The 288,358-nt window shown below is 41.6% G+C and overlaps 8 protein-coding genes across 33 annotated transcripts; 3 read left to right on the plus strand and 5 right to left on the minus strand.

Annotated features, from left to right (window-relative positions):
- Positions 1-2,772: 2,772 nt before the first annotated feature.
- LOC121896678 (transcription factor Maf) lies at positions 2,773-56,578 on the plus strand. 10 transcript variants are annotated; one of them, XR_006096074.1, is made up of 6 exons: positions 2,777-2,816; positions 8,357-8,738; positions 8,824-8,884; positions 9,681-9,745; positions 21,296-21,363; positions 56,496-56,517. XR_006096074.1 is itself a non-coding variant. In XM_042410596.1 (3 exons), the coding sequence occupies exons 1-2, from the start codon at positions 13,250-13,252 to the stop codon at positions 21,321-21,323; spliced, it is 1,005 nt and encodes a 334-aa protein (XP_042266530.1). In that variant the 5' UTR covers positions 10,667-13,249; the 3' UTR covers positions 21,324-21,363; positions 56,496-56,578. The 10 variants fall into 10 exon arrangements, 5 of the variants coding, with proteins under 5 accessions (XP_042266530.1, XP_042266531.1, XP_042266529.1 ...); XR_006096073.1 differs by lacking the exon at positions 56,496-56,517 and adding an exon at positions 37,341-37,363; XR_006096072.1 differs by lacking the exon at positions 56,496-56,517 and adding an exon at positions 22,313-23,217.
- Positions 56,579-57,694: 1,116 nt separating this feature from the next.
- Positions 57,695-195,651, minus strand: wwox (WW domain containing oxidoreductase). Of its 6 annotated transcripts, none has more exons than XM_042410589.1 (9): positions 195,398-195,648; positions 194,025-194,089; positions 193,526-193,583; positions 193,227-193,396; positions 184,640-184,746; positions 158,483-158,571; positions 153,733-153,918; positions 150,050-150,314; positions 57,695-57,927 (listed from the first exon to the last, which is right to left on the minus strand). In XM_042410589.1, exons 1-9 carry the CDS (start codon positions 195,502-195,504, stop codon positions 57,736-57,738), a joined length of 1,239 nt encoding a protein of 412 aa, XP_042266523.1. In that variant the 5' UTR covers positions 195,505-195,648; the 3' UTR covers positions 57,695-57,735. The 6 variants fall into 6 exon arrangements, with proteins under 6 accessions (XP_042266523.1, XP_042266524.1, XP_042266526.1 ...); XM_042410590.1 differs by lacking the exon at positions 57,695-57,927 and adding an exon at positions 68,629-69,750 and having other exon boundaries at positions 195,398-195,651; XM_042410592.1 differs by lacking the exon at positions 57,695-57,927 and adding an exon at positions 90,953-91,192.
- A 4,632-nt stretch (positions 195,652-200,283) lies between these two features.
- Positions 200,284-220,372, plus strand: nfat5a (nuclear factor of activated T cells 5a). Of its 2 annotated transcripts, XM_042411297.1 has the most exons (13): positions 200,284-200,402; positions 200,516-200,622; positions 209,782-209,910; positions 212,356-212,995; positions 213,139-213,322; positions 214,155-214,345; positions 214,451-214,623; positions 214,908-215,042; positions 215,172-215,224; positions 215,371-215,503; positions 215,938-216,122; positions 216,211-218,380; positions 218,554-220,372. In XM_042411297.1, the coding sequence occupies exons 2-13, from the start codon at positions 200,550-200,552 to the stop codon at positions 218,958-218,960; spliced, it is 4,473 nt and encodes a 1,490-aa protein (XP_042267231.1). In that variant the 5' UTR covers positions 200,284-200,402; positions 200,516-200,549; the 3' UTR covers positions 218,961-220,372. The 2 variants fall into 2 exon arrangements, with proteins under 2 accessions (XP_042267231.1, XP_042267232.1); XM_042411298.1 differs by lacking the exons at positions 200,284-200,402; positions 200,516-200,622 and adding an exon at positions 211,745-211,807 and having other exon boundaries at positions 209,831-209,910.
- Positions 220,373-221,801: 1,429 nt separating this feature from the next.
- nudt7 (nudix (nucleoside diphosphate linked moiety X)-type motif 7) lies at positions 221,802-224,766 on the minus strand. Its single transcript, XM_042411299.1, is given in 4 exon segments — positions 221,802-223,724; positions 223,727-223,790; positions 223,896-224,054; positions 224,141-224,766. Coding segments are annotated over 4 exon segments (657 nt in total). The 5' UTR covers positions 224,297-224,766; the 3' UTR covers positions 221,802-223,446.
- Positions 224,767-225,381: 615 nt separating this feature from the next.
- Positions 225,382-233,143, minus strand: hprt1l (hypoxanthine phosphoribosyltransferase 1, like). 2 transcript variants are annotated; one of them, XM_042411920.1, is made up of 9 exons: positions 232,610-233,143; positions 232,144-232,250; positions 230,981-231,164; positions 230,649-230,714; positions 230,533-230,550; positions 230,105-230,187; positions 227,481-227,527; positions 226,846-226,922; positions 225,382-225,986 (listed from the first exon to the last, which is right to left on the minus strand). In XM_042411920.1, exons 1-9 carry the CDS (start codon positions 232,625-232,627, stop codon positions 225,939-225,941), a joined length of 648 nt encoding a protein of 215 aa, XP_042267854.1. In that variant the 5' UTR covers positions 232,628-233,143; the 3' UTR covers positions 225,382-225,938. The 2 variants fall into 2 exon arrangements, with proteins under 2 accessions (XP_042267854.1, XP_042267853.1); XM_042411919.1 differs by lacking the exon at positions 232,610-233,143 and adding an exon at positions 232,389-232,483.
- Positions 233,144-234,468: 1,325 nt separating this feature from the next.
- Positions 234,469-240,520, minus strand: psmd7 (proteasome 26S subunit, non-ATPase 7). The gene is made up of 8 exons (XM_042411917.1): positions 240,343-240,520; positions 239,819-239,910; positions 238,893-238,985; positions 238,693-238,790; positions 238,496-238,576; positions 237,741-237,832; positions 237,322-237,520; positions 234,469-235,079 (listed from the first exon to the last, which is right to left on the minus strand). Exons 1-8 carry the CDS (start codon positions 240,414-240,416, stop codon positions 234,822-234,824), a joined length of 987 nt encoding a protein of 328 aa, XP_042267851.1. The 5' UTR covers positions 240,417-240,520; the 3' UTR covers positions 234,469-234,821.
- On the plus strand, positions 240,483-241,587 carry LOC121897430 (dynein light chain roadblock-type 2). 2 transcript variants are annotated; one of them, XM_042411922.1, is made up of 4 exons: positions 240,483-240,573; positions 240,819-240,894; positions 240,994-241,161; positions 241,287-241,587. In XM_042411922.1, the coding sequence occupies exons 1-4, from the start codon at positions 240,571-240,573 to the stop codon at positions 241,328-241,330; spliced, it is 291 nt and encodes a 96-aa protein (XP_042267856.1). In that variant the 5' UTR covers positions 240,483-240,570; the 3' UTR covers positions 241,331-241,587. The 2 variants fall into 2 exon arrangements, with proteins under 2 accessions (XP_042267856.1, XP_042267855.1); XM_042411921.1 differs by having other exon boundaries at positions 240,493-240,588.
- A 1,798-nt stretch (positions 241,588-243,385) lies between these two features.
- LOC121897851 (genetic suppressor element 1-like) lies at positions 243,386-266,491 on the minus strand. Of its 9 annotated transcripts, none has more exons than XM_042412608.1 (18): positions 266,419-266,479; positions 264,594-264,686; positions 263,526-264,204; positions 256,995-257,174; positions 255,154-255,353; positions 252,906-253,072; positions 252,567-252,770; positions 251,427-251,582; positions 250,244-250,545; positions 249,264-249,576; positions 248,543-249,150; positions 248,319-248,431; positions 247,940-248,219; positions 247,034-247,147; positions 246,544-246,924; positions 246,048-246,353; positions 245,319-245,422; positions 243,386-245,171 (listed from the first exon to the last, which is right to left on the minus strand). In XM_042412608.1, exons 4-18 carry the CDS (start codon positions 257,170-257,172, stop codon positions 245,046-245,048), a joined length of 3,552 nt encoding a protein of 1,183 aa, XP_042268542.1. In that variant the 5' UTR covers positions 257,173-257,174; positions 263,526-264,204; positions 264,594-264,686; positions 266,419-266,479; the 3' UTR covers positions 243,386-245,045. The 9 variants fall into 9 exon arrangements, with proteins under 9 accessions (XP_042268542.1, XP_042268541.1, XP_042268540.1 ...); XM_042412607.1 differs by lacking the exon at positions 266,419-266,479 and adding an exon at positions 265,331-265,618; XM_042412606.1 differs by lacking the exon at positions 266,419-266,479 and adding an exon at positions 265,312-265,618.
- Between the last annotated feature and the right edge of the window lie 21,867 nt (positions 266,492-288,358).

A 288,358-nucleotide genomic window follows, 5' to 3' on the forward strand; every position in this document is an offset into this window, starting at 1 on the left:
CCTGGCCAGCTGTGATTTTCAGGAGTTTTCCTTTCTACAATTAACCTGCCATCTCCCTTCCCCCCAAACCCTTTCCTTGCCCTCTTGTGCTCTACAAACCCCCCTCCTCCTTTTCCATCCTTTCCTCCCTTTCACTTGGCGGAGCTACAGCGGTTTCTCCAAGGCTCACCAGGCACAGTGCTTTAGCCCTGTGTAATCCTGCCAACCCTATTTCATTAGCCACGCGGACTAAAGAGCTTAACGACACAGCCCCATCGCAGTAGAGTGAGGGAGAGAGAGAGAGAGAGAGAGAGAGAAAACACACAAATTCCTCAGAATACATGGCCGCTCAGCCAGTATTTACGCTTTCTCTGTCTCCACACGCCTTGCCATATACCTCTCCCTCTGCCTCTCCATCTCCATCTTGCAAAGGAGCCCAGAATGGATTAGAGATGGCATCAATGGGATGAGACGTATTACCAGTCGATTTGGAGAGAGCGTGGAATTGTTCTTCTGAGTGGAAAACTTTGGATTTGGCCAATGTGCAGATGCCAAATGCAGCTGATTTGGAGATGAAGTTGTGTAGAGGAGTGACTCGTCTCTCTCTCTCTCTCTCTCTCTCTCTCTCTCTCTCTCTCTCTCTCTCTCTCTCTTCCCTGTCTCGTTTCATCCAAAACTACTGCTTGTGTTTAATCGCTAAAGTCATTGAGGACTGTTTTGTGGTCCGTCTGTATTGTCTTGGAGAAACATGTCGGGTTTAAGAGGCTGTAAAGTAGCTTTGTACTGATCTGGGGAGAAAGGAGGATAAACAAGCAGATTGGGAGAAACCTGATCAGTGTTAATGGTGATGGTTTAGGCTTTCGTCTTTCACTGATGCCTTCTGCCTGACAGCCAAAAACACCATTCTACTGATTAGACAGTGCTGCTGAAAAAGAAAGACGGGAGCTAGAGACTAAACATACCTGTACTTTCCATTCCTCTTCTACAGCCTAATGTAAAAAAAAAAGTCACACTCTACCTCTGTGCTGACAGATTCTGCATAAACTTTATAGCACATAAGCAGTCACAATTCACAATACACAAAATCACAAAACCCCATTTCTACCTCCAAGTCTTGGGTAGATTGTGCCAAAATGGCAGAGACTGAACCAGAAATTGTTGATGATTTGCATAGTATTAGCAGACGAGTGGTGGGAGTGACAGAGGGCCTCGGCTGAGGGGCCTGAGGATGTAGGGGGGCCTGGCCGGGGTCTGCACAGGTTGTCAGCTAAGGGCACAGGGTGTGGGGGAAAGGGGCAGAGGCTGCTGCCATATTTCTTCATGAGGGCGACAGTGACAGAGGAGCAACAAAATGAATGGCCTGTCAAAAGAAATGAGAACGAATAGTTCCTGTGTTCCATGGAAAGAGGACCCTTCAAGCATCAAGGGGCGGTTTGTTTGGAGGCAGAAACCAGGACCAAGACCGCAACTAGCATGACTGCTAACTACTGTGAACCCTGGTTCTCTGTAGAGGATAGCAGAATGTTAAAGTCTAGATGAAATGACAAATGCCCTTTTAACTCTTTTAGATCACATCCCCCAGTCACATTGTGCACCTGTTTAACAATATATGCCAATAATAATAATAATAATGATAATAATACAAATAAATCAATGTCTCTGTATTGTTCTATTAAAAAGCTACACCTTTAACATTATTATTAACAACAATTATCTTGTAATTTCAGCATAACGTAAGTTCAACCTGAGCTGAGATCAACCAGAATACGTGGAAACACTTGTGTTGGTGCAAAGGGCCTTTAAAATAAAATACATCACTTATCTATATTCTGCCAGGGTTTTCTTTAAAGAGTCAGTTCATGGAAATTAAATACAGTATATTGCAAAAACACTGCAGGCAGCTAGCCTTTGTTTTTATTTGTCCAGGTTTTAAGATATCCATCTCCAAGATTTCCTCCTTCACCCAAATATAACATAGGTGAAGGGAATTTTGTTTTTGATATTCCAAGGATTGAAAAATCGAATTCAACAGCAACATATCTCCGGAAACAATGTCCTCTTTACTCCACAGACCTTGATGTGAACTGTTTTCATATTCATTGGAACATTTTTCCTGTGAAAACCAAAAATATGTGCATGGTTTGATACCACTAGTGGTAAGTGAGAAAATATGTATTTTGAAATGTGAGTGACCTAAGCCTTTGAATTTAAAAAAGATCTTTTAGTGTTTACTGTACATCAGCTGCTTAGTAAAAAAAAAAAAAGTCCTTTTAAAGGAAAATTATTTCAACCTGATGTATTTCCAAGCGGGTAGCTCCCGTCCTGAAAAGTGAAGCCAATGCGGAAGTGCTTTAAACCTGCATTCTCTCTAATGACCATCAGGGGGCGACTCCACTGGCTGCAAAAAGAAGTCCGATTGTATGGAAGTCTATGAGAAAATGACCCTACTTCTCACTTGATTTATTACCTCAGTAAACGGTTTCCCATTGAGTTTATGGTCTCAATCGCTAGTTTCAAGTCTTCTCCAATACATCATGATGTTTATTTTGTAAATTATGATCCTATTTAGAGTAAAATAGATGATAAAGCAGCGTAAGCTTTAGGGCGTGGCTACGTTGTGATTGACAAGTCGCTACCACGGCGACAACCGGGCAACAACGTTGATTACGTAACGTAACCATGGCGTAACCCCAGAGTATGGGCGTAACTGCTACTATCTCACAGTGTGTTTTCAGTTCATGAAAGTTAATTGTAACATTTTGGTTGCCAAAAAAAGTCTTGTTCAGTGTTTGGTTGTGATACAAAACCCCCAGGGAGTCGGATGTTCAGTTTCTCCGGTAAGCACATTTTGTTTTAATGGTTTTAGGCCTGTTTTTCGCTAGCTGAAATTAGCATTAGCATTAGAATTATCACTGTTAACCATAGATTGTAAATGCACCGTGCTAACCAAGTTAGCAGCTAGCGCTATGGTCAGTGCCACCCTCTCATCCAAATATGGTCACTTCTGGCTCCAAAAATCAAACATGGTGACAGTCAAATCCAAGATGGCGATGGTTAAATCGCTAAACTCGAGGCTTCAAAACAGCAATTCACAAACCAAACCGTCACAGTGACTGAGTCCATTTTTTTTTTTACAGTCTATGTGTATTTCCCATAAATGTGGCCATTGTGGCTCTATGTGTCATGCTAATTTTGCTCTCTCCAGCTCCGTTACAGACAATTATTGCACACAACCATGGACATCGGGGCAAGCTACTGGGCCTCCTATGTCTTTCCAAATAAACATTTACATGAATCGCTTCAAAAGTTTGTTTCTGAGTCTGAATGAAAGTAATTACAGAAACTAGTTGCCTGTAGCAGCCATTATGGCTAACTACATAGAGATCTACATCTCTACATGCATACATAGAGATCTACATTTCTGTGTAAACTAATCACCCTGCATATTCATTCGCACAGGCCAGTTTGTTTACCTTTATGAGGCTGACTTTCAGTGCACTTAGACTGTGAGGAAACTAATAAAACTAAGTGCAATGATGGATTATCCTGTGGACAATTATGAGGACAATCATGAGTCATTTCACTTTGACTGGCCAACCGTATTTATTCGAGCCAAAGTACAGAGAGGAGATAAAACAAATGGAAGAAGAAAAATGAAGAATGGAGGCTGAAAAGCAAAAGGACAATGTACAGTAACGGTTACCTCAGAGAAGCTTGTGGTGTTCCTGCAGTCAGTGCTCTACTCTTCTGAGGAGTGAGGAGTAAAACTTTTTCTGCGGAGTCAGACCTGTTGCTGTCAGACTCGGCAAATCTAGAACTGTCCACGGATGAGAGTAATCCCAGCTGTGTGACCACTACAAATGGATTTACAGCATTTATCAACATTGTCATCCTGGAGATTGTTTCACCTCCACAAAATCAACTATTTGAAAAGAGCAAAGCCAGCTGGATCAAATGTTCAGCTCCACACAGTAAGAAAAATGTGATTACAACAAGTGGTGGGTGAGAAATTACAGTATGTAAATCCAGCGGTGGTCCATGTGAACTGCACGGTGTGTATCATGTCATTTTATCCTTGCAGCTTGGAAACTTGCAGGCATGAACCATTTTATTTCATCTCCTAACTTACTTCTATAGCAGGAACTGACGCTGAGCTATCCACATCCTCAGAAGTAAACGCACCGGCATGCGCGGATGAATATGCAGGGTGGTTCAATTAGCTGGCAAGCTGCCACAGATATAGATCTCTGTACAGTTAGCCATAATGGCTGCTACTGGTGGCTAGTTTCTGTGTTTACTTTCATTCAGACTCAGAAACAAACTTTTGAGGCGATTCATGTAAAAATCATACTCACTTGGAAAGATGTTGGAGGCTCAGCAGCTTGCCCCAATGTTCGTTGTTATGCGCGATAAACATTTTTTTGTGATAATAATGGAGCTGGAGAGAGCAAAATTAGCATGACACATAGAGCCACAATGGCCACATTTATGGGAAATACATCAGGTTGAAATAAACCGGAATTTTCCTTTAATATGACAGGGAACATCATTGTATGAATGCTCCATTTTCTCTCTGTCTCTCTCTCTCTTCATTCTGTGTCTGTCTTTTGCGATACTGCGGCGTCTCTCCACTCTGTTCTGTCTTTAATTTCCCCCTTGTGTCTGCCCCTCTCCACTTCTTTTTCTGCCTCATCATTAGTTGCTGTCCCATGTTGAGGGGAGAGTAATCTGAACTACGTGTCCCAGGGGCCCATTCCTTTACTTCCTGCTGTAGGAATAAGCGGCCTATTGATTAGTTATCAGCCCGTAATTGGGCTGCGATCTCCCTCGCCCTCAGATATCCCCCAGATATATGACACTCCTGACAGCCTGAGAGGTGGGTGAGGAGGCGGGGGTTGAGCAGTGGCGGCGGGGGGGGGGGGTGTTCCTCCTGCCTGCCTGCCAACACTTTACTCAACAAAATGTCTTCCTGACCACATAGATGCCAACTGCTGCCCACATCTCTCTTCCTGCAAAGGGATTTTCAACATCTTGCCAGGGAAAGATTATTCAATCTTTCAAAGTATACAGCCAGTGAGAGGTCCAGCAGGATTTTATGCTCTGTGTTAACTATGAGCACCCATTTTTGCCATTTTCTCATAGGAATAAATTCTGAAATTGTAATCAGAGTTTTAAAATGAAAATGGTGCGGCTTACCGAGAAAGAAACTTATATAAGCTTGGAGTAAGTACACCATTCGCATATGGATAATTGCCTGTGAGGGATTTCAATACAAATTGAGGCTCAGGAAGCGGATAAGCAACAGGAAGGGTGTCTCTGCTCCTGTGTAAGCATCCAAATCTACTGTGAGTGCGCAAAGAACCATGACTAACTCTTACTAAGTCTGTTTGTGCGTTTTTAGGAAAAGCTTAAAGATACTTTCCTCTCTTCTTCATCTCGCTCCCACTTGCTGTCATAACCTCCTTTTTTCCCCAAAAATTATATGTCTCTCTCAGGATCTCTGTTTTTTAGTCAGACTTAGAAATGCATATATCACTCTCCAAATGCTCCAACACTTTGCACCCGTTGCCACAAGGTGTTAATTGTGTGCGTTTGTGAACTTGATCAAAGGGTGCAGAGTGGAGATGAAGAGGAGACCCGCTGGGTTCTCCAGACAGACACAACATGTCAAACCCTCCATTTAGCAGCCAGATTAACGCTTATCCCAACCCTCCCCCTGCTCCCTCGCTCCTCCCTTCTCTCCCTCAAAACCACATTTGATAAACATCTCATTTCCACACTCAATATTGCCATAATCAAAAGTCCACCCATTACAGGAAGCCTGTTCATCATCTCGCTTCACTCATCCCTCAGTCCAGTAACGATTAACCTCTTTTCCCTCTATTCTTCTCCCTCACTCTCCCTCAGAGATGTGAGTATCCCAGTGGAAGTGCATTTGTCTCCTGGCATTAATCTAGCGGAGATATAAAGGATTGTTGTATGAGGCCGTGGTGTCCTGTGGGCTGTATTGTCTCTGCATCTTCCTCTCTGACAGAGTGCAGAATAACGCAGAGAGATGTGACTTTAGTTTGCCTGCTCTCTCACACACTCCTCTGCTTACTAAGAGCTATAGGCAAATGATTCTTCTTTTTCCGAGGAACAGATGAGGGGATTATCACAGGGAGGTTAAAATTAATATTTACATTCATCTGCAATAATCTTAAATCACACTGCACACAGGGGTGTTTACATTCTCATCTTTCCCTTGGATGAATCTTTAAAGGGATCAACAATGAGAGCATGTGTGGAAAGACTTCAGAGGAGGTTCAGGGTAGGAAAGGCAACTTGGGTCATGTGGAGTGTTGTATCAGTGATGTGTACTGTGGAAAAACATAGAGAGACTGTGCAGCCTGTACTCATCTTTGTTGTTCTTTCTGTATGTAATTTTTGTACGACATTATGTAGTATTTTAGTATTTTTTGCTGAGTTAAGGTTTTATGGATTCATTTTTTCTTTCTTTTTTTGTGGCTATACTGTTTGACTGAAACTCTTACCCTAATATGTTATTTTTTTTAATTTAACTATAGTTATCATAGTTACCATATCATTTAAATAAATCTTTTCATATCTTTTTGACATTTTTCTCCCTTTGCATTCTGTCTCTCTTCACCATGAATAAACAGTATGTACATGTAAAAAATTGCACTGCACATTTCTGTTAGTTCAGCCTCAACCAAACTATTTTCCCTGTTGTTCATCTTAAATTCATCTGTCTACTATTTATGTCTATTTTTTATTAATTGATTAATAGTTTAGTTAATAAAAATGTTGGAAAATAAAGAAAAACACAAAGGGATTTCGTCCAACCAACCAAAGATTTACAGTGATACAAATAAGAGGAAAGTAGAAAGCAAATCCTTGCATTCGAGAAGCTGGAACCAGCAAATGTTTGGCACTTTAACCTGATAAATGACCTAAACAAGTAATTGATTATCCAAATTGATGTTGATTAATTTTCTGTCTGTTGACCAATTAGATAATCAGTTAATTGTTTCAGTTTAATTTAACTCTTTCCTGTTGTTTCGGCTGCACTTACTAAACAAACGTTGTATAAGATATCATATATCAACATGAAATTGAGAGCTTCTGAGTCACTGAATCAGAGAGGGTGTTTCAGTACTGGTGAGTAAATCTCTTGACTCAGAAAGAGTTTATTCAGAGAGACCTGCCTGTATATGTATGTGTGTGTGATTTTATTTTATTGTTGGATGATGATATGGAGGAGTTGAAGAAGGAGAAAGAAGACTCCTTGCACCTCCTCTCTGTATGACGGTGCAGCTCGACTCTGACTAATGGGGAAACTCCATATGTATATAAGTCACATTAATAACAGCACAGAGTGGAAACTGTGGACATTAATAACAGTGTACAGTTGCAGAGAGCATATAGTACATATACTGGCCACATCATTAACAACACACAACCTCCAACTGCAACATGAATCATCATAACAGTGTGTAGAATCACACATGCAAACACTGTGTTTGTATTATAAACCTAAGGGCAGCATGTGGTTAGGGTTTGAACCCCAGCTGTCCCAGGGCTTTTCTGTGTGCAGTTTGCATGTTCTCCCCATGTTTGCGTGGGTTTTCACCAGGTGCTCTGGCTTCCTCCCACCATCAAAGATGTTAGGAGTTAATACTCCTGTCAGTACCCCTGACCAAGGCACCGGCAAAAGAACTGGAGTTGGTCCCTGGGCGCTGCATTGCGGCTGCCCACTGCTCCTAGTGTGTGTGTGTGTGTGTGTATAGGATGGGTCAAATGCAGAGGATCAATTTCCCCGTGGGGATCAATAAAGTACTTCTTCTTCTTCTTCTTCTTCTGAAAATAGGAGATCAGAGCCATGAGCCAAGAAAAGCTAAAATTCAACACAATACATCTCCACACCCTTAGGGAAAGCTTTAGAAGCTTTGGGAGAAATATCTGTGTACTTTGTAGAGTTTCTGTTGTTTTGGGAGGAGTGTTGACTTCTTACCTGCTTCTCCACATGCTGTGTGATGCACGTTGGGGATAGCTAATGAGGCTAATAATGTAGCAGTCTGTGTCTAATGACAGAAGATGAGCTCAGGCTCCATACTATTTAAGCTTAATTGTTGCGTGTTTGTGTGTGTTATCTGTAAACATGATTACATTAGTAAACCTGGAATGTTGAATCCACTATGAAGAAAATCTGTAACATGGAAATGAAAATCATAAATTTTTACAGATTTCACTGATGTGTGAACGGCCCACATCCCTTCATCGTGTTACCTGTTTACGCTGGACATCATATTTTGTAAACTACAAATCGGCATGCAGGTTTTTTAAAAGTATAATAGCAGTGCATCCCATGTTACAGGGAGACAGAGAGCAGACTGCTCAGACGACGCCTGTGATGTCCACCTGCTGTGAGAGACAATAACCAGATGTGAAGAGGAGAGTTTGACACATGCAAGTCTGCTCATTGTGGCCAATTACCAGGTTGAAGCATCCTTCTGGCAGGCACTGAGCCAGAGAGAGACAGTGTGTCACAGCCTGGGTTTCTAATCAAGTGCATTCAGTCATTTGAATCAGAATCTTACACTGCTGCGGTGTTCTACTCTGCATAATGTTTCCATTTTTAGGCTTTAGGCATGTGATTAGCTGTGGCGATTTGGACTTGGACGTTTCTGCCACTGTAGAGTTTAACCAGTAAAACTAGATCATAGAAAAAAACATTCCCTCATACAGACATATTATTGGTAAGCCTATGTCCTCTTCCACAATCTGTGTATGTGTGTGTGTGTTTCTCCTCCATTAACCATGATTTTTCTCTACGTTTTCCAGCTTGTCAAGTCCACACATAAACAGACTGTTGTGACTCAGAGTCTCTTCGCTTCCTGAGCAGGTAAATGAATCGAAAAGGTTGTAAAAAGTCTGATTAATGCAGAGCTGGGGGAACAGGACAATGAGATAGAAAGAAAGAGAATGACTGGGCCTGTTCTCTCAAATATGGCACTTTGTTTCCATGATGTGGAAGCTTATTATCTTAATATGCATTATTTTATTCCCCCCTGTAAAACAGTGGCAGAGGAAAGCACTGCACAGTTCTTCAAGCTACTCCTTCTAATAGCCTCTTACAGCTTCTCATTCTATTACAAAAGATACAACAGTTAGTTAAGACCCCACGAAACATTTCATTTTCTGTCCTGCTAATTAAATGTGCCTCAGATGAGCCCACTGAGCCCACTCTTCTGGTTGTCCCCCCATTTGGAGTGCCACCAGAGTTTAATATATGGCATTAAACAGGGATTGAGAATGAATATGAAGCCAACCTCCCATTGGGAATGTAATGAATGATTATAAGGCGTAATCTTGGTAATGCAGAAATCCTTTAGTTTAGTTTCTGTCATTTTATTGAAGTTACTGTCTGTTAAATATGGTAATTTCTGTGGCTATTTTTGGCACACTTAAGATTTGAATTGTGTGAGTGGGGTTATAAAATGCATATCTTGCAGATGCATAAAGCAAGGTTTAATGAATTTTTTTTCTCAAGCCTTTCCACCCACCATTTCTTTTTTTTTTCTTTTTTTTTTTGACAAAACGTGATGATATTTCATACAGCATTAGGATCATATCGTTGTGTTTATGCTGCCATATTTGTCTTAAATTCACTGTTTTTCTGCATGTTCTTGATTTTACAGACCTCACAAGTAGCTCTTGCTTCTACAGATAGATACGGCTGAAGAAAAACATTTCTACAATAAAGGTGGGTAACAGGCAAACAACACACACGTCTGCTGTGAGTGTGTAACTTCAGGGAACCCCGGAGGCAAACAAATGGTTAACATGCTGAAAATAAAAGTGAGGTCTATTGCGATATAGCACATAAGTCATACTGTAATGAGGATGTTTTTAATAGATGTAACAATTAGTAAAGTCACAGTACCAGTAAATCATGGGGAGGTCTGCGAGCACTGGTTATTCGTTACCCAAGATGCATCAGTGTTCTCCTGGGGTGAACTCTGAAAGGTCAGACTGTGTCTCATTAACACGCACTGTAGCTGGGCTTCTCATGTAAGGGCCAGGCTATTAACACAAAGCTGGGTTGTACACATGAGGCCGGAGCATTAGCAGGGTTACAGAAGACTTAACCTGGTTCAAAAAGTTTCATGTTTTCATTCTCAGACCATTTGCTCTGGTTTCTGGTTTCAAAAACTGAGATGATATCAGTTTTATACCATTTTTACATGTAAAGGTATTATTAGTAAGTAAGTAATATTAGTTTTGGTACTGTACGTCACTCTTACAGTAGATATACGTTCCCTCAATTTTTAGTAAAAGGAAGCTTGTTATTGTGGAACTTCAAAGGTTGATTAATCTACACTTTCATCCAAATTTGATGTAGCCTATCTGTAAAAAAGATTTCTGAGTGGACCTGATGGTGGTAGGTCTCCATACAGGTGTGTAGTTTTTATTTTAATGTACTTAGGTATTTATTTATCATCAACACGTTCCACTGCTCTAACACTGTGTGAGTGAGCCTCCTCCTGCAGTCTAAGCTTATTTTTATGATATATGCCTTAATGCAATCCCTGTATAGTGTGTGTGTGTGTGTGTGTGTGTGTGTGTGTGTGTGTGTGTGTGTGTGTGTGTGTGTGTGTGTGTGTGTGTGTGTGAAGGGGGGGGAATCATCCCCAATATAATAAAGACAGTAGTAAACTTCATGGCAGTGAGCTGCCTACATGAAACTCCAAAGGGAGACAGGATGAGTTGCATACATGACTATTAGCCCTCAGTAACACAGCTGATGCATTGGCTCTGGACTCTGCTTGTTAACCCTTGAGACTCCCAGGCTGATAAATCCTGGTTTAAGAGATCTGGCAAAACCAGAGCTCACGCAGCAGCTAGTGTCCACTGCTGCGTCAACTATGGACACATGTATGACTTTTAATTGCTCTTTGTCACAGTTTGTCTGTTGGTGGCTTGTGTGTGACTATACATGTTGAAAATCAAAGTAAAATTAACCATGGTTTATGTCAAACTAAATCAAAGTGTGAAGCCATTTTATATATATATCATAAGGGGGTGATAAATTGTTATTATTATTATTATAGTGTAGGAGACAACATAATGCTATGAAGACCTACAAATAAAAAGCAATACTTCTTTACATATGAGAAATATGTATTTCTGTTACTCTCAAGTTCTCCTGTATCTTGCCATATTGAATTTACACTACAACAGCAACAGCGTATAGTATAGTAGCATCAGATGGGACACCTCGTCTGTTTAATATTTATTCAAAAGCATCAGAGGGGCCTCTGTTGTGTGTTCTAATGAATAAAACACGATGTTTATCCTTCCTGTTTAACGTTAAGTCCCCATGAACAGTCACAGGGACCAAGAGAATATTTACTTGTGTTAGGACACCAGGGAGTTGGATTATCTGCTGGCGGCTTTGTAGTTTTCTGAAGCTTCCCCCGTGTGACATGTTCCAGTGAGAGTGCTCTTATTTACTCTCCAGTCCTCTGTGTATAGCCCTCCTTATTGTTTGTTCCTATGTGCCACCACTCCTGAGGACTGTGCTCCAGGAGAGAGAGAGAGATGGAGAGAGGGAGAGAGAGACTGTACTGTGATCATTACATGGGATTGAGACTGTAGACTCCAGAAGAACACAGATGGAGGTGTTGTCATCATTAGAAAAAGGATTTTATGTTGACAGGCATTTACATGTATCAAGGGACATGTGTGCAAGAAAATGGGTTTACATTTTTCTCCTTCAATAATAATGACGTGTGTATAGTTTAAATATTTTTTTCTTTGTTAAATTTAGTTTTGTTTTTCGTTTTCAAACCACAAATCTTCCCTTTTTTCACCAGGAGTCATGGAAGTGAATAACTTGTTCACTAATCTTCACATCCAGCAGTAAGATGAACAGAGAGCTGATGATTCATAGAGAAAAGTGACAAAACATTAATTATCCACTTCAAGCTGAAAAACATTCGTAAGAATATCGGACACATATAAACGCTACAACAGCCTTCATGAGGTATTTCTTTATACCGAAAGGTGGCGACATTGGGTTTCCAAAAGATGTCATTCAACCAGACCTGTGCCATGCTCTTTCCAAACATTTCCACCTTTCTATCACAGCGATCTGCTGTATTTATGCACAGCTGTTTTTGCGATTATTTTAATGACATATAGAGCATTTGTCTCTCAGTGCCAATCACTTAAAGGCATTCTGATGCATTCTAATAATGTTTGGGATGAAACGGATGTTGTGTTGTCTGAGAATAGTTTTTTTTTTTTTAAGATCGATTTCTTAGTTAATTAGCAAGTTGCCTACAATTAATGAAAAACGTTTGTGTAAAGTTCGCCAATAAACACACACATTAAGGGCAGGATTAATCGACAGAAAAGCGCTGAAAAAAACAATATTGTTGATAAATCTGACTCCAGGATTCAATTCAATTTATATATTTGGTGATTGTTTTGCCGAAAAAAACATTAAAAACTGTTCAAATTGAATCGACTGGTAAATCTAAAAAAGAAACGCATGCATATTTACCACCTGACATCTTCTGTTAATGCTCGGAATCTGTTTTATTTTGCTTTCTTCTTTCTTTTCAATGCAAAATGGAAAAAAGGATGAATATTGAGTCTCATGTGTCAATCTTCTGATGGGCTCGGACAGTTCAGAAAACTTTGGTTTCTATACTATTATGCTAATTACGTCCCCGGGCTGCGCTGCTCATTGGCTGAGTCTCGGTCAATTTCATATTTCAGTCCTGACGTCAGGACGCCTATAAAACTAAGCAATGCTTTTTAACTCGTAGGCTGACTGATCCCTTAGAAAAAAAAATCTATCAATCCTTGGGTGGAGTTTTTTTTCCCGTTCTCCACAAGGCAACTATTTGCCCGGGACACGTACGTGAACCTCCTCAATTTGGCGCACTAATCCTAAAAGGAGCCATGAAGTGTTAAATGGTAGAAACAGAGAGAGCGGCGCTCAGACACCCGCACGCTGGGAGAGAGGGAGGAAACAGCGCTGCTCCAATGCGTCTGTGCAACACAGACTGAAGAAAAAAAAAACTTATCGACTCACAAAACCAAATCCTGCGCTGCGCAATTAGTGCGAGAAAATCCACTTTTTCCTCCGGTTTTGAAGAAAATAAATAAAGAAATCAAGCTGGCTCAGTGCGTGTCTCAGCAGCCCACTTTGACAGGTGCTCCTCACCCCCTTTGGAGGACTGTCAACAGCAAGAGGATGGCATCAGAGCTGGCAATGAGCAACTCCGACCTGCCCACCAGTCCCCTGGCCATGGAATATGTTAATGACTTCGATCTGATGAAGTTTGAAGTGAAAAAGGAGCCGGTGGAGCCCGATCGCAGCATCAGCCAGTGCAGCCGCCTGGTCGCCGGGGGATCCCTATCTTCCACCCCGATGAGCACGCCTTGCAGCTCGGTTCCCCCCTCTCCAAGCTTCTCGGCGCCCAGTCCGGGATCAGGGAGCGAACAGAAGGCGCACTTGGAGGATTTCTACTGGATGACCGGGTACCAACAGCAGTTGAACCCCGAGGCTCTGGGCTTTAGCCCGGAGGACGCCGTAGAGGCGCTGATCAGCAGCAGTCACCAGCTCCAGACCTTCGATGGCTATGCCAGGGGGCAGCAGTTCGGCGGCGCAGCCGGGGCAGGAGGCGCCATGGCCGGGGAGGAGATGGGATCAGCGGCCGCCGTGGTGTCCGCGGTTATCGCTGCAGCTGCAGCTCAAAACGGGACTCCCCACCACCATCACCACCACCACCACCACCACCACGCAGGAGCACACCACCCGTCCTCCGGGTCTCAGTCCGGCGGCGGCGCGGGTGGAAACCACCAGCACCTGCGCTTGGAAGATCGGTTCTCGGACGAGCAGCTGGTGACCATGTCGGTGCGGGAATTGAACCGGCAGCTCCGGGGGGTCAGCAAGGAAGAGGTGATTCGTCTGAAACAGAAGAGGAGGACGCTAAAGAACAGAGGCTATGCCCAGTCCTGCCGGTACAAGCGGGTCCAGCAGCGGCACGTCCTGGAGGGAGAGAAGACGCAACTCATTCAGCAGGTGGACCACCTCAAGCAGGAGATCTCCCGGCTGGCCAGGGAGAGGGACGTCTACAAGGAGAAATACGAAAAGCTGATCAGCACCGGCTTCAGAGAAAACGGAGGATCCAGCAGCGACAACAACCCTTCATCCCCGGAGTTTTTCATGTGAGTCTCGGCGCTGAAAAGTTTTAGTAACCGACCCTCACAAAGAAACAGAAAAAAACTTTTAATTTGCGCGCAGTTAAAAAATAGGTTGTGCGTGCTTGTGTTGAAGTTGTTTTGTTAAACCTGCGTTATAGTTAAGGACAAAAACAGTTTTCCAATTTTCTGTATTTCTAAAGTATTTTCTTTCAGGATGAGGATCTTTATGTTTTTATCCCTTTTAGGATTCATAAATAGACCTGATTAGAGGACTCTGAATAGGAGCTCGGTCTCCAATAATATTCTAAAGGAATCTTGTCCAATTCGTGATGTTTTTCTTTAGGTACACTGCATAAAATTACTTATCATCTTGCTTCATAGATCCGCTCTCATCCTGCGTCCAACCTGGTCCCTTTACCCAAATTTTTTTTGTGACGTTAAACTATCCTCAGGCACAGCAGCTTTAACTTGGATGTGAATTTATTTTTGTTTTGTTTTTGGTTTTTTTTGTTTTTAAGTAAATTTATTTTTGATATGAATTATCCCATTTTTCATATCATCCATCCTATTTGTCCTGTGAAAAACATCCAAACTCTGTTACACCAGAAGTTTGGTGAAAATTGATGTCAAACAGACTGTAACAGTTATGGGAAGCCATGCATGCTGGTCATGTACGGATTGTGTTTTTACTCCTTTTTTTTTCTTTTTCTTCTTTTTTGTGAACTTGTGTATAATGACTGTATTATACCATGACTGTATTGTTCAGCCTCATCACCTTTTTTTTGGGGGGGGGGAGGTTTATTTGTAAAAAAGTGAGAAACAAGTACATTCATCCGTCATTTTGCTTTCATGAACATTCACCGCGAACATGGACCCTTCAACACTTTATAGGCTTATTTTGGAGCCCCGTGAGGAAAATGACATTGTGAAATAAAGCAACTTTGTACTCACTATTGACAGACAGCATACCACCAAGGGGAACAAATATCATTTTTCCTGACGAATGCACAGACTAAATAGATTATTGCGATCAACAAGTGGGGTTGAAGATAAAAAATGCTTTGAACAGAACAGAAGCAGATTATCATCCCAGCATGCATGTCCAGAAATAAATGAGAAAAAGGCAACTTTGTCACTCTAAATTGTTGCAACAAATGATCTATTCTTTCAGCAGTTCATTGTTCATGTATTTTCCTTTCATTTAAGGAGCTTAATTAACTTTACCCAGATTCTTATGGGTCTTATTCGGTAGGCTAAATAAACTGTGAACTGTTTGGAAATGGAAATTTAATGTTCTCCCGGTGTTGTAGAATAAGTAAGTAAAGCATCATGCAGCCATACATCTTTTGTGATGCCCTGGATTTCTATACAGTAAAATGTATTGTCTGGACAGTACAGTTAACTGTCAGACATCGTGTTCACTCTTAAAATGCAATTTAATAAATATACCATTCATCAATAAACCTTCATGAATGGAAACAAATATTTTTCTCCTGAAAATGTTCTTTTTTTGGTTCTCTTTTAGTTTTGCACGTTGTTGTTGTCACACCACAAAACTCTCAGTCTTATGCTCTCCCGGTCGAATCTGAAATGTAAACAGAGGAAGGAAATGTCAGGAACAAATGTCACTGTAATTGTCATAAACATCTGGTTTGGATCGTAGCGCGATGCAGATGTTGCGCACGAGGCGCGTAATTATAACAGCTTCAATATTAAGTCCAGCTCTGATATCAGTGTGTGTTGATGTAATTTTATGTTTTGACTCAATCAGCGTTTTTCATGTTTTTTTTTAAATTCTGGAGAATAGACGGCGTATTATTTCGAAGTATTATTTTTTTCTTTTCATACCTTTTCCCTCTCAAGATATAAAAGTGGCGGCCTTCACCTGTTGCGTAATAAAAGGCAGAAAAACTCTCACATTTCTCTTAACATTGTGAAGAAAATCAAACCACAATGCTCAATAATTCTAATGATTTTTTCCCTTTCTGCCGTAAGGCCTAAGGATTGTGCTGCAGGTGTCCTAGAAACGGCCGAGTCAATGATTGATTTTAGAGTAAACTTGCACTTTTTACTCGGTAGCTGTCCACTTGTTGAATTTTGTCTGTGGAAAGTTTCGTTTAAAATAGACCAAAGATAAAGGTCTTTGTGACAAAAATGATCAAATTGTTTGTCTCGACAAAATGCGGCAAATATATGATGAAATCTGAATATGTCTAAATTTGAATAAATGAATTTTTAACTTTCTACAACAAATTTTACAACGTCTGAAAATGATCTTTATGCAATCAAACACTTAATAATAACAATAGAATGATATCTTATATCGCATAATTTCTGATTAGTGTAAATGATACTTGCAGTATTATATAGCCTGACAACATTTTCGCTATGGTTATTACGCGCGAGGTATATTGGTAATCCTCCACTTTCGCTTCAGTATAAAGATCAGTTATTTGACTGCTGACGTAAAAGTGCTGATAGGACTAAAGAAAAGCCACAGGAGGCACTCCAAGTGATTCGGATTTGTAGCGACTGACAGGTCCAGCAGCCTGCAGTCTGACATGCCTCTGCTCTGGACTGATTCTGGCCTGCAGAGTGTTTTCTCCTCCTGAAACAAGCCTGATTAACTCAGTGCATCCTAAAGAACTGTATGGTTGAGATAAAAGCTACACGGGGTCTGGGGCTGGGCTGCCATACAAGGTCACTGCCATCACAATGCATGGTGCTGGAAATCTGTGTGTGTGTGTGTGTGTGTGTGTGTGTTAGTGGGATATTATCTGTTCCCACTGCAGGACCTTTGACAGTCTGAGTGCTTGCATGTGCAAGATGAGGAGCTGTTTTGTTCAAATGTGTGTGTACCTTGTGGAAACTTTAAAATGCATCACATCGGTGACCCGTTTGAATGCAAGACCTGAAGACAAAGACTGTACAGACTCTCTGGTAGCTATGTGTCTCACCTGTATAACAGTGTCACACACACACACACACACACACACACACAGTCACCTGGCCCCTATTGGCTCCTGTGAAAGCCCAGAGTGAGGGACAAGATGGGAGAGCATGATCGTCTCATGCCTGGAGGAATGATTTTCTCTGTGATTAAAAGTGAGTGAGAGACAGAGACAGAGCAAGGAAGAGAGAGAGAGAGAGAGAGAGAGAGAGAGAGAGAGAGAGAGAGAGAGAGAGAGATGCTGGCTGCCTTCCTGCTCCTTTCAGATGATAAACGATCAGAGATGTGTCCTAGCTGAGAGGAGAGGGCCTTTTAGTGAGCATGTGTCCACTAATTTATGGCCCTCCTATCTGATTAGGTCAATATAGTGTGCTATTTAATTACATTTGTGTTATAACCTAGAACTGGAGATGCTATACTTCTTTCGTGGCACCTCTTTCTTCTGTGAGGCAGATAGGATTAGTTGAGTTTTCTCAGGAGTCTCAGGATTTTGCTCGGGACGGTCTTACCTGGAATCAACAGTGTTGTGAGGTCTGCTTTGCGTCATGGTTCATGTGGTTTTTTTGACCTGGTGTTCGGTACGTAAGCCTGAGAAAGTGGAATATTTGCGGATCATTGTAGGGGCGTGCATGGAAATTACACCTTGTGCTTGCGTGTATGTGTGTGTTTTGACTTCTAGATACACCAAGGGGCAGGAGGATTTAGTAGCACTGATGCACTTCCTGTGTTGAAGGAGGACAAGGGGCACAGGAAACAACATTTCAGCACTTCCTCCTCGTTTCTCAGCACTCTATCAGATTCACTACTTCACTCTCTCTCTCTCTGTGTCTCTTTGTATAGTATGAAGAAGTGCGTGCACATTAAAACACACACACATACACACACAGACCACATTATTAATCTTATCAATATGAACTGTAATTCTATTCTCCAGCCCAGTATATTGACTCCTGCACTGTGATCATTTGCAGTCTGTCCAATGATTAGGTTATTAAAGATAATGTAGTTGTCTGCTGTCACAATATTGGACTCTCTCTTTCAGGTCAACTATGGGAAATCACTTTGAAATTTATCAGTATTGACATTTGAATCATCATCATGTACCTCGCTTTAATGCCTCAGAATTAATAGGACAAAGGATGTGCGCACTGTTTAGTGTCTATTTGTGTGAGTGCTCAATAACCATCCAGCATTGTCTTTTATTTGACCTTGTGGTGGAAAAGGTGTATATACTTTAACTATTAAATCTATAGGAATGACATTGTCATGCTTGTACTGTAGCTTTTTATGTCAATCAAAAGGAAATCTTAATAAATATAAGTAAAAACAAATTATTAATATAATCTCACTCAGTGTAGACAGTTTATTTTTTTCTTTACAAATAAAGTAATTCATTTAAGAGCAATTGAACCAAAGTTTAAGTCGCTCCAAAAGTTCCTCTATTTGGATTTGGATCTGTTAAGCAGTAAAATATAGAGAATCTATGATGTAATCAATCTAAGTTATCCCCTATCGCTGAAAAAAAATGTTTTATAGTACAAAAATATTTTGTTACAATAAGTGTCATCTCATTTCGCGACACAACATTTCTCATTTTGTACGTGTTCATTCTCTTTATTCCCTGTAAACGCTACCTCTCCCCATGAAAAAAAAAAAAACAGACCCCGAAGGGTTAAAAACATATTCACATTCAAAAGAGGAAACAATTTCAATCTCTTCCACTCAGTCCACATCTGCATCACTCCACGCGATAAACATTTACATTTAAAGTGATTTAAATCAGCTGCATTTATGTTCCTCTGTGGTCCGTCCATCATCTAGACCTGCAATGCCAGAGCTCCTCTCCCTCCCCCCCCCCCACCCCTCTCTCTCTCTCTTTCTGTCTTGCAGTGTCCTGAGTTATGTGTCATTTATTTGAAACCCTAATAATTTAACTTGTCCCCTCCTGTCGCGGCCGTGCATGTGGTAAGAATGCAGCAGCTGTAAAGAAGGTTTGTGCTGCTGCCTCTGCATGTATCTTATTGGCTTTACATGGTGATTTTTCCAGCAAATAGTACGCGTGGGGAGAGTGGAGATAATGTGATTGTCTGAATCCAATCCTATAGTCTTGTGTTGAATTGAGATTACTGTAAACGCTCAGCTGTAAAAGAATGTGCACATACTGTAGGCGCATGAAATGGGACTCATGTTTTGTGTATGTTGCACTAGAATTCAGACACTAGATTTTTTTTTATTTGCTTGCATAAGAAGCTCTCCCCAGAATGCACCACTAAAGGGCATAGATGAAAGCTAATTATGCTTTAATTATAAGTGATCACAATATTCTGACTCACGGATAAACATAGCTGAGGCTGTGTTGATGTTTTCAACTGTGTTTTCCACAGTGAGTTGAGTTGCAGGGCACAGAGTCAGTGGAGTGGTGTGTTTTGGACCGCAGCGAATCTGGTGTGTGTGGGGGGTGGGGGATGGGGGGGGTGGGGGGGGGGTGTTTGAGTGCATTATGCGAATGTTTGTCTATGTGTGCGTGTTCAAGCCTGCGCGTGCACGAGTTTGTGTTATGCAGGGTGCTGGAGCCAAGCCCGACCCCTGTGTGTTTTACCTGCATCTCAATGAAGCAAGAGAGGTGATTTACCCTTCTGCTGCAGTCAGACTCTCTCTCTCTCTCTCTCTCTCTCTCTCTCTCTCTCTTTCTGTCTCTCAGCCAGTCAAACAGACATTGATCTCTTTGCCTGGCAAGGTGACCCACAGTGTTGTTCAGCTCTTCCAAAGTCTCCCCTCTCCCTTTCATTTGTACCTGGGAAAGGCCTTGACCCCACACACTGCTGCCATGTAGCAGCACTCTGCACGTGGACCTCACTTCCACTGTATCAGTTCATGTGTGGGCGCGTTCCGTTTGAGTTTGCAAGAATTCACACAGAGTGGACACGTGTGTGCAAGTATGCATGTGTGTGCGCATTGAGCTTGGGTGTGTGCATGTCTACATGTGTGTGTGATTGTATTTATTCATATCTATTGGGTTGAAACTGTAACATAGTTATATCTGGGAGTCTGGTTTCTCCATGTCAGTGTTTCAGAGTGTTTTTTTTGGGTGATGGCAGCGTTCTCTCTGCTGTAGGTCTGTCACTGGGAGCTCCTATGTAGCTGAATGGGTCAGAGTCCATTTGGCCCCAGTGTGAATCGGATTACAGGGAAATGAATGGCGCTCATTGTTGCTTAAAGATGGATTGAGGGGCATTAATATAGGCCTACTTTGTCGCTCCTTCGCCTCATTTCTCTCTACCGAAGCACAGCGAAAAAGATTTTCGGGAAGATTCGTCACTGGGCTTTTAAACCCATGTTTTCTTTATCTGCACACTCGTATCAGACATGTGTGCAAATAATGCTAACATGCGTGCATATGTCATGTTCACACACAACGCCTCGCTCTCAGACATGCAAATGAACGTTAACTTCATGAACTTACTGACTTCAATGCTTGATTTAGTCATTTTTAAATCATATATTTAACCTTTCTTTTTATTCAGTGGTTTGAAATATTGAACTTCATGTAGGATTTTCAGTTTTATAAGATGGTTTATGGTACTTTTGATCAAGTTGTCTTGTTGACTAATTTCGACGCTTTTGCTATGTATTGATTTTGATTAAAATCAATGTTTCTGTTTTTAAAAATAAGGAGCATTTATTTTATGTATGACAAAAAATTACACCCCCATTAAAATCATTACATATTTGATAGATTTAAAAATGTGATTGAGTTGAATTGATTTGATTTGATTAAATATTTGATTGATTTTTAGCTTTGTTGTGTTGTTTGTTTGTTTGTTTTGGTGCCGCCTATCTGCTTATATATGATTATTCTGAATTGTGTATCTCTTTGTTAATCTAAATTGTTTAATAATAATTTCAAACCGCATGATAATATAATATGAATTCAACTTGTGGGCCAATACCTATAATGTCTAAAATTCATCACTCAATATCTATAAAATAAGTAAACTTTTTGCCTGCAGTAGTACAGAATTCTGTTTAAATTCAAGGCCAGTTATGGAACAAAACTAATCCATGTTATATTGACAATGTCTCTCATGTTGTTTGGAACAGAGTGTGTTTTTTATAATTCATCCCTTTTTCTTCTCTTTGTAGGACATCAAGAAAATTCCTCCATCTGTGATAGAGAGCTGTCACCTCTTCGTCCCGCCGCCGAGTCTGAGGTAACCTGCTCTTCACTCCCCATGCCAAGATTTATGATTCAAGTACATTTTCACTATTTGACTGAATGAAATCAAAATATAATATTAAATGTATGTCATGAAAAGGTTCAGCGTTGCACAAGTCTGATGTGTCGAATTTCGTGACACAGTTGTTTGCTACATGTTTATCAAGTTACAGCACAGAATGTTTACAATGAGCTTTTACTGATAATAACTTTAGTAACATATCCATTATAAGTACTTGTTTTAGTTATGTTATATAGATTTAAAATACATTTATACATAACAGGACTCAACATCAGTTTGTGCTTAATTTTGATTCAGGTTTATACTCCTTTGTATTTAGAAACAAAGAGTGGGGATGCAGAGAAGAACGTTTTGAATATATAATAAGACATCATACACAATATAAATGATAAACAAATTTGGTGTAAAATTTCTTTCCTCTGCAATCTTTGTTTATGTTTATAATGACTGTTATCAGTCAGGAAGAAATATAGATACTAACTCCAAAAAAGACATTTTCTATTTTCAAAAAATTCAAACAGGACATTTTAATATTTTCACTATAAAAATGATGAATGTTTGTGCAGTGTGTCAGACATGAAGTAAGATTTTTGTATCTTATTTCTGAACAAATCACAATCACAAACCACATGTTTATATTAATTCATTTTCATCAGGAAGCACTCATTTATGACAGCAGACACCTGCTCTATGACAACCGCACTCCTTCCTCTCTCCATGTGTTGTGTGCCATGGTGTGCATCTCTCTGATTTGGGGCTTTGACAGTGCTTTTTGATTGAAAGGAGGGTGACATGCGCAGTGCTCATGGGATGAGCCCAAAACCTTTCACCTCTGTCCCGACCCTCTGACCTCTTTCACCCACTCTGCTCTCTCTGCGGAGACAAACACTGTACATTTATTTTATTTCTGGCTGACACGCAGATGGGAAGATGTGGGGATTTCAGAGGACGGCAAAGGATGATAGACTGAGAGAAGGAAAGCAAGGACTAGTTTTTTGTCGCCAGTCGGAAAATGGAGGGAGAGAGACGAGGAGCTGAAGACGACTAGAAGTGGAGAATCGAGGGAAAGTTAGGGGAGGAGTCGAGGCACTGAGCGAAGGAAGGCACCTGGATTTGAATGCAGACACGCACACGAGAGTGAGAGGACAGGAGGAGGCGAGGGAAGGGAGGAATGGATGGAAGGAGGGCTCCTGGCCATGGATGCAGACAGACAGGCAGGGTAACCAGAGGCAGGCGGTGACCTTCTCTGCTGCTGGAGGATCGAAGGCTTTATTTAAAGGCCTGGTCAATGCTGGGTGCTGCTGAGGTATCAGCCTCGCAGCCAGGCGACTCATCACCACTGTAATACAACTCTCTAACCCTAACCCCCCTCCCACACACACACACACACACACACACACACACATATACACACACACACACACACACAGGACAGGACAGTCTCCGGACACCTCAGGTTTTACACTGTATAGTCGAGAGGCTGGACAGAGGAAACTACAGCATCAGCATCAGCTAATTTTACTGTGAAGCAGACAGAATACTCTACTTTCTTCATGTGCTCAGCATTGTGAAGCACATGCTTGTTTTGCCTTTGATATGCAAAACTCCATCACTGTCCATTTTTTTGCTATTGATTATTTATAAATAGACAGCATAATGCATGTCTTTATATGAGGTATTGACATAGTGAGGATGGAAGTGGTGAAGGAGTTAAAAAAAGGGACAGACTGCAGGCTGCTAAGGTAGGACACCTGCATCTTGTGTGTGTGTGTGTGTGTGTGTGTGTGTGTGTGTGTGTGTGTGTGTGTGTGTGTGTGTGTGTGTGTGTGTGTGTGTGTGTGTGTGTGTGTGTGCAGGAGCCTGCGAACGTGTGCTCGCATGTGTGTGTGGCTGCAGCGTTAGGACACCTGCATGCTTCAGCACTTTCTGGCTGTCAGGAGCTCTGAGGTCACAGGCAGGGGAGTGGAGAGGGCACATTAGAGGAAGCTTCAGAGCCCCCACCCACCCACCACACCTCCATGATCCCCACCCCCACGCCATACCTCCCACCCACCCCCCCACCCCCCACCCACCTCCGTTATCCCCCCGTCATCCCTCCTCCCGCTCCTACCCGTCTTCCCCTCACATGGTGACGGGGTGAGTCGGCCACTTGGGGGGGAGGGGGCGCAGGTAGGCAAGGTGCCTCTGTGGCTGACAGCAGGCAGGTCAGGTTTTTGTAGACACGGCAGGAGGAGGAAGGACACATGCGCACATGCACGCAGACATATCAAGGTGTGTGTTTGCATGTAAAATGGGGGAAGAGAGAAATTATGTATTTAAGTGGTTGTGTGGACATAAGGAAAAAAACAGGGGAAAAATATAAATATGAAATAGACAGAAGACAGATATCGTTGTATATCATGACATCTGCTTAAACTTGTTAATTTTCATCACATTGGACTACACGGCAATGGGAATCTAAATGCAACACTTTCAGCTTCTTAGAAAACATTCTGCAGCAAATATGTGTGTCATAATTCCTGATTTTAAAGCCACAACATGATTCCACATGATAAACAATCAATTTTGATGTAATGCCCACACAGAATTTCAACATTAAATTGTCATTTATAAGACACTGCAGCTGTGTTTGCTCCATCCACAGTTTGACACACTTCACTATCCTTCTTCTGCCTGGGATATATATAACTACTAGCTGCTGCGAGACCCGTTACAGAGTTACCGTCTTGACAGTGACATAGACATCATCCCTCTATCCAGAAAATCCAAATGACAGGGAGGATATGAACAGGATGTATGCTCATTATTAGGCCCGGTCTGAAGAGAGAGGAAGCAAGTCGGGTTATGTGTTAGAGATAACAAAAACGGTTGTAAAGACACACAAACTGAACACAGAACAACTGTGTTTAGGTTTGTATAGTTTTTAAAAATTGTATTATGTGTTTTTACTTTCCTCTAAATCACAGAGTAGCTGATACTAAGCTGCACCCCTCGAGCCAGACCTCTAAACATCAACCCGCTTCTCTTTTCAACTTATGTTAATATACAATCTTCTCTCCCATGTTTCAGTTGTTTGCCTGGATTGTGTTGTTTTATTCAAACATAATTAGTTGTAAAGCTGTTGCCACTGTGTGTGTGTGTGTGTGTGTGTGTGTGTGTGTGTGCGTGTGTCTGTGTGTGTGTGTCTGTGTGTGAGCCTCACAGCGACTGTTGTCCTCAGGATGCGACTGTGTGTTCACAGCGTGATTGAGAGAGGAACTTGTGATCAGCCGGAGGTTAGTGTGATAAAATGTATTCCCCTGAATCACCGCAGCCAGCAGCCCAGGGCCTTCCTCTAGCCCGCAGCCTCTTTCTCCTTATACACACTAACACACACACACACACACAAACACACACGCCCCTTCCTCGCTCCCCTCGCCATCACCATCCTCTCCTCTCTCTTCCCTGTGGTGACTGCCCAGCGCTAGCTGCTTAGCGTTGCACCCAGTGTCTAATTGAATTCCAACACTCCAGCGTTAGCTCCTGATGCTATAGAGATGTTAACACGGCACAATACCAACAGTCCTCAGGACGTGTTTCAACACCCTGCTCCTAAAGAGAAAATTAGTGCTAAGCTCACTCTGGCAACACATGATTTATTCAAAGCTCCAAACTATGTCTTCTGTATCCCCTAAAGGATCCTCTTTTATAGCCATCAGCAAATCAGCACTTCATATACACACATGCAGCACATGCAGAATATGTATTGTGGCGACACCATCGGTAGGCAGAAAGTGTGTGTGTGTCTCCTCTTGCTTCTCATACTTCTACTTGAGTGTATCTATTGTCCCTTATATAAATGTGTCTGCTGGTCTCTCTGCATCCATATCGCTAGCGATGTCGTCCATCCCGTCTTCCTGACACGCTCACTTTTATTCCCTGGCTCTCAAACACTAGCTCTGAGCTTTAATGGCACATATTTTCTGGGCCCGGTTGAAACGGGATGCATCTTCTCCTTGTTAGCTTGATAAATAACCAGGCTGCTGGGAAAGTGCTGAATTTTAGCTTTCAGCCTCTATTTTCTGCTGGATGACATTAATTTTAAGTGCTGAGAAGGAGCTAACTAATACAGACAAATAAATAAGGAGGAGGAAAGGACAGTACAGAGGTGCTGGAGTCACTCTGCTGTTACCTGTTTATACACACATTCATATAAGCAATATGCAAACCTGCAAAAATATACAATACACACGAGCAGCACAAAAGCAGGCACACACACTTAAACACACGTAGTTGCACACACACACACACACACACTTTGTGCTTCTGTTCAAACTGTGAAATCATCTTCTAGTATTAGTACACCTCCTGCACAGGCCAAATTGTATGACAAATTAGTTAGATGGACAATCTCTCAGGTAAAAAGTAAGATTGACTCCGTGCTTCACTATCTACTGTCTGTCTGATCCGTCCCACCTCTCAGTCCCTCTCATTCTGTCTTTCTGAATTCTGGTTTCCATCAGAAATTTGTGTGGCTTTCATGAGGTGGCACATCACATTTCACAACACTATGAGTGAAATATACTGTATTTATGTGAGAATTTATAGACAACAAAACCATATCAGGTTTAAATAGCTCATTAGTGGAGTGCAATTTAAATATTTAAGCCTAAGATTAATAGTGGAAATACTGTTGCAGAAAAGATGAGTAAAAAGCCATTTTCTAGCTAAAACACTTAAATAAAGCTTTAATTATATTATTTTTTGCATTTCTGTTTGTGTGTGCTGCATTTGTGCTTAAGTGCTATAATTGCTGATCTGTGTGCAGCTATAGTCTGAGCAGGTTCATCTCTACATTTTCATTTGTTTCATGTGCTAACAACTAGAAATGGGTTTTTCATAAAAACTGCATTGGTTGCGCTGTTTTTGTAGATAAGCCCTGACTCTAGGCCTGATCAGCTTTCCTTTCGTTGTTTTTTGTTAAATGTTACTTTTTTTTTACTGTTTACAGAAATCTACAAAAAACAGGTTAATTTTACATTTAGAAATTTGTCACATGACAGCTGCAAAAAGACAGCAATGAATATTTTTTTAATAAAAAATAAACAAAGAGCACAGGGAGGGACATGTTGACAGAACACGTACAGCACTGCTGATGATGTGAACGAAATTTATCAGAACATGGCAAATTATACTTGTTATCAATGTCAAGTCACAGCACATGCAAACATTAGAGTTTTAGTTTATTTTCTCTCTCTTTTATCATCTAACATGTATTCTGTAATGTGCACTAACATGTTTTGTTGGGTTTTTTTTGCACAAATCCATGTTAGATACAGACAAACAACTCTGTTGTATATAACACAACACAATGAAGTGGCTCGGGCTGAGACACCTCATACATTATTTTAACAATGTATAGTGCAGTGAATAAAAAGGTCAGTGGTTGAGAACTGGCTCCATGTAACAATAAGATGCATGAACTGAGCACTGCAGGCCCTTCAGTCAGCGTCCTGCCGCTGAGCACAGTGAGGAGGAAACACATGAGAGCTAGAGTGATAGAGTCGACTGTAGGCTGTGTGTGCTGTGTGTGTATACGTGTGTGTGTGTGTGTGTGGGTGTGGGTGTGTGCGCGTTTTGGTGTTTATGGTGTACTGTTGTGAAACACCTTATAACAATAGATTTACTTGGTCTATCATTATTGATTGTACATTTTTCCCTTTTGCCCTTTGCCTCACTTTGATAAATGTCTTTTATTATGACAACGTTTTGCTTTTAAAGCACATTGTGAGCTGATATTTTGTTTTTAAAGCAATGCTTTTATTAGACCAATTCTATTTTTGTCAGTATCCAAACACACACTCTCGCTCTGCAGATGCGATGCAAGCAATGCGTGTTTCCGTTTGCAACGCAGGGTTTAATTTTCAGGGTGTATTTATCACACGCTGTCATGTTGCGGTCACATGACCACATGAACCACTGCCAGCAATTAAGGCTGATAAATCACTCATTTACAGGAAGAGGAGGAGGGATGGAGTCAGGCAAAGAGGAAACGAGAGAGTGATAAGAGAGAGAGAGAGGAATATTGAATAGCCTGTACTCCTTCACAGATATTTTATTCTTTCTTTCTTTTTTTATTTTTTTTAAACCATGATGTTGAATGTTATTGTGTTTGGGCAGTGTAGTATGAACTGTTGCCAGTGAGGCTCATTGACTCGTACAGGCAGACAAAGAGACAGATGGTAGTCGTTTGTGTGGTTTACTGTGATTGTGACCTGACTGCACTGCTTTATTTACTGTTAGAGGTGTGTATGTGTGTGTGTGTTCATGTGTGCAGCCGCGTGCACGCCAGCACAAGCAAATGCATTTGTGTCATGACAGAGAAAGAGAGAGACGCAACTAGATGCAGAGACCATACATACACAGCCGTCAGCTCACTCTCGGGTTCCTGCTGATGGATTTCCTCTCAGCATAAACAGGAGAGTAAATACACTGATGGCTCTGCATGCAGCAATTCCAGATACCAAACAATACCGGAATTTAACTACAGTATCCTTTATTTTTGTCAGAACATTTGGTGTGTAGGTAACTTCTATTTAATTGTTACAAAGCACAATTCAAATTCAGTCAGCCTTTTGTCTCGTCTTTTTGACCTGCTGGCAGAGAAATGAAGACGTAACATATACTGTAACTGTAGGCTTTAGCTGCTGATCAGACACAAGTCTTAGAGAGGTCCTGGGATGTGAAGCGGGTCTAACCTGTGCAGCGCCGGTATAAGTTACATCAGAATGTGTGTTTCAGCAGCCCAGGTCAGTGCTCTGCAGAGACTCAGCCTGCCCACTAACCTGAAAAGGCTGATTAAAGATTCATGACAGAAAAGAGAAGAAAAAAAAAAACAACAGAGCACTCTTAATGGGGCTGGATGAAGACGAGGGGCAAAGAAGAAGAGGGGAGTGGGGAGGAGACGTTTTGTTTTTCCGACAGACTAAACTCTCAGTCACTAAAGACAGCGGTCACTAACCGGCTCTTACAATAGGACCATTGAGAGGAGTTGAGTCAGTCAGGTTTCCTGCAGCAGCGAACATGATAACAAAGATCAAGAATCAGCTGAGTGCCTTCGAGGGGGCGTTTGTCGTTTAACAAGTTATTATATTTTCAAATTAATTGCCGATTTCTACTGTGCAGAAGGAGGTCTTACGCTGATGTTTATGTGTGTTAATGCTACAGTATAATCAACAGAGACAGGACCTTGCTGTCTGCGGTCTTACCAGTAGAATGATTATGAAAGCCGCTGCCTGCTACTCGAGCAGCTATTCTGGGGAGAGAAATAAATTGTGTACACATTAACTGCACTAGAATACAAAGTCAACACTGTGAGTCTGTGTATTTGCACTTGTGTGGTATGTGAAGTATTGCCAAAGACTGTCAAGCATGTGAGAATCTTTCATTTTTGCAGTGGAGAGGACAGACAGTGTGAGTTTTTTTTTACATTCTCTCTGATCTTTGCTGCCTACTTGCTTTCTAGTAACATCAGTAATGTGAGCTTTCTAAAATGTTAGAAAAGGGCTGTGTATGGGTTTTAGTCATATTTAATGTGCTTGTTTTTGTTGTCCATCATGTTACCTTTTGGACAGTATAACGGACAGTATAAAGCTTGTGCAGTGAATTCTTTTGATTTACTCCCTGCAGAAGTTAACACCACCATCCTCCAAATCTCTGGTTGCATCAAGTTTTTTTTTTCCCCCTAATACACAAATGTGAAGTAAGAAGGGTGCTGCCTCCCTCCCTTCTCTCTCTCTCTCTCTCTCTCTTTCTCATCTGCCCTGGTTCAAGGTTGACACACATATGGACAGAAAGGGGCGAGAGAGGGAGGAGACATGAGGGAAAGGAGCAAACAGGGGAGAGGGGCGTGTGTGAACATGACATCCTGCTTACACAAACTGAGGTTGAGGAGGGCTGCAACTACACCCTGTCTCTCTCTCTCTCTTTTTTTTTCTCATTTTAAAACACACACATACAGCATAAAAATGGTAGTGAACTCATTACCTGCTCACAAGAAGTAGCCATTTCCACAAGAGGCATAAGGCGTCGGATTGTAAAACTGCATGTTTTTGAATTATGATAATTGTCACAAAATGCAAACTGCCTTCTGCTCAGAGTAATAAATCAAAGGAGTTTATCATACAGAGGGATGCTTGCGTACATCGTCAATAATCTGTGTTTATTGTCACACAAGGGTGTGAATACTGAATTTGGTCACAGGCCTCAGGGCCATCACCTATTACTCATAGAACAAGTACATTAAGTAAACCAGATCAAACACAACATCATAAAGTGCAAAACATCACACAGCAGGTGCAGTAAATGTTAACATGTCCAAAAAGGGCAGCAGTCTCTATTTAAATCTCTGCATCAGCTCTTTAGTGTGAAAAAGATGCCATGAAATCAGTGCTTATTCTACATATTTATAATAATTGCTCAATCAAGAATAGTTTATCTAAATGATTAAATGAAGTATACACCCATATTTCAATGAGGTAATAGGAAGAATATTTTTAAACGTATTTCTGGGACTTGGTTTGTTTTGGAGGTGATAAAAGGTGCATCACATTGTTCTATACAGCATATTTAATGCAGCTTTATCTCGAGTGAATTTAAGGGCCTGTGAAAAGTGGAATGTTATTAGCGTCAGACCACCTGGGGTGAACATCTGCAGCCTCAGACTGCAGACCCAACATACATCACTGTTTCTCATCTCACTATTTACTGTCACACACACACACACACACACACACACACACACATATGGCTCCTCTGCATCCATCTTTTGCATATCTCTTGTCTTATTGACATGTGTGCAGTTGTACGTTGCTGCAGGGGGAGAGCTGGTTATTAAAGATGCCACAAGGTCATAGGTCAAGTACAGGTTCCACTCCTCTGGTCAGCCAGAGGTCAAAGGTCAGCAGGTTAGTGTCGGAGGCCAGGATGATCACAGCTGATTGGTTTATCATGGTGCAGCCCACCAGTAAGCCACTGGCGACTCAAAAAAAAAATCAAAGCTTAGGATGTCTTGTGTAGCTTTGAATGATTTTTCTACATTATTCTGCTGAGTTGTTTCATGAAACCTTTTTATTTGTTTATCTTATTTTTCATTCCTACAGTAACGACTCTCCCTTGAATAATTAGATGTTCTTTTCATGTTCTATTAGGACTGTTTTTCCTTATGTCTCTGCTCGAACACTATTTTTTCATCTTCAAAGTGAAAGCTAAAATAGGGCGATCATTGCAATTTAATTACTACAAATCCCTTTGTGAATTTGCTCTTGTGTTTGTTTACATGCATAGATTTGCTGGCTTCTGCATTTTTTTTTTGTGTGTGTGCCTCAATGAATGTCTTTACTTTCTTGTGTCGTTCCGTATACGCCTTTTTATTTTTAGTGTATGTACGTGTATGTGCGTGTGCGTGTGTGTGTGTGTGTGTGTGTGTGTGTGTGTGTAGATGAAGTTGCAGTGGAGTTTATTTAAATAGATAAGAAGTGTTTTATTCCCAAATCAGAGGAATCTCCTGTCGCATCTCAGTCTCTTCATAATAACCCCCAGCATTGCTCCAGATCCTCCCTGACACACACACACACACACACACACACGCACACACACATACACACACACACACTGACTATTGCAGACACTGCAATTTTTTCTCTCTCTCTCGGGTAAAAGGCTTTGATAAATGAAAATAAATACTTTTCTTCATACAAGGAAAAGCAAGGGAGAGAAGAAAATGGCAGAAGTGACAAGAGGCCTGTGACAGTTTGATGCCTCAATACAAGCAAATATATGAGAAAGTAACACCTTCTATAACTCTGAATGAGAGTGTGTGAGAGACGCTGAGTGTGTGCTGCAATTTGGCGCTAAAACACAGATACATGATTGGTGATTGCAGGGAATAAGAGTGAGCAAGACAGTGAGAGGGGAGATATAGCGGGCGGCCTGTAGGGTGACATGTTAACTGAGTTACAGTGAGAAGAAAAAAAAAAAAAACAGCACCGCACATATGATTTAGAGGAAACCGGTTCTCCTCCCTCATCGGTCTGTTTCTCTGACTGCAAGGTCATGTAGATGCCTCTCTCTCTCTCTCTCTCTCTCTCTCTTTCTCTCCACCTTTGTTTCCCTGCTGCTCCGCCGGACCTCATTTCATTCAACACTCCCAAACCTCCGACAGCTCCATAACTATAACTCTCTCCTCCCCGTCCTCTCCTCCTCTCTTCTCTTCATCCACAGCTAAATGACTCTGTCAGAAATAAAGAGCACTTATCTTATCTACTGCCTCCACTCTGCTGTCTCTATCCCAGCCGACATCACACACACACACACGCACACACACACACACAAATACACTTAAAAACAACAACTTACGGACAATATGTGCATGCTTGTCTATATGCTGTGTATCAAAGCCATTCTCATAGACGCAAGCAGAAACACACACACTTTAAACCTGTATATTTTATTATAACCATTCATAATTACTTTCCTAACCCATAACCACAGTCTTTTTATTTTATTTTCCCTGCCAGTGTCTTAATTATTCCTATCAGACTGAAGACTTGTTCATGTTCAACAATATTTCAGTGTGTTGTAAACAAAGTCCTCAGCGACAGATCAGCCCACAGTGTAGCAGACAGACAGGTAGACAGAGGACAGGTGTCCACTCATTCTGTTCTGCCACCCCCACCTACACACACACACACACACACACACACCTTCCTTCTCTTGCTCCTCTTTCTTTCTTATCATCCCCTTCTTCTCTCCTCCCTGTGGTGTGGAGGAGAAAGAGGGATCTACTGCTATCCGCAGCCTGAGGAGGGCTTACTGTGTGTTTTTGTCTTGTGTGTGTGTGTGTGTGTGTGTGTGTGTGTGTGTGTGTGTGTGTGTGTGTGTGTGTGTGTATGAGCCCACCTACCATGTGTATATGAGCCACCTACCAGGCACTCAGCGGGGAGCCATAGAGGGATGAGAGGAAAGAAAGAAGGATGAGGGGGTGGGATGGAGTGTGATCGGGATAAAACTCTCAGCAAGAACAAACACACAGTAACCAGCAATACAGTAAACACACACTCACACACAAACAGTTCAGCCTAGCACACGCTCCACCAATCTGCTAGGTCTCTCTGAACGCTCCATCACTAATATTCATGTTACAGAGTGCAACATGGATTTTGATCAGCATGTATTGTGATGACTTCGCCTTTCTGTTGACTAAAAGTGCACACACGCACAAAGTCGGCCTGCTTGTACAGTTCAGAAGGATCAAAGGTTATGAGTAAACTCCATCGACTGATTCATCTGTAAGGGGAGGTTATGCATATGTTTATTGAACCTCGTCCGATTCTGCCGCCTTACCTGAGTAAATTAGTTTGATGTATTTGCATACTATAATGTTCAGGATCATCCTTTGTTCGCTGTTCTGGAGGCCTGTGCAGCAAGAAGACGAGAGAGGAGAGGGAGAGAAAGAAAGAAAGAAAGAAAGAAAGAAAGAAAGGGGATGTGCTCGCTCCAAGCAGATAGTGGATGTGTGTATGCAAGGATGCGTGAGAGACGGAGAGATGAAAAGAGTGATAATTCTCCTGCTACCCTGAGGCCTCTCACAGCCTCGCGGGCTCCCTATAGGTCCCCTGACACATGCCTGAGCAGAAAGCCGGGGCCCGCTAATTGGCCCCTGTGATAACACCAGAGAAAAAGGGAATATGTGTGTGTGTGTGTGTGTGTGTATGTATGTTTGTGTTTCGGTATTACAGCACCGTTGAAAGCTTATGTTTTATATTTTTCTACAAGTAATAATTTATTGGTTTGTAATTCTCCTTTGAAGGGTGTTTGATTTGTAAGCAGCGAGGACATTTATTATGATCTGGTAGTTCATTGAAGTCGGAAGCCACTAAAAGACAATTAAAGCATATACACTAGTTCAAAGCACTGCTTCAGTCTTTAAACAGCTTGTTTCTCTCTAATTGTTTCATTATCTCAGTGTGCTTATTAAATGTACGATAATTGTTAATTACCACATGAGGATTTGTAAAGGATTTGTCTTGAGTATCAAAACAAATTAATTAAACCAAACGCATTTAAAACAACAGCAATGATAACAGCAGGTGTGTGTGTTTGTGTGTGTGTGTGTGTGTGTGTGTTTCTAAACTTCCACATTTCCAGTGCTATGGCTGTTTGTTTGAATCTCTATGTTTAATTGAGATTCATAGGAGGAATCTAAATGAGATTCAAATGAGATTCATAGCTAATTGTAGCAGCACAGGTAATATGCAGATAGATTTAATGATGATTCAGTGTATCTTGCAGTCTAACGAGAGTTTGATTAGACCATTGGAAGACACTGGCTGAAATCGTTACAGTGGTTTGAAAGAAAAGCAGCAAAAAGAGGAAGCGTTGTTTAAAGACACTTAAAGATAAATAAAATTAAAGTTTTTAAATCTATCATTTTCTCCAAACATAATTTAAAATGTAATTTTGTGAAATCCATGTTTTTGTCCTTAAATATGGTGTGTAAGTAAGTGCATTATAGAAAAAATATGTCTTAATGTTTTTACAGTTTATGCCATGACGCAGCACTAAAATAAAATCTGTCAATTTTTGGACAAAATTTTTGGACATCTGCAAAATGAATGTAAGTTACAATGTGTTTACCGGTTTAGTCTTTCTACCTCCTGGATGTTAAATGTCAGGTCTTGTACAGGTTCAGTGAAGACTTTGTTTGGGATAAATTCCTCCAGTGATTCATCAGAAAGCAAAGACACTGTACTGTACTGATGCCATACACTCACCAGTTTAATCTGTGTAAAATCCAGCTGCTCACGACAGCTGGGACATTATAAGTAAATAAAACGCAGCTCGAGAGGTTGCACATACACGCATGCACACACGTCAACACTTATTCCTCTGTTGCCTTCCATACATAAGCAACGAGTTGTTTCCTTCCCTCTCTTCTGCTGTACAGACGCCTGGACAGATGTGCACTGCTGGATATTGTATATTTATCTATAGCATGTTTACCATAATTTAAATTGATGGGAAAATGTGTTATGCACTGATCAGTATGTGTTTGTATTTGTTTGTGTGTATTTGTGTGTGTTGGTTGCATTTGAGTATCTCTGACAAAATATTAATCGTTGCATCTGGACTCAAATTTTCTTCTTACATGATGATTTGGACTCAAATACCCACAATCCTCCATAATATAAGCCTGACATACCCCCTGAAACTACAGTTTCTAATATTATGTTAGGAGGAGAAAAATTACTTGTATGACAAAACGAGTACAAGCACACATGCAGAGCGTATGCATTTATGAGCCATACATTTTTGGCCTATTTTGCTTACCTACATACAGTCATTATGAACCCATATAAAACAGAAGCACTGTGAGGATCTAAACAATGAAACAAATATTCTGTGGGACTGTTTAAGGCGCAGCAGTAGGCACAAGGTTCTATGTACTGTACAACTGCAGTATTGATAGATGCTGCAGAGCCCGAGTCTACCGTCCCACTTTATTTCAATTAGCTCACAGGAAGCAGGAAATAACCTGCAAATCAATTGTCATTTCTACCGGGCTGAGGCTGGGATTCACTTTGTCCACCAATAAAAGATGATGTAGCCATGAAGAAGATTAAAGGGAAATTTCCTCCTCGCATGCTCTCACACTGCTGTACAGTGCAGTATATCATTAGTGTGTGATGTTCAATGCCTGTAAGGCTGTTACGGTTATTCTGTGATGAAATTTGTTTTTATGATGTACACGCTTTCTCTGAAACTGCCTTGTCTACCGCTTCTGTAGAGGATCTCCAAAAATTCCCAAAATCCCTTTCTAAAGCCAAAACATGTTGCATTTTGTGTCAAGTCAAAATTCAAGTCTGTTGCATTTTACTCTGGTCTATTGAGGATAATAGCAGAAAAGAAGTTGTCTGTTGATTTCTGTGGTTAATGTATGCCAGTAAAAATGGTGAGGGGGTGGCACAAAAACCTGACATTAAAAATTAATATTTCAAATAGGATAAACTTAACTGTAGCTATTCTGACCTGAAGTGTGTTTGCAAGATAGAGGAAAAACAAAAACAGGCCCAGAAATGTGCACACAAGGCCTGTGTTTCTTTTAAAGTAGATTTCACTGTCTTTTGTTTTTATGACTGACACTATCGCTTAGATTAAACCAGCCTTAGGATCCCACTACCAGAATACATGTGATGAATGCTAATGTACCCTTTTAATGACCAAGCACAAAACTGTGCAGCGACAGAAAACAGAAGAGCAGGAAACTGTATATGCATCATGAAACACATTGGAAAGCTTTTAGCGAAGGAAGGTTGACAAAGGGAGGTCAGTATGGATTGCAGCTGAGCAGGATATAGAGGGTTATATGGTGTATGATCATATCAGAAAACACAGTCATGTATGCACCCCACTTTACAGTATATCACACACACGTAAACACACACTCACCTGAAAACACCGGGACGCACCACAGTGTGATTTGTTTGTGATGTTGGTGCAGTGGACTGAAGCCGTGGAGGTAGTAACTGTTTGATGGTAGGCTTTATGGAGACACTATATAACGTCTGTGACAGTTTATTCAGTGCATGTCAGGAAGGGGGGATTTGTGACACTACAATGGCTGGGACACTCCTGCAGACCCGTGCACCGTTCACAGCTCCAGAGGGAAAAATGAGTGAGGGAGATGTGAATGTGTTTGCATGTTAAATGTCATAGAGCCGCGCGCAGTATAACGCTGGAACAAGGCTGTAATTCTATAATAAAACAAGCTCTAAACTCAGATACTGAGGGAAATGAATAAAAATATCTCTTTTTTTAATTTTAGCTGCTGATTTGACTGTAACATCACACTCATTGCTTTGACATGCTTGAGTAGACACAAGTGTCTGTAACAGTTTAATGAGAGATTTTTCCTCAGTTTCACAGTTACCGTACAGTGGCAGGCGATTGGAAACCAAACTGAGATCGTTAGACAGTACATTTTCTTTACAGAAAAAGAAATTCTGCCTTCTTTTTGCACTAACTTTTTGTCCAGCTACTTATTCCCCAAGGTCCATTAGCTGAGTTCTCATTGGTTCTCCTCTTGGCTGGATGCTATTAGCCCTGTGATTGGGTATTGAATTAGCCTGCTGATTGGGTATTGAAGGACTGAAGACTGATGAGAGGATTTGGCTAAGCTTTCTTCTCCAAACCTCATTACTCACACTCAAAGAGAGCCGAGCTGGAAGACACACACATACACAGAGACGCAGAACAACTCACACACACATCTGCACACCGACATTTCTGTCCTGCTCAAACTCACACTTTTGTCATGGAAGATTTAACAACTTAAACATCATCCCACTCCACCAGTCACCTGCAGGTAGAAGCCGATTCATTCCTGACAAATAGACACCTGCAACACTGTCTTAGCTCACCTTACACACCTGCTGCAGACAGAAAACAGGCTAAAACCAGCAAACAAATATCTGATATGATACATGAGCAGGTGCTGCAGAGGCTGGAGACACCAGGAGAGAACCTCTCTGTACTGAAAAGAAAGTGTTGTCGGCCCAGGAGAGTGCTGAAGCAATTGGAGGCTGCTAAAGAGAGGGATGTGTGAAAGGCTTTGTGCTGATTTATGCTGTGTTTCATCCCACAATAAAGATTATGGATGATGATATTGATTTAGCTGGGGCTGTGGCCATGACTGGACTGGTTGGGAGAAAAGAGAATTTAGCTCATTATCATTCTCAGACACAGTGAGGAAGCCTCTCTCTTGGCGTGTGTGTGTGTGTGGACAAATGTGTGTCTCTATATGTGTGTGCCAAAGTCTTAGATCATCCTCTGTATTAGCAGCACGACTCTTCCCTCCTTTAGTGTTTGTGAAAGTGTTGAACCCCATCCTGTCCTCCTCTTTCACGAGCCAGAGAGCGAGCAGCAGGCGTTCCCAGCAGCACAGCAGAGCAGACCAGGAGGGAGGGATGAAGTTATTGACTCCACTTTGATTTAACCTCTCCTGCCTGATCCTCAGAAGTGCACAGACACATGCAGATTGGGGAATTCTCAAAATAACTGCTGCCCTCTCAGAGGTGTACATGTTAAAGATGTAATACAGAATTTATTTGAGCTTTGTAATTTTGGATATATTTGTATTCAACAGTTGTAGAAGAGGTATCCATATTCTTTACATGAGCATAAATAGCAATAGACCCCTTTCACAGCAGACATTTGACTTGTCAAAGCAGGAAAAGCACAGGTGGAATAAATAACATTAATGATAGCTGCATTAAATTCAGGTGAACCAGTTGCAGGGCTCTCATACTGTGCATGCTCACTCACTGATGTTGCTTGCTGGGACAATTCAATGAATGGAGCCATTGTTAGTGTTATTATTTACACCTGTGCTTTTCCTGCTTTGACAAGTCAAAATATAAATGGTCTGTACCACATTGTAGAAACTCAGTTACAAGTAAAATTTTACTTAAGTTACAGAGGTTTGTACTTAGGAATCAAAAGTGTAATCAATGTACTCATTCCATTGTACTCTTTGAAAAAGTAATTATATTACTCATCAGCCAAACTTGTCACATTGCCTTTGTTATATTCATAGCTCTGAAAGAGGTGCCCTCCAATAACCCCGAAACCTTCACACCTACAAATGACATCATCTCTATTTAACATATGCAAAAATATAAAGTGAGACATGGTTTCGCAAGTAGCCAGCCTACGTTATGTTTTGGAGATAGCTGCTGATGGCCAGGGATGCTAGCTTAGCTGGTGACTGGGCTAAGCTAGCATTCTTGTCTTCAGAGTGAAGCTGCAGAGTTCACACACTTTCCAGCTCTGGAAAAAAAAACCACAGCTGATTTCTCAATGCAGGCTTAGCCATGGCTAACATTAGCAAGCCAGCTAAGAGCCTACAACAGGTAAAGACAACTTCGAAGTTACAGTAAGGAGTATGTGAGGGTCCACTAGCATCCGTGTGACATAAATTTGGTCATCAGAGGATGTACTTGTAGTCTCTGTGTGGACATCCGCATACCTCCAATGTGTTGCGACTGCACACCACTATGCTACAGTGAGTAAACGCCAATCTTCTGCGCATGTATGGAATGCATCCTCCAAGGGGACTCCAGAAAGTAGTATAGACAGAACTACTATGCATCCGTGGTGTCTGCAGCTGTCCATGTACACGTCCATTTGGGAGTATGTTCGGGGCTTTATGACCAGGGGCTCATTTCACCAAATGATTGCAAAATGCAGGCTGTAACTTGCAACATGAGATCATTTCCTCTCAAGTTAATTTTGATATGTTTAACTAATCAAAAGAAACTCAATATTTGCGACTCATGCAAGAGCATGCGAGAGGACTGCAGGACTCAGATTTGTCAGCACTTTGTAAGTGACAATCATTGTGAAACTGGGCATTTGCAGAAGTTGCGATCTGCGTGTAAGCAGTGCTCGCAAATCACTTTTGTGAAACAGGCCCCAGTTTCTGCACTGAACGCACAAAGACGAAATTTTTAACACTCTATCAAACTCCCAGTAAGACAGTGAACAAACTAACCCCAAAAATGTGGAAGTAACAGGACATTATTGGGATTAGTAACTGTAAATCCTTTACACTTCTCATTAATGAAAATAGTACTCTAACTGTAACACTACATGAAGGTAATTGCAGCAAATTACTTGTAGAAATGTATTTAACTACTGACATTTATATGTTCTTGATTGACTTTTAAATAGACAGTAAACATTTCTCTGCACGTGATGTTGGTTTACCCAAATGCCTCTACACAATGCTAATACATTCCCAATTTTAGATTATTTCAGATTGAAACAACAGCTATTATTACAAGTAATATCACTGAATGCTGTTTTGCTGAATGCTGTTAGAGTTGTTGAACAGGACAATGGCGCCAAAGTGCACTTCTCTTTAATTAATTACCCGCTTTTGTTTCTGGAGGAAACACACAAACACACACACACACACACACACACACACACACAGATAATCATACACATTCACACACTCGCAAACACACAAGAGTTTGGTTTTTAGAGGAAAAAGGAGGAAGCGAGGGAAAGAGGAAGAGGGTAATATCAGCAGGCTATCTATCCTCTCTTCCACTGGTGCATCCCAATCCTCTTTGGAAATAACAAATGCATAAAGGAGCCACAACACAAATATATCTGCCTGGCTCAGATAGATAGGGCTATGCTAGAGTTTAATACCCTTATGTAAACCAGTAACAATCAAGGCCTAACACACACCCCCACATCACCACTAAGGGGACAATAAGGAACATGCTCTATTCTCTCTCTCCAGATATGAACAGTGAGGAGTGATTGCATGTGTGTGTGTGTGTGTGTGTGTGTGTGTGTGTGTGTGTGTGAGTGTGTGTGTGTGTGTGTGTAAGAAAGACAGAGAGGAAGGGAGAGACTGAGCTGTTTTCTTCAGCAGATAGTGAACAATGCTGTAGCCCAGATTGGTTGGCTCCCTGGTGCTTGTTGTGGTGGTTGTTGTTTCAGAAGCACAGAGTGATATAGACTCTGACCTCAGAGACCACAGTACGTCTGATACTCTATTTCATTCATCCCTCACCATCCAGTCTTTTGATATCTCACTCTCATCCCTCTGCGCCAATTTGTTTTTATACTTTGCCTCCTCTCTCATCCTCCCTGTGCTCTTTTTTTTTTTTCCTCGCTAAAACTGACGATTCAGTAGACAAAGAGAGGAGCGACACTAAAACCGAGGAGCCCATTTGTCTAAAAAAATGACAAGCAATCCAAAGCAAAGAAAATACTTGAGGACTGACATTTATCAAATTAATTTGTGTAAAATATACTGCACACGTGGCAGGTTTACTCACTTTGGGATGCTCAGGAAAAGTTATTCATGATTATGAAATATCTTGACTTCCTAAATAAAATATGAGCCAATTTTGCATTCTTTCCTAACAACTCACACAAAGATTTTGACCAGGAGGGAGGGAAAAAAAGACAGGGTTGTCTCTCTAAAGGTGGATCAATATGATTAGTATGCCATACGTGTGTGTGTGTGTGTGTGTGAGAGAGAGAGAGAGAGCGGGGGTAGTATAGACAGGCGTTAGAATAGCAAAGGTTAATATAATACATCAGCTGCCATCTGCATACGGCTCTGAAGGAGAAAAACACTCTTTGTCTCTCTGCTCTCAGTAGGGTTGATTGCTGTAAGATTATACACCGGCTGACATTTCACACTTGCAAGAAGGAGAAAAATTGGGACCCTTTCTTTTAGTGGTATAGAGGGGGGGGGGGGGCAGCAATAACAGCTCTGCAATTTAACAGTCTCCCTGGAAGTCCTAATCTGTAATACTAAAAGGAAATACATAATGATATTTGAGTCATTTCTTAGTAACTGTTTCTTACTAACTAATTTTGGTTTCTCTTGTGTTGTGGAACATAAAACAACAATGGTTTTCTAATGTTTGCAGCCTCTGCAGCAGATCGTCAAAGCTTTTCTACAGTTCTTATCAAAGCATAAGTTGCTGTGTGAGAGTGGCAGTGGTCTCAAAGATGTAAGGAATCTGTCTTTTCACTGCAAGCTCAGCGAGACATGATCAACATCTGTAAACCAAGCACACACAGAAAGTGAAACCCAATGCAGTGCAGACAGACAGAGCAGTGTGTGTGTGTGTGTGTGTGTGTGTGTGTGTGTGTTCGCCATACCTTTTTTTCTGTTTCAGTGTGTTTGCGTGTGCATGTGTTTGTGTCTCTGTGTTTGCGTGTGTGAAAGCATGCCTTGAAGTTCTACTTGATCATCAAGCTTAATGCTGCACTCTCTCAGCCCTATAAGACCCTGCTAGGAAACCATCAAATATTTATACAACATTATACCTGATCCTATAGCCTGTAAGTAAAGAAAACACTCTGCTGACTTTCAATGGCATTACCGACGTTCAGGATTCAAACTCCGGTGTTGGTTTGGAGTTGTTACAGATTTATTGCCTTTCATCTACCACCAGGTTTTCTTGAGAAACACTCAACTGGTTGTGCTGACAACCAGCTGGGTAAATTATATAGTAAAGAAGACGCGCCGTCACAAATAGTGTTTACAGCTCTCACCGCAGGATTTGTGACAGTTTTTGATGTAGTGATTGAAAGGGAGGATGGCAGAAATATACAGAGAGAGAAAGCGAGAGAGTATTATTTCTACATCCCAGACACTGAATGGCTGCTGTTGTTCTGAAGCCTGTTTTATGGAGCAGAAACAGCCTGATCTCTGTGTTGTTTTCTCCCTGATTGATTGCCCTGGCCTGAGGCTCCTCGGAGTGCGCTGCGTTTTGTTTGAGTATTTACTGGAATGTTGGGAGGATAAAAATCACAGCCTCAGCCATCACACTACAGAGCCGGAGTGGCAAATACAAACAGAAAGGCAAAGAAAGCCCACATAGACAGACAAATGGGGACACAGAGGGAAAAAGAGAATATGCAGCATGAAGAGGCAGACGTACAGTATCACAAACAGATCAAATAGATTAGTTAAAAACCATACATTATACATGTCTTACTGCAATGACCCAATTTACTCCCTGGGATCAAAATTATGTGCGTTTTTATTTAACAGAGTGGTTCCTAAACTTTTTTGTCACGCTGCCCAAATATATTTTGCCTTCCGAATAAATCTTGCTCACCTGAACCTTAATAGCTTTGCTTTCCTTTTAGTTCCCAAATGAATCACATTCACTGGCCTTTTTCACAGTAGAGATTTTGACTTGTCATAGCAAGGAAAGCACAGGTGCAGCCAATAACAGTAACAGCGGTTCAGTTCCAGCAGTTATCACAATACAAAGCAGCAATTAGTTATAAGTGACACCTGTGTGTGAGAAGTCACTTGTCTGCTTTAGTTTCACTCCGCTTTCCCCTGCTGATTTGAAGGTTATGCAATCAACTTGCAAAGCCAACCCCCCAAAAATAAGTAAATTTAAGCCTCTTACACATTTCCAGAGGGATGTCTCACTATGACAGGCTGTAACGGGAAAATTTGTCGTGCTTTCTTACACTGATTTCACACCACACCATCTCAGGTGCATTCATGTTTCAAAAGCGAGGAATCAGTCGGTTACAGACATACAGAACTCTCCGGCGTCCCGCTCAGTGGTCAGTAATACAAGTACATCTCAACTTTCATTTTTAGATTTTTCAGATTCACTGCAGGCCATCATACCGTATCAACGCTTCTTCTACATCAAAATGTTTTCTGTGTACATAGGTGAAGAAAACAGGACGGTGGTGTGTAGCAGTTAAATAAGCATTTAGACTGTAGGACTTCACTGCAGACTGCACTGTGATATGCTACGGATGGGACAACCCTTGGCTCTGTCTGTCAGCCTGTGAAGCCCCTGTGTGCAGCATTGTGGACCAAGCTGCTTTCTGTTCAGGGTTCCCCGCTGTTGCAGACCTGTCATGGTGACAGAGACAGACTGACACAGTGTATCACCGAGAGGTCACGGCTTTCATTCTATCTCTTTTTTTTTTTCCACCATCCCATTCATGTTTCTCAGTTTCTCTCATTCACTCTATCACTCAGTCTCTCGCCTTCCTGAAGGTGTCATGGAAAAAGACTGTGGGTGTTTTAAAATTAATGATGCATGTTTTTGATGATTTTCCTTTCAATTATTTGATGTAGTGGTATGATGTTTTTTTTTAACGCATCCTTCAGTGGCTTTAAATCCAGTTTCTGTAATAGTTTTTTTTTTTTTTAAAGTGTTATGGAACATTTTGCGAAAGTTGACGGAAAGAAAATTTAGAAAAAAAAATCAGAAAATGGAAATGCAACAAAAGCTTAAGTGCTTATATGTGTGTGTGTGTGTGTGCGTGTGTGAGTGAGTGTGTTTCCTTTGTATTTTCAGCCATGCAATGTAACTGTAGGAGGGGGGGGGGGGTGATTGCATAATCCTACAAACTTCAAAACGGTGCTTGTCAGATGATAATCTACCCACTCTGCAGATTACTACTCAGATTAACACACAATGAACACTGGGAAGGTGTGAGAGATAACACCCCCAATTTGTGCGCCTGTGTGTTCCTTGTGTTGTGTGTATTTAATTGTGTGTGTGTCAATGTGTGGCTGTGTGTATTGTTTTTGTCACTTGAAATGTGTGCAGAAATTTGCAGGTATGTGTACACACCGTTGTTGTCTGTGTGTTTGTCTTGCTGCTGTCCGCCTGCATGGTGGAGCGAACACACACACACACACACACACCTCTCCTCCTCCTTTAGCCTGAGGGGTCTACCAGCTTATTATGAGTCCTTAGTGGGAGAGGGAGGAGAGAACAAGAGGCCGACTACATTTAAGTGGCAGCAGACAGCAGAGACAGAGAGATTTACTTCTCTTATTCCAGCACACAGAGATTTAAAGGAGCTCAGCATGTGATTAAGAGAAACTACTTCTATAATACTATAATGCTTGAATGTCTGCTCGCGTATGTAACGATTAAGAGTGTGTGTGTGTGTGTGGTAACGCTTTCTCCAAGAGGCCTCGCAGCTATAGAGAATACACACAGTTGTATGTGGATGTGTAGCTGTGGTTGTTTCCATTTGATGAATGCCAAATTTCTCTCAGCTCATGTCTTTTTTTTCCCAGTCTGCCCCCTGTCTGCTCCTTTTTCCTCCCCATCCTCATTCTGTCGGCAACCACGCTGAGAGTGTGTGTGCATGTGTGTGTGTGTGTGTGCATGTCCACTCCCATTCTGTCAGGTTTATTTCTGTTATGTTTCTTAATTAGCTAATAAAGGTCATGGCATCTCTCAGTCAGGGGGGGCTGGCGCATGCAAATGAGCCAGAAGGTCAGATGGATCAGTGACCGCCTCACACCGGCCCAAATATGGACACGACCACACTGCCATACAAATACCTGCAGCTATTCAAGCGCTGTCTCTGTACCAACAGCCACATATACTGATATATATATATGACTGGTTTACTCAACTGTAACTGTGTTTATAGACAAACAGTGTTAGTGCCAGGCCAGTGAGGTTACATGTGCTCTGGCAAGTTCTCAAGCTGCATTTTGAGACTGTCCTCATAACTATGACAGAATAATCTTAACTCAAGATCCACTTACTAGCTTTTTTTTCTGGACCGTTCAATCGTATATCAAGGTCTTTCTCAGCAGACGGAGTTGCTCAGTTGTTAAGGAATTGGCTCATTTGTGATAACATGACAGTAGCATAGAACTTCAGTCACTTGATAAAAGATGGCCTCCTTGAGCTTCCTCCAGTCGTCCACTGAGTTTTGATTGATGATTTGACCAGTTTGATTTGACTGGTTGAGGCTGTGACCAGTTTTGGTTTTTATTTTTCGCTTTGGAGAGTGAGGTGCGGCTGAAAGCTTTGAAAAAACACTAGTGTGTTGAGTATTTCTCAGGTCAAGATTTAGGTCTCACACTCACAGCCAAAAACAAACTGTTTTTTGTATTTACTTGAAAAAGACTGTTGTGTGTCTGAAGCAATGGCAGAAGTAGCATGACTTTGTTACAGCACTGTGCAAAGCATGACTGTAACCCTAGGGACTATTGTTTGCTTCTTGTTTCTTACCAAAAGTCGGTTTCTTATAACTCTTTTGACCACAATCCTCTGCCTAAACCTTAACCATATATATATATATATATATATATATTTTTATCACGGTCACTGAATTTAAGAAGATGCCCTGTCAATGGAGTATCAGATCATAAAACTTCTCATATGGGTAATTTTGAAAGCAACAACAAATAACCTCTTCTGTCGCAGAACTTGTTTATTTTTTAGTGGCATAAAGTCCATTTTATATTTTTTGTTTTGAGTGTGTGTACATTATCATTTCATCTCGAAAAAGATAAACATGTGCTTACTGCTCTCATTTGAAAGTATCTCTATCGAATAGTGAAGTGCTCTCGTGATGCTCTTGTCTTCATAACATGTGGTGCATGAATGCTTGCGTAGATAAGATAAGAGAGGAGGCACAGATGCTCCAGTGCTGACACAGTCTGCGCTGTAGTGTTGCAGAGGATCTGTTACTACTCTTTAGGTCTATCACCTTTCACAGCAGAGCTTGTCTCAGTGTCCTTTAGCCCTAAATCACCAGGCTGTCTCCATGTGTGAAAGCTCTCTCTCCCTTTCTGGGTCTATAACTCATCCTGTCTGTCTCGCTGCTCTCTCTCTCTCTCTCTCTCTCTCTCACTCTCTCCCCCCGCCATCTCACTCACTCTACCTTTCCCATAACTCACTAGGTCTCTCTCCATCTCTAACCTGCTCACTCACTCCTCCTCTCTCATCACCATTCATGATTATATCTTTGTAACGCTCCTCTTTCTCTCTTCTTTTCCTCTCGTCCTCCCTTCTAAACAATTCTCAAATCCACTTTTGACGTAGCATCAACACTCTGAGTCATACTACCCCACCACCACCACCACCAACCCCACCCCTTCTTGTTGTGCTTTCCCTTCCAAATCCCACCATTCATCTATTTCTCTCTGGTGGGAGGTTGTCTGGCTGCCTGCCTGACTTACAGCAGGCAGAGTGATGGACACGGGGTGAGACCCAGTGCATTACACTCCTCTGCAACACAGCACAACAGAGACCAGACACTACTGTATAACACTGCACTGAATACAAAGTGATGCACAGAGGAGGATGATAGACAAAATAGAACTCAAGTGGAGAAGGAATGATAAACAACGCATCACTCTAGGGAGCATCTTCAGTCTTTGAGCTCATTATGTTCATGAACGAAGATAAACGCAGCCGCATATCAGCGTGAGTGGAAACTATAATAACGGAGATGTGAATTAATGCCAAACTTTCTTGCGCATGATGAAAACAGATAGGAGTAAGTATACCTACTATCTAGAGTTGCAGACTGTTTGGCCCGCGGCATTAAAAGTGCAGCTAAGAGCAAGTCAAACTCTGTCAGTGCCATATCTTCAGCTGAGCAGACCTTCATAGGAGATGATAGAGAGAATGGGACTTTCTTTGTTTAGATCCTTTCTTCCTCCACCACCTCCTCCTCCTCTCTTTCCTCCAGTATTAGTATTTACCCAGAATCCAGCTGTTGTTTCCAACACACGCACGCTCCAAGCCTTTAGCTGCTCCCTAAAAAAAGACACATTCATTCTGCAACACCTTCTCAGGAGCAGGTACACCTTCACAGTATAAAAAATACAAAAAATGCTCCAGGAATGTAAAGGTATCAAACCTTTCTCTCTGCTCAGAAGTCCAATATTTCTGCCTCTCTCCTTGACATTAGATCTCTTCTGAATATTTCAAAGACACGTCTCCTCCTTCATGTAATTTTTTCCCCCCTTTTATCTTTGAATATGCCAGTTATTTCCCTTTCACACCCGTGACCCCTACCGCCTTAAACCAAGAGTCAACCCTGCCCTTAAGCCCTCTCTGACTTTGTCTGTCCTCTTTTCTCTCCGTTCCAAATGCAAACATGTCTCTGTATGCCCTCAGGGCCATAAGATTTAGTGCCGTCTTCAGAGGAGTTTAAAAAGGTCCGATCCATAATCACCAAAAGTGCCTCCGCCATCTGCAGAATTACAATAACATGCATTTAAATGACTGAGCTCAATATCTGTACCTGCTGTATATCACGGCTAGTCATGACTCATACTGCAGGCCCAGTAGAGCCGTACTCTTAGTTTCAGTTTCATGTTAACATCCTGCAGATTAAGTGGTGGGGTGACCATTGTATCACTGCGGAGCATGTCTGCTTCTTGTTTTCCACGCAGACACAATGGAATATAATTAGTCGATAGCTGGTTCGCACTCAGGCCTCCGCTTGCTGCTAATAAATACTAACAACAAAGAGTGAGGCCGTATGTCATTCGCCGCATTAGCTACTGTACGGTTTTGTCAGGCAGACTGTGTGTGAGTACATTACATACATTAGCAATGTTTCCATTCTCTATCAGTCCTCTGATTACAATAAATGCTCCCTCGCATTGTAATGATGGGCTTTACAATAATGGGCCATAAATTAATACAGTGCTCAGCAGTAAATACTATTATGCTGTTAGTGTTTACACTATACTCATGTATATATGGCTGAATTGGTGGATAATTACCATTCACAAAGGCAGTCACTCCAAGACTACAGCCACTTACTGTCCATTTATCAGCATGGGGGGGACAGAGGGGGAGGGACTGCATTCTGATCAAGGATATCAATGCCCCAAAATGTCATTGATTTCAACAAGGGATCAATAAGTGTATCACTTGCTGGGTCTTACCACTATTAAAATACACCGGCAGTGGGCTGGATCTCTTTTCTTTAATCTTACAGAAAAGGAGGGCCGGTGTGAAGAGCTTATTAAGGTATAATTCACTCCTCTGTCTGTGTCATTTGGGCTTTGTGTTATCACTGGGATCATTCCCACACACACAAGCGTGTAGAAACCACTGTGAGTGAGTGGCAAGCAAGCACATGTGTGTCTGTGTTAAAGGTGTGTGTGTGTGTGTGTTGGGGGGGGGGGTGCTTCCATATGAAATGTACACGAGGGTGAATCTCAGTGGTGTTAATGGCTTTTTAAATGTCAGGGAAAGTCAGGGAATGATAAAAGAGAGATCTGTTATCCACTGTCCTCATGATCACCATGGAGCACGCCGCTGCTCTCACCTCACCGAGGAGCCTCAGTCTCTGTGTGCGCACGTGTATGTGTGTCTGTGCGTGTGTAGGAGTAGGCCAACTTCCACCCGTGCTGATGTCAGCATGATTTATGCACCAATCAGATTAGCTTTGAGAGAGAGAGAATGAGGGGAAAGAGAGAGGGGCGGGGGCATTAGGTACTACTTGCTGGTTTATTGTCGTGTTTTTCATCTTGAATTTGGATGAATCAGAAAAGAAAAATAACTAAAAGTCACTTGAAATCATACATTTTTTACTTGGCCCAATATGTGCACTATTATGTCCTTGTAGTATGTATTCACTCCATATAGATGAGTACAATGACCACACAGTAATGCATCTTCAAGAGAATATTTACCTGCCAAACAACACATGAGGACTTGGAAATATGGAAATATGAAATCAATGTCTTCATATCAATACAAATATGTTCCTGTTATTCATATATATCAGGACATGGCAATGGTTAATTCACTTTATTTCACACCTTTTTACTTGTTTTTGTATTCTGTTTTTACTCATGTGTACACCAAGATACATTTTCATCAATTTGTGATGAACAGCTAAGTGTCTGATTCAGATGTTCATATAAAAGTAAATAGAAAGATCAAATAGAAGTAACAATAATAATGTGTACAAAATAACTTGTAAAATAATGGTAAAATCATCAAATCAGTGTTCAGTGTTAAGAACTTTTGTTAATTTCTAATTACAAATAGTATTTAATTTGGAAAAAAAGTTATAATATGGTTATTTTGCCATGATACGATTCCTTTGAAAGCCAATAAACAATTATTGTCCAGGCCTACAACATACATCAGTGTATCCAGGCTTAACTACAGTCCAGTCAGTGTTTCCAGTAACACACACAAATACATAAATGTGAAAGCATTCCAGGGGATGACACCGCAAGTTTAATGCATCATTAAAGGCGCCGTTGTTCCCTGCCGAGACTCATCTCACACTCACTCCCTGTCTCACCTTCAAGTTCTTCTCTCAACACACCAAATCCTTCCGAAAATCTAAACAGTTTGCGCTGTATAAAATAAACTGTGTGTCTGCATGTGTGTGTGTGTGGTTTGCCCGTGTCCTGGCCTCCTCTAACAGAGGGTTGAGTGATGTCACAGCAGACTGCATTTTAATAGAGAGGGAAGCAATTAGAGAGGGGACAGGGCGAGAGGTGGAGAGATGGAGGGGCTGTCTGTGTGACACACAGTATGCACAGTTCACACACACACACACACACACACACACACACACACACTCCCGTAAGCACACAGACTCATTACTAAGGATGAGTTAATTAATTGCACAGTGATTCACGGTACTTGTAATTAATCTCGTAGGTATGTGAGTGTGTTTTTGAGAGGTGACTCTTCTCCCCTCCATTTATAACACACACACACACACACACTGTCTCTCTTCACGTGAACACACACATTTCTGTTCTTCCATAATTACAAACAAGTCTTTCTCAATGATGCCTCACAAAGAATATAGTATCTTCAGGTATCTTCAGATAAACCAGGTTGTTGTTGTTGTTGTTGTTGTTGGTACTGGTAGTACTTGCAGTTTCATCCTGAGGTTAATCACCCCATACACTCGTATCTAATTTTATTTATTGCTCATTAAATTTATTGCTGGTTAAATTCATTTATTGCTCCTTGCCTTTTACATAAGGTGCAATTTTCTGTGTTTTACTGTCTAGTTTAATTTGTTTCTGTTGAACTTCTGCCTTTATTTTCCTGCAAAAGACAGTAAAGAATTCTCATTGACCACCCTGTATAAATAAAGGTTGACTGAAGGAATAAATAAGTACTTTAAAAGACAGACAGAAAATATTTGTGTGTAACCTTCAGTGCCCACATGGGAGTTTTTTATCTCAAAGAATAGACAGTAACAGCGGGAACTCACATTATTCAAGTATGAAGCTATGAGGTCAGCGTTGTGTGTTTTGCCTTTGCTTTTTATTTGGTTAAAAGGCTTTTCAACCAAACAGCCCCAATTAGAGAGAGAGACAGAGAGAAAATGCACTGTGATCTTACATTTATTTACCTTATAGTACTTGGTTACATCATGTCCCAGGAGAAATTGCTTTTATTCCCCCTCAGAGCTCTTAGCACATTCCTTTTTTTTTGGATCGGTCCAGTTGAAAAATTATGCGTATTAATCATGGCCTCCTCTAACCATGATCCTTTGCATTTATCAGCACGAGCGGGAGTGGAGCAATCACATTTGGAAATTAAACAAATAAAAAAGTTGAAGATGGCTGAGTGAGTGATGAGGCTGGCCAATTGGTAGCAGCATAAATCTCCACCTGTCACCACCCCACCTCTGCCTACACACATTTGGATATTGTTATGATTTTACCGTGTTTGCATATATGAGCCTAATTTATTAGAATCAAACACCATCAGCCTTATTTACAAGCAAGTTCTGGTCTGTTGCCAATAAGCCCATTAAGTGCATTGTTGGAGAGTGGTTATATGATCAAATACACAATAGTAATTGTGAGTGGAGAGAGGCCGGAGCGTTTCTCAACGAGGTGATTATCTGCGCACAGGTTATTGTGCTATTTCAGCATGACATCTAAATCTGCATCGCACCGTCAATCACAGTGCCTGCTGTCAGCAAAGTGATGTTTGAAAATGCCAATGACAAAACTGGAAGATGATGGGAGGGTTACAGCAAATAAAATAACAAGAGACTGCTGCAAAAAAGAAAAGATACAGTATGTGTGTTTGAAAGCGAGTAAAAGGAAGAAGGTGGTTCATAAAACGAATAATAGTTCCAGTTAGAGACAAAGGAGGACATTCGACACTTCTCCTCCCTCCCTCCTCGTCCGTCTCCATCCTCCTCCTTGTTTTACTTGTGCTCTTAGTCAGTGTAAAGGCCCATATTTTTCAAAATACACAGGAAAGGTGTGTGTGTTAATGCACTACATGTATTTGAGCTGCATGAAGGTATATGAGTGTGTGTTGGGCTGGGTCCAACCTCCATACTTTTTTGATACTGACTAACATGTGTCTGTAGCACAGAGTATAAAAAACTGTCAAATTTGACTGACTTGTGATCTTGTTAACTTATTCTTTGATCAAATAGTTCATGATTTGAATCACAATTTTTCCAATTTTATACAATTTTATATAAAAGTTCTTTTACTGCTGCTTGTGTTGAGACACAATTTAACATATGAGAAAATTGGTTTCTTTTCTTAAATTCTAAAAAGCGCTTTTTAAAACAATCATATTTAATTTTCTAAAAAAAAAAAAAAAAGGTATCAAAAAATGTCTTGTTTCGCCATCTGTTCCAAGACTTATATATCATGTCAGCACCATTATGCAGCCCTTGCAAACACAACGAACACACAGCGCCTCATACAGCCAGGTGCCTCAATTGTGCCTCCAAAACTTATTCATTCCTCAATGTGCACTCAAATCATACAGACATGCCCACGACTACACACACACACACACACACACAAACCGACTGATAAAGAGAGAGAGACCAGGGGTCCTGGGCTAAGTACGCGGTGCACCAGGTTATGCGTCATTTACCAGGGCTCAATAACAACCTTTCTTTCCGCCCGACACACCTGGTCACACAAAATGACACTCGCTGTCCTCTGAGAACATACACATACACATACACACTCACACACACACACACACACAGCATATCTCCTTTCACCCTATGGTGGCCTTAACCAGACACATTACATCCCCACTCTACTATCTGCTTGTGACAGATGTATTTATGTAATGGTTTTGAAAGGTATTGATTCACACGGCGGAGCCAGTTAAGAAACAGAGAAAAATTAGATTTCGAAATCAACGTGGCTGAAGGGGGTGTTTGGTGAAGATGATGCGTAACAAGAGGACGAGTGACGCAGAGAAACAAGATGTGTGTGTGTATGTGGAGAGGAAAGAGGTCAGCAGTGACGCCAGAAGCTTTAGAGGCAGAAGATCAGGTGGAAAACACACTTGCACCCACTTGATTCCCAGACAAGCAACAAGACTGATTGAAAACATCTATGAATTGTGTGTGTGTGTGTGTGTGTGTGTGTGTGTGTGTGTGTTTGGACTGGCATGTTCCCGTGCGTGCATGTGCGAGTGTGTGTGTGTGTGTGACCTTGGCTTGGCCCGGTGGTAAAGTGGGGCGTCAAGAGAGTCAGTGTGTGAGCAGCCAAGCGTTCTCCCTCAGATTAGCAGGCTTTATTACTGCCACCAACCACTGGCCTGACAAATCCTCTTATTTCATTTTACCTTCCTTTGCCTCTGCTTTGCTCTTTCTCTTTTCCTCACTCTTTCCCCTCGCCTTTTATTTCCCTAAAACCTCCCTCCCCCCTCTCCTGACTCTGCGGCAGCTTTGCATGCTTCACCTTGCACCCCGCCTGGCACGCGTTCAGTTTTCCCTCACACTGTAACAGCCCTATTTTCTATTTCCTCCGGGTTTTTTTTTTCTCCTCATTGTCTTTCCATCTTCTATGCTACTCAGCTCATACCTATACAGCTCTTTTTCTACCTTCCTCCACTCCACCTTTCGCTCCTCCTCTACTCCCCCCACCCCTCACTCTCTATAGTGTGATGAATCTGTAGACAGGGGCTAATCATTGTACTTCAGCCCAAGTGCTCATTTTTCTTTGTGTTTGAAAGCTGTGACAGGCAGGAGCTCTTTTTCTCAACCCCCCCCCCCCCCCCCCCCCCCTCCCTCCTCCCTCCCTGTCCCTCCTCTTTCCCTCTCTCTTTTCTTTCTATTCTCACACAATGGGTGAGTAAAATAACTCAGAGTTTACAAGGTCATGCTGTCGAACGGTGAGGACACGCTGGGGATTTGGGGCTGGAAGGATTTCCTCAAAGGTGCCGTGTTGAGACTTCAATAAAAACAGAGAAAGTTATAGATTGCACAAGCAGATCTACAGGGGGAAATAAGTGCATTTGATAGTGAACAGGCTCAGTGAATCACAGCTATCTGGATCCGAATGTTATTAATGCTGCTCCTAAGGCTCTTTATGAAAGAACATGTGACAGACTGAAAGCATGGCCACGGAGAGAAAAGTGTAGTTTGTAGTATGTGCCAACAACTCCAACATCTTCATACTACACAACTTTCATCATTTGCAAAGGAAAAAAAAAACAACTTAAAAATGCTATACCTGCTGCCACACACAGAACATACACATCTTATTTGACTGTGTGTGTGTGTATGTGTGTGTGTGTGTGTGTGTGTGTGTGTGTGTGTGTGTGTGAGCAGTGTGTTGTTTTAATAGTGTGCCAAACAGTAGTCTATTTTAGGGCTACGGGTTCGTTGCATCTTAGAGAGAAATGCATCCGGCACAGCGAGACGGGGCAGCCCCACTGCACTGTTCAACCTCTAACGCCCAACATACACACCCACACATACACAATAGCAGACTGGAAAAAAAATGTAATGGTTTTCTTACTCCTGAACAAGAATTTTTTTTTGACAAGCAGGCTTTTCTTTTTTGTTAAAATGTACTAATTAAGTACAAAGGAGTCTGAGAGAATGATCAGCTATTTTTTCTTTTGCCTGCTATGATTATAAAAATGTCCTTCCAAAATAGCAGTCTGCAAGCAAAGCACATGTGCAGATATTGAAAGGAAAAAATATATATATATATATATATCTCATCGACTCTACAGCGGGACTTTATGAAAATTGATCAACAGTTTTAATCACGATGTCATCCTCAAAAGAGAGACGGAAAGAGAGCAGGGGGAGGGAGGCGAACAGAGAGCAGGATTTTATTGCCTGCTGTAGTTAGATGGTAAATTTCCTCCTGGCAGATATTTATTGAGTTAGTTGAGTCTAGAGAGAGCTTTAACATTGATTGTGATCATTAAATATATCCGCTCGAAATGGCAACATGGCATTCCCTCAGTCAATGGAGCCAATAGGAGTAGAACAAAGGCATAATCAAATCAATCCTCTCATAATTATTCTTTGAGAGGTGAAATTAATCACAAGAAGAAATAAAAACAATAATGGAAAATGAAATGGTCAGTCGTAAACAATTATAGCTCAAATTGAAATAAACTCAGTGAAGGGAAAAAAATAAACTGTAAATCCAACTAATTAAAATAACATTCTAATGTATATTGGTTATTTGGTTTACACAGGCGTTCGGTTATCATATTGTCTTGTACTGTTATTATAAGAGAGATAAAGAGACAGAGAAATGGAAAGAGACAGAAAGAGAAAGTGTGTGTGTGTGTGTGTGTATGGGGCCTTGACTACGGGGTCAAAGGATCAAGGTCCTCCTCTTGTGAGAGCCGTGCTTCTCTCCTCCCTGCTCGCTGAGAGGAAGTGTAGCTTATTGATTAGCTATCAGATGATTCCGATAGGGCCTGATCGATAGGACTTTGTATGAAAGCCAGGCAGGACCCTCCCTCTTCACTCAGGCACACACCCATGGATCGGCCACTGCAATGCACGGCGGCACAGACGTCTGGTTGTTTGTTGTTCTCCTGAAGATTCTCCTTTGTGTCTCGAGTCCGCCCCTCCAATCGAAGGCTTCCTCAAACGCTCTGTCTGTTTTCTATAGCAGCAACTTACATAGAGTTGTCATTGATGAGCTAAACCTCCGTGCTTAGCCGAGCGTGATGATGTCTCACGCTCACAAGCGACAGAATTAAAAGCTCCTTGAATTTGTGTGTGTATGTGTCAGATGCGTTGGTTGTGGAATGGGCAGGAAACACTTTAAAAGAGGAACTTGCAGCAATACTGAAAAGAAAGATTTGTTAGTTTCCACCATGCAGCCTTCATCATTAGTGTCAGCTTCCTGGAATACAGTCAGAAACAGTTTACATTATTCTTGTGGTTATTTCATTCCCATTTTGAGACTTCCTCCTGTAGCAGAGCAGTGAAGGAGAGGGATAAAACATCACAGAAGTCTCAGATGTGGAATAACTCCCTTTAGGATCATCACAGATGCAGGTTGTGACACTCTGCAATAAAATAACCACCTTACCAGGTTATTTGGTCTATAATTCCTTTGAATAAAACCATATTATTTCAATATCAAGTTGAGAGACCAAATGAGGCAGGAAATTCTCTTTTAAGTTAAATAATGGCACAGCCAAACAGGAGGTCTACAAAGTAATAGAACAAGAAGAGAAGAACTGAATAAGTCGCTGGGCTCTAACAATAGTGAAATCGAACAGCTGACAAGCTAAACCCTCACTAACTAATACGACTGTTCGAAGCTGAACCAGGCACACACTCATTAGAGAAGGGGACAGTGTTTCCTCGCACAGTGGCTTGTTTCAAAGCTTAACTACCTGCAGGCTGAACACACACAGTGAAAATATGCTCTATAATTGATAAACAAGCAGGAGAAATCTCATGTGTGCTAAATTTTCCCTTGAGCGAGTCAGGGCCGGATCAGCACCACGGACAGCGGCCGGAGGAATCCTGTGTTATCACTGATATTTCTCACGTTGTGGAAATAGTGTAACTAAACTTTCCTGTTTATTCCTGTTTAGTGTGGCTACAGTGAAATGACTCAGTATTTAATAGATGCCTGTAGTTTTCTTCAGGGATCACAGCAGCATGTTATTTGGACTATTTGTTATTATTCAAAATAGAGAGACATTCTGGGCAGTTTCATAAAATGCTTGTTTTTTCACTCGATTCCTCGCTGGGTACATGTGAGACATAGACTGCTCTTTCAGTGTTAGTGCTGTATCTTTTTTCCATGTATGTCCTGTGCTGTGAAAGGAAAGTGATAACACACCTGTACAGTAAAGATTAAAACAGGACAGGACTCTGGTATCAGTTTCTGCGCTTGCCATGGCTAGCATGTAAAGGCACGACATGTTTCCGACTGAAGGAGAATATGTATGTTCATGTGAGCCTGTCTGCGTTGGAGGGACACAAAAAACAGATAAGGGGGAAGTAGAGAGAGACAATATAATGTGGAAAAGGGTCAGGAAAAGTAGTCATGTGGTGTAGTGTAACTCAGACGCCAAATAAAAAAAGTTATTCTGATGCTTTTCTAATTGGAGGAGAGATACTATAAGATGATCCATGTGTGAGAGTGCAGGACATCTGTGGGATTAGCTGGTTGATCTGTCCTCTGCACACAAGCACCTGAATGCTTTCTGCTCTGACTCAGACATAACGGACAAGACCAAATGCAATTGTTTTATTAAATATGTCATCAAAGACACTGTGGATTGTTCATAATTTGTTAGTGCACACATAGCATATTTTTCTCCTCAGAAACAGTCCTATTTAGTCAGAGTTGCAGTTGCAGAGAGCAGTATTGCTCACTACACAAATATCTCCCCCTAATGGCCTGCAAATGAATGGACCTCCACTTTCTGTGTCTGAAAGAATATCACACACATGTTACTGTAAAACAGATTTTTATTGAATGTTCTCTCTCATTTGTTTTTATTTTACAGATATCATGACACTGGAATGCTGATGTTTCAAGAGCAACCTACGGCACCCAGACTGCCATAAAGCACAATGTCTCAAAAGCGTCCCGACAACGGCTTCACGGCAACCAATCCACAGCAATCCCAAAGCCACTGTTAAATATTAAAACAGCGATGATGACAAAAAATAACAGGAGACGGAAATCACTCACATTCTTCTGGTCAAACAACAACAAGGGAAGAAACACAGAAATTAAAGATCCTGGACTTGGAAATAAGATCCTCCACCATCTGTATTTGCTATTAAAATGGATACGGATCATCCCATAAATACCTCCAAATTGTAATTAAGACACACCAGAGTATAGATTATTAATACGTAGGTTGAGTCAAATAGCAAACAGAAAAAAAAAATATGATGTCCACACCCCTTTAGCACATGCCCAGAAATCAGGATGTTGTAAATATTGTACAGAAAACAGATAGGGACATTGATAAGAAATACAACTATTGCAGAATAATGTATATAGTCATAAGAATCACACCTCTAGTGTGTTTATATATCCATGAGTGTCACATGCCCATTACTCCTTATTTCTTCTATGCCCAAAAAGATTTAGCACAAAGATTAACCAACACTCTCTGTATCTCAATAGGAAACATCTACATCTACATAGAACTAGATGAGAGGATGCGGAATAAACAGACATTAGTTGGGAAGACACAATAGTTGCCATATAGTGCACTATTGCTGGAATCAGATGCATATGCCATAGAGTGTATGCCCATTAGGTAACCATATACTGTTAGCAAGACAGGTCACTTGCTTCTTTGAGCTCTTTTAAATAGACTCTTTTAAATAAGCAGATAACTGGAGAGACTCTAAGAGTTACAAAGAGATCCCTGAATCCGTCCCAAATCTTCTCACGTCCCCCCCACCTCCCATTGTAAACTACCACAGCAGTGCTGAACACAACTCAAACTTTGATTAATTCAATAGAGTGTATATGAAAACCCCTTCTGTACTGTGTATGTAGTGTGTTTTAGCCCCCCTGTAGTGACGTGACATATCCAGATGGACTTCCGTGGTTTGGCAGCTCTCTTATATAGCGCAGTCAGAATACAGTTACTTTTTATTCTATTCACCGTGACCGGACATCCTTTTTCTTTGATTCCTGTTTGGCTAGTCCCCCTCTCCCTTCCCCTCCTCCTCCTCCTCCTCCTCCTCCTCCTCCTCCTCCTCCTCCTCCGCCGCCTCTGTCCATCATAGAGCCTGTATGCCTGCAGACCTCTCTGCAACCAGGCGCTCACTCAGCTCCCACAGGCTGGCAGCGCTGCTCTGGTCCTGGGCCTGGATGGACGGCAGGCAGCGGAAGCAGTTGTTGAAGTACATGCCGCCTAACCCCTCCAGCTCTGGAGCTATGGCGCAGTACACCGTGGTGGCCGCCCCTTGTTGCTGTGGACAGAGAAACACACAGAAGGAGACATGAGTTCAGCGGCAAATAATGAGACGACGAGACGGCATCAGCCTGCAGGAGGAGACAAAATACGGAGAACTCATCTACTGACACACAGACATTAGGACTTGTCCTGTCCAGAGAAAAAGGAGAGAGGACCAACCTTATCTATATGTCCTCTGTGAAACACACACATACACACACACATACACACATACACACATACAGACAAACACACACAGTCAAAGAGACAGAAAAAAAAAAGACTCTACACGCTGTCTCTCCTCTCCTTGCAGCCCATGATGACTGGGTCATATTACTATGGGAGCAGCATAACCCCTTACTGTACATATATTTATATACATATATTTATTTATTTATTTCTCTACTCGGTGTGTACAGGACCTCTGGCTATATGGGACCATGGGAATGCTACAGATGTATAGACTCACAGTGAAGAAGGTGAGAACATGGACTAGAAAATTATACCAGCTCCTGTTTGGATGGGAATCACCAGGGAAACCACAGCTTTTATGTATATTGTAAAAGAACCGGTTTTAATGCCATGGTTATGAATATGTATATTTTCACATGATGTGTATGTATATGGGTTCAGCCAGGCCTTCAAAGTTGAGAATAAGTGTTGGAAATGATGCAAGAACAATTCTGTATCTATGTGTTTGAATCAGAGGTTGGTTGGTTCACTGGATAAGCGATATTTTCACATACAGTACACAAACAGACGCGCGTGCACACACACTACAAGGCTTTCCCTCTGGCTTTTTCTCAGTAAGTCCTCTCTCATTTTTAGGCAAGTTTAAATCTGACGATCACTCAAGTCTCAACCCAAAAAATGACAGTGTTTCATGTTGTCTCAAGCTGAGACGCGCTCTAAAAAGTAAAACAGTATTTAGACACAACCTGCTAAGTTCCCTAATACACCCTGTCCCATCAGTCAGTAATTAGTAGGGATTATTATTCTTGGAGGAGCAAGATTTCTGTGACATTTGAAAATGAAAGTTGAAACTGCAGCAGAATAAACACGTCAGAGAGAATTACACACATAACCCCGCTGCTCAAAGAGAGATCTTTCATGTTGCAGCTCCGGCTAAAAGCTGCTGTGACAGCTTCCCTGCAAACTCCGGGGCTGGAGACGACTTCTATACGGCCACATGAAATGGCTCCCCTCTTTATCTCCCAATGAGAGGGAGAGAGAGCGAGATGGGGATGGGTGGGGATGGTGGGGGGGTTTGCAGAGAGAGTGAGAGGGAACACTGATGTGACGACTGAGGACTAGTGTTTAGCACAGAGCACTGGCACATACTAAGACAACCACCCCCCCCCCCCCATATATGCAGTAACTCAAACATGGGCAAGACACACAAACATACACACATGCATAATGGAGCCACATTACATGCCAACTGTTTGAACAGCTTCCTAAAGCAGCTGTGAGACCAACACACATGAAGTGGGAAGATCCATTGAGGTCTAAAAGCGTTTATACTTTCACATGCAAGTACAAAAATATGCACATAAATGCAAATGCAGCGAACAAAAATTACACACAAACTAGATTCCAAGAAATATTTTTCTCATCAACACACCCAAAGCTACCCACCCACGCACACACACACACACACACAGAGTTACACACAACCCCCTCTAAGCTCTAAGTAAACTTCCGCCAGGAGGAGCCCTGGTGTGTAACGTCGCAGCAGCAGATTGAGCGTGTTTGAAGTGCAGTGTGATGAGAGAGCTGGTAAACAGCAGATGAAAAGGCAGCATCTCTCTGTGTGCCGCTGTCTGTCTCACCTGCCAGTGGGGCGATAACTTCATCCACATCACATGTCACCATATCAAAGAAAGACAAATGCCAAGCAGTGTCTCAGAGTTACAGGTTCACACACGCTCAGTTTAACTCATCTCCTCTGCTTAGGGCATCTGATTTAGCTCGTCTGAAAGCTAAATGCCTTTTAAACTCCACTGAAGATTTCAGCGCTAGAGGCTCTGACTCGCTGACGCCCCCTTAAACTTGGCTGACTTTCAGAGCAGTTTGTATGTGTCCAGTTACCAAACATTGGTCCTACTATAAAGTTTAAATACTCATATGAAAAAAACTTTCAAGTTCATAATCCAGATTTATGTGGCTGAGTTTATAGTGAAGTCTTCAGTGGGGTTTTTTTTTTCCAAAACTGCCTCATTTTTTTTTTTTTTTGAATACTTCATAGAAAAGCAAGAATCTGTATCTTTACAGGCGGCAGCAGTCCAGTTAGTGGTGAGTGGAGCATTACATGTACTGTTTGTGCTGTGTGTCCAGCAATGTGCTATTTTATTGGTGTTTAGCTCATCCCCCTCACCACTTGACCTTGTGACCTCTGTAGAAGATAAGGCTGATGAGATTAGGCATTAACATGCTCAACCACCCACCACAGCCATCTATCATTGTGTGTGTGTGTGTGTGTGTGTGTGTGTGTGTGTGTTTGCAGATAGGAGGTTGGGAATATGTGAGATAGTGCAAAAGAGAACCAGAGGGGGTGCAGCAACCTTGATGCACTTGCATTACACACAGAAACACATTCATAAGTGCATGCCTAATCACGAGCATGTGCCTGCACACGAGCACGAACAGAAATGCATATAAACACTGGGGAGAATCTACGTAAAAGGTAATATCACTGAGCCAGTGTGCATCATACACATCTCCACTCTAACAGCCACTTCTAACCCATGTGAAACTGTACATTATAGCCTGTAAATGTTTCTGTTTACAAACTGATGGATTTTACTGTGTGTCTTTCTATCTTCTAAAAACTAAATGTGAACCATTCCCTTGTGTACAGTAGTTTTCAGAGAAACATCTGTGGTGTTTTAGAGTTTCTCTCTTCTACCCAGAGCTGTGGACTTGGACTTAAGTCTGGCTTAATTTGCAAAAACTAAGACTTCAGACTTGACTTGGACTCATCTGCTGTGAGACGTCACTGCCAGAAAGCTTGACATGAGAATTAAAAACAAGACCTGACCCGTTATGACCGGAGATATTATCAATAAAACATAATAACAATGCAAGTACATGGTTTACTTTGCTCAACTAGTCATGTTGCAATTTTCTGCAAAATTATTTTTTGCAGGATATTGTAAAGATTTTTTAAAGAGTTATTGTGATTAAATTCATGATTGTCTGGTTGCTCTGCCTATTGCTGTGCAATTGGCCTACTCAGAGAGCCAGTCACATGGTTCCACCTCAAATATTTTATTGATTTTATTCCCTCCAAGTCATCTTTGTATGAGAAAACGGTACAGCATGTGAGTGTCAACCATGAACTTATAGCTTTTTTGATCTCAGCTACTGTATGTAAAACACTATTAACAAAGCTTTGAAACAAAAACACTTAAATCTACTATACCTAGTGCCATGTCATTAATGAGCATAATCAGCGTTCGGAGACTTGACCTGAACATGAGACTTCACTTGGACTTTTTCCAAAATAACTAAAAACAGCTCTGTTACTACCACACTGATTTGGGGAGGGGAGAAGATGGGACAAGTGAGGTGAACCAAAACCAACCTAAATCTAAAATTACCCTCCATACTAAACATAAAACTTACAAAAGACAGCATTATAGCAATATTACAAACCAAAGGAGCAGGAGAATACCAAGTAAGAGCAGATTTTATGGCTTACTTTTGTGTATATCTGATTTTATGGGCAGTGAGAACACACCATAATACTGAGAAAATACTTACAAAACACCCTGCAATAAGCTGACTGTAGATAAGCAGCAACAAGCCTGCATTTAGCCTGGAATCCACCACTACGGCTCTGGAACTGCTCTGGGATCAGATCCAAGTCTTCCAATCTCAGTATCGACTAGATACCCAAGGACCTCATGGACTTACAAAAGAAATGTCCTTCTATAGTATTACGCAATAACCAGTTGTTGCAAACTCCTTATTGAGCATATTCAAAAGCAAAAAGGGTATGTCGGGGAGATGTGATGTTGAATTAACAGTAATGTTCTTTTTTTTTTCCGTGTTCTGTTCTGTGTCTTCATCATCCAAGTTGTACTCAGCCGTATGAGCTTTCTCTGACCCTATGCATGTGACCCTTCACCCCCACATCTGTAGTTATGACATTGACCTCTCCCTCTGACCTGGATGTAAATAAACCCAGTACTGTAGAGCAGTCTGTTTTTGGCCCATCCCTGTACATACGAACCTGTAAATACGAACAGCTATGCATGCTGAAAACCTAGCAATTCTTTCAGGTACTTTTATAATCCCCAAATTCTCATATGGCATGTGATGAAAAAAAAAAAGAATAATTTAAAAAAGTAGAAAACAGAAAAGATTAAAATAAAAAAAAAAGTTTAAAATAAATGAGTTGATAATATTGTCAGGCAATATCCTCTCTTGGACAGTGTGTGTAGAGTCTTCCTGTTTTCTTACTCCTGTGGGTGGTTCTCTTCCTTTGCCTGTCCTTCTGTGTTTCTGCTCACCATCTGTGTCAGTTGTTGTCAGTTGGCATTTGTACAGCAGCGAGGGTTGAGGCAGAGCAGAGAAGAGTGGGGGAGCATTCACCAGCTGACCTCTGTGATGGCACTCCAATTCAGCAGCAGTGCTAAATGTTGGCAAAAGCTATTTATGCCATGGGACACAATGTGAGAGATTCAGCTGCTGGCATGAACTACAGATCATTACAGCATATGTCCATGCTTGTCATGTGAAGGCCCGCTGGATATGCAGTAGGTCTAGAAAACATTTCCGGTCAGAACCAAAATTTGGATTGTTTAAAATCTTTTTTCTTAGCCTGCTTGAAGTTTAGTAAGCTGTCAACCACAGAAATCCCACCTGTAATCTGAGGTACACCTTGTTCTTTATGGTACATTTCTTGCGAATACTATTTACCCTGTTTTGGATCTGGCCATATTTTAGAAAAACAAACTGATTTTTTCCTCATCTATAACTGGTAAAATACTGATATCCTAACTTGGTGGATAAAATATTTTCTACAATCTGATGTAATAAGGCTATAGCATGTATTTGAAAGATATTTCCTGGCTTGTAGCCCCAGTAAAGGGATCAGGAGGAGTGCAGTTTTTGCCTCAGCCCTCTGCCCAGCCTCGTGGACTAGCTATCCTGAAAGTGGGACTCTAAAGGGATTGTGATTCTGTTTCAGGAATGTTTTTTTTTCAACCTGTGATGTTTAAAATAGATGGAGATGTCTGATTTTTAATCTGTGCTAAAGATATTTTACATTTAATAAATAACCATTGAAATCAAAACCTTTGCTCTTCTCTATGTGTGCTGTGTGTGTATGTGTGTGTGTGTGTGTGTGTGTATGTGTGTGTGTGAACGTATGTGTGCAGTTTGCCCTCAGCCGTGGTAACCTCTGCGAGCTGACAGCTCAGCTGAGCGTGCCTGGCCCAGCTGTAGAGGGAATCCTGGGTAACGCCGTCCCCTCAAATAAACAAGCTCTCCCTCCATTCAGCTTGACCACTCAACCAAGAGGAGAGGAGATTAGCACCTCAAACACCTCAGAGCACACTTCAGAAAGCACCCTGACACTCACCCCCGTGACTCCGTGCTGACCTCCATCACCCTGACTGGGGTAGGCCAGAGGTCACGTTAGACGAAAGCAAGTAAAGGTGCTGTGCGTTTTGTCAAATCTCTAGTGCTATTAAAGAATTGAAGTCAAATAATAACACAAAGGAAATAAACTATTCACTTCTACACAGTGAATACAAGCTAAAGCCTTCAGTGGAATGGGTGCCATGTGCATAATCTGACAGAGAATGAGCGGCTCTCCTTATCATGGGTCTCCCTAGTGATTAAACTGCCCCTGGTCATCTGTGGGTACTAAACTCTAATTCATACCCTCCATTAGCCCACAGGCTGATGGCTAATACTCACCCACAGGCAGCATGCTCCCCTGAGGGGCATTAAGGACAGGATGGAAGGACCAGGCTCCTCCCACCCTCCTTCTCTTTCCGTTCCTTCATCATGCCCGCTCCATCTCTCTCTGTCTGTCTGTCTTGCCCTGTGCTCCTTCCTCAAGCCCCTTCTTTCCATCAACCCTCTCCAGATCCCTATTCCCTAGCAGCCCCATCCCCCTCCGGCCCTATAACTTACAGGACTGGGCATACAGTGCTGCTGTAGCTTAGGTCTCACGGGTAAATGGTCGTAGTAGGACCTCTTGGAGGTAAATGGACTTTCTTTCCCCGGAGTCCCAGATCATAGATGAGCTCTGTTGACATTCTTTCTTTCTATACGGAACACAAAGCGAGAGGAGTGATGTGGTAGAGGATGAGGAGGCAGAGAGAGAGAGAGAGGAGCAGAGGGATAAACTATGGAGGAGTGACAGGAACAACCCCCCTGCCTGCACTATTTCTCTCCCTTTCTCTCTGCGGCCCTCCGCTTTACCCCTTTTGCGCCAGATAAGATCAACAGAGTGTCAGTCATCAACAGCCTCCTGTCACACTGTGATTGTTCATCTGTTATGTGTGTGTGTGTAGTCCAATGCGACATTGCTGCATACATTTAATGCCTGCATGTTTGAGGGAACAATAGAAGAAGGAAGTGAGGAAGGAGGTACAGGGAATGCAAAGGACAAGAGGGAGAGGAGGAGGAGAGGTATAAAGAGGAGAAGAGGGGACAAGGAGAGCGGAGTAGGAAAGGAAGGAGAGGAGATGAGGAGATGAGGGAGCTAGGACATGAGGCATCCAAGGGGAAAACGACAGGGAGTCAGAAGGACTTGCGCAGCGACTGTGAAACTATCTCATTTTTATCTTGCAAGAGGACTTCCGAAGTGATCCGCACAACCTAATTATTTTCCCCTAATAAAAGCAACATATGCTAAGACAATAAAAGGCCTTATTGGACACCTATTCATTAAAGAGGAGCAGTAAAAGGAGCAGGACTCAGGCACAAGGATTAGCTTTTAAAAGGGCTTTTCTCTGGCTGGAAATGGCCTTAGTCTTCCTTTAGCACACCCATATGGGTGCATAGCCCACCATAAAAGATCTGAATTATACATGAAGAGGTATGGCTGCTTTATTGGCTGTGATCTGCTTTTTCACTCTCACCTGATTGCTTCCGTGCTTGATACCTCAAAGTTTGGATGGAATAACTCTTGGATCTTCTGTGTATGCTACAAGGCTTGCAGTTTTAAGCCCAGAAATGCTCAAATGTATAATACATATCGCTAACGACAACCACTCAGTAGCAATAAGATAACCCATAATTCATAAAAGTTGGTTAAGTTAGTAACACCTGGTTGAAATAACGCATGCTGGTGACTCACATCTGACAGTTTGACACAGTGAAGTCATTATTCCATATGGTCAATGTACTGTAAGTGTCAGTATGTTTCTATTATGAGCAGAGCATTGCTGTCTATGTGTCGGTATGTGAGTGTGTGATGAGCTGGTGTAATAGGGCCACACACAGGTGTGTGTATGCTCACCTCCTCACTGATGCACCAGCTAATTGGTCTCCTGCGGCAACCTGACATATTCACACACTCACAATCTCCCCACACACACACATTCAAATGCACACCCATCCCAAAAAACATATACACACAATGTAGTCTGCAATAGTTATATCCACATGTATAGAGACTGTGCAAATACGCACACATGTGCAAACACAGTCATATATGCGACCACATGCACAGGCAGCCCGCAGAGTGTATTTCCAAATGAACTCATTATCACAGCGCTGACTCCAAGTGAAGAATGACACTAACAGACTGCTCATACTGTACACACACCTACTGTAAAGTACTGTAAAAGAAAAAAAAAACTATGACCAGAATGGTGTACTGTAAAACACAAGCTATGAAAGAAAATGTACTTAAGAGCCAAACACCTCTAAGCTGCCTCCAAATTTCTGAGTGTTGTATCCCCACCACAGAAAAAGCAGGAGCCACCTAACACACAAAACACAATGCAAACATTATCTGGCTTTTTGTTATGTTAAATAGCAGTGATGATAGCAGCCATCATTCCAACAGCGGACATGCACCCAGCTGTAACAATTTCAGAGAATACAATCCCAAAATTTAACATTACAACAGGGAAGGAAGCCCAATTGTTCAACAGAGCAGAGATACATTTTAAATCACACAAAGCAGCAAAGGGAAATGTATTTTTAGGCAAATGACTGACGTGGATGGAAAAAGAAACTGAATGATAAGTAGTGTGGTCCCACTGAATGCATAAAAAGTGGGTTTCAGTTGCAAAAGACATCTTTCCTCATCTCCACAGCTGAATTATATATTTTTTTATCCTAAATATTTTGTTTATTTGGTCTCTGAAATCGTATCCCATTCAAGCACATCTTAACCTTACCCTAAGTTCTTCTCACTCTTTGGCTGTGGCAGGAGAAAAAAAAGTCTGTTCACATTGTCTATCCTGCTCATTTAGCTATTCCCTCTAACCCATTCTCCTACAACCAACACCCCCCCACCCCCCCCACCCCTTCCCTCATGGTGGAGGTCGAGAGAGGGATGTTCTGTTTTAAATAAGAAGGCAGCACTGGCCCATTAAACTCTGATAGTAATGATATTAATTTGGCAGGAACGTGTCATTTTCACAGGAGAGCAACTAGCTGAACTGTCATTACGCACCCCACACACACACACACACACACACACACACACACACACACACACACACACACACACACACACACACACACACAGAGGCGAAAGCATTCTGTCTCATTCACACTGTCTCTTACACACACTCTCACACAAATGTATCCTCTCTGTCTCTCCCTCACTCTCGCTCTCTCATACACACACACACACATACACAAACCAGGAACATGTCACAGGAGAGCAGCTAGCGGTAACATTATGAGAGAGTCGGAGAGATCTGCTAATGGGATAGATTAGTGTGCCCTTGGTCACAACGGCTACAATGGAGTGACTGTAGCTGTGACTTATATCCATGCCCCCCCCCCCAAGCCCCCTTTTACTCTCCTCTACTGCACTTTCTCCTGCTTCTCTTCTTCTGACCCCCTCTTCCTCTCTCCCCTCTGATCTTCCAGTCATTCCAGCTTCACATTTTAGTCCGTCTCTTGCTGTATCCTCTAGGTTCATGACTAGGTGCTGGAAACATATCAGTGCAGAGGCTGAGTATATGAGCAAGAAGAGGACGGCAGAGCTGTTTGTGTTGCAGCCAGGATGCAAAGCAGTGACACATAAGATTTGCTTTTTTTTCTCATTATGGATCATTGTTAATGAAGCCTAATTAGAACAGAGTACTTTACGAATCAATATATGAAGGAAATAAACGGTAAGCACTGTTAGATGTTGCAATCACCAAGACTGCAATAAAATACTTTCATCGACTCTTGCCTCTTTTATTTAGGGCTGCCCCTTAATAGTTGACCAACTGTTAATCGATGAGAAGAGTCTTAGTCAACCAAGTTTTCATTGGTTGGTTAGTTACAGGAAAAAAAACCCTCAAACTGCATTCGGGAGCTTCACCTTGTCAAAATTAAGTCAAAACCTAGTATGTGGCTGGAAAGTGTATGAGACACTAGAGGGTTTTTAATTTAAAACAACGGATACAGGAAGTGGCGACACCTGGCTGAGGCAACCAGTAGTATAACTTTATTCAGTCCTTTACTCAGTGTAACTTTACGCGGTCCGCTGTGATGACAAAAGCACCGATTCCTTTGGAAATATCAGTTAGCTTTGGCACTTTGCTGCTGGGAAACTGCCTAAAACGAGAGATAGGAGGATTTTACAGACCTAACTAACCCACAGGACTGAAAAAGGTAACTCAGTCTCCTTGGTGGTTGGTTTGTTACACAAAACCATCGGAGAAGTCCTCCTTGGCAACTGTTTGGAAGAAGGCAGGCACGTTCAAAAAATACTTGGCAAGTGACTGCATGAACTATCTGTCTATCACCGTCTTACCTTGCGAGGCAGCTGGATTCACGAGATCGCAAGATCACAAGATCACATGAGAATCCTCACAGGATGCTGATTGGTCCGAACAACTGGTGGTTCGGACACAAGCATGTAACTTGAAGCCTGACAAGATGGATTCTCACATGATCTTGTGATGTTGTGATCTTGCGAATCCAGCTGCCTCGCAAGGTAACTGTAATGTAGCACAATATTAACAACGTTACTTATAACATTCTTTCTCAGTCCTGGAACTCAAACCATTTCCAAATGCCCCAAAAAATATATATTTAAATAATTAAATTAATATCATAAACATGCAACGACTAGTCGCCAAATGGCTTGAACTAACAACTACTAGTTGATTAGGAACATTTTTGGTCGGGTAGGGGGGCAGCCCCACTTTTATTATGAGCAGCATTAAATTTCCACAGATGCATGCATAGTTTGAGTGTGGGTTCTCATGCAACTGAGAAACGCTAATACTGAGAGGACATGGAAGCAAAACAAGAGAGTAAGATTGGTGATTTAATAGAAGGAACAGGTTGTTGGGGTAAAGGAAGCTTTGCAATTACATGAATATGGGTAAAATTACTCCTGGGGCAAGCACCCAAAGTATTCCAGAGAAGTCTCTTGAGACTTAACTTTAACTTGTTATAATCAGTATAGACTGGTGTTTTTATCTGCTAATGAATAGTCAGAGTGGGTCACTTTACCTTTAAATTCCATTACAGTTTTTCTCAACTGCTTACAAACGTTTTCTGAAAGCATGACTCATTTTCTATAAAAACCCTAAAAAAAATACCAAAAACTCCCACACAAAACCCCAAACTACACAAATTGCTTGCAAAAGAAAACATTGCACTCAAAACAATATTATGTCTTCTCAAAATGAAATTTTGTCTTCAAATGACACACACACCATCAAATGAATACACATTTCAATTGAATACTGATGTGCTCAATGGAAAATAGTATGATGGGCAGAAAACACTATTATAATAATCTTATCAGTGGCATTTTGCATTTCCAGTATTACATGACATACTGTACATACAGTAGCCTGTTGTAAACTGTTTTCATACTCAAATATAAAATGTACAAATACAAGAATAGAATGTTTTTTATTCTGAAATACTGTATACATCTGAGCAAACAATTGGATTTGCAATGTGTTCTTCATACAGAACAAACAATAGAAAAGGAAAATAGGCCTTCTGCATATACTGTAAAGAAAAAGAAAATTAGGCTGCGTTTTGCTTCTGTCCGGCCGCAGGACCTCATCAACATCACAGGTAATGTTCTCGCTGGCTAAGCAGTGGGGAAAGTATCGCCTGGCATGACGAATCCAGCCCTCCTATGCTTCAGCAGCTATATCACCACATGCTTCCTCCATTGCTTGCAGGAGGGGTATGTGCACAAGGGGCCTGCGTTCGTACACTACTTTCCAACATCAAGCTGAAAAAAACTCCTCAATAGGGTTGAGAAATGGAGAACACTTTGGCAGATGAAGAACAGAATAGCATGGGTGGTCGATGAACCAGTTGTGGACCAGAGCAACCCAGTGGAAACTTACGTTGTCCCAGATGACAACGTACCTGGACTGCTCTGGGCCATCCATCTGCTCGGCTGGAGTGAGGATATTGTGTAGTGTGTCCAGGAAAATGATGAGATTGGCAGTATTGTAGGGGCCAAGGGTTGAATGGTGATGGAGGACGCCTTGGTGATTTATAGCTGTGCACATGGTGATATTCCCCCCTCACTGGCCAGGAACCTCAACAATGGCACACTGGCCGATGATGTTACCCGCTGTGGCCTTTTTGCGAGGTTGAAACCGACTTCATCAATAAATATGAATTCACCGAGAACTGCAGCTGCATCTAGCTCAAGAACTCTCTGAAGCAGACAACACAGCAATATCAGAAATAAACCTAAAGCAGTCAATATTGTGAAGTACAAAACATTATATTACAATACAGTAATGTGTCTATACTGTGCTGATTGTTTGCTCTAACCATATTGACTATTTCAGTCTCAAAAGTCATCCTCTTCCAACACAACATGGTAGTCTTTCAGTTCTGTACTCTCAGTCCTGCCTCCCTCATTGTCAGACCATCACTGACCACATGAACAACCAAAGTGGCCTGAATCTCATCAGAGGCAATTGCTCTCCTTAGTTGTAGTCTTGGTCCTCCTCTTGCTCGTCCTCCTTGTCCTCGTCCTCTTACTCCTCCTCACTCCTCACTCCTCTCGCTCTACCTCTCTCTGCAAAGTTGGCATTCATCGTTCTCTAACACAGGACAGCTCACCTTTGGCCCTTTTATTGCTAAAGCTATGATTGCTGACAGGTGTTTCCCATAGGAGGAGTCAATGGTGCAATTGGAGGTTTGAGATCGGCATTCTGAATGGCAGGGTTTTCCATGTGAACACAAGAGATTTTATCAACGAAGATTGTGCCAAATGCCGAGAACTGTGTGTAGTGTTTTGCAAAAACTGCGGTTTAGAACTGCAAAATGAGTGAACAGCAGGAAACATGTTTGTATTTGTGCAGAATTGGTGTAAGATAAGGTACATGAGTTTCCAGTTTTGGTTATTGTGTCTGAACTTCCAGTGTTAGTAAGCAAATAAGAAAAAACTGTAAATGAGTTGCCACCGTGCCAGAGTTTCAGAAGAGCAAACAGTAGCAGTATTTGATTTATGAATTGTCAGTGAGTATTTGCGTTTTAAGCAGTCCCGACACTCTGCTGCACTTATCAGGATATGACACTAATAAGACCTGTCCAGCATCTGTCTCTGTAACACCGCTAAATATACTCAGACACACTGTCACATGAACACACACACGGGTCATGTATGCATGCCCACACACATTCAACCATACAATGACCCTAAAAGCAGTAAAAACACTACAGAGGGATGTGTCAGTGCACTGTGCAGCGTAAGAAGAGACTGAATGTATTTACCTGTTTTTATTGGTATGCTGATCCACGTGTATTTGTGTGTGTGTGTGTGTGTGTGTGTGTGTGTGTGTGCGTGTATGTGTGTTTCTGTGTGTGTCTATGCTGACCCCATCTCGGCACTCCTGACCGGTTGAATGCAGGCTGCATAAATTAGTGCTGATGCTCTGCAATGTAATTATGCTGCTGTCAGGACGGCCCCTCTACTCAAATTCATTTTAATAAAGTTGGTCTCCAAGGTTACCGACCGGGGGTCACCTTCGGTGTCAGCCCCTATGGATCGCGCCCACGGAACACTCTGAAAGTCTGCGGTCTGAGTACGGTAACACCTTAACACGACAGCCTGAACCTCCCGCATCACAACACAAACACACACCTCCCACTGACTTACTGAGGATAGAGAGAGGCAGGTAGCAGAGGGAGGAGGGAGGAAACAAAAGTGGTAGAAATGAAGAGATGGTACAAAGAGAGAAAGAAGAGGATCAAAACTGTTAAAGTGGGAAGGCAGAATAGAAGATGTAAGGGAAAAAGGGGAGAGAGGAGTGGGAGGGTGAAAGGAGAGAGAGGTGGGAGAATGAAGGAACGAATAAAAATTAGACGAAAAGAGCAAAAAGAGAGAGGGGACAAAGGTAGAGGAACAAGGAGAGGGCGAGGGAGTGTCTCTCTTGGGCAGATGGCGGGGTGTATTCTCATTTGTCCTGCTACAGTGTGTGTGTGCTAACACTAACCTCCAGGGCAGAGCTGCAGCACAGAACACGCTCTCAATTAGCCAATAACACAGACCTGCGCATGCAGCTGGGAGAGAGAGAGGCACTGGTCTGCGAGTTAAACATACAGGAACAGCAGACACTGACACCAATATCATCTGAATGAAGAACTATATAAGATGAGTTTCTAATTTCTTTAGATACCATTAGATTACTGGATGGTCCAGTAGCATGTGGTTGTGCTTAATGACAGTGGAGCGGGGCCGCAACTAACAATTATTTTCATTATCGATCAATCAATTAGTTGTTTGATCTGTAAAATGTCAGAAAATGGTAAAAAATTGTCAATCACTGTTTTCCAAAGCCCAAGATACAACCTCAAATGTCTTCTTTTATCCTGACCAACAGTCCACAACCCAAAGATATTCTGTTTACTATCTAAAAGATTACAAGAATCCAGAAAATATTTACATTAATTGGCTAATCATTGCAGCTCTACAGCAGAGGTTAGGTATTATAGGCAGTATACAGTATACTAATCATGCTCTAAATGACTGACACACAATGTTTAATAATTTTGTCGTAAAAAAAAAAAAAAAAATTTTAGATTTTATTTTTTATTTTTTTATTTCATCCAAGTTTCAAAGAGATATTGTGGTATATGCATAAATTCTGGCTTTTATTTTTTCAATTTTGATATTTTAGGCTTTTGTTTTCTCGTATGTTCTGCTTGTTGTTAGATTTCATTTAGTCATTAATAACCCCTGTTTACAAAGTCCAGTAATCTTTAAGATTTGGCTTTAATATTAATCCTAAAATCACATTAAGGTTTTGCTTCTTGTTACTAAGCAATCACACTAATATAAATTCATCAGCTACCTCTGACTGGACTGTATCATTTACCTCATTACCACCTGTGTTTGATGTTGTATCCTGTGGATATTGAAATCTCAGCGTGTGCTTGACCAAATTCACACAAACACTCTCTCTGCACTCTCTTTGGTCTGCTATCATTCAGTGTGTGAGAGTGTGGAGTCTAGCCGCGTGGGCTGGGGTGACTTTGACTGCCTGTGTAATAGTTACAGCAGCACGCTTTGTTAGCTGCAGGTAATTTATGGTTGAACTGGCCTGATAGTCTGATACGATCGACTGCCCCGACTGTCTTTACCAGCCGGCCCCAAAGACACAGAGGAAGACTCTATTCGAGGAGGGAACAGAGGAAAGAGACACAGAGAGCAAGCTAAAGATACTGTAGTAGGCTACGGGCTTGATTTAAACTGTTGCTACTGGAGGGAAGAATCGGGATTTATACAAGACACAGAAAAATAATAAAGCAAAAATGAGTGTGACATAAGCGTACTGGGGAATGAGTAATGCAGGTGAAAGGCAGTGGGAGGGTGAGCGAAATTAAAGAGTTGCAGAGCAGTTAAGTTCTCAGCATCTCTCTTGAGGTGTGCTGAGAATTAGATTGCATTAAAGACTGACAGTCCATTCATCTGAACCATACCAAGATGGAACATTTAGTTAATTGAATGATTAATAAATTCAGCTCAGTCACACATTTCACTCTGGTGTTGGCTTTGGATAAAAATGTCTGCCAAACAGCAGACGTCATACATCACTTGTTTGAAATGCTTTGCTTTAGACTCGTGCCGAGCATCAGTATAACTTGAGCTAGTTCAGCTGTGTATACAAAGCAGAGGAGATACAGAGGCAGCATAGTAAGTTGTTTAACCTTGTGCTCTGGTGGCCTGTCTGTCTTCCTCTCTGTTTCATCAGTAGAAGATTTTTTTTTTTTTTTGCTGCTGGCTCATCATCACCTCTGTCTGCGAGACGCGAGTCCTTCAGCTCGAACTAAAGCATCAGTGCAACTGGAGAGCCAACTAACACCTGTCTTTCTAATATGGAGAGGCACATGGGTCTCCACGCCCACTTTGCTACACCTTCCTTCCCCTAATAAAGACAGGCACAGACCCTTGCTCTATATTTACCTTTCCTTCAACCCCTCCCCAAATCCAGTTAGGCAGGAAGATCCTCGCCCTTCCCGCTCCTCCCTCGTACCTCTTCCTCCAAGATCGGCTACTCTAATCCGGTCTGTCAGGCCAACCAGGTCCCTGACTGCTGTTCGCCTTTCATCTCCCACCTTCAAACAGAATGAGCATGCTTTCATAACGCTGGGTGAGTGACAGGTAGGGGAGTCAGGTGGAGACAGGCCCGTGATATGGACAGGCACTTTGTCCTGTTTAAATACACTAATGGAGGATAAGAGGCTTGTCACAGGGACAGGTGGAGATAGGACGGGACAGAAAACACAGACACTCATCTTTACTCATGGACAATTTGTGAATGCAGAGACGGGGATGTGCAATACATTACATCAGATAGCAAAGGATGCGGTAGAGGACATGCATCTCAGGTCTCACCTTAACTTTGTGTTTGCTTCACCCTTAACACAAAGGCAGATTTAACACGGTTTGCATAATGATGTAAAGTAAAACCACATTTCAAAGAGCTCTTAAAGAACAAAGAAAAGCTACTCAGTTCGCCACAGAACAACTGACTGATGTTTGCAGACACAAGAGTCCAAGAACAGGGTTTCTCTTATTCCTGGGCGAAACACTCCAATTTCAGAGTTGCATTAACGCACAAATCACTGGTGAACACACACACACACACAAACACACTCTCATCTGAATCAAAGCTTACACACCCAGTAGGCAGCCTTTTGGATAGATGGCACCTGCATACAGGAGGAGGGGGCACACAAATAGGATTCGAGAGTGGAAGGGGAGGGGGGGGGGGGGGGGTGAGTCCATAAATAGGATTGTGTAGGAAGCAGGGCAAGCTAAATAGGATTGTAATGTACAGGAAAGGATGTATAAATAGGATATGAGAGTCAGAGCTGTGTTCTCACTAGTTCCACGTCCCTGCGGTATAGGTGTTCTCTAGGACTGGCCTGCAGCGTGTATGCATGTGTGTGTGTGTGTGTGAGTGTGTGTAAGTAAAGGTCATTAATGTGGAGGCTAATCTTGAGGCACCTGTCTCCTCAGGCAGAGTGTGACCTCCACTAGCCAGGTTCACCCATGTTTGTCCTCCCATCCCATTCCTCACCTCCTCCCTTCTCTTTCTCCTCAATCCTCACATCCCTTACCCTTTTCATTTCTTCTCACTTTGCTTTTCATACTTCATCAATGATATATGTGTTGTTTTGTTTCTCTCTCTCTCTCTCTCTCTTCTTGACCTCTTTGAGCAGGTAAACTGTCACTCGTGCTGGGTGAACGTTGCTCCCCCTCTTAAGTGAGGTCGACGGTCGACTCTCTTTTTCTCTCTCTCTGTCTTTCTTTCTTTCTCTCTCTGTTTTTGGGGTCAGTGGGCTTTGGGAGCTGTCAGCTCAGTGCTGGTGTCTGCTGGCTGACGGACTAAGGTCAGAGGTCAGGGGTCAAGGGTTAGGGGGCAGGACGTGACCCTAAAGACAAACAGCGTGGGGAGAGGGTCGTACCCCCGAAAGAGCCTGTCATTCTCCACACAGGGGGTAATGTAGTGTGAGCATACATACAGTGTGCGTATGAAAGTGTTTGGCTCTCTCATATTTACATGTTGATGCACTCTCTCTTTTGCATACATTCATACCTGACCTCAACGTACAGTGTGTGTGTGTGTGTGTGTGTGTGTGTGTGTGTGTGTGTGGCATATGATGTGATATGATGTGTGAGATGTGTCATGTTAGTATGGCGTGCATCTATTAGCCTGTTTATGGTTCCTTGTCTGAGCAGCTCCTCTCCTCCACTCATGATTACATTACAAACCCGTTTACACAACCAAGGTCACAATGGACCGCTATGAAAACATCATCTTCTCCATAAGCCAAGGCAACAATGCATACGAAACTGACAAAGACACAGGCAGTTAGTCACACACTGTGAGCAACACATACATACTCTCATACAGTCATATCATCATATTTTAAGCACCAAGGTAACTGTATAGGTTTGTGTGTGTGTGGAGCCCAGGAGAGCACGTTGCCTCCTCAGACAGGTAATGGATGGCAGGACTGAAAGAGACTGAGGGGAATTAAGATAAACACACTCTGATAAAACTAACCTGCCTGGCCGCACTGCTGTCCGTTTACCACGAATTAAAACATATCACATATGTTGCACGCACATATACATGTGCAAGCATGTGCACATACACACTGATACCTGTGTGTGTGCGCAGTTTCTTATATACACACACACACACGCACACACACACACACACACACACACATACTGTACACTTAGGATTTTATTATGGATTTATATAGAAAGCCATGCTTAAACAGTGGAATAAATGTTTGGACAGTGGTGGCTCTTTGAGTAATTGATCTATGAATCACACACAAGCGATCTTGTAAATTATGAAGACAAATAAACTCTCCATATATCAGGCCCCTATTATAAAATGTTAAGCAGATTTAAACAGATAGAAATGTATCTGTGTAGACAAGGACATTTATTTTTTGCTTTTAGGTGTTCTGCATACAGATTATGCAGACTAACCTAGCGACAATCATATTCTGGGTCCAGAGCCAAGCTGGGGTCAGAGGATGAATGAAGTTGGTCTCAAATTTTTTCTGGAGTAATTGCAGGTGAAAGAAGCTTCACTGAACAAAATTAATGTTATACAAAGTTACTGTCTACTGTAGTTATAAGGCCATAGGTTCCTGCACCCGAATGAAAAGAAGGCATAAAACACATTTGTCTAAGTTGTCCAAAACAATATTTCAGACGACTTAAAGGATAGGTTCACCCTTTTTTCCAAGTCAATTCTTTTTGGTTTATTGGTTGCTATAATTGTTTCTCCTGTCCATACTGGCCAAAATTATGAGCTGAAGCCAATATGAGGCTTCAGCACTCTGAGGTGGACAAATCAAGTGAATGTTCTCCAAAATTAGTGTTTTTAATCAAAAATTCCTACCCGCTTGATTTGACTAACTCAGAGTGCTGAAGATTATCATTGTACATATAGGAATGTAAGTATTGTTTTAAAGGAGACGTATCACGCACATTTCCAGGCCTATATTTATATTCTGGGGCTCAACTAGAATATCTTTGCATGATTTACAGTTCAAAAGACTCCTTATTTAACTTATTCTGGCCCTTTATGCAGCCCCTCAGTTCAGTCTCTGTCTTAAACAGGCTGTTTTAGCTCCTGTCTCTTTAAGGCCCCCCTCCCGATGAGCCCACTCTGTTCTGGCCAGTTCTGGCCAGTGGCTACAAACAGTAGTAGTAGCAGTACTTCTTTTTCTTGTTCTTTAAACAAAATGGACACTTCCTAAATACATCCAAACATGTTCAAGCCGAAATCCGATCTGAAATATGTAAGTATACAACATGAACCCATGGAACAACCTTAGCAACAAAGGATACCAACAGACGGCTGTTTGTGAGCATGCGCAATCCTTTCAAAGTCCATGCACTACTGATCTAAGTACATAATGAAGTGTGACATATCAAGCAAAGGCACTAATGGGGTGTGAAGTCATTAGTGAACTCTCTCTTTCTCACACACACAACCTTGTGTGTGCATAACAACACACCTATTCTTTCAGTCTTTACTTGGAAGGTGTGATTGTGATAAGCCCTTTAGGCAATCACGACCCCAGGGTAATATTAGTGAACTGTTTTACAGAGCAGCCTCTCAAAAATAGATTTCCACAGCGGGAATGTATCGTACACGTGTTGTGTTACTGCAAGCTTTATCGTGTTAAGGGGATTGTGTGGGTGAGAGAAATGAATGTCGATACAGTTGCAGGGTTTCCCCCTTTTACTGGCGCTCATGCACCTGACACTCGCAGACTTCTAACAAATACATGTGTGTGTTAACCTGTCATAACTGACATAATGTTGTCTGACATACTCCACATTTACAGCTGGCACAGGAATATGAGAGAGTGGGGGTGGTTGGGGGGGTGGGAAGAGAAAAAGAGGGGAAGCGAGAGAGACTCTAAAAGCTTGTCAGTCCCTCTTAATTATTCTAATTGCTGAGCTCAAGCTTCATGCCAAGGCTTAGGCATTCCCCTGGCACAACACCACAAGCCCCCTATCACACACACACACACACACACACACACAGTTGTGTTTCCATCACTTCAGAGGACATTACAATGACTTACATTCATTTTCTGGAGACTTATCCTAACCTCAACCGTAACCACCACATGCCTAACCCTAACCCTAACCCTAACCTTAACATAACCCTAAACTAACCTTAACTTTAAATCAAGTCTTCACCCTAAAATTAATGATTTACGTTGAGGGGATTTGCTTTTTCTCCTCCTCGTTTCATGCTCATCTCCATACATAACACCCCCATCTCCTTCTTTTCCTCAGTTCCCTCTATCAGCATCCGTCCACCCTCAGAGCACCCACTTATTCCTCCACTCCTCCTCCTCTCCTCCCATCACAACAGACCCTTCTGCTTCCTCTCCCCAGCCACTCCTCTCCTCCACCCCTCCGTTCCTCCGAACTGGATTAAAAGTACTTTTCATTACCCGTGCAGGAGATATGGCACTTAAAAATCACACCATTATCATTTTTCACCCAGCAAACAGCACACACTCTCACAGAGACATAATTACCACACCCTGTCATACCAGAGAGATGGAGGCTGCTGATTTCCAGCCAGGCCGTGTGTGTCACTCCGCATGTGTGTATGTGTGTGAGTGTGTGTGTGTGTGTGTGTGCGTGTGTATAAGAAACTGCTGCCTGTCCGCCTGCCTGCCTGCTTCTCTTATTGATATTAAAAGCGCTGCATAAACGAGTGTTTAAAATGACTGTCAGAGGAGGAGAGAGAGAGGATCCACTCCAATCACAAACTGCAGCACACATCACTGGATCTCTTTCCCAGCTTGGCACATGGTAATGGCCTGGAATAACAGAATACTGCCGGATGATTCCCATTCCCACATTCCAAGTTTTGCGAGGCTGCAGAGACAGCAGTTGAAATGAAAGGGAATGAGTGATAGAGCTCGCTTTATCCAGTCAATACTTAACACATAATGAATTGGAAGTCATATGATGAATTGGATTTATGGCGACGCTTGTTCTTAATGGCTGAAGTGCTTCAAATTGTGAGGCTGGCGAGGGAAGGGGGACCCGACTCATTCACACTAATATTCATTTAGGAAGCTGGTCCTCATCTAACAGTTAGACCGGTTCTGCAGGGGCCATGCCTTCACTCACAGCATTCACAAGGGGGTGTTAAGTATATACGTGTTTAAAATACTCCCTGCACCCCTAAGACATTCATCACAGTGACAACACTGCGTGGCGGCCTCCCAATATCACTCCGCAGGGGCCTGCCGTTGGCCTGTCACAGGAATGGGTGTCTATAATTATGCCTGTAGATAAAGCAGGGACAAACGTGGGTCCTGCATGATTAACTGGGTTGCTGTTTGATCACATTTGACTAATTTGTGGCATAAATCTTCAGGCTGGCGCCCCTGCTAGAGACCATTAGCCCTGACACTGACACCCCTGACACACACACACACGCTCAACACTCATACCTTTTAGAGGAACAGCAACAAGGAGGGGTGTGCTCTTGGCCTTCTGTTGGCTGCTGTGTCGGTGGGGAGAAAATGTGAAAACAAAATACATATACTTGCTAACAGTTTCTGGTAACATCAATTCCAAAACTTTATCTGCATGAAGTCAGGGGTGGTGGGGGAATGGGGGTGTAGGTGGGAAGGTGGGACACCTAAGCACTGTAGAGAGAGAAATGCAGGTGTACTGGATTATAATATTAAGTAAACATGAGCTCTGAGGTCTAATTATGACACAGGGGAGGTTAGAGAGCGAGAGAGCGAGAGAGCGAGAGAGCGAGAGAGAGAGAGAGAGAGAGAGCAAGAGAGAGAGAGAGAGAGAGAGAGAGCAAGAGAGAGAGAGAGAGAGACAGAAAGAGAGAGAGAGAGAGAGAGAGAGAGAGATTCAGTACTGTGTGGTTGAGTGGATGCTGAAGCCAGCAGAACCAGCCTGGTCATTTGTAAACAGGTAACGATGCAGGCCAGGTGTATGAGCATATGTACCAATGAGCAGGGGAGGAAATGGGGGAGAGGGAGGGAGTCAGAGGAGAGAGGGAAGATGGGGGAAGAGAGTGGGAGGAGTGGAAGGAGGATCTAATTAGGGTAAATTTACAGTGCCCTGTGCCAAACAGCTAAAATGGCCAACTGGGCACAGAGATTTATTACTGGGTTAAATTAGGTTGTCTGGTGAGGGTTAGTAAGACCACCTGCAGCTGTCAATTGTCACAATGATTATTATAACTGTGAAGGACAACAGTGACACAACACCAGCCCACAAACACATTACAAGTGTAACAGTGCATTGTTACAGATGCAGGCTTGTGAAGAGAAACCAATATTCTTTTGTGTTTAGGACAATATCAATTGAGTCAAGTGAGTGATTAAGAATGATGCTTGAACCCATTTAGCATGAATCAATGAACCTCTGGACAGAAGGTTTCCAGAGCGAGGAGCCTTTGCCTCCATTTGCATCAGTATCCTTGATCAAATCTGCAAGGTAAACAGGTTTAAAACCTGATGGGGGATATTAAACTTGCAGATTGAGCCTGACTCCCCCCTCCCCAGGCCTGTCTGGAGCTTGGGGCTGAGGTTTGGGCCTCTGCATTTGACTCCGGCTGCTGAGAGCAAGGACGTGGCACAGCGAGCCAGCCCTGAGCAGCCATACTTTCATGGTCGGTTTCCATTTAAATATCTGACTGACAGGGAACATGGCGCCATTAAGGTGTCCCGAGGGCCCGGCATGGGAGGAGGAAATGGGCAGATAAAACCCCCCAGGGGAGAGGAGGGGGGTGAGAGAAGGGCCACGCTGACTACAAAGCCTTTAACAGTGGGACCTGCTCTTAAAACTGTATAGGCATCACTCCATCCATTCAGTCCTCCGTCACTCCACACCCAAAACAACCTTGTCTCTCTGGAACAAAAGCAGGATTTATCTAGCATGACTTACAGCCCCTACCTGATTTTCTTACTCTGTAGGCAGTATGAGGTCATATAGCATTTGTGAGTGCACATGAGTGAGTGTGTGTGTGTTCACATAAAATAGTAAAAGATTCCTCCAAGCCCCTACTGAACAGTAACTCTCAAACATTTAATACCCACAGTACTATGCCTGAGGGCACCAGAGCTCAGTTAACATGTTGCACACAAAAGCAACAAGAGTTGTTGTTGTTTTCAAGACCGGTCATCATACCAGTGGGCCCTAATATCAACACACCATGTCTTTGTCTTGTCAATAACTTGATAATTGATTCATTGTTTCAGTCATTTATTAAGCTGGTTCCAGCCTCTCAAATGTGAGTATTTTCTGGATATTTTAAATGTGTGTATATATATATATATATATATATATATATATATACACACACACAAAATACAATGATACAAATGATACATTAATTAACCATTCATTATCATTAGTTGCAGCCCTAATTTGATGATTTACATTAAAGAAAACATGAACTTCCACAAGAATGAATATTATTGTATTTTTTCTTCTATATTGAGGCTCTTTTTTTTATTTTTTTTTATTGTTTTATACAGTGATTCAATTTCAATTCAATTTTCTCAATTCAATTTTATTTATATAGCGCCAAATCACAACAAAATTCATCTCAGGGTACTTTTCACATGGAGCAGGTCTAGACCATACATAATAGTGTCACTGTATTATAGTGACAGTGGAGGAAACAAAGGAAGAGAGATGGGGTATGACATGCAACTAAGGTCCACTGCCAGATTCAGGGATGTTGCGGTTATGTGGAATGTGTCTTAACCACAAGCCTACTGAGATGCACCAAAATTAAGGCTCTTTAAGGGAAATGTGTCCAGTGTCTTTCCGACACCATATGTATTTTATAGCAGACATGTTTGCAACTGTAAAACAAAAGTATATGCTCTTTACCCCCTTGTCTTATTTCAAAACTCACAATATTGTCATGGTTGGTTTGGACCTCGGTCTTGTCTTAGTCTCATCTGAGTCTTGGCTACAAAACTAGTGTTAACTATGCTGAGAATCTTAGAGATGCTGCCAGGCCTAGAGGTTAAGTGGCTGTTAGAAAGGCTGAAACACAGCAGCAAATGGCTCTGACACACAGACACAAATGAGCAAAGCCAGCTAGCCAGAAGGCTGACCAGCCAGGCAGGACAGTGGCACCATGAAGACTGGGAGAAAAAGGGGGGAAAGCGAGGGAGAGAGGAGGATTGTCTGCCAGCGATATACTTTTACCTCCTCACTTCCCACAATTCAGCTTTCAGAGGCTGCACCACACCCCTCCTCCTCCCTTCGTGCCACCGTCCATACTGCCAGGCCCAATAAGGGTCAAGTCCCTGCCTTCCTCTTAAGGACCTCATTTGCATCCCGCCGGCAAACAGCCAGTCAGGGCTTGTTCAAAGGGCCTGCTAATCCAATCAGATTGCTCATCTGTGAGGCCTTATCGCCACGGACACCGGCATCTGCGGGAACCACATCACAGGGCATCACACGGTTGCTAGTTGTGATTGGTGGAGACAGAGAGTCAGAGGGAAGTAGGCATCACAAGGCTTCAACGCAGCTCGGAGTTAGCCAGGAGTGACAGTCGGAGAGCAGGGAAGGCTTAAGCAACACTTCCCATGTTATGACTGCTGCCCCAGGAACGACACGGTTACATATTGGGTGTGAAATACGAATTAGGCCGGTAGGATTTCATCTTTATCTACTGTTGAGCACAGCACAAGAGAAATGTGTTGTGTATCAACAGTACATGAATAAGATCAATTAAGAAAAGTCCAAATATACAACATACCTTTTTGAGGGCAAGGGCATTTTGGGGCCAGAAACATGAAAAAATAATTAGATAAAGTCTTCTTTATTTTTTTAAAAGAAAACAAAAGACACCTTGAAAAACACAAACAAAAGGCACAGTATAAAATGAATTAATGAGTATAAGAACTGATGTTTATGCCCTTCAGCCCCAAAGGGAGGCAAACAAACCTTGCTTGTGTAGGTTAATGTCTAACTTTCAGCACACACACACATACACACATGGATACATTTCACCAGTACAACAGCAGCCACAGGAGTAAAAACACAGTTTGTTCATTCAGGTATATAAGCTACAGAGGTGATCTGGCGAATGACTTTGCATCTAGGGAGATGGCTGGACATAAAGGGACATAGGGGGGACATAAAGGTACAAGGGGACAGAGAAACCAACTTGGCCGTCCTTGCACATAATCCCACAGAGACCACAGTCCCATCCGTCTCTCCTTTTCCATTTCTGCTCTTGCTATTCTTCTATTTTTCCAACTCTCCTCTCTCCTCCCCCTACACTCCTGCTCCTTCTCTACCTCCGTCTACTGCCGTCTGCCCTCCGCCATCCCTCCTCCTTCTCCCCGCCCCCGACTGTCTCGCCCTCGCACTTGCTCTCGACCCTGCTGGTGTCACTATTAGCAGCATCACACTGGGATCACATGGCTGCTGAGGTATGGAGGCCGAGTCAATGGAGCGTGGCACACAAAGACGTCCATATTCCCTCATCGCCACCGCTTGCTCCTACTCCCTCCTCTCAATAATTCTCTCTCCCGCCTTTTTCCCATCCCTTCCTGATCATTAGTTTGGAATGAAGCCAGATTGGATTTAACTAGCAGGACTAACTGTATATTTTTCAATACATCACTTGCTGTATGTTCTGCTCCTCTGTAGCAGTTCGGCACATTCAAAGCCGCATGTGCATTTAAACAAAACCTTCTTGAAACTCAAAAGTTAAAAAAAAATATATAGATGACTCCTCTTTATGGTTATTAGCTGTCATATGACTTTTAAAACAATGGCTATGTCAATGTGTAACAGAACCGCAGTCTGTCGGTTCTGTGACCTGCTCTTTGTCCCAGCCTTGACAGACTATTAGACTTGGAGCAAGGAGTCAGAGAGGTGAGACAGGCGAGAGGAGGAGGCAGAGGTGGATCTATAACAGCTCTCCAAGCAGAGCGCTGCTCCAGGAGAGGCAGCTATGGATTCTACCCATCCCTCTCTTTTCTCTTACGCTCTCCTCTTTTGTGTCCAAGTGTGTATGGCTGTATGTGTGCAGTATGTTTGCAAGTGTATGTGTGTGTGTCTGCAGCCCCTGCGTGTGATAAGCCTCTGGTAGTAGAGGTCCTGTGAGGGACCTAAGGCCCTGTTCTCCTGATTAGTCATTTATCAGGCCTGGCAGCCCAGACCCACCATAATCACTCTTCTCTTACCCCTCCTCCTTTTCCACCGCTGATCCCCCTCTATCCCTCCAGATCTCCCCTGTATCCACCTCTACAACAATGCTCTCCATCCCCCCAACACCAAAGTCTATATAGAGGTGCATGTACATGCCTATGCAACCTCTACCTACCTGCCTCTATCCAAGCTGCACCCACTCCATCCACATTGTCCTCTACTCACTTTGTCTGAGTGTTTCTTGCCAGGAGCCCCCCTTCCTTCTCCTCTTATTTAACTCCAATGCAGTTTCTCCCCTTGTCTAACTGTGTTGTACTTGAGTTAAAGAACCAAATCTGCAGTTAAGGACAAATTTTCAATTTTTCTGTTTGAATTTCATGAACTTGAGCTATTTAAAGCTGAAGAAAAAGAAGAGGGATGTATGATGAGAGGAAGATGGGAGGGCAAGTGTCTTCCAGAGCAGCAGGAGGACCTCCCTATCAACCGGCGCCACATTCCCTCGTCCTGCCATGTCAACAGAGAGGGATTAGGGTACCAGACGTATTGAGGAGGCCAAAATGAGTTAATGCAGTTAACCAGCTGCTTCTTCTCAACCTGTCTTCCCTCAGTTGGGAGAAATTGGAAAAGCTGTCTAGCCAAGGAGAAGGAATGTAATCTGGACTATGCAGACCGGAGGATGCAGACACATGAAAGGGCTGTCCTCCTGCTTCCCATGCCTCTTTTCTCTTTCCTTCACCCTTCCTTACCATCATTCCCGCTCTCCTTCCCTATCTCTCTGAGAAAGGGAGGGGTGTAGAAGCAAGAAGGAGAGAAATGTGGACAGGAAAAAAAAGAACATATACAGAAGAGGCTGAACCCAATATTGGGTTAAAAGAAAAAAAAAACAAAAAGCAAATAAAAAAAGGGAAACTGAGGATAAAAAGGGGATGTATAGATATGGGGAAAGAGAACAAAGCAAGCGTGTGTGTGTGTGTGCATGTGTGTGTTATTACAGTGCATGACAGCTGTTTGAACCCCCAGGGAGATAACAGCTGGGACTCCAGCACAAACACACACCCCTCGACATATCCCTCACTTCATTTCTGCTTAACCATCTCCATATCCCTCCATCCCTGGCCTCATCTTTTCCTCCAGCTTCTCTCTCCATTCATTTAATTTTCATTCCCCCATTCAAACCCCTCCTCTTGTTTTCTTGCTGCTTATTCATAGGCTGTCGATTCCTTTTTTGTTTTTTTTCTCTATCATGTTTTACATTCTTTTTATTTGTCTCAAACTGATAACATAGTATGGAAAGCAAGTGAAATGCAAAAGTGTTAACGGATGGGTTTTCTCTTTAAATGTGCCTTCATTGAATTTATTTCTTTTAATTTATTTTTTAATCATTTTTGAATATCATACTGCTTAGCTCTTGCTTAGGTCTATTCGAGAGAGAAAAAATTACTTTGATCTCCTTTAATAAGTCTACATGTAAACAAAGCCAACGGTGGGGTGACACAGTTTAAACCAAAGGGTGTCACACTATAATTACAAACTGGGCCTTTAACCACACCTCTCCCCCACTGACTGTGTCTCTTTACAGAGCAGTCTGCGTAATAGGAGTTCTCTTATAAAACACAGCGCCGTGTCACACACACATTACTCAGCCCACCGCCCCTTTAAATGATCTAAAGATGTATGAGGCCATCTGTGGGCCGCAATTAAATACCAACCCCTTTAATTCAGCTGCATGCTACATTACCGCCCACTGTCCAAAGCCCTGTAAGACCAGTCACGGGATTTGGTGAAGTCACGCAATAAAGTACAGCAGAGTAAGTAACACTTCAAGAACATGCAGTATTAACAAATCATTTTGAGTTTTAAAGTCTTATTTTCCTTTCAACAAGTGACTGACTTGCTCATTATAAGGAGACACAAATTTTCACTTGTAAAATCACAAATTAAAATGTCAGATTAAAGTCCATTCAGCAAAGCAGGAGGGGTTAAATGACAAAATAATTCCTGATGTTTCCTTACATCCATGAGCATCTTATACATGAATCACTTCTTCTTCCTCCGCTCGTTTAAATCACTTATTCCTGTTCTCCACCCCTCCACTAGCAATCAGCAAAAGAGCTTCATTAAATGAGTCTGCTGTTGAACACATGCTCTGGCTTTCTCTTATTTCATATCACTCCCATCTGATTGCCTTTCATTGTCAGACCCATAAAAGTGTCTCTCTGCTCATCCTGTATCTCCACTAGCTTCTTAAGGAATCTAAAAGAGACCATTCCCCGACTCTCTGTCTGTCTCTCCTTCATTTTTTCACTCTTTCTTCGTCCGTCACAATGTATTCCTCTGCTAAATTGTCTCTACCCACATTGCCATTCCACGTCCATTGACTGCACCGGCCTTGTCTCTGAGCACTAATTGTCTCATTCTGAGGACTTAAGGATGCTAGATGGGCGCTAGAGACAGACTGTGAAACTAGTGTGTGACTGGCAAATTACATCCTTGGCCTTTCTATGGTTGGCAAAGACACTTAATAAGCTGTGAATGTGTTCAACAGCTAGGTGAATAGTTCACTGGCTCCACTGTTGAATCTGAATAGCTCTGAAAGATGCTGCTCAGGGTGTGCGCTCATGTGTGTGTTTTTGTGTGTGTGTGTGTGTGTGTGTGCGTTCAGTGAGGTGCTGTTTGTATTCTCAGTGCAGTCGACCCGGCGTTCTTCCCAGTGACAGGATCGGGGCAGATCAGCATTCACTTACAGAACAACTCACCTGAAGAAAAACTCTCCTCTCAGTACGTCGCCTTTTTCTCTGTCTGCTCTCTCTCTCTCTGACTCCTCTGTCTCTGACCCAGACAGAGATCCCCCTGAGCTACTGTACTCAGCTCTCCCTCTCCCCTTTCTCTTTCAGTTTTCGCCTATCTGTCTCTTTTTATATCATGCTCTCTGTAAAGATACCCTGTGGGAGGGCAGTATCTAACAAACAACTGCACACAAGTGACTGAACATGTTCGCGCTGATATTCACACAAACACACTCGTATCACCTGCAACACTACCTTCCACTATAGTTTTCACTGAGACCAGTGACGGGAATAAAAGATTCTCCCGCTCTATCCCTCTTTCTCTTTCTCACACACACACACACACACATGCACACACACAGACAAGAACCCAACCAAATGCTCTATTTTCTGCCACTGTGTGGTGATTTATGGAAGGTGTTTCTCACAGCAGGCAGATAGTGCTGTTTGGAATGCTTCATTTCATAAATCTATTCTCCATTCTCCTTTCTCTGCATCCCCTCCTTCGCCTCCTCTCTCGTATTTCCTCTTTACTCCCCTGTGCAGGACTCCCTCAGCCTCTGTTGACACACACTGTACGCTGTATGTGTCTGTGTGTATGTGTGTGTGTGTGGATGAGTGAGTGAGAGTATGGATGGGGAGGGGAAAGAGAGACATAAGTAGGCTTTGTCTGCAGTCGGGGTAATGATGCAGGAACAACCAGAGCCCCTGCAAAAACCCCGTTCTCCTGGGGTCTCTCTCTCTCTCTCGCTTTCTGGCTCTGACTCGACTTTCTCCCTCTCCCCCCATTCACTCCCACACACACACACACAAACATTTGTGCACGCACACACGGGCATGCTTGACACAGAGTCAAGCAGCGTTATGTTGTGTAAACAAAAGTGAGACATCAACTGAGATCCAACTCCCCAATGAAGCCACACATCCGACTAATAAACACACACATTAATAACTCCACTTGATATAGCACCTTTATCAACACAAATACACACACACACACACACACACACACACACACACACACACACACACACACACAGGGAAGAAAAAACAGCAGTGTCTTAGGAAAACAGAAGAGGGGTTACAGTACAGATGTTGGGAATAATAATACAAGGCAAACAGAGAAACAAAGTGATACCTGTTGGAATGTACACGTTATTCTGTTGATAGCAAGTGAAAAATGGTTGATGACACTAGAAGGTGTCGTTGCTGTAATTCAAATTGTATAATTTATAAACCACAGTAGAGAGCTGAATTCTTGACATTGCATTTAACCTGCAATTGTCTAGGACTTATGGGAAATGGTGTCATTAAATGCAGCTAAAAACAGAAACATGGAATAAACAACAGACTGTTATATGGACTGAATCACATGTCATACTGTTGAGTAAGGGTATGTTCTAGGGCTGGATTTTTAGTAATTTGCATTGTTAGAAATGTCAGTGTGATTTTTAATGACTTTTTCTTACTTCTGAAACCAAACCTGGTTTCACGCTGGCTCTTTATAGGTCTGGCATGTTACAGACAATCTACTAAATACACAAGATAAGCAAAATAGCAAAGATTAATATGTATGCATATGTAAAAAATTGCAATATCTCACAGAAATTGTAATTATTACAAAACTCAGCAAAGACTATAAAGTCCAGTGAGTCACAAACACATTGATATGTTGTTTACTTGAATTAGTACATATGCCATCACATGAAAAGGAGCCTAAGCCTGATCTAAGCATGCAGTTATTTGTGGTTGTACTGTGCAGTTTAAAGCTGCTGCAAAGACTGATGGACATGTTGTTTGTAGTACTGTGGCTAAGACAGGCAGCCTCCACAACAGTGTGTGAGCTCTGTGTTCATCATGACTGTGGGTCATCAGATAGCGGTGATGGCGAACATGGTGGAAAAACACTCCTTAAAAGCACAACTCTACAGCTGCTGCAGGGTGAGTGTGTGTGCGAGAAGAAAGAGGAAGAAAACGGGGAAGGAGAGCGAAAGAGATGGGGGCCACAGTGTAGATAAGGCAGTCTTGTTCCTTATTTATGTCTTATTATAGCTACAGCGGGGCCAGGCCACAGACACAGTCACCGGGGACACAATGATGAACTACTCGACAAGACAGCCTGCTCACTCCTGGGAAGACACACTCCCTCTATTCCCCACTCCTCCACTCCTTCGCCTTCTTCTTTAACACTTCCCTCTCCCACCAGTCTCCTGCTTGTTTTTAACCCTTTTCTCCCCCTTTCCTTTCGCCAACCTCATTCTGTCTCTGTCCCTCCTCCACCTACAGATACCCTCTCTACTGTATCCGGATTCATCTAAACCCCTCCCCTGCTTTCCCCTATCATCCTTTCCCAGTCTTTATGCAACACACAGAGCAGAGAGAATGCCAGTGTAAACAGGGAGTAACCCAAAGGTGTTGCAGTCAGGTGGAATGGCAGGCAGGTGACACGATTAAGACATCCCCTCTCTCTCTCTCCCTCCCTCGTCTCCCTCACGCACACACACAGCATACCTTGCTCTTTCCTCCTACACTCCCTGTTGTTTCTAATCCTTTCTCTCTCTCTTTCTCTCTCTCTCTCTGTCTCTCTCTCGTGGGGGTGACCTGCAGAGGTGGATGTGACTGAGCTCATTACCTGCTTTAATGAGAAGACAGCACCACTGAGACAGCAGCTGCAACTTACCTGAACACTGCACACACTCATACACTCACAGGAGAAAGCATGTAAATACCTGATACTAACTACTGAGACAAGCAAATGTACTTGATTATACCTCAGAGAGAGACAGACTCAAAGTGAAAAGGAGATGAAGGAGAGGGAGGTGTGTAAAGTCTCTCAGTCTTACTGTTGATACCACCGACTCTCTGATGTATCTTAGTTGTTGTTTTACGGAATTACCCTTGTACCAACATGCTCTTCCTGTGAGTAAAGCTTTTTTTTTTGCCTGGTTCAGGAAAATTAATGTCTATGTGCGCAATACAATCCATCATAGACTGAAAGCAGAGGTCATTCAGGAAATGATAGCAGGCAAGATAGGCTTCTCCTCCATGTGCACACACAGATGGAGAGGGAGAGAGTGTGTGTGTAAGGAGGATATACTGTAGAAACATGCATAGGATCATTGAATCGCTAAACCTTTCTCTCATTTCGCTCTTTGACTTTGGTAAGTTAGAGAAGTTAAGAAGAAGCTGTAGAAAGTTGTGTATTTGAGCATGAGACCAGGGCTGGGTATCTTTTGTAATTTTTTTGTGTATTAGTGCCGTTGGGATACCTCAAGTTTCACTAATTATTTACAATGTAAGACCACACACTGGCTGCATCTTTTTGCCTATAATCTCAGAATGATGCGTGTAAACTCATCAGGATACGCCAATGTCCTATTTCCAGGCGTCGTCACACGTAAACTCTTCAGAACGCTTCCTGGCTACTGTTACCATGACTACTTCTTTTGTTTATATGACGCATTCTGTGTGTGCTAAAGTGACGCCAGAGGTAGAACAATAAATCAGACTGGCTGATATAACAAGAAATTGTACTACGGAAATGCTGAAGATGATTTTTTGTTTTGTTTTAAGTTTCTAGTTTTTCATTTATTATTATTCATTTATTACTTATTATTTCATTTATTTAATGCCAGAAAGGATCCAAAAAATTCAACCCAAGGCTCTACTTTTGTGATTGTCATTTATTTCTTGTTTATTGACTGCATCATCAACTTGGTATGTACAGCATGTGTCCATCCTGCTGGTTATTGATGAATGACTTACGTGTAAAACCTCAAATTATATACAGTATATATAATAGTACTGCCATCAGTACATACAGGTATGACTGTCATCATGTCCCAGAGCTGCATTCTCTTGTGGGGAATCATGGGGGTCAAGGCCACACACACACACACACACACACACACACACACACACACACACACACACACGTACAAACCAGCACTACGCCCTTCTCATCCTTCCCTACATGTGACGTTGTTGACAGATTAATCACATGCATTAATTATTGACATTAACTTCAATGTGAAAAGCAAACATCCGTCACCCTCGCCCTGTTTTAAATCATTTATACCTCCCCTACATGGATAATCATATGGCTATTGATTAAGATACTTAAGGCACAAGGGCGTATTGATAACACATACATGCACACAACTTTACATTCAAGATGAGCATGGTAGAAGGATGGATAAATTCAAATCCATTCAAAGTGGACACACATGTTGTATGAGCTTCCACAGAAACATACCTGCGTGCTAGTGAACACACTCACATACACACATAGAAATCCAGTTGTCCTCCATAAGGCCAAATCTGGTATTTTTGAACACTGTTTGAGAAGATGACATGGGAAGAGGGACATCTTGACATGGAGATAAAGACAGACAAAGACAGCTGTGCCATGTCCTAAAAATGGACAGATGAGGGTCTCTCTCTCTCTCGCTCTCGCTCACTCTTTTTCTCTCAGAGATGGAGCGAGGGGGTTTTATCTGTCTGACAGAGTGAAGGATGTGTGGTCAGGTTCTACTCTGATGCTCCTGTCCTTTTAGTAAATCAGCCTTCACTGTTGTCACCTGGCTGACCCATGGTCACACATCACTGGTGTCATTCTTACATGATGTCAAAGCCCCCTACACACACACACACACAAACAGGAGCACAGATCCAGATCACATAGTTTCCCTTACTTAAGTCAATGACAAGAAGACAAACGAACCGAAGTGAGTGAATGAAGAAACCACAGAGTAAAGGAATGACTTCTTCTTCTAGTGCTGAGGTGTTGAGTTGATAATCATGTAATATTTCTCAATGTTTTCAATAATGTTTAGCACCAAAAAATGTCCCCCTGCTATTGGTAATACCTTCCACTTCACCTTAACAGAAAGTGTATTCAACATCAAAAGCTGTGGATAAAAACACCAGCTTGGTGATCAACTGTAGAATATTCCTACCAGTATCACTGTAGGGAAAAAAATGATCAAGCACCAATAATTGTAAAAGAAAAAAAAAAAATACACGTTATGAAAATAGTCTAGTCTTTTTTAAATTAAAGTAGAAATAGAGTTAATAAAATGAATCCACAGAACAAATACCAAGAAAATACAAATATCTAAAGAATGTACCTTTTCAGATATGTCGGGGTACAGAATAAATTGGACAAAGTCATCATTTTTACCCTGAAATGACCTGATAAGAAACATAACACTGCCCTCAGATATACCAGTGGTAAAACAATTTAAATATCTGGGCAATGAGATTTTTCCATCATAGCAGAGCATTGTGAAAATCAACTTTGAGAACACCCTGTCTAAGATCACTTGTGATCTTGAAAAACAGAGAACACAGCCAAACTCTCTTCTATCTCATATATCTCTTATTAAAATGAAGGTGCTTCCAGAAATCAACTTTGTGAGTTCAGTGTTGCCTTTGCCACCTACATCTCGTTTCTGGGACAGGTTACAGCGTATAATTACTAAATTCGTTTGTAACAGCAAGCACCCTCATCTCAAATTATCCACAAAGCAGTGAGACAGACCTGCTAGGGGACTTTCACTTCCCAACTTTAGGTTGTACCGTTGGGCCTTCACATGGCGTCCTCTGGTCAGGTAGCATGATAATAAAGGTTGCACGGCATGTACTGGAGGAGAATCTGGTTATCCCATTGAAGTTGGATGATCTCTAATACCTCTTTAAATAAATGTAAACTCCGCTTTGGTCCCATTGTGTCTGACCTAATTGCAGTTTGGAGGGGAACAGAAAACCTTATTCTCTTGTCTTTAATAATGATGGATTGTTGAATGGCATGAGCCCAATTAAGTTTGGTCAATGCCGGCAGTGGTATGACAAGGGGATACATTCTTTTGGTAACATCTTTGGGGACAAGGGCCTATACTCTTTCAAAGACCTCGATCCAGTTTAATTTTTAATGTTCCACTTTTTATTTCTACCTACAGCAGAGGACAGCCATGAAGACCTATGGGGTCCCTTAGCAGGCTCCACTTAAAGAGCACTCATTGCTCAAAGTATTATTACACGAGACTCGGGGAATAAGAGGAATTGTCTCCAAGTAATATGGCTATATCCTGGAGAAAACATAGAGTATATCCCATTGCCAGTAAACTCATTATGGTGGGCAGATATCTCTGATCTTGTCCCAGGTTTTGACTGGGATAGTGTTTGAGATACAGTAAAGCAGTCGTCCAGGAACACTGACCATCAACAAATTCATTTCATCATCTCATTCACAGGACGTATATGACTCAATGTAAACTTCATAGTACAAAGCTTAATGTTGACCCAAATTGTACACTATGCCATATACTGTAGGTGCAGTTGGTACCTCTTATCATATGATTTGGAAAATGCCCTGGTGTAACTGATTTCTGGAGAGTGGTGAAAGTAAATCTGTCCACCATATTAAACATATCTCTCCCCCTGTCCTCATCTGTACTGATTAAATGTCTTAAATATCTAGCACAGCTTCAATTACAAAAAGCTCAACAGTAGGTGTTTTTATTTTAATCATGATTCTCCCTCTCTGGTCCTGTTTCTATGTGAGTCTTTCTTAATTCATTGTTCCCTGTTTGGGCTTCATAATCTGTTTCTTTTACTAGTTGTTGTAGATATCTTTCAGTGTCATAATACTGGCTAAATATATAAGGGTTGAAGCAAGCTGCTTATTTCAGTACCATTTACATTATCAGTTATCACTTTATGTTCCTTACAGCAGATGTGTATGTATGTACAATATGTGTTTATGTAATGAGTATATGTTAACTTTTTTTAAGGTAGGTTGTGGGTAAGCTGTGTGTAGGTGTATGTATGTTTGTCTAGATGTATGTCTGGGTATGTATATTCATTTGCATTTATTATAGTGTCTTAGAGTGACTTCATATGTGTGCTTTTTGTGGGTCTGTCATATTATTGTTACACTTTACTGACCAGTCCTTATAAATACAATGTCTTGTTTTATTACTTCTATTCACTGCTGTATTGCATTTATTCAGTTCAGCTAATAATAAAAATTTGATCACAAAACCAAAAAAGATTGTACTTTTTCAGATGTATTAAAATAGTCAAACCTGTACTTTTTCAAATAAAATTCTAAACAAAAAAGAGTTTAGAAAAGAGAAAAATACTCAATGATGAGAAAAAATTGCCACAGAAAAATGCATAATACAGTGTTTCTTCTTTAAGAAGCAGTAATGAAATACCCCATGTTTTATGACACTAAGAAAATGACTTAAATCACAGGTAGATGAAAGTTTTAAATGTCAGACTTATTTCTATTGCAGAGATATCATTATCTCTAAAAGTGCTCCTCAGACATCAGTAATCTATCCACGCTGCAGATTATCACAAAGATGGGAGAAGGTAGAGGGATCAATACCTCCCTCCCACAAGATCTATTGCTTTCTGATCGATTTCTCGCTCTGATCAGGCTCTCGGAGATCAACCACACTTCCTGTACAATGGTACTGCAGTCTAAAGCCAGAGGAGAGGGAGGAGGAGGATACCCGATTCAGACGTAGCTTCCTCTAATTGCATGACATCACCGCCTGTCTTTACATCATCACAAGTGTAGCAGGCAAGTTTCTGTCTCTTTAAAGCACGTTGCTGTGAATGTGAAAAACATAGATGAACTTAATATTATAGTTATGTTCACCAACTGAGAAGTGAATCAGTGCTGGTAAGTTAATCATTATACAATTATCTTTTTATCATCATTAAGAATTTGATCAATTAAGAAGATATTGACTGTTTGCGTGACATCGGTTCCTTCCATGTGGGTGTTTTCAGAAACAGAAACTTGCACTGAATTTTTATTCTTTCAAGACAGCTACACTGTTTACTGTGAACAACTGTGATCAGAGCCTGTGATACAGATGTGGGGCGAACAGGCACAGGCACAATATAAACCTCATTAGGCCTCAAGAAAATACCATGAATCTGCACTAAGATGGAGCCATAACTGTGACCTGGCTTCTGCTGTCAGGGCCAGAGAAGAGCAGACCAGATTGTAGATTCTGCAACATCTTCTTATTTTCTTCAAGACTTTTATAAACATCATCACTTTGTTTCTCTGTTCTGTATCTGATCCATTTTATTTTATTCTACTGTCATTTTAATTACCCTTGCTGTCAAACTTGTTTTATTTGATTTAAAAGGCCCCTGAAAACATATTTTCTCCATCAGCTTCTTTCTGTGAGCAATGCTAATCAAGATTTAGCAACATTGGAATTGAAATCTGACGACAGTGGTTTAGTAGTTTGCTTACGTGTCCAGATCACCGTCAATCAAATCTGATCAAACCACCCTTTAGCACCCTAAAGAAGCAGATATGCCTTTTGAGTGTTAAACTCTCAATAAATAATAATTAAGCATGTTTTTCCTCCAGAATTTTAACTTAGAGTTTTGCTAATTTACTAATGAATAATACATTTTATAGAGAAATACTTTTTACAACAAAGTTTTCAGGAGCTTTAATTTTCACTCCGTTCCTCTTCATATAATCATTTGTCATGTCTTTCTATATCTTTCTATATCGTTTTAATCTTGAAATGTTGATGTTTATAAGTTTGTAATTATGTATGTATAAGTAAAATTTACCACAGAAACAAAAAGCAATAAAGAATCTTGAATGGCCTCTGAAATGATAACCAATATTGTTAAAACTATAACTGTGCTAAAAGCCAAATCATGTTGAACTTAAAATAAGCCAGGCATGCATGAGAAGTCAAATTCTTGCTACATGCTGTCTTAAGTGCAGCTACAGTAAAATGTGTATGTTCTGTGATTCATACAAACATTCATGTCTTTCTAACTTATTGTTTTTTAAATGGAAACAAATGAAAAGATACTGAATAAAGGGTCATTAATGAGAACATTAAAAAAACTGTGATCGGTACACTGCCCACTACAACATGATGGTACCAGTCACCTACCCCCTACTCTTCTCATACTGTATGCATCACACAGGACACAGAGTCATATACACCCCCCGCCCGCACAGGGACCCTCCTCCTCCCCTGGGCTCTCCTCTGTGATTGGAATGAAAGGTAATGGTCCTGAAAGAGAAGAAAGGAGACTTTCCTCCACTCTTATCTCTTAACACCGACAGTCAGTGGAGCAAACTCTACACACACACACACACACACACACACTGGGTTTCTTCTGTATGCCCACACACACATGCACAAACTGTATATCTGCTGCAGGATGATGGTAGAAATAACATTGGTTTAATTGTGAAACACATCAAAGGAAAAACACATCTCGCATGAGGCATTGCAGAGGATGAAAGAGTATAGTAATAGTAACAGTTTTGTCTCTTTGAGAGAATATACATAAAAAATCCGGAAAGATGTAATGCTAAACAGATACAAAGTAATTTAATAGGAAGTTTAAAATATTCATAAATATTGAATTAATCATTTATAATAGATCTTAAATTAACTGCCGTCCTTGAAGTATTAGATGTGAAGAGAGAAGCAAGAGAGAGAGAGAGTCTGTGATAGAGACTGAGAATGATAAAGAACGAGCCCTCTAGACATTTTTCCTTCCCTGTGCTAACATCTCCTCAGTCTAATGAATGAATATTCATTTTGATCCAGACACTGCTGCTCAACAAAGGCAGGGAAAGCCCTAAAACAGATATCGCTCTACTTCTGATGTAGCAACACCACTCAGAGAGCCGTCCTACTGTTCAGTGGAGATCAGTTTAATATTTATCCTACATGTGTGCTGTGATGATGTCTCAGATGGTGGAGAAGATGATATCAGCCATACACACAGGAATATTTGGACAACACATTTTGCCGTGAGCCATATGTGTGTTTTTACATATTCCTCTTAACATGTATTTGTGTGTGTGTGACTCTGTGTGGGACAGACGGTGAAGTTAAGGACAGCGAAGGCTGCTCTGATCACATCCTCACCGCTGTTCCCGCTGACGCAGCATCCTGCTACTGGGATCTAGCTGGTGACCTGAAACTACTCACTCACTTCCCCTGAAAACCCCTTGTGTTAGTGGAACATGTGTGTGCGTGAGAGAGACAGAGAGAGAGAGAGAGAGTGTGTGTGTGTGTGCATGTGTGTGAATAAAGGCTGAGTTGGCGTTCTGTGAGCCTTTCAGAGATAGCAGTGTCTTACAGTAGATTACAGTGGATCCCATCCATATGCCCACCAGGCTCAACAGGACCAGCTCACTATTCCTGTCTATCCCACAGCATAAGGAAGATAATAATGGACACACACACACACACACAAACATGTCCGTGCTGCATGAATACAGACACACACACGCACACCCTGAAAAACATGACTGACAACAGAGGGTGAACTCACTGACAACTGGATGTGGAGTAGCACTGTCGTAGTGTTACAGTAAAAACATGAATATTAGATCAGTTATCAGTATTGTGGCTGTCAGTCCAAATGTGTACTGCATTCATCATAGCTCACACACTGATACACAGAGATGGAATCCTTCATCACACACACAAGGATACCATATCCCCCTCTTCCTCACACTACAAGGATATGAATGACATTCCTGTAGGGAGATGTCTTCATCCTGAACAAAAGGTGGGGTTCACTAGTGGAAGCAATGCACAGAGCAGCTGTTTTAAGTCAATTAGACACACATTGGTACAAAAATTGAATTAATTCATTGTATACCCACAGAAAGTTAAATGATCATAAGCCATCCGTTTTTCAAACTCTGAAGAAGGTACAGTTACCAAAATGTCACCTGATGGAACATAATCTGCACTGTAAACCAGTTCTTCTAAATTGTTGCTGTTTTTTGCAAATTATGATCAAATTCTTGATTAATTAATTTATCGATATCACAGTTTCACAGATCTTCTTATTTTTCTGTTTTCTATCATTGAAATTAATTGTATTTATTAATGTGACCTATTTGTTTGTTTTTAGTGTGCTGCTCTGGTCATTTGTGACAGGCATAAGTCTTTATTTATGGCACTGTATAGACTGAATATTAAAAAGCCAAAAAAAAGTCTTGATTGTTCATTGGAAATTGCAATAATCATTAGTTCCTAATTTGAGTAAAAACACCCTAACATTGACAAAACCATCTATGAGAAGAGAGTTTCAGGCAATTTCCAACACTTGTTATTGTGGGAAATATTCACAAAGGAGGATAATAAGGATTTTTTTTTTTTTTGCAAGAGAACAAGTGGAAAAGAGTTAGAGAGAAGGAGAAACTTTGATGTCATATTCCATGACATAAGTTAAGTATGTGGTGCTGCCTGTGACAAGAAAACAAGAGGTGGGGCAAGAGGAGCTCAAGAGAGCAGAAAAGAGAGAGAGGGGTGAGGGCAGAGGGGTTAATAAGGCAGTGGGAATAATACGAGCGTTGGCAGCCCAGTGTGTCACTGCCTTCTAGCCCCCTGAAAGAGCAGGACACACACACACACACACACACACACACACACACACACACACACACACACACACACACACACAGCAGGAGAGAAGGACACAGACTGCTCAGTATGCAGCCCTGACATTGTCCACATCTGATACGGGACATTAGCCCCTAACTCCCTCCATACACCACTGCCCTTCACTTTATATTACTTTATGTTAATAGAAAAATATTACATACAACATCATTTGTCTTTGTTACCACGGCACCCCACAACTGATTTAAATGCATGTGTTTACCTCTACAGACAGGTGAAGACAGGGGGAAGGGTGGGTGACTGACTGTGTGTGTGTGTGTGTGTGTGTGTGTGTGTGTGTGTGTGTGTGTGTGTGTGTAATATGGGAGGGTACAAATGCACGCATCTCGTTCAGATTTATCGATCTTACCCACCTCTCACCAGCACCGAGCACTAACATATATATACAGTAGGTGTAGACAAGTGTGTTCGTTGCTGAGCAGATGAGCCTTGAGTGCGGGACCCTGACATCAACCTGCCATCACTCCAGGTCTATATTCAGTACTGGCTCTAATATAGAGGCTTGAGTTAAGAAACAAAAAAATTCCAAAACTCACTCAGAACACAGTTATTTTTAAAGTGTAATTTGTTTATACACCTTCATATGTATATACTTATATAAATTAGATCTGTATTAAATTAACTGCGATAAAACCAACATATTGTAGATCACTACACTGCATTAAATCAAAAGTGCATTTTTCTGCAATTTGAATACAGCAAAAAGACAGTAAACGTAATTTAATATCACTCAACTCTGGCAGGGCAACTTGGGTTTCTATTTAGACCAAACTGTGTTGATGGAATACATATCATATAGTTCATGTATGGAAAAACACACACACACAAAAAGCTCCCTGTCAACTTTTGACATTAGCTCCCACATGAAGTGGGGATAAGACATCTGACAGACAGGTCGATGTCAGACTGTCTCACACCACAATGTCTCACTTGACATCCCTGACGTCCTCTCTGTCCGCATAGGCTCAACTTAGAAGCTTAGAGGTCACCTAAACCTGCCTGTCTGAGATTGTGTGTATGTGAGTGTGTGTGTTTGTTTGAACTGTTTGTCATTACCACATTCTCTGAGGGCTATCATCAGTGTTCCCATTAATCCATAAGTCAATGGATCAATGTTGGGCTGCGACTGAGCCTGAAAGCTCTCAGCCATATCGACCTGTCATTTAAAACCCTGATGATCACTGGACTTTAATGTAAATGCCACCTCAACATCCGTCAAACTAACAATTTACCTATATGGTATCTATCCACATACCTTAAGGAGGAGGAATCTTCTCTTGCAGATGAGGGGGCGTCCTCTCTTAAGATTTCAGAGATTATTATTCTGGGTTCAGAGGTGCAAGGACTTCATATCAGAGCTATATGCATGCCGTACTGTGAAGCTATTGATCTTGCAAGTGAGTAAATGTGGGTACATTGTCTAGCATGTAAATGGCATGGCATTAACAGAATGTGAGGGCCTTCTACTGTAAACGATTCTGCACTTTGTCATCTCCAGGATGTCAAAGCTCATACGTTACACTGTTAAAACACTCCCATAACTCTACCACCCAATACTAATGCTACAGCACACTAATATGCCAGTGAGTGCATGTGCATGTGTGTACTGGGCATGTATACTGCATGTGTGTGTGTGTTTGTTTATGCTATATATTGCTCAATCCCTTTAGTGCTGATTATGAAGGCGTAGATTGATAGTTGGCCTCGACATGGTGTTTAATCATATTGGCATTCCAAAAGCAAAGAAAAATGGCAGTTGTTATGAATTAGCATGGTGACATCATGCAGGGGTCATTCATTAGCTTTGGTTCAACAAGACTGAGAAACTGAAGTGAAGCCACTCCAGTAATATGAAGGGTGTGAACAAGGTCGATTGGAGATAAATTTTGGATGAGCGAGTTTGAGGCTGAGGTCCTTCAGCATCTGCCAGACAATGCTGAGGATGTTTTATGAGTCTGTGGCGGCCAGCGCTCTCCTGTTTGCTGTTGTGTGCTGGGACAGCAGGTTGAAGGTGGCGGACACCAACAGGTTCAACAAACTGATCCGCAAGGCTGGTGACATTGTGGGGGTGGAGCTGGACTCTCTGGCTGGTGGTGTCAGAGAGGAGGATACTGTCCAAGTTATGTGTCATCTTTGACAATTTCTACCACCCACTCCATGATGTGCTGGTCAAGCACAGGAGTACATTCACTGCAAGACTCATTCCGACGAGATGCACCACAGAGCGCCACAGGAAGTCATTCCTGCCTGTCACCATCAAACTTTTCAACTCCTCCTTCAGAGTGTCAGACACTCTGAGTCAATAGACTGGCCCTTTGGACTTCACCCCTGTCGGCAGCTTCATAAATGTATTTATAATTTATATTTCAACTATGCAAAACTGACTTATCAGTACAATAATGTTGTGCAATAATTCAACTATGCAATACTCTGGTGTATATGTATACTGCATTAATACTGTATATTTCAACTCATCTTTCTTATTTATTTATTTACACTATTCTTGTTCTTCAACACATTTACAGATCTCATTTCTCAGCCTTATTATTTACACTGTTGTTATATATTGTAGTATAATGCACATATTTTATATATGTCTTATTTTCTTATTTCTATTTTTCTTATAATTTGTCTATGCTTATATATATATATATCTCTTCTTGAATATGAGCAACTGTAACATGACACAATTTCCCTCAGGGATCAACAAAGTATTTCTGATTCTGATTCTGATTGATCTTGTGTGATAAAACACAGTAAAACAAGTTGAAAGCAAGAGGTGAAGTCTATGACTACGAGAGAAAAACTGAATTCCTGACTAGGTTGTGGAAACATGACTGTAAGCTGTCCGACATGCAGTAAAGAAAACCTCTTCAAGACAGGGTCTGTTCTGCAAATCAGATCCAAATATTTACCTGCTGAACATGAATAATAAACCCAAAAAACTGGTTGAACCACAACACAACTGGTGGAAATATAACGAGACTCCCCTCACAGAAAAGAATCTTTCACTTCGCACATTAAAGAGGTTTCCCCAAAGTGGCACAGCATTAATCGTACAACACTTGAGCCTTTCATAGGCTAGTGGGCATGTCCTGACTAATACAGATTTCTACAGCTATTCAATACTCATATGGACACAGAAGGAGCTCATGTCTCCCACGCCGGCTACACACACACACACACACACACACACACACACACACACAGACACACAGAATAAACGAAACAAGAAGACGACAGAGAAGATAGGATAGTGGGAGGAGGGTATAAGAGCTTGTGCTCATTACAATCAATTAGGGTCAAGTTGAGAGCAGAGCCGGGTGGTGAGAGGGGGAAGGAAAAGGGGAGGTAGCAGAGAGGAAGGACAAGGGTAGGGGGTGGCATCCTGGCAAATGTCGAAAGAGGGCCAATTAAAGTGAAAGCAGGGGGAAATATGAATGATTTAGTGCTTAAACACACACAGGGACACACATATCTGCGTAAAGCACACACATCCATTGAATATACTGTCAAGCTCAGTGTAATCCTACGGGAGCAGCAGTGGTGTGTGTTTTGTTAGTTTGGACATGAAACCTAATAACTAAAGGATGAGTAAGTACATGAAAGGACATCTCAGACTCCCCCCAACAGACACTTTCAACTCTGCAGCCACTCATGCTGCACATTCACAGCTGGTTGACTATTACAGGAATTTCACAGTCAGGGTTGGAATCATTTCTACAGATTGATAAGAAAAGGGAGGAATTGACAATTTAAACTCAAATGATAATCCTCAAAGTTGTATGACCACCCTCAGTCATTGAGCTGGATTTCCAATTACCTAGACTAAAAGGCCTGAACAAGAGGCAACCACCTATAGCTGAGTGTTGAAGCCCATTTGAAAGTCTTTAAATGCAGTGCCTCTAATGACCAACAGATGCAGGCTCTAAGAAAAAATCTCCAACTTCAAAGTCGAATAGTTTCCACAAGAGGTAAGTTTCTATAGTTAATTCTTCTAATGTTTGTTCCAACCAACACATCTGCCTTGAACACATTGAGATAACTGGTCTGAAAGCAACACAAAGACTACATCAGTTTTTACTAGGATTGTCTTATTTTTCTACAAACAAGGCTTACAGAAAATTACAATATGTTTGGGGGCTTGCTTCTTGATTGAACAGCATCAGTGATTAAGTCATCGTAATAACCTGTGGTGTTTGTTGCTAGCTAATTACATAGATAAACATCTGACCAATTGTGCTGAGTGATAAATCCAACTCTTGGTGTCCAAACATCCCCTCTAAAACGAAACGAAACAAAGATGTTGTGTCCATGCTTCTCTACCATCTATGGGCCTACATTCAAAGAATGTAGGCCCAATGTAGGCCCAATGTAGGCCCAATGTACATTCAGCTGTGAATGTTGCACTGGTAAAAGCCAATCTGCAGCTGGAAAAGTCTTATTAATAGGTAATAACCTCAAGTGTAAAAACTGGTGCCTCAAAGATCCAGGATCCACGTAACCTCGAAATAAAAAAAGCACTCACCCTCATACATCTCTTTTTCTCTCCCACTCCTGTTCACATAAACCGACATACACACACACACACACACCCACACACAGTGCAGCCGTATGTGTGTTTGATTCATCTAAGTGAGATAATCCAGTTTTCCGGATGAATTCGCCTTTGTGTCCCGAGGGCAGAGATTAAGATAAAGATATTAAACAAACAAGAGGCCCAACTCTCCCCTTCCCCCAGCTGTACGTTTCTCCCCTACTATCAGCCTCGGCCCCTTCACCATCACATCCTCTCCTTCCTGTGGCCGAGCCAGGCTTGTTGCTTCCTTTTTCCACTACACATGGGGTTTGATTGAGACAGCAGGTCTGATATTGTTTGCTCCAGAGAGGTGCTGGTCTTGAGCAGTCAGTCATACAGTCAGTCAGTCAGCTGGTGTAACACACAGGGAGAGAGGTGAGTGTGTTGATCTGAAATGAAGCTCCCTCCCCTCCTGCTCTGCTCTTGTGGCAGGGTTGACTGACTCCAGATCGGAGGAATAAGAAAACATGTCAAAGGCATTATCAACAGTACAACAGCTATGATTGTGCTGCCTTTAGAGGGGAAAGAGAGGGTGAAAGAGAGAGAGACAGGTGGAAGAAGAGAGAGAGAGAGAGGCTCTGCTCTCTTCAATGCTATTTAGCACTGAACAGAAAATACCAAGAAGCAGATTATCTGGGCACCGTGAGTGAGCAGAAACTGAGATATTACAGCAATTTAATATATACTGAATGACCACAGTCTGGTTATTGACACTGGTTGACACAGGTAAACCTGGCAAACCAGAGAAAACAGATAGTTCTGTCGACAAGAGAAAGAGCAACAACTCCTTCTAAAGTTCAGCCTGTATGAAGACAGAGGAGCCAATTAAGTTCTTAACCAACAAAAAGTCAAATACCAAAAATTCAGCACACTCCAACACACAATTGAATATTTACTTGCTGAGAAAACTGACTTGTGATAGAAGCAGCAGAATATGTCAGAGCACGCCAACACGTGAAACTGTACTGCGCCTTCTAAATCTCCCTCCTCTTTTTGATTTTATCCCTTTCATAGTTGTCACTATTAACCTTACATTCAACTGTTAAGCTATATCACATCCTATAACAGACATTCTTTCATTTTTAATCTATTTTTAATAAAGTGTTTGCAATTCTTTTCATTATAATGTTGTATACAGTAGCAGTGTAGTTGTACAGTATGGTATAGTGTGCAGAAAAAGCTCAACAGACTGCAACTTAAGAAAAGACAAGCAAATAGACAAAACTCAAGCAAAAGATGAAAACACCTTCATCATCATGACAATATATATTAGTCTTATTTAAAAAAACACAACAAAGATATGTTGCATAAACTGAAAAACAGAAATACTGCATGTTGTACACCTTAACAAAACTAAGCTACAACACAATATAGTTTTCCAGGGGACATTAAAACCTGATGAACAGGCTAACAGTAGGTCTAGCCTTTATAATAAGAGAATAGCTCAAATAATATTGGAATAATGCAATCATGATGTTAAAACTAAAATAATAATTGTTAGCTTATTTGCGAATATCTTTGACAAGTGGTCAACGTATTTATCCGTTTTCACACATTTCCATGATGTTGGACTTGCAGTATCTCTGTATTTTCTTGTGTTTTTTTGATTGTTTCTTTATGCACCATGTGTTTTCAAATTGGTGAATCTTTTGTTGTTTAAGATTTATTTACTTTATTTGCTTGCATTTTGTCTGTTTGCTTGTTTTCTTTAAGTTGCAGTGTGTTGAGCTCTCTCAGCCAGCGTAGCACTGCATATAGTGTTGTGATGGGCAACTGTTATCTCTGTTTTCCTCTCATTATGAATTATTATACCTTCAGGTTTTCCGAAGGTATAACCCTAACCCATGAAACTGTTTAATCGAAGTGCAAAGTCACCCAGATCTTGACACATCTCATCTCGCGATCAATCAACTTTGTTAGATGACGGCCTAACATTCTAATAATGCATCTCCTCTTTGTCTGTGGAGGTTACTGTTTAATTTGACTGCTGGAAATCCAAAACTTAAATTGTAAATCTTCAATTCCATGCTTTTACAATACAGTACTTAATTATGGCGTTGCCAATAAAGCAAATTTGAGAGATTTGGGGGAAGAATTCAAATTCTCAAGTGCCTAGAGAGAGAGAGAGAGAGAGAGAGAGAGAGAGAGAGAGAGAGAGAGAGAGAGAGAGAGAGAGAGAGAGAGAGAGAGAGAAGAAATTAGTTCTCTTGTTGTGCAGCGGTGAGGAGGAGGAGGAGGAGGAGAAGAGAGAGAGAGAGAAAGAGAGACAGAGAGAGAGAGAGAGAGAGAGAGAGAGAGAGAGAGAGAGATGGGGTTTGAGGGGAGAAAGTCTTTTCTGAAAATCTCTCTCCCTTCTCTCCCTTCTCTCCCTTCTCTCTCTCTCTTTGCAGGAAGACATCAAACAAACACACCTGCTCCCCGGACCAATCCCCTCAGCACTGCCCCAACTCTCCCTGCCTCCACCACAGACTCACACACTCCCATTCCTCATTACACACAAACACACACACACACACACACACACACACACACACAACACATGCTCGCACACACACTCGCACACATGCTCGCACACACAGTCCCATTCCTCATTACACACACCGAGAGCAGAGCAGTGAGAGATCGCAGCGAGCGAGCGGGAGCGGTGCTTTGGTGTAATGGGAGGAAATGTTGGTGTTTCATCTGGAATTGATGAAGTCTTGTTTCAGCGGCTCTCCCCGGAGCAGGGCCGCTGTGCGCTGGCTGTGTAAATGAAAGGAGCAGCCGAGACTGGACCGGAGGAGCAGAAAGCCAGTCGATAGAGCTGCTGGAGAGTCATACTGAACTGCTTAGAGACTTGCGGGTTTAGAAATGGGAGAGGGCTGTTTCACAAGACAAAATGTCTATAATGGCAACTGCGTGGCAGTACAGATAGCTCACACGTTTAAAAAAAAAAAAAAAGCACAGAAAAAATGTGAAACAGTATCACTTTAGTTTCCTGTCAGGATATTGTGTGACAAACTGAAACTATTTTTGATTCTATTTGCACATTTTTCATAACTTACTCCTCTTTTCTCACCTACTCATTTTCTGCAGTCTTCTCTAGAATCAGTTCTTCAAACAAAGTGGAAACGACTGATAAACCCTGACCTGTTAAGCAAAGACGAGCCAGAGAAGACTTGTGCATGAGCACGTATCTTGAATGATGTAAGAGGTCTTAGATCTAATAAAGCCAGCGCAGAGGCTGATGTAAACGCTTGTTCTAATAAAAACCTTGGTGTTAGGGGGTGTGCAGAAGCAGATTTAAGTGCTTGTTATAATCAGGCTCAACTTGGTGTGTCTGTACTCTCCAGTCACAGAGTGTTGTCTCAGGTTAAGCAGACAGAGATGAAAGGAGGAGGAGGAGGTCACCTCTACAGACAGACTGTAATCTAGAATATTAAGTACTGAAGAAATGGAGATAATACAGATGCAGATTCAACCTTTCAATGGAAATTATGTTGTTGAAGCAAAACTACTGAAATCAGAAGAATTGATAACTTTTTGTTTGTTGTAGCCAAAGTGTAGTTGAGAATTATTTTAACTTTAAAATGTATACAAGTATAACACTAAATATACATCTATTTATACATGTGTGTGAGCAACATTGAAGTAATATAGAGACACAATATAAATGTAATGACTAAAATAGAGATATTTAAAAGAATTACAGCACAAAAGAAGAAGTGTGTATACATAGAAAGCATCTGTTCAAATACACACACGCACTCATTTAAAAACAAATCTCAAACTTCATTATCCCACTAAATTGACACAAACAGGCAGACATCCCACAAATGGTAGCATTCTTTTTGCAGTGTTAGTTTGAAATAAACAGTGTGAGTGTTTGTGTAATCACTGTGGAAAGTTTGTCTCCATAAGATGAAACTATCCTGGCAGGACACATTTTTGGACAAGGACGAGCAGGAAGAGGCCTATTGGTCAGATCAAACGGCAGTGGGACAGTGTTCACACGCATTTTCACACACGCCTTGTATGAGACAGCTGTTATGGGGGCCTGGCTAAGAGTTAATTGACACATACAAAGAGAAAGAGATAGAAAAGAGGGGGTAAAAGCCACAGTTACAGCCTCTGACTCTTCATTCATAACTGACCATAAAAAAAAGTACTTCACAGTCTCCACACACACAGATCACACAGACAGATATATAGTACACAGGGCCATCTCAGTCTGACTGGGCTAAGAGAGAAGAGATTAATTAACATTTTTATGTAAATGAGGCGTTTGTGTCTAATTATTTCTGTTATTCCAGCAGCAGCAGCAGGCTTTGATGTGCCAGCGGTGGATTTAAATAGAGGGAGATTTCCATCACATCCTCCCTCTGCGTCACAGCCAGGCAGGAGACAGAGACAGCAGAGATTACACACTCCACTGGGACACACATACACACCGTCTTGTCTTGCACACACACACACACACACACACACACACACACACACACACACACACAGTTATTTTACCTCAGAGAAAAACTCCTTCCGCGTTTTCTGTGTATTTGTTGCCAATGCTCACTCTCAAGTGTTCACATGTTTACAAACCCACACTCCCCCCTCCGCTCATACCAGTTGAGGCAGTCAAGTGTTGGAGATGTGGAACCATTAATTGGCAGAGCGTTCATCAGCGTGTTATCTATCTGAGGGATAGGGGGCCTCCCTGGCCTGTTTGGAGCTAGTTTATGAGCTGATATTAAAGGCTGTTAAAGTACATAAAGGGGATAAACTTTTACAACCTGAACTTATAGCCAGAAACACAGGCGGTGTCATAAAGGGCCGATGTACTCTCTCGCTACACCGCCGGGGTCAAAAAGTCTACAGTAACTCCGTGAAATCAGAAGATATCTGGTAAGAAATAGTTCTCCTTTATTTGAATGAGAAGAAACTCACAAACATGGTGACAGCCCTGAAAACAGACAGCCTGTCAGCACCAAGGACAGTTTCACATGAACTTTTTTTCTCTCTTAAAAGGTTAAATTTATAGTGTAACGATTCTTCTTATCTTCTGCAATTTTGAATTGACTCACAAATGCCAAAAATCTCATTTTGTAATGACGTTAATAATGTTCTATTGACGGAAAGAAAAAGGCAGAATTCAACTGCGAGGGCACTGCAGCACCCAGACGGTGTGCAGCGCGCACACGCTGGAGTTATCTTGTAGTTCATCTTCAAAAAAGGCAAGCGTTTGGCTGCTTTTTGTATTTAATAACTCCATAATTAACTTGGCAAGATTAATTATTTTGTGAATATTTCATAAAGTATTCTGTGAATACTTCATACCCCAGATAACATTAGTGGAGCATAGCACCGATGAAGAAAATGAAGAAAATGACACAGTTTATAGTCTGTTTCACTGCAACTGTACAGTGTTTTGGATAATGATGGCTTCCCCCTGTAATACTGTTGCAGCAGAGAGGCTTCTCTCCACTGCTGGAGACATATCTCTTATTTGTCCTCTTACTCCATTACACAGACACACCAACATCTGTTCTTACAAAAAAACATTTAACCAGTGATGTTGGTCAGTTTTTTATTTTTATTTCATTATTCTTACACAAGTGGAAGACCATAAGATGTTAGACCTGTGCCACTGAAGTCCACCATAGTAAAACTTAGTTATTGATGAAAAACAATCAATTCTGAACCAAATTTTGACACCAAGAATCGGAATCAAATCGAATCATGAGATTTCCTAAGACTCACATTAAGTCTCCATTTTTTCCCATTATGACTATCAGTCATGATAACAAACTACTCACCACATCCGTTGTAGAGATTTAGGAAACACTGACTTTCCAGGAATTTCCATAAGATTATTTTTTGTGTTCCCTTTTGGTCGGTTTCACAGACAAATGTTTGAGATTATGTCTGTTAAATTTAAGTTTTTTGGAAAGCTGTAAGAGGCTCATACTCCTCGCTCCAAATTGTTCTTGTTGGAGTCCACTTTTCCCAAACCTCTACAACAGAGGTGATGGACAAAATGACTATAACTATCTTAACAATTACAATATACTGTATATACATGATGAAGAAAAATGAGATAATATAAGAAAAACAGGTTGACAAATTTCCCTTCAAATCACTGGTCTTGTTTTGATTAAACTTACTTCATCCATGGGCTACAAAGTGTGTAGTTGTTTTTCTTTGCTTTTTCCATTTTCTCTCCCTCCTTGTTGGCCTTTTTGAGTTTGATAAAATAACCTTAAAAGTGGAGACACTCCCAAATATGGACTGACTTGAGGGTGCTATGCTGCTGATAAAGAGGCAGACTGAGCTAAAAAAGAAAGGCAGACATAAATAGGGAGGAAAAGTGTCTGAAAAGGGAGACGCAAGTGACTGTGGGAGAAAACACATCTAAGAATTGTGTACAAACAGAGATCAGAGAGGCAGAGAAATGAGTGTTATTCCTGAAGGGGCTTTTGTATCTGATCCTACAAGTGTTCCCTCAATGCCTGCTATAATAACATGGAGCCTTGAAACAAACATCGTGATAACACCATGACACTGTATCCTGTCACTCTAAGCCTGGGGGAGCCAAAAATACAGAGTATCCCTCTGCTTCATAACTCCTGACACCTGACACTGCTTGCCTCTCTACCTGAGTTCTTCCAGCTTACATTCACCTTTACATCACTGTCAGGTAATACACAGCATCCCCAGGCACACTCAGATGCACACACATACACACACATACACACATATACTGCACATGCCCTGACACATACTCCACGGACGTATTCCTTGTACCTGCCTGTGCAATTCCAACACATTTTTTAAGATATTCCTTCTATTCATAACATCCTGCAATGTTGGGGAAGTTATATTCTTCATTGACTCTACTGATAAGCGCCCCACTTCAATTACATGTGAACCCGGCAGGGCTCTAATCTGCATGTTAGCATAAGGATAACTAGCTTTCTCCCTCAGACCGACCCCCCCCCCCCCCCCCCCTTTTTCTTTTCTGTCTGACACTTCATGTACGGCTGATAGGGATCACTGAGTGTATTATCACAGCAGAGTATGGGTTGTGCTATCAGAGTGGGAAGTATTACTGGCTATGCATGTGTGCATACATGCCATATGGGTATGCGTTTGTGAGGTTAATAAACAGACGATCCACATTTTAAGCCCAAAAATCCTTGATCCGGTGGCCATTACCTCCCATTGGTATTGGCTTTGTAGACATACAACAAAGGTTTATGGTGAGTTCATTTTTTCCCCAATCCCCTTCCATGCTTTATAGCTCTGTGTTGTCATATGTTATTTTGGGTGGAATCTGTCTTGTTAGAGGTCTTTGCGGTGAAATATCTAGGGAGATTATGTAGGCTTCTTTGATATCATGCCGAGAGAGATTACAAACAGGCCAAAGCAACACAAATAATGTCCCACGAGGAGACATATAATGCAAAAGGAAATCCAGATGTGTTATGTTTTCTTCACGGTGCTCTCCGCGGAGTGACAGCCTAACTGCTCATTATGTTATATGTTCAGGTTTTCTGAATGGTCCATTTTCCTATTTCCAGTGTTGAAGTCTGTTCATAGAAACCATTGATCCAAAGACAAGCTGCCTTGACTGATTGCTGGGAGGAAACGCTGGCATTATGGGCATCTGTGTGTGTGTGTGTGTGTGTGTTTGTGTGTGTGTGTGTAAAAAAAGGAGGCAAGGCGGGTATTAGTCTGATGAAGTCATACAGGAAATCAATGCTGTATTGAAAGGAGAAAAATGCCCTGCCCAGGGGTGGCTGCACAGAGGCCCGCACACAAACACACATACACACTTAACAATGAGACAAACAGTGATGTGCTCTGAGCAACAAAAGACAAAAGGCTTGATACTGAAAAATGAGTTGGTGATAGGTCAAGTTCAAATACAACGCCAAAGTGACAGAAAAGCCAAAACAAGCTGTCAAGGCTTTCAGATACTCCCACAAGTGTGCAGCTTTTTCCAGTTTGATCGGTTGCATGTTGTAAATGTTTATACCTTAGTATGTGTGCATGTATACGTCGGACTATAGCTTTCCATATGCGTAGTTGTGTACATCCTGTATTTCAAAAGGCACAGAGTGCAGGGCTGGCTCCAGGAGAGCAAGTGTTTAATAATTTATGGGGCCCAGAGAGAAGGCCCTACAGATGGAGATGGACTGGGTGACTGAATTGTCAAGACACACAAAGATCTGAGCACACACAAAAGAAAACACACACAAAAAAAACATACTCCATCTTGTTCAAATTAACATATGCACATAAACACACACAGCAGCCCATCTTAGCCGCACTTCTCTTGATCTCCTCTCCGACCACATCAATTGTTAATAAAGCCTGGGCCTGGGCTGATTACTAAAGATTATTCCACTGTTTATTCTGATCAATAGAACATTTCTATCCCTGCAGGCCCTCATGGAGATGTTTGAAAGATCGAGCAAGCGAGGGAGGGATGCAAATAAATGAAAGACAGTGAGAGAAGGAGGTGAGCCTACTTGAGTCACAGCAGTGTCTCCAGTGCGTGCTGGAGCTCAGGGCTCAGAGGGGAAGTTAGGTAGATCTTAGCCTTGGGCTACAGCTCGCCATTCTTACCAGCAACTTCAGGCTTCGGAGCCCATCTTAGATTGGAGTGGATATTAATTTCACTGACCAAGTGGCAGACAGAGGTGCTCCCTAAGACCATCAGTCACAAGCCCTAAGCTACTCAGCGGCTATTACTATGGTAATCTAAACCCCAGGCCTGTGTGTGCGCCTGTGTGTGCGTATATACTTGAAAATACACATGTTTTGTCTATACATGTGCAAGAGGGAGGGAGAAAGACAACAGACAGGGAGTGAGCAACTACTGTAAGCGTGTAACACTCATTAACAGAGACACACAATTACGCAGTCCCACACTTATGTTTCTGTTCAGCCGGCATATGATGTTCACAGAGTAATTAATCATAAAAGGCGGAGAGGGGGAGGAGATGAGGAAAGAGGGAAGGGGGGAGGGGAGGAGTTGGAGGGTGGAACAACATTATGAGTCTGGGTAATTGTCTAATTTTCCTTCAGAGAGCCCAACGAGGAATTGGAAAACAAACTGTTAGTGTAGTTACTCTGTTTCACTGTAAAGAAGAAGAGGAAGATGAAGAAGGCTATCAAATAATCCACCATTCACTGCAAGCTAAAAAAAATAACAAAACAGTAAAAAATATTTCTTTAAAAATCTGAGTTTTCTATTTATTAATTAATTACTGATTGTTTGTGACTACCTGAAAGTGCTGAAATGATGAAATGCATAAGAATGAAAAAGAAAAACCTTCATCTCACTCATTTACTCATTCACTCACTCAGGTTAAGCCCATGAAGATGAAGAAGAAGGAGTACACTTTCTGGAAGAGACCTAGGTATGGCACACACGCCTACAAACGTACGATTACAGCAGGGGACATTTGAGGACACACACACACACACTTATGCATGCACACGCCAGGGGCCTGTATCGCAAAGTGAGATTAGTAGGTTAGCCAGTTATCTTTGGGCTTAGCTCAGGTTTTCCGGTATCATGAAGCTGGTTCACTTTTAACTGGGATAAATCGCTATGGTAACTCATGCTTAACAGCTAACCTGCTTCGGAGCCAGTTAACTATAGAGGATCTGATCACAACCTGTCAACACCCTGACAACTGACCAATCAGATCACTGGGAAAAAAAATCATCATTACTACAGGATCCCAACATGGACAAAAGTCCTGAGTTAACAATAAAGTTACAAGTAAAAAAGAGCAATATATATTTTTATAGTTAAGTAGAAACATTTTATTGTTCCAGGCTTTCTATTTCCACTCTGGTTTTAAAACAGAGCTTCTAACAAAACTTCTAACAAAATCAAACAACTAGGGATGTCAACGGTTAACTGTTAATTGGTTAACCACCGAGAATATTTTTGATCGGTTACACATGTCAGTCTATAAATTAATCTGCATACACATTCCACTAATGGCTAGACAACTACGTGTTCACAACATCAGATATTCTTTATGAATGGATAAAGTGCCTGTGTAACCCTAGACTCCTACATGAAGTGTTGCATTATGGGTTGTTTGTAGCATTAATGTTGCTAGGCTAGCGATTGTCTTAAAGTCTGTTTATAGTGAGTGTGTTAGAGTCAGTCAGCCATAGAAGTGTTTTCGTTAGTCCAGTTTAACCTGCAAGAGTTTCTGGAGGCTCATGTAACGTTTTTTTCTGCCATGGAGGAAATACATTCACGACAAGTGAAAACAAGTCCAAAGCATCTTCTGACATCTCTACTGAAGAAACAGAACATGTCAAGCTGTCAAATACCACTGTCATAGATGATAAGGAGCTCAAAAAGACAACAGACAGTTGTATAAATTCTATCTGCCAGAGAAAATTATTTTTGACCACTTCCAAGAGCCTGGCAGGAGAGTGTGTGAGTATGTTACTATACTATTTTGTAAGTTATATTCAAAAAGTAACATTATTATTCCAAAAACAGCTTATTTATATTTGTACCTCAAACCCAAATACGTTATGTTGAGAGTTACTGTGACTAAACGCACTGAAAAACACTTTGAGGAGAAGAATGATGAGCTAAAAGTCAAGCTTACCAGGGCAGTCAAGCTAGCTCTGACCACTGACTGCTGGACAGCTCCCACAAACAAAAGATTCACAACTTTTCTTTAAAGTTACCCAGTTAGTTACCAGTCAATGGGTGTCAGTCTGTCGAAAGCAAAATTAACCTAAACTGACATCCCTATTTACGACACCAAACACAGACTGATGATTTTAGCTGCATTTTAATTGTGCAAAGTTGATTTTATCCCCGGACTGATAGCTGAAAGTGTGGATAATTCCATCACTGCAGCTCAGAATAACATGAGACAACTGTGTCATGATAATTGTAAATAAAAATGAAAGCTTGTCTTTTATTAAAAAAAATAATCCACACACTGTTAACTGGCTCCCATGATTATAAATGCAACATTTGGGTCAGATAGATCTCATCAGTCATTAAATACTTTTCCACTCTTTGCTTCGGTAGCAGAAACAGTCTGGCATAACTTTTAAGTTTTTTATACGACATATTCAGAAAGTTTTCTTCATCATGCAGCTAAATAGCAAAAAATACTTCCTCTATACTAAGTCATATATAATAATTCCTGAATGTATTTTAAACCTTAGCCTACTTTTAATATGTTGAAATTATTTCTAGTGTTTCTATATCCTCTTGTATGATTATAGGCTATCATTTACATTTCACGTTGAATATGACTTTTTGCTGGCCCTAAAAAAAATTTTTTCCGCAGGTACTTGTTATCACTGTTTCATCTCATATCATACGTAGTACTTCATTCATGGTTCTGATGATGTCGCTCATAATTAACAACCTTGCCTCTTTGACATGAACGCGCCAGAGTTGACTGAGCTAGTTGATAGCCAGCTTCATGATACAGGTTATCCAGGACGGCCAATGTTTCACGTTTCATGATACAGGCCTCAGCTGTCATATAGATATAAACACACAAGCACTCCTTGACTGACAACAATAAAAACAACCACTTTTGCGCATGTGGCACAATCACCCCAATGTGGATTATGTGTAACTTTATGGGACAACAGGAAGAAAAAGAAATTATCAGCATGGATCAGAGGTATTACCACCAAATCCTCTAATACCGGAAGGACAGACCAAACTGAACAGGATGGGCCTAAAAGTGACAAATCAGACAGACAGAGAGAGAGACAGACTGACGCTAACTTGTTAGCCTTCCGGTCACCCGTACCGAGTTCTGCTAACGGTAGCACTTTACTTTAAAGCTCTCTCTTCTCAGCAGGATAAAATAACAAGGTAAAAGTGTGAAAACAACTTAAAGTTACCTGCACTTCAGTAAAAGCTGTTTCTCCCCCCAAAATTAATTGCTTCTTACTGGGGACATTGAGTGCACATGACAGTAAAAGTCAAAGAGGTAGGAAGGCATCGCCTCAGTCCTCCTTTGTTCGGTAAATGACTAAATATTTAATGTTCCGGGGCTCTTAAGATTAAAGGTAACATGTTGTCAGTAATAGTGGAGCTACTTCAAAGGATGTAAATTATGCATTTCTTCCTTTAGCAGAGAAATCAAAGCAGGTAATGAAGATTAAAGTTTGTGGACCTCCATTCTCTCTCTGGTTGAGGAGGAAGGAAGAGAGGAGACGAAGAGAGAGGGAAGAGGACCTGCGTTAAGGAAGGTTAATCTATTCGGAGCGTGGGTTATCTGATTAAAGAATCATTGTGTTCATTTAATCTGTTCCAGTGAAGCTGGCGTGTGGAGCTGGGAGATAGTGGTGGGGCAGAGGCCCAACCACCACTGTAAAGAGGTGCTGAAGCCAACCAAAGAACTGCATGACTTTGGGGAGATTGGGAGACATTCAAAAACCAACTATGTTACAGTTGTTCTCAGTTCTGTTTGTATTTGAAGATGGGAAATTGTCAGTTTAAAAAATAAGAGACAGAAGGAGGAGTGAAAGCGCTTCCAGTCACAACAGCATCCAAAGTGCAGGGCTCAGACTTTTTCCCAAACATATTTGACACAGTTCTCAGTATTGTTCCTGTTAACCTTTTCCCCGTCTGATATATCTGTGTACAGATAAAGACTGCACTGTTTCAGTCCTGGACATTTTTTTTTTGTCTGTGAAGAGCTGTGCTTAAGAGTCCCCCTCGGGGCTATATTTTAGTCCCATCCACCTCTCTAACACACCATTTAGAGCACAATCCCACTGGCCACAAGAAGGAGTTGACATTTAGAAACAGTGTTTTTTTTTTTGTTCTCTGTACCCTTCCATGAGAAATAAGGGAAAATACAGGAGATGGTTAAAGAAGAGGGGAGGCGCTTAGCCTTGTCTTCACACCCATCCGCTGTGTGCCAGCTATCATTTAGGCTATCCCACAATGCACCTCCAACAGGCCCCAACAGAAGAGTCAGGCCCATTAGCCCAGCGACAAGAGCGCTAATCGTCACATTCCATTACAGTCAATGGCAGCGTGGTGATTCTAATGACCATTTGGAAGAAGTCACACAAGGGCCGATGCTGCGTCACCAGAGCAAAAGGGGGACACAAACCAAAAAGTGACTTTGAGGTGATGGTGGCTTGGCAAGAAGAAAATCAAAATTGTTATTGTGAGTGTTCAAGACATTAACTGTGTTCCTCATGATGTGCGTTGAAGACACTTTGGGATCAATATCAGCAGATCCAAAGCAGCACAACTATAACACTCTTCAGTGTATTACTGTACAAACAGCACTCTTGGTGAAGCTGAAACGGTGTTGAGAGGCACAAATGTGAAGTGAACAAAGCCCGGCGTTATTCTATTGGAATCAGATTCCTCTTTAACTGAACATAGACTTATCGATCAGCGCAAAACTACACAAGAGCAGCTTCCAAATGAAGGAAGGTGTGAGAGAGAGAGGAGAGAGACAGAGAGACAGAGGGGAAGAAACAGAGAGGAGCTGAGAGAGAGAGAGAGAGAGAGAGAGAGAGAGAGAGAAAGGGGTAAATAACATCTTCATCTCCACTTGCGTCTGCAGCAGCCAGTCAGTCAGGCATCATTAATCCAGTGAGGAGCCTCATCCGTTGTGTATTGGTTCATTTTACAACACTATAGTACTGTCTAAATATTGACAGAGCTCTGCTGTCTGGGCTATTGACTGTCATCAGAATGCTCCCCTTCAGAGCCACAGAGAGTGTAAGAGGGAACTGTGAGGATCTGATGTGTGTGTGCATGTGTGTGTGGGGGGGGGGGTCAGAGTGCTAGTCTAAGCAGAGTGCTGCCTTCACATGGGTGGCAGCACATGTAATAGCACAGTTAGAGCCCACAGAAAACTCATACAAGCATGTGTTCATGCAAAAACAAACATGCATTTATTGTATACATATGCACACAGACATACACATTCACTCCTGGACGCACAAAGAAGGACCGAAGCCTCTCGCAACTTGGCTGTCCTCTAAAAGTCACTCACCTCAAATGATTTCTATGCAAATAGAGTAGCGGAGAAAAATGCAGCAGCTGAATTAAATCCAAAACACATTTGGTCAAAAATCAATTCCCCTGGTCCTCCCCTCATCCACACAGACAGCCTACTCTCCACTCTCCCTATCCCACAGCACACAGCCCTGGACCGCTGATAAATATTCATTTTTTATATTTATGTTACAGAAAAAAGCTGTGATGGGCAAAATGGGAAAGCCTCCCCAACAAAGCCCTCTGCAAACACACATATACACACACATACACAAACACCAGAAAGGGTGGACTCACAGTTCACAAATAATCAGATTACCGCTGTGATTCCACACGTGGATCATTTAATAGAGAATAAATAACACTAGATTTACATTACGATTTAACTCTTTTATACTTTGAACAGCTTGGATATAGTGTTTAAAAGCAGCTTTCTGACCTCTGTGCATGCACAGTGCTTTTAAAGTCCTTCTGCAGCTTTCTACCCTGCATGCCAGAACAACCACGACTCTCCTAACAGCACTTGAACATTCTCTCTTTCCAAAAGAGATGGTAATTACTTGACAAATCACTGCCTCTTTTAAGTACCAGATGAAAGAGTGTAAATGGGGGGAAATACGCAGGAAATAAAATAAAATCCTTTTTTTCTATTCTCAGTTAAGTGGCCGGAGAGGGAGAACGGGAGATATTTAATGTTGCTTAAATATGCAGTGTGATTCCACCCGCTGATTAAATTATAGCAGATGAGATGTTCTGTTGGCTGGAAACTTGAAAAAGTCCAGAGCTGTTTAAAAATGCATCAAACATGCTGTTGGATTTGCTCTCTGTCTCTGTCTTTCACTGTCTCACTGAGGGGAGAGAGGGGAGGACCTGGCCATGAAGAAGGGAGAGAGGGAGGGGGGGAGGAGAGAAGACAGAATAAACTCCTTCACAAATGAGCCCAATGCTGGTGTGTTTGACAGAGTACAAATATGATAATGAAGAAGTCAAAATGCACTTAATAATGAAACAAATGGAAAAGGAATTATTTGAATTGAGTCAACTCGCTGAAAAATGTGACAAAGCGCACGCTTGCGTGTGTGTGTGTGTGTGTGAGCGTGTTAATTAGTGTGTTTGCCAAATGGTCCAAGTGAGAGCCCACTGGGTCCTGTGCTCTGCACTTTTTGCCCTCTTCCTCCACTCTTCCTGCTCTCTCTTTCTCCACCTCTCCAGAGCCAAGATGTGCATATGTTTTGGGCTGCTTTAATTTCTGCGCTCATAATTGGGCTGAACTGCAGGGAGCCCTCATCCACTGGGACGACACTGTAAACATGAATTTACTCTCTCTATTTCTTTCTCTCTGGGTGGGAGAGCTGCTCTCAGCTCTCTCTCCCTCACACACACACACACACACACACACACACACACACAACGGCACAATATAGTGAACCGATCAAACAAATAAACTACCAACTAAGACGACAAGAAAAGGGGCTTTATTCCAACTCTCTATTTCCAGTGATGAACAAAGAAACACAAACCGCTCAGAGCGCTGCTCCCGCTCAGTCAATGACAGACAAAATAAATAAATAATTGAGCGCACGAGAAACTGTTTGAAGAGCCAGAGGCTTCGAGCTCACCACATTGCATCAGAGGGCCAGTAGACATAGAGCACTTTCCGGCAGAGACGGGTAATGAAGGCGGGTGGGAAGTTATTCATAAGAATCTGACCATGTAAGCACTTGTGTAGAGACATGATGTTTAATTTGTAGTTTGAGCAAAAGAAGTTTTCAAGTCCGGCTGCGAATACGGCACAATAATGTCACACTTGAGTGGGCAAACAGGTCAAACCACCTCCATTGTGCTCTCTCGGGAACAGCCAAAATGCAGCGTGGGACACCGTCACACCGAGGGTTAACAGATTGAATGAGCTTTGGAGCGGTAATAGGTTGTTGTTATCTTATATAGCATACTTCCATAATTTTGATGGTGTTTGCATGTCTTGTATGCGTGCATGTTTTCATTTGTTTGTGTGCTGTATGTGCCTGTGCGGAGTCTAAGTATGCTCCTGCCCGTGCGTGTGTGTGTGCATGTACTGTATGTGTGCAGGCATGCTCCTGAGTTCAGAGGTAGTGACAGCTTTGACAGCTATACCTGCCAATGGCCAGATCCCGGCGATAACCCCTGCTGTCGCCACAAAGCCGGCAGAAAGGCTCCAATTTCCCCCCCCAGACACTGGGCCAGTCTGTGGAGGCAGAGGAGGGGGTAGAGAGACAACCTCCAACCATTCTCCACAATACACTCTCCTCATTCCACCCTACTAACACATGAATGGGGATCCAATTGATTCTTTTTCACCCTAGTCCATTTTCCCACCCGGCCTGACACAGAGAGAGGATTTTGTGCTCATCTGCCCTTCCTTGTGTACTTCATATCGGGGAGAAGACTTATAGAAAGGGAAGGTAAAAAGGGGGGATCTTTATCAGAAAGCGAATTAACGCTCAAAGTGCTCCATTTGGAAGGTATATCAGGCCAATCCATTAAAAGGGCCTTCAGAAAAGAGCCGGCGCGGAGGACACCTTGAGAATGAACAGAAGACCTTGCTGAAACAGCACTCTTCACACACAGGAGGAGAGAGAGAGAGAGAGAGAGAGAGAGAGAGAGAGAGAGAGAAAGGAGAGAGAGAGGTTTGTGCCACGTGGGGCTGCATAATCACCTGCTAAATAAGGGTTATACTTGTTACCTCAAGAAGACAGATATCACATGAATAAAGTGGCTTAAAAATCTGATTAGTAATTGACAAAATCACTATTCACTGTAACACATTAAGAGATAACCTAAAAACTTCAATTTAGATGTGTCTAATTTTGGTCAAAAATGTAATTTGAAGCATTGAAACTTAAACACATGTGATCAAAATTAACTATGAACAATGTCCCTGTTTCCAGTCCAGTATACAGTGTGTCTGTCACATTTACTGGCCTGTTTGCATTTCCTCTCTCTTGCTCTGTGATGCACACACACACACACACCTGCACCAGTAGTGAGTTCCATTAATCTTCTCCCAAGCCCTGTCCTCTGCGGCCTGACCCAGGTGAGGGAGGGGGAGGCTGGGGTCAGAGGCCAGAGGAGTGCCCCTGTCTGGATTGGGGCCTCGAGAACATTAGCCCCTGCCCAGTGGGGTGGGGACAATGTAGGGACCACCCCATACTGACTACGAGAGGTCAGCAATTAGAAAAAGAAACGTGATTTCTGAGAGAATCTGAGAGAGGAAGTTACTATGGAGAGCTGGACAGGTTGAGTCTAACGATGTGCAGCACTTGATGTTTTTATAAAAAGATAAGACCATAGTCCCTAAAATCATACTGATTCCTGCTTCAATGTCTGAATTATGAACATGATTGGCAGCTTCTCTTCACCTCTAACATGAACAAAATTCATAAATTACAACACACTTTACACACATGATTCACCTGAGAAATGCTGTAGCAATACTGAAGCAAATTAGTCATTTTTTTACCCAAAGTCACTGCGCTCATATCACTTGTTGAAACACACATTCAGTGTAGATTTTATTAAAACTGATGGCTGTGTTAGAAACACACCACCATGTCTTAGAAAAATGTAATGTTTTTGACAGCTGACAAATCTAGACAGAATTGGTTTAAAATAAACAAAGAATCAGAAATGGATCGATTATATTGTGGATCATTAACAAGTTGCCTTGATTGCCCCTAACGCCAAATCTACAGATGGACTAGATAACTAGATTTAATAAACCAAAAAGTCCAGGTATACAGTGACAATCAAATACCAGCATTATAAAACGCAACAGAGGGAAGGTGATTTTGTCTCCTCCATATCCAGGCTGTGCCCCCGCGCAGATCTTTGCCTCTGCACCAAAGCTGACCTCATCCCAGCCTGCTGATGAGTAAACAGAGAACCAGTCCCAGGGGTCAGCCTCCCTTTTTGTCCCTGCTCTCCCCCTGTCCTCTCCAGGGGGAAGACCCTGAACAAGTGGCCCCTCTGTCTGGAGCACCTACCAAGAACAGAGACTCAACTCTTCGCCCTGCATTGTCAAACAGCTCAATGAACAAGGAGCAAACACAAAAGTTACAGTAAGCGAGTGAGTAAAGAGAGAGACATGGAGAGGGAAAAGAGCACAGAGAAAGAACTCTGATTTGTGTGTAGCCTACATATACAAGCCCACACATATTGTACTGTAAATGGGACTTGGAAGTACAGTTTGGAGAGAACAAGCATTTTGCTGAACAGAAAAGCTTCTTTTCTCTAATTAACCCAAAATCCTGTTGACTGGGGCTCATCCACCAAGGGCCTACTGTCTCTGCTCTAGTCCTCCACTTGCAACTCTACACTCCTTCCCTTTCATTCGGTCATCATGCAATCTCATATCCACTGTTCGGTGTTGATGATGTCCTCTTAAACCAGGTTCAGAAGTAAAAAAGTAAGACAGTCTTACTAAAAAAAGAGAGCACATAAAAACTTAAAAACACACACTCATCTATTTGTAACTACTACATCGCCTCCCACCTACCCACTCACACACACACACAGACTTGAAAGTGTCTGATATGTGAGGCGTGTTGATCCTGTTTATAATGGTGAGCTTCCTGGTGTAAGCTGTTGGTCTCCCCTGGCGCTGGTCTCCCTCTTCTCTGCAGCCCCTCATCTCTAATGCATGAGCCAGCCAGAGAGACTACGGAGGCCAAAGAACGAGCGAAAGGGGAAAGCGAGGGAGCGGACGGAGGGAGAGGCTAACCCTGGCACCGCGGCGCAACACTTTCATATTCTAATAAACCCAACATGAATACACGCATACACAGAAAGGAAGGAAATTGCATTTCTAAAGCTCTCTCTGTATCAAAGGGCATTCCGCTGAACATCTCTCATACACACCCACAGACACACATAAACATGCAGTCCGGCATTTTCCAAACCAGGAAAAAATGGACTAACACAAACACACACACACACACACACACATAAACAGGGAAGGCTCAGAGGGATTACAGTCTGCTGACGACAGCAGTTGAATACACACACACACACACACACACACACACACACACACACACAAGCATAAAAACAGAAAACTTCTTAAGGGAAGTTCTGTTTGAGGAAGTTTTAACTAGATGTCAGATGTATGGAAACAACTGGAAGTCGATTTCTATGATTGTATCAATGCATCGCTGAAAATGTGTTGAAAACACACTGAGAGGTAACAGAAAGAAAGAGAGTGAGACAAAGAGCAAATCAGAGGCCACAGGTTCAGGAGCAGAGAGGCAAATATTGTGCAAAACACGTACACCGAACTCCAACGAGTGCCTTATTTCTGGCCTCATCTCCTTTCGAGCAAGCCATTTAATTTCAGGCCAGCGATACCCGTCCCTCCTTTCACAAGAGTTAATATCCCATTCTCCCTCCTCCTCTCTGCTGGTATGTGATGGAGTCTCAGTGACAGCCTGTAATGCAGGCCTGTATGCATTGATTATATGACACCCTCCATTCAGGTGTGCTATTAAAGTTCCCCTCCTCTCTTCCTTTCCGCTCTGCCAGTGGAATAATGTCCAATAATAAGAGGAGCAGGTGACTGGAGCCGAGGCAGGAGCCAGGCTTTCAGACAGGCGGGTCCGGACAGAAACACTAGTTCCCTGGGCAGGACTAGATGAAGATACGCCCATGTTATTCACTTCAGCACCGTAAGCCGTGGAGGAACAGGGTGGGGGAATGCATAATTGCATTTAAATTACATGAAGGATGCTTTGAATACCCCCTTGTCTGGCTGCCACTCCCCCCTGCATATCTGCACCCATGTAAAATCAACCCATCCCACCTTTTGTAGTACCCCTCCCGCAATACTCAGTACGGACGCCCTCATGCCCGTCCCACAGATGAGCATAGAGCAACACAAAACACAGACAATATGCCATTAATTAGTGTTCAGTAATTAGTCTGACTCTGTGTATGCACTATGAGGCGGGACAAAAAGATGATATGGCAATATATCGTGTCAAAAAGATAAGTAACATTGCAGATGGAACTGATTATAATGTAATTTATTGAAAGGATGATAACAGACCGATATAATTGAATAAATACATTAATTACAATACTGGTAAGAAATAAACTATTGGTGGTGTCCAATCAAAAACACTTTTTTTTAAAAACTACCTGAGAAAATACACCTGAACCACAAACTGAACTCATCTTCCCTAACAAAAATACAGATGATTTACTAGACAGTAATTAATCTCTGTGTTTATGCAAAGCAGTACGTAAGTGTGAAAGAAGGAAGCTAAACCTGCTTCACTCCCCAGTGTAAGTTAGTATTTAACACTAAACTAGACACAATTACAGTACAAAACCTAAAAAATGGGAACATGGTGGTGAACTGCTCTGAATATTAGATTTAGTAGTATTATAGTATAGCTTCTACAATATAAAATGGAAACAATGATTGGGAAAGTGAGATTGGCAACTTTACAACTAATCACACAATTTAAGTGAGGCCAGAGTTGTGTTACAGGTGGCAGCTCTGTCAACCAGGCAAACCCTGTAGGCAGACAGACAGATGGCAGATGATAAACAAAGCAGATCACCCAAGAAAGGCCATGACAATCAAGCCACCACTGTTGTCACCTGATCTTGAGGGGAATGTGTAATACCACGAGTCAACCTACACAGAAAAAGATATGACTATAATTAACTTTTTTTTCTTGCGGTTTAATGTTTGAACTTTACTTGCAAGCGAGCAAGTTTGAGAAGATTTGATTAATGAAAATGTATATCCTTAATTTCACCGCAGACATGAACTAAAATAGAAAGTGGTCTCATGTCTGTCTGTTTGCCATTTTATGGTTTGGAAATTCGAAAGACTGCAAACTTTGTGAGGCTAAGATCCAATCCACAGATTATCCACAATTCACCAATCTTTCAGAGAGAAAAAAACAATCTGAAGAACAGTTTCTAACAGTCATGTCATGAGTCCCGCCACAACACTGCAAAAAACAATAATTGAATGAAAGTCTTGATGTTTTACTTCTTCAGAAACTAATATTTAAATTTGGCATAACACAGGTTTAAGATTCAGGCTTCAAGCTATTCCAACTAAATTAATAGTCTATCCAGTAGGTTGGGCTGTAGGTTGGTACACAAACCTATTATAGTAACTAAAATCAGGTCATATTATACCAGCTGTACCAAGCCTCAGACAGACAACGTCTTTAAGCCTTCTGCTCTCACCCACACAGTATTCCTGCTGTATAGCGTAGCGGTCTACCTTCACCATCTCTGCCTTCTCTTTCTTTCTGGGAAGCTCCACGACCAGAATAGAGCTCAGAGCTCTATGGTTTACATAAACCACAATACCTTCTCAGCTCAGAGAGGGGAAAGAAAGACACAAGCATCTGTTTTTGTTTGCATTTTATTCCAAAACATAAAATTGAATCAATCTTTTAATACTCTGGATTGTATAAACATGGGAGAGAACTGCTTGAATAAATATCAAGAATGAAAATGGATTTCTCGTCGACGACTATTATCTATGTGGTTTATTTATGAATACCATGGCTGGTGCCAAAATAGGCAAGACATAAAAATACAGAGATAATGTGTTTAGCCTTTTTCATTTTCTTCTTTTTAAGTGAAAGAATAAATATTCGGATTTACATCACATTTCCATTTTTATCAAAATCAAGTTGGGTGCCACTAAACCTGTATGCACCGTTTTCATCTGTGGTTGCCAGGACAACGGTGAAAATAACAAGAGCAACATGACACTAACATCTTTAACAGGAAAATCATTAAAAGCAACATGAGGGGCCAGATGATGCTGTCTGTGCCACAGTCAGTCTGTGACTGATAAACACCATGCTGGATCCATAAATAGACTAATAGCTCTTTCACTGCTCCCACTACAATGCACTCAGTCAGGACGGTTAGTGGGTGTTTTTGTAAAAATGATAGATAAAATCCTCTCATTCTCAGAGACTCATAATTGTGGTGTGTCATATCAAACCCAGTGTGAGATGCAAACATACACACACAAACACAGCACATACACCTAAACATATCCCCGGGCCATCTATCGCCAGCCACACAACACCCACTGACACTTAACTACTTCTCATACACACATATATTCATAGGGTATTATGCAGAATAACAGTTTTATGGATTTTAAATGGCATTCATTTATGAACACTGTGGCTAGCCATCACATGGAGGGGCTATTTTATCCCCTCTTAATGTAGATCAGTCTTCTTGGGTGAGATGCAGAGGGAGGTCCAGGACATTAAGGAAGTTGGATCTGTCTTCAGCCACTGATTAAACACTGGGCCGGGGTGAAGGAATAGAAAGGGATCACATCAATTGGGACTGATGCACAAATGCATAATGAAACCATCACATGAATGCTATCCCTCCATTAATATCTTCTGAGTGTGAGGATCCCAGATAACCTGAAGCCTTCTCCGTCCATATTTCTGTCCTCAGATTTTATGAGCATCGCTCCAGTTATTACCACGTACACCACGCAGACTGAAAGAAACTTCACACACACCGAGAACCACAGCAGATCCTCCACAGCCAGAGAGATGACTTTCTATAGTCTGTGCACGCTCTAGTATGTGTGTGTATGTATGTGTGTGACAGGTTTATAGGAGTCATTTATCCTGCTCAGCGGGCTAGTGTAGTGCAGAATGGTGGCCTGAGTGCCAGGCGTAGCTTATTGTTGTGTAGCCTTTATGGGCTACATTAAGTACAGCTGAGTGAGAGGGAAACATACAGTACAATACCCTGAGCTCACACATGTCATACACACAGAGATTAACTACCTCCCTGGGCCCAGGGCAGGCCTACATCCACTCAGCACAAGACCCTGGCACACTCCTTCTGACTGCAGACATGTATGTGAGTGTGTAGAAATGTATGTAGGTGCTGAAATTAATGACAAAAGTTCAAGGAAAAGTTCATTTGAAGAAATGACTAAATGATGACCTTATCAATATTTGGTCCGGTTTGGATCGCAGAGGTTGATTTTGCTCTGAAGTGGACGAGGCAGTATTTCAGTTAGAAGCAGCACAATCCAGATGGTGAGAGATCAGAGCAGGTCATTAAAAAGCCTCTCTTCTCCACTCCTCTGATCAATCTGAGCAATAAAAACAACATGGATTACACATCACCACTGGACTGCTCATTATTGGCTTTGTTAATACACAGACACAAGATATGTGCGCGCGCACACACACACAAAACAAAAATACACGTATGCACTTGTTCTCAGACACACTGGCACAGACAAACGGGTCCAACAGTCAGGCGATTTGAAAATCAGTTTTATTCTCTCACTTACCCACTCATAACACCCCTCCCCACCTGCGTGTCTGCTTTTTTGAAAGCTTCATAAGCGTCGCCTCTTCAACTGTGTTCCATGGAGTAAAAATAGAGGCCATTATATTGCCTAATGCCTACCTGCCAGCCCTCTATGCTCCCTCCTGTACACGAAGGCTTTTACACGATGAGGTGGCTGACATGTTCCACACACACCATCCATTACCATATGTACACTGGATGAGGCTCAGCCTGCACAACTTATACTAATGCATGTTTGGTATGCCCTGTGGGGGTGGGAGACATACGCGCACATGTACGCACACGCATACACACCTAACGCAATTGAACAAAGAGATGCGCAAACTCTCTCCCATACAAATATAATGGCAGCACTGTAATATGCCACTTGTATTAACAGCAGGATGCTTTTAAAGTAAATAAAAACATTATAGCTAGCTCTCTGGGTGCGGCTAAGTCCTGCTTCTCAGAAGCTCACTCTATGTGTGTGTTTGTGTGCCTGTGTGTGACTAGAAGAGGGGGGCAATCCTCTGCGCTGGGGCGGCAGTTCCTCTCTAATTGCCCCTCTAGGTGCCTGTGTGCTGGGGAGCTGAACTGAGGGTAAACACAGATCTAGAGATGATTAATAGCCAGAGGTCAGGGCGGAGCACATACAGGCAGAAAGGCTGGGACCTCACTCCAACCTACCTTGGCCATCCATATCTATACAAAAACACGCACACGCTGCATGTCAGGAAAGTCCATTCTTTCAACAGCAGATCTCTACATGTGTTCACACTCAAATAAAAAAATCCAGAAAGATCTATCCATCCTGGATTCCTCTCAGCAGAGCAGTGGAGAGGTCGGAGATAAACAAAAACGTAGACAGAGCAGGTCAGTCAGGGGTGAGGGTGAAAGGTAAAGTTGAAGGGTGAAGGGGAAGGGTGAGGGTCACTGTGTCAGGGTCATAAGGCCCAAAGGAGAAATCCTTAACAAGTCTTCATCAATACATGACCAGGAAACCTTGAGCTCTTGTTTCTCTTGCATCCCTATGCAGCTGTAGGTGGTCTACCAAAGATTTTACACTGTAGTAGAGGGAGGGGCATATCCTACTTCTATTACCTGCCCACTTTGTCTTCTCTGTCCCCTGACAAACACACACACACACACTCCTCTTCCCTACAGTACGTCCCATCCACATATTCCTATCTCTCACACCAATCTGCACACAACAACACACACACTCATGCACACACAGCACATCCCCAGCTGAATGGAGTCAGGTTGGGCGGCCCTTCATTTTTCATGCAAACGGTAATTTAGTGAGACTGCCTATTGATTGAGCGCCGCTTGTCTCCCAAACAATGCCACTTCAATCAGCGGCCCGTGGGGGGAGGGGGGCAGGGTGGGAGGGAGAAGAAGGAGGGGAGGAGGGAGGGTGGGGGGGGGCTGCCGATAGCTGCAGTGACTGATTTAAGAGATGGATAAAAAGCAGATACGTCCCCCGCCCCTGTACTGATTAATGACAGTGGCCAGAGCAGCCCTGGACTATGCATCATGATTTAACCACCAGCCCCTCATCTAAAGATTAGCGTGCACATACACACACACTGTAAATGTACACACACCGTGTATTGTACCACACAGAGAGACAAGACACGAAAGGTGTGAAAGGAAGAAAGGGAAGTGAAGCGGTGAGAAAGACAAGTTAAAGGATAATAAGATACTGCCTGACAATGTTGAGTCAGTTTGACTGAACCTTTAGTGGCAGAAATGTGCTTTTCAAAACATTAAACTCACAAATGGTCCAGGATATTCACACATACACAAGTGAGAAGAAAGATATGTGCAGTGCATAACATCACACAGTGTCTTAAGTCACGCAGCCATTGGTCTGTACTGACAGCTGGACATGGCAGATGTGGCTGCTGTGGTAAGAGTTGTGTTATTACAGTTTTTCTCAATTATTTAAGCACATTTTGCCTCTGATGTTCTCAAAACATCAGAGGCAATCCCTATGCCAGTTTATTCCCTTCATCAATGAGTTCATCACTGCCACCAAACTAACCTGCCCCTTTATCACTGCTTAAGTCAAGTCAGCATGACAGAATATATCCTCTTAATCAGGAGGTCTCATTGAGTTTAAGATCTCTTTTCTAAGAGAAACCTCAGAACAAGAAACATTCATAAGACAAGAACACAATCAGCAGACAGTAAACAAGGAATAAAAAACAGTTACAAGAATCATAAAAACATCAGATAATAAAGATTTAAAATCTTCAAGAAGAATGCAAGACTCAAGTTTGAGGGCAGCTTGCAATTCATTCCATTTAAAAGGTGCATAGTACCTAAAACCAGCTCTGCCAACATAAGTGCATACATGAGGGATATCTAAGGTTAAGTAGTTACTGGATGGTGTACTGGAGTTACTAGATTTAAATGAGAGATGTGAGGGGGTTTGGAAGCTTCAACAGTAGAGCTTTATATATGAATAACATGAGATGTTTTTTTTTCTCTTGACTGTAAGGAAGTCAATCCAGCTGTGTGATACAGAGAACAATGATAAGTATGAAATTTGTCATTTGTGATAAAGCATAATGCCCTACGGTACACAGGGTTTAACTGCTGAAGTGTTGATGGGGCAGCATGACAATACAGAATATCTCCATAGTCAAGGACAGACATGAAGGTTGACTGCACAGTAGTCTCATAGTTAGAAGAAGACAGACATCCTTTGATTTTATACAAGAAGAATTTTTAATTTCTGAGTCAAATGTTGAATATGAATCTTGAATAATAATCTGCTGTCAAGCCAAATTCCCAAGTATTTGTATGACAGCAAGAGTAATATGGGTACCATTTAATGTTGTAATGGCAGGATAGTCAGAGTCACCAGTGGAGGTGGAAAATACCATGTACTTGGTCTTTTCTGTATTTAAATCTAGTCTGTGATTAAGGAATTGGAAAACATCAAAGACAGACTGAAGACAAGTCAGGGCCTGGGCTGGGGTAGAGCCTGGGCCATATAAAATTGTATCATCTGCAAAAAAATGGACATTGAAGTATCAAATTAGGAAGAATTATGTTATTTATGTATAATGTAAACAGCTAAGGACCAAGGAAAGACCCCTGTAGCAACCCAATTTCTGATGGTAAGAGGACTTAACTGAGCACCATCAGTAACAACAGTCTGAGTTCTTTCTGTAAGGTAACAGAGGAACCAGTTAAGTGTGGCTTCATTTAAATCTATAGTCTGTAATTTATGAAGTAGGATTTTATGATCAATGGTATCAAATGACAGTGCAGGAAAAAAAACAAATGCCTACAAATGTTCCTCATAAGGAACTATTTAGAAATGCAAAACAAAAAAGTTAATCCCCTCTGATACTTGGCCTTACACTTCCCCAAAAAATCTTTTGGCGTGGTAACCGTCCTATACACTAGGGGTGGGAATCACTGATGAATTCATGATACGATACTATCATGATATTCTTCCCATGATAACGATATATCACAACAAAGATGATTCTGTGATATACAATATATCAAAGAAATAATCTATGATAAATCACGATATCTGTAACTGAAGAGGAAAGAAACAATTATTTTAAAGAGCAGGAAATAGTCAGATAATGTACAATGTTTATTAACAGTACATTAGACTCTCAGAAAAGAAATGCCGCCAAGTATAAATATCAGAACACTGTTAACTGTAGCCTCAGTTTCTGACTGTCATAGAGCTGCTGGTCGCGTTAGTAAGCCTGATAAGAGACAACAGAGAGCTGACGTCGTGCAGATAACCCAAAGATTTATTCCTTTTCTGTGGCAGTAAACACAACGCACAACCTGCCAATAACTAACTGTGCTATATTCAGGGCTTTACAAGATATTCAGGGCTGACGAGTGATGACGGTAACATTAACATGATAAACAGCAGGGCTACTGCTATGTACTGACACACATACACACACACCAGAGAGCCTCTCATAGTAGAGCCGTTAGCTCAGCTACAACACAGGTACCACACAGAAACTTTTACAAAAGGCCATGAATGTGCTTCTAGTGACTGTCAGAGCTCCAGCGGACTCTCTGTGTTTCCTATTATCAAATATTTTTATGGCACTATCAGAGTACTGAAGCCTATGAAACATTCATGTTTGAGAGTTACTGACATTTGGCAGAAATACTTTGCAAGGACCATAATCATAAATACGTCTGAGAGTAAATAAGATTATTAGATAAACAGTGTAATCAATGTTTATCAGAGGTTAACACAATGCATCACTGGACCACTTGTATATGTATATTTGTACATATACACTTGGTTTTTGTGTGAAAGCAACAAGAAATGCATAAACTGTTGTGAGAACTGTGATTGAGAAACATGAAAATAGCCTGAAGAGATACGTATCCACGTGGAACAATCATACACACAATGGTCACACGCTAAACCTTGGAATTAAAGTTGAAATACCATGATATACATTTAGAGCTGAGACATACAGATCTTAAGTACCAGCAAGTCAATGCAGATTTTCAATTTAAATTTTTTTGAAACAAGTCAAACTAGAAATACCGCCTCATGTTGTTGCAAAGAAGCACGAATTCTAAAATGTGGGTACTTCACACACATCTTCAACCCAGCAGCACAGAAGATCTACACAATCACCACAGTTTCAAGGTGGGAACCCAAGATTAGTGTCATCAATTCAGTATCCAACCAAATGTGAAATATGGTCACAATCTCCCCTTCTGTTCCTGTGTTATGGTGTTGTATAACGGCCAGAAAAGTGTTTTTGCAGAACATTATGATATTACAATGAAGCTGACCTTTGACAATGTGGATATAAAATGTCATCACTTCATCATTTTATCCTATTACACATTTGTGTGAAACTCATAATTATCGTATGAATTCTTGAGTTATGGACAAAAACATGCTTTATGAGGTCACAGTGACCTTGACCTTTGACCACCAAATTCTAATGAGTTCATCCTTGAGTCCAAGTGGACGTTTGTGCAAAAATTGAAGAAATTCCCTCAAGGCATTCCAGAGATATCCAATCATGGAAGAATGGGAGGGACAGACGGACAACTTGAAAACATAACACCTCCGGCCACAGATGTCGTCAGTGCGAAGGAATAGAGTAATGGCCTTATAATGGCATTAAATCAAAAGTAAAGCATATCATGACTCATAGTGTAGCAATATGGAAACAACTGAAAATTAAAAGAAAAAGGAAAAAAAGGAAAATCATGTATAAAAAGCTAACAATTAAAAATGGTATAAGTACAAAAAGTGTTAAAGAACGAGGCCAAAACTCTATACGAAAACTGTTGTAAAAAAAGTGAAAATTTTATGTAAAATACAGTCTATGTGTAAAAAAGTGAAAGTGTTTTGATTTGTTAGGGGTTAGAGGGGCTGCAGTGGATAAAGCACTTTCCCCCTCGTCCAGTACTCACTAATACTATACTCCTACACTATATCACCTAATACATTAAGCCTCTAGCAAAGTCTAACTATTGTTGTCCTCAAAAGATAGAAGTAGAGTGGGTAAATCATTGAGGAAAAAAAAAGTTTTGTGATGAGCATTAAGAGTCTATTCCATCTCTTGACATTTAGGTGTAAAAAAAGGTTGTGAAAATGTTTGGCTTCTGCCATCTGTCAACTCAACGTGTGCTACACACTCCAGCTACAGTCCAACCAATCCCAGTGTTCCCAATCCAGCTAAGCACTAATGCAAGTCTGATCCAACCTGGACAAAGCAAACAAAGCAGAGTCTAATGTCAAGTGTGCTCAAGTGTAGTGCAGTAACCTAGAGCACAATGTAAAGTTGTGCGAGGGAAAACACTGACTCTGGTCCATTAGTTGTGTTGGAAGCTGAGGAGGAGGACTGGAGCCCCTCCCTGCGGCTGCTAAAATATTCATCAGACTCCCTGAGAGCATGTCTGCTAATAGTTATACATGGAGCAGGAGAAAGAAGTGAGAAGGAGGAGGAGAGGGGTGGGGTGAGGTGGGGTGGGAGCGAGGCAAGAGGAGGAGAAATTGGGAAGATGAGCGATGCTCCCTGTGTGCATGTCAACTAATAGTCAAACATGAAGCGCTAGGAGGGAGGGGAAAAACAGGAGAAGAAGGAGAGGGAAGTGAGGAAAGGGTTTGTTTAGATAGTCTCCGACTGAAATCACAGGGCATGGACACCACAAAAAGCAAAAGTGAGGAAGAGAGAGCGTCAAAGGGAGGAAGAGGAAGAAAGGGAGCGATAGAGAAAGAGAGAGAAAGATTGAGAGGGAGTAATCACTCCTTTTCCTCCTCCCCTGCCATCACTCGCCCCTCCGAGCTGCATTCCAGATTGATTAAAAGCCCCTCTTGTAATTGTCAGATCTTGTAGGAACCATCTCTGTGTTTGAGTGTGTGTGTAAGAAGGAGGGGGGGGGGGGGGGGGAATCATCTGTGTGAGCAGGGTAGAAGAGAAACCCAATTTCAATCACGTCAACCAGTGTAACAGTAGTCACTTCAATAGCCACCAGTCACTACCACATCAATCAGAACTCCCACTCAAGCAAAGAAATATTGTTGATGTTGTTTTGTCTTTACAAAGCAGCAGCTCAGGTAGCCTTGCTCTATCTTTGTATCCTACTGAGAGTAAAAAAAAAACATATATGTGCATAAACACACACAAACACACACACACACACACACACACACAGTCATTTCTCCAGTCATTAAAATGAGAAATGGCCGATGGTGTAGGAGCTGTTGAAATACCATTAAGAAATGGAGACAAATGCAGTGGATCCCAGCCTGCTACGGCAACCTCACTACAGTAAATCAGACAGTGACGAATATTACCGAGACCAGGCTGCATGCATATGTACACACACACACATGCACGCACGCACATGTAGGCAAAACACATGCATACACACACTCATCTGCACACAAACAGTGCAAACAATGTGCGAGGCACCTTCCAAAAAAGCCCCTTCGGTGGATTAATGAGTAATTATCCTAATTAAATGTTTCCTGATCATCCGCCATGATATATGGATGATTATTATGTTCAGAGATGATTAAATGATAGTATAACAGAGCAGTCCAATATCATTTCAAAGAATTAATGAGCGTTTGTACAGAGGAATCATGTGGAAATAAGGTGCAAATTAAAGATTGAATTAACTTTGATTTAATCAATTCAGGACTAATTGTGAGCTGCAGTAATAGAAAACTTTCTGTCGTTTAATCACAGGTGGAGACCTATGTTCTGTTCTATTTTTTTTAATACAGAAAATTCACAGAAAACGTCCCAACACATTCGGTATCATTCAGACTTTCTGTGGTGCAGTTTTCCAGATGACTTTATCAAGTGCTGGGCAATTTAGCAGAATATATTCTGGAAAAATAACCCAGGCAAACCAGAAAATTAACTTTCATTAAAAACACTCAAAGCAAACACTGTTTCACTGTTTGTAGTGTTATTATATATGCCAACACATATACTGTAGGTTCTTTTTACATATTTTTTTCCCACCACTGAATGGGAGCTCACATGATGGTGAGAAATAACCACATTCCATGTTGATGAAGAGATACCAAAAAGGACACACTATACATCTTACACAACTTTTCTTTTGATCATTTGAAGACATATCTGCTCTTATGAGTAGTTGATTGTGTTACTTAGCCTAATGTAAACCAATAAACGAGGCTAACCTTGTAAGCAGGGTCGATGCTTATTTAAAAGCTCATTGATTAACAGTTGTGATTATTGATCATGCCATGTGGCCCAGACAGAACTGACATATCTGATAGGTCAGAGTCCAGATCCGCACAAGCAGACAAGACAGACAGACGGACGGACAGGGAGAGAGAAGAGAGAGACAGACAGCGGCAAAGACTCTTATAGACAAATACACAGTAGAAACACACACACACACACACACACACACACACACACACACACACACTCCAATTCAGCTCCTCCTCTTCTCAATCATGTACTAACTTGAAGAGAGTATCAACTTATTATCTGTGCAGTGCTTGAACCTCTTCAATATTTTTGCCCTAACCCCTATCTCCCACTCCACCGCCTGATTCACTTCTCCATACAGTTCACGGTTGCAGAGCAGAGTAGCTGCATGTGAAGGAGATAGTAAGCAGTAATATTCAATTATTGTATGCACGGCGTCCCCGTCCCGCCCTAAATTGATTTCTTTCAGAACGGGAGGCATCGCTCAGCACTGACACACAGCCATGTTTCCCCCATCTACCACATCCCACGCAAATTACTCCTCCATCTGCTCTCCCTCACCGCGCCGTGCGTTTACCCTTCGCCTCCCTTCTCTTCTTCACTCCTCTCTCCTCTCCTCTCCCGTCTCATCATCTCCTCTTCTCGTCAGAACACACAGCTATCGTGTGGTCGGCCCCGGCTCCCATACAGTACGTTTAATCTGTCTTTAATCTCTTTGCATTGTAATGGGGAAATGGTTTTGTGTTTTACTATTTGATTGAGGCTGCGAGCCCGCCCCTCACTACCACGGGACTCTGTGTTTAAGAGTGGGAGGTGTTTTCAATTTTGCCCTTGCTCAAATTGTCTTTTATCAAAGAATTCATATCAGTAATATGATTCTACATATTAACCAGGCTGTTTGTAAGTGGCCTAATAGGAAAATAGCAAACAGTAGAGGGAGGAAAAATGGGAACTGGCTCCTATACTCACAGAAATTTAAAATGATTTACACTGAATTAGATGGCTGCTGAAAATGTCAACATTTTTCAGCATCATATTCTGCAGAGGACTATAGAGAGGGTTGATAAATACCTTGAATGTGGCTCGGCTATAAAAAAGAGTGCCTGTTTTCACTTGGAGCTGGCAGGCAGGAGTTGTGAAAGTTTTTCTCCCGTCAGGTTACACCATCATCATAAAGACCTTTACTGTACCTTTAATAAAGCCACACAGTGAGGGAGTAGGTCTAATCAATACTTCATATAACGGGGATTATTGTTTGCTCAGACTCAACACGGATTCAAAACATCTAGGCTCGATAGTCATGTAAAGCTAGAATTGATTTGTTCATAAAAGCAGTGAAATTTTTTGATGTTGGTGTCACATTTATGTTTTGTTTTGTTTTGTTTTTTTTACTTCCAGCATCAAATTTTTTATTCACACACACACTGTCACTATTACAAAGAACAGGCCTACGGTTAACGTTGAATGGCATTACCGTCTCCGATGATTAAAACCAACAAAGAAAATTCAAACATACATATAAACACATGCACAAACACACATAGGCATGCATACACACACACACACACAGAGCCTTCTCTCTCCTATTCTAATTAAAGGGACCTCTCTGCCCTGGGTGTGTGTGTGATATTGACACTTAGCTCCGTACAATAAACTTTATTGGCAAGCCCTGCTTGATTACAGCACTAAACTAGAATAACAAGGAATATGGGAGGAGGGGACGTGGATTATATACTAAACAGACATTAGTGGGCTCTATTCAAATATCTGACGCATTTTAATAGCGAGTCCAGAAAGGCCTCTGTCTCCGAAGAGAGAGCCTTTGAGTGGGAACCAGCAGTGGGATGAAGCTGAAATATAATGTGCACAAATAAAAAAAAAATGACATGAGTGAAATACAGTAAAGGTAGAAAAACAGAAAGAGAGGAGAAAAGAGATATATATCAAGGGATGGAGGAAGGGAAAGAGGGATAGATTTCCCGTCATTAATGATCTATGGAAAATCCTCTGTCTATTTTCAGATATACTGTTAATGGCTGCTCGCTGCCATTAAAATCGTTGCTGTCCTGAACTCAGCTATTCACATATTGGCTGCTGCTTCATCTAATATTCATCTGCTGGAGGTCAATGGCGATGGTGGCATGCAAGTGTTTGGTAAACACAAATTAAGAGAAGCAGAATAAGAGTTGAGATTCCACGAATATAGAATTTATAAATTTATTACAACTCTAAAACCCTCAACATCCCAGTCACTTTCATTGTGCTTTCACAAAATGTTTAGCAAAATGAGACGATTTACTTTTAAGACTGTATCCATCCTAACACATTTAAATATGATCTACAAACAGAGATGGGTGTTGTTGAACTGCATGAAGCACAAACATGAATAGGCATGCATAGAGAAAGAGAGAGAGAGAGAGTTTGTCTCTCCTCAGCACTCCAGCAGCCTTGGTGAAAGAGGAAGCCTTTTAAAGGGAACAGACTCTACAATTATTTCCTTAACAATGGTGTCTCAAACAATACCTGGAGGCAAAGACTTTGCAAAGCCTTCTTCAACCTGGACATTAAATTGCCTTCCCAAATGCTAATCAATTAGGCTCAACCGGCAAGGTAAAGCAGAGGGTGGTGTTCTGCTCATTCACAAAAGCTAACCTTATCTTACGCAACACTTTTTCACTTTTGGTACTTTGTATTAAAACATTTTAAGGAAAGGAGTTAAATCAAAAGACCCACTGAGCTTTGTGTCATTAGCAACACTACTTACTTGTGTGAGAGGTGCTTCAAGCCTACATAAATGACCCCAGGCCTTCTGCAGGGGTCACCAGCTATTAAATGCATCCTACTATCATTAAAAAAGTTTAACAGAATAAAAAAAGATGAGAAAAATTTGCTTGTTGAAATAAATGCAGAATTCTAATCCCATACATTCAAAAAAAAGAGTTCATGAGAAAATGAACAGAAGCTGCCTGTCCCGCAGCTTCCACCCTCACTGATCAGCTCTCGCAGCTCAGTCAGTTGAACTACAATGACCCCTACTGGCCTTGAATGGTACTGGGTTAGTGTGCTCCTCAGACAAAGAGCTTGTACTTTATCATGAGCTTGTGGCTTTGCAACAGCTCTGAATCTTCAACACACACACACACACACAAAAACACAATCGAGGAAGAATGGCAGAAAAGGTCATTCTCTTTTCATTCTTGTGATATATATTCTCCTCCAAACCCCACAACAAAACTCCTGTTTTTGTATTTTTTGGAGGTTCTTTTTTCTTCTCCTTTGAGTCATTCACTTCTATCTTCACACTCCAAATTCTTCCCTGCCCTCCCCCCAACATCCTCCTTTTTTCCTCTCTCTCTCTCTGTCTCTCTCTGTCTCTCTCTCTCTCTCTCTCTCTCGAGGCCTTGGCACCCTTGGCAGGGCCTCTCCCACTGAGTGTGTTGGCAGAGCTGTGTCTCTGATTCACCCTCAGCGTGCCCTCTGGCTTAGCAGGCTGGCACAAGGACACGGAACAGAGTTGAGAGAGGAGGTCAGGGCACGAAGCGTGGCGCTACAGACTGATACAGCCATATATTAGTGAAAGAAAGTTAACACAGAATAGGTGAGCAGGGTGAGTTAAGTTATTTGAGGTGTTTAAGGTCTGTGGTTTCTGTGAGCAAGGCAGAAAATGTGAGATTGGAGCGGCGGGAACTACTCCGCCGGTTGCACGTGTGTCTGGAGGAGAACATTAGAGTGAGACACACATGCGGCCTCACCTTGAAGAACCACTGACCCCACACACCTTTATTGCATCTCCAATTAGAGGAGAGGGAGGAAGGGAGAGATACAGAGAGGGACAGACGGAAAGAGAGAAAGAAAGAGGGGGAGAGATGTATTTCATAAATGTAGTTCCATAAAGAGCACTGACCCAAATGGCATTCAGTAATTCTTCCCTGTGCCAGAGGAGGTGGGATAATCAGAAACTTCATCAAGCTCACTCCTTCCTTCTCTCCTTCCTTGCATCTGCAACACCTCCTACTGTCCCACCCTCTGCTGGAACCTCTTAAACAAAAATTGTGTGTAATAACTGCATAACGTACACGGCGCGTCCGGAACACGCATCAAAGAACATCCCTCTATCCCCCTTCATCGCTTCATTTTAATTAAACAAGTTTCCTCCACTCAGAGTCTCGCCATCTCTCATCTCTTTGATCTGTTCCCATTCGACTCACAGTAAAAGAAACAGTCCGTCTCTACTTTGAGAAAGTTGTAAGTGTTTGATTCTGAAGACTTTCAAGCGGCGGCGGTGCTGTATTGATTCGACGTACACAAAAATGCATCAGAGCACTTGCAACACCGACGGAAAAAAAAACAGTCCCTTTGTCAAACACTACACTATAACTACAACCCCATATGGGTCTACTAATAAAAGCAGAACAAATTCCTTTTTGAAACTGTTCAATAAATTCAAATCTGTCCTCATGACAATGTCGGCAATACATATCAAATCTGTCACTGCTGTGTTGAGATGGATATGAGAGGGCAGAAATCTGAAAGAAAATAATACAATTAAAGTGTGTCTCAAGCACCGAGGCCCCATCGATCCATTCGCTCGCTTTTCCAATACACTATGGACTTAACATGGACTTATTCTTTCTTAAGCACAACTGGGACTGCTCCCTCCCCCACAGGGTGCAACACTCACACAATGCTTCAAAAGAACATTTTGTTTATATGTTCAATACCAGAAACATCAATAAAATTATCCAATCATTAATTTCCTATTCAATACAAATTTAATGCAGAGCCACGGAGTAGCCAGCTCATATCCAATAAGGACATCTATCCCCAATCACTCAGCTCTGTGCTTTGCATCGCACACGCACAAACACACACACACATCAATGGGCCTGTCCCTAAAACAGCTATTCCTCACAGACATACTCAATATTGTGGAGAGGGTGGAAAAGAAGGAAAAGAGCAAATAAGGAGGATGGGAGTGGAGGGAGAAGGGGACTTATTATTTCTTAAGCACAACTGTCAAGGTGAGAGTCTTGACATTGGATGGTTGGACGCAGCTGACAGAGACACAATTTCATACAGGAACAGGGGACCAGTGGTAGAGGAGGCACGCACATCCTTTACTTAAGTAAAATTTGAAATATTGTAATTTAAACAAACTCAATTTCAAGTTCATCTTATTTGGTAAAAATTCTAAAATGTATTTATTGGATGGTGCATTCATGTTTAAGCAGCATTTTAATGTTGTAGTGGTTTAAGGTAAAGCTACCTTTAAAGGGAAAGTGCACAGATTTTACACATCTAAGCCTGTTCGCAGGTCTTGGGGAGTACTACTGCATATGCAAAAAAAATTAAAAAGTTGCTTTTGTGTCTCCAGAAAGAGCTGTGCAAAAGTCTGATAACTTCCCTAAAGCGATGTCACAATAAAATCTGTTGGGGATGAAGACAAAAAGTTTGAAAACTTAAAAAAAATCTTGCTGTGTGGAGTTGAAGTGATTTCTGTAGCCCCCCACTCATTTCTGCTTGAGGCTAGCGGCTCGAGGCTACATTAGCCGCTACGAGCATAATACTCCAGAGTGTATGAAGAGGAATGAATGTATGGAATAAAAGAGTTGTTGTTAATTGCGGTTGTGCCGCATCAATTTTGATACTTTTTTTTACTTTTAAGTGTCCATTTTGAGGCAGACAACAGTGTATAAGTGTAATGCTAAATCTGTGGTATATTCCTTTAACCACTGCTGATAATCTACAAGAATAAAATCTTCATCTACAAAGTAACTAGTAACTGAAGTTGTCAGATAAAATTAGGAGTCAAAAGTACAATATTTCCCTCTGAATGTACTGGAGTAGAAATATTAAGTAGCAAAAAACAGACATACTCAAGTAAAGTACAAGTACCTTACAACTGTACTTAAGTACAGTACTTGAGTAAATGTGCTTACATTCCATTAGCACAGGAGACAGACTTATACAACCCTTATAGGCTGAGAAAGAGATGAAAACATTTCATATATCGCTTCACTCTGACTTCTGCAGGGAGCTCTTATTGCGCTCAAATTAACAAGCTCATTCATGGTAAATTTCAAGATCAATGGCAGGTACAACCGTTGCATGCTTGATGATACAATCTATAGCTCTCTGTTGCATGTGATTAGGAAAGTATCAGTATCGAATATCATACAGGTAGTGAACCCGGCTGAACCCGTACCTACTATAACCCTACATGAAACATATCGGATAGAGCTGTGAGCTGTGCGTATGTAGGTGTGTTTAACATGTTAGAGCTGGTGAGATGACACCAGAGCCAGGGTTCACAGGTCAAGTAGAGTCAAAGCAGGTAGGCGATTGGCTGATCAGGTCTGAGTGTAATGACTAATCAATGGTTGAATGCATTAGCCTAATCTAATGGGCCAGGTGGGAGAGGACAACGCTAGACGCATGGAACACATGATTGAGCACAACATGCAACAGCAACGCAATCAATAACACATAGAGTGGTCTAACCCCGGGGGGGGGGGGGGGTTCCCCACTACTGGAACGACCTGCTCCACATGCATTTAGGAGGTGCTCCCTATGTGTGTGTGTGTAAATATGTATGGTTGGTTGGTTAGGGGAGGACAGAAAAGGAACCAAGCTGTTTTAGTCTGATTGATTGGATTATGAAATGAAATGAGGGAAATCAAAGCCTTTTGTTTCTGGCCGGCACCCTCACACACCTCAATGAGTAGTTTCTACCCTCCTGAGAGAGAGTGATGCACTAAAAGAAAGAGTGTAAGTGAGAGTGGTGTAAGCGACGGGGTGCATTTTAGAATGTAAACTAGGTGAGTGTTGATAAAATGTGGAATATAGGAAATAAATCATCAGTCCATTTACACATTCAGAAAAAAAGGTGAGACATTCTTCATATTTAGGTTTGTCCACAGGAGAAAAGGCACCCTCCTCTGATGATTTGACCTTCCACCATTACTCAGTGAAGAGCATTATATGAACCTGTTTGTGGGTTAAAAGCATAGCTGAGCTCTCAGGTACCACCCTGTACATTACTGAGGTCACTCATATCTCTAACCCCTATCAGATGAATGTGTTTTACAGCAAAGTGTTCCATGCAGAATAATGCTTTGACAATAAAGGCACAAATAACACACAGGGATGTGTTCATTAAAGGATAAAGCTTATAGAATTGTAGTTGTTGGAAATTTACAATGAATATAAAAACATTGATCAAGTCACAAGGAGATCAACCATTAAGGGATTCACTGTGAGAAAGAGAGAGAGATGACAAGTTAGGGACAAGAGCCAGTCAGAGCAGAGGACAGGCCTGGGTCAATACTTGCAGCACATACTGCTGACACTGCACCGCTCAACACACACATACACACACACACACACACACACACACTTACTTCCAAAACACACACATTTTCACATGAACATGTACACAAAAGATAGAGAGACATCAGACCAATCAGTCAGCCAATGTCAATATTTCAAGAGCAAAACAGTGAAAAGAAGAGAATGCAAGTGTGTATGTGTGTGTGTCTTTATGTGTGTGAGAACTGGAACTTAAAGGGTCAGTTCACCCAAATAATAATAAAAAAAAGACATTTCCCCACTTCACTCTAATATATCTAACCATGCAGGGAGTTGGCGTTATTTGTCCAGATTGTCTTGGTATACTTCCAATGAAAATACTTCACATGTTCTGTGAATTATCCAGAGTAAAAAGGTCACCATTTCTGCAAGGACAACTTGGTGCTGAATTTTTAAATTTAATTTTTCAATGCTGCTTCCATTGTATTCAGGTGGTGGCAGAAATTTCACAGAGCGATTTTTCTAAACCTGGGCACATTGGAATTTGGGTGTAGTGAATTAAAACAGAGACATATGCTTTTGTGATTTTCTGTTATTTATACACTGTCGAATATCTATGTTAAACATGGTCAAAGTTTGAAAACTTGAGGTAGATGTAGGTAAAAATGCCACCTTCAAGTCAAAAGCCCACGCTCAGTTTGCAAAGTTACCTCTACTTCCTCATTGGACTGATGTAAGATCGTTTGCACATGCCCACAAACAGCCATCTGCTCTGTAGTCTTTGTTGCTAAGGTCTTTCAAATTGTCCACTCACATATTTCAGATCGGATTTTGGCTCGAACATGTACGGATGTATTTGAGAAGTTGACATTTTGAGTAAAGAACGAGAAAAGAAGTGGAATCCTACTGCTACTGTTTGTTTACGTAGCCTCTGTCGGAAGTCTGCCGAAGGGCATCTTCTGGAGGTTTTAGCCTGTAACAGGCTAAAACCGCCTGTTACAGATAGAGGCTGAACAGAGTTTATTTTTACTGCTAATTATTTAATTGATAGATTTAACTGCAAAGATATTCCAGTGGAGCTGCAGAATAAAATATAGACTTAGAAGTGTGCATGATAATATAGTCTTTAAGTCATTTTTAAACAAAAATTCCGTGGGTACAGCATCTCAAATGTGTATTAAGATTGTTTTCTTGTTCTTCAATGATTGTAAACTGATAACCTCTGAGTTCTGGACAAACAAAATCAATGTTTTCTTTAATTTATCTATACTTAAATAATAAATTCATTATTAAATATAAAAGTATACCTGTTTTATAGACCAAAGTATATTAATTAATCAAGATGATCTGCAGATTAACCAATGATGAAAATAATAATTACTTGCAGCTCCAATCTAATTCACTCACTGTGTGTGTGAGTATGTATTAGCACACTCACATGGAAAATCTGGTGACTACTGTTTTAATGTCTGTGATACTGCAGCCAAGCACTTTATTTATGTCATCTGAAAGTGACACTATTTATTGTTTTGTTTTGTGTCCGTGAGTATGTGTGTGTGTGTGTGTGTGTGTGTGTGTGTGTATGTGTGTGTGATAGGGGCCTCTCCATCTTTGAAATGAATTAGCGTGTGGTGCCTTATTGAGTGAGGTGCAGTGTTTAAGTGAAACTGATGAGAGATGTGTGAGCAGCGAGGACTGGGCTATAAGTATGTGGCTGGGGTCACAGGTTAATCCCTATTGATTTACTCCACCGTCTGCATACAGCCACACAGGAAGACAAGGAAGGAGAGGCCTGCTTTATCACACAGCACAAATGCAGGATAAAAAAAAAAAATTACTGCCACACACACACACCTACACATAACACACACACACAGTCTGTTACCTGATGCTAAGTAGGGTAAGGACAAGAAAATTAAGTATCATTTAATCTCTAAATAGGTAGTTAAACACCCTCTATTTAGACAGATTGCGGACCATGACCCCCTAATAATCACGACCTCCTAAGAATCAATGAGAAATATGATCACTGGCGTCATTTACACATGATCATATGATCAAGAGCACTTTCCCTCATTTTAAAAAAAGAATACAAAGAGGTGCATGTCTTTCAGAGAAAAACTGGTCTAACATGGGAAACGCATGAACATGCAGCCACATCTTGTCAGTGTGGTGACAGATTTAAACACTGAAATCAAAGCAACCCCGGACCAGACCAGAGTGTGTCTGATGAGAAACCCAAATAACACCAACACCACCACTATATTTATAAACAAGCTCTTCACAATCTCATCCCAGAGGAGGAAAGGTGAAATATTACATTAATATGAACAACTATTAATAATAACCCCCCCCTTCTCTCCCCACCTTTTACCCCATCACTCCTCTCTCCATCTCTATCTTCCTCCTTCCCTCCCTCTCTCTCTCTCCCTCTGCCTCTAATCCTATCATGCGGGCAATAAGTGTATGCACCATGAGCACATTTAATTTCTGCGGTTGGTTTTCAGCAAGCCCAGAGGTGAGCCTTAATAAGGATCAATGGCACTTTATCTGGGACAGCACCCACTTCACAGCATGCAAATTACACAGCAACCCTTAAAAAAAGAAATGGATTTAATTAAAAAATGTAGAACCACGGGCTCTGGAAATTCAATTAAAGGATTTATGCAAAGGTTGGCTAGCTTTTTGTGTTGCAGTTCCTGCTTATATAATGAGCTTTTCATATTAAAAATCAATAGGTAATCTGGGCTAGGGGATCGGCTGCTTATGTACATTTTTGAAATCAATTTGAAAAATAGTCCATCAGCTCAGTGTCACAACAAAGAGGGGAGGGAGTTGTGTGTGTGTTTATGTGTGTCGAGTTGTGGGGGGGCGAGGGGGGGGTCAGTGGCAGGAAAGCAGTAGGAGTGGATGGGTGAGGAAGGGGTGATAGGTTACATCTTTCTCCTCTCTGAGGGTCACTGGAAAAAAGCTCTGAGGCTCTACAGGTAAGCGAGACGAAGGGTGAAGGGAGCGATGAGAAAGAGTAGAGGGTAAGTGAGTAAGGATGTCTCTCTGGCCAGGTCAGTTTCTGGCTCTTTGGCCTATTCTGATCCCTTCTATTAGAGATGGAGTCCCTTGGCAACGAGGGTCTAGCTGGCTCTGACCTGTGGCTCTGGGGTAATTTAGCCCAGCCCCAACTCAGACACAGCCCAGACTCAGACAACCCCGGCTGGGGAGACGTCTTAATGGCCTCCCTGAGGTGTCTGGGGCTGGAGGAGCAGAGAGGATGTGGTGGAGGCTTTAAGTAACATTCCTTCACAAACACAAAATGTATGTACACTGTGCAAAAAGATACAAAACAAAGCAGATTAACATTTGCAACATTATAAACAACATAACACTATGTTGCAGCATTCTGCAGCTGCACTAAATTCCATTTTAAAATGTTTGATGATAGTTAAAAATGACTTTCTTCTCTAACTTCTTCCGCTTTCAACAGGGATATTGTTTGTGCCTCCTTCACACTCATGTTGTATAACTGTACACAGGCAGGAGGGGTGAATGACTGACTGCATACAGTAGCAGACTGTCAGCATTTGATTGGTTCTTTATTGATCCAGACACGCTCTCCATCACATCAACTCATCCACAATAAACCATTTACACAGTTTCCATGTGCAATGGACCACATAACCAGGCCTCAGGCCATCTCTGGTGTGTGTGTGTGTGTGTGTGTCTGAGCATGTGTGTGTTTTCTTTAATGAAATGGTATCTCCGTGGACAATAATCCCAGTAACAGGATTGGGCAGGAACACACATGTCAATACAGCCAAATGGGATTGTATGCTTTTATCCATCCCCACACCAACACATCTCTTCTCTCTCCCCATGTCTCTCTCTCTCTCTTACCATACATAGTGCAGCAGCACAGCAGGGAATGTCTGGCAGGAATATCACATTCACTACATCTAGTTCCTCCAAGATGATCTAAAACCTGGCCTCTAAAGAAAACCCGTACATCATCAGAGAGCTTCAGTTTTAGTATGTGAACCTCATACCAATTGGCATAATGTCTAATATTCTGTAGACACCACTGAGGAGAAAACCTACAGAGTGTCTCCAGTCAGGCTGGAGCTGACCCCCTCCTGTGTAGCTCCTAATCATCCAAGAGGACTCTATTACAAGGTCCTGGCAGCTCATCTAACCCCACAGAGGAGAAGGGGGGAGCTGGCAGGGTGATTGGGACCTCTGCTCCTCTTTCTTTCCGCATGGTTGAGCACCACACACAGCACTGCGCACACACACACACACACACACAGGTTCCTGGGTGTGCAGCAGAGTTACTGTTTCTGTATGCTACACCAGATAGCAGATAGAGCACCTGACCTTACGTCTGTCTGCAGAGAGAGAGAAACTGATAAAGAACAGCGAAGTAACAGTGGCTGCTGTGCTCACATACAGCACCAACCAACCCACTGTATGTCTGTTATATGGTAATGCTGATGTCTTCGTTGCAGGACCTGTCTCTGGGGTTAACCCCTGAGGTGCAGGCGAGAGATCCTGGTCACAGTAGACAAGGCTCAGCAGAGGAGGCACAAGCGGTCCCATTACTCCTGACTGAACAACCGTTTCTCTAATATAGCCCTGACTGCTGGTGCCTGGTCAAAAGTTCAGCCTGTGCATATGTAAAAAGGTGGCCTGGTGCCCGAGGCAGGATCCCGGGTAAAATAATCATGCTAAAACGCTAAGAAGCATGGGACTAGGCGGGAGCGCTGATGAAACTGGCCCCTGGGGGTCCTGAGGTGTCTGATTGGACCAGCGGAGCCTCTTAGGCCTGTGCCACCTCCCTCCCCTCTTTTTATCCATCACAGTGGATGATGAGGTACTGGAGCAACTGCCCACACTGATCTCCATTCAGCTCAGCACTGTCTGTGCCTATAGTTAAGGTATAGATTTGATGAGTATAGGCTGAGCCCAGCTGCTCAGAGCCTGAGGGTACGTTGATCTTTAGGGAGCAATCAGTCAGTCAACAAAATGTCACAGGGTCAGCGTTACAGCGTGACAGGACGGTGACAACTTCACAAAGGTTACAGCCCAACTAATAACTGCAACAGTCACTGAAATTCATTATGTGCTGTTTAAATGTTTGAGTTGTGGTTCAAAGTGAATTGTCTAATAACTTTTATTGCATATATGATCTAGTCCAACATTGTAAAAGTCACGAACATCTCACTATCCTACATCAAATAAATCAACCAATATCTGTGCCAATCAAATTTTGAGCATTAAATTGCTGCAACTAAATCTCAGAACTGTGATAACAGCTGTTTTTTGCTCTTGCTCTCTCTTAGTCTCCGTCTCTCCCTCTCTCTCTCTCTCTCTCACACACACATACACACACACACACACACCACTGCAGGCCAGATCATTCAACGCTGATAATCACACCAAAGGACACAGGGAAAACTCCCACTCTAAACACGCTGAATTAAAGAAACAGGAGTTACAGGCCTGGTCGCACAATCTCTGATAAGTAGATCAAGGCATGGGGAGGGGAACATGATGTTAGTGAGAGATAGTTTGGCTGATTAAAATGTCATGGCTCTTTATAGATGCCTTTCTCAACTCAGCAAAATGGAATCAGCACTGTACATCAATGGCAGAGTGGGCTGTGCTCTCTGCTAATGGAGAAGTTTCTTTCCTTTAAGTAGAAACCACAACACAAGGATGCAAAACTGAGGAAGTCCAAATATATTTTGGTAATGAAGCGAACAAAAATACAGCAGCAAAAAAGATAAAAGTGAAGTGTAAAAGTGGGGAGCTGATAAAATAAGACAGCATGAAGCACAATTAATGAGGGAGGATAGCAGGAACATGATTGGATGACCAAGAATGGAGCGTATGGCCTGAGATGACATTTCCTCGCCTTTACTGCAATAATCAAATTAAAGATTTAGGACCACATGTAGCTCCAGGTGTTTCAGTCGTCTCTGTATTGTGAATTCATGTGTGTGCTTGTCTGTGTGTGAGTCTACTTGTGTAGGGCAACTGTATATCACTCCACCTGTGCTCCTATAAATCAAACCTGTGTTTTAAATGAGAGGCTGGTTATTTGCGCAAGAACACACACGGGGGCTTTGTGATTGTTTTTTGGAGTCGACATTCTGCTTATGTTTGCATCCCAGAACAATCTCCATGGATCCCGCAAGCGTACGCAAGCAATTAAAGCGATACCATCTTCATATCCCTGCAACCAATAACTGAAATAATATCACTGTTTTATTAAGCCCTTAATGTGGGGGCAGAAGGAGTGAGGAGTGGGATTTTAAAGAGGATACACTTTCAGGGGCCTTATCAAGCCCAGATTTAAAAAGAGCAAATACTCAGCTTAAGGGTGTGTTTGTGTATCTGTGTGTGTGTGTGTGTCTGCATGTGTGGCCTTTATCAGACATGAGTTTTAGCTAATCGCTGTGTCAGCACTCCAGAATTTAATTACTAGCTCTACCTTTGTCCTTTAATATTTACTAACAGCTACACTACGTTTAATTAACCACATGTAGGAAAAGCCATTGCCCCATTCTGGAGGGGAGACCGCTTTACTAATAGCATCTATGTGCTCACATCCAAAAATGTTAACACGCCTCTCCCTTAGACACACAAAGAACACAGAAGTCTCATCCACTCTGGGGTTCACTTCCAAATCATTTGATTAAAAGGCATGTTTAACAAATATTGGTCCAGCTGAAATTGACAAAGACCAAATTTGAAGATTGAAACAAGACAGAGAGTGATGAAAAAGCACTAAGAAAAATGGTAGAGGAGGAAGAGGGGGAAAAAGTGTTTTGTGACAGAAATAGTTAAATGGAGGAAATTCAGCTTGGCATTTTGTGAAAGGTGCTGAGGAGCAGTTCCTCTCATCTCTCATCCTATGTCAGAGGGAGGAGAGACAAATGATGGCCTGAGGCCTTGTGTCTGTCAGACATGATGGATCAGAATAACGCTTCACTAAAACTCCACCATGCTGCCTTTCAACACATCACATTTTCCCTTCAGTGCAAACACTAAATTGATAAAGTATGAAGAGTAGCTAATGGAAAGATGTAACAGTCAAACTAAAGCATATATTAGGAGGCTTTGGAGCCTAAAGGGTAGAGTGCTGTTATCCATTGAAAAGTCCTACAGAGCAGAGGACACAATATAGACCAAGCTACATCACAGGGTTGGATTTTATCGTTAGTATCCAAAGTGTGCGAGGATGTTAACCTCAGGCACCTAATATCACTTCACAAGCACACACATGTGATATGAACCCTCTCTCACACACACATACAGTTCATGCAACCGTTTACTGTACACACACACACGCAGATGCATCAACACGCGCACTATGGTCATCACTCTAAGCTGAACTATAGAGGTTATTGACACCTTTAAGAGAGGACTTAAGCAAAAGGTCTGCTTATATCTTCTGATCTCATTGGATCCCATTGACAGCAATATATACATGTGTTTTGGTAATAACACTAGTGCAAACATTGCACAACAAAACTCCCATATCCGATGCTTCAACTTCAGTCAATATGTATACAAATTTGAGTAAAAATTCTTAAGGCTGTGACAATTGAGCTACAACTAACAAAAAGGCAGATTTTAATCAATATTTTTGAAAACTGCCACAGTGCTGGAGGAAACGGTTAAATGAAGCCAACAGAAATAATATTATTGGCAAAAAGCTGAGAAGCAATCCTGCTTTTGTCGCCAAACTGGACACTCTCCACTCTCCGGCTGCACCTGCAAATTCTATCCATGAAAATAACAAACAGAATCCATGAAAAGCACAACCTTGGAGAAGCCAAACAACCACAGAGAACATGCTTGACTTATTGCCGAGAATAGGTACACAGCTTTCGCTTTGTTTATACAAGAACCAGATGTCTCATAGTGAAGGCCTTGGCACCCAATATAACCACTGTTACACCCACAAGAACCAACAGTCACAACCTTCCTCTCTGCAAAACACAGATGCGTAGAGGTGATACTCTCATTCTCTGAGGAAAACTCCAAAACAAAGCTTCCCAGCTGAGGGCTTGTGAGTATCCCCACACTTGACCAGCCCGGTGGCATTCAGCGTCCCAAGACCCTCACCTAGGACCAGTTTGCCAATTGAGACTCTACCTATTGACCCAGAAATACAGCTCCGAGGGTCACAGGGGCACACTAAGTCCCATCATAATTAAGTGTCAATTCTCTGAGGGGATCTGGTTTTATTGTTGGATCAAAATTAAAGAAATTAAAAACCACAGGTCCCCACAGCGCAGCACCTGGCGTCCTCAAATTGTACCTCTCAAAGACGGCCAGTGACGATATAATCTCTCTACTGTGTCTCTGCTTTCAGAAAGGTCCTTGCAAAACAGGGTTGAGTTAGCGTGCTAATATGACTCAGAACTTAAGATAAGGCATCTGAAAATATCTGGTAATAGGTTCTCCTGATGGGACTGGGGTGCACTGTGAAAACATATTTGACAGTACTCTGGAGTACATGACTGAATAAGAGTAGAGAGTTTGCACTGTGCATTTACTGTAACCTAATAGTCACAGTACACAGGATCTGGAATTTCGACTACCCTGGTGAGAGGATAGGGGAACAGTCTCTCAGAGTTAAATAAACAGTGACAGGAGGAAGAGGAAAACAAACTACAGAATATCTCTCTATCTGTGAAACCCAGACTCTCTCCCTGAGCCCTCAGCACTGAGCAGATCAACGCCTCTCCATCCTTTTCCTCTCCTCTCTCCCAAGAACATGCCAAGACAAATATATAGGCTGATTAAGGGACCCGTCCGAGTCAGGAAAAGAAGATAGTAATATTGCATGAAATGCATAAAATACAACTAGGTACAGAGCTACTGTGGTAGCTATCCATTCTGGTGACTACCAACATCATTATAGGTAACAATCAGTCAGGTGGTGCGATAGATCATCAGTAACAAGGTTATAAAACACTTTTTCAAAACTTTTTTTTCAAACTTACCATAGACTTGGTGAAAGGTCTGGCCAGCGTGAAGAGAAAGGTCATCAGCCACCAGCTCCGGTGAATGGAGGTATACATCATGTTCCCAGGATGCACTGCGTTGGAGGTGACACCATGAGGTGAGAGGCGGCGGTGGAGCTCATTGCTGAAGAGAATGTTACAGAGTTTGGCACGATTGTAAGCCAGCATGGACCAGTACTCCTTCCTTGGCGGAGACAACAGGGCCAAGTCCACCTTACCACACGAGTCTAACAGGTCTGTGAACCTGAAAGATAGTTCAGATCAAGAGTAGTTAGAGTATGTGTGTGTGTGTATGTGTGTGTGTGTGTGTGTGTGTGTAGGCTATCTATGGGCAGATGTGTGGCGCTGGCTGCATACAAATCAAAGACGTGACATGATGTTCTTTAATTGCCTGCGACAGAGCTGTTAAAATCCAGATGTTTGACAAGGCCCCTTAAACATTACACTACTCGTTGTATTATTATGCAGTCACACAATAACATCACACAGACACAAGAACTACACTCCCTGTGTGTGTGTGTGTGTGTGTGTGTGTGTGTGTGTCTGAGCACGTGTGTTTTCTTTAATGAAATGGTATCAAACCGGTGGAACACATCCTACATATTAATCCAGTCATTAGAAAACAACCAATCAAAATGTCACCTGGTTTCCTTGTTGTGATTTTACAAGCTGGCTGCCTCTTGTTTACTGTCGCCTTCCGCAACATCCTTGCTTGGCTAAATTACAACATCTGCAGGCTTTTTATTTCATGTGCTGCAACTTCGTAACTACTTTAGCAAGTAGAGGTTGATAAATCAATTGCCTGAGCACTGAATGTAGTTTTTTTTCCAAATCTGTTCAGACATTATACTGAAGTTGTGCTTAGTTACATTTGAATGAGGTTTCACAGTGATATTACAATCAGTGAATTATCCTCCCAGTTGATCCACACATTGAGCTCAACAGCAAACTGGCATAATAAAATATAGAGATTTTGGGTGACAAAAAAACATCTTGTCTGTTCATGAAAGTATGGAGCCAGAGCTGCAGGTTACATCTATCAGAGGTAATTTCATTAAGGATATTATCTCCCCTTGTTTGACCAGATCTGATGCAGTTGTAGGGCAAAGTAAACCTGTATTGGGCCAATTCCACAGTAAGCCCCTGTGTTGGAAACTGATAAAGTGTCCAGCGATTACCCGCGTGTCCATCTCTCCCACCCTTATCCCTTATAGGTCAATGCTTTACCAGCGGACAAGGGGCTTAGGGAATACAATATGCTGCCAGGTCAGGGGTCACACACTGCTTGTGAGGGGAGGCTAAGTGAATAAACGGGGGAAATCAGCGGAAAGTGAAAATAACACAAACAAAAAAGGGAGCAACTTCAATAGATGTAATATAGGTTTGGAATGAGGTGGACAGAATGGAAGATGTAATATAAGATATTGTCTATTTTCGCTCCTTCTTCCCCTCCGTCTAGTCTGTGTCAGTGTGTAACTGACTCTCTCTGGTCCTGCCTAAGCCCTCTTTGAAGAGGTTAAAGCCGAGGCTGATTGTAGAGCAGAGAAGGATAGGTGAGTGTATGTGTTGGGGAGGCAGGAATGGAGACGGGGAGAGCTGTAGGGCAAAGAGTGAAGAGAATACCTGACCATTCTTGGCCTTGGAATATACATAAATCCTGCACATTTTGCCTGTTTTAACAGATTCCTGGCAGTGTTTTACACCGCCAAAACTTGTGTGAACTCACTTTTCTTACTGTGTAGGCAAGTCTTGCATCAATCTAATGCTGTCAATACTGCCTCCCTGACATGCTTTCTTCCAATAAGCTTTTCCTATTCTCTCTTCCTCTTACTTTTCCTACAGCATGTAATAGCAGTGTGACCTCAAGTGAATCTGAGTGTCAAACCATCCCCTCCGCTGCTTCTGTCCTCTCATGCATGGCAGTCTGTATAACATAACTCATATGAAGGCCCGTGTAATAGTGCTGCTGTTTGATCTGCTAGAATAATTCTGCGTATGTTCTCCTTGTCTCAGGTCACTCTGCCGAGCTCCAATCAATCACTCTGCTTGGCCGTCTGATTGACTGAAGCTAGGATCAATGTCGTGCACACACACACACACACACACACACACACTCACAGACTCCGATACACATGGACCCGAGCTTGGGCTCACAGAGCACTGCAAAACATCATGCTTGTCTACTGTATGACAGGAAAAACAGAAGCCTATGGAGTGGAGTTGCTTAACAAAAAAGATTTAAGACTTAAAGAATAATAAATGGCAGAAGGACAGAAAAGGGGCTGAGTCAGGGGGTCAGACAGAACGGAGCAGATACTTGATCAAAGTAAATTTTAACTGATAAGTCCATCCATCATGTTGATGATACGTTTAATTTATAGTGACAGCGTGTGGAGGGAAATGAGTTTTCAGTGAGTGAGGCTGTCATGTTTGACAATACACATTAAGTCTGATCTATCAGTTTGAAGTGAAAACTGGCCAAATGTAGCGAGTAAAACGGCATGACTGGAGCTGAGGAGTTGGAGCAGATAGGATAGTTTTGGGGTATTACTGCGTAAACTCTATCAGTGTGGCTCTAATATGACTGAACGTGGGAAATTGGGGAATACAGGTCAAACAACAGCATGGTACTCAAGCTCAAGAGCAGTGCATTCTGCCAGAGTTGGGGTTTGATTCCCATTACGACTACATGGAATATTTACATGCCCACAGTTTTGGAAGGTATATTAGATAAATGTACGTTTTGAGTGTGACAGGAGAGAGAGTCTAGAAATGGCCTGCTGGATGAATAGAACATCAAACTGTGACACATTATGTCCTCTCTCCTGTCATATCATTTCTCATTGATTGCTGAGTAAAGCAGTACATTTTCTGAAGAGATCAGAATAATTTGGTGATGTAATTTAGGTGGAAAACAGTGTTTACTCCGGTGAAAGACCAGAATAGTTGACTAGTTGACTGGATGGTTAACTGAGTTAAGTGTTTTTTATCACTAAGAATTTCATAATTAAGTCGGTAAAATTTTTCTAGCATCTAAACATATTGTTGGTGTTTTGAGGCTAAATTTGCCATTTTCTCTACTTACACAGAGTCAGCTAAACTCAGGAATGTCTTTATGTGTCCGCACACACATGTTTTTACCCCATTTTAGCTCAGTTCATGTCTATCTCAGTTTTCTCAAGTAAAAATTATGGTATCATTATAATTAAAAATTGTATCATAAGAAAGTCAACAGGCTCTGGGAAGGAAAAAAAAAAAGCAGGATTCACCCAAAACTGAAATATTCTTTTAAGGTAACCACATACAATGTGGCACACAGATCACACTGGAATTTGTCATTATCATGTTTTCAGACATGTTGAACAAAAGGTTCTGCATGAGTTAACTTTACTAAATTTATAGATGCACAAATTTGGCTAGAAAAGTTTGTAGTTTTTTGCCCATTCTCTAAAATAATTGATTAGCTGGGTTAGCACTCAATTTCAAAATGCACAATTCATATTTATTCATTAGTGAGACAGAAAGAAAACTTTTTAATTTGATTTAATGTTTTAGCTGCAGTAAAGCCACAGTCTTCCCTTGAGAACAAATACATCCCTAATACCAAACCAGTCAACCTGGGAAAAAAATAAACCTTCACATGTCTAGTTTATCGTCTTTACCTGTGGGACTCTGAAGACACCACCACAACACGGGCAGGGGCCGAGCGACGCAGCACATCCTGTAAGCACTGGACCAGCAGGAAGTGACCCAGATGGCAGACCTGGAAGGTTGACTCCAGACCGTCCTCTGTCAAGCTCCACGGCTGAGTGCAAACCGCTGCATTACACACCAAGATGTGCAAAGGCCTACAGGAAGAGAAAAGCATGTTTGATTGTTTATTCGTTATAAGTGAAAACAGAGAGGATGCGGCTGCATAAAAAGGGGATTTTTATACCATATTAGGCTGAGGGAGAAGTAAGGAAAGACAGGGAGAAGAAATAAAAAAGAGGAAGGAATAGTGAGAAGAGAATGCGGAGAGAGGAAACAGGGTGTCTTATTCCAGAGTGCAGTAGACTTAAGAGGTCTACAGAGACAGAGCATCAGTAATGTTGATATGATACAGAGGTTTCCAGTGCAACCCCCCACGGCTCGACAGGTACTGTAGATACTGAATACAGTTGGCTGGAATCCAAGAGCAACAACACATTGAAAAGCAATCTCACACCGTTTCAACACACAAGCGTGGTGGAGGTAATGAGTGTTGATACAGGCTCTGTGTAACTACTTTGAGTAACCAAACCCACCAACACATTGACTGGGAAAGGCTAAACAGAAGAGAGCACATCAAAGGAATATACACACACTGTGGCAAGTCATGATATAAAAAGCAACTGATTCAATGCAGGGGCCAGTAAAAAAAGCGTATGCTTTAGCACACACAGACGCATTTCCATTCTTATAGTCTTCGTGTGGGCAAGTGAGCAACACGCCCTGCTCACGTGCCAGTGAATGGAGATTGCTGGATTGGTCAGGGCAGTGAGAGATCCTTGTCGGTGACAGCGTCGCTCCAGTGAGCTCGAAACCACAGTAACACAGCCGAACAATCCAAACACACCCCACCAATTTTTAATTTCTTCCATTAGAATTAATTATGAGGCCGAAGGCAATTTGTGTACCCTGTGTTTAAGACTGCCTACTGGATTAATTAAAAACTGGATGCTGGAAAATTAATGTGTGAATTGTTATGCCTTGCTATAATGAGCCATCCCATGCTATTACATAGGAGTGTACTGTACGATCACCTTCAGGCCTCTGAACACACAAGGTTCATTAAAGAGCACAAACCTAGTCACAAGTAAACTGAAAGAATGCTAACCTTAGCATATTATCTATGGAACAGCAGTGAGATGTTTAAATTTGCACCCAAAATACAATGAGGTGTGGAACTTAAAAGCTTGGTAGACACAAATCATGTTAAGAAAAATAATAATAAATGATCTCGGTGACGTCAACTCAAACCTGATAAAACAAGATAGAAGAGTAAACCATCACATTTTCTGTGATGTCAGTTTTTCCCCTGAAATTGCTCTCATCTTAAAAGCAGAAAAAAAAAACATTGGTTGTTTTTGGCCCAGTGTTCCCCTGTCTAATAGAGTGTGAAGTACAGTAACATTGTGCTTCACAAGGCAAAACTCTTGGCTCTGTCCCCACCATGCAGGCTAGGTGTTGCACAATAACACTGCAGGCACGAACTCTTGACTAAGGATGCACCCATCCCACTTTTTCAGTCCCGATACTGATATCTGGGCTTTCGGTGTCAGCCGATTCTTAGTACCTATCCGATACCAGTGTTTAATTAATAAGCTGTATAAGCTGCCTCGCTGTGTGGGAGAGTGTTATCAGTTCTTTTATGTGTAAGGCAAAATCAGGCTTGATTTAAACATTGCCTTCCTAACTTTGTAAAACAAAATGTAGTAAATAAATACATAGATATGAATTTACTGAATTGTTATTTATTCATATAATGGTATTCGAGATCCAGATCAGCTCATTGTCACCAACACCCGATCCAGCTATTTGAGTCAGTACCAGAGCGTTATCCGATATCAGTATCAGTATCGGTGTATCTCTACTCTTGACCTGACTTTTCAACCTTTCACTGTGGCTGTATCTGTTTTAAACTACTGCTTGTATGAGGTACTCTTCTTAAGGTTTACATTTAGCTCCTGTCCCTTCTGTCACACTATAAAGTCAGAAGTTTAGTCAAAAAAATTAAGTATGTCACTCAAAGTAAATCGCAGATTTGTGATCAAAAACTCCAATAACCAACTTTTGTCTGACCAGTGAGTGATTTCCCCCATGTAGCTCTGATGGCCGCTAGTGAGTCTGCTTGTAATGTAAAAGGCCTGTTAATTCAACTGCCCACCAGTTAGTCCCTCTCTCATAAGCGCAGGTCTAATGAATGTCTTTAATAGGCCTATTGCAGCATACCACAGTCCCACTCTCCACATTAAGACCTCACACAACACTGTCTGCACTGTGCAATCTCAGCGCTGGTCAAACGAGGGTGTTAACTACCAAACAGGGAGACATCAGTTTATATATTTACTTTAAATAACCCCCTTGGGTATGACCCCTGACCTCTATGATAATGTGGACCAGCAGGAGGAGATTGCCTATGTGAGCTGGGCTCAGACTATTGGTCATTAACACTGCACTTTATTGGCAACAGGGAAACTGGCACTGGCAACACACACACAGACACTACTCATCCTAATCCATATCTAAACACACACACACACAGCATGATTGCATACCTGTAAAGTGTGCACATACACACAACAATATAACGATGTTACACTCACTATAAGTCAAAGGAATGGAAGAATTCAAGACTAATTTGATCTGGCTTTCATGTATTTATATAGACCACACATTACATGTAATATGTTTGAAATTAGAACAGGATAAATGCAGTGAAAAAAAAAACACAGGTGGAAATAAATTGCATGTGTTAATTATGGAACGTTCAGTAGAAATTGTATTAGGGGCATTCTGTCAGCGCCGTCCTCCATCAATTACACCCCAATGAAATTGCACTGCATTCAACAATATCAATATCCAGGTAATTTCATTTCAAAGGACAGGCAATTAAAGCGGAATCGGGGTCAATGGAACACAAAGCAGCGTGAAAGCCACTGACTAAAGCACTTAAAAGCAAGGGAGTGAGAAACGAGAGAAGGAAAAGAAAAAGACTCTGATTACATTTCACCTGTCAATGACACGCTGCAGGAGCATTATTGTGTGTATGTGTGTGTGTGTGTGTGTGTGTGAGTGTGTTTGTGTCTGTTTGTCTTGTGTGTTGACAAAACTGTGTGTGTGTGTGTGTGTGTGTGTGTGTGTGTGTGTGTGTGTGCGCCAGCACACAAAACCGTCTGCGTGTTTACGTGCATGTATGCACATGTATGTGAGTGAGTGTGTGTGTGTGTGTGTGTGTGTTATGCCTGAAGACATACGTGCAGTAATAGAGTAGTGGTAGACTCAGACAGCTGCCCAGTGCCATTCACAGCTCAGAGCTCCCAGCCTCCACTCTGCTCTGTTCGCCTTCTGATGAGAATTAATGTACTCTGACGTCCCCTGGGACTCCCTCACTCCCCCCCCAACAGCACAGCTAATGAAGAAATACAACCTTGCCAAAATACTGAGGTAAAGAGAGAGAGAGCGACACAGACAGAGAAAGACTGAATGACGACATGAGAGAGGGAGAGAGAGACACTCAGGCAGATAAACAAATTGCACAAGGGGAAGATGCAAAAAAAGAGAATAATTCTGGGGACAGTAGGGTTAAAGGGAGGTCAACATACTTCAGTGTGGATGGGAGGATACGTGTATGAGGTGGGAGGAAACTATAGGACACAGAGTGAGGGAAGCCACCATGAGATTTGGCTGTGACCCAAGACACGTGTCCTGGATGGCCATACCCTGCCCCAGGGCTGCTACGGGCAATGACTGCCCTGCCTCTCCCCAAGGGGCTCCCCTGACACCAACAACCACACACACACAAAAACACACACACTCCTCTGTCTAGAGACCTGCGGGTGGATGAGCAGTATGGATGACAAAATACATGACCCCAAAATAGCAACTACGCGACCGGCCACAAGGCACAAGACACATGCGGTAAAAGCTGACCACCACAAAATAAAGTCTGTTAGCCTGTTCAACCAATGTCAAGCAAATCGACACAAATAGACACACGACGCCTCCTGGGACCTTGTCCGTATGGTGTTCATCAGTAACAGTTTGGATGTCCTTTAAGTGTTTAGGCGTATGTGGAGAAATAATAGTGATGAATACAGGAATTGGCCTGAATAAGAGACTCTGTTTAGTCCTCACTGCATTTTGCTCGTCTATATCTTTATTCTGGTGATTTCTTTTCATTCTGTCTTTCTGAGTAACCAGACTGAGATAAGTTTGACAACTGATGGCTGCCTAAAGGTGGCTATTGGTTGGTGAATACATTTGATTCACAAAGAGTTTGAAGATCAGCTCTTGTCTCCTCACAATGACGACTCTTGCAGAGAATGGACACAAGACTTTCCCTGTCCTCTTCTCAGATAAATGATTCAGAACAGGTACCTGGAATGATGGTGGGACAAGGCTGACCCTGTTTTCATCCCAAACGCACAAGTGAGACATTGTGTAGAGCAATTTTTAATCTTCTGTGCAGCTAAATAGCCATAAAAGTGCAAACTGCTCAACTATAATGAACTTTGAGCCCGAATACAGCATTAGCAGGAGGCGAAAGTCTACTCTCCGAGTTTTGTAAGTCTGTCTCTGATCCCAACAAAACTTGGGTAAAAAAATCTGAAAATATCAGTGAGGGGAGGGATATAAGCTTATAACATTAATGTTGTTGTTTATACTCACAGCTTCTTGGCCTTGAAAGACTCAGCGAACTCCCTGACGCTGCGGAGAGAGGCCAGGTCGCACATCATGGCTTCTACTCTTGCTTTGTGCTGTAGAGAAAGAAAACACAAAAATATGATTGTAATAACCAGCAGCAACAACAGAACAATACGGTAACAGCCTTTATTTATTCATTTATTGCCAACTGCCAGTGTTATCATCACTGCCATCATAACACTAGAAATACCTCGTGGTTGTATGCCTCCGCCAACCAGTCAAGTTGAAGTTTACATCCATGTCCAGACTCATACAATATTTGTAGTGAAGACTGAAGGAATTTAATAAAAAGGTATTAGTGTATTTTTTGGAGAAATTGAAGTTATCACTATATTGATATGTATGATTCCAGTGAATAATTTCCAGTGGGAAACTTGCCGTCTTCACTTAGAGACTGTGAAACGGTCACAGCGACCTTTAACCACCAAAATCTAACCAGTTCATCCTTGAGTCCAAGTGGACATTTGTGCCAAATCTAAAGAAATTCCCTCAAGGCGTTCCTGAGATATCATGTTCACGAGAATGGGACGTACAGATGGACATATGGACAGACAAATAACCCGAAAACATAATGCCTCCGGCCATGGCTGTCGCCAGAGCGGAAGCATAAAAAAAAACCTCAATCACAAAGTTAAGTTGTGATTTATCTCAAAGTCCAGGTAGCTATTCACTTGATTTTGTTTAACACAGATTGCTGAGGCCTCATTCTAACTTCAGAAACTTTGGAATATACATTTTCACAGAATGAGGACCGTAGATTTTGTCCCTCATCACTAACATTTGAAGCACATTAGGATGGGATCTCTTAATGACCAGTTTGAACAGGATGATTGATAAGAGCAGGCAAATGCAATGTTACTATGGGCATGGTCCTTTAAGATTTTAGAGGCGGAAACCTGTGAATTTTTGGCATTCTTGTTAAAAAATTATTTAAAAAGATGAATTGATTATCAAAACTGTTGCTCATTCATTTTCTGTCGATGGACTGATCGATTAATCAACCAATGATTTCAGCTCTACTTTTGTCTGTGTGCTCTTAGCAGGTGTTTGTGTGTGTATGTGAGGCTCATCTTACACCATATGTTGGGAGACAGGGTGAGGATAGGAGAGGAGCAGAAAAAGATAAATGACTTAAGAAGTGAATGCATTGCTGCATTTACACACTGAGGAAGACAGGCTAAATATTCATCATCCTCTCCATCCCACTGTAGCATTCTGCTGCGGGGCAAAGGCCTCAGCTGAGACGTATGCAGGCCTAAAGGAGCATATCTTTATAATAACAATGTACAAACATGCTTTTTTGTCTGTGATAAAGAGTGTAAACTTCAACTCTCTCCCCACCTTCCTGTTTGTCTTTTTCTCTATGTCTTTATCAGCACAGGCCCAATCAACAGACAAGCTAAGTTCAGTCTCCCTACAACATATAAGCTCACACGGGACCTTGGCGTATGTTAGCACAAGTGCGTGCAGCGTGAACCGAGGTTGAGCGCGTTCCGTTCAGACAAACGGTCCATTAGACTCATCCCTCATGCTGGAGAGGAAGAAGGAGTGAGACACTGCTTTCAAGACTCCAAGCTGGGCTCTGGGTCCAGTAGCACCAGGAATTCCGGATGCTCCCTCTCCCACCATCCCTAAGGAACACTGTCAGTTCACATTACACCCTGGAAGAGCGTTCAGTGTTCCGCTCTCCATCCGCCACCACTACTGCTGCTGCTCCCCTGTCAGCCTTTTCCACTGATCTGATCTCCAGTCTGTGGGTGTCATATGGGAATGTCTTTCCTCTGCTTGTCTGTCTTCGCAGAGCTAAGTGTACATGACACTCACAGCCACGATGCTGCATGGAGCGGTGAGCACAAAGAAAACAAGAAAGGGTTAAGAGCGCCTTCTGATGGAAATGTGATTCTTCAGGCATTTTACAGACACCTTAACTGCCCCAGGGTATATTTATACATGCATACACAGACACACGCACGCCCGCACACGCACACAACAAATCCAATGTTGTGACTCAAGGGTAAAACCACGCTACCACACCATTATCTATGCCTGAATTATTCTCTTGATGCTACTCTATACCATTATATGGATGCTATTACAAAGCATTAAAGGGCTGATTATGGCTATTATAGATATGATTATAGGGTACCTGCTTATATGATCTGCACACAGCAGTAATCACAGGTGAGAGGAGACAACTGTCTAATTTAATGACTTGTATGTGCAGTAAGCATTCACACTCCGAGCCTCTTTCAAACAGTTTACATACACAGAAACGCACACTAGCAGAGCAGGTAAGTGAAAAGGGCGGGTGGGGAGGTAATATCTGGTCTTTGTACAAGTGTAAGAGGAATCTGTGTGATATAGTGAGAAAACTTTATGTTATAAATGTGTGTAAAAAAGCCTCCAATTGTTATTTTAATTTTATAGTAAAAAGAAAATGAGGCATTACTTCCAAACAAGGTCAGAGCAGGCAGCAGTGAGATAATTAACAGGTCAATGTAAGGCCTCCTCAACAGGGTGGCCCTCCATGTGTGTATGACCAGCAGAGAAGATGAGAGCAGGTGTCAGCTTGACGAACACGTATCCCCCTCTCTAGAGACGGGGGGAAAAGGGAAGGAGAGATGGAGTAATGGGAGACCAGAGGGAGGATAGAGGGGGGTTGAAGGGGGGCCACTGGAGCAAATCCAGCAGGGAGAAGGTGAGCAGCCTGCCTGCCTGCCTGCCCACCTACCCTCCCCCTGCAGATTGAAGTCTTGCGAAGAAAATAAAGTTTATTGCCTGGAAAGAGGGGGGAAAAAGCATGTAAAAAGCATTAAAGCGATGGAGGTGAACAATTAGACAGATGGCCAGGTTTTGGAAGGAGAAGAGGAAAAAAAAAGGGTAGAAAAAGAGAGGGGGAACGCGCGGACGCAATCGTTCAGGGTTTTTATGAGGACCCTGACAACTTCTGGTCTCTTCAAGGGCGAAGGAAAAGTGAGAGGCAGCGAAGCCTCTCTGGTTAACTCTGGAGTAATCGCTGAGTGTGCAACACCACAGAGCTCAGCTCGGGGTGACAGAGCTTACCGCCCCCAGCTACACACAACCTATCGCTCCATCTAAATGCAAAAGGCTAATTATGAATCTTCCAAAGTAACAGACGTGTAAAATGATCATTACAGCTTGACAACTAGAAACTGAGGCGACTGCGTGTCCATCTTCCGTACTGTGCATCCGCAAAAGAGCAGCATGTTCCAGACATAAAGCAGCAAGGTCACCATGATGATAACATGGGCATCAGATCTCTCAGCCTTCTTCTCCTGCCGCCCCCACCTCTAGTAGTCAACCCAAGAGAACAGCTGTCTGTAACATGACAACGACCTTTACGACTTTCACTAGGAGGAAGGGAAGAGGGAAGACAGGAAAAAAAGTGTGCCTTTGCCAGTGCAAGTTGAGGAAGTTGGCCTCTGCAGAGCTTCTCCTGGTGTGTTCCATGTGTGTTGGGGAATGACATGTGGTCACTGCTGTGGAGAAAGATGAAGTAAGAGTGGGGGGATGGAGGGGGAAGAGCTCTAATATAATTATAACTGGGGCCATCCAATCCAATAAAATGAAGAGGTATTAGAGCTGGGGAGCCCCCATCCTGTTCAATAAGACACTGGAGCACTCTACTAACTCTTAAAACACACACATGTAACCATACACACACACACGCACACACAGGTACACACACTTCGCTGACCCCTTTAATAGCACAGCAGCCACCCCTAATGGACGCAAGCAAGTGGAACCGCCAAATAATACACTGTCTTAATGCACTAGGCTCAATCTCATCCCCCTCTCCCCTTATCCTTCTCAGCCTTCCCTCTCACACTTTAACCCCCGTTTCCATCTTGCCTCACCTCGTGCTGCCCCCTCACCACCTCAGCTACCTTTATAGATCACCAATGCAGGGGCAACACTTAAGAAATCAAAAGTACCCCCATATATACAAAACACTTACCCTGCAGACCCCGCTTAACACCTCAGGCACGGAGAAGGATGGTAAAAGAGTAAAAAGGGGAGGACAAAAAGAGGCTGCAGGAGCCAAAAGAAAAATCAGTTCAGGAATATTTCTATAGTTTGATGTGGTTTCTATCGCTCCCTGTGAATATGAGATCCATGATATCAATATAAAGGGAAAGCAAAGTTACATGGCCGTATTTTTCCCCAGCAGGTGCGGAGGTGAGGTGTTGTAATGGCGGTGAAAGTGAATGAACAGAGAAGACACCATGTGAAAAGGGCACCTTATAAAAGCAATCAGAGAAATGACTTTGAGCCCCTCTTCTTGCTCTGTAGATTAGAACAGGCCTCGGAGGGAGGAACACAGAGGAACTCAGATCTCTATGACCTTGTCCGCAACGCGCCACACTAAATTGGTCATCAGCTTTAAAGACTGTATTTTATCATAGATATATATTTTTAGCAAAAAAGAAAAAGAGAAAAGGAAGGGGGGGGGGGCTGTGGAATGTGCTGGTCATATATCATCCTGTCACAATTATGACGTTTGTTCATAAATACCAACCAATCTCCTCTCCACCTGGATAAGTCACATGCACTTGTGCTTATGCACGCGCCATTCACCAACAAAGAAATATGGACACACACCACGTGCGGTGAACGCACATGCACACAGCAAATAAAGAAACAGACACATCTTGCTGGGCGCCCTACCACAGGTCTGAGAACTGACCTCCACACACAGACAAAGAGACTGAATACACATCCAGGCAACATGCATTCAAGCATTGAACACACAGACGGATGCACACGCTCTGCACATTGCAAACACACACAAACAAACAAATGCACGCGCACATACACACATCCACTTATTCACTGACATGCACACACACTGCAATTAATAGGGAGGCAGGTCTCTGGTGAGGAAGAGAAAGTGCCTGTTCAGCACATACAGGCAGAATATGCAATTTCCTCCAGTTAAGTCTGTATTAAATTGATTTCTTCTTTCTCTGACATGGACTGGGTTTTTCCCCCCTAATGAAAGCTGGATAATCTACAGGTTTTCCCTTTCCTGAAATCAAGTTACAAATCAAGCAATTGCAGGGGCAGATATGGGAAAGGTGAAGGAAGGACATGGGATGATTTTCCAGATGAGAAACGTGGAGAATGAAGCACATACGTGCTGATACTCTTAACACGGACATCAGGGGCACCCCTCACACACACACACACACACGCACACACACATATGCGCAGGGGGAGTAAAGGTCAGGCCTCGGTTAAGTACTTGCTGACATTTCCGTTCAGCGATGTACTAAGGCTACTGCAGGGCCATGTGAGTAAACACGGCATTAATGACTGTAATTAATGAAACACATTAATTAGTAAGCACTTCAATCAGTTAATCACTCACTCAAAGCTGACAAGGAGCCGTGTGGAGGCTGCAGAGAAACACTGAACATGCTGAGAAAAAACACAAAGAAGGAAAGAGACCTAGACAGGTGAAAATAAGTACAGATGACCAGCAGTGAAAGAAGTATTCAAATCCTTTAATTAAGTAGAAGTAACAACACCAGAATGTAAAAACAAAAGTCCATTCAAAAATTCAGTAAATGTATTAGTGAGTGTTAGCACTAAAATATCAAAATATTATTGATTATGCAGGCAGAATGCTAACATTATATTATTACACTTTATATCAAAGGATTATTAATATTGATGCGTTAATGTCACAGAATTTTAATGTTAAAGCTGGATGAGGCAGAACTAATTTTAAGTATTTTAAATCCTGCTATGTAATTTAATTGACTGTATAACACTGCATTACATTTTATATGCTCATTATAGTATTTCAAAATCTTAATCAGCAAAGTAAATAACAGTAGAAGTATTCAGTAGTAACAAATGGAAATACTCAATACTACCTTAGAATTGTATTTAATGGTACTTAAGTAAATACACTTAGTTAATTTCAATCCATTGGTGATAATATTTTAGAGCACAGTGTGAAATGGAAAAATCATGCAAAAACGTTATTATAATATTACATTACAAATGATTTAAATAAAAACGAATAACAATTTGCTGATAATGTTTCAAAACATAATTTTTGCAGTATAATCTTGTCATTTTTTACATAACGATTTATATTATGGTTGTAACATTTCAACAGAAAGCGTTACAAATACAGAAAACCTCTCATCCGCTAACATGTGAGAACAATTTGACCAACACTGAGGTTCTTACCAAAAATTAAAATGTGTTTTTTAAGAGCAAACCATTTTAAGGAGAGATAACATATGAAGCATGTTATGTGTAAGTCACATGCATTGCACACAGAGAAAAAAAGTACGAGAAGACTTTCTATTGTAGCTTGAGGTGTAATCAAGCTCACCTTTCAGAGGAGAGACAGACAGGTGGTGAGGAAAAGATAGAGACAGAGACAAAAAAGAAAGACTGAGAGAGGGAAAGAGAGCGAGAGGGAGACAGAGATGGGAAATGAAAAGGACAGGGCGGTCATCATAATTGCAGAGTTTGCTTTTCGGATGCAGACAGACCAGGGCCATGGGGCCTGAGGCAGATATCAGATTCCACACAAACAGACACATGCACGCATATATACTAACATACACATACACACACACACACACACACCATATTCCACCACCAGCCTGTGTAAGTGTTTTTTCATTAAGGTAAAGGACAGCTGATATAATTTTGGAAGAGTTTTGTGTGCATTTGTGTTCTATAAAGGATGAAGTGTGAAGTGGGATGCTAACATCCAGCTTTCAATTCTAACAATGTCAATTTTATACTATAACCTGCTCGCTCTCTTTCTGTGTCTATGTGTGTGTGTGTGTGTGTGTGTGCACGTCTGTCTATCTCTGCCTCTACTTCTCTTCTCTCCCCTCCTTCGTCCAGCGCAGCACAGAGCCCGATCAGATTTACATTAAAAAGTGATGGAGATTTAAATAATGTGTCTATGTTCTCAGAAAGACATCAAGAGATTTTCATCTTACTCTCCTCTTCCTCTCTGTCTCTTCCTCTCCATTTCCTCACCCTCTCCTGATCCTATCTCCCCCCTCATCTCACCCACTCTATCTCCGCCAGATTCGCAGACAGTGCACATTTTCCTGCATGTCTTCAGTGTAACCGATACCCCTAACAACCAGGATTTTAATGCGATCCATATTGCTCCCTAATATTTCAGATCTCAGAATAAGCACTGGCAATTACATATTTACACCCAGCTTATTTTGCAATTCTGCATGGGGACTTTAGTGTCTGGATGAACGGGACACGCAGACTTAGATGCTGATTATGTTGTGGTTAGATAACAATAAAGTCAGAGGAAAACTCAGGGACCCTGTGCACTTATACTGTATGTACAACTTTCTGTTTGGGGGTGTCAGCAATAAAGCTCAACTCTCTCAAGTACAAAATAATGTGTTCTTTTCAAGTGTGGCGGTAATGTGATTGCTTTATCTAAACCTGCTAGTTTTACACTGTTTAATTCCTCCTGCCTTGTATCATCTCGGTATCTGGAGGGCTGGTAAAGTACCGAGCACGCTCGCAGGAATGCATCGCATTTACACATATGTACACTCTTGTCGTGAATACACAGAGATGATGAATTAAGCGGCTTTGATTTGGTTACCCAAGCTCTTTTTTGTATCAGCTTTACAAAAAACATAAGCATAACATAATTGAATAAGAAAAGAATCTGGCAATTAAGAAACATGGAGGCCTTTGATGTGAGTAAGTGTATAATAGGCCTTTTGATGAGGGAATGTTTTACACTCCGCAGGGTCTGGTATGCACTTTGATTAAAACCTCTTTTGTTTAGCAATATTATAAACTGCTTACCATTTTCCACTTTCACAATAGTTTAGCCTGGAAATACAAGAGATTGTGCCTTTTATCTCTTCTCTCTGGGATAAAGTATCTTGTTTTCTCTGGTATGATACTGAGTTCATGTTTCAAGAGGAACAAATGAATAAAACCTGGGATAAAATATTTCAAAAATGGAAACAAAGGAAATAAAAATAAAAGAAACAATTATTATTATGATGGTCAATTTCATATTCATACTCATATTGAGACAAAAACATTACCAGCAGCTGTTCAGACACCATTTACATGATCTACCCTATCTGTTGATAAGGTCATGTGGTTCTGCATTCTGTTACAACGTTACGCAGATTTGAATAATAGGATTCTCATCATGCATCCTCAGCCCCTTGTCGCCTGATAATAGCCTGGAAAACTCTCGTTGAACAATGTAATAAATGCGTCACGTGACCTCAGCTGAGGTCGGGGGTCAGCGAGCCACGCATTGTCAACGGAGCGCTGGCCTGACAGAGAATAAATGATGCCTTGTAAACAAATTGAATTATTGCTTTAATTCATGCAGTCTGATTCAATTTTCTGGGAGACAAGTCCTTCACAAGGGAGCAGAGGAGCGAAGGAATGACAGCGAGGAAGAAGGAAAGACGAGGAGGAGGAAGAGGAGCGGCAGTGGACGACAGGACGTGGACGCACACCTTCATCCTCTATCACTCCATCCCGCCATGCCTTTGGCTCCACTGAAGAGGAGTAACTACATTAAGAATCCCGATCATCTCACAAGACCGTGTGCTGCTCACTGTAGACGGTGGGTCTTCCTTTTGTCTCTCAGCTAAATGTAATAAGGTTGTGTTAAATCGAGTTGGGCCGGGCCACTAGGCTGATTCTCTGCCCTGGCAGGGACTAAGTGACATAATGAGGAGGAGACAGACCTGAATTTCATGAACTGATACGCAGACTACAGTTTGTCTGTTGCATAAACATTTAACAGAGTTTAGCTAATTGAGAAAGAAAAGAAAATGTACATAGTGGTAAAAACAGACTGATCCCAATTAGACAGCAGCTGTGGATGGAGGATGCTCTAATCTGAAGAGATCTTTGAAGAAATCTTTGTAAGCTTATTGTAATGGGCGAATGGAAAAGCCCATCTCTTATGCTACACCCCATGAACCTAAAAAACCCTGAATGAAACATCAGTATTAAAGTTTGGTCTATCACCCAAAGCTGCATTAGGTCTCTCCTCAGTTTGCTCCTTAATTCCATCAGAGTAATCCCACATTATTGCCCTCTAACAGTACCCTAAACGGAGAATAAAAAGTTTGCTCCCCTCTAGTAGTGTATTACCAGGAAACAACAGGCCCTCTCCTCATTAAGTTATAGATATAAATGCTCCAAAGCATGAAATTACCCCCGAGCCTCCCTCTCCAAATAACCTGGTTTGCAAACAAATGATCCGAGCACAAGCAGTAAAAGGCAGATTATTAAAATAATAGGAGGGATTTAAATTTGCATCCACAGAACAATTCAGCAAAGGACTTTGCAATTACTCCTCCCCCTCCTCTTCCCCTGTTCATTCCACCTTTCTACTGGCAAGGCGAGCACCTCACACTTTATTGTGTCCATCTGTTCTTTCTAAGAAGCAGAAGCAGAGTTTGGTAACTTCAGGTGTATGTTTGTGAATATGGTCAGCCACGGTTTTATCTGGTAGTATCTGGTATTACTGTTTATCTTAATCAAAACAACACTCAGTTTACACTCATACTTCCTTATTCTCCTCGGCTCCCACCTTAACAAACTATTTCTCTCTTTCTATCTTACCCTATGATAAATATCTAACTTTATCCCGAGACAATAACGGTCCCTCCTCCTATGCTGGAGTAATGGGGAGCGATGAGAGAGTGTGGTGAGCAGGAACGGACGAGGCAAAGGGTGCTCAGGTCTGCATTACCTCTGAGTTATGGCCTCCATTTGCATCTCAATCAGCCTCTTTGGAGAGCCCACCACCTTGGTAACACCCCCATCACACCACAGCCACCCCGGGTAATCAGGGAGATTTAGTGGGACTGGCAGCCTACTGTGGGCACCCCCTGGCTGGGGCTTGCAGCTCATTCCCAGCCCCTGGTCTAGCTAAGGGCCCTCTGGGCCACATCCAAACACAGGAGAATGGCAGCACTTAACAAGACTGAGGAAGACCAAAATAGACGAGCAGCAGGAACGGACCATAAAACAGAGGGAAAACAAAGCACCCGAGTGATTGTAATAGATGTTCCAGCATAGATGTCTGCATAGTGTTCATTATAGCAGGAGAAAAAAAGAAAACAAACTTGAACTTGTGACCTTAGGTGAGAACATTTTATCTCAGAGTTGATGATAGCACTGACACCATCTCACTGCTCCCCTGCAGCAAAAACAAGCTCTCTCTAACATGTAATGGGAGTATGTGCACCTACAAACACAAACATACACACACGCGCACACAGCTACATGGTGTGATTTGCAGATAGTGAATGCTCCACTTGAGAGTTGCCTCTCTAGTTAGCGGTGTCTCATGACTGAACCCTGCTAAGGTATTATTACCTACACTCAGCCCTATTGATATTGTGACTCCAGCATCTGTTCACCTCCTTGTTACTGCTTGGACCCCAGCACAGCATCCTATCTGACTGTGTGCATGGCATGTGTGTGTGTGTTTGCTCCTGTTTGTGTGTGAGTGTGTGTGTATCCTGGACCTCTGGGGTAGAGAGTAGTCACTGTACACAGTAGAAGACGAGAGGCTGAGGAGGCTAATAGAGAAACACTCGACACACCAGGGGCCTAATCAACTGCGAAGGACACGTACCCATAGCTCCAAACCTCTCTCTTACACAAACACACTCTGGCCTTTCTTTCTCCCTCTAATCTCTCTGATACTCTAAACTCCACAGCGCCTGCATCAATGCCACATCGCACAAAGACTTTGTAAGCAAAGCTTGCAAAAAAAAAAAAAAAAACACAGAAAAAGAAGGAAAGATTGGAGTCCAAACTTCACCTGCAAACACAGATGGCTCAGGTGAGCAGAGGAAAAGGACTAAAACAAAAAAGGGAAACATGAGGAGAGTGAGGACTGAAGATGGAGAGACTCAGGAACTCAGAAGCTGAGTTTCAGTTATCAGAATCAAATATTAGTGGGGAAAAAAACTGGGGAGTGGGCAACATTAATCAAAGTGTTCACCTAGTGGGCAGCCATATGGCAGATCAGCACGCCAACGGTGCAAACTTGCTGATCTTCAGTAACGGGGTGCAATTAATTCCACTGGCTGCATTCATCTCTCCCTCACACACTGAAGGAAGGGAGGTAGAAAAGAACGAAAGAGAACAGAGGAGGGTTTGTTATGACTCTTTACTCTTCCTTCTCAACTCTTTTTTTTCCTCTCTCTCGCTCTCGAAGCAGAGGAATCAAACCCAGGTGATAAATGAGGTGGACACAAGGGCCTCAGGTAGCTCCTGTGGCGACGATGGAGGGGTGTTGGAGGGTGGGACAAGAAAAAGTGGAGAAATTAAGAAACTGAGAGAGGAGGAGACAGCGGTGGACAGGGGATTAGTTTAGTCTAAGATTTGTAAGTAGGCCTGAAATTGTATATTTACATGTATGTTTTCAAATTATGTGCCTATGTCTTAATCAAAAGAAATATTCAGTGGCTGCCATTATAACTAAAATGTTAAGGATTGCATTTACTAAAAGTTTATATAGGAAAGTGTACCATCAACACCGCCAAGTCAGAGTGCCATGCTATTTACAAACCACCCTAATGAATGGAGAGCACGCACAATAATACCACTGTTCAAAAAATAAAGCCTCATAAATCATATGTAAATCCCATTATCTGGCCCGCATAATAGCTATTTCTACACAAGGCTGTGAAATAACAATTAACACTTTCCAACACTCCTTAAAAAAATCACTGTAATGCCCATAAAATCCTTTGAAAGGAGGCAAGAAAAACCGGAATAAAAGTTTGCACTCTTAGAGACTGAGTCACAAAAAATGTGCAGATTGCCCTCAAAACACAATCTCAGTAAATCTGGACTGAATTCTCTCTGTGCAAGATTACACCAAATACAGTGGTACACTGTATCCTATGTTTTGTTTTTTATCAGATATCAATTAATTTAAATGTAAATTAAAAGAGCAAACATCATAATGATAAGTGACGTCATTCTCGATTATTTCTTTTCAGTTGGATACAGAAAGCTTTTATGGGAAAGGATGGTCACCATTTGAGAATTCACTCGGTGAACCGACAGAATAGCGTAAAGTGAGCACAACCTGACCCCCCCCCCCCCACACACACACACACACACACACACACACACACACACAGCCATGGCTCTCAGACCTCTTTTGGTTTTATGTAAAATTAGCGTCTCCACTGGCTCTTAACACAAGCTCATCTCCATTAGCCGCAACCTAGTAAAACTGACTCGTGCAAATGAGTTGTGGATATGCATTCCCCCGGCCCTCTCATCCCTCCCATCCATACAAATATACTGCATCTGCTATCTCACTTCCATATCTGTGTAAGCCAGCTCATCCCATAGGCCTAGTCACCATACCACCCATACCAATATCATAAATGACTGTTTGGGAAGCCTTCATTAGGGCAGAAATGCCCCTCCACCCCTCTAATCAGGGCATTTTCCTTGTGCGCATTGGGATGGTGCTTTATGGTCCAAATGGGGCTCTGTTAATGAGGAAGTATACATGTCTCCATTTCCTGTCTAGCCTGGTCTGCAGTTCCTGTATTTGGCCCTATTATAATCACAAGGCTTTTTTAATGAGCTATATTCATCTTGGTCATGCATCAAACACCATGTAGACATACAATAACAGAATAAATGAGAAAACACACAGAATTAATTACATTCTTGCTAAACGTTGTGCTATAGCCATGCAGCTTATTACCAACCTATGGAAATGTGAGGAAATAAATCACAAAAATGAGTGTCAGGAAAGATGTTTAGATCTTCATCTTTTACAAATGGGCTGGGACCACTCACTGTACTCCAAGCAACATGAGTTTAAACTAGTATGATGACAGCTGAATCATTGCGGTGTCACAGTAAATTCTGTTACAGTGTTCCCACAATCTCTGTGCTTTTTCACATTCTGCTCTCGGCCCTCTCACTCTTTCTCAATCCTCCTCTCTGCACCTCTGATCTCTCGCTGTCCCCGTCTTCCCTTCTCTCTATCATCCCCTCTTCACTCCCAGGCCTCGTTGACATTAACCTGGAGCACTCACATTTTCCCATGGTTCTCCATGTTGCTCTCCACATGTCAGAGCGGGGAGGCTTTATGGCCCACATCCATCAGCGTCACATGCCAGGATTTATGGGAGATGGAGTCCAAACCTGATCGCTCTGAATCAGTCTTGCTGAAGCCGACCCCTGGGCTGCTGTGGGATGTAATGGATGAGTATCCGTGCCCCCCACCTCCTCCCCACCTCACTCCTCTCTCCTTCCACCTCTCCTCTCACCCATCCTCTGCACTCTTCCCTTCATCTCTCATGATTTTTTCTCTCCTCTGCCCATCAGTCCAGTCCCCTTCTTTGCCCTAGTTGGCTCCTCTTGGTCATTCATTCAAACCTAATGGAAATTTGGTTACCAAAAATTAATGAGGCAGACTCACTGAAGGAAGTATCCAAGTGCACATTGTACCCACATACACTCATACAGACATAAGCTCATCATTCATCGCTGTGTGTAGGGTTTTATTTGGGCTAATTTATCATGACACTGTATTAATAGGCAGCAGTGCCCTTCAGAGGAGAGATGAGAGGCACCAATTAACTCTGTTCACCGTTCACTGCCACACACAGACCTGTAGGGATGACAAAGGTCTGTCAAATTACTCTGTCCGGTGACAGCTCTCTGTGTATTACAGAACATCGCCATAAATAAGGAGGGAGAAGAAGCTCACTGGATGATCAAGTACAGTTGAATTAGATGTAATATTTTTTCCAGACATTTTGCACTGGAATTGTGTGCTTCTGCAAATGCTCTTTGAAAGTCCCAATAGTCTTTTCTTCTGATTGAACTGACCATTACATGACCATAGTTACTGTGGCTTTGCCTGTCAAGCTTTCGGCTCTTACATGTGTCGTGCAAGAAGAGACATGCAGTTAACAATCTTAACAATGTCAGATTTAACAGACGAAATTCTTAGTAATTTTTGAAACAACTGGTCCTTGATTTCTGACAGAGGTAGACATTGTCATTTCTAGCTGGCAACTGCTGATGTTGCCAGCTGAAATGGCCACAGTTAGCTGTAATTTGCTTGTAGGTTTTATTAGATGTAGCTAGCTAATTATGCTGACATTAGCTCCATGAGTTGGTTGAAAACACTGTCTCCAGCTAACCTTTTAATATTACCAAATGGACTTGCTTTAAAAGAAATCTGTAAAAAGGGTCATAAATGCATTTGATGGCTACATACAGTACATTGTCCTAAAAGCTGCATCTCCAAGGCAAAAAGTCACCATCCTTACCAGTTGATGACCCATGCAGAAGACAAATACATAAAGAAGCAGTATTGTTCTTGTATTGCAGTGTAGAGCTAGTTAGTTCTAGTGTTGTAAGTATGATCAGGAAAAAGGTTAGATTTATTCTTTATTGTTCATATTTTCAAATGACATGTTCAACTTTTAACATCAAATGTTTTTAGCAAATGTAATGCTATCACAGATAACAGATTTGGCTAGAGCTGCTGGAATGTGAACTTCCCTAAATCCAATAAAGAGCCGCTAATGTTATGCTATCATATCAGAGTTTAGGGTAAGGAGTAGGTTAGGGTAGGGTAGGTACACTACCTAACCAGCGTTGTTGCCATGGTAGCTACTTGTCAATCACAGTGTAGCCATGCCCCAAAGGATACCCTGCTTTATCATCTATTTTACTCTAAAGACCAGAGTTTACAAAACGAACATCATGCTGTATTGAAAAAGACTTCAAACTAGCAATTGAGACCATAAACTCATTAGGAAACCGTTTACTGAGATAATAAATCAAGTGAGAAGTAGGGTCATTTTCTCATAGACTTCCACACAATCGGACTTCTTTCTGGAGTCAGTGGAGTCGCCCCCTGCTGGTCATTGGAGAGAACGCTTCACTTTTCAGGCCTGGGGCTACATGTTTTGCTTCAACACAATAGGAAAACACTACATAGTGGACGTGCTATCATTTGGGTTTTTTTATTGCAACCATACAAATTATGTAATATGAAATGCTCCTTGGTCTAGAAAGTAATACGGTTACAGCTGCAGGCAGTAAGCTAGTTAGCCAGACATGGTAATGTTTGCAGCTTACTTCAGAGCAGATGAACACATCAAATCCATTCTTTACACTTTTGCTGGTGTATTTTTTTTTTATTTGGAAGGCTAAAAAAAAACATACACCACTGTATTTTACAATACACCAAAATGCACTAAATAGTGCTTAAAAGTTATCTGTCTGCTAAAAATAATCTAATCCTTTCTTGCACCACTATTGTACCAAAAAAGCTCACCAAAGTTTGAGACAATATATTTCCTCCTCACGGCCTCCAGCTCACAGCAGAATTAATCAGCTGAACCCCAGTGGTCTACATATAGTGCTGTGACGGAGGGAGCTGGAGGTTAAAGGTCAAACTGTGTTCACTGGTTTACTTTAGAGGTTAAAGGTCAAACTGTGTTCACTGGTTTACAGCAGATTTTATTAGAGTTATTTGATATATTTACCCAACCTGTGCACCTTCTACCCTGCCTCTATATGGTGCTGGTTATCTAAAAGTTGTAAAGTAAATACACAGCTACACATGCTGCTCATCTCTCACCTGGAACATGTGAAATAATATTGCCCTGCGGCCCCCCAAACAGGTTCGGACCCTAATAAAGGTTTTACACTATGAAAGAAACACAGTGAGGCAGCTCCGACACCTCTGAGCCTCCCTCAACATAAACACACACACACACACACACACACACACACACACACACAGACACACACACACACACACACACACAAGGGCTGAGCCTGGTCACAGGTCAGGAAAGCCTGTAGCTCTCTGTGGTCCAGGGGAGCAGAGCCGCTTGAACCTGTAATATGCTCCTCTCTCCCCTGGTGCCACTTGTTGTGGGGTTTTAGTGCAGGGGAAATTACACCTGCTCTCCAGCCTGAGACCGGCAATGACACACAGCTGAAACTGGGGATTACACACCCACAAACACACATATCGACACACATATACAGGTAAACCTAAGAGGACCTCTGAAATTGGGCAGCCAGAAAACAGCTGTATCACAGGTGAAGAGGGAGCGTATGTGTGGGTGTGCGCATGTGATGTTGCATTTACAACATAACATCACTGATCAACAAAACATTTTATAGGAGTGCTTCACACACCATTAAAACACTGGTACCATTTTGAAAGTATGTGCAGCCCGAATAGCAATAACAGATTAAAAGCCCTGCTCTCCATCCACTATTCCCACAGGCGTGCCAGCTCAATGGATGAAAAGAAAAGAGAATATGAGGTGGCTTTACCATCTAAACACAGCATGGCGAAAATAGAGTAACACAGTGGTTTATTCACAACAGAGACACAAGATCAATCCAGTGTAACACAGCAGCGTAAGATTAGGATGCATTACACCACTAATACTGTTCTGTAGGCCTAAACATTTGCCAATGTGTAGGCTTAATCACTGGTTAGATGGGGAGGCCGTTTCATCATCGAAATGGTCAACCAAAATGAACACAACATCTCGCCTACTCTGCAAGTCAAATGTGAGCTGAGAGATAATCATTGATATGGGGCAGGAGAGAATGAAACTAATAAAAAGGCAGTGTATCAAAGTATCGCAGTTAAGTATTAGTCACGTGAGGGCAACTACGCCACAACTCCGCTGTTCTCTAAATGAATCCCCCTCGTCCCATGCTTGATTTATGAGCCTGTAAAAACACACGTTGTTTTTAATCTACTGCTGCCTGAATCTGCCTCTCTAATGAAATGTGGATCTGCGTGTGTGTGTATGTGTATGTGTGTGTCCAAGGGTGTACATGTGTGTGTTTGATAATGATGTATGGGCTGAAGTCTGATTCTTTGAGCATGAATTTTCTCTCTGATAAATATGCATTCAGTTACACAGACTGATTAAGCTGTAAACCAGTGTTAACTCTGTGTCAAAGCACATACAAACACACATATACATACTTACATACACACACACACACACACACACACACACACATACACATACACATATATACACACACACGCACACAATTTCCCAGAAAATAATGATAGCTGTGCCTGAGGCAGGATTGTTTGGATGCCTGGAGCGGTTCACTGATATCAATACCATGAGACCTGACTGCAGAGGATATCCTATAAACACAAGACGAGCTTCAGAGACACAGCCATATCAGCAAAAGCTGTTTTACAGAGTCAAGAAAGATGATTTGCAGAGTTCTGCACCAAAATGCTATGTCTTGATTTTTATTTTAAAATAAAAAGCTACATATTTACCAGCTAAATACATAAATGAGCAAAGCATTGCTGAAACATTTATTGAAAGATAACCAGTCACATCTTTGTTTAAATAAGACTATTCTCATTGCTTGTTGTTTGTTAAAATAAAAAAATCATCCTCCCACACTTTTCTTCTGGAGAAGAAATTTGATTTGAGCTTTTTGTTTCAGTTATTCTCCACCAGGCTGACATTGAAATTTGTGACTTATAAGTGTCAGAACGGTGGGACATGGCAGCTGTTGACTTGCTGTGATGCACTTGTCTGTTCACTAGAGGACAATCCCTCTGTCCTTCATAGCAAACGCAAACTGACAACAGCCTACGTGCACACATGGTCTTCTTCTACTCGCTCACATGTGAAATGCAGTCAGGCCTGGACATGTAGAGCACCAAACACATGCATACACATGCACAAACTCATTAAGTTCCTGTCTCATGTCTGACTATAGTCTTAGTGGGTTATGGAAGATGACGAGAGACAACATCAGACCATTTAAATCACACAGAGACATCAAACACAGAATTACATCTAATTAGCCTATTGCGTCTCCTATGAACTTTATCATGGGATCTGAGAGTCTGTGCTAATTTCAAACTGTGCTAAAGATGCTAAAAGAGCTTGGGGTAATAGCGGGTGCATGTTATAGCCAGTTGCCAGATGGTTTCTGCATTGAACATTACTATATTTGCCTGTTTGGCAGACATCAACTAAGCCTGCGTCTATTTGGCTGCAGCTTATTACAACTGGCTCATCTCCTGAATTAAAACATTACAGTATGTGCTGGACTTGTCTCTCTGTGGTCAGCACTTCTGAGACTTCAATAAAAAACATTCTCTGCTGGGCAGGGAGAGAAAGAGAGAGAGAGGAAGAGTGAAAGAGATCCAAGCAACCTCTCACCTCTCTCATCATAAGAAGCCCTCGTCCCAGGGCTATGAGCCCTCCTTCAGAGGGGAGAGCGAAAGAGTGAAGGATGAGAGTCTGTCAGGTTCAAACAACAAAGAGGTGCTGCCTTACACATCCTTCCTCAACCTGTCCCCTTCAGTGGCAGTGACATCATTTAAATCATTTAAATCCTCCCCAACATGACCTATGGCAAGTGACCCGTCATTCTAACGCTCACACCTCCATGTGAGACGGCTGCTGAAGTGCTTATTTAGCAGAAAATACCACCCGGCTAACTATGTGATTTATTCAAAATTATTCCTCCGCGGTGCTCCTTCACACAGAGCATTTGCCCATAGTTCACTGTGGTCCAGGCAATTAGGAGCAGGCCACACCTCTTCAGGAGACAGAGCACCTGGCTATAGCAGACAGACATAAGGAGGAGGAGAGCCGAGCGGCGCACAGCTTTTCACGATGGGCTGGAATAACTAAGCAGAGCAGTGAGGGAGAGTGAGGGAGTGAGGAATGCAAGCCTGGCACTTTAGGATTCATTTAGGTTCCCCCATCTCCCTGGTCACTTTATTAGCAGTCTGGGAAGAGTGATGCATGTCCCAAAGCTATGCAAAATGCATAATCAAGCATTTAAATACACACCATGTGGATGGGTGTGTGCAGTGCACAATGTGCATGCATGTACGTGTGCATACATACCGTACTATAGTGTTTTACATTGACGCACAATCATACATACACGCACAAAATGCTTACTACTGTAAAACCTCAAAGTATTCAACTCTAACACTTTTATACTAACAGTCTTTGCTACACAAAGCCTCCTTTAGTATTCCCACGAGCTGCATTGTAACCGTAACGTGTGTAATGTAAAGAAATCCTCGGTGGTATATTATAGTAAATCCTATTGTTGTTCTGGCACTTGTGTGGTCGCTTGGTGGAGGAATCCGAAGCGGATACATTTGAGGAGAAAGGGGTTTCCTCATCAAATTTACATATCGCAATTCCACCCTCATTTCATCCATCCTGTCTGCTCTTTTCAGTGCCACACCAATGCAGACCGTAGTTGGAGATGTGGGACCTTTTTATTCCCAATTTACAGACAGAATGCAGGCAGGAAACAAAAATCAGTAAATAAAGAGATATGAGAAGGTCTCCCAGGAGAGGTGGACGCATGCTACTAATACGCAGAAAGGAAACAGATCGATTTGCACAATGCCTCATCCTGGTAATAAGTGAGAGCCGCCACTCCCTCAATGATTCAGTGGATGTACCTGAGATTGGAGGAGAGGATTGGGAGAGCAGGGAGGGGTAGAAGTGCAGGTATAATGTTGGTATAGTCTGGGGACAATGTGAAAAGGGGCTCTGGAACTGCTTAAGCACAAGCTTCGACACCGCAAACAACAATCTCCACTGGATTTATCTGAGCTTTAACAGTGACGAGTCAGCAAAAGCACATGCAAAAAAAAAAAACACTTTTGCCTATGCTTTTTAATGAAATTCAATTCAAACTTTATTTCAGACTCACAAGTGGGCCCATAGCATATATATTTTATAAAAAATTTAAAAAAAGAAAAAGGACTATAAGACATACATGATAAAACCACAACATTCAATTCACCACAACCAGTTCATATGTAGGCTATCTCACTAGTGTTTTCTGAGAGCAGCTCTTCTTAGGGCTGGTTAAAGCTGTTCTCTGACTCATCAAAGTGACACATAAAAAATGTACATCAGATGTTTTAGAAGTGCCTCACATGTAGGAACACCAGAGAACACAAACAGTTGACTGACACTATGTCATCTGGGAACCTGAAGCAGCAACCTCATAGCATCATTGTAAGACACTATGAGCCTCCGCGTACTACTTTTCCTGTAGCAACACCAAAGATGAGCTGTTATACAGAGGTGTGCAGAAAGCTCTAAATAATGAACAGCTTGCATTGACAGAACACATACAAAACCTACAAAGAAACATATTGGCCTGAGCATATCGTTTACAACATTGTTGATAAATATCTCTGTCATCATTCAAATCATCAGTGAGAAATGATCGAGGTATTTTATATCCTTGGATGTCATGAGAGGAATATCGCACAAGTGAAACACAGGAAAAACTAATTTCTTATCCTCTCTACTTCTGACTATCATGACATTACTCTTTTTGGCATTAAATTTAATGTCATAATCGTTGCCGTACTGTGAGCACACCTTCAGTAATTGCTGCAGCCCAGCACTACATGAACTACATATTACCAGGTCATCAGTGTACATAAGATGACAAGACAGTCTGTGTTACACCCATTCAGTTATTTTGATAGGACATCCAAATATACCCTGAACAAAATAGGAGACAAAACTCCACCTTGGCGAACACCATTATTTACATGAAACAGGGCAGATACAACATCGCCCTACTTAACCCACATTGTCTGATGGGCAAACCAGAAGACTAGTATTCTACATATATATTTTGGACCACCTCCAGCAAGCAATTTCAGAAATAATTCTTCGTGATTAATTCTGTCAAAAGCCTTGGATGTATCAATTAAACATAAATACAGTGGAATTTTGGCTTCCATATTTAGCAACTATTTCCTTTAAAGCATAACTACGCATATCAGTGCCCATGTTTTCTTTTAAAGCCGAACTGATTATCAGTGGTGAGAACAAACGATTCCAACCTTGTTAGCAGGATACTTTCCAGCACTTTAGAGATAATAGAAAGTGCACCATGTGAGTAATCCTAAATTACCATAAACAGGTAGGTATGTTTTTGTTATGGTATTAGTTGCTGCCTCCTTTTTAGGTCAAAAATGCAAAAAAAAATCAGCTAAAGTGTGTCTACGTGATGCTGAAACATTTACAGCAGCTTTGAAATCACATCAGGAAAAGAATGAAAAATAAGTTTAAGTTTGAAATCCTGCAAGATGTAAGACCTAAAAAAATGATGATCAATTGGGCTCTCTGGCAGCAGAGAAGAGTGTTACCTGCTCACTGACCTGGGAAATGGGCTGCAATTTCCTTAATCATTTTGGGAAAGAAAAGAAGAGGGGGGAAAAAGTGGTATGAAGTAAAAAGGGTGAACAGAAGGGGACGCATGTCTTTTGAGGCTTTTGTGTAAGATGGAAAAAAAAAAAAAAAGCCAGGGAGCGAGTGAGGAGAGGGGAAGAGTGACTAAAAGAGCAGCATCCTGAGGCCCTGGAGGGGGCTGCGACCAACCAGGTCAGCATTTCATATGTGTCACTTCCTGTTGGCCTCAGCGGGAGGAGCGTGGCATGGCACGGTGGCCAGCGGGGGCACAGGCCCTGTCAGACTGACAAGAGGTTATGCACCGGGCAAACGGACAAATGCGGGCACCCAAGCATCCACACACACACACATTAACTATTTTTTCCTCTCCAAACAAGTGTGATTCATATTAAAAGTACAGTGAAGGTGACACAAGAAGGGGTTTGAATCCATGCACATGTCCGAATGAACACAGTCATGCAAGAAAGTAGTTTTCTAGAAGAATTGTGGGACTCATCCAGAACTTTGCCGCCTTATACTGCAACATGCAGGCCATGACACATAAACATATGAGCTGGGAAAAGCCAGTGTGAAAGATTGTTTATCAGGAAGGTGTGGGAATACAAGTTTATGTATTGACGTCTTACAAGATGAGACTGCCTTCTTTCTGGTTGTCTTTCAAGACCTCTTCCACTTCTGCATCACCTGAAATAGATGCAGATGCTTGGAAAGGAACATTGTGTCTCATTGATTCTGTTGTTACCTTATCCTACAGCATGACAACCAGCGACAGAGTATCTACAGTACATTGGTAGATTATCTATAGAAACATAGATATTTCTATAGATCTAAAGGCTTGAATGATAAAAGAAAAACTGTGAAGGCCGAGGTTTGTGGCAGAAAGCATGACTGTATTCTTTGTCTGATTTTCATATCCAGCAGAGGAACTGTCTGTCTGTCAGACTCTCTGTCTGCCTGTATGAGTGACCGCTGCTTATCGGCTCTCAGTCCGCCTGTCTTGCTCTGCCTCTCTGGCCTGTGTTAATGCTGCTGTTTGACATTGCAAGCAGGAGGCTTTTTTTCTCCCAGCAGCCTCAGTGGACACTGAGCTTTAGCCTAATTGGTTCCAGAGCAGACCCTGACAGAACTCTCCTCAGCGGCACACAGCCATATTAATACCCCTCTGCCACACACACACACATACACACACACACACATACACACACACACACACACACAACAAAAACAAGCACAGCAATCAGTGACTAGCTCGCTAATTAACGCCCTTACAAAGCATCTCATTAGCATGTGTTGTAGAAAAGGGGCAGTGGGGGAAATAAGCATTTTGGATAAAAAAAAGAGAGAAATTACCAAATAAGACCATGCCGCACGTCTGTGGTGTGTGTGTGTGTGTGTGTGTGTGTGTGTGTGTGTGTGTGTGTATGCACACATTGTATTCTACTCAGGGGCCAAGGGCCTTGGTTGGCCCACCACAGTGGGCTGTATCTCAGGGGAGTCCATTACAGCTCACCAAGGGAGACATTGGAGTCAAAGATAAGCAGAATTTTAAAGGCAATCAGGAAAAATAAATCTCTGGCATGAAAGCAACACTTTGGTTGTTAACCAGCAACTTAACCTGCCGGTACTGTGAGTGGAATAGGAGATGGATAGGTAAGGGGCTGTGGGAAAAAAGCATATAGTTAAAGTGTAGGGCAGAGGCCAAGAGCTACAGAAAGATGAAAGACTTACACACAGTAGAGCTACTTGAAGGATACGAGGGTGCAAAATTTATTAAAATCCACAAAATGAAAATTTGTCAGTGTAAGTCAGTAAAGCATTTGGCCCTCCAAATCTAACTAGCTTGTCTCTTTCTGCTGCATATCTTTGTTACAACGCTTCACTCTCCACATTTTCTCCCTCTCTGCTCCCTCCATCTTTCCCAGCACCCATCTGCTGCTTAATCCCCTTCCTGGTTTTACTGTGGCTTCATCAGAGCCTGTAAAAACAGCCCCCTTTGAACCCTATAAAGGCAACCAACATCAGGCTTATTGTAAAACACAATCATAAGGTAAATGTTTATCCCCTCTCCGCCACTCTAAACTCCCCTAATGAGCCTGCTGGAGGGGTTTCACCTCACAGCTCGAATAGAGGCAGAGAAAACAACACATTCTGCTCAGATTAGGCCTGCGGTGGAGGTGCAGCTAAAGTCCCATCATGCAAACTGTGTGTTGCATAAACGCAGCAAGAAACTAATTTAATGATGGAAAGTCAGCAAAACATAAACAGGTATTGCTTTAGTTCAAAGCTTCATAATGCCATGCCTTAATGTTCATATGTACACTGTAAAACCTGCTAAATGTATTTTTCCTATTAGGTAAAGATTGCGTATAAAATCAGGACAGATTTCTCTCTTCTTGGAATCTTCTGTATTGTTCTGTTTATACCGAAGCGGTTCCTGGCAGAGCACAGCACGATTGGCTGGGAAGGATAAGCCCTCTGACCCTGCTCTTCCTAACAGTCAGTGGCTGTTCTAACCTGCCCATTATCCCACAGTGACCCCCCTATTATACCCACTGTCAGTACACGGCGCTACACTGGACCGCAGCGAGCCATCACTCTCATCTCTGAACAGCAACACCAGCCCGCACGGCAGAGAGAGAGAGAGAGAGAGAGAGTTGAGGAAAGAGAGAGTTCAGAGTAATAGTAAGCAGGTAGTTAGAGGTCAGAGGTCCTACGCAATCGGGACAGCAGTTCCACTCCTGGCAGCCAGAGCGGAACTCTGAGAGGGACCTGGAAGTAGATATGATGACCTTTTGTACAGAGGACCCCAAAATATACCCTCTTATCAAAATGACCTTAGCGTAGGAGCATGGGAAGGCGAGCAGAGTCCATCCATCATCTTAAAGATTAATCCTCCTCTCTATTCTTCTCCTGAATCTATTAATAATGTCGCCAGAGGGGAGAATTTGCCGCAAAGATTTATTCTGATATTGTGACTTTTATTCATTAGCCTATAACAGGGGGGGGGGATTCCTTGAGAAGGAAATACGGAGTGAGCCTAGGGAATTCTAATTCACTGTCCCTGCTCTATTTGGACTCTATAGACTTCTATTAACTCAATCGTTTCATTTGCTGACAATTTGCACGTGCCACAAATAGTGAAGATTATCATTTACACTGCAGAGGTCAACCAGTCGTTTCATCTTTGGAAGCGGCTCCAGTTAGCTTCCATTTGTTCATTCACAAATAATTAAAAACATTGATGGTAATTCTGTGGCAGGTGTGCAGCTTGAAAATCAATTTGACTAGAAAATCTGGTCCTTGGATCAGAGCTTTTCCCCAGTCATTTAGACAAAGCAGCTACATTAATAGATCTGTACACTGGATTTCACACTGTGGAGCAGCATTGACAGCCCCAGGGGCATACTTCAATTAGAGACTTGGGTGAGTTTAAACACTGCAGATCTACTCTCGCTCAAAGGCGTTTGTCTCCCTCTCTCTGTCTCTCTCTCCGTCTCTCTCTCTCTCTTTCTTTCCCTCTTTTCCTCCCTCTCACCCTCGCTCACCATATCTGCGCCGAGCACTCACTCTCCTTCTTCTTCAAGTCCTGCTCACTGTAATCAACCCAGTGCTAATGGCTTATTCTTTCTGCTCCAGCACCCACATTTCACTTGTTTATTTTCCCACACTCGTAAATCTGGGGACGCGTCACAAGCGCAGCGATATTAGAGCAATAATCTCAGGTAATTATCAGATGCCCTCTCTCACTTTCTCTCTTCCTCACTCCCTCCCTTTAATTCTCTCTCTCTCTCTCTCTCTCTCTCTCTTGCTTGCTTGCTTAATGCGGAGACACCCGTACGAAGCTTTCTTTACCGTTCCTGTCAGAAGAGTTCATGTGACAATGTAAAGAGGAATACTTTAACCTTAATTATCATTTAGAAAACTGATCTCTTTGGCAAGAGAATATTGAATCATATAGAAATCTAAATTATCTAATGACATCACACATCCACTTTTCACATTGAAACAAGTCAAATATTTTTTTTATTTATAGAGCCCCAAATCACAAAATTTGCCTAAGAGAGCTTTAAAATTTGTATAATGTCGACATCCTCGACCCTTAGACCCTCCATTTGAATTACAGGACAAACACACAGATAAAACCATGAGATAGGTCTTGTATACACAGAGTAGCCTGAGGTACTCAAGAAGCAACAATCTTTAATACATAAATTACAGAACAGATAATATTAAGTGTAATGAGCTAATGAGATTCCATGTTTCTCTTATAACCAACAAATCCCATGAAGAGAAAACCAACAATGTGTTTGTCTGTCTCTCAGTACGGTGGCACTGAAATCTTTAAAAAAATAAAAATAAAAAAAAAAGGGTCACAAACATAATCTTTCATTTTCTAAAAAAATGGAACAATTTTGTAAACAGGAGTAAATAATGCATTTGTTGACTATTTTCAGCCGCTGATTAATACACAGTTAGTGCTCAAGTTTGTATTTTCAGCAGCAGGATGCAACACAAAATAAACTACAGGGCTCATGTTCATCCTGATGGAGGAACATGTCAGCGAGTGCTCAGTGATGTGTTTTTAATCGTTTTTTTAAACAATTGAAGGAAATGGAACAGATGAATGAGCTACTGTACATCACATTTGGCTACACAGGAAATACATTAGTAGCCAAAGTAGGATTAATGGGATAAATTCTTTATTATTGTTTTTTTCCATTTGGCATTTGTTGAAAATAAGAAAAAATACATAATATCACCAGAAGTATCCTTCCAGCTTTTCAAATTTGAGGCAAAACTCAAGGAAGGTCTGATTGCCACTTACCCACTCCTGCTGTATAAGACTAACTGCCTTGCTGGCCCGGGACAGGTTTCGACATGCCAGGATCACGTGGGCACCGTGAAGGGCAAAAGACCTGGCTGTCTCAAGGCCTGAGACATGAGTAGAAAGAAGGAAAGACAGAGAGACAGACAAAGACATGAAGAGAAGAAGAAAAAAAAAAAGAATGAAAGCGAGCAATGCTTCAAAGATGAGTTTTTTTCTGAAGATAATTTTGATTCTCAGGGGTTGAATCTAATGTGGTGGTGATGATGGTGGGGGTTGTGTGGGGCGATGTGCAAGTTAAATTCCCTATCAATTTTCCATATAATTTCTTTCATTGAGTAACCCAGTGGTCTAGTGCAGAGAGTTAATCATTTCTCTCTGAAGTGATGAAACTGATTGAATTATTGTGGTTCAAGACTTTTTCCTCTCTTCTGAGATAAAGTTTCGGATCTGACCGCCAGCTCTCAGAAAGGTATCACTGCTCATACTGTGGGCGAGTAAGAAGAAGGGAGGTCGGTTGTTAATTATGTTGGTGATTGTACAGCAATGGCAGTAATTATGAAAACATGTAGAGGGAGTCAAATGAACAATCAAACAGACATGACATTCAAACTGAACCTTGGTGTGATATTTCAGAGCATCAAAGCACCTCTGATAAGGACATTTCTCCTATGAAACGGGGTCCGCAGATACGCACAGAATTTATCAGTCCGAGACTACTTCATGGCTCCATCCAAATCATGTAGTCACGATAAAACTGACAAAAACTGAAGATAGAGGGAGGGAAGTTCATTTCTAAATTACAAGTCTAAATGGGTCATTTCAACCCGTAGGTTGAATTAATTTATGAGATTAACTTTTTTTTCCCTTCACCGTATTTTTATTTCCTTTGACATTTACTATCCTTCAGAGTCTCGTGGAAAAGTTCAGCTGAGCGCCATCGCATTTTTCAGTCCCACCTCTAAATACAGTAAAAATACACACAGTTATGTGTCTTGATTGACAAACTGACAGGCACAATAACTGATCGTGGCAAAGAGGGTCTGAGAGGCAGAGCAGCAGGCAGAGTGTATGAGAGGGTGGATTAATATGAACTGTAATTAGATTATATGTCTTAATCTGATTTTCATTAAGAGAAAAACTGGGAGGCCTAATTGTGAGGAGAGTGTTAAGGACTAATATCTATTAAAACTCAAAATTGGAGTAGGATTGGAAGCCCTTTCTGACAAGTGAAGCATGGAATTAAATTATATGACACCTTATTAGGTGTAATGGAGGGGACTGCGGCTGTGAGCGGCGATCATTTCACTCACAGGAAATGGAAACGAAAATAAAAACAACATGACGGGAGAAAAAATGAGCAGTATGACTCCTGCAGTAAACACACATTTTGAATTTGCAGGTGGAGCAGCAGACTTTAGGAAATAAATGTCTGAAAAAGATCTCTGTTTCATACAAGATGTCCACATTTTCACCGTTATTTAATTTGAATATATTCAAAATTTGAATAAAAGCAGCAACAGGCCACCTTAAATTTGTAAATGATTAAAAAAAAAGATTCCCAACATGCCATAAATATATAAAAGCATTTTTTGCAGCCTTTATAAACGGGACAGAATCACTAGCTGCTGGTAAACAACAACACCTCACACTCACTTGTTGTGTGTACAAACCATGAAAGTGAAATTAATCGGCGCCAGTGTTTTCCATAATAGAGAACAAATTAGAATATGGCAGCAACAACAGCAGCATCACTGAAGCCATGTATTTCCAATGACAAATAACAAGGGCATGACATTAATTGTGAAATAACGAGAGTGGCGTTGCTGTAACAGAGACTCCCCGCCCTCTCGCCCATGTTGCCGGTGGAGAGGGCCGCACTGAAATTAGTTCCTGGTCAGGTGAACAACAAAGAGAGCCTGTTTCAGCGTCGTATGCTGATGGTGGAACATGACGAGAGGTCAGACAGGGGTTTCTTTTTTGCTCCGGTGGATCGACAAACGCCATAAGCCGTTTTACAACATGCAGGAGGCCTGACTATTATGCTGGGCTGTAATGATCTTCCAGGTTCTTTTGTCTAATCTGACAACAACATAAACACAGACGTATAAGTAGAAGAGTCTGATTATGATGAAACCATTTTTAAGAAGCTGGACGGGGGGCGGGGGGGGGGGGGGGGGGGGGGGAAGGTGAGTTCAGGCAGATCCTATGATTGTTTCACAACATTACAAAAATACAGTAACTGACTCCACTATTGTTGAAAATTTGTTTTACTGTAATGTATAAAATGCATAAAAAAATGTGTAAAATGTCCATTAAGCAGTGAATGCTCTTCATGGTACATTAGGATCCTGGCCCTACTGATATCCCCCAATAATGAGTGTGATTTAGTGATTTCACGCTTTGTTTGTCCTCCCTGGCCCGCCGCCCCTCTCTGGATCCCCCTAGTACACAGGTGTATTGGCTCAATGTAATGAGATCATTACCAGCCTCGTCAGTAAACGTGTTTATTTGGCAAACGGAGCTGCCTGCTCCTTCTCTCTCTTGATCTGTATCCAAATAGGCATTTAACTAAAATAAGCTCCATAGTACAATTGGGCAAACAGAAGTCAATTCAGATCATTACAAGACCTGTGGGTAAACATGTCGAGTTTCCCACAATCCCCTTTCACCAGAGCTGAATTTGTGCTCGAAAAAAAAAAAAACACACACACACACATACACGCAGATCATAGCAAGACTACACATCACCCCATCTCAATGTTCCAAAGCATAGTTTGTGACATGAATTATATGTGTGTGTGATATTTCTGAAGCAAGGAATAAATATGATACATATGAAAAATTTGTGACTGTTTATCACACTTTTTAATTCTCTATGTCAGGCTAATTTAATTTTCTGCAGTCGACTTGATTTATGCAATAAAATTCTTAGGCCTTTGAGTTAGTAAAGTGTTTATAAATTTGTAGATTTATCAAGAGTGATGCAAATCTCCACCAAACTGCAGTACCCTTCCATCTAGTCCAAATCTGCCACTGCACTGTCACCAATAAAATCCACCCATTTACCCTCACTCCATCCTAACTAAGGACATATTCAAAAGTAGTGTCCAAGTACTGAGTGTCCTGAAGTCTTCTGAGTCTATTTATGCAATATACAGTGCAGTGAAAAATTTGCACAATGGAGCAGACAAAGTAAAGGCTAATCCCATTTCTTTATTTTCACCCCTACCCCTCTTTTTCGAGTGTCCCCTCACCCCTTGGAACAGAGTTACCAGGGGTAGTGGTTGAAATATTCTCCTATGAAATGGGACAACCCTTAAGTGTCAACGGTATGTACACTACTTTTATAGATGCATTAAATTACCGTTGTGTGACCCTACAGCTGTCAGTGAGGCGTCCAAAATTTTAATTTACTGCCCAAGAGTAAACAACTGAGTGTCCATTATATAAGAAGAAGTGAATGAGGAGTTGCTTTTGGACATAGTCTGACTCCTAACTGTCTCAGTGATAAGTGCACCTGTTCCTGCTGCTGCTGCTGCGTATTTCTTGTCCCAAGAAGTGAGGAACGGCACAACCGCCCCACTCTTTCTGACTTTTAAGATCCCCTCTAATTCCCCTCCATTAGTCCATGAGGAGGGAGATGTCACCCCAAAAGTGGGATGTATGGTTAGTAATTACAGCCCAAGGTTGAGCTGTTCCAGGCGAGAGCACTGGAGTGGTTCTATTACCCCTCCCTGTCCCCTTCTGCCTCCTTCCTACCCCCCCACCCGCCCCCATTTCTGTCTCCGCCTTCTCTTCCTCTGACCCTCTGTGTCAACCTCCAACTCCCTACACAATCTCTCATCATGGCCTCACACCACACTGGTCTCCCCTGCTCCTCCTGTAGCATGCCTCACCCGGCTTCCTCACACACACACACACACACACACACACACACACACACACACACACACACACACACACACACACACACACACACACACACACACACACACACACACACACACACACACACACACACACACACACAAAGGCCAGTAAACCTGATAAACACCAAATCACTCACATGCAGAAGGATCAACACAGAACCCAGAAGCCATGCACACATATCTCTTGAGCATTGGGGCTATTTTCATCACTGTCATCAAAATCCCCCCCCCCCCCCCCCCAACATGTAACTTTCATCCCCTCATCATCTGCAGACTGTAAACTCGATAGGTCTATAAACTACTTGACTACACACAATAACCCAGTACCCTTTCATTTTATTTTACCTACAGCCTTTAAGCACATATATGTATTCCATCCACTCTCTCTAACCACTTCACTTCTATTATATTAGAGCTGTAATCATTATTGAACCCTTCTGGCCTCCAGCATTACACTCTTTGCATGTTACACCAGTTTGGGTCTGCATAGCAAATTTCATCCAAGGTTAATAAAGTTGAATAATTTGACTAACCAACCATAACTGGTTCTCATTACGTAGCCAATAAACACATTCATCAGAGAGGACATGAAATGCCCGTTGAAAAAAAAATAAAATAAAACTCTCCTTCGATTTCCTCAGTGGCTCAGTTCACACACTGACACAGAAGAGACAGAGCAGGACACAGGCTGGCCGCTCCCCCAGTGGACACACACATACACACACACACATACACACACACACACACACACACACACAAAATACTATCAGACTTCTGAATATAAACACAGACACACTCTGGATGTCATCTAAACCACACGCAGCCACTCAGAGACACACACACTGAGACACAGGCACCGCATGCCACCCTCACCAGGAACATCTTTTTATCCATCTAATTCCTCCCACTATGAATAATGCATTTCCCTCCTTACCGAGGCTCGGGTTTAACGCATCGCTGCGCGGGTCTTTAAGGGGGTCCTTATTCATAAACAGCAGTGCAGTAAATACCAGAGCTTTGCAGCCAATTTAATGGCAGTTATGCTTAACAAATCTGCCTCAATCTAATGATCAGCCACAAAGCTAGGCTATGGGTTTAATCTGCACGCAGAGGCTCCCCCAGCTCCACGACTCACTGAATATGCTTAGGGATCTCTCCATCCAGAGAGAGGAGAGCACCGGCCTGACACATAATCCCCCCAACACAACACTGGGATCAACACAAACATAGAACAATGTTAGTCTTTCATGAATAAGAATAACATTCAAAGTCCTAAAACACTGCAGACACGGATGCATAGAGAAACTAAAACATTATGAAGCGCTCCTTTCTAAATCCTTGCTATTCCCTGCCAGGACCGCCCGAGTCTTTTCTGCTTCTTATTCCAGCATTGACCCCGCACCTAAAAAACAATAGCATGTGGAATTTAGTGCATGCATTTAGATTGAGTAGAGCTTTGCAGCTGAAGGTATTGCTCTACAACAAGCCAGAGTGTGCAAAAGGGCCAGAGACGTGTGAATAAAGTTTTAAACACATGAACATAAAAAGAATAAACACTGTATATGAAGAATAATTTAAGTCGCAAGAGCAAAAAAACTTGGCCGGGACAATTCAGTAGCTACGAATCAATATTCTTGTAAAAGTGTTTCAGTCTGTCATATGTCAAAAATACTGCACTGGGATTAAAATAGCATATGGAAGATACAGTAGCTGTTTGTGCCTACCTGAATGTTTCACTCCACTGAGACAGAGGGTCAATATGTTATTTCTGACCGCTACGCAACATACGTTATGCTGACAACATGGCACCTGCTGTATAAGCGTGGGTGACTGACGCTGCTCCCCTGGTGGGAGGACACATATATGTAGTTACGCACAGTTCCCAAAAGAGCTGTTACAGGACAAAGATGACCGCATGTGCTAAGAGAGCACTACCAATATAGTTTTGCCTCGACAGAAAAAATATTTTAGGAAAGGACTTATGCTAATCCCAGTTTTTCAGATTCAGAGATGGGTGTGGGAAAAATAAGTTTTTAAAATGATGTTGCATATTAAGAAAGAAAGCTTTTTACATGCAAACCCAGTGGGATCCAGAGGTATCGTGACAATGGCCCTTTAAGGACAACTGTTCCATGGACCCCTGGCCAGTAAATAACCTGAGAGTTAGTTGATAGGAGGGGAATTAGAGTTAGAGCAGGAGTGTGTAATGGGGATGGATAGGAGGCTCAGGCCTGGGTCATAGCCACTTAGGAATCAATGCGGAGGTACAGGTGTACAACCACAGGTCTATAAGAGTAAGAAAACCTTTAAGGAGAGGAGAAAGAGGGTGAGAGAAGGAGAAACTGGGCAGAAAACAAACTGCGATCATTCATTTCCATTATCACAATTAAAAACACCATTCAGGTTGGTACTGGTTTTTAATTTACAAAAGAAAGCAGAGAGAGGAAGACTAATGTTGTGAACTGAGTGCAGTGATCACATCGGCAAGACAAACCGCATTGCTGTCTCTCCTCCCAGCACTATTGCAATGAAGCTTCAGGGCTGGTCACAAAACCACAGACTATGACATTTCATGCATAAATAAACTCATATATGTGCTTTTCATGTGCATGTGCATTAGAACTAAATTAAAGAGCTGAAATGTAAATTTCCTAATTAAATAATATCCCACCATTACTAATAAAAATGTCACATTTCCTGTGGAGGAAATAAGCACTGAAGAAAATGGAAATAGCCTTGACACTTGGATTAAAACACTATTGATGCCATTAAAATGCTAAGTGGGTCCAACCAATTGGCATAACCACATTTCACTGGTGGAATGTCAAAGGAGCACACGAGTAGTAGCAATTACTATTGGAATACTGTTAATTATGGATGCTGCATATTAAATACATGGTAGAGTAAAACAAAGGTTATGTTAATATGGGTATATTAAGCAGTCACACATATTAAAAATGTCTGTGTTGTAACTACATTATTTGATACATTGTTTTGAGAAAAGCTGTTTTTTTCTTTCTTTTCAGAACAAATTTGTTTTTACTAAATACATCACAAAAAAATGTTAAATATGGATTATGTTTTTCATTATGTAGTTCTGTAACTAAGGCAAAAATAAGCACATGTGAAGCAGTTTATAGTAACGTTTTAAAACCTCAACAGCAACAACATCATGGACCTCCTGTGCCCTCTTGTGGTGAAAACTATTTGCAATTTTCTCCACTCTCTTCTTGTTCAAGTATTGCTCCATCTCTAAATCAAAGGCCAAACCATTGTGATTTAAGAATAATATAAATCTTTTAGGAGATCTGAGAGAGTGTCCAGTGAGGTTTCAGTGTGTTTTTACATTTTCCCTCCTCACGTGTTTGTCAAGATGACGATGGAGTTCTGGTGACTTGACGAAGCCATGCGAGTCTTTGTCAGTTTTTTGGAATTTAAAAAAGGCCTTGCACTGATTTGATGCTTGTTTCAGGTCATTATGCTGCTGAAAAAATGCATCCTGGGATGGTTGTAGTTGACCTATCTTGTCTGTGCAAGGACAGGTCAACAATCTCTGCACAAGCTCTTTACCTGCAACCACAAAGTTCAAGTTTGATTTTGATCTCTAAGATTAATGTTTTGGTATTTTCATTGCCTCCTGGGTGAAAACAATTGAATGAATGAGTCTTTGTGAATGCTGTTATCTTGTGATCGTGCTGTCATTGTTAGACTTATTTGTCTAATTTCTACACTGTATAAAGTATCTTCCTCAAACAAACTGCAGTCATCTGAGTTGTGTTTAGTATAGACATGAATTGAAAAACTGCATCTTGCTAATCAGAGATGACTCCATTCATTTAGTCGATATCTAGTGTTTGTTGTTGAACCATCAAAACAATTCACACTGTGTACAAGGAGCATCAATTTGAAAAAGTGTGAGACATATTTAAATGACATAAAAGCATTTCTTGAGGAATTCAACATTCCAATGTATATTATTTCTAAAGAATGTATTTTGTGTCTAGACAGATAGAAGGAGAAACATCAAGGTCAGGAAGGCGATTAAGTTCACAATCTTCTTTGTTCAGTGAAGGTCCCCAGGCTGCTGTAAATCTATGGACTACAGTGCTGCTTTGCATCATCTCATAATATACACACAGCAATTACACTGCTGTGACTTTCCTCAGTACAAAGGATTTGAATATAAAGACAATTAACGATTTTATGTTTATTTGATTTCCCTCATGCTGTCATTATCTATGCCGAACAAAGCAGCAAGTCTGAACAAATGGCCGCCACTTGTGCTAATTTAAACTAAAGGAAAAGGGGAAATACATTTGTTTCCAGACCATTATATAGTGAGCCATGCATTTGCTGGGTACAAATGGACACCATTCATTACAGTTAACAATGACATCCAATTCAGCCCAGCTAATGAACTTCAATACAATCATGTTCGGTATTAAGGAGTGATTTGTTGGTGTAACATTTTGGAGGCTAATGTTGATGAATGCTCAGCTGTGGAAGGCAAGCTTCTACTGCAGTGTAATACCACATCACCACCTAGTGGCATCATCATGGAAACACACTTCACTCTTCATCCTGATGATTTCTAACACTGCTATTAAAGAACATTATTGAATTATAAAAACATGTTATAATTTCATTGAACTCACCAATGCCGGAGTTGCCCCCGGTAACGAGGACAACCTTGTCAGAGAAGTCACGACCTTGCAGGATCTCTAGAGCAGCAGTATTTCCATCGTACCGTTTTGGCTTCACCACCACGTCCTCTACTGTAAATGCCTGACGTGGGTCAAAATATGTGGTCCGCTTATTGATGTGACTGGGAATGATAGAAAAAATGGGATACTGTAAGGGAAAAAATATTCCAAAATTGCGCCCTATATGGCCAAAATAAATGCATTTGTTTCCTCTGTCAGCCATACAAAGGTTCAATCATTAATCGACTTACTCAACATAAATTATCTGTCCTTTTTCATCAGTTTCTTGCTCCCAACCATATGGCAAATCTGTGTGAAAAGACAGACATTATTTTTCTTTCACTGGTAGAATGTATAAGAACAAATTGATATATTTTCTGCAGGTGATAGATGTATAATAAACTTTATTCATACAGCACTTTTTCAATTATAAAAGTAGAGTTATAACATTTTTAGGGACCATACAGAGCCATTTAAAAATGTATCCATATACTAAGAAGACAGAAAATAGTGTATAATTCAAGCTGACACCGAACCCTAATCCTGTTTTAAGAATCTAAACTGAGAGACCTGCAACTGATTAGTCATCAAATAATGACAAAGTTGATAACAGTTTAGTATAAAAATTAAATATTCCACATGGAAACCCTGTTAGAAATAATTAATCAACCTCTGACTTGCCTACACAAGTAACCCTAGAGAAAACAGAAGTATATGTAGGACAGTGAAGAGCAAGTGAATAAAACAAACCTCCAGCACAACGTTTTTTCTTTCCTGTCTTGGGGTGCTCCCACTGTGTCTTCATCTCATCATGGCTGTTGGGACACAGAGACAAACAAGAAAGAAAAAACAGTAATGAACATGACATCCTCTGTTTTACTTTATCCATCTATCTATCTATCTATCATGGAAAGTATACATTGAGGAACATCAATATGATGTAAATGTACCAGACTTAGTCAAAAGACCAATTTTCATCTGACATCTCAGGACAGATTATTGTTAAGTATTAAAAGACACAAAAGAGCAAGACAAGAACCACGTAAAAGCACAAATTGTAGGACGGAGCATAAATGAAAACAAGCTTAATAAAAACTGATATACAACAGACACAGTGACACACATATTAATCAATCATAACTGTCATAACAGAAGGGACATAACATCACAAAAGACTAATGTAGTAGTACTACACATACAAGGGATGCAAGACACCTACACACCCATATTTCACGTATATTCATAACAGAAAACAAACCAAGAGATTGACTAATATATAAGTTTTAGGCTTGTATGTCATAATTCCCATTGGTAAGTGAGAGGTTACAGCAGCTTATGCCAATGAACATATCTTCTGTGTTACACTAAGAGACTAAGAATAATATCCACAAACAATAAACAGTGGCCTGCATCATTCATGGTTGAAGCAAAGTACTGTTATTGACACAAATCTGTTCTGGTCAGATGGGCCAAATTATGTTATTTGTCTCATAGGTTTCTTAGATGTTATTAGGTGACATGTATTGGAATTTACATGAGCCTTGTGTTTACACTGTAATCTACTGTAGATTTATTAAGAGTCATGCAAAAGTCTTTATGTAAACTATAAAAGGGAAAACTTCAGCTTTCATTGAGGGGCAAAATATTTTTGTGATAGGGCCAGATTTTGTAACATAGGCCCCCATATGACATAGGAAATGCAGACTTCCATTATATTAGAGTACATAGGGGTTCTTTCTGTGTGACCACAAGCAACCAAGAGCACTGTCCCATCACTGATGAAGATTATACATCTCTGTCATGAAGTTATGCCTCTCATCACACACCCTGCTGCAGCTACTGCATAATACTATAACTACAGTATGTCTCACAATATATATTATCAAGACATATTAGACTAAATATCTTCCTGGGACCAACTGCACAAATCCAAACATAACGTAAGATTTGTAGACTTTATGATTCATGTTGAAATCAGAGCTTACTTCAACTAGTGTAGCTCGCAACCAGTGTAAGCTACAGGCTGACAGAACCAGTATGAACCTTTAGTTGAAAACAGAGCTAAAGCTAAACTCTCAAAGACATGTTGGCGATGACAGTTAACGTTTGATGGACTCACTTACTTTGCATAGTAGACCCATCCATCTTTCGTAGATCTCTCCTCCCATCCAGGAGGTAACTCGTCGTCACTGTCTGTATCGTCCATACCTGCGTATTTCAGAGCTGCCATAAGTCGAGTTTTTCACCTGTGCGATGGCGCAACAAACGCAGAACCAGCCCTGTATGTGTGCTCTGAACAATGAATGCAACTGTCAAGAGTAGAGAATTAACAACACAGCGTTTCCCGGCACTTCCGCAACAACACGGTGACGTAGGCCAAATTGCTTTATGGGAAACTGAGGCTGAAGACAAGCGCGCCGTTTCCTTTTCAGCAAGGTGGATAGGTAGGTATGTCCTGTTTTGAATATTGAAACATTCATTGTTCTTGTATTCTTTACGCGTTGTCCTTCTCACTATTATTGTCTCACTCTTTATTATTGTCTTTATCAAAATTTATTCTGGCAGTCAATGGGTGGCATGATCCAACTTTGTAAATATGAAACTCAACTGCTCAGACATACTTTCCTCTACAGACTCCATTCAAGCTTTAAAACGTTCAACAAACTTTCAATATTCAAATATATGTTGTGTTGTCATACTTTTTGTACTTTTTGAGCAATTGAAGTCTAAAGTGAGGGCTTTTACATCAGTTTTCAGATCTTATCAATGTGATCAGGCACAGTGCAGCGCAGCATTTTTTTTAGATCAGAAAAAATATCCTAAACACGTCTCACTCTCACAGTTTTAACTCTTTAAGCGCATATTATACCTCAAGATGTTACCACAAACCTCCTCTCTCTCAAAATGTAAATACAGACGTATGACCAAATAAAGGAAAAACCTGAATAAATGAGTGGAGAAACGTAACGAATGCAGACGCTTCCACACGGGTGAACTGAATGGTACAATAAATCAACTAACATCCAATCATGCTCTATGGCAACTATAAAAATGTTGAGTAAGACCAGTTGATTCTGATTCTGGGAACCATTTCAGATGTGGGGACTGAGGGATGGAGTCAGAAAATGGAGCAGGAACAAGGGAAATGGAAGTTGAGAATTTTTAAAAAATTCCCTGAGGGGAGCCTCAAGAAAGAGAAAGAAAAAGAAAGTTGATTCATCAAGTCATAGTTAGAGTAAACATGAAAATGAATCCTACATGGTTGGAATGAAGATTTGGGGTTTGAAAGAAAATGCTGGATTTGGAGCTTTGTCAGAAAAGCACTATGTGACAAGGTGGATTAAGGATGGAGGTGGAAGTGGGCGAAGTTAAACTGATTGACATAAAACGATCCGGCTTGATAGTCATTGAGTTTATGTCAAAGACACAGATGGAAAAAGCCTTGAAAATCTCAATGCTGGGTGCTGAGATGGATATGTACCCAATGGTATGTTTTCTGCTTAGCAAGAAAGCCCCAATAAAAGGTGTTGATGATAGAGTCTCACACAGAGTGGATGCAAGGAGATGTAAAGAGTGTAAAGGGGTGACAGACATCTATAGAATGAAGAGATTTGACAATGAATAGTTAATGAAAAGTATGAAACTAAATCTGTTATGCTTTACTTTGATTTGGAGTACTTGCCTAATCATGTTCTTGGATCACATGTCGTACCCAGTAAGGCAGTATGTTCCCAAACCTTTGCAGTGTAAGAATTGTTGGATGTTTGGTCATAGTTTGTTTGTATATAGGAGTGATTTTACCACATGTGGTAAATGTGGGGAGAATGATTGTGAAGGAGACCGTGAGAAAGATCCAGAGTGTCTTCTTTGCAAAGGGAATCATGCAGTTTGGGAAGCTGTCTGTCCAGAGACAGAGAGTAAGGGAGGCAGAAATAATCAGGGTTAGGTCTAAGAAGAGACTTAAGCATGACGAAGAAGGAAAGAAATGTTATGATGTGAGACACACTAAGGAGGACGAATCAGTCAGGAAGCATGCTGAAGTTTGCTTTTGTTAGGGTCGGGTGACATTTTTGGCCTGTTTGGAAATGGTAATTAACTGCACTGCTGGAGTAAAAAGAAAATCTTCGAAAATTGACATAATTGTAGATGCAGCAATGAGATTTCCGGGTGATGTGGGAGTTTCTGGAGAAGGTGGGCAGCAGTGATTGAGAGAATTTTTTAGGCTTTCTCAAACACCTGAAAAATAGAGAATTTATAGTAGAGTGGGAAATGGTGGGAAGGGTTATTATTATTTTATTTAGTCAGTTTAAATCCTACAGAAGCAGAATGCAATCACTTGAGAAAAAAAAATTGCCCTGTTTTTCTGAATTAACGAGATACCTCAAAATCCCAAGAGAAGCTCTCATTCCTATTTGAGAGCTCAATTTCATGGAAGCAAACATGTCCCGTCTGTTTAGTTTAATCCAGTTTTATTTTGGTTTTGGTTTGAAACATTAAGGGGCTGAGGCAGAGGCTTTACTGTAATTACCCTACTTTAGGCGCAACAAAATTCCAAAGGCGGCATTACCACAGTCACAATTTTGACGTATCTCGGTAATTCAGAAAAACAGAGCAGAATTATTTTTTTCCATGAAAACTTTTCTCAGAATTCCAAGATAATTATCTTGTTAAATCAGAAAAAACCAAGTAGGTCAGTATCTACACAACACACACACTTTACTACATGACACGCCCACTTGGTTAGGTTTAGGCATGGGAAGGTTAGGGTTAGGGGTCGGGGGTGTGTCATGTAGTAAAGTGGGTGTGTCACGTAAGTCTACAAGACTGCAAAAAGACCCTTCTCGTAAAAACAGGGCAAATTTATTTTTCTCAAGTGAATGCATTACGCTTCTGTAAAATCCAGTAGATGGCGGTAATGCGACATTTTGGATGCCAACCACCACTAAAAAACAATAATTAGAAGAAGCTGATTCTGATTTTTGTATCAAGATGGTATAAGGAAAGGATCTAATTGACTTTGAAACAGGGTTCATTGTTGGGTCACGAATGGCAGGAGCTTCAGTCACAAAGACTGCTCAACTTGCTAGTGTTTCAACAGGAACTGTGACTAAAGTGACATCTGCATTTATATCTATGGGAAAGACATCAGTAAATAAGGTCGGAAATGGTGGTTGACTGAACACATTTGATGACCGTGATGCTTGTGCATTAGTGCAAAAGGCAGTTTAGACCAATGATTTATAATGAAACCTTAAAAACTGTTTCAGAACATTGCAGGGAAATGTTGCAGCAGTGTAAACTGGCCCGTCTCAGGTCAACTCAAGATTGCAGTAACGTTAGCCGCCGAGTGTGAAACCGTGGTAAAGCCAGCAGCCGTCTGAATTTCATTGCAGCTAAAGTAGTATAATTACAGTAAGGACAGCCTCTGAGCGAAATAAAGGTCCTGTAAGCTACATACATACATTTTCTTTCATGTTTATTTATGTTTTCTTTTATGAACATAATGCATTGTACTTTTTTCCTCATGTTTGACCTGTTGTGAGTTTTACTTTGCCAATTGATTATTAGATTAATCCTAAAGAATGTTGTTCCCACAATGTCATCCCAGTCATCGCAATGTACCTGTCTGTGGAAATTGCAAAATAAAATAACCTCTTAGCTCTGTAGGCAGTCTGGTGTGTTTGTTTCATCTATTTTGGGCTTTGATGAAATATTTTTGCATTATTTTGCAGACACTTCCAATGCGCTACACTTTATGTTGTCTTATTAAACTGTCAAATCAAATCTTAGAGAAAACAAAGCCAATCCATTAACAGGATTGGCTTAGCATCATCTTTGTCAATCATTTGATTGGATAAGAGCACATTAATATATTATGGTTGGATGATGGTGTTCAAGCTGTGGAAACTACTTGTATAGTACAGTTTTATAAATGGTATGATTTCACAATGCTATGACAATTAATATATCTGTAAATGATAAAATTTATAAGTAATGTGACACGAAAAAGTATGCTTTACGTAGGTTTGCACTTGGTCATCTTTCCTCTGTCAACTCAGTTTCATGTGTGACATCCTCACATTTTTTAGTAGTTTACTTAATAATTGTTGTGGTTGCTAACTCCTAATCTCCTCTTCTATCATTGCATGAAATTTTGAAATATTTTACTTAAAATCTTTGAGGAATCTCAGTTGAAATTAATTACATACATACATTTATCTGAACTTTGACCTTTCACCTAATTCCTCAGTAGGTTAGTTCACCATTGTCACGAAATCCCTTTCCTAATGTCATATTCTATCACTGGTACAACTTTTGTTACATTTCACTGCAGCAGCTCGGAGAAATCCCACGTCAAAATCCCCTCCAAGACCAAAAAATACACAAACACAGATACATTTATATGAAATTTGATCTTTCACCAAACAAATTCCTCAGTAGGTTAGTTCACCGTTACCATGGCACTCATTTCCTAATGTCATATTCTATCACTGGTACAAATTTTGTTACATTTCACTGCAGCAGCTCGGAGAAATCCCACTTCAAAATCCCCTCCAAGGCCAAAAAATACACAAACATACATTTATATGAATTTTGACCTTTCACCAAACAATTTCCTCAATAGGTTAGCTCATGGCATCCGATTCATAATGTCTTTTTCTATCACTGGTACAAATTTGGTTCCATTTCACTGCATCAACTTGGAGAAATCCTACTTGGAAACCCCCTCCAAGACCAAATATTATACAAACAGATAAATTTTTTTGAACTTTGACCTTTCTCCAAACAAATTCCCCAATAGGTTACTTCACCGTTTCCATGGTATCATCTTCCTAATGTCATTTTCTGTCTCTGGTACAAATTTGGTAGCGTTTTACTGCACCAACTTGCAGAAACCCCACTTCAAAATCCCCCCCAAGACCTTGATGATGTTTGCATCTCAGCTGTAGTGTCAGCACAGCGCATGCGCCTAGGCAGCAGAAAGGGGAGTGGCCAAGAGGTGGGCCGACCAACAGTGTGTTTGTGTGTGTGTGTGTGTTCGTCTCAACGTAGCACGAAATGTGTCTCCTCTCAGCAAAGATACACACACACACCTACGTGAGACGTGCTAGTTAACGTTTTTTTTAGGTATTTAAAGTTTTGCTTTTACCGCCTCAAGATTGTTCCAATGTAGTACTCTGTATATTAAAACATTCCGCTTAAAACGCAATATTTATTGGGCGACTTCGTTTCTCCTAAAGTGTCCGCTTCCCCTCCCCTCGATGAAGCGCTGCGATGCCCTCTGATTTTATATCCCTCCTTAGCTCGGACCTCGACCTCAATTCCCCCAAATCTCTATACTCTAAAGGTAAGATTATGCTAAATAAAGGTTACGGTTACGACACTAACCCGTTTTGTCCTGGTTTAATCACAAGCAACATGAATGTCTTGGTGGCCCCTGTTAAGCTGCTAGCTTAGCAGTGGTTAGCTTTTCTGCTGTTAGCCAGCTTAGCTAGTTAACGTTAGCTGCATTTGGTGACTACCTGGATGGTTAGCTGTCCATGTCACATGTGTAGGATAGCCCGATACGCTGGGCCACACATGTAGTGCCATAGATAACAATGATATAATGAGATTAGTGATGCTGTGTTGTTATTATTAAGTGGTCTGATGGCCTAGCATTATGTTAGGAAGCTGACATACTATTAGCTAGCCGCAGCTACGTGAGGTCGCTCTCCAGCCACCACATTGTTCAGTGGTTTAACGTACTTAAGTATTGGTGGGATTTTGCAGAGGTGTGTGTGTGTGCGTGTACATGCATGTATATATCGCGAGAAAAGGATAAAAAGTAGTGCATGTGCTTGTTGTTTTGTTTATTCCCCTTGTTTAGTTTTGTTGAGTGACAGTCCCTCTGTTGTTTTGGGTGGAATGGAGCCAGAGTTATCCTTCTCACATGCTCTGGTTTCAGAGGAAGAATGCAGTTATTGGCACTTCAAAGCTCAGGGAATGACATCCAGCTGCCAATATAAGGGGTGTTGCCGGGGGCGACCAATGCCACATTTTATTCTATCATAAGCGCTGTAATACGCTGTTGGACACGTGTGCGGCAACTGTTATGTTATTATTAGGAGGGTGTTGCTGCATCATCCAGGAACTAATGCAGAACACACTTTTTAACGCCTGTTGTGGTGAGCCGGGTTAGTGGTTTTCTGCTGAATTTCAGCAGAACTTTGTAGGTAAATTTTCTCGCTGATAACAAGTGTATTAACTTGATGTGTAATGAAATTGTCTTTGACTCTGCTACTCAACACTGACACCTATCATGTTATTACTTATTCATGAGTAGGTCTTGTATGTTGTGTGTTGTTGTGGACTGCTCTTAAGGTGGTAATGTAACCTGAGATTTATTGCCAGTGGTTCAAAGATACTAGTGGATAGATACTGTAGCAATAACAGCTAATACAGCCTTTACCCGTCTACTGTCTGACCTGCTGGTGCCACATCTGTCTGCCTGCTATGTATAGGGTGCTCATGAGCCAGCAGAAAACATTGCTCTGTGACCCTGAAATGCTCAGTTGAGCCTGCCATATGGTCTCACACATGATGACTGTTTATTTATATCTCAGTAATTGGGTGTGTACTTGTGTTTGGGTCAAGGTAGCACACTTGCTTAATCAAAGATCTCGTGGGAGACTTCATGCATGTCAGGATGGAAATGAGAAGGGATAGCTGGCCAAGTTGCATTTTGGCTTGCCAGAATACATTGCAGCATTTTGTTAGTCAGAGTTTTCTCTGGCTCAAATTTGGCAAATGTGAAACCTCAGTAGTGACCTATTGAACCCTAGTAGAAAATGAATGTGTGTGTGCCAGGTTTTAGCAGGTGCAAGAAACCCCATTTCCTACTCAGGCTCTAGGAAGCACAGGCAAAGACTTGTATAGTCTTCTGTAATTGATACAAAGGACGATGATTTGGTATAAAGCATCTTGTAATTGAAACGATAAAGGGGTTCTGAACTATTCAATTTTGATTGAATGTTCCACAATTTGATTCCAAAATGATTCTTAATACATCTCAATGTTTGATTTCCATACTTTTCTCTACAGCCCAAATTTACTGTAGCATAAAGCATTCATCCATCATTAGAAAAAGTCATTTGTTTATTTACATTATAATTTATTAACACAACAGAAATATCACAACTCTGTTTCAGCTTGATTTCACATTTGAGAGAAAATAAGCTCATCTTTCAACATAGTGGAATATTTGATAAGAAAAAAAAGTGCTGCTTTGACACTTGCTGGGGGCTTGTCTGTTTGGCATCATCAACAGTTTTTTTTCCTCCAACTTCAAGTCGAAACATGGGGTGTAAGTTTTTGTGCAGAAACATTTTATCTATGCATAGCACAGCTTTTGTATTTTCTTACCCTGCCTTTTTTTGATAGAAAATCCAAAAAGACAAAAAAAAAACTTATCAGCATCAGTATGATAAACTTGAGCATCAGTGTGATTAGATTCTGATTAGATTATGTGGGACAGACACACATGACATGTATGTGGGTGCAAGAGCTCCGTCTACAGACAGATTTCCTTTAAGAGTGACTTATTTGTTCCATCATAGTCAGTTTATTTTTACCGCTAACGCATTTCTGCTTTTCTCTTTGTGTACGCTTAAACAGTAAGGGAAAGAGGCGCTTGTTGTCACAGACATCAATGTTTGTTCCGGCTTCTTGTGGTCGAATATGCATCAATTTATTTAATATTTAATGTGCACTTACTTCTCTGTACGGATGGGTACCGAAACAAGGTATTAAACGGGCCCTGAGGCTAAATTATTAAAGACCGTAGTATTGATAAGCTCCGATGTTACCGGTTCTTTTATCCGTACTTTTTAACATTTTGGTCTAATTTACTCTCATGATGCAGCCTCTCCTCTGCTCTCTTTGTCCGGGCTGAGCTCCTGCACATACACACACAAATGCACTCACACACAGAGCGAAGTCAGCCAACAGCAGAGCACAGGTGAGGTGGAAATAACTCATTGACAACAACTACGCTCGTTAGTGTAAGTGCAGTAAAAAGCCAATACTTTATCACTACACCTGTTCAACGAGCATGAACATGTTAAAAAAGTGATATTTCAGTCTGCTCTGACCGCAGTCTCTCATCCACCGCCACTGTGTTTTACACAACCACAGAGCCCGTGCTGGCTCAGCTAAAAGTGAATTGTTACGAACAAGCTAAATCGAAAGCTGTCTGTATGTAGTCTTGACCGTTTAGTTTAGTTTGTTACGTATCTTAAAATTCGGCAAATTCTTGTAAACTTCTCACCAGTCCCTCCCAGTGAATCACATCAGAATCAGAGGGAGGAGGACTGAGGAGGACAGGATCAAAGACTGATAGTGACTGATGTCAGTGTTCTTCATTCTTTCTAAACTTCACTCAGTATTTTGATGTCAGGAATATTATTTTAGATGTTTACAGTGAGATACTGAGTTTAGTGACTTTGCTGTTTTAAACATTACTGTTGCTGCTCTAGAAACTTGTAGTTATGTTTAAAATATAAATAAATTCTAATCCTGATCTGAATTTATTCTTTTTTGTTTGTTTGTTTGTTTTTGTATGTTTTAAAAAGCAATTATTTATAATGAAAAAGAACCGATAAGAGTATCGATAAAGAACTGAACTGACAAGGAATATCAATACGAGTAGTGATTGTCAGTGTGCAGTCACATATGTTAATATGAAAGTGACAAGAATTTTAACTTTTTTTCTTATACTGACTGATGTAGAGTCTGGTTGCCTTTAGAGTTGATAAAGATAAGTACAGATATTTGTGAAGAGAAACAGGACTCCTATATCACTAGTAGCATAGTTTTTGAAGCTAAAATGTTTTATTTTATGTCCCTGGACTTCATGCCTTCAGCGCTCGTCGTTGTGCAGATTCGACACACGATCTGGACACCAGTAGAAAAAACTAAAGTCAAAAACATTTTTCTCACCAGCACCCATGCATGTATTGCTTTTCCTTATAGATGTGGTCTGACTGTGGAACAACAATGTAGTTTACAAGAAGATATGTAGATACATTACAAACACAACTTGATAAGTATTTTGAGGTTTTTAATTTCTCTGGTTGAAAGTAGTTCCCAGTGCAGCTAGCGTATCATCCAGAGAAACTGGACATTGTTTCTGTGAAGATGTCCCTGTGTCTTTATGTAGTGGCTCAAATCTGTGAGCACCACAAATGAACCTCCACTCACCTCCGCTGTATTGGAGTGGAGACAGAAACCTCATAGACAGACACTCCAAAAACTGGACACTATATCCAAAACCATCTGTGTGGCTAGTTAACCCAAGCAGAGAAAATATAAATATATTAAGAGAAGCTTGTTTTCATCACAGCTTCAGAAAAAGCTATTAGCTATCTGTCTTTCATTTTTGTACATTATGCGCACAACACTGGAAAGACTAGGATTCATCATGGTAAACATGAAATCTGAGTATATTTTTGTTCTCTTCTTTTGGTAGTTCATTGTGCCTGATTTTACTATTTATACCTGCGCATGCATCCATTTGTCTGTTTCTCCTGTCAGTCACCTGAGACATTGAAGAAGAAATGAAATCCCCCTCCTAGAAATAATCCTTCAAAAGCAAGCAGACTCATAACTCTAATTGACACATCCATGTCTGTCGGTGTCTGTTTATTCACTGCGCCTTTCTTACCTAGTACAGTGATTAATTTTAGAATAGGTTGTCCCGCACAATGCTTGTGTTTTTAGAAAGGTCAGAATACATATGGCATGCATCAGTGGAAACGAGATGCACATGGTATTATAACATTAGCTGAAACCACTGCTCTTACAAATGTAGAACTGAATACAGTATGCCGCCATTACCTGACAGGATATTTCTTTACAGGATAAACAGAGATGCTGTAAGGAGCCAAAAATTGCATTCTTTGTGGTTTTAGTGCAGTGAGTAGCTCTTTTGTCTGTTCCCTGGCTTGAGCATATCGTTATGTGTTCAAGAGTGTAATTAAAGCAGCCATTGTTGGGCACTGAGATACATTCTTTGGTCTGCATATTTTTTCATTTGCAACAAAAACATAGCAGTCGTGAATTGTCTATTCATCTGTCATCTCCCATCTCAGCCCTAAGTCAGCTGCAGAGAACAAAAATGGACTGGTGGCCTTGCCATTCTGCAAAACTGGCATGTGTAATGTGAGCAGCGCATAACTATGAGATGAGGTAATTTAATTGTTCTAAGCGTAGGTTAAAGTCAGTCCACCCCCCGGCTGGCTAGTGTGTTACAGCCTACTTCTGCGGGCATACTCTGACAAGCTTGTAGAGCTTTGAACATAAACTTGTACAGATGTCATCTGACTTCTATAAAAGCAAATAGAGACCAACATCAAAATCCATTCCATGGACATTATCAGTGTCCTGTATGCATTTTGAAATAGTGGGAAGTTAAACTACTTTTTTTTTCAACTGAGGTTTATCTCAGAGTCAAGACTAACCAAATATTTTCTCTTGTAAAGTATCTCTCTGAAGCTTTTCTCAGTTAATCACACACTTCAGCTAACGCTTTGATTAAAATGTTAAGATGGTTTACAGTAAGGCCATTTCTCCAGTAATCAGAGATTACATGATGTGTTTGTTGATTCGTTGTGTACTGCAAGGATGTGCCGTAGCCTCGAGAAATCACCTTATTCTGTACACAAAATATGAGGAGAGTGGAAGGACCTTGATGGTGTTAGATGTTTTCATGTTGATGGATAGAGCTTTGTATTAAAGCTCAATTTATTTTTAGTCCTAATTGTAATGTGATGGTAGAATGAAAGAAAAACATCACACACAAAATACTTGGTCTCTTATCAATTTTATGAACAGCTTTTTGACAACAATAAACATATATTTGGAGTTTTTGGCTTCTTTCCTTGGGCTTTTATAGAACAACTGTGTTTATACTCAGTCACCAAAAGTGTTACTTTGATATTGGTACCAAAACTCAAGTATTGTATTGGTATCAGTATCACAGAACTGGGTTTTACCAAGCTTTGTTGTTTCTTTTTCTTTAATGTTCCACCAACGTAAGCAACGCCACAGTCCGTATATACAAACACTGCTTTGCATACTGGTCACTCCCTGGGTATGTATGGTGTATGAGTAAATGAAAAACACTGAATGAAATCCAGAATATGCATTTATGGGCCCAAATGAAGTGAATGATCAAGCAGGATTCTTCTGCGATAATCAATTTGTGTTTGCACTGACTGACTTCCTTATGTGTTTAAGATAATTGCAAAATATTATTTATTGAATGCGTGGCAGGGAAACACAGTCATCCCTGTCATTGACTTTTATGGTTGATTAGCTTCATATTGACAAGACTGTAAAATGTGTGATCTCATGACGTTCTTTTGGGAAGGATGTCAATGGAAATGTTATAGACAAATGAAAACTATGGCATAAATTATAGTTGGAGTAAGCCCTGTAAGCTTTAACGGTGCTGAGGTAAATTTTTAGGTATGTGTTTTTAGATTTTTTTCAGATTTTCATTTTGGAGAATCTAAAACATCACAGGGCTAAAATGTTTGTTTAAGAAGTTTATCTCTGATGGATAACGATGTGGTTTATCTGCGTATTTATGAACAAGGTCTCTTATTGATGAGTCCATGTGTCCTCATGCAAATCCCGTGGAAAAACAAACCTATTCACAGTCTGCATGTCTAAACAAAAACTTCACCATAACATACGGGTACAGATTTTAAGTTCATCTGCTGCAAGTTTTACATCCAGTTACACGGTTCAGTTGAGAGCAGGAGGAAATGTGTGTGAGCTGAATCTACAGAATGTAATAAAACTTAATTACGCTGAAAATAAAACGTGGATTGTAAGTCTCTGTGTTGGTGCTACTGTACTCTGTGACATGCAAACACATGGGAGATTCAGTGACTTACACCCCATTGAGACCAGCCCAGTGACATGGTTTAACCCAGTGTTGACATATTTTGATCAGGTCCATTTGGATGCCATCCAAACTGGCTTCGTGACCCTTCTCATAGTCTTGGTTGGTCACTGCCCAGCCATTTCTGTTATCTTAATTATGTAATGTAAAGTGTATGTAATATTGTGAGCCTGCTGTTGAATGGTGACGACATTAGTTCATATGTGAATGCTTGTCATCACATATGAATGGGTTCAAGGCAGGTTGAACACACATTCAGTAAACTCATACACACATCTCTTTTGTGAAAGGGTTGATAGTCAAGACTGAGGTCATGCTGGGTTGCCAGTCAGTCTAGAATACATCCATGCACAAAGGCTTACTTTATTTACACCACGAACAAAGCACAATAGACACAGATGAAGGGTTATCGTGAGAATCACACTTTACTATTTTCTACAAGACAACATTAAAGTTTATGATAGGGGCCGGTTTCCAAGACATCCAGGTTTATAGAGATCTACTCTATACTTGGCATTCTGTTTAAAAAGTTGTGTAACTAAACTTTTCTATTCACCCAAAATGACAGAGTTGTTGACAGTCAACAGATCTCATTGTTTTAATGAGAAATACCTTTGTAACGGCACCTAAGGACACTGTTCACAACAAGATATGTGAATTATCATGACTCCGTATTTGGAAAGAAACATTACTGATGGATTTTTCCAAATGTAATTTTTTTGGCACCAGAAATCTAATGCCATTGAGCTCTGCTGTAATGGGATTTGCAGCTGGCAGCATCTCCAAACCCTCTGGATGGATAAACAGGTTTCATTGTAATTCTGAGGGAACTATCCCTTTAAGACAGATTAGAGCTGGATAAGCAATAGACCATGGAGTGGGCCTCCATCTCAATGCCTCAGGTTTTGCTTGTCTGCGTTTGTGAACTAGTGTGCTGGTTAGTTCTTTGTGGGAACTGTGACTTCGTTTTGTCACTCCCTCAAGAGCATAGCTGACGTCACAGAAGTGCGAGATCATGTGTCTTGCCAGTTTCTCTATTCTGCTGGTGCAAAGTCATAGCTGAGTATCAGATGACTACTACACATGGTAGGTGCCGCTGATGCGTAGCTGATATATCCATGTCAGGGTGTTGAAAGGTCCCTGTTTCTTAGCAACCAGACTACCTAATCGTGTGTTTATCTGCCATCAAATGTGGTTTATTCCAGGATGGCTGCCGTGGTTGGGTATAGTCTACAAGGAATCATGTTGCCGTCAAATATCAAGAAACCTCTTTGCTGGTTTTATTACATTAAACACCGGGGGGGGGGGGGTAATTTAATTCATCACAAGATATCCTGTGTTGTTTTAGTTTATTTGGAGATGTGGGAAACACTTTAATCATGAGACTCAGGTCTGCTTTCGGTCCATTCCTGGATTGCTTTAACAATTTTTTTAGAGAACAAGGAAACAGTGAACAAACCTGAGTGAAACACAGTAATAGTTTTGTTATTTCCAACAAGACATGTATTAGAGCAAGTGTAGTGAAAGTCTCCCTCCACTCAAAAATATGTTTTTCTTTTTGTTCCCACAGTTTTGTTTGAGACTAGAAGATGTTTTCAAATTCATCTGCTGAAAGTAGAAATTTTTGCCGAGCTCTTTGAAAATCAGATTTTTAGGGACGCGGGCAAATGAGCAGGATTTGTGACATCACAACTAGTTTGGAAGCCAATCCTGGTCCAATAGTCAATTTACAAAAGTATGATGTGGAAACTTGAAGCGTTCAGTGCACATACAGTGGAAATTAACTTTACAGTGAAGTAGGAGACATCTTGTGTCCAGTGGTTAAACTTCTGAAATGAAATATATTTGCATATTTACAGATGGAATTTTTAATGAGGGAGAAGAAGTAGATGTCATTTTAAAGTGGTAATTATACTTTATATTTATACTTTTTTGTGGAAAGACCATATCAGACACACTTTATTGTTCCAAAAAGAGTATTTTTATATGCCTTAATATATGTCATGAGGGAATCTTTAACTATTGAGACAATAACATCTTGTGGAGTATTGACTGTATTTCAAGAGAAGTTGGGCCTTGCTGGAAAGAGTTCAATGCAGTCTGAAAATATGGAGCCAGCATTAAGTGGTCATATTATTCTTACTGCATCATAAGGCAATTCTGCATTGGCTTCAGTTTTCAGACATAGTAATGGTAAATGGTAAATATGCCGCCTTAAAATAGAACCCTTGAGTTCCTTTGTTCGATATTGGACGTTTAGTATGATATGTTTGTTGTTCAAGTGGTTTCACTTGTAGTAAATCATTTCTAATTAACTAACAGCAAACACAGATTGTTTTCTTCTTTTGAAAAATGATGAGCACTTTTGCTATAAATTTAGCTAATTTCAGTGGGCTCCACCATTTCTAAAAATGCTCAGGGTACAACTGCTGAATTCAAAGCTATCAGGATTTCCTTTTAAGAAGGGAAGAAAAGTTACTGGTCCTGTTATAAAAATAATCAAATTTATGTTTCTCAGAACTGAATTTACCCTCTCTTCCTCATCCTTTATGGCAGAGTCGGTATATGACCTCCTCCCCAAAGAGCTCCAGCTCCAGCCGTCGTCCACCCAGGCAGACCCACCCACCATGAGCCAGAAGAGTGGGGGAGAGGCGGGACCTCCCCCCTCTGCAGCCTTGGCCTCAGGTGAGGCACCTACTCAGCCCATGAAAACCATGATCTGGGATCAGTTTCCCCTTGCCAAATTATTCCCCAAGACAGTAGGGGTAAATAAACGAATATGACCTTGTATCAGTGTCTGGGGGCAACTTCACCCTTTCACCAGTTTCTGAGACAATTAATATTTGACTGTTTGAAATCTGTAGAGGCTAGTATGTTATTTATATTTCAGCAAAACTATTGTAATACTGATGGCATGACAAGGCACAGTCATATTAGGTTTCACTTGTGTATCTCAGGGATTTCCCTGATTTCACAAGGCTACGGTGGTACCACCAGTGGGGTGGGGACAGGCTGTGAAAGCAGATTTTTACAGTTGAAGACGAGCTGTAGTTAAATATATTTTGGGGCTTTGGGGTGTAAATTTTTCAAATATTGTGCTATAGGAAAGAAATCCCCAATTAGTGAATATTGTGTTGCTGTCTTGGTTAGTCTGAGGGCCTGTTAGCTTGTCTGACATTATCAGCATTAGGTGACCCTGTCAGATATTTCTTGATGTTTGTGTGACAAACACCTTCTTTTATAATCCTAGCAGCAGCATGGCAAGAGGCATTATTTACTGTGACTGTATGTGCTGGGGGCCTGATGTTCACCCAAACTGCAACTGAAATATGTGTCTGCAGCTCTTTACCTAACCAGTAAATTAGTAAAACTGGACTGAAACTGAATAAAATTAAAATTCTGAACTTTTTAGCTGTCTAACCTACATCAAGCTACTGACAGTGACTATAATTTAAGAATCTGAATGGCGTCTTTTTAATAAAGTCCCACACAGTCCTCTTTTCCTGGAAAGCTTTTACTGTGAATAACCGCTCCCAAGAAATGTTGAGTTTGCATTAACAGCATGCTAGTTTATTCTTTCTCATTTCAGCAGCACTTTCCCCTGTGATGCTTGTGCTTAATGTTTTGGGTTTTTTTGTCACTTGGCTTTTTAAGCAGTTGAAAAAAGCATTTGGGTCCACTCTAGAGATGCAGCTGAAACAATCACTCATCTCAGATATCCCTAATGCCATGACATTATATTGTTGAGGAGTCTGTGATGAATGGCATTTAATTTATGTAATTTGTATCAATATGATATATTTTGCTTTTTTTCAGTAAAGCACTTAAAACAACGTAGCACTTATTAATTGACACATCTCTATGAAGGCATTGGTATGGTCTGTAGGTAGGTTTTGTTTTAAAATGCCCTAACGGTAAAAGTGCCTGAAACAGAAACTGCCTATGTGCATTTAACAATCACACACACTCATTGAATCACACATACAATAATAGGCCATCAGATAATTTCTTCTCCCATGTTTGAAAGCAGCTGACAATTTCAGAAATTATGAAGTTTCTGTCTCTTTATGAAACAGTGAAGTTGCCCCGAGCAATTGTTGGACTGTCTTTTAAATATCATTTAGCGAACAAAATCAATTTGGTCTGATCTTGGATCATGGTTCAGGGCAGCCAACATCAGCTACACTTGTGAACAATTCTAGTTTGGAGTTTCATCTACAGAGCAAACTAACTGGTCAACAGTCATGTTGGAGAGAGCGCTTTTGTTAACGCTACTTTTTCACTATCCTGTCTGACCCAGCTGGCCCTAAGCAGTGCTGATCAAAAGCATGACTACTGTAATGTCCCTCAGATCATCATTAATCAAATATACGTGCATAAAAGTGTCTATAAATGGTCAACTTCAAAAGTTACTGCTTCCTTCAGTATTTTAATTCATCCAATTTAACTGATTGACAGAAGTTGAGTCTTGAATGATCAGCTCTCTTGTTGCTCATTGGCTGTCTCGTTTTTATTGCAGGAAGTTCCCTCTGAGGCAGGGAGTGTCTGCATATAAAATGGTCTGCAGTTCACTGCTCCATAGGTCAGAGGCTTGTTTATTCTGTCTCCATGGCTACGCTCAGTCCCAACCAAATCTTCCAATTGGCATGCGCAAACTACTTTTTACTACTGAATGCACATTGCACAAACTGTACTGTAACCCTGGCAAATTTAATTTGGCGCCACATTACCAGCTTGCAAATTTGGCTGTACAAGAAAGTTTGACCAGATTTTGTTATGTTTATTTCTGGCAATGTGTATGTAACAATTTGTAGCTTGCTTTTGTTTTTGTAAACAAAGCATGTCAGTTTTGTCACATTGATTTTAATTGAGAAAGGTTTTGTAGGAATCAAATCATTGTGGGACCTATAGTACCCTTCTCAACTTTAACTTCAGAATATTTTATCAATGCTTGACAGCTCTCGCATGCACAGTGAGGGCATAGGACCCACAACAGTCTTTTGAAATTAGAGTTGGGAAGAGGGGAAATCAATACAAATCATGCACAAATTCAGCTGCTTGAATGGGACTGCTAGCCTGCTCTGTGCTGAACATCTGTACTAACTTATTTATCTGTATATACTACTACAGATGCCACCTCTTCCACCTCCAGCCCCTCTGCCTCTTCCTCCGTGGCCATGGGAGTCCCATGCTCTGGTATCTCCACTGGTTCCTCTACCTTACCCTCAGACCAACTCAAGGTTCCCCAGCATCTCCACTCCACCGGAGGGGATGGAGCTGGAGCAGAAATGCAAGGTATGGAGGGTGCTGTATCTGCCCCCAACAGAGGCAACAGTGGAGCAAACACTGCAGCAGGAGATGTAGGGTCAGGAGTGTTGTCAGGGCTAGGAGTCCAGCAGCCTCAGAACACCCCATCAAAACGGAGGCCTGTATTGAGCATATCCCCACCACCTGAGGACCTATTTGACGACAGCCAGATGTCTTGCCAAGATGAGCCCACTGTATCTGCTCCAACAGGTCCAGACTCTGAGCATAGCAGCAGTATGTGGGCTGATGACTCTGTTTCCAACTTCAGCTTGATCAGTTCCATCTCCTACAATGACAACACAGAGGTGCCACGCAAGTCTAGAAAACGCACCCCTCGCCAGCGACCTGGCCCCAAGCCTGCTCCTCCAGAGGACAGCATGGATGTGTTTGATGCTGACAGCGCCAAGGCGCCTCACTTTGTCCTATCCCAGCTGGGCCCAGACAAGACCAGTCCCATGGCCAGGTGGGGTGACCCTTGTCCAATGCACATTGTGTCAGTTCCTCTGTCCCTCTGTAGGGATACTGTAAAGGTCCTTCAATTTTGTTTTGTCTGGAGTAATTGAATCTCTGGAAGTCATATTAATGCCATTTTTTGTTGCCCTGCAGTTCACTTGAGTCAGGGACTGCAGTGAAGGGTGGGTCACTGTCTACTCAGTTCCCCCAGAGGAGTGATGGGAAGGAGCTAAAGATCCTGGTGCAGCCAGAGACCCAGCACAGAGCTCGCTATCTGACCGAGGGCAGCAGAGGTTCTGTCAAAGACCGCACACAGCAGGGATTCCCCACTGTCAAGGTTTGACAAAGGAGGCCACTGGCTGCTTCTTGACACGGAATAAATACTAATTCTCAAGTTGGAACTGACTTAATAAGGCCAAAAATACACAGGATACAGAGTGTGAAGTAATGTGCACAAGATAATGCACATGTCAGTTCAGACACATCAGAAGCATTCACTCCAACCACCGCCCATGTGCATATATTTATTCTGAACTAGTAAAAAAAACTGCAATGGATAACCTTTCTTATTGCACAGTAAATAGTTTAGTGACAAATCAACAACAGAACCTATTTTAAAAAGGCAAACAATTGAAACTTAGTTCATCCTACAGTGACTTTTCCGATTGCAGATAAATCCGGGCAGTGAAGTGAAGGAATAGCGCTTATCCATAGCTAATTAATAAGGCACTCAACCCTTGACTGCTCCACTGGGCCTGCTCAGTGGTCAACAGATAAAACTGGTTGTGTTAGTTAGATCCCAATTAGCACTGTGTGTAATGTGTGAAGCACTAAACCAAACTACCCTGAAGTTTATCAATGCACATGTTCTGTATGACAACAACAGTAAAGACAGTTTGTCCATGAACAAATTAATGTGTTGCTGTGGTAAAATAGTGTTTTTCCTGTGTATATGTTCACATGGTGCTTTTCAGCGGAAATTGTTTTTAAGTGCAAGTGTTGGTTAACAATGATGCTTTAGTATGGATGCATTACTCTGTCTAAATTTCACAGTTATTCCATGACTAGTGTGCTTTGGGCTCAAAACGTTATTTTTTTTATTGTTCTGTTCTGTTTTCTATTATTTGTGAAGTCAAGTAATTCACACATGATTTCTTTTTTGTCCCCAGTTGGAGGGTGTGAGTGAATCAGTTGTGCTGCAGGTGTTTGTTGCGAATGATGCAGGTAGAGTGAAGCCTCATGGTTTCTACCAGGCATGCAGGGTGACAGGACGCAACACTACTGCTTGCAAGGAAGTGGACATAGAGGGCACCACCGTTATTGAGATTCCTCTGGAGCCCAGCAATGACATGACACTTGCGTAAGTGTTTTGGTTTTTTCTGTTTGTTTTTTGGAAAATTCAGGATTAGTTAATACACTGTTGATGTTTAAGAAGTACTTAATACATCTTGTGATATGTCTACAGGGTGGACTGTGTAGGAATTTTGAAACTACGTAATGCAGATGTGGAGGCCCGTATTGGTGTGGCAGGATCCAAGAAGAAGAGCACCCGTGCCAGGCTGGCCTTTAGAGTCGGCATCCCCCAATCTGATGGATCAGTCCTCACTCTACAGGTCCCCTCATCACCCATTCTCTGCAGTAAGTAGTACAAGCACAGCATTCAAACAAAACAACAAATCAGTCTAAATATACAAATGTAATAGCCACCACCAGGCTTCATGGTGAGGAATGGAGATGGTGTGTTTCTGGTCATGTGTGGTGTTTGGCTTTCAGCAAACATAGCATTTAGTATGATGGCCATAGAAGTCTAATTTGGTCACCAGACCATAGAACCCTCTTTCTTTTTCTGTGAGTCCTCCACATGCCCTCTGGCAAACATTAGCCCAGATGTCATGTGAGTTTTCTGCTCTATCATTCTCCAGCCCAGCCAGCAGGAGTGCCAGAGATCCTGAAGAAGAGTCTTCACAGCTGCTCAGTGAGAGGGGGAGAGGAAGTTTTCATCATCGGAAAGAACTTTCTCAAAGGAACCAAAGTTATTTTTCAGGAGAACGTTGCAGGTGCTGTAGCCAGCCTGGTGTTTGTTAGTGTTTTCTATAGTAGTATCGTAATGTTATCAGGGTAGATATGGGTTTCTGCATGTAAGCCTCTGCTGAACAATGAAAACATATTTGTTGTTTGATTTGTAGATGATAACTCCTGGCAAGCTGAGGCAAAGATTGACATGGACCTTTTCCATCAGGTAAATGGAACCGAATATGTATACTCCATAAATCTCCTTGAATAATAGAAGCTACTGTATATCAAACCTGCCTGCTTTCATTGACCATATTTTTCATGAAATTGTTAATAATTTATTGCCCCTTTTGGATCTCCAATGTTCTCCAGAACCATTTGATAGTGACAGTCCCTTCATTCCACAACCAGTCAATCACTTCCCCAGTTTCTGTGGGAATCTTTGTGATGACCAATGCTGGTAGATCACATGACGCCCAGCCCTTCACCTACACTCCAGACTCAGGTACAGCCTCCGTTTCTATTCATTGATCCATTTTTCGCCCATATGAGGATATACTTTCTTTTACTTTTTTTTTTTTTTTTTTTTACCTCTTGTACACTATTTCACAAGAGGTGTAGATAGGGCTTTATGATTATGTTTGGTATGGTAATCCCACTTTTAAGATACTTTGACCATATTATTGTACTAGGAATAAATGTTACCTACATTGGCTGTATAAATCAACATCTTGACTATTTTCAGTTAGGGCAGATACATTTAAATAAAAGGCTTCAGTATTGTTGAAATGCAAGTATTCATCAATGATTCACAGAAATTTAAATTACAATATACTATTATAGGTTAATAAATTGTGTAGCTCAGAGTATAGACTTCAAGTAGATGCATAGTCCTCCATAGACACTAAGCTATTCCTGTGTTTCCACTCTTACCATCAGCTGATAACTCAAATGTCCGGACAGTAAAAACAGAGGGACCCTCCCTGGTCAAGACGTGTATATTTGATGGTCAGATCAAATCTATGTCCTCTGACCAAACTGACTGCTCTAGTCAGCCTTCCAAACGGCAAGAGGACACACCAATGGAAGTGTCTAGCAATCCTCCAGCCGCAGATGTCTTTAAGGTAAGATTCCATTCATTCTCAAGACAGAGGAAATCAAATATCTACTTCAGCATTGCAGTTGATAACAGTTAATCTTCTCTTTCCTAAGCCATCCCCCGACCCTCTTGTGTCAGTGCAGCAGACCCTGGAGCTCAGCTCTAGTCCTCATCCGAGTGGAGAGTCCTTTCAGAGCCCAATGCCCCTACAACCTGAGGATGTGGAGCTTCCCCAGGCGCCCCCTGTCTTTCCGAGCCTAGAGTCTCTCGGCACGATACAAAAGCAAGACATTGCCCCCGCAGCCTCCTTCCCAGTGTCAGGAGATCCCACAATTCCCCCTGTAACACCAGAAGTCCCTCAGCAATTCCTCAGAGACCCTCAGGAGAGCTTGCCTCCTGAAGGTTCCAACAGTAGTGGTGGGGTCGTAGTTGTAGCCATGCCCCAGATATCAACTCCCTCTCAGCCCCAGCCACAACAGTCACAGGTTCCATTATTCCCCCAGGAAGGGGTGGCCCAGCTGGAGAGGGCAGTAAGGGAGCTACAGGCTGGAAGTAACACCACACTCCAGCAGGTTTTGGAGGCAGCTGTAGCCCAGCAGCAGCTAAACTCTGTACTGTACAGCCCCACACCCTCTGCAGAATCCCTTCAGCAGCATGTCCAGGAGAACATGAACAGCCTTAGATTGGGAACCACAGATAATTCACTATCGACACAACAACAGATACAGATACAACAGCAGCAACAAATGCAACAACAACAGCAGCAACAACAACAAATACAGCAACAGATACAGATACAACAGCATCAACAACTGCAACAACAGCAGCAGCAAATCCTTGATAACCTTCAGCAACAACAGCAGCAACATCTGCAGCAGCAACAGCAGCAAGTCATTGGAAACATGCAGATTCAACAACAACTTATACTACAGCCACAAGACCAACAGCAACTGCAGCAGCAGCAGCAAATCATGGAGAATATTCAACAGCAACAGTTGCAACAAAATCAGCAACAGCAAGTCCTTAACAACATCCAACTTCAGGATCAGCAACAAAATCAAATGCTTAGCAATTTACAACAACATCAGCTACAACAGCAGCAGCAACAACAGCAGCAAAATCAGGCTTTGAGCAACCTACAACAACAACAACAACAACAGTTGCAAGAACAGCAGGTCTTGGAGAACTTACAGCAGCAACTTCAGGCTGAGTTGCTCCAACCCCAGATCCGCCCCACCCCCCAAGTACAGCAGCCAGTCTCACTCCTTCAACAGGCTGGAGAGCTGCTCACCATCCAGACCAGCTTCCCAACACAGCCTCCATCCCACACCTCTCCCCCACAGCAGCTCTTCCAGTCCCCCAGGCCTCTTGCCGAGACCCAGGGCTCCCAACAGCAGGTCCAGGCTGCCCTACTCCAGAACACACTAACTGTTCTGACTAGTGGCAGTCTCAATTCAGAGCAGCAGTCCACAGGGTCAACCCTATACCTGTCCCCAAACCCTCAGCCCCAACAACAGCAACAGTTGGCATTCATCTCCTCCATGGAGACATCTACCAGTCAGCCCCAGTCTGTTTCAATGTTTCAGAACCAACCCCAAGCTCAGCTTTCGCAAATGCAGCAACAGAGCACCCCCATGGAGCAGCAACAGTCTCCACAGCAAAACCAAGAACAGCCACCACAGCTTCCAATGGGTCAGCAGGGCTCCTTGTTCCAAAGTATCCCAAACCACTCACAGCCAAACCCTGTCCCCCAGAGCCAGCTCTCCCAACAGCAGCAGGCAGGTCTGCTCCTCTGTACCACAGATCTTAACCCCCAAGCTATTCCCCCAACTATCCTATTCAGTACCCAGACCCAAGGCCCTCCTCCTATAGGCAGCATTAGTGTTGGAATTCCCCAGCCAGACCCAGCAGAGCCCATGTCCTTCCAAGACCAGAGCTCCTCAGGCAGCAACTCGACATCCACTGAGAACCAACAGCAGAGCCTGTTCCAGGAACAGCAGCCAATGCAAGTGGGCCCAAGCTCCAGCCGCGTCCCAAGCAATCAACCTGTGGAGCTGTTCCTGCCACAGACGTCTCTGTCCAGCCTGCAGAATACTATTGGCTCACAGGAGCTGAATACCCAGGCTCCAGCCCCTGGCACAACCATCTTTGTGGTGCAGGGAGGTGTGGGTGTAGTAGCCAGCCCTGGCCAGCAGCCCCCAGAGCAGCTTTTCCAGACAACTGTTGGTGGGAATGTGGCTCCACAAGGACAAGCCAACCTGTTTGTGTTTGGCATCCAAAACGGTAAGATGATTTGGTCTTCCCCACCTCTAAAGTACCGTGAGTAGGAGTTCAGTAACTGTGTTTAATTCTTGTTTTCCCAACGCCTTTTTCTAGAGACTTGCTCCAATTCTACAATCATATCATTTACCTACTGTTTGATTACAGTGATTATTTCCATTTTCTCATCCTCCCAGACTCGCCCCAGCTGCTCAATTCCTCCGGATCCACCCTGCCAGCTCAGAGCCAGGCCCAAAACTCCAGTCACATGCAGCCTCTCTTGGACCAGCCCATGGCCCAGGCTGCATCCTCAATGCCAGCTGCCATGCATAGCAACTTACAGAACACCCTTCAGGCACAAATGCAATCCAGTTTAGAGAACGCCATGCAGACCAGCCTACAGAATACAATGCAGACAAACACACAAACGGCTCTGCAGTCCAGTTTACAGGCAACTATAGAAACAAGCCTGCCAACTCCAATGCAGACCAATCTACAGACACAGATTCAGAGCAGCTTACAGAATACATTGCAGTCATCAATATCTGCATCGTCCAACATGGATAAAATTGAGGACCTACTGGAAAGCCTACAGAAGCAGTGATAAATGTTTGGACCATGTGGGCACTAAGGAGAGTGCGCGATATGTAGCCGAGAGTTATACATCCTAACATCAACAAACGGACTGGTGGTGCGTGGTGTTTTGTGTCAATGCCACAAAACTTTTAAAAATTTAAATATTTAAGAATCCAATGCCCCTTTTACCTAAAACCCAAATTATGAGCTCATGTAACTCCTTGTTTTTATGAAATATTTATCATAAATTATAGCCTTCATACATTCATTGTCCTTGAATTGATGAATCCGCCTTTGTTATTACCCCTCTTGCAGGATCAGAGAGGCCTGTAATAACTGTTTTATCCATCAGTCTCAAAAATGCAGTGTTTAGTTTTCAAGACTGTTTTAATAATGTGAGCCTAAGAGATGGGCAAACCTACCAGGTTTGGTGGAAAAACTGGAAAAGGATAAAGAATGTCAGTGACAGGAAAATTAATGTGAGATAAGCAGGCAGAGTGGATAAAACGGCCAGCCACAGATTGAAAATCAGATTGCACATAAGTGTCGGACATAGGCTGAATCTCATTTTTTTTTGTGTGTCTAAACTCCGAGCCTTGGCTTCACTCTAAGAGGCAGAGGCTATGAGACATGTTTTTGTTTGTTTTTTTGTTTTTTCTGTCATGTGGAGCAGCTGAAAATGGATGGAGAATACACAAACATCATAAATAGAGGGATGGATAATGTCACAACCTCTTTTCCAATGGAGGACACACTATTTTTTGCGATTAATCAAACCTTGTGTCAACATTTTGACTGAAATGTACTCTAAAGAGTAAAGACTATTAAATTTTGTACATTTGTAGAATGTTTTGCCTCCATCCATATTTGCTGGCATGGCTGGAGTCCGCACCTGAACAGATATTGATCAGGAGGGCAGTTGAAAATTGACTTAAAAAAAAGTTCAATCTTTGGAAAAAAATTAAATGAACTGACTCGTCAAAATGGGGTATGAATACATTCTGGTATTGCAGTGGATTCCCCCAAGTGCAGAAAGAAGAGGGAATATTAAACACTCGCAAATGGGATTCAACCTGGTGAATAATGTGACTTGGCCTTTTGTTTTGGCGTCTCCCAGTGTTTTCATATGTTCAGGCCTCATCACTGGGTTTGCAGAAGCTTTCTCGGTGAACTTTTTAGAAGCATTCAACTATGTAGTGTGTCTATCTTATTTTTTGTTTTTGAAAAAGTTGGTAACCTTTACCAATTCAATGTGGATAGAAAGAAACTTTCCACTAGTGAAAACGGAGTGTTGTGTGGTTTTATAAACATTTTATCTCAAGCACTTTATAACCTCTTTTGTGTAACCAGCTAATCCTTATATCCGTCCACAGCTCTCTACTGACCCAGCTGAATTTGTACTCAGAACCATCCATTTAAAAAAAAACAAAAAAAAAACAAGCAAAAAACAGAAAGCAGTTGTCTTTGTAAAGGTAAATACATCATAACCAAGCATTTTTACATTTTCTCATGTCAGAATATTTTTGAGGTGTAGGACAACTTTGTATAGAATGTCATGCTCACTATTGAATCCCTCTTTGTATTCAGTCTCAGTGGTCCAGTCAAGTCTGTCAAAAAAAAAAAAAAAACAGCCATTCCCACAAAGCATTGTCATTTTTCAGTGTTGGAGTGGTAAAGTAGGCCTTTGTGTTTTACACATGGACAACACTTATAATACTGATTACATTAGTATGTGCATTTAAAATGAAGGATTTGCATCATATTTGCTATTTGTACTATTTACTGTTCAATCTGTCACTTGAGACTGTTTTACCTTGTGTTGTGTTAGATATTTAAGTTTTTTTGTCTCAGTGTTGGTACCGTGTGCAGCCTGGCACCGTGTGAAGTTGGCATCCAGTACTCGTCCCTTGTTGTTGTGAACAGGGGGCTCACTGGTAAATGAAATCTCTGTTACATAGAGGCCGCCATTTTGATTCTATCTATGGTGCTATGTGCGGGAGTGATGGGCACTTCTGATGTGATGTTAGTACATAACAGTTTATACTTATATCAATAGCACTGACGTTAATTGTTAGTTTTGAAGCAGTTTGGAGAGTTGAGTCTAGAGAGCTGGCTGTTTGTTGTGGGGTCAGACTGGAGCGCACCCAGGCATACCAAAGCTCTTGTCGTAAATCGTCATCATCTTGTCTCATACTTGTCCTTGCAGATGCCCTCATAATGTTTACTCATTTATACTTGCTCATTTTTAAATTATGCAGCTCTTACATGGATAGCAATTCAGCATGTTGTTTTGTTTAAAATTTATAAAAGATGTGTAAAGGTACTTCATGGATCAGTTAATCTCCCATCAACATTTCCATCAATTTGATACTTTACATTTCTCATGACATTGCTATTTTTTTTTTTTTTGATGCAAAATAACACTGCTGTACTTTCCATATCTACAACAGTAGCCAATTTGGCGTTATCAAAAAAGCCAACTTTTTTGAGAATTACTCAAATGTTATGAATAGCATCGCTCACATGTGCATTTGTTTACATTTTCATAGTCACACTATTTTGTCCTGCAGCTGTTAGTGATCCATTTTAAAGTAACTTATCTTTTTTAGAATTTTGTATCCATGTATCAAAAGTGTAGAGTATTTTTGTAAAACTAAACTTTTTTGGTTTATGCTCATATAGCACAGAATATCATTGCTGGTATGTTTTCCTGAAATGAAGCGCAGGTTTATTGTGAAGTGTATGACTGAAATTAGAAATGTAATTAAGTGGACATCAAGCAAATATGTTAAAACTTAATTCTACTGTTTTAACAATGGATTTACCTGACTTGTATCACATAATACATGGGCTAGGTTTCTGATGTTTCTTTTTTTTTTTTTTAACTTTTTTATTTCATGCATCTCAAATGGCACTTTGACTCATCCATTAACTGTAGATCAGGTTAGAGCGCAGTAGTGATGTTTCCAAGCATTCCATTCCTCTTGGGTAGGGGAGTTAAGAGCACATAATGTTGCGGAAGAAGTGCGGAACAGTAAATGCCTCTTAAAGCCATACCAACACATACCAACACACAAAGCCAACCTGTGACTTCAGTTTCATGAATGTAATTTTTACCTCATGGTGTGGACATAGAGCTCGCTCTACATCTAACATCGGACCAATTACAGTTTTAGAGAACATATATTTTGAGGCAGAGGGGATGGGTGGGTGGCACCAACTGTCATTTGTGTCACTGTACATTCGTCAGATTGTTTTGTCTTGGATTGTGGTTTAATTTCATGTTTTTTTTTTGTTTTGTTTTGGGTTTTTTTTATTTTTTACGTCCAGTTGTTTTCATTTTGAGCAATCCAGGATGCTCAGTCTGACTCTTCAAATAGCCACTTCCACCTGAAAAAAAACCATGTGAAACATTGATTTAATGGTGGTGAAGATAGCACACAAATCTTTACACAATATCGGTTTTGTCCTTCAGTCATGTAAATGAATATCCATGTATATTTAAATGTGAAATATACTGCAGGGGTATCTTGAATATCAATTGTGATGCTTTCAACAGAACTTTGTGTGCCTTGATAACTTTACCGTTATTCTGCTGTGTTTACTGGTGTCCCTTTTGTGTGCTATTTGGCTCCTTGTCCTTTTTATTCTCTAGGACTGTTTAAAATCAGGACACTTTTCATTGGTTCAAGTTTATTTCTAAACACGAGCATAACCATAGCCCATACTGGTATATTTTAGTGTTAACATTTTCTTTTTTGGAAATCCATTGCAAGATATCAGAGTTATTACTCTCTACATAATATTGTGCAGCTTCACCAGTGAATTGTCGACTTATTTTCTGTTGAAAATGTTTTTTTTGTTTGTTTTTTTCATGCCTCATGAGATTTGTACATGTGAGGTAAAAGGGACGAAACAGTGGAGATTGTTTTATGGAGAGCTTTCTTGTGTTGATGTGCTTGTCAACATTACTATTGTTGCTGTGAAATGCTTGATCAAAAGAAGCAACCATGATAAATTTACTGTTAATTGCCAATAGTGTGAGCGGTATCTTGTGTGTAATCAGTTTTGCTCACTTTTCCTAGTTCGCTTTCTATTTCACATTCTCCGACAGTTCTGTTGTATCCGTTCTGTGTAGCTTGAGCTTTAGTATCTAGCCTTACAACCCTGTAGTAGGGATTAAGGTCAACCCCAGTGTGTTATCATACATCTGAACTATTATTAACATGTACTTTGCCTTGATCTGGACATTTGTATACTCTTCAGTTTATATCTGTAATCCTGCTGCTACATTAAATGAATTAATAAAAATGTAACTGTCTCCGTTTGGTTCTTCTTTCCCCTTTAATTAAGAAAAGTTAAAGTGCAAAAGTTTTACAGACATGTCTTATTAATCCTTTTCATGTTTTGCATTGCACTCTTATCCTCACACGATTAATACAGTGTATTAGTAGACTGCAGTAACAATAAGAAATCTGAAGTCAGGTGTTTTATATTGGCACAAATACGTTTAGTCATAGTTTACTAATTCTTCGATGCAGAATCTGTTGAAAGAATGATAGCGGATCCTCAGAGTCAAAACCAACGTCAAACTCTGGTTTTTTCCTGAGAGCAAGGAGAGCAACCACTATGACCACCATAGCAGTCAGGCCCCATATGTGATACTGGTTTCCTGTATCAGGGTCTGTGAAATAAAACGAGTGCAACGGCCCCGTCATCCCAGCAGCACCATGAGTAGTAAAGTGGTCCTTCTCACTGGTGAAGAAGTCCAGTGGGACGGTGAATACGGCACTGGGTTTGGACGGGGACAAAATGACTCGTCTATGAAGCCAACCACCGGGGTCACCAAAAGACCACTCTGTTAAAAGAGATGAAGATAGGAGAGGGAACAACATCAGATAGAGATGGACCAAAAGCAGCTGACGTCCAGGAGGAGAATAAGACCCTAGTTCCCAAGTTTTACCTTGTTCATAATAGGGAACAGTTTACAGACAACCTGGACGTGGTCAGGTGGTAAACCTATCTCTTCCTCTGCCTCTCTCAGGGCAGTCTCCACATCATCTCTGTCACTGGGGTCTCTCTTCCCACCCAGGAAACACACCTCCCCAGCATTGGTCCTCAGCTGCAGACACAAATAAGTTGGTCAAAAGTTGTCAAATAATATAGACTAATGTGATCCTTCCTCTAAATAACATTAATGCAGGTTACCTCCTTTGACCGCAGGGTCATCAGGGTGTGCAGCTCTCCATCCTTCACTAACAGTGGGACCAGCACTGAGGCTTTAGGCAGCACAGGCAGATAGGAAAACTTGTTTCCAGTGTCAAACTGCTTTAATATGGCTATTGTATCCTCTTTTATGGGCATGATGGCAGCTCGGTTTCAATTCAGAGGAGGAAAGGTAAGCAGCAGGTAAGTGTACACACTGTAACTGTGGGGTTTCAGGTCCGAGTTAGTCTTATACAGCTAACCAATTTCTGTTGCCAGTAAAAAAGCAGCGGTACGGATATGAACTACTTGATTTGGGGTCTTAAAATAATGAAAAAGAAAATGTTTAAGTTTAAGGTGACCTTACGTCTTTACGTCACAACGTGCAAGCTAACGTTGGCACAAAAACTGAGCCTGCAGTAAATGTTAACTGTGAAAGCCAAAACGTCATTCTAGTTGATAGTTCGGTTAAAGTTCTTATCTCTGTCTTAGACATAAAATAGTAATTTAGTCAGTTTAAACGACGCCCAGGCTTACGGGTACATGTAAATAAGACCTTACAGAACGGTCACAGTACGCGGCGAACTTCCGCTTTCATGCCGCGTTCAGGCTCTGTCGGAAGGATGAGAAGGAGCCATCCGTCAAAGCCTAAAACGACTTAAGATGTTCAGAAAAGCATAAAGTGCAACTTTGTGCATTAACAACATAGCATTATATCCGTTAAGGTGAGTTTAATAACATTAAATGACGGACTTTAGCTAACGTGAGGCGTCCGCGTTTGCTTAATTTTCAGCCACTTTCGTGTTACTAAGTGCCAAGTCGGATATATCGAAGCTTTTAGGGGAAAAAACAGTTTCCCAATAAAACTATGACTTGGTTACGTGAACCATGGCTGTATTAGGGCGACAGTGAACGCCATTTACAAATTGGATACTCGTAATTACGGTAACTCCCATATCACTTGAACGCGGCAGCCCGTCTGTAGTACATCCACAAGCCATTTAACTATTAGTGCAGTCTAAATGGAGATTTCATGATTATTATACATCACATACACACACAAATAGATATAGAAAAAATAAACAAGAACATTATAGATGGAAATGCAAATATTATCACATGAAAGGACAGGGAAATTGTTTTTTTTTCTAGAATATGGCTTTAAAGTAGAGAAACTATTTGTAATGTGCCACCCACTCTCTCTTCTGGGAGAACTGAAAAAGTGCAACAGGAAAAAAACAGGATTCAAGGTTTTAACAGGATTTGTATTGCTGTAAACAGGTCCTCGATGAAAACATCACATGTGAAATAAAACATACAGTACATTCCAAGTCAGTCATTTTATAGCATAATGAGAGGTTATTTCAACATGATATCATGATAAGTCAAAACAGAAACATATAGAAACTGTGGGTTACTTACATTTGACTGACAGTTCACTGAACATAAAGCAGTAGCCTGAGACATGTGATTTAATGAGCAAATTAATTAATGTCATTCTCTTTCTATCTTCAAGATAAAACTGCAATTTACATTTACAGCCTATACACATAAGTGAATAAATAAATTAAAAGTTAACAACCAAAATATCCATAATATACATAATAATAATAATCCCATTTATTTAATATGGGGGGAAAAGAAATATTCCTCTTGAGGTTATTTACAACCCACAAGTCACATGTTGTGGATTCTTGTGTAGAAAAATAAAGATTCAAAACACAGCAAAGCTAAGGAGGGTCATCACAGTGGTCCTAGTCTTCATTGATTTCAGTCATCTTCTCTGCAGCGCTTCATCTCTTCACACTTTGTACTTCTCCTTGGCTTGATCATTCAGTATGCAGATGTGCTGTGAAATAATTACAAACAAACCGGAGGGCAGTTATTTCGAGTTTTTTAAAGCATTCATAGTCCAGGAAGTAGTTTCTGTTTCAATTCTGCTTTTTATACAGCCACTACATATACTATCCAGGACTGACACTGAGGTCATGTCATCTGTGTTGTTTCGAGAAAAATGAGTTTTAACAATTTGAGGAGTTCCAACTTCTACAATTACACAAATCACACATGATGGGTTTTTGAAGACCCAATTATCATTTTAAAAATAATACAATTTCAAAGAGGGATTAAGTATTTCTCCACCAGAATGGACCTTTTTAATGGCAGACTTTTTGACATGTCATAGTAGGAAAAGGCACAGGTGTCGCTAATAACATTAACAATGGCTCTGCTATATTCAGGTATACCAGTAAGCCATGAGAATGTGACAGTGAGCCAGCGTGCAACAACACCACGACCCTGAAACCAAAGCAGGTTAATGGAATTCAGCCATCATTAAGTCGATTATTTACACCTTTTTCCATTGTGACACGACAAAATGTCTTCTGTTAAAAGAAAGGCTTATTAAAAGGCCTAATATATTCCTGCCAGGCTTTGAAGCAGCATTTAGATTTTCATATAGGGAGATAAAATGTATTGAATATATGATGTATGACAGTGACATTATACTGTTGCAGTTTGATTGATACATTTTAGTACAAAACTGTGAAGTCCACTGATATTTTGTATGGCAACTCTGAAAATAGTATACTATGAGAATCAGTATATCATACATACTGCATACAATTAGTAGTGGTATGGAACTGGGACACATTGTTTCATAAAAAGTCATTATTTTCATCAGGAGTAATCAAATCTTATAGACTTACACTGAGATCTCTGAAGTACTCATTGTAGTCCAAAGCGTAGCCCACCAGAAAGGCATCCGGCACCTCAAAGCCAATGTCTGAGATAAAAAATAGAGACACCACCAATGTGAGTCATATACAGTACAAGAAACAAAACAACTACAGTAAATACAGTGGAAGTAAAACTCTTAAAGTGATCTGAAATTAGATCCGGAAACATTTACAGTAAGAAGAGGCTGTGTAGTGCTGACAGACGTTGCTCTTTTACTGTCTGTGTGAGGCTGTACTTAAGATGGTAGTGTTGTATAGCGGAAAGTCAAAACGCTTACAGTAACAGCTGTCCTTCAGGGACGATCTTAAAGAGATTATCCAACTCAAACCTAAAAGCATTACATAATCGCAGACAGTGCGACCTTGTGGCTACAGTATCAAGCAAGCTTTAGTGCAGAAGTGCCAGGCTCAACTACATTAGGAGTAGATTTTTCCTGAAATTAATGTTAATCCTGCACAGAAAACACAGCTTTATTAAGTAACACTTCACCAGCCCTTCAAAGCCCCAGACACATGTGAGTGCCCAAGTGAGCACTACTATACACTAATACATTACATAAATAACATGTGATGTAAGGTGGTACCATAAGTAAAGAGGTACTCACAGTCTGGTCTGTACCCTGAACTCCTCGGGGTCCTCTTCACCAAAAGACTTGAACAACAAACAGGGAATATACAGGATATCATATGAAACAAACGCCTTGAAAGAGAAATTAACATGTGAAAGAGAAAGAATTGTCACCATGACCTTTTTCAGCGCAGGTTTTAATCCTGATAGGTGGCTTTGATTTGTACACCTGCACAACACCTTGGCCAAACAAATGCTATTCATGGTTCAAGATCAACCACTTTGTGTGGAGCTTATTTTACATGCATGGCTGGAACCAGAGTAGAGAGCAAGTGGTGACCAATTATGGAACCCCTGCTGTCTTGAAAGGTCAGTTCACCCAAATTACTAAACAACATTTTTCCCTCTTGCCCATAGTGGTGTCCAACCATGCAGATAGTTTGGGTTTTTTTTAAAATATCTACCTCTGATCTCTCAAAACCTCAACACAAATGACATGTCTGCTGCCCACTCAAAATACATACAGTACTGTACAAAAGTTTTACACACTTAAGATGTTTAGATTCTTACCAATAATGCAATACCATCAGCGAGGCATCTGATCTGTCCCAAATTTATACTGCAGCATGACAACAACCCCGAACATACAGCCAGAGTCATAAATAACTATCTTCAGTGAAAATAAGAACAAGGAGTCCTGCAACAGATGGTATAGCCCCCACATTACATCAAGAGACAGAAGCAAAACTGAGACGCCTAAATCTACAGAGGAACTGTGGCAAGTTTTCCAAGATACTTGGGTTACCTTGAAAAACTGTGTGTGTACCAAGGAGAACTGGAGCTGTTTTATAGGCAAAGAATTGTTACACCAAATATTGAGTTCATTTCATTTGTTTACTGAATTTTGTATGAAGTTAATTGATAAATAAAAACTATTCATGGCATTACTTTTGAAAGCATCCTCACTTTAGTGCCTAAAAGTTTTGCACAGTACTGTATAACCAGAACAAAGGCTTGGGAATTTTATTTCATTTTATTTATCTTTTTGGTTGAACTAACCCTTTAAGTCATTGGTTACATTTAGACAGGTCAATTAAAAACTCTGTTATTTACACTGGAAACATCTGGGCAAGAGCCACATTGACAAGAGGTAAATAATTACAGACATGAAAGTAGGTTATGATTATTTTCATTATTGATTAATCACACAATTATTTTCTTGATTAATCATTGGTCTATAAAACATCAGAAAACTGTGAAAAATGGCCATTACAATTTCCCAAGCCCAAAGTGATGTAATCGTTGTCTCATTTTGTCCGACCAACAGTCCAAAACACAAAAGTACGCAATTTACTCTAATATTAAAGTCCAACTGAAATCACATTTAACCATCCCTCTTTGCAGTCAAAAATAAGTGTCAACATGTTTTTAAATATATTGTTAATAGTTTTGTATTATTAGAATGATGAAAAAAGGTTTTGGGAGTTAATATCAAAAATGCTCTTTTTTTTTCTCATCTGTCTTGGGGGCAGTGTGTGATTGATTGACATTAGCTGGCAGGCTAATGGTGTTACATTGTTCAGAACAGAGACAAAGTAAACAAACTGCTGTAGCCACAAGTCAGACAGTGTGTTAGTGTGTTACTAACAGGGATTTTGAATAGCATTTAGCAAATTAGCATCTAATGAATGAAGTCTGAAGTCACATTTTCAGGTATGTTTAAATGTTTACTGTGCTGCAGCTGAGCAGCTAATTAACCATCTAGCCTGCTAACTGATGTTAGAATGAGTGTTTGGTGGCTCGTTCAACAAGCTAAGGTGCTTGACAAGACTTGTGTTCAAGTTTGTAAGTTAGATAGATAGATAAGAAGGAGACTTTAGCAGGAAAGCTCATGTGGGTTGTTGTTCAGAGTCTGTGGCTCTTTTATTGTGTAGCAGGATGCTATCAGGCTCAGTGCGACCGTCTGCTCTGCCTATGATTGAACACCACATTATCACTTTATGCAAGATTTGATTTGCTGTACTGAAATAAGGACTCCAGCTACATAAGCGGATGATGGAAAGGTATTTCATTGAAATAATGCAAAACTAGGAAGCACCATCATGAAATCAAATCATTTAAAAGTAGTAGCAGTAGACAAAAAAAGGCAATTTAATTTCAGTTGGACTTGAAGACAAGTAAAAGCATCAAATTCACACATTTAAGAGGCTGGAACCATCAAATGTTTTTTTGCTTCAAAAATGACTTGAACAACAAATCAGTTATCAAAATAGACAGATTAGTTTTCTGTCGTTGATTGACTAGTTGCAGTTTAATGTGAAACAACAGAAATGACTATTTATACAGGAGGGCAAACTGCTATCTGTTATGCACATGCAGGCATCAGAGGAAACCCACACTGCTTCAACACATTTCCTGTTTCAACCAGCCCATCAGGAATACATCAGAGAAATGGCCTCTATCTCCACAGTGCAGTTAATAGTGCGGCAGATTAACTCTTAAGCTGCTCCCTCCCTCTGTCACATTACATCTCTAATACAGACCCAAAGTAAGAGTGTCCATTAGCTAAGAGCGCTGTTCCATGCACTCTCTCTGAAAACATACCAGCCAGTTATAGTGGACATCTATAATTTAGCTTGCTGGATTTGATTTGTGCCTTACCTTACAACTTTAACCATCTTGGGTTTACATTCACTCAGCAGGGAAAGTAGCGTCTGCATCGTCCTTCCTGTCTCCACAATATCCTTTTATAATGCAAGACATAAGAAGAAGTCGCATTAAAGTGGAGGCATTAACAGAAGGCAATAATATATGACAGATGTTGCTGTTTTACATCAAGAAATTTAATTTAAAAAGACAAATACTGATACACACTCATGCAATATTACCATATACACCAATACAGAACGATATATACCATAATATATCATGATATCAGTGTGATGAAGGTCTTAGTCAGGTGTTAAATTTTATGGATTAATCAAAAAAGTGACATTCCCATCTGATTATCTTATCTATAATTAAACTGAGAGGACATACAACAGTTTTATCAATATCTCCCACCCTTAATACAGAATAAAAAGTCTTACCTCAACAATCAAGACATTCTGCAGAAAACAAAATGGAAGAACAGTTGATGAAGTATACATGTATAAAAAGCTGTGTAGTTGAAGTATTTCTGCCTGTCAAACATCAGAGGACTAACCTTGCCTGAGAGATTTGACAGCTCATCCCCTCCGATGACTTTGACATTGTTTGTTGACTTGTCGTTCTAGAGGAGAGGAGACATCACACATCATACAAGTGTGTTTAGGGTTGCAGAGTTGGATTAACCTCATTTTGCCTGCTCTGCTTGAGTCACAACAAAAAAGCCACACCACAAATCTACATTTCATGTTCAAAATGCTGAATCTGCAGTGCGCAGTCCATTTCTGATTTAATGACATTGTTTTCATTTGTATTTGAAGCCAAGCCCATATCACACACCTCACATCAGCACAAGTGGTTCCTGGAAATGAAATGAGAAAGGCAGCTTACACAGTAGCTCTTCACCCTAATGAAATCCACTGTCAGCGGGACTGATTTATCACTGTTCTGGTTCAGCGCTTTAATGTAGTCCAGGAGGTCTGCGAAGAACTTGTAGCCCCCTTTCAGCACGCACAGGGCTACGATGTGGTGCCCCCCCATGTCCCGGATGATGTCTCGGGCCAGACGCTCTGTCCTGGACCACAGAGGGAAGACACACAACTGGATGAGGACAGGGAAACAGATTCCTGGTGAATTACAGTGCAGTGTTGATGCAGTTTGTACGGGCAGGGAGGAGAACCTTAACACGATATTGCACTTACGAATAATTGCTTACCATGCATTTCTCTGAACTGCAACAACCCCTCCCTGCCAAATCCACATTCAAATGCACCTCAGGACATTGGCTACAGTCATTTGTCAAGCAAATACAGTATGGTGCACTAGCAGGCTGGACTATTGTAACGCTCTCCTGTCTGGTGTGTCTAAAAAAGCTGTTGGTCAGTTACAGATGTACAGAGAACGAAGCAGCATCTGTTCTGACGCAAACCAGACAGAGCTCAGGTTACTCTAATTTTAAAATTTTTACCTGTCTGTCACAGAATTAATTTTAAAAATCTTTTATTGGTTTTTAAATCACTGAATGGCTTTGCCACATCTTACTTATCTGACATGGTTAAGACAAATGTGTCTGCTAGGTCACTTTGATCCTTTGGCTCAAACGTCTTGTTTGTTCCGAAGGTCAGAACTAAAAGGCACGGAGACGCCCCAAAACTCTGGACGAGTCCACCCAAGGCTCTAAGGGGCTCTAAATCTGTTGACACATCTTCTTACCATTGCTTTCTCCACCAGTGTTTTACCTGACAGTTGTTTCGTCTTGTCTTATCCAGTCATTTTTAATTTTCTTTTTTTTTATTGCTGTATCATAAATGTTATGACAATCTGCTTTTATATTGAGCACTTTGTGCTGCCTTTGAAGGATGAATTGTGCTACATGAATAAAGTTTGTTGTTATTACTGTAATCCTAGAATCGGCCAGTATGGCTGTGTGCGTCAGAGACAGTGAAAACAGGAAGAGCCAGAGAGTGAATGTGTGTCAGATGACTTGACAGAAATATGAGAGTATATAATTTCCAGTTTTGGTGCTGCTTAGAGGCTGCTGTTGATTGGTTTACCTGTCCATGATGAGTCCATGAGGGATGATCACCTTGTCCAAATCGTTCTCATAATGTCTAGGGACGCAGAAAAGGTCCAGCTCGTGGCCTTTCTCATCATCGGCGATCTGCAAAGAGAAGAAAAGACATCCCATTCAACTCTGCGCCAAAAAAAGGTTGGCACTGACAGATAACCAAGGATGCGTTTAAAACAACGTGAAGCCTCCCCTCGCCCCCCCCTAGCAACACAGAAGCCTCTTGACCACCTGTTTATCCCCGTACACTACATGACTGAGGAGATTTGGGGGATAAATGAGCATCAAACGCTGATGTAGCACGAGCAAACACTGATCGGAGGGACGCGTGCCACCTGCTGTCTGTCCAAACAGGCCTAATTACAGTACGAGGCGCACACAACCACACCCTGACAAGTGAACAAGTTAGACCCAAACAAATCCTCGGACATACCCGCAGCAAACAGCCTCACCTGCAGATACGAAGCCATGATACCGGCGGGTCTTCCGTTCCGTTCAGTCTCAGTGAAATATCAGAGGAGTCATACTCAGGTCCTTGGAGAGGAGGAGGAGAGGAGGAGTGTGTTGCCTGGAGGTTGCACAGGCTTGCTCTCTTCTCACCGACTGCTGCTGCTGTTGCTGACCGAGCAGCACATGCGATGCTCCTCTGGCGGGGGTTTAAGCCGTTTACGTCAGAATCCAGTTTACCTACCCAATAATCTGATTTGTCCGACACAACCTGGGCTTAAAATGCGCTGTATACTGGTTACAACCACTACTATTGCGTATTTTGGGAACAGGGAGGGGGGCAGCGATGTATTGCGAGTGTTTTGGGAGAAGCTGCAGATGACGCAGTTTTAAAAATACAACGGACTGCAGCTACGCCTCCTCCCAGTAACACTACACTGCTCTCACTGCTCTGTAGTGAGTTTATTTCTGTACACATCGATCTTTTTTGACACTAATATCCCGAAATTCACCCTCACTATTACAGTACTTTCAATTGAGCTATAGGACCAGTCAAAAGTTTCGACACACCCTCTCATTGAAATGAATGAGAAGGTGTGTCCAAACTTTTGACTGCTTCTGTGCATCTTCATCGTTTTATGTTTTACATTTTCATGATTTGATTTTCTGTCATCATTGTATATTAGTAATGCTCCATTTGTTGTGTTTTTTCTTACACTCTCATTTATTATACTATAAAGCTTACCTCAAGGTCCACATAGTAGCCGTGCCGGATTTTTCACTCATATCACATGATCATCAGCAGATGGAGGCTTCTCAGTTATGGAAATGTACACCCTCAAATTTGTTCTTTTTTATAGCCCCTTAAAGGATAGGTTCATAATTTTTCATGTTGTTCTTAAAACAACAGTCAGGAGCCCAAATGAACACTGACATGTTTTTCTTGCTGTAATCCCTTTATGATGCACTTTCTAAGTGATGCAGGAAAAAAAGTGCAAAAATCTATTTAAAGGTTTATTTGAAGCTAATATGAGGCTTCAATCAAGTCAGTATCTTTCAAAGATACTTTGTTCTTAGTACCAAATCCCCTTTTATAGTTACGATCCTTCCACTACAGATGAACAGGAAAACACTCCATTCAGACACAAAAATAAATCTTTTACTGAAAACACTAACTGTGGAAGATATCCACTTTATTTAACTAACTCAGACAGCTGAAGCCTCATATTATCTCCAGATAAACTGTGGAGGGTTGTAGATTTTGTCTCCCATCACTTACATTTCAAGTGCATTTGAAGGGGGTCTTCTGATGGTCAGTATGAACCGGAGGAAAGATAAGTTTTCAATGTTCATATGGGCACCTTACTGTTGTTTTAAGACAGATTTGAAGAAGTGTGAGTCTATCCTTTAAAGAGTTAACTTAAATTCTACTGTAGTCAATTATAGTCCTGCCTGTCAAGTAAATTTGAATCATAGATTTTAACTGGTTCCTACTTATAAAGTGGTATTGCCATATTTTATAATATAGTTTTGTGTTGTTTGTGCAGTATCATCAAAAATGTGTAATGGTGTTAGATGTAGAACTGGCTTACAGTCTGTCCAAAGCAGCTTCTCAACAACACAGCTTGTCCTCATTTTCATTTCAGTCTGTAATTTGATAGGCTGAGCATAATGAGTTCACACTGCCGTATGGGGAATATTTACACACAGCTTGTCTGTTCACTTGTGTTTTTATCCCAAATTCACCCTCTCTCAATAATTCCACATTAAAAGGTGATCTCAGCGGTATAAAACAGTTCACTAACTGCTCATTTAACTTAAAAAGATTTAAACATTTAACTGTGAAATTGCAAAAACAAGAAACTTTTAATATGATCCCAATTTAATGTGTGATAAACAAAACATTTTTCTCCATCTTACAAAAAATCAATACCAGGTGTTGTACGACACCAGGAGCATGGCAACTATGAAAACAGAATAAACAGGTTCTCATAGTTCAGAACACCAAAGAAGCAAACATCATCTCTGTACGATAAGAACAGTCTTTATGAGTGCCACTTGTAACCATGAGGCCAAATCTCAAATGACACCATTCCCCATATACAGTCCTACTTTTAGCCCGAGACCCACATACAGAGCTGTGACTGTGGGCAGAAAGTAGAGCACGATCCAGATGAAGACGACGTGATCTGAGAGAAGACCTTGAAGAAAGAACACTCATTTCTTCTTCTTCTCATCTTTCTTGGCACCGTCCGCTTTCTCCTTATCTTTGTCCTTCTCATCTTTTTTCTCCTTGTCATCTTTCTTCTCTTTCTTTCCTTCCTCCTTTTCCTGTCCTTCCTTCTTTTCTGCGTCTCGGTTGGAAATCTTGTTGTTGATCAGGTTGTGCAGAGCCACCACAGAGCGTATGAGCGAGGCCAGGTAGACCACCAGCATCTGGTCGTTGGTCTTAAGGTAAAACGCTTTTGTGAACTCCTGCAAAGACAAAATTCATGATAGTCAAAAAACAAACAAGTCATCTTATAAGACAACACACAGTAAGTATATATAGAGAGCCCAAGTGAAACAGGGACTTTGGGTTCTGTTCCAGGTGTAGCAAAACATATATCCAAATATCAATATGTTCTGTTGTATTAACTCCATATGTTTTAGATATGGATGGTTTAATATTGTTGTTTACTCAATATTTCTGTGGCCCTTAAATGTGCAGTTGTGTAGGATTTAGTGGCATCTAGTGGTGAGGTTTCAGATTGCAACCAACTGAATATCCCTCCCCTTCCAAGTGTGTAGGAAAAGCTACAGTGGCTGCAAAACTTGCAAAAAACACAACTCTCTAGAGCCAGTATTTGGTTTGTCCATTCTGGGCTACTGTGGAAACATGGCGGTGCAACTTGGCGGGCCCCGTAGAAGAGGACCTGCTCCTTCTGTAGATATAAAGGGCTCATTCTAAGATAACAAAAACACAACAATTCTTATTTTCAGGTGATTATACTCCAATTAAAACATACTTATGAATATTATATTCCATTTATGCCAGGCCCGTTTCGCTAGTTGCCACTACACTCTACACACTGCACCTCTAACGAACCTAGTTTCTCATAAGCTTCAGACCAGACTGGTGTAAAAGTTTTTAGACAGCAGAGCTCCCTTCCATGGGATCATGGTTTTCAGTTAGTAAATAAAATCAATGACAATTGACTTTACAGGTGTTTGTAAATGGTATGTATAAGGACGAAGCCATGTTACAATAATAAGAGAACCTATAGCTGTAAATTTTCATGGGAGTTGCAGGGTTTTTTTTGTATGCTAAAAATTGATCATTGTTTAACTTTGTTAAAATCATATAGGTTTCACCTTCTAAAAGCAAATGCTGTAAAGGTAGACAAATTGTCCTTGAATATGAAAAAAAAACATCCCAGAAAATGCTTAATTTCAACTTCCAAACTTCAGAAAGACGTGTGAAAAAAACAACTGAATTACTGCATTAAGTTACAGAAGCTAGAGGAACAGGAACCAGCTCAAAGATGACATCATGTGTTTGATCCTGCTGATTACATATAAAGCACTCCACGTCCTCGCTCCTAGCTACATTTCTGAGCTCCTTGTTCCCCATTCCACTTCACGACCTCTTTGATCCTCACATCTCAGCTTTCTATCTATCCCCCATACTTAGCCCCAACTCTGTGGAATCATCTTCCACAATCTGTTAGATCTGCCGAATCCTTGGACTGTTATAAACAACGCCTAAAAACGTGTTTATATCAGCAAGCCTTTCTATAGACCTCCCTTCATGTTCCTATGTCCTGTTTTATTCCAGTTTGGTTGATTTCTCTCTGTGCCGTGTTTGTCTATTTTATTAATTTATTTGTTTAAATTTTGCATGTGTATGTGTCTGTAAAGGGCTTTGTAACTGTGTTTTAAAAAAGTGCTATATAAATAAAAGCTTACTTACTTACTATCATCATCACAAACAATAAGAAGGTTAAAGGTAAATTAATTACTGTGATGAACCTTAATAAAATATTTTGAATAGCGTCAAAGCCAAAAATATACTACAAAAGTGTCAGGAATCAGGAATTTGTCTTTTTATGCCATCACGATGTTGGTTTATGTGGTTCACAGGACAATTATTTTGGTAGTAGATCATTTTATCTATTGATGAACTGCTCTAAATCAATACATTGTATTAAAAAACAACAAAGGAATTGCAGATTTCAAAGTTTATCACAAAATTTCATTTGGAAGACATCACTACAGTAAATTACAGTCACCATTAGTCAACACATTTCCTGAACATGACTCAATTTGCCCTCCAGTGGATAAAATAAGAAAGTGCTGCAGGCTAAAAATGTTGACTATTTTTATAGTGTCATTTTTTGTTTTTCCTTCAACTTCTCTTTGGTTCAGAGTGTTAATTAAATATTGTGCAGCAGGCAAAAGAATCTGGAAGTGGATGCAAAATCATTCCTTTCTATTTCAGTATTTAGCTGAAATAGAAAGAAACTTTAGCTGGACTTAAACAATGAAATCGATAGAAGGTGTAACAATAACTAACTTGCAGCTTGTAAAAATCAAACTCTCAAAGACACTAGAAAAATATTTATCCAGATGTCACTTAAAATCTAGTGAAATTTGTCCCACTGCAGTTCAACAGACACCCATTTCTGTGCAGTGATTACTGCAAATACAAAATAAATACACATCAAACAGAACTTACCAGTAGATTAACATCTGGCAGCAGGTTGAAGACATCCTGCAGCTGGTAGATGATCTGATGGTTGATGGGAAGTTTGCCTGCTGCTACTCGCTCAAGGTAAGAGCGGATGTCCAACAGCTTCGAGTTCAGTCCCTTCAAACCATGAACCTGGTTTGTGATGCGCTGTGACAGAGTGCCCACTGTGGTATCCTTGATATCTCTGTAAACAGGATGCAACAGATAAAAAGTTGGTATGTGTTTACATTTTTGGTTAACTCAATTACACAAGACGTTGTCATTTTGTTAAACAATATCTGCCTGTTTGTGTTTGCACTTTGGTGATTGAAGCAAAGTAGTACCAGAGTTGCATCATTTATACTAATAGTCAGTATGTGATTAACAGTGTAGCAAAATGTGTGAATCAAAGGATTGTTTGGTACCTGAGCAGGTGTTCAACTCCCACTTCTTCTGCCTCTTCAGCTCCAATCTCACTGGTGACATGTTCAAATGTCTTGGATGTCGGAGTGCCATCCTAGAAAAATAAATGAAAATAATTCAAACTACAATTTAAATCAAAGTTTGTTTTCAACTGAGACAACAAAAACCTCTCAAATAATATGTTTCTTTCAATAAATCACAGTTGTGTTTGGAACATTTTGCAAGACAAAGTTATTATTTCAGAATAAACTGGATGACAAACACTTAAGTACAGACTGTCATCTTTCATAGGAATACTTTCTGTCAGTCAAAGGAAAAATGGAAGAACTACAGCTTTTTTTGTTCTGATTCAGTGTGGTTCCCAATTGACGTTTTGGGCAAATTAAATATACAACATAGTATCTTTGGTATGACCCTAATAACTGTGTTTTTTAACATTATCAATGGTGAAATTCAAATTTAAATTAATACTTTTTTAAAGGCAAAACAAGTGCCTACAACTATATAACACAGCTTTAGAAATTCTAAAAATTACAGAAATAGCTTTTTTTTTTTTTTAAATTGAAAACCACAGGAGTTGTGCCCAAGGAACTCTACACACTTTATCACTAAACTTCCACAAATAAAAATGTATTAATTATGTCATTTATAACTTTTACTTCAATAAGAACAGAAACCTTCCTTCACTCCAAACATTGTATTTAACTCCAAACAACTTTTATTCAGTCAACTTCAACACAGTCCATGGTTCACTTACGTCATGTATTTCTTCGACAGAGATGTATGCTTCTGTGGGCAGGCCGAGATCTTTGGGCTTCACATCTATAATGACTAACACCTGTTAGGAAAAGCAACATGTGAGAGAGTTATTCAAACATCAGAAGGAACATAATAGGATGAAGTGTTTCCAAGATATATGAAGCAGAAGAAAAAAAAAATCAAGTAATTACATACCGAATTGGTACAGTACTGCTTGATGAGCTCATTGATGGCAATATCATTCTTGTGCAACTTCGGTCCTGTGTGATACCATCCGACTATCCTTTCTCGGGCTAAAAACCAGGGAATACAAGGAGTTATTCACAAACATATAATCATCCTAACACAGAAAAGTAAAGCACAACTGAATTACGTAGAGACCAGCAGAATCTTACCATTAACTTTCTTGAACATGCCATACATATTCTCCAAGTAGTCATGATCCAGGAACCACACTGAGTCATCCCTGTCGTCCTCATCAAATGGCACTGGAAAGAAACATTGACAGTAAATTAGTGATTTGACAGTATCTTACACACAGTAAGACAAACGTGGCTAACTTACAACATTCAATGACTTTAAAAAATAATTTTGCTCCACACTGTGCAAAAGCAGTCATTACCCTACAGTAAAATGCTATCTAGTGCATATGTTAAAGCCCCCCTCCACTCAAAAATGTTTTGTCCATTTTGTGGATATTTATATCACTAGATTTATTGTCAGATTAAGACTTTACCAGAAAAACGTGAGATAAATTTATAAAATATGGTGCGTTCAACTCGAAAATGTGTTTTGCTTCTTGTTACTTCAGTTGGATGTTTGAGCTTCACTGCGCAGAATGATTTATGTGCAGAGTTTAACACTAGAAGGCTGTTTTCACATTCATCTGCTGAAGGTGGAAAATTTCTCTGTGCTCATCTTAAAACTGAGTTACAGGTGTGTACCTATAAGCATAATTTGTGACATCACAACTAGTTTGGAGTCAGTCGTGGTCCAGTATGAAACTTACACAACTGTGATGTGGAAACTTGAAGCCTACAGTGCACAAACACTGAGAATGGACTTTACAATGAAGTAGGAGACATCTTGTGTCCAGCAGTAAAACTTTTTAATTTAGAATTATTTGCATATTCATACATTCTGGCTTTTTCAATGAGGGGGAAGGAGTAGATACAAAAAAAAGTGATTCTAACAAGGTTTTTTGTGGGGAAAAAATATATGACAAAAATTATTATTCAGAGTATTTTGTATATATCTTAAACTTGTCTAAAGAGGATCTTTAACATATTTATATTTGAGGCACTGTTATCAAGACACTCACCTGCAAAGCTGTTTGACACATCAAGAACTTTCTTCTGCCATGACCCAAGGAGGACTCCGACAACTCGTTTCTGGTTGCCAACTTTCCCTATTCTGCAAGATTGAATAAAATCAAATTAACAGGGCAAATTAACTTGTCAGTTACCGTATTTTAGTTTAGTACTCCCATCTTTGAAGTAACGCCATTACTCATCAACACAGAATGAGTCGTTAGCCTGTTCGGTAATGTATGCTAAGCTAATGCTTTCATGTTATCCATCGCTCATGAAATAAAATGACATGATTGTGTCTTTGTAATAATGACGTCTGTTACTAATCAATAGTGCCGTATCATTCATTCATTCATTCCACTGACATTGTCGAGCTTGGTGACGAACTAAAGTGATTTGAGTGAGCTAACTTACTAGCCTGGTCTCTGACTCAGCAGGGCTAACATTAGCTTAGCTTAGCGGCAACGTTACGCTTCACGACACTTTAACAGCCAACACTTGCAGAGTCTGAACATATAAATTCAAACATACTGACCTGTTGAAATGATCAACCACGCTGAGCAACACCAGCGGGTGAACAACCACATTTTCCACCGCTAACTCCGGCATTTTCGTAGTGAAGATAAACAGGACAGCACACAACCCTCCTCCACACAATGACGGCTACGCTACACTTTCCGCTTGCGTCTGACGTGGCTTCCGTTGCTCTTGGCAACCACGGGACGCGGAGAGGAGAGCCAAAAGACAGCTGCTCGCAGACAAAATGGTAGGAACCGAGCACGTAAGTTTACCGTATTTTGTGTCAGAAAAGATTTTTCTAAATTTGCTTTACGTTATGCCACTTAATGGTAAATGTATTAATGTTTATATTAACGTTTGATAACCGGAAACGTTAGCTCTAACATGAAACTTGAAAAGTGGCCGTTATTAGCAGATTCTGCCAAACAGACATTTCTTATGTAACGTAGATATTTAGGTTTTTTATTAAATGTCTTTTCTTGTGTCCTGCAGGCTGATGTTGAGGAAACACTGAAGAGGATCGAAGCCCATAAAGGTGTTATTGGAACAATAATTGTAAATGCAGAAGGTAAGCCAAAAAAACATAAGAATTAAATAGTTTTCTTAGATGTTTACAATGCAGCATATCTGTAAAGGTGACTGTTTTCTTTATTTATTTATTTTTCAGGTATTCCCATCAGGACAACTTTAGATAACTCTGCCACGGTTCAGTATGCAGGACTTCTTCGCCACCTCACAATGAAGGCCAGGAGCACTGTCAGAGACATTGACCCTCAAAATGACCTCACCTTCCTTCGCATTCGCTCCAAGAAACATGAGATCATGGTTACACCAGGTAAGTTAAACTGATGTTGACTTGTACTAATGACCACTGAAACAAGCATTTAATATTATCCCAGCTGTAAGAGAAACATTGTTGGCTCTAAATTTGTATTCTTCTCTTCTTTCATGCCTTCTCAGAGAACGACTTTCTTCTGATAGTCATCCAGAACCCATGTGAATAGCTGCTGGACATTTCCATGAGAGTCAGCCTTTAGTTTATCACATGATGGTGCTTTATCCATGCAAAATATCTTTTACCACTGTGTTAAACCACTCCATGTCCTGTATAACCCCTCTTTTTCAACTTTAAACTCAAGTATTTTGCCTTAATAAACACAATGCATTGTCTGTTTTACACAATATTTATTTCTTTCAATCTATGTCTTGGTATTGATACTGAATAAAATGATGAAATAAAGCTGCTGGTCATTGTACAGTACTCAGTATATCCTAACTGTTAATTCTGTTCATGTACAGATAGATGGGTGAGAAACTCAGGAGGAAACCTGAATAAATGAATTAAGCAACATAAACGCAGATACGTCTATACTGGTGTGCTGCATGATACAGTTAATTAACATGTGACTTTAGTAAAAATGCTGAGCAGACCCAGTTGACCTCAATCTTTCAATCAAGAAAGCAAGAGGAAAAGATCTAAGTGACTTTGAAAGAAGATTCATCATTGGGTCATGGATGACAGAAGCAGGGACAGAAACAGTGGATTGACAAAAGCAACATCTGCATGTAGAATGTACGGGGGTCCGACGGCTCTGTGCTCTGGTTTACATTTTCTTGGCAAAGTTTGGGTCCACTTGTCTTCTTACAGGAGAGGTTTATCGCAAACCACTGCAAGTTATTTTGAGTGACTGATTTTATCCAGTGATGAAATATTTCAATCCTGATGCGAGGGATCTCCTCCAGGATGTCGATGGTAAACTGAAAATGATGTAAATCACAAGCTGTGGCTTTTGAAGTCACCATATCTTACCATATTGAACACCTACAGTATTAGAGAGTTTGGACTAGCAAGATTTTAGGAAACGCTCTCCACCACAATCATCAAAACACCAACAGAGAGAATATCTTTCTATAGACGAGTGGAATATGTGCCAAGGTGCATTGATCCCCGGCTCCTCCAGTCCGCATGTTGAAGTGACAGACTGAACCACAAATTGCTTCCAATAGCTGCGCCATCAGTATGTGATTGTGTGTGTGAATTATTTACATTGTACTGTAAAGTGCTTTGGATAAAAAGCACTATATTGCTCCTGATGAGCAGGTTGGCATCTTGCATGGCAGCCTCTGCCATCAGTGGGTGAATTTGTTGTTATTGTAGACCAGAAAAGCGCTATATAAGTGCAGCCCATTTACCATTTTACAGGAAATGATGAGGAGAGATGAGAGGGTGAAACAACATGCAATAAAAGTTCCTGTCTGGACACATGGTTGGGGTCTTGGCCCCTGTAGGCCGCCAGGGTACCCAAATAATGGCATTCAAAATCAATTAATCAGATTTTATGGTACAGTATTTAATATTAAACTATATTCAAATTTTGCAGTTTTTTATCCCTTAACTCTTGGTTGAACTAAGATGATGTGGCTAGATTGTAGCTCTTCAGAAATATGATTTTTTTCTAAAGCTTACCATCAAATACACCACATTTAATGGTTTGCTTTGTAAACCATATGTCCAGCCCAGTGTACCTGTATAATTTAGACCTTACAAAGATTTGTATTAAAAACATGGATAACTCTCTCTTTTTTATGCTGCCCTCCAAATATAACCTCCAGGTCCACTGTAGAAGTTTGCTGTTGCTGTAGTGTGAACATATACAACACATGTCCTAGAAAATTACAATTATATTCAGCTATTACAATTACAGATGTCATGATTTGTATGCCAAATCAGAATACCTGCTTAATAGATAAGAACTCCATTATTTTAGGATGGTCTGACACAATTGGGGTTTCTTACATTTTCATTTATCACCTGTGTGTCTTCAAATAACTTCATTCAGCATGAATACAGAAAGGTTCACGATCAGAGAAAATTTTCAGTAATTACTCAAAAACAAATCATCAGAAGACTCAGTTGTTAATATTCATGAGCCTAGCTGCACGCAATCAAGTTGCTGTTAATCTAAAACTAAGTAAATGCAAACGTAGACCACTGTTAAATATTTATCACTAACAAAGACTCTCTCTCCCCCCCCAGGTACACGACAATAACCAATAAGACATTTTACAAATATTTTAATGTAAATTTCCATCAGAATGTACAGCAATATGTTAATAAATAATTCATCGCAATTATACAGCCCAAATAATACATTACATAACAACTGATTGAAACAAATATGTAGGATTTCACAGCAAGTTTGTAGAGGAGACTGAACAGGTGACACAGGTGATTTGGGGAGATTGCTACTGTAGCTTGTAGACGGGGGATCCTGGGATTTTAATGTTCAGAGGAAAAGAGGCAGAAATTATGAATTTGTGACATTGTTTTATCTGGCTTGAACAAAAATAAATCTCATCAAAAGACCAGAGACAGTATATTTTATTATTATCCACCAAGAGACAATGTCATTCTGATGTTTATGTCACCCAAAAACTACTTGTTTTTGGGTGACATAAGTAGAGAATTTCAAGTACTCTAAGAGTATCAAGTGAAACAATATTGTTAGATTTGTCATTATTCTGAGACAGAACTGAATAATTTTGAATAATTTTAAAAAATATGCCATAAGAATCTTTTAAGTCTCACTCAAGTGATGCCAATTATCTAACAACATATGTAGATTGTTGCAAAAGGCCTTCAGAAATTACAACTTTTATTCTCTTCAAGTTTGATCAACATTTATAGGCATGTGGAGGAATTCATGGTATGAGATAAACCATCATACAATGGTGACAACAGCTTTATGATCTTGTGATTTGCCATGTTGTCTTCTATCCTCAATTAACCTTTGTCCACTTCCAAACATTTTGACATCACGTAACATTTTTCAAATACTGTCCCAAAATCCTTCATTTTCTAAATATTTTTTATTCTGACCAGCAGCGATTCAAACAAAACATATGGCTTCCCACACAAAATGGTTAAAACAATAAAAACATACAAATCTCTTCATCTATCACAACTGACATTACTGATGGAAAATTTATTAAAACTCAAAAAACTTTGTTGATACCATTTGCCATTATATAGATAATATCTTTTAGATGTTTCCTATCCTCTGTAGCACACAAACTGCTTCATTTGTCAGATACAGTACTCAGTAGACACTACAACATTAAACCACACAGAGGACAGTCAAGTATTCCCTCAAATTCCATTTCAAGTGCATCCTATCAAGTTTAAGGCCTGAGGTGTGCTTTGATTCCTTTACTCAATTTTCTTTCTCTGAGTATTATCCAAGTGACCACGGCACGCCTGATCTCTTCTCATTTCTGTCCAGAGAGGCTACAGATTTGTGCCAAATGATAGATCTCATTAGTGTGGATCAATACGGTTGATGTAAAAATTGATATGACATGAGCTAAATGGTGGAAAGTCCTTAAAGCCAACTCAGGGACTCGCATGAATGGTTAGCATTACTCCGACAAAGATGCTGTTTCACCTCCACAGTGTTACAATCCATGGGCAGAATGAGAAAGAGTGGGAATGCCCAGACTACATGGTCACCACGGATTACGGTTACCATGGCAAACATGGCAGATAATCAACTGACTCTGGAACCAGTCGGGTAACATAACTGATTGACCAGCAAGGTAACAAGAAAAGGATTGGCTCCTTCAAGTGCTTTAAGTGCAGAGTGGTCTGGCTGCAGTCTGTCTTGTTCTTGTTACTGTTCCTTCGCTGTCAGAGGTGAATCCATCAGAGAGCGTCAGAGGTCACCTGGGCGTGTGCCCCCTGCCCCAGTGAATGTTAGGTAGTGTTAAACACCTCCTGAAGTGCTCGAGCTGGGCCTGCAGTCTCTCTCTCTCCTCTCTCACTTTCTGCCTCTGACTCACCAGCTCCTAAAAAAAGGAAGGACGGACACAATTCGCATTACAAAATCCAGACTTTTATTTGACTGAAAACAGGGGAACACTGGCACGAAAAGATTAAGGTACATCTGAAAAAAACAAAGAGGCAGACATGCAGATATGGTCTGAGGTACTTACCCCCATAGTGAGAGAGAGCTGCTCTGCAGTTCTGGTCAGGTTGTAGTTCTGTGCTTCAAGTCTTTTACACTGACTGTGAAGAACCTGCCTCTCTAAACTCCATTCTGTACAGAGAGAGATACATACAAACCTTAGATGAGGGGAAATTATATCCATAATAATATCACATTTCCCACAATTAACCTGAAAATATCACAGTACATCCCTCTGAGCTTCGTACACAGGAATATGAGTTATGTGAAGATTTTTAATCAGTCTCACAGCGACAATTCCTTCAACTAAGAATAAACAGCAACCAAAAGGGACACTTTGAGTTTCACTATGAATGAAAAGTGCAGTACAAATGTGTTGTTATTATTATTATTTATTTATTATTATACAGTACGGTGTCTCTTGCTTGTTTTGTATGATACAGCACCTAATCTGTAAAAGTATTACACTTTCATATTTTCCTCATGTAGTACAAAACTTTTTGTGGCAGGCTGGAGTTGAGTCAACTATTTTGGGGCATTTTTATTCCTTTTGTTAGAGATGAAAGGAAACCAAGGGAGAAAGAGGGGGTATGATATGCAACAAACCCCTTAGCCACAGCTTGTATTTATCTTTGAAGAAAACCCCCAAAATTACATGATGTCATTATTTTATTTCTGTGATTGAAGAAAAGGTCCTTTTAAACCCCATGAGATAAACATGAGCTATACTGATAAAACTGGCTTGACATTGACTCACCATCAACGTACTCCTGGTAGGCCTCAAAAATTGCTTCAATACCCTGCCACTTCTTTGGAGCCTCTTCCACCTCCTCCTCCTCCTCATCCTCGTCCTCCTGCCCAGACTCGTCTTCATCCTTGTCATCAGACAGGTTTTCCCGTGGTGCTGGAGTGTCCCGGCTGGCTAGAGAGGAATGGAAGTGATGACCGTTGATGTGTGCATGCTGAGGGGCGTAGTTATGATTCAAACTTTTCAGTGGAGAGATGTTGTGAGGCAGAGAGTGGTCAGCCTTCATGCCAGCCTCCGGGACACAATTTGAGACTCCTTAGAAGAAAAGAGGGAGATAAAAAGACAGCGTCAGTCTTTGCAGCCATTTTCAGCATCTCATAAGGAGCCGATAGACATTTTACCAGCTAGCAGGTACATGTACACGCCACTAGGTGGCAGAACATGGTCATTGTACAATTTATAATCAAGCGTAATGGGTAAAAACCTATGGAAGTGAGTGGCTAACCTTTGTTCTGCAGTGTGTTATGTGTGGACTGCAGCACGGCCTGGTGGAAGTGCTGAGCAAAGGCCTCGGGTGTGAATCTCTCACAGGGCCGATTTCGTCCATTCTGCACCGGACTGGGCTCCTTTTTCTGAGGAGAAGCAACAACGCCATTCTGGAGGCCCTGGATCTTCCTGTTTGGCTGAGTCTCCATGAATCCAGCTCTCTCATGATGGGGAGCCAAGGGTGGAGGGATGCGGGCCACCTGGGAGTCCATGGAGGGCTTGAACGTGTCATTGTGGAGGAGATGTTTAGGTTTGTGTAAGTATGGAGGGGAAGGGCTAGGAGAGTCTGGGTAAAGATGTCCGTTTGATTGACACGGCAGAGGGGCTGATGAGGAGTCACCTACGAAGAAATTTGCACAGTTCCTTAGGAGGAGGGTTTCTTTGCTATTTTCAACATGTGAATGTGTGTCTGTATCTATACAGTATGTATGTATCTGTGTCTGTCTCACCAGTTGAGGGAGCAGGAGGACTGCTACATGGAGGTAAAGAATTATATCTGAGTGTGTCCAACGTCACAGTCTTCCTCTGAATGGCCCTCAGTAGCTCTTCTGTCCTCTCCTTATCTACAAAGAAAAAGACAGAATGAGAACACCTGTCATTCATACTTGAAAAATGGTGGATTTAAAGAATTGATCGGCACCAGGAACTGATGGAAAAAGGTCAGTAAATTGATCCAAGGTAATGTCCAGTGCAACAACACCAAAAACTATGGCTACAAAGTTTAATGAAGGCTTTTCTGTTTTTCTTTTTTCTTTTTTTTTTACTGGTTTTCACCTAAAAATATCGAGATTTTTCAGAAGAGTGGATCTGTTAAAACTGATTTCCACCCAGATGTTATGACTCTAATCATCCAATAGCTGATTACCACAGTTTACAGTAAACTAGGTTCACTTGCAATGTTAACATATAAGAAAATGCTACAGGCAACAGAAAATTAAGGGTAAATTTGAAAGAAAGCACATATCAGCTGCTGATTATGCACCAGTGCCCCTCTAAGCAACTAAGAAACAATAAACACATAAACACATACAGTATGTACTGTATATGCATGTTTTTAAAAGTATATTCCAAAATAGATATAAATATTTCACCAATATTTCTAACTTTTTTGCCTTACATTTCTACATAAAAACACATTTGTTTAATAATCTGTCTATCCTTTGCTGGAGAAAGTAGAGAATTCTGCTACAACCTCCTTTCCAGATTCTTCCTAACTTTATTTTCTCCTCTCCCCTCCCACAGCCTTGGTAAATAAAAAGAAATATGAGAGAAACTGAATGTTGTATTTTTCCACAGGGAATCACTAGAGCGGCTGTGAACAGAGCAGAGTAACACGTAACTAAACAGGTCGTTACCTCTCCTCTGCTGTGGGCTGACATGGGAGAGATTGAACATAAGGAGGAAGTCTTTTTTCTCCTCCAGTTCGGGGGCTCTGTCCATCTGCTCAGCAGTGTATGGGGTAGTTAAGGGAGCTGTAGGTGTTAAAGGTGAAGAAGCCTTTTTCTTGCCCCGTTCAGCCAACGGAGAGGGGCTGCGCTCTCTCATCATCCTCCTCCTTTTCCTCCTCTTCCGCGCCAGAAGCTCATCGCGATGGGCCAGCGTGCTGAGGCCACACATGCGCAGAAAATCCACTTTCTTTGGAGAGACATTTGGGCAGGTTAATATCACTAAAATAAAGAAAAAACATTTTGAAATTGTTCATATAAAATGTGATGAATGCATGCATTCATGCACCTCGGAGGATGTGTCCAGTTTGAGTGGGGGCTGTTCTGTCACCCTCCTCAAATGGGCTTTCACCTCCTCCTCGTCGCTCTCATCATATGACTCGTTCAGGTCATAGTAATAACCTGGTAAGAGCAGAGAAAGAAGAAATTACCTTTCATATTAAAAATATCTATATCCTGTATATCTACGTATATCTCTTTGCCTTCTTTATCCCTCTCCATCATATTGCTCACCTCCCTCCATGGCCTCCCTCCTCCTCTTCTCCTCCAGGTCCAGCTTGCTGAGCAGTCGACGGTGCTGCTGGAGAACTTCGTCATACACCAGCATGCTGTCGGGTGCCTGACTCTCTCGCTCCCTCACTGGAGACGGAGAGGCAGTCTGGCATCTCCCCCCAACGTCAGTGCAATTACCAGGGATAGACAGAGGCACGTGGGGTCTCTGGTGGAGGTTATTGATGTGATGGCGGTGATAGAGGCTCTGGATGGCCCTGTCCTGCTCAGCCTTGTTCCAGAAGCCTGCCTCCTGTAAACTAGCTCCTCTCAGTGAGGGGTACCTCTCTGGGCCTTCTGCTCTCCTCCTGCCTCCTTCTTCCATCTTCTCCCCCCAGGTCAGGTGGGGTCTGTCTGCTCTGGTCAGTCCCGGAGGCGGTCGACTTGGCGGCGTAGGAGGGTTTAATTTTCGACGGGAATCTGCAGGGGTGTCGACAAGGGAGGCCGGGTTCCACAGTGTAGTCGGGGGAGCAGGAGGGTGATGGGGACCTTTAGGGGAGATAAGAGGAGGTGGAGCACCAAGGCAGGGGGGCATGTCTTTGCTGCCTGGGTTGTGGTGGATGGAATTGGTTCTGTTAAGGAAAATAGAAGCAAAATCCATTTAAGGTTTTACCTACACTGACTGAGTGACATTGCAGAAAGAGTACAAATCATTTCCTAAAGCTAATTTCTTTGGCATTCTCACCTGTGGCTGTCTCTCCGTGGCTCCACCCCTTTCCCAGGGGACCTGAGGCCCAACTCCATGGGACCCTCCCTCTCCTGTCCTTGGCCTCGCTGCCGTGATAACCACGCCTCCTCACTGGTCCTCTGAGTCATCATGGCAGCTGCCAGAGCTCCATGGATCCCCCCTGTAGCTGCAGCATGATGCTTCCCCAGGTGAGAGGGCACCAGGCTGGGCACAGGGTGTGGGATAGAGCCCCTGGAGGAGTGATGGCCAGGCTGCAGGGGCAGGGGTTTAGGGGCTGGGAAACCTGGGTGCTCTGACTCCTTGGGTTTATCTGGAGAAACATTTAAGTTGGTTATTAAATGTGTTATGTCAATGTGATGTGTTAAGTGCTATGTTGATGACATTACGTTAGAGTACATTTGTCTCCACAGGACATTTGAATGAAGGTTTTAACTTTTCCATAATATCCATCAGATTTGTTTAGACACCATTCAACATCTTATACAGATAGAAAGTGTTCATGACTTAGGAAACATGACTGTGCTCAACATATTTCACAATAGTCTCACTTAGATTAGATTATGAGGTATCATGAGGAATGAAACTGAAGTAAAGCCCATGGACAGAATAAAAATTCAATTTTGCTAATTTACAATTCAATTTCAATCTGCTTATTAAATTTCAATATTTCTTGTATACAAATGGCAATTTTGGCATAATGTTTGCACTAGAGGAGAGGTCAAGGGATCACTAAAATCATAAGTAATTGTCCTTTGGGGAGCATAAATATGCATACCAAATTTCATGGCAATCTGGCCAGTGCTTGTCAAAATATTTGACTGTGGAAGTGTTGGACAGCTATTGAAAATTCAAACTACTAGAGATTACAACTATTTAAATAGAATTATTAGTTTCTCTCTGAGCCTTTGGAAATAGTAATATATGCCTGTGAGTGTGTACATATATACAAGTGCATATGTGTGTTCATGTGTAGGTACCAAGTCTGTTCGGGGTCAGCCTCTCCCCTGGCCTGGCCCTATCCTCCGGTGCTGCCCTCCGAGCCTGCAGTTCAGCCAGGTAGTGGCTCTCCGCCGCTCTGACCATCTGCTGCTGTCTCTCCCTCTGCCTCTCCTTCTGTCTGTCCAGCTCCCTCTCCCGCTCTCTCTCTCTCTCCTCCTCCCTCTCTCTTTCCCGCTCCCGCTCTCGCTCTCGTTCCAGCCCTGCCTCGCGCTCCCTTTCTTTCTCTCGTTCACGCTCTTGCTCTCTCTCTCGCTGGCGGAGCTCGTTCTCCATCTGTAGCCTGCGGGGGAGGTTGACAAGTATGCACACACACACACACACACACACGCACACACACACAAACACACACACACACGCACACACACACAAACACACACACACACACACACACACAGGGGGAGAAGGTGAGAGATGCAACACCCAACATGAGGCAGATATTAACCAAACACTGGTGAACCTCACACAAACATTTGCTGCTGAAACATACACACACACTCAGAGAAACACACACAAATCTGCGCACACGCACTCCACTTACCATGAGGAAAATAATCCATACACAGCATGACTGAGCAAGAGCAGATGAACACTTAATAGGTATCCACAGGAAAAAGGACACACACGCACACACACACACAACAGAGCACATTCACCAGCGATCAATAGCACACAAACAAACCTACAAGATACGCGGGAGCCATTACAGAACCAGACGATAAATACCATTCATTTCAAAAACAACCCCCCCCCCCCACCCCATGCATTATGCCACAGGGAAACAATATATGTATTGTGAAACTGATAAAGGAGCTCAAAGTACTGACAGAAAATGGAGAGACACAAAGGGAGTAAAAAAGACTTCCCTATGTGTATATGTGGGACTTACGTATGCACTGGCTTGCATATGTATGTGTATGTGTCTGCATTGTGTGTGTGTGTGTGTGTGTGAAGGGCAGTGCGTGTGATGAGTGTATAGGAGGCACTGTGGGGTGTGTGCTAAAAATATCACACACTCAGCAACCTGTGCCTACCCTGCAGAGAGAGATTACACAGCCCTGCAGATAGAGAGAGAGAGAGGAGAGAGGTGTAGAGAGAGACAGAGAAAGAGAGAAAGAAAAAAGAAAGAAAGAAAGTGTATATGAATGTGTATGTGTATGTTACCTCTCGGCTAGTGCTGTGTGGTTTAGTTCTCCAGGGTAGCGGGCTCCAGGCAGGTGCAAGTGGAGGGCAGAGGGATGGAGAGGAGGGAAGGCGCCTCCCGCAGGCACTGAGTAAAACTGTGAGCGCAGTGCAGAAAGACACAGAGACTCCTCCATCCTGTGACAGACAGACAGAGGAAAACCAGTCAGACTTTATCTACATGGGTCAAGTCTGGAAGGTGAAAGGATAAACGATGGTATTTTAAGGATTGTGGGATAATTATAGTTAGAGAAATTGGTTAAGTTAGAGGGGGGAGAAGAGTATTTACAGGATTGTCCCAAAGAAGCGTTGATCATTTGACCATTGTTCAAAGCTGCACGCTAACACACAAGAATAAAGCAACAAAGTTTCTTCTTCTTTCTAGGTGTGAATATGGGTGGGTATGGGTGTCAGGACATAGGGTTTTGTTGTGTTTTGATGTATTTCTTGGTTTTTGATCTGACTGAAAAGCTCTAAATAAAATATTTCTCCTCATTCTCTCTGAAATATTTGTATGTTACATAAAAGCTAGAAATACTGCCTTGCGGTTGTATGCCTCTGCCAACCAGTCAAGTTGCAGTTTGCATCCATGTCTGTCCAGACTCATAATATTTGTAGTGAAGACTTTGAATGAATTTAATAAAAGATATTAAGTGTATTTTCCTTGTATGTGTTCACATGTTTGGCCAATAAAGCTGATTCTGATACAACACAAATTTGTAGCCATGACAGTAGACAGTGCTTCAGATATGGATGTTGCTACAAACAAACTACAAATTCTAAAAAGTGGATGCTTCACACACATCTTCAACCCGGCAGCATGGAAGAGCTAAACAATCACCACAGTTTCAAGGTGGAGACCCAAGATTAGTGTCATCAATTCAGTATCCGACCAAATGTGAAATATGGTCACAATCTCCCCTTCTGTTCCTGAGTTATGGCGTTGAATAATGTCCAGAAAAGTGTTTTTGCAGAACATTATGATGTCACAGTGAGGTTGACCTTTGACTTTTGGATATAAAATGTCATCACTTCATCATTTTATCCTATTAGACATTTATGTGAAACTTTTTCATAATTAGAATATGAATTCTTGAAAGTACGTTTAGGTGCAACTGTTACCTGGGTAAAGCAAGAGGGTGGTGCAGGTAGGCAGGGTGATAGTAAGCAGCAGCGGCAGCAGCATGGGCAGCAGCAGCGGGGTCAAGACTCATGGGCAAAGAGGTCAGTCGGAGGTCATCTGAGGCGGCAAAGGGCCGGAGCGCTCTCAGGTACTCCTCTGGGACGGCACCCGAGGGCACCACAGGATGCATCTGCCCAGGCAAACTGCAGAACACATTGGATCATATAATATACATTTAATCTAAAAATGTATCATGTGTGAAGATTATAATCAAATAACATGTTACTTTACTCTTTTACAAATAAAACACTCCATCTATGAGTGTCTGCTGCACTTACCTCAGGCTCTGTATTCGAGGGTCTTGCATGACGGAGCTGGGGGTGAGGCCGAAGGTGTGAGCTAGGGGATGAGGTGAAGGGATGGGGGGAGTCCTCTTATCCTGCTGCGACTGGGTGTTCTCAGCACCCAGCCGCTCCCTACTGAGTCCCTGAACGCCTGGTTCAACCTGAGTGTGACACAGACAGACAGGCAGTGTGAGAGAATGCATACTATGTAGATGCATGGAGTTTGAGTGTGTGCTAGATTGAAACTGAGCAGAAGAATGCTCAGGAAATGGGAAGGAGCGACTGGGTAAAACCTCCGAGCTGCACCCAGAGGCTCAGCGGAGTGGAAAAGTGGGTCTGATATGTCATAACAGGTCAAGATCAAAGTGGAAAGATGATCCTAATATCTGGCCAACTGTTCTCTCCTTCATCAATCACTCTCTCACTTTCTAGGAGCTCAGAGGATTTGGTCGCCACAACGTTGCATTTGATCCTTGATTGCTCATACTAAATTCACCACCATGACAAGAGCAGTGATGGGAAAAAAATTACAAAAGGATGTTTCCAATAGTTGCATATAAAAATATAATATTATCCTGGTGGCATAGTTGGCAAGGACTCAAACCATGTGACTGTTTGGCCCAGTTTGCGTCATATGTCACATGCCATTACATACATGAAGGGTAAGTAAAACTGCCAATAGTTAATCTTAAAATTTTTAACACTGTCTTTACACTACTGTTTGTGAAGCTGGGGCCAAAACAACATAGAAGAAACAGTGTTCATGGACACTGATTTTCCAGTATAAAGATGTATATTCTGAAGCCAGGAAACATTTGACTACAGTATGTTAATTAGAAAAAAAACCCACTAACATTTCTACTAATGTGTAAAATCTTGTTGCTACAACAACAGACGGTGATACAGGTCAGACTAACCAAGGACAAACCACAAACAAATGACCTCTCCCAGCAACACCCGATCTGCTACCCTTGTTTTGTATAACACTTGACTTGCAGTAAAATATCTGCGCTTTGAATACGTTTGAATAGTTTTGAATGTGTCACATGGAAAGTAGATTCAAACCAGTGATGAACCGTCTGTCTCTTTATCATTCAGCAATCTCCACTGGTCCAAAATGAGAAGGGGACAACACATTCAGGGTCTGGAGAGCAGCCATCAAATTCCTTGACCTATGACCCCATAGACAGCCGATGGCCTCAACAGATGCAGCAATACAAACACAAACAGTCTTTTGCTTATATTGTCCTGTGCTCTGTCTTTCTCTGACTTCTAAGACAAGCTGCATCCAGTCAGGACAAATACTGAATCTATGCAATGCTTTAGAGCCCTCTCTCCTCTCTCTGTCGCTCTCCTGCTCTTTCTTACTCGCCCTCCCCTCCTTTCTTAACATCCTATTCTCTATTTTCCTGCCTCCCTCCCTCCTCCCTTTCTCTCTCTGAATGTCTGAATGGGAGCCCCAGGCAGGCAGAGCCACAGAGTGGTCTTTGTGAAGGGGGAGAAAGGCAGCTCTGATCCAGGGGGAAGTGGCTACTGTGGGGGCTAACCCCTGCATTGTGTGAGGGGCCTGGTTCCTCGCCCCAGCTTAAATTCACTCACACACCCACAAGCAAACACATCCACAGACACGCACACACACATACACACACACACTAACACAGGTCCCTCTTCACATCTTAAGCCTTTTGTGGTGAAGGGTCAAGTACACACACACACATGTATGCACACGCATACAGTACACACACACACACACACACACACACACAGAAACACTGCAGGAAGCTGAACACAATAGGTGCCAGTCTCTACAGCCTCCAGTGTTTCTTTACAGACCCCTCATGTGTTGCTGAAAAAGACATGGACTGATTAGTGAGAGGAAGAGGGAGCGAGGCAGAGGGGTGAAAGCATGAAAATGAAAGAATGAGACAAGACAGAAAAAGAAAGAGGGGGTTGGGGGATGGAGGGATGGCTGGTTTTGACAGTTTGATGTTGACAAGCACTGAGACTATTTCTTTAATAGAGGGAGCAGCAGCAGGACAGATAACGGAGGCAAAAAGAGACAGACGACTCATCTGTGCCAAGAGAAAGCACGAAAGAGAGAGAGAGTGATGAGAAAAAGGAGAAACCAGCAAGACAGGGGAACAAAAAGTACAGATACACAGACAGAGAAGAGCAGATGTCTTGTCTCAAACTTGCCTGGAACACCAGCAGGTACGACAGTTTGATAGACGACGTGTCTTACCTGTCGTCCGTCGGCCCTCCAAAGGCCGTTGCTGGTCTTGGTGGGCGCAATGGTGACTACCGGAGGGGTGCTGGGGACACCGTGGCCCCTGGACTGGCCCAGGAGGGTCCCTAATGAGCCCCGCTTAGGGGTGGTGACTGGTGAGCTGTGGCTGGTGGCGGGTGAAGAGACAGGAGACGACTCACCGCTGAGGGCAGAACCTGAAGAGAGGAGGGGAAGGGAGTGTGTGAATGACAGCAGGAAAGGCAAGAATAAACTGCAGCTATCAGACAGCTGATCAGATTAAAAAGATTTCAGGATCAAACAATCCCCCAGTGACATAATACAGATGGTGCACAAAAAGGAAAAACTAACTTTTTTTGTCTGTGTGTCGGCCAACAAAGAGGTAAACAGTGATTCAATCATTTTGATGAAAAGCATTCTGGCGAAATATGACAGAAATAAAAGAAAGCGTAAAAAGATACAGTGGGTAGAAGAGATTAGGGGAAAGAGGCACAAGATGAAAGATTGTGTGTGACGATTGTGAGTGTGTGTGCGTGTTGATAAAAAGAGACACACATCAGAAATAGAGAGAACGAAAGAAGGATGTAATAAATGAAGGTGTTAAAAAGAAGCTGGGGTGTAACATGGTGAAGGGGAACGTGTTAAATGTGATGAGGAGAAAGTATGCGTGTGGATGTCCATAACATTCACACTGCCGTCACTCTATTACTGTAACACTCATTAATCAGTACACACACACACACACACACACACACACACACACACACACACACACACACACACACACACACACACACACACACACACACACACACACACAGAAAAACACAAACACATTCAGAGTGGGTAAGAGGGAGGAAATAATGAGATGGAGAGAAAGTGGCAAAGCATGAGCTCATGTAGGTAGAGAAAGAGCTACAGGGAGAGAACGAGAGGGAGAAAATGAGATAGTGATGGAGAGAGAGAGAGAGAGAGAGAGAGAGAGAGAGAGAGAGAGAGAGAGAGAGAGAGAGAGAGAGAGAGAGAGAGAGAGAGCTTGTTATAATTGGCTGTAATTAGATTCTTATTATTAGGAGATGAATGGAAACGAATGAAGGAAGAGACAGAGAGGGAGAGGTCAGGATAGGTCAGCTCTTATCCAACACCTTCATTAGGACACCAATGAGCTGAGTGAAGACACACACAAACACACACAAACACACACTCACACACACACAACCTAATAGCTACCAGGCAGAAAAATGTTTCACATTAATCCACAAAAAAACAACCATGGCCTGTAAAATTATCTGCATTACACAGTTACTGGCACTGTGTTGCAATACACTGTCCAATTTTCAGTCATCAATACCTCGTTCACATCTTAAAGGAATAGTTCAACATTTCGGGAATTGATTTGCTTTCCTGCTGAGAGTTCAATGATAAGATTGATACCACTCTCATATTTTTATAGTAAATATGAATCTGGAGCCAGCAGACAGTTAGCTTAGCTTTGCATAAAGATTGGAAAGAGGGAAACAGTTAGCCTAACTCTGTCGAAGGGTAACAAAGTCTAAATACCAGCACCTCTAAAGCTAATTAACACATTTTATCTCATTTGCGTAACCAGTGTAAGTGTAACTGTAAATGTTTTTACGGAAAAGTTTCGTGGTTCAGAGGTGACAAATAAACTGAAAATGATGTTGAACAAACTTGATGACAGAGCATTTGGGTAAACCAACAGCAGGAGACTGTTGTAGATGTGTGTAAGTGTGTGTGTGTTCAAGACCATGTTGGCTCTCCAGAGCCTGGAGCTGCTGGACCTGTGAGGTTTTTAAGGAGGTTAGATCACCGCTCACCTCTGGGATCCTCGGCCTGTTTGGCCAGTTTACGCAGGGCAGCAGCAAATCCAGAGTTTGCAGATTGGGCAACTGCGTTCCCATTGGTTAGTGGGCTGAGGGGACTGACAGTAGCCGTGGTGCGCGTTGCTGTGGAGATCATTCCTATTGATGGTGATTTATTGGACTCATGGTTCATACCTGAAGAGGAGAGCATGAGGAAAGAAGTGAGGAGCTTTGATATATCTAGAGATTATATTGTGAAGTTTATTATTTTATATCTCTCAATAAAACACACCAGTTAAAAAAAGTGTTTGAGGAAGTGGATTACCACTTCTACTTAAAAAGATTTTTGTACTTTTGCACAGTTGGTATCTTATTTATCTTGAATTAATGAAACTCATCCCACACATTCCCTCAAAGAGAATGGACATGTGTGTGTGTTTCTGCCTTTGTGTCTGGACATCATAGTGAGTGCATACGCCCGGGTCAGCTCCACTAGAGACTAGAGAGTAGAGGGAGTAGAGCTGTGTCAAATAGAGCAGTGACCCTAATAGCAAATCACACACATGAGCGCACACGTGTCCATTTCCTCAAGGGGGCCAGCCAACACATCTTAGGATCTTGGGAGTGTCTAGATGCAAACTTGATTAGGTATTGCTGCGTTTTTACACCCTCACAGACACATGCATATACACACACACAAATAAACTGCACACAGCTACACACACACGCCTCAGAAACTCAACAATCTACTGAATAGTGGACACACTTAGAGCAAACGTGGTTAGAGTAACCTTTGTCTTCACCCTCTACCCTCTTACTGACCCACTAATGTTAATTACAGCTGGAATTAGCCAGCAGCCCCCCTGCCTGCTACAGCAATGACCTCATTACCACCACAACGTAACACACACAACCACCTTTCACACTCACACTCCCAAGCGCGCGCACACACACACACACACAAACACACACACACACACACAAATACCACAGGAAGGAACAAACAGAACAAACAACAAACCACCAAAGCAGTGCGCACTCATGAAAAATTCATACGTGCGCATTGAACAATATTATTGAATGTTCTTCTCAAACGCACTGATGATTTTAAAGAAGTGAAAGTAGAGAAAAGTAAAGGGGCAGTCAGACTTTAAAGGTTGGAAACTGTCATGAATCTCACATTTACAGATGTCAGATTAGAAGTCTACCTTTGACCCGCCACATGTGAGCGCAACCCTGCAGAGGAAGGAAGCTGTGGAGCGATAAACAGAGTGTGAGAAGACGAGATATGAAGGAGGGAGTGAAGGGAGGGAGAGAGAAAATGAATGAAAGCCAAAACTTGACGAAATACAGAGTGAGCGGCCATGAAGTGCAGATCAGAAGAAGTCACTATATTAAATCTTGTAGAGGAAGTTAAGATATTTCCTCTACGCGTGTCCAAAATATTTTTAAAAAAAAGTAAAGTTACAATAAATAAATAATAATTACATTTTGAAAAAGCTATTCCAGGCTTTCTGACCCTGCCAGATGATTCAAAGCTTGTTTTCCTGTTTGGCTAAGACACAAACAAATAACCTGTCAACCTACAGCTGACTGACATTTTTAACACATTTACAATTAGCATGATCCTGACGTGACTGTATTTATATATCAGAAGATGTTCGAAATACTTTTCTTATATAATCACTATTTATTTCACTTTTCTTTAGCCACTATTTTTCTTTCTTTCTTTGGCAGCGCAAATGTATTTACAGTACATATGATGCCAATAAAGCAAATTGAATTTGAAAATAAAACAGACAGAAAGGGAAAGAGAGATGAAGAGAGTAAAAGCTCAGATCCTGACAGGGCTGAGTGTGTGTGTGTGTGTGTGTGTGTCTGTGTGTGTGTGTGTGTGTGTGTGTGTGTGTGTCTATATCTCTGTCTCTGCTGAGCCCAGCAGTCAAGGGAGCGATGATAAGACAGTTTCTATCGACTCTTTCCCTCCCTCCCTCCCTCTTCTCTACTCACTCACTCTTTCCTTCCCGTCTCTCCTCTCCTCTCTCTCTCTCTCTCTTTCTCTTTCTCTCTCTCTCTCGTTTATCTCAGCACACTGGAGCTTATTTAACAAAAGCCAACACACATAATCTCCTCTCTGTTTCTTGCTTTCTTTCTTCCTTCTTTCTACAATCTTTTCTTACAGGCTATTCCTCTGATATTTATCCATGTCATTCATACACACACGCACACACACACAAACACAAACACACATACTAACATATGCATGTGCACATAATTCAAACATGCAAACAGACACACTCACCCTCCCGCTCACTGTTCCTCCTGCTCGTCGTCTTTCTGCTCCTCTGTGAGACTCTTTCTCTCTCCCTCTCAGCCTTGCAGCTGCTACGTGGTCACGTGACCTCTTTTCTATCCACTTCCCCCCTCCTCCTCCTCCTCCTCCTCCCCCTCCTCCTCCTCCTACTCTCCATCCACTGCCCCCCCCCCTTCACTCCCTCTCCATCTATCACCCTCTCCATCCTACCTCCTCCTCCTCCTCCCCTTCTCTGTCACTCTTTTTTATCTTTCCATTTTCTCTCCTTAGCTGTCCCTTCTCTCCACCTCAAACTGTGCTCTCTTGTCGTTTTCTTTTCTCTCTTCATTCTTCATCCTTCCCCCTATTGGCTCGCACTCCCGGGAGGGTGGAGGGTGGCGGTAGTGGTGGTTGGGGGGTGGAGGGAGAAGAGGAGGAGGAGGGGGAGGAGGAGGGGGGTTTAGGGTGATGACGGGAAGGGTGGGAGTGTGGTTTGAGCTATGTGTGTGTGTGTGTGTGTGTGTGTGTGTGTGTGTGTGTGTGTGTGTGTGTGTGTGTGTGTGTATGTGTGTGTGTGTGTGTGTGTGTGGCAGAAGGTGGTGTTAACCCTCCATCCATCACTGTCTCTCTGCAAGTCAGTCCTGTCTGCTTTGGGACAGGGATGAGGTGGGGGAGGGGAAGTTTTCTGACAGTGACCTTTCACCCTTCACCTCTGACCCTTCCTGCCACAGACAGCAGGAGGTTGGAGGATGAAACACACATCAGTCCTAAATACAAATTAAGACATTTAACTCCCTTTAGGACTCTTCTTTTAAAAGTGATGACTGAATAAGTAAACAGGACTAAAGGCCATGCTAGCAGCCCCATGAGGCTGCAATGCTCATTACACATCAGAAAACAAACCACTGGAGAAATGGAGAGACAACTTTGCTATTCATATCACTACTCGGGCAAAAAAATGTATGTTTGGCCAGAGAGTTTTGCCAAAGGACATGCCATGTTTTTCCCTAATTCAGGAGGGTTTATGCTCTGTACAACAGCCATTTTAGAAGTCCTACATCTCAGACTTAGCTTGTCAGAGCTACATTGTCAACTTTTTGTAAAATTAATATTCATGTGTTTATTTCTATTTCCTAGTTAAAACTTGTTGATAACGCTACATGTTCTTTTTTTAATACTTTATGAACAACTGCTTAACATACATTTCAAGTTGGGGTCAAAGAACATATACAAACGCCATACATAACACCAGCATGTGAGCACACGCCACGCATGTAAATCTAAGGCAGACAAGAGGGAAAACACAAAGAATAAATAAATAAATAAAAAAATTAGAGAAATATGCGGGGGTAATACATTAGTACAATATTGCCAACCTTTTATGAATTCAGAGATAATCAGCCAAATTATTATCTTCATCCAGAGCAGCTGCTCTCATTTAAAATAATAAATATTGAGACATTGCCTTAATAATTTTAGATGTTTTTTTGTTCTTGTTTGTTACACATTTAAGTGATTTAAAATAATTTATAAAATCAATTCTAAGCAAAGTAAATGAGGGTTTGGTACCTTCCACTTTGATGTATGAATATGGTATATGCCCATAATTATAATAAAATCAACCAAATATATTTGATGACAGATTGTCCAAAAAGAATCTCAAGTTTTCATTCATGAGCTGTGCTTTGAGGTGAATGCTACTGCTAGTGTGCAAAAATAGACTACAGCTATCACGTTACAAACAAGCCAACATGACATTGCTAAAAATATGCTAAAATGCTAATGTCGCTTCAGAAATGCTAACGTTTAGTGTGTCAGCATTAATCTCAAACCACAGCTAAAGGTGTGTTCAGACGGGTGAACGTGAATACAAAGTGAATCTTAAAGGTGGCGTGACTGCATACAAAATGGAAAGAAATGAGCGGGACCCTAATTCACTCTGGGAAGCACAAGTTGACTCAAAGATACAGTTGAAAATGTGTCAACTTGAGTTAATGCTGTATTTGCATTGTATTTGCATGACTATTTCACGACAGAGACAAGAGGAAACTGAAAGGAGTCTGGAAATATACAACAGAAAGAACTGAGTTGCCTGAGATTAATCTGATCTCTCATATAAAACACATAGTCGCAGCTACACAGCTAATGACAATGAGTATATTGGCTGTTTGGGATTAATTAATGTTAACACAACTACAGAAACACTCTTTGTAAGAAAAATGCAAGGAGAAAATATGTTTTACATAAAATATTGTCAGACTAGCTGTATTTTGTTCAGCTTTGCTTTGAGCTGAATGCAAATGTTAGCACACTAACATTTAAGTTAGTTAGTTAGGATGCTAATGTCAGCATGTTAACATGCATACAGTATGTTACGAACATGCTAACATATAACATGGCATGTTAGCAACCATTATTCTCAAAGTACACCTGATGCTATCAGTTTTTGATCATTAGTTTAATGTTGCTGTATTGAACGTACATGTTGAACAGGTGGACCTGCTAGTTGCCCTCATAGACTGCATTTAAAACATACACATATATTCAGTATATATATATACAGTCTGTGGTTGCACTTCATAAAAAAGGCAGGGGATCACCAAAGTCACTATTCATCTGCATGTCTGTACCAAATTTCTTTGCAATCCATCCAATTTTCGAGATATTTCCATCTGAACCGATGTTTCGGACACTGACCAATGGCTGAATAACCAATCACCAATGTCATCCCTAGAGCTACGCCGCTAACATGGCTAAAAATAAGCCAACACCAGAAATAAAGCTACCACTGGCTTTGCCAAAATGGAAATTACATCCGCGTGTGACTCCATTCATCCACACACAAACACACACCCACATACTCGATCGCACTTTGCTCAGCATGACGTAAGTGACATGTGACATGTTGAGGCCTGTGTCTTTAACACCTTTTTTTTGTCTTTCGCTCTCTCTCTCTCTCACACGCACACACACACAAAAACAGAAAAACACAAACCACACAGGGGGACTGTGAGGACAGCAGGGGGGGACCTGCTCTGCTCCGTCAGCTCATTAAAACAGCCTGTGAGTATTTGTGTGTGTGTGTGTGCACGCACACGTGTATGTGTGTGTGTGTGTGTGTGTGTGTGTGTGTGTAAGCGAGGATGGGTCATTAGGATGGAAGGAGAGGTTGTAACACACTACCTACTCATTAACCCTCATCACATTGGCATGTCTGAGTGTGTGTTCCTGTGTCGGCTACTGTGTGAACAGTCAGACATTACATTGACTAATCTCACTTGTGTTTATGAACAGTTACCTAACATTAGACTAATAATGAGCGTGCACGCAAACACACAAGCACACACAGACGGACTGTAAACAAAATATGCTCCATTTAAGTTTTAAGACATTATTATTTGGACTCCTACAGCTGATTCTAATAGCTACACCAGCTACTGTTGCTGTTACAATAGCTGGCAGACTTTTTCAAATTCCTCTGACAGACACACACACACACACACACACACACACACACACACACACACACACACACACAAAGGAAGAAAGAAAGAGAGGGAGAGAGGAAAAGTAGCCAAATGTTTTACAGCCTCCTAAACTTGTCTGTAATAGCAGTCAGAGTGGCGTCAACACAGCAGTCTCCAGGGTTACTCCAGGGGCTGCTAAATGGCTTTACTAGCTCCAGTCACTCTGCAGCTCACAGAAACACTTAACACTTCCTTACAATCCATAAACAACGCACATGCTCTCCTGCTCCAGCGTCTCACACGCTCACAAACACAAAAGCAGCCACACAAATGAACACGAATGCCAGAAAAAATGACATAAGCAATGACATCAACAAACATACACATATGTGCCTGTACAATAGATTCAAAGATAAGCATATATACAATCAGCTGACTCAGGACTCGAGTATTGTGCGTCACAAAATGTATGCATGTGACCCCTAGGGACCAAACAGCCAGCACACATTTATGGTCCTGGGATAAATGGAGCAGAAAAACCACGTACTGTAATAACCAACACCTCCAGCGAAGAAAAAAACAAACAAACAGGAAGCATACTGAAAGACACACTGGAGCAGAGAATTAGTAGCACACAGCGGGAAAAAAAACAATGGAGAAAATATGGGAAGTGTAGCAGTCATTATTCTGTTTTATATTAAACAGTGTGTCCGCTAGAGCAGAGCCATGTTTACTGTGCAGTCATAACAGAGTGGAGATGTTGGTGAAAGGTCTATAAATTATTACCGCCAGAGCTTAGCTCAGAAATGTGGGCTGTCAGCAAAGTCGGAAAGATCGGAAAAGCTTTTCTCTTCTCCTCCCTTAAACTCGGGCCTTCACTTCCACCTCCTCCTGGCTGCGGGGCACTTTTCCTCTTTCAGTGACCTCTTCTCTATTTCTCTAATCAGTGCACTTGTCTACGAGCATCTTGTCACCGTCTGTCAGATACAGAAAGAAGATATAAACAGCAGCTGCTTCAGGACCCTTAGACTTTTGTTTATCTGTCCGCGTTATCGTTTCTTTGCCTTGTCATTTCCTCAGTATCTCCTTTTCGGTCTCCTACCACTCATTCGACAGCCTCTCCCATCACGTCGGCTACATTTCTGTTTTTCCCCTCTGTGTCATCGATCTCTTCTGCAGCGTGTGGCTCCGTCTCGCCTCTCTGATACGGAGATGATGCAAAAAGATAAAACAATCTGAGGCAAACCAATCTTATTCTGTCTCAGTTTGTTTTGGCGCCTGGCTGCGTCTGACTCTTGCCCGCAGGTTTTTGTGTGTGTGCTTGTGTGTGTGTGTTCAGCCTAGGTGGTGGAGGTTTATACAGAGGGTCGTGTCAGACAGTTGACAGCTACAGTTCCTCCTTCTCTGGCCCCGGGCTGGCTCTGCTCACCAGGTGCCGACACCGCGGTGGCTAGACCTCAACCATCTGAATAAACACGAGGGGGGAGAACACACAGCAGACACACTCTCAATGCACAAAGGTGTATGAAGACACACAGACTAGCAGATGCACACAGACGGGCCCGTCAGGCAGGTGTTGGGTAGGTATAAAGGGCAAAGTGTAATTAAGGTAAACTATTGGTGTAGTACTAAACAGTATTGTGTTAAACAATGATGTTAGTGTTGAGACACTGAAAAGTGAAGTTTGGGGCAGGAAATCAGAGATTAGCTGATACCATTTGGCCAGGTCTCTGAGAACATTAAGTTTACAGATTTTTATGGATTATTTCCTCAGACATCATTGCTATAGATTAGACCTGAGCAATGAAGAAAGCAGCCTGTCAACACATGTGTCTTATGTGTCAGCTCGTATACCTGTTCCATACTCCTTGTGGTGAGTTTGTTTTCTCAACTTCTCTTTCCAGGGTCAAGAATGAACCATGTCCTCAATTAACAACTTCTTTTGGTCTACAGGAAAATAGAGAAAAATGTCCACCACAGTTTCCAAGGTCCCAAAGTGACGTCTTCACATGTCTTGTGTTGCCAATACAAAAGTCTAGTCTGAGAATATTAAAATTACAAAGACACAAAACAGAGAAAAGCAGCAAATCCTCAACTTGGAGAAGCTGAAACCTGAGAATATTTGGGGATTTTACTTAATAAACCATTAATCAGTGATCAGAAGAGTTGCTGTCAATTTACTGATTGATTTATGACCACTTGTTGCAGCTCAAATGATGAGATCAAAAATGCCATTGAGTAGAATCAAATAAGTAGAGATTTACTACTGAGCACCAACAACACACTACTAGAGAAATATTATAGTAATTAATTAGTCTTAATAAATGTAATGTGGTTTTATAATTTAAAGAAATAAAGACAGTGAAGTTAATCTGAAGCCATGAAGGGTGTGAGAGCAGTGGAGTCTGAGTTTACACTATCTATATGAGAAGGGGGTAATTAAAGAGATTGGAGGTTTACTCAGTAACCCCTGCTGAGCAGCTGGTCCACGGCAGGTCAGGAGCAGCACATGGCGCATGGAGCCGTGTGTGTGTGTGTGTGTGTGTGTGTGTGTGTGTTTGTTGAACTCCACCTGCGAGCTGTGTACACACACAAAAGCGACGTGATCCGCTTGACTGCTGCTAATGCGCCCAGCGGCATCTATCTCAGCCAAACAATACAGCCGCTGTTAAAGGTCCCGGATTAAAGAGCGACTTCTCTAACTTAACTCCCATGGGTGCTGTGTGACAACCACCACAAGGGGAACTGGGGTTGTTTCAGGTCTGTCTTTCTGTCCGTTAAGTTTGCCAGGAGCAAACAGGAGCTGTGTTTGATCAGCGACAAGTTTGACAAGAAAGACTCGGAGCCGCAAACACCTTGACAAGCCGCACCTTCTCCAGCTGCGTCAAGACACACAGATAACACCGCATAAACAGGAAGTGACGGATTCCAGCTTCAACATTAGAGCATGTAATGTGCTCTTCACGAAGATTCATTACATAAAAAAATACTCTTGGGGGCGAATAAGTCATTGTATTTGCTTGTGCTTTCATTTCATTTTAAATACAAGCTTTAGCTTCACTGTAAGTCGTTGTCACACATGCTTAAGACGTCTTATTCAGAAAGTGGTAACCAGAAGTTGTTTCGTGCTGCTGTCCTCACACTATCAGTTAGGCTGAACTCGTTAGATTACATATTGCCGACTGATTCATACACAGCACACCTTAAGTATTATAGTGCCCTGCTGTTCATCTAAAAATAGCCTCGAATAAAAATAGAATTTCACTTCCTCCAACAGTCCGTCTGAGGCGGACAAACACAAATGCAATTTACAATGTGAGATCGTACAGTAGATCTGGTGACTGCCCACAATTACCAAAACGAAACTATGATGGCTGTAACACAGCAAATGAAAAAACCACAAAGTAGACAAGAGTAGGTAGAGTTTTAACTATTACAGACAAAGTAAAGCTCTTATAGAAATAAGATTTTTTGTTTGTTTGTTTGTTTAAAGGTCATCAGATAAAGTCACCTCTCGGCACCACAGACGATATCCAAGCAAAAAGCAAGTGATAATTCAACAATTCAACCTCATGTTAACTTTCAAAGCAGTGGATACGCGTACATGAAAAACCTTAGGCTACAGCAAAGCACACACTGAGACATTTTGTACTAAAACAACCGAAAATAGACAACTTACCGCCTCACCAAAGACAAGAGATTCCTCGGTTTTTGCGCATCCTTGTGTTTGTGTGTGTGTGTGTGTGTGTATGAGAGAGAGAGAGAGAGAGAGAGAGAGAGAGAGAGAGAGAGAGAGAGAGAGAGAGAGAGAGAGAGAGAGAGGCGGGGTGTGAGAGGGGAGGGAGGAGGAGGAGGAGGAGGAGGAGGAGGGCGAGCACCTGCTCCACTGATGCTCCCTGGAGAGATGGAGGGATGGAGAGGAGGAAGATGTGGCCCCAGACTGCTGATACCTCACAGCCTGGACATGTTTACTGTCCACTGGAGACAATCAGATCTGTTCAAGTCAGCTCCTCCTTCTGCCAGACTGTACACATCACACTGGGCAGCTCAGGACTACCAGGCTAATTAAGATCATTATAACAATACTAGTATTACTGTGTTGGTGCTGCTGGTGATAATAACTATACAATTTCTATACTGACATTAACATAAAAAATAGTAATAATAGTCATCGTCAGTTGAACAACATTTAAATTATTTGCTTGAATAAAAGTAGCAACACAGTGTAAAAACGCCCAACAGCAGTATTTTAATGTTATTGGTCTAATCACTGTATACTGGCTGTTATTTTATTTATTTATACTTATTAGTATTTTTGTAGGCTTTAGGCTGTATTTGTAGTAAAGATCCCTATTTTTCCACTTCCTTTCCTCACCCTACCTCACTTCCTTTACCTCACTTCATTTCCTCTCCTTTTCCTCATCACTAATTGGCTCTTGTTTTCTTTCTTTGTCAATCCTCATTTACCTGATTAAGTTCACCTGATCACTCCTTATTTGAAGACTGCACTCCCTCTCATTCACTCTGTCACCTTTGCATGGGGCGGCAGTTCTGGTTCAGAGGAATTTATCTTACTCTTTAGTCCTTATCCTATGTCCGTGTTAGCTTAACTGAGAACTTTATTCATCCTTATTCTTTAAGATAGACATGTGAGACTACTTTGACTTATTATGTTAAGTTTTAATCTTGTATTTGTTTTCTTTCAGATTCAACAGCCCATGTTTGTTTTTTTCTCACTTTGTGTTCATAAGTACAATTTTAAAAATTCAGTGGACTGAAGTTTCCTGGCTTTATTTCCATGCATTCTGATCAAATGCCCACGATGATAGTCAACTTTTCATTCCGAACCTCCTAATTTACATTATCGACTGTAGAGATATGACAGGAGATGAGGTGAGAGATGTGGGAGGACATGTACCATGGTTTATGTTCGGCACTCTATCCCTTGCACCATTGGGAACCCCTACAACATCTTATTTGAAGAGCTGCTTGTATTTTTTTTTAACAAATGAAGTCTTAATCTGCAAAGGAGCTGTAATGTGGTGGAAAACTACTATATTTGAAGAGAAACTATGAAATCTCATGGATATACCCAAGTACCATACTTCAAAATTGTATTTTCATTAAACTTTAAGCTTTTAGCTTTTTTCCACTTGGGTGCAGGAAAACAAGCTGCAAATACATATGCGATACCACACCATATAAAGTTGATATAATGAACATGTAAGCAAACTGTTGCTCATTTACATATCCAGCAACAGACACGGGGCAACATAAGCATTCATTAGGAGTCATGGTTTTTGCCACCTGATGAATGTAAGTCTAATATAAGCTCTCCTTCTAGCTCAGTTTTGGTCTCCACCAGCTCCTGAGGGAAATATCAGGCTCTTTAGCTGTTAACTGCGTGACTTCACCAGCACTGGTGCTGCACTTCTTGCTGCAGCTGAAAATGAGGTTGATAAGAGTGGTGTTGAGTGCCATAAAACTAAAACAATGAACTGAAAGATACTAAAAAGCTGAGGGGAACTCCAGAGTCGGTTGAAAACTGTCTGCTGTGGAGTGCAGTTCAATACTAAGAGTGACACCTTTCACATTACACTTTATTTCACCTACCGTTAATATGAAAATACTGATTAGTGCAACTTTAATGGCTGAAAACTTAAGTATAGTACATAACTTAATCATAATCATATGAAAAGAGAAAAAATTGTAGCTGCCTTAAAGTGTTTTTACCAGTAAAATCTCTCCATTATAACATCAGGAGTGTTTAAATGATCGTACTTTCTAATACACATAATGCTACATGTTATGTGATGAGAAAATGCTTGTAATATTTTTGTATGATTTCCTTGATATATTACCCAAATCGGAAATATGTAAAGTTTCAATTTTTAAACATCTTAATGACATTCATCTGCTCTCATATGCTTTTTGCTCACTCAGCGAGTCTAATATTAGTCTTATTCTTAGTCTAATATTTCAACATGTCCCCTGGGCCTCTCTGTCTCTGTCTATCTGTCTCTTTCCTGGTCGTTCACCCCGTCATCTCCCCATCCCTCTCTCCTTGTCTCCCAGGCAGCTGCTCCACTTTGCAGCTATTTAACAGCTGTTTTGCATCGATTTGCGCTTCCGAGTGCAGATTTCTACCTTGTCCGTCCTCCTCCTCTCGCTTTTTATTTCTCCTGTCTCTTTCCTCTCCTCCTCTTGCATTTCTAAGATGCCAGACACAGAGTAACACCAAACAGCCTTGATATTTTCCTCAATGAATAGACTGTCTCCTTCAAGTCTTTCCCTGAGATCCATTCAGTGATGAAAGACACACACACACACACACACACACACACACAAGCATGCATAAATACAAACTGGCACCCTAATAGACACACACATTTGTACACAAATGCACACACACACACGTATGCACACATATGCACACAGATTAGCGGCCCCCTACTTTTCTCTCTATGGAAACAACAAGTACTGAAGGATGCAATGAAAAAGAAAAGAAAAAAGTGAGGCTCCTATAATCCCCAAATCCCTCTCTCTTGCGCTCAAACCTACACAAGAGAAAAGAGGGGGAGTGTGTGTGTGTATGCGTGTGTGTGCGTGTGTGTGTCTGTAGAGTGTAGCCTGACATGATTTATGGTTTGGCTGTGCTCAGGCAGACACTCTGAGTTTTCTCTGAGGTGGGTGTCTCACCTCCATCCTTTATGACCTATACAGGTTGTATGTGTGTGTGTGTGTGTGTGTGAGAGAGAGAGAGAGAGAGAGAGAGAAGGAGGGAGCAACGGAGATAAACTGTAAAATGTACACATGAGCTTGTGTGTGTACAACTGCTGCAGGTGCATGAGAGAGAAGATACAACCTCTGATCGAACATGTGCTGCTCTGTGTGTTCTCCTGTGTGACTGTGTGTGTTTGTGTGTAATGTCGGGGTCAAAGCACACAGCGGTGCGTATTCTCTGGGTGGGTTATACTTGGCGGTGGACTGTAGAATCCCCCATTAAGCAGCGTGTAAAAGAGGCCAAGCACAGAGGCCATTATGAACTCCGGCAGTAATAGCTCCAGGAATCTTACTGCCTCTGGAGACCTGGTCATTAGCCTATTCCTCTCTCATAAAGCCCTCTATCCATCACACACGCAAGCATACACACATTTGTATGCAGACACAGCCACATGCAAACACACACACACACACAAGCACACACACACATCTCCTGCTTTCTTTTTCTCTCTGTCTTTCTATTCATCTCGGGTGAAGAAGAGTATAGTGCTGGTGGATACTGCTACAAGAACAATCCACCAAGACGTCCACAGATGTCTTTGAAAACAGATGCACACGCTCGCACATAAACATACACACACACACATGCTATTTGCACACAGGCACCCGTACACAGATGCTCATTTACAAAAGCAGCGAGGCATAATATCAGCCATGAACCCAAACCCCTGATTATTTAAATATATTCCTCCTTCCCCATCAAGTGAAAGTGAGACGCTGAAGCAGCCTGTTAGCTTTGGTCAGGTAGGAGATTACAAGCAGAAACAGTGTCACATACAATGGCGTTACCTGGCTGGACAAGCATTATAATGGCAACTAAACCCACCTTCTGAGCATTCACTCGCACACACACACACACACACACACACAGATGTACATGTGCGCACACACACATGCTCTGTAGCTAGATTTATTGGCAATTCAGACTGCAGCGGCAACAAGGAGGTGAGTATGCTCTTTATCCTCAGGCAGCTGCACACACACACGCACGCATACACACACACACACACACACACACACACACTCAGATTCACTACTGTATCATTAGACACACATATGTACATGTATTTACTTTCACCTCTGCACACACCTGTGAACTCACACCCTCAAAGTACACAGAATATAGCCAGAGTAACTGTGGTTTTAACAGAGGCGCATGCATGCCACCCCCAACACACACACACACACACACACACACACACATACACACACACACACACACACACACATAAAGTACATTGTGTACCAGTGCACACAAAGCAAACGGAGTCCAGAGAGAGGAGATACCTGGGGATGGAGACACATTGGCAAAGGTAATGCCGGAGTCAGTCACTCTGTCCTCAGGCAAAACACGCACAAACACACACACACACACACACACACACACACACACACGACACACACACACACACACACACGCACACACACAGTGCTGTAAAGATAAGCACTAATCCTGTTTATTACCTCCTCCCTCTCTGCACTCTCTCTCTCTTTTTTCATTTTATCTCTCCCTCATTTTCTCCCTCTCTCCCCTCTTCTCTTATTTTTTCCCCGTCTCTCCTCCTCAAGCCTATTTCAGCAGCATGCACGCACACACACACACACGCACACACACACATTTCGTGCGCACACAGACACGCGCGCACACATTGTCAGTTTACTCCTGTGATGTTTGTTGGCCTGGGGCTGAGACGAGGAAACAGGGAGGGGAGTGTTGATGTGTGCTGCTCTTTTCCAGCTCCAGCTCTGTTCACGTCCTGCAGAGAGAATTACCTTCCCTTTGTCTGTGTGAAGGGGCTGCTGCCTTTACCATCTGTGCAGCGGATACAGTGGCAGGCGTGTGTGTATGTGTGCTTGTGTGTGCATGTGTGCGTTTCTATACCTCCATACTTTGATAATCATCCAAAATATATTTCACAGGATCTGATGTGTCTCTTGGGAGTTAAAATTTAGGGATAAGGTTTCATGTTAGAGGTGAGATGAACAGTTATTTTTACAGATTAGATGCTGTCCATTTAAGGTCTTTACAGTTATAATTGTAACAAATATAAATATTGACAAAACAATCTCACCTCAGGGTCCATTTAGTAGCTGTTCTAGAGCTTTCGAGCGTGCATGAACGTCATGCTCAGTTGTCATGGAATTTGCAGATATTGAAATTTCTGTTTTTCTAAACACTGCAAGGACTTTTTGGTCATGTTGGCTCAAATGTCGAATATCACATTTCGTTTCTGAACTTGAAAACAGCAGTTGACTGAACAACCACACCTCAAAGTCTGTGTAGTAGCTGTTCTGGAGCTTTTTTGACATGATCTTTACAGCAGATTGAGTTTGATCAATTCACTCATTTTACATGGTTGCTTCCTTTACTGTTTTAGAATATATTATTGTAAATCTATTGTATGAGGTTCCCCTCTATGGAAACAAATAATGGCCATAAAGATTAGAGGCTCATAAGCAACTGAATTCTTCATTTTGAAATATATTGTCCTTTATTTATCTCTCTTCTTTTCTGTGTATTTTCTGGATGAAATTGCATATTTATTGTAATTTTCTCAGTATGTACTGTATATCCTCCCTAGCTGGTCCACTGAATGACATGTATCTGGTTTTTTTCTGGATATATCTCAGTATTTTTTTACTCCTTATACATACAGATGTATAAGGAGCTTGTGATGTCATGATTTGTGTCCTCTATCACACCTGTGATCTGTTTTCCGAAGTGATGACGGAGCAAGATGAAAGATCAGCATTGTTCTTTCCTTATCGTCAACACATCCCATGAAAACATCAAAACCAATAATGCATTATTATATCTGTCAATACAGGACCTCCCTGCCCATTTGTTCCAACTGAGGACATAAATCTTATGCACTTTAATTGTTTAAGTCATAAGTGATTTTCTAAAAACAAATGGACACTGCAGTTTTTTAACAAACGTCACTCAAACTGGTGTAAATGGTTTTCGTTGGGACTATTTTCAACTGCAGATTATTACACATCTGGTGCTCCAGTGAGAGTTAACGGTAACAGGGCGGAGTATGTGAGATTGATACAAAATGAGCTGTGTTCATGGTAATTAAGGAACAAATCACCCAGTGTAACAGTGAGGCTTATTGATGTGATGTGGTTTTAATAGTTTTTAGTCTATGGCACAGAGGAATAAGCTCTCTCTATAAAGGCTTAGAATCAATTTATTGTTGGTTTTTGTCTCTTAATGATTTGCTTACAATAATAATATAATGATAAATAATATTACCAGCCTTATCTTTAAAGTTTGGTTTTGAGGTGAGTTTCTGATGTGTAACAAGCCCCGTTTTTCACTCCTGTGTGTGACTGAGTTTGTGTGTTTGTGGCTTTTTAGAGCTGAGGATGTACAGTAATTTTCTCATGAAGACAAACAACAAAAAGAGGAAACTAAATCAAGCATGACATTAAAACGGAAGAGATCAGGGACTGGTGGGTGAACTCTTCAACAGATTAAAAACACAAACAATCACACATTGCTTTCTTTTATCCTTTTTGCTTTTAAGTCTCCTCTTTTTTTTCTAATTCTCCTCCTCCGCCACCACTAATACTCCCAGCCTGCACTCCTCCCATATGTTCTTTTCTCCACCTTCCTCTAAACTGTCCTCATTCCTTCATTCCTGTCTCTCCATCCCTTCTCTCTCTTCCTCTCGTATCCCCCTCTTTCTCTTCTCCATTTGTGCCCTCGCTCTCTCTCTCTCGCTCTCTCTCTCTCTCTCGTAATGTTTCTCTTCCTCCTCCTTTCTCTCTCTCTCTCTCCAGATGGGTGGCAGAGAGTAGCAGCTTGCTGTGGTCAGGCCAATTATTTACATAATTATGATCTCCCACTTAACCACATGATCCCTTACCTGGGCGTGGGCAATTAAAGCCAGCATCATTATGCAGATTATGCAAATACAGTCAGAAGCGGAACAAGGTGGCGAGAGATCACACATGAGCAAACACGTGCCCTGTAACCATGTGTGTGTGTGTGTGTGTGTCAGAGGGTGCATATGTGTGCAACAGAATGTGGGAACATATTTGACAGCTTCCTGATTTGTTAATTGTGTTTTTTTTTTCTTTTTGTGCCACAAAATGTCTAAATGTCAGACACCAGTCTGTCTGCAAATGTACCTTTATGAACTGCATACTGTGATATGCTTTATGAGATGATACTGCAGGGATGATTGTATGAATTGCATCTGTATTAAAGGGTCAGTTCACCCAAATCATGAAAAACATATTTTCTTTTTTTTTTCTTTTTTTTAAAGCTTTTTAGCTTTTAGGTTGCAAAATAATGAGAATACACCAGTGGAAACATACTTAATGTCACTATAGAAGTTAATCCAAGACTAATAATTGTTTTGTTCTTCTTCTGTCACTGCTGCTCTTCTATCAGTATTAATTTTGCATGCGATATTGCATGTGCTGTAAGCTGTAAGTACAGTGAAAACTGAAGGATAGTAATAATGTTTATTATTCATATTGTTTGAGGGGGTTTGTTCAGATTTGCAAATTCATTTGGGAAGGCTTGAGATGGTAGAACTCATTTGTTTGTTTGTTAATTGTTCAAATTCTGCATTTACTGTCTTTCTGTTTATATTTTTATGAGTCAATAAAGATAGTTCTGGGTTTGTGTACTGAGACCTAGAGATATCCACCTCTGAAACCCGGCTATAACAGCAGTATTGAAAAACTACTTTTGGATATGTTTTTCCTGAAATAACATCCTACTAACTCACCGTCAATAGTTTTCATTGGAAATACTTTCTAGCAAATAGTCCTCATAAAAACTGTCCAATGTGAGGTCTGTGGATTATCCACAGCAACCATGATGTTGTTTCTAATCTAATTTTTCAGTATTGTGAGCAAAAATAACAAATTCTCCTCCATTGTATTGTAGTGACAGCAGAAATCTAATGTACATCAAAAACTCAGTGAATAAAATGGAAAATATCTGCACGGCTAGATATCACTAGGAGGGAGTGAGAAATATGTGTGATTTAAGAACTGACCCTTTAAAGTGAGATTATATTTACAGTACCAGCATGTGTTAAGAACAAGATCCACTGACTACTACTGAGACAGAATTAGATGCACCAAGAGGAGATGGGTTAATGGGTTGGGCACACGCACACACACAGACACAGAGTGTGTGTGTACAGACGGGTATGTATGTGTGTGTGTAGGCACATGTGCAAGTGCACTGAGAACCTGCTAACATGGTGCGGCCAGGTGGCAGACAGAGCCATGCCCATGGGTAATCAACAGGCTCTTCAGTGAAGCGACATCATTGATTGTGTGTGTGTGTGTGTCTGTCTGTCCGTGTGTGTGTGTGTGTGTGTGTGAGAGAGAGAGAGAGAGAGAGAGAGAGAGAGAGAGAGAGGAAGGACCATATCCCTCCTGGCTGGAGCACTGTGGCCCCTCACAAGCGAAGCATGTGCAAACACACGTCTGCATTATGAAGCATACATGCCTTGTCTGACGATAACTGCCATCTAACTGCTGTTAACCAGCTTTCTGTCCACACTCACACACACACACACACACACACACACACACACACCACACACACACACACACACACACACACAAGCTCACTGCACACACACTGACACATTCAATCAATTATGTTTTGACATGGTTCATGAACATGCAGATGGTGCAGGACCAGTGGGGGCAGAGGACTGAGTATCTGAGTACTCTCTCTCTCTGTTTCCCTGTTTAACTCCTGTAGATGTATGTGTATGCCTGCGTGTGTGCGTGTGTGTGTGTGTGTGTGTGTGGGTGTGTTGTGTTAAGGAGTCCACCTCCCTGTAAAAGATATTAATGCCGGCAAATTTTAGCTGCTGTATTTTCATTTGGCTAATCCTCCTGCCATCTGCTCGTTATCATACAGCGAGCTGCTTATTACAGTTTTACTCTGCATGTTAGTGTATGTGTGTACTTTGAGCATGTTTTGTGTGTGTGTGTGTGTGTGTGCGTGTGTGTGTCTACTCTGGAAAACGTGTACATGTATGTATGTGTGTGTGTGTGTGTGTGTGTGAGCTACCAGGAGTTGTTGTTATCACCTCAGGTCAAAATCTGCTGGCATTTATCCCAATCTCCCCAGCTCACTGAGCAAGCAGGCTGCATGTGTGTGTGTGTATGTGTGTGTGTGTGTGTGTGTGCGTGTGTGAATGTGTGCTTGCATGTGAGATCTCACATCAAAGCTTTCCTTCTTGTTCTAAATGAATGTAAACATCACAGAGCAGGCATGTTTGCCTGTGTATGAGCGTGTGTGTGTGTGCGTGTGTGTGTGTGTTTGTGTGTGTGTGTGTGTGTGTGGCGTGTTGCTGGGTATACATGTGCTTTAAGTGAATCCTCTGTTAATTAAGAGCTCATTAGTGACACCAGCTCTTTGACCAATTAGGGTGGCTTGCTTTCTTGCTCACTTGTTTGTTTTCTGGTTGAGACATTACCAAACACGTTGTTTTATTCATTCCTTTTCTTTTACACCCCGTCTTCGGGTTTATTTTCAACGTCTCTAGAGGACAGAAAACATAAAAAATAGATTATGGTTGTTTTTGCACTTTTCTTCTTCTTTTTTTTACTTGGCAAAAGAAAGTCGCCCAGCTCCCACATGATGTTTGTGCGTGTGTGTATGTGTGCGTGCGTGTCTGTGTGTGTGTGTGTGTGTGTGTGTGTGTGTGTGTGTGTGGTTTTTATTATCTCCTCTGTGTTATCAAGCTGTTGTCATGGTCTTTTATTCATCTCATTAATAACAGTGCCCTTGAGGTGGAGCACCGCGACCCTGTTTTCATCGGCACACGCTACTGAGCTCAAACACGCACACGGCTGCACACAAAGATGCAGACACACACACACACACACACAATTAACAGCACAAGAGAGCCTGACAGCAGCTTCCTTTGAGGCAGCACCCATCTCAACCCCCTGCTTGAATACACAAAGGCTCTCCAATACACATACAAACAGAACAGTAATATGGCCAAACACACACACACATGTGTGCGTGCCAGCAGCTTCTCCACCCACCAAAATCTATACATTATATATATATATATTTACAAATATATATATTCACACAACTCTTTGTGTCCTACTTAAAATAAAGACTAAAAAGCGGTGATGGAATTCTGGCTCCATCACAGCACAGAGCCTCACGTACAAGTCAGAACGCAGCTGGCATCTTAACCAAGGTAAAATGAAAAACAGGGAGGTAAGATGCAGAAACAAAACGAACGAAACTGGAAGGCAAGAAAGTCAAATTAAGGGACAATGATCCACCACCACCAAGGCATTCTCAATCTATCATTAGAGGCCCCCGGGAGTAGTTTTAGTCTGTCTGTGAGCTGCTCACAAAACAACTAGCCATGTTGAACATCACTTACATCTAAAACTCTGTTTGAAGTAAGTTTGCTCCGAACACAAGCCGTGTGTTGATTTTTTAGTTTTTGATCAATTATATTCACAAACATTCACCAATTCTCTTGAAGTCATTACTCTTCTCCAGCCTGAGAAATGAGTATTTACCTTGTATGGAGGACTTTTTCTGCTGTGCAACGCAGGAAAAATATTTAGAGTGAAGTTATCAAATCACAGTACGAGAGCCTGAGGCTGAGTGAGATGTGTGTGTGTGCACTGAATATGTGTGTGTGTGTGTGTGCGTGTGCGTGTATGTTCATGTGACATCTGCCATAAATCACACACGCCACAGTGTCCTTGTAGCTCTAACACATATCATGGAAATCAATGTGGAGGTCAAGTCGAACAGAGCTACCCAGCCCCCGAAAATACCACAGCAGCCAATAAATATGGCAGGCTAATACACACGTCAACAACCCGCCGTTCTCACCCTATTGACTCGCCACAGATAATGTGTGTGTGTGCACGTGAATGAATGCATACATGGACAGAAACGCAAATGTCACTGAGTGTGTGTCTATTCTCCATGCACACGTTTGAGCCGGGTTTGACCTGGTGACATTGTGAGAACAGGAGATGAATTAATCTCAACCTGCTTGGCTTCTGCAAACAATATTAGAGGATAAGACCTGTGATATTCATCTCTTTTTGTTTTTTTTACCAGCAATAAAAACCCACGAAAAGACCAAAACTAACACTGAATTGATCCTACTCACAGCTTATTACTCTGTCCAAATCTGCAGCTGAAAACAGTCCCCAAAAATGCACTTTTCACTCTTGTTGGGGTAATGTTTGCTAAAAACTACATTGCCCGGCTGTTTTAGCAAGTTTTTTAAACATGAAAGTATTTGTGACCTGTTTTTGAATCCCCAGCTTTATCCTTTAAACACAGTAAAAGGTGGTTTTGTTTATTTCGTGACTTGCAAACTCCCAGCAGCCTTGATGCTCCTTCTCCTGGGAATGCATTCAGATTTTAAGAGATACAGTTTTTGAGAAGACATTCAGATAGCGATCGAGTGACAAGTCACTGAGGGGAAAACAGTGGGACGCTGTAAATTGTGTGGTGTGTATCACCAGGAGGTCCAGAAAGTGGGAGATAGTAAAATGCCACTTTCTTTTCCTTATGATACCACATTAAGGTCACGGTGTGCTCTGGATAACAACGCGTGAATGTAGTACACACACACACACACACACACACACATCCCCTCTCTCTCTCTCTCTCTCTCTCTCTCTCTGTCATGTCTTCTGTCTCACACTTTCTTCTTCTCTGTGGCATGCGATGATGGTTTTATGAAAGATTTTTATGTAGATAATATGTGTCATTAACCTGATTTTCTATTGTTGCCTCTAATCTCCATTCCTCTCTCATCCTTACTCTGCTCCACTCCTTCTACCCTGACTAATCACACAGTAATCGCTCCACATCTCACACAGACACACACACACACACACACACACACACGCCTTACCCCTCACCCCCTACATTGTCAAATGATCATTGAGGAGCGAGCGTGTGGCTGACACTGTCTCCACAGCAACGGCAGTTAGGACCAGGAGGGGGGCTGGGGTATCTCCAGTGTGTGAATGATGAGAGAACACACACACATGAAAAAACACAACTACATAAACACAGACAGGTGCACACAACCACACACACACACACACACACATACAAAGGTGCCAGCTATGATAAAAACCCATTTACACACATGCACAAAAACGCAAGTTCACACACACACACTTATGCACACAGACGTTCAAAAGTACACACATCACACAGACATTAAGCCAGACCTAGGAAACTGAAAAAAAAGAGGATGAAAGCAAGAGTGGAGGGTGGGGAGGGAGGTTGTTGCTTCCTGGAGAGATTTTCTTCTTCTCCCTCTCTCGCCTACATGCACGCACAGAATAGAAACACACTCACGCAAATATACAAACAATGACAAAGCACCACATAATCACTTCGATTCAGTCATTTATGAAAGCAGATGTATAATTCAAAAAGCAGCATGAAAGATTCACAAGGCAAAGAACATTGTTTAATCTGCCCTCCGCCCTCTAATTCCCCCCCATCAATCCCTCCTCATTTCTCTCTCTCTCATATCACCCCCTCCCCTCTCTCACTTTTCACCTTTTGCCACAGCAGGGTGTTTAATCATTGACCACAGTCTGGCCCAGACAACTAAAAGGTCAAAGATCAGGGTTAGGGGTCGGGGGAAAGACACGTCGTCAAGATCTGCCGCCATGCAAACAGCGTTCTGTTTCAAACATTATCATTCATATCGTTTCCTGTAGTTCTTCAATGAACAAAATCCCACTTTACACACCTTTACCTTTCCTTCTTACCCCGTCATCTTAATTATTTCCTTCTCACTGCTTTTTCACTGACCTCTCCCTCACTCACTCCCTCCCTCTCTCTCTTTTCTGTCATCCTGCCCATCAGGCATGTTTAAGCACCTTTCTCAGGTAACCTCACACCTGTGTCCACGCTGACACTGGCCTCGCTTGCACTTGCATATCACACAGTGAAAGACTACAGACAATAGGCTGGTTGGCTAATAGCAAAGGAAAGATAAACCAAAGAGTTATTATAGACTGTGGAGCACAGAAAACCCACCACCTTTATTATGTCACCTTAAATGTACAGCTGTGTAATTTTCTCCAAGGTTGGTTTCTATGTTCACTGTATCTACTTATTCAATGAAACCTAAAATTCATAGAAGATCTGAGAAGGACGAGAAAAAATCCATACTTGCAACAACTTTAAAAAAACATCAAAAAATCAAAACAATAAAAAATTCAAGAATGACATCTATAGAAAACCTTCAACTAACAATAAGAAGATACACCACTAAAGGCATGAAATATTCTGTATGTTTGGCTTAAAATGAGCAAAATTACTGTGATTAAGTGATTAAGAGAATATAATTTCTGCTGAATGATCACAGAAGGAAGTATTAGCAGTGGCTGAGAAATTATGGTACTTATTTGAACAGTCTATTCTGTCTAAAATGATCAAAATGATGAATTTGAATCAAAAACATCACTAACCACAGTGGCTGCAATATCTGTGACTATTACAGAAGCACTCTCCTTACCTGGAAGAAGACAGTAAATCAATGTGACATGACTCAGGCTATTAATTATGCCTTGAAAGAATGATTGAATGAAAGTGAAATTCACTCTCTGCAGCCATGTGACCAGCCCACAGTTTGATACAGTTTGACAGAGTGAGGGATACCAGCACAGAACTGTCCACAGAAAAATCAAATCCTGAATAAAAATGGACTTACCTGGGAGGTAGAAGTGTGGGGTCTTTAATCCAAACATGGCTCTGGATCACTCTTCCACTGACTCAGAGAATAAGAGCCCGGGTTTACAGGAGGCAGGGAGGGGGCGGGCTGTGGTCGGCCGGGTTAAGGAGCTCGTTGTTGGTGTAAGTCATCAGACGGCTCTCTGCCCCGGCTCTCTGGGCCCTGCGGGTGCGAGGAGGGAGGAGGGTGAGAGGTCAGCCTCTGTCTACCTCCCTCGCCTCCTCTTCACCCTCTGGACTGAACCCGTGTAGAGCGAAGAAGTGGAGGGACCAGAGAGAAAACAGAGAGGGAAGAGAGAAAGGAAGAAAGAGTGAAAGAGAGGAGGAAAAATGCTCCACAAGATGAGGACGGGTGACAGTGTGGTCATGCCATCTTTTACTGAGGAGATCGTCTGGGAAGGAGAGCCTCTGAGAGAGTTGGGAGGGTGACAGGAAGGATAGAGAAGGGGGGAGGGAGTGAGAGAAAGAGAGGAGAGAGTAGAGAGATTCTTCAGCCGGCGTCCTTTCCTTTTTTTTAGTCTTGCGCTTTGTAATCCCTTCCTTGTTATTCATTCAGCGGCCTCTTGCTCGTTTGCTGTATAATGATCTGTTTTTCTGTGCCTCTGTTCTCTTTTCTGTCTCTATTCTTGCTTTATCCTCCCTCCTTTGCCTCAGTCCCACCACTGACTGCTCAGCTCTGCGAGCACAGAAGAGGAGGAGGAGGAGGAGGAGGAGGAGGAGGGAGGAAAGCAGGGAGGGAGGCAAGAAAAAAGAGGGGAGGAGAATCATAAGACGGATGAGTGAGGGAGAGATGAATGAGTTTGTGTGAGTGTGGCTGCACACACGTTTGTGTTTGTGTGTGTGTGTGTGTGTGTGTGCATGAAATATGAAGAGAGGAGGAAGGATGATTTAGTTGGCACGCGTGTGTGTGAGTAAAAAGAGTGAGAGATTGAGAGGAAGAGAAAGAGGGAGGAAGAGAGGCGAGAGGGTGTTGATGCAGTTCTCATTATCAGTAGATTGGACTGGTGCCTGAGTGACAGCTGATTCATCATGGGAGAGAGAGAGGAAGGGAGAGTGAAGGGGAGGTAAAAGTGTGTGTGTGTGTGTGTGTGTGTGTGTGTGTGTGTGTGGAGCAGAAAGGAGGGGGGGGGGTTCAAATCTGCCCTTAAGCATCTGCTTCATTCAGATCTCCTCTTCTTCTTTCTCCTCTCTTTCTTCCTCTCCTCTTTTCCAGCCTCTAGTCCTGAAAATCAACAGTCTGCTGCTTTGGATCGCAGACACACTGGTGCATACAGCGATGTGACCAGCATAACTGTATCATCCACACACACACACACACACACACACACACACACACACACACATAGGCACATAAAATCGGTCACATGCTCCCATTGATTAGACAGGCCTCATATGTCTGACACATCACGTTAGCTGGGCTTTCCATCAATTACTGTCCACTCTTGGCGAGCTAACGTCCCATCTACTGTCACTGAGACCCAATTCTATCACAGCCACGTTAGAGTAGGAGCCACAAACCACTGCCCACACACACACACACACACACACACAGAGCATCAAACCAAGCTGCATCACAGGGGAATGATATGCCATTAGGAGCAATTATTTGAGGTGGTTCTGTGGTGTTCTCCCTGTTGGTGGTATAATGTCAGCGGTGCCGTTGTGGAGCGACTTTTTGCCGCTCATGGTTTTCGTTCTGTGTGTCCATGGCAGCCTGGAGGAACCTGGCCGCTCTATCACTGTCTCCATCTCCATGCACTAGGCTCCATTTTTCTCTGTCACTTCCTCTCTCTCTCACACAAATATGGTTGCATGTAGCCACATGGCCACACAGTGACTGTTTCACGGCATGTACACACACATTCAAGTGTACGGACACAGAAATGTTACTGATACTGTTTCTCACGTCTCCTTAACACTGTATTTTCCTCTATTCCACTTCTTTATATTTCTTCTCTTTTTTTCTCTTCACCTCGCTCCCTCTTCTCTGTGAGTTGTGAAGAGGAAGTGTGCTGGTGATGAGATTGATCGCAAGAGGTCTCAAAGAGCTATCTATAACCCCGTCTGTCACCAGTGAATCAATGAACAGAGACTGCTCTAGGACACACTGTATACAGTGCACACACACACACACACACACACACATACTATAGGGATATAAGCATTCACAGTCACACACATATATGTATAAACCAGCACATCACGCATGTATGCAGGCATGCAGGCATGCAAAGCCTCAGACATGCACACACGGATACACACACACACAAATAAACACACATACACGGACACTGATCAGCAGCTGTGAGAGCAGTTGTGAAACATCAGCAGACCACAAACTGACAGTGGGGGCAGACTGGGGAGAAGAGATAAAGAAGACTGAGGAAACAGCAAAGAGGACAGAGAGGTGCTTGTGGGGAGGAGGGGCTGAGAACTGAAGAGTGTGTGTGTGTGTGTGTGTGTGTGTGTGATGGGAGATAATGGAAGTCAGAAAAAAATATGGTTTTTGTCTTTTTTTTCTCCATCGCTCCTGAATCTGATCAAACTCCAAAGGAGACAATGCTTGTTTCTCTTCTTTTTCCGTATGATCATCTCAACACACTCACTCACTCACACACACACACACACACACCAGCCAACGCTCTGTAAACACCCCTGACCTCTGGGTCGAGACAGTCGAGACCCTCTGGCCCCCAGGGGTCACGCTCTACTGCACTGAGCAGGGTCGGCGAGGTCAAGAGAGGAGGAGGAGAGGGAGGGCCAACAAACACACAGCACAATCTGCGATGATTACAGACAACAGCCAATAACGAGCGCCCACCTCTGACCTCATCACCGTGGAAACGTGAGGGAATGCCTGTCACCGAGGGAGCCGTATAACTCAATCTACCACCGAGCGGGCGGAGGGACAGCATAGTGGATGGGAAGAGAAACCAGCCATCCCACAGCCCTCCTTTTTCCTCATTGGAGCTCTTGTTCTGTCTTCAAAACAGACGCCGTCACAGACACAAGAAGCAACCCCCCTCTCCCGCGCTGCTCCCTCTTCCTTGGCTCTTTCTCTATCATTTGCCTGTCAGATGCATGCTGTGGCAGAATAAGAGCTGACACCCCGGTCCCAGCAGCAACCAGGGGCTGCCATCAGCACTTAAACATTTTCTCTCTCTGCTACTTCCCCCTTCTCTCCCCTGCGCCCATGCAGCACTCATGCTGACAAGGAGCACAGAGAAGATGACAAATAAAAGGAGAGAAAAGATGAAAAAAAAGAGAAAACCCTCCTCCATCTTGGTATTATTCCTGCTTTCCCTTCCCCTCTTGTTTTCTCTACCCCACCCACCCTCCTCTCCTCTCCCCATCTCAGCCCCAGTGAGGTCACTGACCCCGAGTGAACGAGCCTCATTACCCAGTCACTCTGTATCCACTCACATGGGGGGGGGTATCTATGTGTGTGTGTGTGTGTGTGTGTGTGTGTGTACATGAGTGTGTGTTGACAAGAGGAATAGTAAATATATTTGTCATTCCTGAAGTCACTCAGGCAGTTTCAGGGAGGACTTTAAAAGAGACGACAGAGGACAGGTATCATCGCAGAAAGGAAGGAAAGATTAAAAGCTGACGCTGAATCGAGGATGGGTAGAACAGAAGATGAAGTGGGGATGAGGTGGGGGGATGGATGGTGGATGGTGGAGGGGTAGGGGATGGCTTAGTACTGCGTTGGATCAAAGATAATTGTCAGCGGAAGTCATTATGCACATATTGTATAGAGAAACCCGTGGACGCTTCTTTCAACCGATCCCTCTCATCATTTCTCCTCTCCTCTTCATCAGTCTCGTGGTGTCTTCCATACCATCAGGGATTTAATTGGACGCTGATGGATTCACTGTGACCTCGAGAGAGCGGGGGAAAAAAATAGTTAAAATTGTAGAACTGTTGGGACATAAAACCGAATCCACACCACCATTAGCATTAGAACCAAACCAAAGTCTTTTACAGAAACACTTACAAACGATCCACAAGGCAGCACAATCTCATTTCTGTCTCCTCTCCTCCAAACTCATGACACAGCCTCAGACGTTCAGTAATAACACCCTAAAGTGCAGCCTTATTGAGGTTTGGATTGCTATGGTGGATTTAGATTGGTTTGGTCTGTGTGTCTTTGTCCGTTGGCATATGTGTGACTGTTTTAGTCTCCATATGTGTGCAGGCAAATGAGGATGAAATAGGAGGGAGGTATGCTGTGTTCCTCCCCCACAAAAAAAAAACTCTTTTTAGCCCCCGAGCTAAACTCTGGACTCAGGCTGTCTGGTGCCTGTCTGGCCACGAAACTATCCTAAACACGCCATTCATGCATGCTCACATAGACATGTATTATCAGAGTGTGGCCTGCTGAAGCCCTGAATCAGCACACACACACACACACACACACACACATACTAGGCTGACGTCCCACCACAGCATGCAGAGCAGCATAAATCAAGACTGTTAATGGGCCTGAGCCACAGGGCTTCACTGTACTTCTCCACCTCCAAACTCTCTCTCTCTCTCTCTCTCTCTCCCTCACCCTCTCTCTCGCTCTCCTGTCCATCTGTCCTTTGCAAGTATGAGCAGAGCACAGTGACACACATACTGAGTGGGAAATTAGCCTGCTGCTGTGACATTCGGTCTTGTGTGTGTGTGTGTGTGTGTGTGTGTGTGTGTGTGTGTGTGTGTGTGTGTGTGTGTGCCTGTTTCTGTCAGTACGTGTACATGAAAGAGTGTGTATGCATGTTGGCATATGTGTATATGCACATACAGTATGTACATCTGATTTTTATGCTTGATGCAAAAACATTACCATAAGATGTCCTCTGGATTGTAGAACTGGATGTTTTTAAATGATATGAAGTGCATTAGTTCTGAGTTGAGTTGAGTTTCTGCTGTTTGATCAGCATCATCATTATCATACTGTACAGTATGTTCTGGCCTTTATGGTCACCAGATTTCAACTCAGTTGAACACTTATGGTATATTTGGAGCAATGTGTTATTAGACAGTGTTCCTGAGCACCATCATCACAGCACGAAGAATCATGTTGTATTTGTTTTTCTTACACTTTACCAAGACACTGAAAAATAGTAGTTTTTCCTTTAAAGGTGTACTGGAGTGGTTTAGTCTTTCACTTCCATAATGTTGGGTAACTTGCAAGACACGGATTTCGAAATGAGTGGTTGAGACAAAGCTGCAGAGGCCGAGATATGCTGGCTTTTAGTGTGAAATAGCCAATAGGTTGAGACCCCAAACACTGGATCCTACACTTCCCATAATGCAACTCAATAGCCTCTTTGATCAGACCCTCCTTGTATAGCAAATGTTCACGTTTCAAAGTCACCAGCCTATCTGTTTATCAATCTATCTATCTATCTATCTATCTATCTATCTATCTATCTATCTATCTATCTATCTATCTATCTATCTATCTATCCATCTGTGTGCCTTAGTTTGGCCCTGCTCTGTCTACCCAGATGGCATATCTGGCTATTATCTCTCTATGTATCTCCTCCCCCATCCATCAGCCCTTCCGGGTCAGCCAGGTCCCACTCTCGTCGTGCCACATTGATTATGCTCCCCTGGGAAACACAGGCCTTCACAGCCAGGATCACACGAGCAGAGCTGCCCAGGAGAGTTTTGAACTTCTCTCAGCACATTTGCCTGACCACGGAGGTGACCCCTAACCTTTGACTCTGACTCTGTGACCTCTAAACCTGCGTCTGTCCATTCTGATGCTTACCGACCTCAAAGGATCATAAATCACCACCTCAGACACTGACTGAGCCTCAAGCCTTTCTTTTTTTTCTTGTACAAAAATTGTGTAATTTTGCCCAAATGTGAATCTCTAAATTACTTCATTACCGTAAAACTACTAATGCTCACATGTGATGTTTTTGAAAAGTAAGAAAGAAATATCCATCTCCAATGTCTGTGACCTTTTATGATCTATAAGCTAATTTAAATGATTTTTAATTGATAAAACTCTATTTACAGTATCATCATATATCTCATTTACTCTAAATTTCCAGCAGATGTGTTAGACTGATGTGTGATAGTGGTTACTGTACCATGATTTTCCGCAAATCACAGCTCTGCCTTGTGGGATATCGGGCGTGCCGGTGTGTGTGTGTGCAGTCGGTGCTGTCACTTGTCAGTCAGCTTTCGCTTCACATCTCGGACTGCTGAGTTAAAACACTGAGGAAAGACTGAAGAGGGAAAGCAGTTTTTTTAAACAGTTTTATCAAGATAACAGATATTCAAATGTTTCATATCCCAAAGCTCTTGAGGGAAATCCTGGCAGTCTGCACCAAATAACCAGATCAAGGATTATTCTAGCTCCGCTGCCAACACACACACCTTCACACACACGTCCACACACACTCACACATGCACATTACCTGGGGGGTCTGAGCTCCCCCCTCTACAGGCCTTCACCCCACATGCTCATCCCAATTAATCACCCAACAAAACAGATGTCAGGAACAAAGGAACGATCTCCAGGCCTGTGGGGTAAAGGAGGGAGTGCGGGGAGTGTTAGGAGGAGGAGGAGGATGAGCAGAGGGAGGAAGAACGGCAGGAGGAATAGGAAGCAAGGAGAAAGAGAAGGAAGTGTCTGTGTATTTAGAGCCGGGGTGGTTTGTATGAGGCAGGTGATTGGAGGTTGGAAGGGCAGTTAGTGTGGGATGTGTTAGCTGTTTATGTGCTTCAAGCCAGGTGCTACTGTTACTGTACAATACAAGATGAAACTGTAAAAGAGTGGGAAAAATAGAAGAAGTCACGATGCAAAGAGAGGGGGAGAGCGAGAGACGGCGAGAGAGTGAGAAAACAACAAAGCCCTGGAGATGAAAGACGGTCTACAAAACAATGGATACAAAATAATGCTCTGCTGTGTGCAGAAATAGAGCAAAGATTGAAAACCTGCCAAGATAAAGACAAACCCCCGCTTTTGAACTGTCACTTCGCCGCGATACTGTCAGAAAACAAATGGCAATCTTGACAGGTTTCATCTGCTTTGAAAGAGACAGAATCATATTTTATTCACAAATGCATATTTTAATGGCTTTTATAGCAAAGATCATAACCTGTTGTTAAGCACTGAATTCTTGAATCTTATGCTAAATTATTGACATCTACATAATGTACAGATGGAGATAGAGGGGGAGAGTAGGGGGGAGAGAGAGTGGGGTGAGGGGGGGCAGGGAGAAGGGTGAAAGTAGGAAGGAAAGAGGAGGGGGATAGAGAGAAAAAGAGAGGCTGCAGGGTGAGGGAGAGTGAAATCACTACATTTTATTACATTTTTTTTTCACCACATGCACACTGTTGTTTTTACATGAATCTGTGAAAAACGCCACACCGCCTGCTGTCTGAACATTACAGGGAAAAGCCATTAATCTGCCGGCTTTATCTCGCCACTGTTTTCTTTTTCTTCCGTCCACCCATCCTTCTGAGGCAGCAGTCCTCCGTCTCCCTTTCCATCCGCCTGTGGAGTGTGGACAGTGAGAGTTACAGCTCGCATCAATAACAGGCAGATAACAGCCCAGTCTTCAGTCTTCAAGCGCAGCCTTAAATCACTTCAGCCCCGGAGGGAAGCAAATGAAGAGAAAGAGAGAGAAAGAGGGAAGAGGAGAGGTGGAAAGAAAGGAGGGAAAAGCTTAGCACGTATCAGGCGCACAACAACAACAAAAACAACAGCAGCGCCGTGCTGCTAAAACACACACACAAGTGGAAAAGACCTGTATTGTTGGATATGTGGAGGGGGGGGGATTACAAGAACACATCAATTTATGCAGCATAAAAACAAGGCTTGGTGTTGTAACTGAGAGTTCACACACTGAGCAACACACTGAGGGAGGAGAGAAAAGGAGACAAGCTATGATGACTGGGTGTGTGTGTGTGTGTGTGTCACTGCATGTCTTCAAGCCCATTTTAATGATACAGACTGTTTTAGTAACAAGAGAACTTTTTATTCTCACATTACATAATGATTTTATCTCAGTTGAGTTTATATCTTCAATTTTAAATATGAAATATATTGTGAATAAGACATTTCTCTGTCTGTTTTCCA

This window comes from Thunnus maccoyii, chromosome 5, assembly GCF_910596095.1.
Source record: "Thunnus maccoyii chromosome 5, fThuMac1.1, whole genome shotgun sequence".
Classification (NCBI taxonomy): Eukaryota; Metazoa; Chordata; class Actinopteri; order Scombriformes; family Scombridae; genus Thunnus; species Thunnus maccoyii.

What these genes read in the sequence shown, in the direction of transcription:
- LOC121896678 (XM_042410596.1), top strand. Translation starts at nt 13,250, where the DNA reads ATGGCATCAGAGCTGGCAATGAGCAACTCCGACCTGCCCACCAGTCCC. An exon ending in TCATCCCCGGAGTTTTTCAT is followed by an intron (nt 14,227 to 21,295) that starts GTGAGTCTCGGC and finishes TTCTCTTTGTAG; the next exon opens with GACATCAAGAAAATTCCTCC.
- wwox (XM_042410589.1), bottom strand. Translation starts at nt 195,504, where the DNA reads ATGGCAGCTCTGAAATACGCAGGTATGGACGATACAGACAGTGACGAC. An exon ending in GAAAAAACGTTGTGCTGGAG is followed by an intron (nt 193,584 to 194,024) that starts GTTTGTTTTATT and finishes CTTTTCACACAG; the next exon opens with ATTTGCCATATGGTTGGGAG. An exon ending in GGACAGATAATTTATGTTGA is followed by an intron (nt 193,397 to 193,525) that starts GTAAGTCGATTA and finishes TATCATTCCCAG; the next exon opens with TCACATCAATAAGCGGACCA.
- nfat5a (XM_042411297.1), top strand. Translation starts at nt 200,550, where the DNA reads ATGCCCTCTGATTTTATATCCCTCCTTAGCTCGGACCTCGACCTCAAT. An exon ending in AGCAATGACATGACACTTGC is followed by an intron (nt 214,346 to 214,450) that starts GTAAGTGTTTTG and finishes ATATGTCTACAG; the next exon opens with GGTGGACTGTGTAGGAATTT. An exon ending in CACCTACACTCCAGACTCAG is followed by an intron (nt 215,504 to 215,937) that starts GTACAGCCTCCG and finishes TCTTACCATCAG; the next exon opens with CTGATAACTCAAATGTCCGG.
- hprt1l (XM_042411919.1), bottom strand. Translation starts at nt 232,442, where the DNA reads ATGCTCATTTATCCCCCAAATCTCCTCAGTCATGTAGTGTACGGGGAT. An exon ending in CATGGACTCATCATGGACAG is followed by an intron (nt 231,165 to 232,143) that starts GTAAACCAATCA and finishes TCTGTGGTCCAG; the next exon opens with GACAGAGCGTCTGGCCCGAG. An exon ending in TTCAGGGTACAGACCAGACT is followed by an intron (nt 226,923 to 227,480) that starts GTGAGTACCTCT and finishes TTTTTATCTCAG; the next exon opens with ACATTGGCTTTGAGGTGCCG.
- psmd7 (XM_042411917.1), bottom strand. Translation starts at nt 240,416, where the DNA reads ATGCCGGAGTTAGCGGTGGAAAATGTGGTTGTTCACCCGCTGGTGTTG. An exon ending in CTGTCGAAGAAATACATGAC is followed by an intron (nt 237,833 to 238,495) that starts GTAAGTGAACCA and finishes TTATTTTTCTAG; the next exon opens with GATGGCACTCCGACATCCAA. An exon ending in GGAGTTGAACACCTGCTCAG is followed by an intron (nt 237,521 to 237,740) that starts GTACCAAACAAT and finishes TCCTGTTTACAG; the next exon opens with AGATATCAAGGATACCACAG.
- LOC121897430 (XM_042411921.1), top strand. An exon ending in AATAATTGTAAATGCAGAAG is followed by an intron (nt 240,895 to 240,993) that starts GTAAGCCAAAAA and finishes TTTATTTTTCAG; the next exon opens with GTATTCCCATCAGGACAACT. An exon ending in TGAGATCATGGTTACACCAG is followed by an intron (nt 241,162 to 241,286) that starts GTAAGTTAAACT and finishes ATGCCTTCTCAG; the next exon opens with AGAACGACTTTCTTCTGATA.
- LOC121897851 (XM_042412605.1), bottom strand. Translation starts at nt 265,379, where the DNA reads ATGCCGCTGGGCGCATTAGCAGCAGTCAAGCGGATCACGTCGCTTTTG. An exon ending in GGAGGGCCGACGGACGACAG is followed by an intron (nt 253,073 to 255,153) that starts GTAAGACACGTC and finishes TGTCACACTCAG; the next exon opens with GTTGAACCAGGCGTTCAGGG. An exon ending in CCACGGAGAGACAGCCACAG is followed by an intron (nt 249,151 to 249,263) that starts GTGAGAATGCCA and finishes TTTCCTTAACAG; the next exon opens with AACCAATTCCATCCACCACA.